A 288,358-nucleotide genomic window follows, 5' to 3' on the forward strand; every position below is an offset into this window, starting at 1 on the left:
TACTTTTATTCTCTCTTTCACAGAGACGATAGTTCACTGACCTCCAGCATGGCAGATGCCCCCCTCCCACCTTCTTGTCGTCCAGGCCCCTTCCACGAAAAGACAACCGGCTGACACACGGCGCTGCCTCTCATTCCTCCACCGACGTTCGGTAACACATCTGTCTTTTTTAATTCTACACCCTCACTGCCAAAACACCCTTTGTCATTGCAACGCCCACCCGCCTTACCCTCTCCCACCTTTAGAAGAACCCTACCTATATATACTGTACCGAGGAGAGCATATGTCGCCTTGAAGAAGACAAGACCACTTGTCGAATCGCTGGCTCTTGCTTTCATCTTGTTTCCGTTTTGCTCATCGTCTTAATTTTCATCTCCCCCATTCCCCATGTTTTCCCTACTTTGAAGGATTGCACAGAATATAGCAAACTGAAGTGATTCATTTAGCTCTGAACTCGTTTCTCGCTTTGAAAACCATGATCTTGTTTTTGTTTACTGCCTTTTTCTGAAATAATTGCTCTCACGCACCACGGGAGGATGGCCTAGAAGCCGTATGGCAAAGCGTTGTTCGTTACAGGGGCCAGTTGAAGAAGACTAATGCATAATTTGAAGTAAGAATGACAAAAAATAAGCATTTGATAAGCATTTGAAAGGATATTTATATGCTAATATTAAATTATACGATGTTAGATCAAACTCCTGTTTAGGTAAATAAAGAAAAGTTATGGCTTTATCTTCTCTGGAATGTGCGCAAGTTCCTTTCTGTATGCTATTTTAAAACATTTCATTCAGACCGCATGGTGCATCTTGTATATACGGCTACTCACTCAGTGGTCCGGAGGTGGTTTTAATTCGTTAGCATTCTTGTGGTACTACGCGCACTTTTGGCGGGATCTATATCTATCTAGCTATGTTTGTATCTAACCGTTTTCCCGCCTACCTGGGTCCCTGTGTAGTTCAGTGGTCGAATGGTTAGCGCACCGGGCTGCTGTGCTGAGGTAACAGGGTTCGAAACCAACAATCGGATCAACTTGGGTCACTGAGCATGTGCCAATGTGTACATACCTGTCTCTCTTCAACGAAGCTTTTTCACGCGACATGGGTCGCTGTAGATTCGGGACTGGGTAAGCACCACTCTTCGAGGAAACTCTTTGACGGCGACTTAGACCACTGGATATGTGCCATTTGTTCTGGGCCGGTATTAAATGAACCTTTTTGATGTCAATTTGGGCCACTGGGAGTGTGCCAGAAGGCGTGTGCCACTCTTCCACCAACGTCATTGACGTTGGTTGAATCACTGGGAATGTGTCGCCCCAGAGTGTCCAAAAAGATCCCCCAAAATTATTCGATGCTGTAGAGAATTGAGCCACGTCACAAATGTTCCTCGAGAACAGCAATCCGACGCATTCGCGCGCCACAAATGTACTGGGTATGCGCGCCGCTTTTCAATGAACGCTTTTCATGCCAACTCGATCTTTACCGAGATGTGTCATGAATGCACTGGCTATGTGCCGCACTTCAATGAACGTCTCGCCAACTTGGGTGACTGAGTATGTGCGGCTGAGTACGCAACAAGTGAGGGAACAATTACCAGCGTTCGCAAGGATTGGCGCGGCAGGCCTCTCGTCTCGGAGGCCACGCGCGGATGTCTCGGCAGCGCCACTAGATGGCGAAGCGTGTCCAGAAAAAAGCGCGAGAGTTATCGCATGGTTGTCGCCCGGTTATCGCATGGCGCGTTTCTCAGCGTTCGCAAGCCCTGGTGCGTCATGCATTTCGAAATTGACGTGGGGGCTTCGCGGCGGCGGCGCTAGATGGCGCCTAGCGTTCTTAGAGAAGAGCAAAAGTGGAGTCCCACTGCAGTACACGCCTGACACATAACTCGTTTAGGCGGCAGCAATATTGTGTACTGTGTGTCGCAATATTGTGTATTAATTCAATGCTAACGCATTACCGTCGACAGTCGGTGTTTTCGGTCAACCTCAGAAGGAGCACTTTAGCGTTACGAGAGTCGCTAAAATTTGTTTAATATATAAAATCTACGTATAAGGAATCCGACAGGCAAGTTTCAGGTTCCAAAGTGCTCTCGTTAATTTTCTGAAACGAATCAAAGAGAGAGAGTGAGAGCAAGGAGGGGAAAGGTGGGGAGGTCAACCAGACGAGCAGTCGGTTGGCTACCCTACGCTGGGGGCAGGTGAAAGGGGAATAGGAAGAGGAAAAGAGGGAGAGAGATACTCCTGTGGGTGCGAGGAAAGCATCGAGCACCTATGTGTACCTGCCCTCGATACGACCTACAACGCCTCTCTCTGAGAGCTACTTTAAACAGATTGGACTCAAGACCATTCTCCGAGTCAAAGGTACTCGGACCTTGGCCACACCCGTCACTGGCACGAAAAGCGATTCGTGCACTAGTACACTACTTGAAGTGCACCGGCTAAAGAGACCGTTTATAGTGTCCCTGTGCATCCTCCCACGAATCAAAACTCTCGCTATAGCGACATACATAATTTATGTGAGGAGTGTGCGGCCTACGAGCCAGATATGGGTGCAATGGCATGCTACAAGTTTTCCAAGTGCGTCAAAGTACATTTAGCGCCAATTCGGCGTAGCAGAGTCACCTAGGGGGTTCATTGCCCTCCTATCGTCAAGGTCGCACCGGCGCAGCAGTGTCGGAAGGTACCGAGGAGACTGAGCGTTCTGTCCAAGCCGCTCGACAAAGCAGCGCGCAACAAACTGCAGTACGACAGTCTTACCAACGAGCACAAGCGTCGAAGATTTATGATAACTCCTGTTAGGGAGTTTGGGCCTCACGTTTAGGCTTTCTTTTGTGTGTCATCAAGGTGAGGTTACCTTGTGGTCATTGTAATAAGTTTGCAGAAGTTGGGTAAATCAACCATATTTGCCGTTTCAGTTCAGTATTATCCCAGCAGTGTGAGCCGCGCGGCCATTTGAGATCTTTTAAATATAAAGTTTCTTTACGCTATTCTTGAAATCTACTGTTTTTGTAAGCGAATGTATAAGCCGTCGTTGATGAGTCGGCTTCTGTGTTAAAGGGTTTATGCTTTTCAGGCTCGATGAATCGTCTTCGTCTGAGGACTATTCACAACGTCTGCCACAACGTCTGCCACAACTGACGTCAAGCACGAAATTACAAAGTGACACCAACGAGATTTGAGCAGAAGTTCTTATCCCTGTCCATTTGCAGTGCTGAAATATCGAGCGCTTGGCTTCTGCGAACCTTGCGACGTAGTATAAAAAAAACAATAAGCTGCTAGGCTTCGGCACGAGAGAAGTGCGCGCGCGATCGTGACTTAAAGGTTAATAAAGAAACGAAATCATGGCCTAATGGTTAGAGCATCGGTCTGCTGTGCTGGAAGCTGGAGGTTTGTTTCCACCGTCGGTAACGCATTCTTCTTTATTGAGGAGGTCCGAAACGAGGTGAGACAGGAACCTACCTACATATACCTGCCGCAATGCGCCTGGAACCAAGCAAAGAATAATTTGCTCTAAAACTGTGGCGTTGACAGCGACTGCATGCTGTGCCGCATGCAGTGACTGCATGCGTCGAAGCTTTCAACGTTGTTTTCCACCAGCTGCCGCATCTTCTATTATGGGTGTGCGCCATGTTTAAGGTTCATTATCCTCATTGTCATCTACGCCTCATTTGTGCCGTCGACGCTGTATTTGCACTATTCGCCCGTCGCTATAGCGTTTGCGCTTTAGCGCAGCCGTTAGGGCGTCCGACCCCCCATCGCGGCAGAGACAAAAGTGCTCGAATCCCAATGGTGGCGGCTTCCAGCAAAATTTTTTTCTTTTGCGCCCAAGAGCGAAGGTGAAGCTGGAGACGACGAAGCTGTTTGACGATGACTGAATAACGTTGATGACGACGAGGTTGTCGTCAGTGTAATAGGGGGAACGGATGGACGGACAACCGGACGGACGGACGGACAAGGGAAACCCAGTTTCGAGCACTTACTGCTGCAGAGGTAATGTTTAATAGATGGGAAAGCCATGGCGCCTTACACAGAGTGATGTGCGAATTCTGCGAAGCAATTTATCAGATTTTATCAGAACTGTCTTAGGGACAGCGAACTCCGGCAGTGCGATATCCGGTACGTGTCTGTGGTGTTTGCTAACATGCGGTATATGCGGAAGAGAAGTTTTTTTTGGTGAATCTCGTCGATACAATGGTCCATGTGCGTTCTTTGGAATTTCTGTTACTTCAGATGATTGGGGTATGACACATAAAATGGCCTGTTATCACACATATTTACAGACGCACACGAGCGCTCAGTATAGCATTCACGCGTATTTAGAGTTAGATCCGAAGTGCTCGCTTTCAACGCGAAGGTGTTATCTGCCGGGCTGCAGCAAACATCTGTCCTATGCACGTCACGCGATCATCACGCCGATCCGCGATATGGCGATACTTTGCCGTTTTGTGCCTACCGAATGGTTAAGAAAGCACGTAGTAAAAGATAGAAAGGTTAGCTTTGTTAAAGGAATTGCGTTCTTGATGACATATATTTGCTGCAGTGAGGACCATTAGGTGTAATTTGTTTTTTAACTTAGGAATTTTGTAAAAAGCAAGGCCAGCAGCCTGTAAACCTACGAGGGTAGTATATGTAATAGTGTTTGGAAGTGCCATTTTTAGCCATTCTGTTGCTAGATTAAGTGACTTTCTTGCCGTTTTAGCGACAGGGTTTTCTATTTAGTAACCGGCGATCTTCTTCAACGTCATGACAGAGCATTTGGCGATGTTCTAGCTACGTCAAAGTTAGGAAAGTGACTTCCATAATTTATTTCTAGGACGCGCTTTGGTACTAAAAAACTACGAATAAGCCCTATATGGCCTGCAAGGCGCGTGTGATTCGCGCTTCGAATGAAAGAACGATTGTCTTCACACCAGTCATGTTTACATAATGCTTGTGCTTCACGCGCTTCACAATATGCTCACAAAATTAATGTTTAGTTTTTTTTATAGAATTGATTTGAGTAGGTTTTAACTCTGCATGTTGTGAAGTTTCATTAGGTACAGTCGCGGCCACTGCTAACGGGAACACTTGAGCCGTGGCATCATTCTACAGAGATCCACACCACCGGCGCCTCATGAAGTCTTGCGGCGCATGCGCAATCATAGCGATTGGCGAAAATCCCGACGAGTTGTCTGCTATCGTGAGTCGTATGCCAAGAAAGACTTCATGAGGCGCAGTTGGTGGCGCTCCGCGGAGGGCTGCCACGAGCTACCGTGTTCCCGCTAGAAGTGGCCACGCCTGTATGTTCGATTCGCGTACGTTTCCAACCGCAGCAGTATATGAATTTACTGCTGCGGTAAATTCATTATTGGGAAATCTATTATCGCTGTCATATTGCTTCGCCATTCGAGCAAAACTGTAATTAACAAAAAACTATATGCACAAATACGTACCTGTATTTGTGAATGTGCAACATAGGCGCGAAAGCCTATGAAATCAAGCAAATGTATTGTTTCGTCGGAAGGTGTTTCAAGTGTTAATTAAGCGATAAGTTGTCGCTGTCTCGAAAGGACTTGTTCTTGAGCGAGTGGGTGAATCTATCGAACATTATTTATTGACGCAAAAGAACGTGTACGCAAAAAAGACACACACACACAAAGCGCCTTCGTGTGTGTATATGCACACACGAGTGCACGATTGTATGGAAACATACAATCACTGCACTAGAAATGCACTGAAGGTCACGGTATTACAAAAAAAGTCAGTCATGTTACTACAGTCACGGTACTAACAAAACAAAAAGCGAAAGCGAAGAGCCTTTCCCGCATTCGGTGGTGCTTGGTAAGTAAATCTCTTTCCAAGCATCCGCGTAACAGCGTGTAGACGTACGCGCGCAACGACTGGCACGTCAAAAGCTCACAAGTGGTGTCGGCTGCGTAGCCTTGGGTCGTCCGGAGGATGCGTGCGTAAACTTGGTGACACAGGGTCCGCCCGATTGCGAGACGCACGTGGATCACCCGGCAGCGTTTGTCGCGCACCTAATGTGTAGCGGAATCGGAGCGAGGTCTTGGCGTCTGTGAGCGCGCGCGCGTGTGGTTCTTGTGAATGGAGGGAACAAATCGTGACGCACTGGGTGATGTTTCTTGCGAACGCCAATACGTATAGACGGGGTTTTGCAAGAAGCATGCGTCGCGATTACACGTTCTACATGCAGCCTAGCGAGGCACGTGCGACAGTGACCGCATTCGTATCTTGAACGCACGGGTCGGGGGGCGAGGTTTCGTCTAGTTTAGCCTGCACCCTGGAAGTGCAGGCGATGATTCATAGGCACAAGGTGTTCAAGAAAACAAGGAAGTGCCAAACGCCAATTTCCGAAGTTCCGTCGTCGTCGTCGTCGTTGTTGTTGTTCAGCGATTCTCGTAACTATTTATTGGGTGCACAAGTAGTTCAGCGCTATAATAATGGTAAATAAAAGCGGTCGTCAATGCCCATCTCGTGAACAGACTCTCAACTCGCTATTCTTTCCTCATTCCCTGAAGCGGTAAATGCATCATTTTCCTTCTTTATTTTCTGATGAATCTAACAGGAAGCCCCATTGCACGCTTTGATTCCGCCCAATCTCCCACTGCAGGCTATGTGTTTTGAACATTTCTTGCGTAGTTGTATGTTGGCTTGCATGGACACCTCGAGATTGCACCCACGATTGGCCAATGTGTCCAGGATTGACTGCATTTATCTGTATTGCGTATTGCAGGCCAGCGTTTAGTCTCGCTGCCCTTTCTGCTCTTTTCCATCTCATCACGAAGCCCATAAGAACGTCATGCTCATAACATAGCACATATGCTTGCGCTCGACATTATTGCCAAGGCGATAACTCTGTCACTTAGGTGAACAATCCAGCCAATACAAACTGTCATGCTGTTCCCGTATAGTTACGATTCTATTGGTCCTGCATCGTCCGCTCTCGATCATGGTGCTACGACCTAACGTTGAAGCCGACGATGGAATGGACGGGCTGTATCGTAGACTACGGATTCTGTGGTTGCGTAACACCTACACAAGCTTGACATTCCTGCTAGAGAATGGTCTCGGCGAAATACTCTGTCATCTTGCATCTTCAACAGCTCCACTTGAGACGGGGACAAGCAAATGAACACAGGACACGTACTGACTGCCGATTCATTTTATTACATGGAAACAGCAGCTTATACCAGGGATTTCACCTAACTGCATGGAACCAAACATCAAAAGTAGACGGGTACACTTTACACAAGTGAGGCCAACGGCGTGTTGTTCGTAGTCGTCTCGAGTAGCTCAGACTGTCTTTTGAACTGGGATTAATTAGTTTATTAGTCACGTTTCATTGTGGAAAATTCTAAGTATTTGTTTTAGGGCATAAGTCGCATTTCATAAGGTGTATATAGCGTGCCCGGAAACTAACAATGAAGTTGTTTTTTTTTATGTCGTTATCTTTTACATGAATATTTGTCGGCTCTGAATAAAGTCCGTGAAATATTAAAGAAAAGAATGCGTCGCTGTACACTTGCGTGTCTGGATTGCAGGGCTCTCAATCGTGCTCTTAAAGAACGAAGCCCGCACCATCGTTGGAAGCCGACGAGTGTACGGATTCCTGTTCAGCGCCGGCCTATCTCTTATCACTTAGGATCGTGGCTGATTTCGGTATGCACAAAGAAGGTGCCGACGTATGCTAGACGCTATTGCCGATTGGTATGGTAGGTATGGTATGGTATTCCTTATACGATGGCCCACACTCACTGGGGGGGATTGGGCAAGATTTGGATGAAATTAGGCAATCTTTATGAAATCATAAAATTGGTAAAGCTAACTGGAGGAAATGAACAAAAGTAAAATGTTTAAGAATGCAAAGCAATCTCTTTGTAGCAATTATAAATTCCTCCACGGTTGAGCAAATATCCCTGTGGCACTTTCCAAGAGAGGAGGCTCCTAGAGAAAGGATATTTATAATTGAAAAGCTTAAACCAAGCGGTGTAAATCTTGATTCTAGAATATTTTTTCTTAAAGAAGTAAAACGGCGGCAGAATATGAAAAAATGAGGTATTGTTTCATTTTCTCTACAGACTGGGCACAGAGGGGAAGGCACCAGACCAGCCCTGTGACGATAGAAGTTTAATTTTGGTATTCGACAACGTAATCGGGTAAAGATGACTTCAGTTTTTCTGGTGTGAAAGGAATTTTTGGGCCAAGGGAATAGGAGGTGTCGTTATTCTGAAAAATTAGCTACAGCTGGGTTCAAAAAGTCTTGAATAATTGTATATCTCCTGAATCTAGTAGTCGCTAGATAAGTAATTGGAGGAATTAATGGAAATACAGGGCCACTGAGGGCCGCTCTCGCGAGACTGTAAGCCATTTCGTTCATGACTAATCCTTTATGTCCAGGCACCCAAAGCAACCTAATTAAATTTATGTGGGCAGGCACTAGAGAATGAAATGTACGTAAAAGGTTAGTGACACCATTTGCTGTGAGCGAGGAACATAAGGATAAAGAATCTGTTATTATTACTACCGCCGATATTGACGAATTTAGTTTGCGTAAGGCTAGAACTACAGCTAGGAATTCAGCCAAATATACGGAAAAGAAGTCCGGAATCCTGATTGCAAAGGACCAGTCTAGAGCGGGAGAGAAAATGCCAATTACACATTTTTCTTCACACTGTGAGGCGTCTGTCGCTATGACCGTACTTATACATAAAGTCAATAAATGGTCCTGTAATAGGCCGTTTAATATATTATAAGAGAGAAGTTTTGCATTATTTTGGTAGATGTCATCATATATAACTTGTAGGTTCTCTCGCACATCACAAATAGTCGGTACCTCCCAGAGACGTACATTTAAGGGATTGATCCATGTTTGTACGAAGACCACCTGTGGTGTATGAAAACGATGCCAGTGTACTCCAAAGGATAGCGCAGACTGGGAAATGAATATGTATTGCAATCTTGTTATAGGGGATTCATACAATTTTAAGACTGTTTGCACCGTCAGTAAACGAAATCTACACAATATTGAGGGCAACCTGACTTCAAGGTGTAGTATGTTATTGGCAACACATTTCGATAATCCGCAACACAGTCGTAGGGCTTCCCGCTCAAGTAGAACAAGGGGTCGTAATCTATAAGCTGGAGCACCAGAAAATAAAACACATCCAAATTCTAAAATGGGCCGCACATACATTTTGTATATCATTAAAAGTGGATCTCTCCGCATTCCAGACCGACTACTGCACAACTTACGCACTACACCTAAATATTTCACCGACTCCACTTGAGGTATAGTCTTGAGGCGATAGGATATCGATATGTTAACGGTATTTCTAAGGGGGAAAACCAATATCGAACGTTAAGTGAAAGGCGAATTTTGTTTAACCAGGTTTCTATGGTGTTGAGGTAGTTCTGTAGTCGATAATATAGAATGAATATCACTGTCCGATGCGAAGAAAGCAATGGCATCCGCGTATACGTATGTTTGTACATCTTGATGAAGAGGAATGGAACACATCAGAATATTAAATAGTAGTGGTGAAGTGACAGCTCCTTGAGGAACACCTCGTGATTGATTATACCTACTCGAGGAAACGCCTTTTAGACAGCAGTAAAATGTTCTTCCATTTAAAAATTCCCCAATCCAGTTTGAAAAAATAGTTTGGAATCTCTATATTTCGCAATATATCTAATAAAATTAAGTGTTCTACACTGTCGTAGGCCTTGGAAATGTCTAATGTCACTAGAGCACTGATTTGCCTCTGTCGCCGTGCTAATTTTATTCTACTTTCTAAGTCCACGTGAGCATGCCAAATTGAACATGATGGTCGGAATCCAATTTGGCAGGGGCTAAGCAAGTTTTTGTTCTGTATAAATTTAATAATACGGGCATAGAGAATTCTTTCAATTAATTTAACCAAATTTGAAGTTAGCGCGATTGGCCTAATGTTATCTATTGTATATCCTTCCCCATGATTTTTAAGAATAGGGATCACTTTAGCAATTTTCCACGCAGACGGAATCCATGAGAACCAAATTGAGTAATTTACAATAGCTAAAAGGTCATCAGAAGCTTCATTAAATAAAATTCTGGTCATAGTAGATGTTACCCCATCCACGCCGGGAGCTGAATCTGGAAGTCGCTCCACGATTTCAGCCAATTCTAACATGGAGATTTCTGTAAAATCATCTCATGCCCTTCGTAAGCGAGAACAACTTGGCAAGACAGAAGAAAATCTAATTTCTAATCCCTTCGCGATTTCTTCTAGTCATTGTTTCATTTCATCGCTACTTAATATTATAGAGTCAATATTAATTTGACGCGGAAGAACTTTTCTACCGCGGAGAAAAGGGAACAATGCACGCTTATTTTTATTGTTAGACAAGAAATCAAAATGCTTACAGTCGAATTCATCTTTGGCTTTAGAAACTGTATGTTTAAAGACAGCTCGAAAAAATTTAGTCACTCCAATTTTTGGGACTCTGGTTGTGCAATAATTTTTTCCAAGCAGCTTTTCTCTTTCTGTAGTCTCGAGGGCATTCTTCATTCCACCAGGGACTGTAAGAATTTCTTTCATTCGATCTAATCTCAAATTGAGCCTTTTTTTGAGAACTTTCCAAAGCGGGACAGATAATCGGGGTTTTTTGTTATTTAGGAGCATCAGGCAGAGATGAAAGAGCATTTCGTAAGGATTCTTTAAAAATGTTGTAATTTATGAAAGTTCGAACCTGGTCACTCACAAATGTTACAGGACGTGCAACGTCAAATACTATTGGAAGGTGATCACTGCTTGTCGAACAATCAATAGTCGACCAAGAAGTTACGGAGAGACTCGGGCCACAGAATGTAAGATCCAGGGAAGAGGAAGATCGGCCTCTCACAAACGTAATAGATCCGGAGTTTACACACGTTCGTCGATTGTCCAACGACCAGTTCCACAATCGGGTGCCGCACAAATCTGTTCTTAAACCCCATGAGATATGGTGAGAGTTTAAATCACCCTGTGATTGCAATGTCACGTCCGCAAGAGTTAATAACGCTTGCTCTCTTTTCTTCTTCTTCTTCTTCTTCTTCTTCTTCCTTTCAGTGAATGTTAAATCACCTAAATTCTGTCTTAAGTCCTAAGTGCCAAAACCACGATATGATTATGAGGCACGCCATTGTGGTGGACTGCGAATTAATTTTGACCATCTTGGGTTCTTTAAAGTGCACCCAGTGTGCGGCGCACCGACGTTTTTTGGCATTTCACCCCCATCGCAATGCGGCCGCGGCGGCTGAGATTTGCTACCGCGACCTTGGCCGTAGCAGAGCAGCGCCAACGCCACTACGCCACCACGGCGGGTAACTGTTACGTTCCCTTAGCCTCGTGCTACACCTGCCGGTCTGGCACACGTACGTGCCGCCACAAGAGAATGGCGCGTGATACATCCCTGCGCAGCCCGAACTCCATCTAATGCTTAATGAAGCTCGCACCATTCCCGAGCTCCTGCTGCTTGCCGCTAGGTTTTTTTTTTTTTGATGGCTGCACATAACATACTGTGCGAATTTTTTTGTCGAAAATGCTACGTCTACACCGAACATCGAGGCTCACTTGTTTAAGCCTTGTGGCATGCTGTGAATATAAGGGGTATAACCACTTTTCTGCGCGACGGACCGGTCGTGCAACGTGCTTAAGTACATTGTTCTTGCATTTTAGCAACCGCATTATCTTCATTGATTCCTAGGCCAACGTGTCATCTGAAGCATCCTTCTGTGATAAACCGATTACTTTGATTAGTTTTGCATGTGCCCGAATGGGTATGGTCGTTTGTCATCGCATTCATTTTTCATCAGTTGTCCTCGCATATATATATATATATATATATATATATATATATATATATATATATATATATATATATATATATATATATATATATATATGCTTAGCTTGCCATCGGGCACATCTCCCCACTTTTTATTAAACAGCATTTCTCTCTCTCTCTCTCTCTCTCTCTCAAACACCATTGTCAGGTGCCCAACACGTGTGCCCACGTGATCTCCAAGTTTCCGGCAAACGTACACGTGTGTTTCTTTCCGGTCTCCTGTGCTATTGATGTACGCACTGTCCGTACAATACATACACTCGCATCTCGTTCACCGCGCGCTTGGAGGTCACAGCTAGCCACGCCGCGAAGCACGGGACAGCCACGAGCTCCATTTCCCGTCACTTCTCTTTCACCGCGCCGGCAAACACGCTGCGCCGAGAGACCGCTACACGAACCGGTCGGGCCCCACGTGGCGAACCTGGCTGGCACCCGTTGCCGTACAGTTTCATAATCCCAGCGTGGCACTCTTTGGTCGTTATCAATGGACCGTTTGAGTGTGTGCGAGTGAAAACCAGGAGTGCGACTACGCCGCTGCGCACCGACGCGTGACGGTGTTGTTTTGAAGGTACAGAAAGGTGGCGCATGTTCCTAGATTCCATTGTTCCCAGAGCCAGTGCTTCACACGCAGCTTTGATACCGTTGTACCCACTAATCGTGATATTACATATGAACTATTTGAGAGCTTTCCCACGAATGTATAAAACCGTCAGTGAGCAAAAAGTGTCGATGATTTGGTTCGAACGGGTTATCACTACGTGGAGAGTGGGCACTTAAGTACTACTAAGCCTAACAAAGAATGCCTCTCTTTATTATTTTTTTCGCTCGTGTGCAATGAACCGAAAACTCGGCTTTTCTTCTCCTACCGCAAGTTACATATGATAATTTACTGCGCAGTGTAATAGGCGAAGGCCGTTAACGTATGTGATGCACAGTGAAAAGTGTACAAGGAAGACGATTGCCACCTTTCTTTCCTTGCTTTGGTCTCTGAGTAAACTACTAAGCTACAATGACGTAGGAACGCACACAAATCAAATAGCTTATTCGAAGATTTTGCGGTTATGTCAAAGCGGTTTTGTCACTCATTTTTTTGAAGATGTCATTTTTCCAATTGGTACGGAAAGTTTTGAACGATAAGTGTGGCGACAGTATCCGTCAGCACGATAGGCGCGGCATCACCGACGCCGAAGGTGTCGACCTATAAGCAGGGCTGAGTCCAGATTCTGGAACCGGCGGCGCTCGATCGGTCTAAAGAAGAAGTATTAGTAGGAGCAGGAGTGTTGCTTGCTGCAGGTGGACCTATATAGCCTTGTATGTGTTGCCGGCAATTGCTCCGCCCGAGCGCCCTTTATAATGTGTGGTAGAGCCCGAAGCCCGGCATATTTCATCTGATAACAGCACCCGACAACACCAGCAAATTGACACAGACCGCAACATCTGCGCGTCATTCATTCCTCGTCGAGCCACACTGCTTAGTCTTGTTCCTGCCGCCGCCAGCTGCGGACGGGCGCGCCCCTGCGGACCGGCTGCATCTCCATGGCGACCTCTCTCTACCTGAAGGGCCGCACCACATCTCCTGCCTCCAGGATGTTCGACCACATCGAGACTCTGGATAATCTCTTACGTGCCTGCCCAGCACAGCATAAGGAAGGAGCCAGGTTGTTCATCATGTAGGCGTCCACCTGCCGGTGCACTTCCCGTGAGGTTTGCCTAATCCTACTGCCACGGACGGATGAGGCTACCTGCTGCTCCTTCCTACCATACTCCTTGTACACTATGCTTTCGCTACCGCCCCTCCCCCTACACACACTCTCCACAGCCGCTGCGCAGTGCTCCATAAAGAGCTGCAGAAATAAGTGTTTTTCCTTACTTAACCACTACCACCAGTACCACCAGATCACGGCTCCAGTCCTTTATTACGGAGGAGGAGCTTTAGAAGAAGTCGAAGCACTTCTCCCCAAGATATACAGTATCCTCGCAGGAACAAAATGTCACTTGCGTTTGAGTGTTGAGCCATATTGCGCTTCAGTCCATCTATTGAAACGTCGCATTCTGGGTCAAGCATATATAGGACACTTTAACAAATATTGGTCGATGTCACGAATAGCTTGATAATGCACACACGGCGATGATGTGCTGTGACCCGTCTTGCACCGCCATGCTGGAGTTCGCGCTGACCCTGCGAGGACGCAATAAAAGAGAGCGGCTGCAGTTCTTTGAAGTCCCTTAGTCACACAAGGTTGCTGCGGTGGACACCACAACGAATGAAAGTGACTGTCTATTTCTGCGTCCTGAGGAGCCTTCTTTTTTGACCTGTACTGCAACAATTTACGCACTGTCAGCCGCCTCGTGCCTGCTACGCCTATGTGTGAAGCGATGATTTTTGTGAAGTGTGAATCGTAATTTTTAACAGCATGCAACGTACGTTGGATACACGTGTCAAGGGTAAATCTACACTGTAAACAGTTGCAGAGCAGCCTTGCTTTCTGAAAAGATAACAACAGGCTGCGACTGGTAGGACTTTAGTTTCCGTAACGCTGATTTAATGGAGACACATTCCCATGCTGTAGAATACACGACGTAGTCATGTCTTAGAGCTTTAGAACGGGGATCACGTAAGCCACTGCACTAGCTTCGTTCTCTTTGTCAACAAAGCCGTCAGTGTATAACTGGAGATGTCTGTCGTACATTCTGTCAAGGTGTTCGATCACCAAATATCTTGCTTCCGCCACAAATGTAAGATGCATGGTGCGAACATGAGCAATGTTTAGTGCAAATTTCCCCGTCTCCTGCGATTTACGGTGGCTTCTGCCGTTTAACGTTTGTTGAGTATTACAAAGATGCGAGCTTCAATCTGCCTCTGAAGTCTCTGGAGAAGAGCTGCAAGAGCAGAGGTTTTAAGGGCAGAGTTGCAAACATTTTAAAGGGGTCCTGAACCACCCCTCGGGCTTGGTGAAATACCATAGCCCGCAGATAGTATAAGCTTCTGTGAACATCTCAGCCAAGTTTTGATGTCGTACGTGCTGCGTGGAGCTCGCAAGCGGAGCGCGAAGTCACCTTTCTCTCAAACGTTCTATTTTCAAAAGAAGCCTGCTCCTCAGTCTGTTCTGGACGCGCGGCTGCTATTGGTAGCGGCGGTCCGCTACGTAGCCTAGATAATGCGGCTTCCGCGGGGTGCCGCGACTCGCTGAGGACAACCGCGTTTGGCGTAAGATTAACGCGTCGTAGACACCAAAATTGGAAGTAGTTGCGTCTACATTAACAAGCAAAATTAAATTTAAACTGCGCACCATGGTGACATCTAGAAGGCGGAGCGTTGCGGGCAAGCCCCGCACCCCCGTAGCCATCGCAGTGCAAGACATTGAAGAAGGAACGGGAGCTCATCGGAGACCATGTTTGATTGCCAATAACTCTGCTTCTGCTGAACGAATTGAAGTACTTTTCCGGCAAAATATTTCTGAAATAGCTTATTTTAACTTCAAATGCATTTCTCTTCTCCAATAAAAAGTGGTTCAGGGCCCCTTTAAAGTTTCAACCTAGAACCGATATGTATACAATATCTTTCCCCTTAGCTTTTGAACGCTGGATATGTTCTTCGTTGCCACTGACGGACTTTTTGTCTGCACTTAACATGTGATGTTTTCCTCACTTGTGCAATAGCCCCAGCGGGGCTGCAGTATCTGTAAATAAATAAATATACAGCAAATGTACCCCCGGATACGATAATTCACAGTTGCGTAGAAGAGCTAGGACGTACGGATGTATATAGGGTGGGGGGTCTAAAAAGTTCCCTTGTGTTCTAACGCAAAGGAAATAAGCGCAATCTCGCAGAAATTTCAGGATTAGGGATAAGGTATAATTAAAAATATGTGTTTTGTAGGTTTGCGGGGCCTTTCTTCAGTTCTAACAGTTTCTCCCAAATCTTAATATTGCTTCCGAATATATGTACAGGGTGTCCCAATTATCATGCACCAACATTTAAAAATGTGCAGATGCCACGCAGCTAGACAAACCCAAGGTATTGTTATTTGCCGTGGCTTGGAGATACTCAAATTATATTTCATTACATCTAATTACATAATTAGTCTTAATTAATTAATCGAGTTCTCAAATATTATACTTAGATGAAAAGTGTCAATGAGAAAATTGCAGAGCTACATCAAAAACTTTTGATACAGCTTTCTGTTCCGCAATACGTTCTGCATAAAAGTTCTTTTTTTTTTTTGCGAGCGTGAAAGTAGCCCGCGAACACGCGCTAAGTGAAACGCGACTGGCCGCGCGAAGCACTTTGCGTCTATTGGTTGAGGGGATGAGGTTCAGTTCCATCATCGAACACTTGAATCCATTTTTATTTAAGAAGCCCGAAACGAGGCGAGACAGTAACCTGCCTACGTGCCGCAAAGTGCCTGGTATGAGCCAAAAAATACTTCGCATTAAAATATAGAAGATTCACCAGAGTACACCGGGCACTGCAGTGGCGGGAGATCGGCACTTTTTCACGAATTTAGGCGCTCTGAAACAGGCACGAGACAACGTGTACAGTATAGAAAAACATTTATGACACAAAAATGCATTAGCAACAATAGAATACAAATAACTACTACAAAGAATAACTTTATAAACACCCACTAAATCCCTATCCTAGCTACTCATACACAACAAACCAACTACCAAGCTATAGTGTCTCAGTTCACAATAGGGCTAAAGATGTCTATCCGTCGCGGCATAGCTGTAGCCGGTTCGTCGTGTCACAGGACGCGGCCGTTGTAACTCCGACGTGACGCAGACGTCGGAGTTACACGGCGCTGACGTGAGTTACACCGACGTGACGCTCCGTCGGTGTCGCATGAATGGGATGGTCCTCGCAGCGGCGGCAACGCATCCGTAACCCACGTGGCACAGGACATGGTCGTAGTCGGTGGTGAGCCTGGTCGCTGACGTGGCCAGGAGTTTGCCCCCGTGGCACTGGACGATGGCAGGTTACGGCTTCACGGGGCTGGACCGAGGCCGTGGAGCACAGCCACGTCACCGTAGCCGGGACTCAGGAGCTGGAGCTGTCGCCGGCCGACTCTCACAAGTCCCCTCTGCAGCCCAGGTCCCCAACGAATCCCGATCACGTGACCAGAGCACAGCTGGCGATGCGTCTGCACCAGTTCATGCCCACGCCAGTAGTGCCAGCTCATCTGTCTTCTACTTTTTCTTCTTTTTCTTCCCTCTTTCCTCGTTTCACCTGCTGTAGGCAAATGTGTGGGCGCAGGTCAGCCAGACGTACTGAGGAATTACCCAAGACAAAGAGAAACGAATTTATACACGGGCAGCAGACATGGGACTCGACACATAAGCTTAACACAGGTAGTACATTAAACAGGTTTGCCGGAAGAAGAAGAAGAAGCATCGAAGAACATGGAAAAAATCGACTCCCGCTTTCAACATCGGTTTTGACCCGTTAATCAGAGTGTATCCCTGGTTCGGTTACATCAATCGACGCTTAGCATCGAGAGGATCACGGCGACACCAGGATTTCTACGGTGGGTCAACTATTCGCATCTTAAGAGACTTTTTGAGCCGGCACCATCGCCGCCGCGCTAGGCCAGGTGCTGCCTGAGTGTGGCAATTGGAGGCGAGTCAGACATGCAAGTCATGATGGAAGGGGAGGAACTACCTCCCGACGAGTGCACCGAAGAGTACGGATGGCAGGCAGCAGTTTCTAGGCGAATTTCGACCAGATCCGCTGTTAGCGGCAATTCAACTGGAGCTAGGCCTCATATGGCTACGTCGCCTAGAACATACGAGAATGGCAGTCGAGTCAAGAACAGGGTCGCCAGGGCGTCCCGAATGCCATACTTGCCGAAAGATCACTTTAAAATCATACTCCGACCACGCGGCGGCCTCAATATAAGCAAGATTGGCTCCACCAAGATAGGTAAAACCATCGTTGAAGCAGCTGGTCTAAGCTCGGACCACATTGCATCAGACATCATATGCCCGAACGTCAACCAAAACATAATTGTGGCCAGTACGCCTCAACGAGAGAATGCTGAGAAATATGTGAGAATAAGGTCAATTAACCTGGATGGATGCAGCTTCGAGATCAATGCATATGAGGCTGCCCCTCACAACACGTGCAAGAGAGTGATAAGGAACGTTGACTTAGCAGATGGCCCGACGGAGCTGGAGAAGAACATAGTAAACTCAAGAAACCCTTTGGCTCTCGCCGTTAAAAGAATCAAGAATACCGGTACGGTGATCATCGCCTTTGATGGACACAAGGTTCCGAATTTCGTCAGATACGGCCCGGTCCTTGTAAGGTGCTCACTATACAGGAAACAAGTCGACGTATGCTACGCTTGCGGTCGGCTCGGTCACAGAGCTGACGTGTGCCCGTCTCCGCAAGAGAGAATATGCCGAGGCTGTGGTGCAGTGAATCCGTCTGACAAACATCAGTGCCAACCCAGGTGTGAACTGTGCGGTGGCCCACACCCAACGGCGGACAAAATGTGTAAGCAGCGCTATACAACTCCATACGTGGTCAGAAAACGGAGAAACGAAAGAGCACTAGCAACCAACATCAACAAGGACAATAACGACCCGCAGCCAAGATCAAGGTCCCGTGGCAGGTCCAGGTCCCGCAGTCGCTCGCGCTCCAGGGGAAGAAGCGTGTCCAGATCCCGACCCAGATCCAGATCCCATTCCAGGGCGCCATCCGGATCAAGAGATCGGAGTCAACAGGCTGCATCGAAACCCGGGGAAGGAAGCAACGGATCCACGTGGGCCGACAAAGTCAAGGGAACAGCCATAGCGGACAAGACGCCTCCTCACCGGGACACCAATAAGACAAGACTTATCTGGGCCGACGACGCGCGTACCGATCCGGTAAGTGCCATGCTTTGTGACCCACCCCCAGAGCAAAGTAAGGATCGAGAAATAGAAAGACTCAAGAAAGAGAATGCAGAACTAAAGGAAATGAATCAGAACATGATTAGAGAGATGACGGCAATAAGGAAACTCTTAAGCGAGGCTAAACAAGCAGAAAACAAAGATAGCACTAATACACGCAAGGAAGCCCCAGTCCCCGCGCCTGCTGGTGAGGGACCCATGTCAGCCAAGCGTAGGGCTGTTGAAAGTAAGCTCAAGAACACTGAAACACAGATGGAGGAAGTCAAACAAGCGCTGGCGTCTTTCAAAGACAACATGCAGATGCTTATGGACAGTGTCTCACAGTTAACAATGAATGTAGGCCAAATACAGACGGCACTGAATGACCCTAAGGAGGGATTGAAAGCTTTTGGCGAAAGAATCAAAACCCTGGAAATGATGACTATGTCAATGGACGTAAGGGAACAATGCGGGTCGTCATTCCTCAGAGCTACACTAACTCCCCAGATGGGGGAGATGAATATACAATATGGCTCATAATAAGAAGGAATTTCGAATATGGCAGTGGAATTGCGGGGGGTACAATAACAAACGTAACATCATCCAGCAATACCTTAGGTCACTTCAGTCTAAACCGGATATTATCGCACTTCAAGAGACAGGATATGGATATGTCACACTCACTGGATACAGAGCCATAGAGTGTCAAACCTTCGGTAGGGGCCTGTACGTGCTTGTAAATAAGCAGCTTACACACGTCCCACATGAATTAGGCATCGTAGACAAAAACCTAGAGTACCTCATGGTTGAGGTTGTAGTACCAACTTCACACAAACATCAAAGGAACAATAGCTTATTCGTACTCAACATCTACAGCAATCCGAAACACCAGAAACAACACTTCAAGAGATTATTCGAAAAGGCTACTAATCTAGCTGGAAGTAGACCTCTCATTATATTAGGAGACTTCAATGCAGCCCACGAGCTATGGGGCTACGTTACGACGAATGCCAAGGGCAGGAATCTGTGGAACCACGCGGATGAGCTAGACCTGGTCTTAATCACGGATAAGGCACATCCTACAAGGGTTGGCAATTCTGCCTGCAGAGACACCACACCTGACCTTACGTTCATTAAGAACACAGAGCATGTTTCATGGACTAACACAAACATGAATTTTGGCAGCGATCATTACGTAATAGAAGTCAAACTGGAAGTAGAGAAAGGCCGAACTCGAGAATTCGAGGTCGTAGATTGGGACCTTTTTCGTAAGTTAAGAGACCAAAGCGGAAAATAAACCACCAAACTCAATCTCAGAGACTGGTGTGAGGGCATCAGAAGGGACATTAAAACAGCGTCCAAAAGAATTGTTACAGACACTAATGTAGAGGCAATGGACTCGAAACTTGCCCACTTAATAGAAGCCAAGGAAGCCATAACCCGAAGGTGGCGGGCCCAAAGACTAAATCGTAGACTGAGAAAAAGAATCGCAGAACTTAATAAACAAATCGAACAATACTGTAACACCCTCTGCCAGCAACAGTGGGACGAGTTTTGTGAGTCAATCGATGGGCAAATAAGGAACGGCAAGGCGTGGAACTTGATCAAGCATCTGCTGGATGAAAAAGGCACTAAATCCAACCAGAGACACAGCCTTGCCCGAGCTATACACATAGCCCTTAAGGATCAGCCCATCGAAACAGTAACCAAACAACTAATTGACAAATACCTACCAGTTAGAAATGAGCAGGACCAGCCACTTCAATCAGAATACAGGGGAGCCGCTCAAACTGAACTCGACCAACCCTTCAGCACATCCGAAATCCGGAGGGTGTTAAATGAACTAAATCGAAAGTCAGCCCCCGGTCCTGATGGAGTAACAAACAGATCACTTAGCAATCTCGATGAGCCGTCAATTAAATCGCTGACAGACTTCATCAATGAAGCATGGATCTCAGGCGAAGTGCCAGAAGAATGGAAAACTTCACAAGTTATACTAATACCGAAACCGGGTAAACCTCCAAGCTTGGACAACTTAAGGCCAATATCACTTACATCATGCGTGGGGAAGGTCGCTGAACACGCAATCCTTAACAGGCTAAAGGACCACTTAGAGGATAATAATATATACACCCACAACATGCTGGGTTTTAGGTCCGCACTTTCCACGCAGGATGCCATGAAGCAAATTAAACACCACATACTCGACGGATATTCTAGAAATACTAAGGCCATACTGGGATTAGACTTGGAAAAAGCGTTCGACAGCATCAAGCATGAGTACATCCTCAAAACAATAGAAGACATTGGACTCGGGTTGAGGATGTTTAAATACATCAAATCCTTTCTTGAAGCACGCACGGCGATGATAAAGGTCGGAGATACAAACTCGGAAGTGGTTCAGCTCGGAGATCGAGGAACCCCCCAAGGATCGGTGATCTCTCCCGTCCTTTTCAACCTGTGCATGATTGGTCTGTCCAGAAAGCTGGGCAACATTAAGGGCATTGACCATACCATTTATGCTGATGATGTCACTGTATGGTGTGCTGGTGGCAGTGAAGGGCAGATACAGGACGCACTGACTGAAGCGATCAAGACGGTGGAAGAATACCTGAGACCCACTGGACTCAGGTGCTCCCCACATAAATCGGAGTTGCTACTTTATAGACGTGAAAAAGGGGGCAGGCCTAAGGACTGGAAACCTCTATCGGAAAGCAATATACACCTACATACAGAAAATGGTGCCAATATACCCAGAGTCAACGTGATCAGGGTACTAGGCTTTTTCATTGACGCAAACGGTGGAAACCATACGGAGGTCAAGAAAATCACCCTTAAAACGGATAACGCGTGCAGGATGATCAGACGCCTAGCAGGAAGACACAAGGGCATGAAAGAAGATAACCTCATCAGGTTAATCAACTCTTTCGTGCTCTGTCATATTTCATACGCCGCTGCCATGTACAACTGGACGCAGGTTCAACTCAAGAAGCTTGACTCAGCGATCAAGAAAGTTGTTAAAAGCGCATTGGGGCTCCCAATTCGAACCAGCACTGCAAAATTGCTCAAGTTAGGAATACACAACACGACCATGGAGATCGCGGAGGCTCAAGAAACATCACAAATAGCGAGACTATCTACAACCAGCACGGGAAGATCCATCCTGGACAAGATTATGATCAACCCGATTACGGATCCAGCACAGTACACTAAAGTTAATCAAGAATTCGCAGACAACATAATTGTCGCACCGCTACCCAGGAATATGCACCCAAAACATAACATCAACAGGAGAGTTGCGCGAGCCAGGGCGTTAATCAAGAAAATGGATAAAGGGGGCAGAGGAGCCTGCTTTGTTGATTCGGCTGCTTACAACGATCGAACTAAGTTCGCGGCGGCAGTAGTGGATCATCAGGGCAATTGCACCAACTGCGCCACGGTCTACACTAGCAAACCTGAAGTCGCTGAACAAGTTGCCATTGCATTGGCACTAACAGACGATAGATTTACAGAAATTTATAGCGACTCGAAAACAGCTATTAGAGCTTTCAATAGGGGAAAAATTGCCCCACAGCCTGCGAAAATAATTAACAAAAGGCAAACAAATGTTACGCGTTTCATTTATTGGTTCCCGGCGCACCTTGGTTCACTTGATGGTATTCCTGTCAATCCAAATGAATCGGCCAACAGCGTCGCCCGCGACCTTACAGACCGGGCTGCTTCTACATATGGTTTTGATTCTGCTGGATTGGAGAACTTACAGAGAGATACCCTCATTACATACAATGAAATTACAAAACATTACTACATGGGAAGGATGGAGTTTCCACCCCCTCACTATAGACTAAACAGAGCACAAGCAGTTACACTTAGGCAATTACAAACAGAGTCTTATTATTCACCTGCACAAATAAAGGAATGGTATGACATTGCAGACATGAATATTATATGCAAAGCATGCAAAAAGGAGATATGCACGCTTGAACATATGCTCTGGGAGTGTGGGTCGCTCGGCCCTGGCATTTCCCGGAATCGGTTTTTAGGAATGATAAGATCTCCAGATCATATCCCTCAAGTCCTGGCTGTCCAGTACGCCCGTGATAGGGCTAGGAGGCTTGACCTCCCGGTCCCAACATGGGACTTGCCAGGCGGGTGGAAACACCTTGTACAGGACATGATTAAAGTTTTTTCCTCCTCCTCCTCCTCCTCCTCCTCCTCCAAACAGGTTTGCCGCGCTATTGTCACTAGTCTCAGTTCAGGTTCTGCATCACTCACCGTACCAATTGTACCAGTTGATTCGAGCTGCAGCAGTGGGGCAGCGTTGACTGGGGCGTAGTTCAGCCGCAAGTCGCTATGACAGTGACGGGAGCCGGGGTGCAGCCCGGCCTCAGCGAGTGAGGAATGACGATAAACGCCGTAGGGTGGTTTATCTCGGCAACAACAGGAGCCAGGACGCAGCCCGGTCTCGACAGGTCAAGCCGGCGATGAACACCGCAGCACATCCCATCTCGGGAGCGTCAGGAGCTGGGGCGAAGCCCGACCACGGCAGGATCCGCCAGGTTACACCTGCAGCCTCCGAGTACAGCGCTGTAAGGCGGGGCGAAGCCCGCTAGGCACCGGTGACGTCGAGACGTGGTCCACCACTCGGTACGCAATGCCCGGCGAGAGTCCACCTTCCTGTCCCGCTCCGCTCAGCTTGTCAATCCCGTCGCTCGGGCCCATCTCAATGGACCCGCGCACAAGTCACACGCACACTCGCGCTTTTCGGCCCCGGACACCGACACAAGCATTGGTTTCGATGCCCGCGCACTTCAAATACAGTCCTCCTACTACACTTGCCTACTATTCAGATGACTTCATTTCTGTCTCTTTTTTTTTTCATTTTGTATTCGTACATTCCTCCTTTTTTGCCGACCGGCGTCGTCATCTTCTTCATGCCAGAAGAACGTGGCTCGCTTGTAAACTCATGGCTCACTGGCATGTTATATACCTGCCAACTTTCCCAATTTGCCCGGTGGACTCTCGGATTCCGACTAATCATCCAGATCATATGGGTACGGCCATATATGCCCTTAAATATTTCCCCAACTCCACGGCGAAAGAAATAAAAGTAATAACAAAGAGGCGTCACGCAGCCCAGCCGCATCCTAATTGCCGGTATGCGATAGGTAGTTAGCCGAAGTCAGATTTAAATCGAAGTCATTTGTGTGGAGAGAGTGTAGGCTCAGTTCGCTTCAGATCTAGACATGAGGAGCGCGGACGCGCACAGGTGTGCACGTGATGCAAAGGTTTGATATAGGTTGCCTAACGACCGGTTCCCTTGAGTTAACTTTGTCGTTCTACCTTTGAGTTATGTTTGAAGTAGTAAGTGGTTGTGAGTGGCGCCGGTCCTGTCTTTTGTGTTCTTCATCTTGAGTCCTGGTCTTCTGCGCCTTGCCTTTAACACTTCAAGCATGAACCTTCTAGCCCAAGCAAGAGTTTTACTTGAGTTATGTGGTGACGGATATTAAGAGTAGAAAGGGGTCACTGTCACAGGTGCGCGCCCCGAATTAACCTTAGACCTTAACCTTAGTCCGTGTTCCTTAATTTTACGTGTGCACGCGCCGTCTCCAGCTGCAGTACGACCACCGGGATGTCTAATAACTGTATGACAGCCATTCAGAACTGTTTATAACGTTGCTGTGGTCCAGAAAAAGAAAGAGGGAATTTTTTTTCTTTTACTCTCGCCTTCTTCCTCTTTCCCGCCCCTCGGTTTTCGACGTCCCCCAGGTTGGCAGCTGCACAGGTTTTTTTGTCATGATTTTTTTATTGCGATAGCAGTTAGATGGACACTTCAGGTAACAATTCTGCTGTCGCCGCCGCCGTGATGTTCCATATAATGCCCAAGGACGATAGCATCGCCGTTGGGCTTTATACGACTGAAATCCTGCGAAAGTGAGCCGACGATGGTGGCTCAATCTCGCGCGCGCAAGAGAGGAAAGCGGGGAGGAAGCGCGCCGGTGATGGGAGGGAAGCAAAAAAATAAGGAAGGGCGTTCTACTTCGGCGATGGGCACGCATGGCGCGGCCGCGCGGGCCCTATCTTGAAAGCGATCTGTCATGGGGATAGAGTGCGCTGAGTGCTGATAGCTTCGTGTCCGCTGTGTTCTCGCCGCTCAGTCCGCGTCGAAGCGAGGCATCTCGAATGTCAGTTCGCTCGCTGCTGCTGCCGCCCTTTCTCACTGCAACATTTGGACAGTGAGTGTGCGCGGTCGTCGAATGAGATGTGTTCATGTTTGCTTGTGCGCGCGTAACACCATGCTTGTCAATTCAGTTAGTAGGCGAATGTTTACAAGTCTATACGGCTGATAAAGCTACTACCCTTACTTCGTATAGCTGCCTACTGATTTGCTATCGCAATCGATGCTTCGCCTTTCGGGCGAAACTGCGACATTTACAGCGAAGCTGTATATGGCTACCTCAGCAAGCTTTCTGCGTCCGTGCGTGTACACCGTCGCGTCGACAAAAAGTTTTCGTCTCCAGAGCTAGTGTAAAAGATAGTCTAGTCTTGTAGGTTCATTAGCATAAGTGTGAAAGCCTATGATGAATGACCCATTGTTCATCCTAGTGTGCTCGTCGCAAAAGTGACTGATGACCCATTCTCGGCGTGGCGCTCGTTCGCCGCCGCTAGGGGACACGCCGCTATAGTAACCGTGTCCGTGTAAAGGCCGAAATGAACGTACACGTATATACGCCCAGCGTGTGTTCGTCTATAGAGTGACGTCAGTGTCGCCTATCGACCTTATCGGCAGTTGTTCTTGAGCGGTTCCCTGGGGCTGACGCGTATCGTGCGCACGGATGAGGAGCAAAGTGTCCTTCTAGGAGGTCGACGGGAGCGACAGTGAGAATGGGCGCGCCGGCGACGGAAACCACTAAGGCCGATCGTGCGTCCATCGATGAGCCTGGCCCATCGTGTTGTGCCGATCGACGAAGACCCGCAGCATGCCTGTCAAGTATGACGGCGTGAGCAGAACCGGGAATGTCAGCGCCGGCGGCGGGACGCCGCTAAGGCCCGTCGTAGCCCTACCCGGTCACGATCCGCAGCGTGCCCATGACGAGTGGGCACGCAAACTGAACTGGGAACTTGAACGCCGGCTGTGTCTTTGTCTTGATGCCTTAATTGTATATATGTAGTCATACATATATGTAATTTCGTCATTTTAGAAGAACACATAACTGCTTCGCTGGTCGTCCTTCTTCACAGAGTCGAAGCGACGATGCCTTTTTTTTATGGTGGAGCTGTTAAAACCTCGCTGGGTTTCTCTTGACGTCCGCAGCTTCACCGAGCTTGGGTAGAGAGCTGAGAGGGAGTGAAACCAGAGTATAAAAATAGCATCGCGCAGCATAGCGACGTGGTGAGGGTGGGTGGATCCTAGCCGGGGATAAGGAGCGGCGTGGCGGGGACACGGGTGGTGTGACGTCATTGCTCTCCATTAAAAACCCGTGTGCTCGCTTCGGCGGTACTCTTTCTCGCATCGGAAAAGAAATTATGCGTGATTCTGCTATCGCAAACACCAGAGACTAGCGGAGCTGAAAGAAGCCCAGCAAAAGTTAGACTAAGTGCGCGATTTGGCACTACTTTACTGGCCTTCCTCCAGCTCCACTGATCTGTGGTGTTTGCGATAGCAGAGCCACGCATAATTTTTTTTCAGTAAAGGTAAAGATATGAGTTAACCTTTAAGTCGATTCTATTATAACGCGCCCGACACTAGTGCATTTTAAAGCGACGACCGCCGAAGTATAGATGGGGAGAAAGCGAAGAAACTAATTCGCACGTGAAATATTCTGCAGGGCTCCTTTTGGGGACGCTCTGCTCGCTTCAGTAATAGGTTGCGTATAGGCTTCCTGTCGTTGCTCGTATACCACCAGTTAGGGGGGTGGGGAAGTGGCGCAGAACCAATGGTGAAGCGATTAGAAAATTGATAACAACTTTCGAAACATGGTCCTCCTACACGTGCCTCCATCACGTTTATTGCCTCCCTCTGCACCAAATGAATGAGCCAATAGCACTGCAGCTCGGACCGTGCCAGTTGAGTGCTTAATGTGCACCAGCCGTCTGCCCCGATTCACGTGCAGCAATAGCATGACTGCATGACAGGCTCTAACCCACCATTACTGGAGTCGACTAGCAAGAATTCATGCAGAGGGCCCAGCCAGCGTGCGCGTTCCCAGTGCCGCTCCAGCTCAACGAATATGCATAACCAGAGCGTTTCATAGACGGAGAATAATATGTTAGCATATGCGGGGGCTTGTTTTGATGTCTATTTCGAGGAAACGTGTTGCGGAAGGGGGTACCTAAGCGCGTGACTGCGTGCACCTGCGCAATCTTGTCACTTGCATGTTGCTGCTGACGTATATCTATATAGAAAGCTCTGTTGCTGTTGCCAAAGGCGGCCACTGACGCATATACCACGTTCGTTATGCGCAGTAGGTCCGTTCATAACGAACAACCTAACCACTTCGGCTTGTAGCGATCGTTCAGAAGTCACTATTTTGATGAATCTTAGAGGCATCCGCTTTACCTCTCTGTCTTCTAGAATCGACCCCTTCACTATTGCCCACAGAACTGGCGGAAAACTCGCGCGCCCAGGCCGTTCTTGTAGCGTCCTTCGAATTTGATACTAATAAAATGGCTGCTACAGCTTCAAGGGTATTAATTACGAGCAGCAACAACCGATGTCGTAAGTAATGAAGGCCTCTGAATCATTTACTTGCGTTCAACTGGCGGGAAACTGATACGTGCGGCACTTTCCCTGTATGCACATCACGCTTATATCTGACTGCGCTGGGAGCAATCGCACACGTCCGGCAATTCACGACGTCTAATTAACCCATTCCAATGTTCCTGTGATTTCTCAAGCTACGTTAAGAGTTCGTTGCCTTTATACACTCTTACGTATTATGCGTGGATGTCTTATACGTCCTGTGACACAATGCACGGCCTCATTTTGCGCTGCAGCAAACTTCTAGAACTCGCCCCCCCCCCACCCTTCGATATCTGCACAAGTCAAATCTCTGTTTATTATTATTTTTTTATACTGACGGGAAATTGTGGGCTATAATTGACCTATACAAAGAGGAGATCCATTTTTTACGCAACAGCAACTGTGGATCAGTGTCATTGCTATCGCTTGTCTGCGTACAGCGATACTTTGTAAAAGAAAATGCTAACTTGAGCCATTGAGCTAAGGATCATATATGCTTGGCATATTTTACTTATCATCTTTCTTTTGTGTTAAATGAAAGTCCGAACTATATAAAGCTTAGAAAGAATATTTGCAAGCATCACAGCTGTTTAAGTAATTAACTATAATATTGACTCCTGTACTTGTTTCTCCGGTGACCGCTTCACCGGCTAACAAACGTTAAATGTAATCGCTCGGCGCGGGACACGCCTGCATGTATGAGAAGTCTCTCGAATGTTATCAATAGTTATATCTTTTGTCTGTTTTCACCGAACTTCGCGTAATCAGACTGTATGCGCGACACGAATTGTGTGGTACTTTCTGCAGGGCGCGCGGGCACCAGCGATTACGATGGAGCGTTCCACGGGTCACAATTAAAAGCCGACGCTCTTGATCCGCAGATGAGGTTTTCGACGATCGCCGACTGTGCTCGACGATATCGTTGTACTTTGAGCGACACTTGCATCTCTTGGCACAAGTTGCCTAATAAAGAGTTAGCTTCGTGAATCACAGTTTTAGCGACTGTGTTCGTTAACGTCACTACGACGTGACAATATATGTTTCTACGCTCTTAAAAAAGTTTGCACCCTTTGGGGATTGTCTTGTCCCACAACGATAATCGTCATCTGCCTTGCTTGCGTTTCCTTTCTTTAACGCTGCGATCCCGGTACTTCCAGGTCACGAACGGCATGCCCGTTATCAGCGTGACATATATAGCCCTCTCGACAGCAAAGTAGCGAGCGCAGATTTTCAAGAAAGGAAACGCAAACAAGGCAGATGACGTTTATCGTGGTGAAACAAGATAAGCCGCAAATAAGGGGGGGGATGCAAACTTTCTTTAAGAGTGTACTAACCGTTTTCGCTTTCTCTACCCAGGGGGTAGACGCGTCATGACGTCGTGACAGAGTGACTCACTCTATTACTGTGATCGCTGCGATACCTAGCGTTATTGCTATGTTTCGTCAGCAAATCTTACTGTTATTAGCTCACAATAACATCAATGGCGCCAGGACCTGCATTTTGAGACAACTTTAGCATAAAATACTATATCTAAAGTTAAGCGTTCCTAGTATAAACCCCCAAAAAATGACAAAAGTATGCCACATTCTATTTTGATGAACTTCCTTGATGAACTTCGGGTATGTCGACCCGCACTCCCAGAGTATGTGCGCTAGCTTTTTCCTGTCCTTTTTTGCCCAGTGGAAGTCTTTTCCTTGCGCTGTTTAACCATCAAAAAAAAGATGAGTGAAAGCAAATTTACCAGAAAGCCGTAAGACAGCAATAAGTGCACAGCATGCTATAGCCTACATAAGCTCCGGTGGAACGAGCCTGACTAGATTAATGTTACGTGTCAGCCTGCCTGCAAATCAATATTTACTTTTCTTATTTGCGGCCATTTCGCCTGGGAAAAGAGTGCGGGGGAGTTAGCTTATACGCGAAAGGGGGTTGCAGAGTGCCTTAGCCCGGGTTCTTCGCTCTGTGGCTACTGCAATGAATGGACAAGTTCACGGATGGTGACAAGGACCGTATCTACCTATAGCATTTTTTTAAGCGGATACCTTTTTTCTCTTTTTGCCTCTTTCAACCGTTTTCGGTGTTGGCGGTCAGCGGCGGTCGGTGGTCGGACGTGTGATAAGTCACCGTAGCAAAGGACGTCTGCTCTCGCGCAATCGAGTTGCGGGGCGCCAATACAACGTCAACGGTTATAGCTCTGATGCGCACGTACTATATAGAGCGTGAGCTTTCACGTGTCTCGCTCGTTCGCTCGCTCGCTCGCTCGCTCGTTCGTTCGTTCGTTCGTTCGTTCGTTCGTTCGTTCGTTCGTTCGTCCGTCCGTCCGTCCGTCCGTCCGTCCGTCCGTCCGTTCGTTCGTTCGTTCGTTCGTTCGTTCGTCCGTCCGTCCGTCCGTCCGTCCGTCCGTCCGTCCGTCCGTTCGTTCGTTCGTTCGTTCGTTCGTTCGTTCGTTCGTTCGTTCGTGCGTTCGTGCGTTCGTTCGTTCGTTCGTTCGTTCGTTCGTTCGTTCGCTCGTTCGCTCGTTCGCTCGTTCGCTCGCTCGCTCGTTCGTTCGTTCGTTCGTTCGTTCGTTCGTTCGTTCGTTCGTTCGTTCGTTCGTTCGTTCGTTCGTTCGTTCTATTCGCTTACATTCACAATCATCGTCGATGGTTTCCGAACAATTTTCTTTATGTTCAATATTCGTTTCAGGTCTGTACACCCATAGAGTTACAAATAAACTACCATTCCATTTGTGTATGGAACTTCGAATATCAACTGCACTCACTCTTAAGCCGTATGGTATTGTGGCCCCGCTAGACTGCTTCTCAAAAATGTTATGCGGCGCGTTAATCTGCGTATAGCCAAATTTCTGGGTAAAAATAAAAACAAAAGAAATTACACTGAATAATGCGCGAATAAGAACCGAGAACGCTGAACCCTACCTATAGTTATTTTTTAACATTCACGCTTGCGAAGCGCAATCCTTTTAGATGCGAGAAGCGAGTGGTAGCACTCCTACAAAATCAAAAATGTATGTGAGTACTGCTTTAAACGCACATCGGTCAGAGAGAGATGAGTATTATGAGTGCCAGAAAAGAAAGAAAGAGCAGTGTATATCACCCCTACTTGTTCGTTCACGTGCACGTAAACCAACCCTTCTGTAAAGCCACTTTTACCTGACATGTGCTAACATTGAAATGCTATTTTAATTCTTCGTAAGTAAACGTCGACGTTATCACTTAAAGGTGACAACTTCAAGCGACTCTGACACCATACTTTAGCCCTGTTATTTGTTCCTTTTTCCTAAGCCGTTAAAAGCCTATGAAAACATTCATCAGTTATTTTCTCTTGTTTATCGTCCACCCAATAAAGAATTTAGGGCTCGACAATAAAGCATGGTATAGGCAGCCATTGCCCAAAGTTATCTGTCAGTCACGCCGTATGCCCCATTCCTAACGGTTAGCTGATGGAAAAAAAAAAAGGAAGGCTGTAGAAATCTATCTCACCCGACCAAAGCATCGTGCCAAGAACACATTTGCTTTTTACTGGTTAACGCATTTCCAATCATTTATCCATGTTCTAAAAGGTGTATAAGTTGAAAAATCTGCACATAGCGCGCATTTCATCACGTTTATTTTTATAACATGAATACAATGAAGCACAGCTATTGGACAGGCATCTGTACTTATACCTGTGCAAGCAACGGCAATAATAATTAGCCTCAATACTTTACCTTTTTTTATAGCCGACTCAAAAAACAATGTGCAATTTAAATTCGCACTCTGCACTTTCCTCCTGTGGTGAGAAATTGGGATAGCGTGCGAACGGCAGGTCACCTTCGTAAGCCGCAGGTTGCTGTGTACAGAAGGCGTTACTAGCTCCTGATTTTAGAGCGCAGCTCTTAAGCGCCCGTTCCTGCGGCGAGCGTCGGCGTCGTACCTCGTAACCGAGCGAACGAGCACAGTGAAGGATGAAAGCTAACGCGCAGCTAAGCGGTGAGATGAAAGGCCGTGGTAGCAAAAAGAGCGAGAGGAGAAAAGAGGAGGAGAAGGGTGCAGCGAAACCATGAAACGGAAAACGGAGGAGGGGGGGATATGGCGAAAGCGTGAGAAGAAAAGTGTAGTGCCGCGCAAGACGGGCTGCGCGGCGACGATGGCTACGAGATGGCGCCAGAGTAGCGCGCGTCGTCTGTATGGAAACAAAGCACTGCACGAGCGGAGGTCTGTTTGCGGCAGCTGCTGTGAATCGCGCCCACGCGTCACCCACGCGCTGACTCTTGCTACCTGCCGATTAGCGAGGCAGACGCGTCACTCTTCGCTCCGTTTGCAACGTGCTGCAAGAGACAGATTGTCCGCGCCGGCCAATATATCGCGAAATGAAAACGCGTATAGAGCTGTGCTCAAATTTCGCATTAGGGAGTATCGTAATCGTCGGTGAGTTTTCTTCTTCTGAACTTATTCATCGCCTGTCTCAGACTCTATCAATACAGTGAAAATACAACCATGCAGCGAAGAAACTGGGACCCGTTATTGCTCACGAACCTGGAGTTTATCTGCTGCCATTTTCAAGCATGCACCCAAGTAATATAATACAAACGAGCATTCCCTTCGTTTCGCCATCAAACGTTGCACCACGTTTAGCAAAAAGGAAGTTAAGCCCAAGCGCGACCTTTTTGTTTACGTCATGCGTCTCACTTCACAATGAGAGCTGCAACAACCGATCACGGCACACGACCTTGTGCTGCAGCTTGGCCAGCGAGATGTACGTCGACAGAAAAGCATGACTGCCGTGGGGCAGCGTGTTACATGGCAGCTGCTATCACAAGCCGAAATCAAAGAAAGTATACCTTGCTGTTACCATCTTCTTTTTTGCAAGTCTACGATACCGCGAAGTGTTTGCGGTGAACGCGCAACGTGTTCGGTCCTTCGGTGAAGCTGGGGCCGTATAACGCAAAACTTCCAATTTTTTATTACAATCTCATGACGTCAAATTTACGTAACCGCCGACGCCAGCATGGGGCACCGACCCGCAGCATTGTTTGAACAGGTCAAGGAAACTCTCTGCTCGTTTACAGGAGGTCACTTTTGTCTGCGGACAGGGTAAGCGAATATCATGAAAAAAAGCTATTTTTTTGTTTTTTTCTAAACCTGAAAGTACATGCTTTTCTGCATCTTTTTCAGTATCACACTTTATTTTGCACAATTCATATCAAGCCAAAAAAAAAAGCGTTCTGAAAACAAAGCGACCAGCGACCCGCCCATTTTTACGCACGCTGTGTTTTCGTAGCTTTGTTTCAGCGTTATTCAATGGTTATTCTGCAAAAAACCTACAGTTTTCCCCATTTTAGCCGAAAGAAAAAGCTGTCTGGCAACAGTGTTCAAGCTGTTAGCCATGAGAAGCCTGAGACGCTGTTTCCCGCCTTTCGCGCGTTTTCCATGTGTTCAGCTTCGGTAGCGTTGGTTCTGATGTATGTGCTGCGTCTTCCGCGACAGCAAATTATTCTTGCATGTGTTTGAGTTTTTTTGTTCTCGTGTGCCACGATGGGCAGACCGAAAATGTTTCAAAAGCGTCGGTTTCATGAAAATCAGTACATTTCAGATGCTCAACGAAATTGTTCTCCTGAAGGCCTTGGAACGCCAGCAGCTGACCCGATCAGCACCTTCAGGTCGAAGCTTTCTGCGTCGCCGCAAGAAGAAAGGCCAAGTGTGTGTGATACCGATTATGCTCTTGTGGACATGATCATACTTTTCAGAATTATAGCAAAAAGTTGTGCGTGCTAACTATGTGGCGGCGAGGTGAAGTTTCAAGAAAATGCTGCTGAACGCGTAGGTGTTGTCAGCGTCTACATGTTGAACTGTTTGGTGCGTGGTGCCTCACAAAAATTCTACACTTCTGAAAAGGCTGCTTATGGCGTCTATGAAGCCAACCTGAAAATGGTGTATGCATTGAGATGCATAGGTAAGGGAGCGGCTGCTGGAAGTGTGCTTTGTGCCATAATGAACCTCCCGAAGCCGCCAACGAAGTTCTCAAAGTACAATGAAGAGTTGCTATTTCATATTGAAGCCGCCGCTGAGGATTCCATGCAGCGTGCTGTGGAAGAGGCTGTGCAACTGAATGACAATGACAAAGACATCGCTGTTGCCTTCGATGGAAGTTGGCAAAAACGGAGACACACTTCCAACAATGGCATCGTTTCAGCGACGAGCGTTGACTCCGGAAAAGTGCTTGATGTTGCAGTCATAGCAAAACACTGTCGGGTGTGCAGCTCAAAGGATGGATGTAGTGACCCACAACACGAAAACGTTTTGCAGCGGAACTGCCAAGAAACCAGTGGTGGCATGGAAGTTTCGGGTGCACTGCAAATTTTCAACAGAAGTGAGGAACGCCGTGGAGTGAGATACATCAAATATCTGGGAGATGGTGACAGCAAAGCATTTCTAGCGGTGAAAGAAGCAAAGTCATATGGGGAGATCATTGAAGTTACTAAGCTTGAATGTATTGGACACATGCTGAAGAGAATGGGCACGAGATTGAGACGGCTAAAAAATGAGAAGAGGACCGAAAAGTTGTCTGATGGAAAGTGCCTTTCGGGCAGAGGACGACTGACGGACGCAGCCATAGACAAGTTTCAGACTTACTATGGGCTGGCCATAAGAAGAAACGTCGGGAACTTCGAAGAGATGCAGAAGGCCGTTTGGGCAACCTATTTTCACATGGCATCATCTGACAAGAACCCATACCACGGACTTTGTTCAAAGAGGCCGGGCACCTGGGGTGCCTACAAAAAAAGTGTGCAGGAAGGTAAACGATTTGTGCACAAAGACACTCTTCCGCCACCTATTCTAGACACACTGAAGACCATTTATCGGCAGCTTTCACAGCCGGAGGTTTTGGCGAAGTGTCTGCACGGACGAACCCAGAACCCAAATGAGTCTTTCTATAGCGTGGTGTGGGAACGTGCTCCAAAAATGTCGTTGTGGGCCTGAAGACATTGAAGATTGCCGTATTGGATGCAGTCCTAACATTAATTGATGGCACCACAGCAAGAACTAAGGTTCTTGAGGCATGCGGACTAAATCCTGGCGATAACACTGTCCGCTGGCTAAAGGAAGTCGACCGGCGTCGAGTTTACTTCGCTGACAGAGCTACGCATCAAGCAACAAAACAGTCTCGGGAAGCTAAACGACAGCAAAAGAAGCGCGAAGCTGACCAAGATGATGACTATGCAGCTGGCTCCTACTGAATAAATGGGTCAAAAATTGTTTGCAGTGTGAAAAGCGTGGGATTGAAGTTATTGTTTACTTTAAACTCGGCTTTCTCAAAACAAGAGTTTTCGTTATGTCGGTACCATTGTTTTCAATATGACAAAAGCTAGCATGCTGATTTTTTTGTGCATACTAAATTGTTACGTGGCAATATACTGAACCAAAATTAAGTCTGTACAATGAATAGTTCTTGTGAAATGAGAAGAAAATTGACAAAGATTGATCTAAAAGCATGTCTGGGAATAAAAAAATCCTTAATAATTCGCTTTTTTGTATAAGCTCTTTTTGATTCAGTAGATAGAAGACACAGTACTGAACAAAATGGCATCAACCTCTGGACGATATCTCTATTAGTTCCTGAAAAAAGTGCGCCACAATATGGCCAAAAATACATGGGGAGTATAGGGCTTACTTACCCTGTCCCCTTAAAGTGAATAGCATTGCCTTATTTGACAGGCTTTTCTTTTTATCTAATTCTCTGACCAGAGACTAGGAGCATGCAGAAGTGGACAAGGTTTCGGTGGTGCCGGGCTAGAGCAGTGAAAACAGATAACTTGATGTAAAGGGTGCACGGTGCCTACGTATGCGATTGGTCCGCTTCTTCTTGCTGAGCTTTCGGTCTCTTGTAGAAAATCGCGGTGGCGTGCAATGAAAGGTAAAAATGCAGCTAAAACGGATCCTCTGCGAAGAATTGGTAGAGCGATATCGTGTACGCGCTAGAAGACCTCGACAACGCTATACTGCCACGCAAACAAACTTTATTACAGGCAAATCCCACTGGCAGCTCCGAGGAGCCAGTGCCAGAACGCTAAGCGGGCAGCCATCTTATATTTATTTCGGAACGGGGCAGCCTCTAGCTATTCCTAAAAAAATTCAGTTTTGTTCGGTATATTAATGCAACTTCACTGCGTACAAGTCACTTTGACGCAGTGAGTTTTCGCAGTTTTCTGAAGTCGCGTGACAAACAGGTGAAGAGGGCGCAACCCTAGAACATTTGACCAATTGCGGCGGGCTGGTGGTGAAAAAAGCTGTAGAATCGGAGATAATTATCTTTTTTTTTGTTAGGGTGCATACGTCATACCAGATGAAGAGCTTTGGCGGCTTTCCTGACGCCGCGTGACAGACAATTAAGCGAAGTGGGGGTGGCCGGAGAGATTTGACCAATCGTGGAGGGCTGATTGCAGAAATGGAATAAAAAATTTGGAATAGCTTTAGTTTATAGCACCCATAATCTGAACTCAAGTCGGTCATGTTGCATACATCGAAAGACATCGCGTGAGTGGGATCTGTCGCGAAGCACCTCCGGCACCACAGCATCAGTGGCATTTATGTATGGGCGGGATAAGGAGGTGGTCCCTTTCATTCTGCAGAGTAAGTTACTTTGCAAAAATTGTGGCCGGGCACTGATGCGGCGCGCAAGTAACCGTAGGCCGCACCCTTTCCTCCACCTCCGTGGACCATGCGCTTTCGATGCCCAAGCATGGTAGTACAAAGTCTGCTCCAACAGTATTAGCTTAAACAAAAGTGCAGCCTGTCTGTGGCGTCGGGGTGCACTCCGCCTGCTGTGCGTATCTGTTCGAACCACAGACGAAACTGAAAGGTGTGGTCTCAACGCCAGAAACGTAACAACCTGTGACCAATAGTGTCCTGAGCACAGCATTCAACTGCGATACAGTTGGGTGCCCTAGGAGCAACACGTTTTCCCCGAGACTGTCAAAACACCGCGAACGTACAACCTCGAGACCGATGCCGGCGCTTCACGCTCACAGTTCACCCTCGTGCATCTCAGTGGGGAAGCACATTTCGACGAACATGCTCTGTACGGAATCGCTGAGCGCGCTGTCACCGCAATCGACCAGAGAAGAGGGCGGCGTCAAGTCTTCCACGGCTGAGCCGAACGCGATCTGCAGCAAGTCGCCGTCTGGCGCGACGGCACGAGACGTGTTGCCTGTGTGGTTTTGCGTTTCTGTGGCTTGCGTCGAGTGCGCCGGTTGTGGGTGCAGCTCGAAGTCACCGGCACTGAATCCTGCGGCGGTGGTGGCGCCGTCTGTGGCTAACACGGCGGTGCTGATGTCGCAGTTGCCGCTGACACTTCCGTTACCGAAGCCTTCCATGAGTGGCTCAACGACGCCTACTTGAGTTGGATCCGCAAAGGAGTCGCCGGAGAAGCCGCCTGAAACATATGAAGAAAAGTTGACTCGCCAAAAATTTCACAGTGGCTGGATGCGCAGTCTGATTGTTGTGTCTGCTTCATAACTTAGTAGGGAACCACTTTGGTCGACACGGATGTGCTCACACAGGCGCAAATATTCTTGGCGCATATGCACAAGCACACAAGCATATTGCTTTCATCGCGGTAAAAGCTGCTGATGCATCAAGACGGAATTTAAGTCAACGGGCCGACGTTATGTATAATGTCCCCTTCAATGGAGGGAACCAAACCTGAACCCGAAGACAAAGCTGTACCCGAACCGGAGTTTTGGCTGGAACTGAACTCCAACCCTAAACGATATTTTTGTAACGTGCCTGAACCCTAACCGACATTGAACCGAAAAACTCAGTGCCCTTCAACTCTGTGAAGAAGGATGACCAGTGAAGCGGTGTATGTGGCTCCTTAATGGCGAACTGTACATCCGCCGCGGGTCGGCCCGCCATTGCACTATCTTCGGGATCGGCTCACGTATGGGGAATGCTTAACGCCTGCTTCACTTCTGCCGCAGGTCGGCCCAGTATTTCACTATCTTCGGGATCGGCCCACGTAGGGGAGTGCTTAACGCCTGCGTCATCTCCACCGCGGGTCGGCCCGGCACTGCACTATCTACGGGATTTTTTTTCTACACGCGGACACACTAGTGGGGAAAATAGCCCTTAACAGCTTCGCTGTAAAAAAAAAATCAATGCCCTTCCACTCTGTGAAGAAGGATGACCAGGGAAGCTGTGCATGAGGGCCCGTTAATGGCGAAATGCACTTCCTCCATGGGTCGGCCCGGCATTCCCCATCTTCGGGATCGGCCGAAGTATGAGGAGTGTTTAACGCCTGCTTCACCTCCGCCGCGGGTCGGCCCGGTATTGCACTGTCTTCGGGATGGGCCCAAGTGTTTTTCCATTTATATATTTACCATTTCCATTTCCATTTATTTATTTATTATTATGGGGAGTGCTTAACGCCTGCTTCACTTCTGCCGCTGGTCGGCCCGGTATTGCACTATCTTTGGGATCGGCTCACGTATGGGGAGTGTTTAACGCGTACGTCACCTCCGCCTCGGGTCGGCCCGGCATTGCACTATCTTAGGGGTTTTCTTCTACACGCGGGCACGATAGTGGGTAAAGTAGCCCTTAACAGCTTAGCTGTAAAATAATAGCGGTTACCGGTTCAGCACGAAACGGTTCAAGCACATATGGCGACAACTGGTTCTCAATAGATTGAGCGATCTTCTAATAGTTACTACATCAGTCAGCGCACGTCACTAGCATATTGTTACGACTCACAGTTTGCGTTATGTGGGAGAAGGAGCTTAGAGGATGGGTATGTGCTGGTAATTACTGCAACCTCGGCAGACACGCCTGCATTTCTGAATTCGGTCATGCCAGTTGTGTTCCGTGGTTTCAGGGGCTCTGCCGGATCATTTCTGGCGACGCTCCCAATTATATGGACCCTCCAGCCGCACTACTGCCATTGCTGTCGGCATCGCCGTGATTTTGCGGATGAAGTACAAAGGCAGTAACATCGTCGCCCTCCGCCCGCCGTATGCCGTATGTGCGAGTGAAAGAGTGCGAGGTTGAGACGACGATGGTGGCTCACTCACTAATTCGCTATCGCAATCGATGCTGCGCCTTTCGGGCGAAACTGCGATTTTTTTTCTTACTTCAAGAGTGTCACTTATCATCCCTGTGCATGCGCTACACTGTATCAGACTTAATAGTGCCTTTAATTTTTAGATATTTCACGACAACGTTATTAAATATCTGCGATGGTATATTGCTAAATTTCATTGTGCGATTTGCTATAACTCGATTGTGACCATGGGAGTTTTGATTTTACAAATAACAAAATCCGCGGGCTTATATGCGCTTTGAAATACTATTTCCTGCAGTTTTACGCGTACTCAGTATGGATGACGAGGACGGAAAGGCGGGAAAGAAGGAGCGCAGGGACGGACGCGTTGAGGCGCCGCACCGCCTGCAGCGCTCTCTAGCGACGCCATTGCTTAATATGGCTGCCGTTATGTGCGTGCCTGCTGTAGCTGTATAAGATTAAATTGCATTCACACATATTCATGTAAAAATATCAACTGCTCCCTCGGACGCACCAGGAAGCCCATTCTGCACCCTCTCTTCATGAAAATTGCGCATGCGCCATGCGGACAAGTCGATAGCACCTTACGACGTGGACATGATGAAATGGACCTCCCCGAACCGGTTCAGTGTTGCAAACCAGTTCGTGAACCGTTTGAAAATGTTATTTCTCCCAACCGGAAGTGAACCGGAACGAAATCGGGCTGCGTCGAAACCGAACCCGAAGCAAATCTTTCTATAGAAGTTTAACCGTCATCTTTTTTTATGTCTCAAATGTACCCAGGACAGTGCGTTCGACCTCCCTCAAGAAAACATGCCGTCTTACACACGACTGTGATCTGAAGTTTCATCCACCCACCGCGGTTGCTTAGTCGCTATGGTGTTGGGCTACTAAGCACGAGGTCGCGGGATCGAATCACGGCCACGGCGGCCGCATTTCGAAGGGGGTGAAAACACCCGTGTACTTAGATTTAGGTGCACGTTGACATACCGCAGGCGGTTCAAATTTCCGGAGTCCTCATAATCGCGGCGTGCCTCATAATCAGATCGTGGTTTTGGCACGTAGAACCCCATAATTTTATTTTCCATCCACGTGCAGGGTTTTTTTAAAAGCGAAAGCTTTACTGGCCGCGAACTTCCGATTCTGCCGTGGCGGTGCTCTGAGGAGGCACATGACGTCCCAACGCGCGCATCACCGCGGATATTTCTCTCTCTCGCTCCCTAGTCACAACTGCGCATGCGCCACTAGTAGCATCGAGCCACAGGTGTTCCGCCTCTGCGCAGCGCCGCAAGTTGGTTCATTATTCTATGGCGCCGCGCCTCCGCCGCCGCCGCCGTTTGGTATGACGTCACACCACATTCCTCGTCGTTGCGCTCGCCTCCGCTCGCTTCGCCAGCTGCGTCGCATGCCTGATAACATGTGGGAGGTTTGAAAAGGAGAGTTCGCGTGCACCGCAACCACAGTTGAGGCGGCAGCATGGACAGCGACAATACTGAAAAGCAGGAGGAGGCCTGGAATCTACATCGGAACGAGATAACGAGGAAACGAATCGCGCAGGAAACAGACGAACAGCACGCCGAACGACTGGCTAAACGCCGCAACATAGCTAGACAACCAGATTAAACTGGACTTGCAATCAAGATTAATCAAGGCTAACCATGCTATGCCTTATCTTTCGCAACGTATATCCTGGCATAGCCGAGCTAAGCCACTGCCAATTTTCTTCTTTTTTTCTTTCTTTTCAGTTGTGCTTCTCACATCAGCTTCCCGTTAAACTCCCAACGATAAGAGGTCACAACGGCCAAAGATAAAAGCGCATGTTTCCTAAAATGTTTGCCAAACGACTCACTGTTGATTACAAGATTACAACAGTGGAATTATATATACACTTTTTAAAATAAGGGTCGTCATATTCACTAACTAAATACTAACACGTTAGTTGTCACAAAAAGCCCAACCTTCTAGGTAAGTACTATCGGCGTCAAATGAAAGTTGAACAGCGGAGCGCGTGGCCCAAGCATAAGTGAAAATATAGTGCGCGCCGTCCAGTCATCACCATTGACAAGCGCGCACATCCGATTTGGCCGCACTGCGCGATCCCCCTCTAGTGAGATAGTGAGATAATTTCGCTTCTGTCCTGGTTCTTACATTTGAAAGGGAGGAAATAAAAAATAAAAACGAAGCTAAAATATTGCAGTTTACGGCGAGTCTTGTCGCACAGATCGCCGAAGCCACAAGTGCTGTCAGCGCGAATAGCGGTGCGCGTGGTGCACTTTGCACCGTCATCGCCCGCACCGTGCACCGTCATCGCAAGGTAGATTTGCCCGCGCGGTGCGGACGATGACGGTGCAAAGTGCACCACGCGCACCGCTATTCGCGCTGACAGCACTTGTGGCTTCGGCGATCTGTGCGACAAGACTCGCCGTAAACTGCAATATTTTAGCTTCGTTTTTATTTTTTATTTCCTCCCTTTCAAATGTAAGAACCAGGACAGAAGCGAAATTATCTCACTAGAGGGGGATCGCGCAGTGCGGCCAAATCGGATGTGCGCGCTTGTCAATGGTGATGAATGGACGGCGCGCACTATATCTTCACTTATGCTTGGGCCACGCGCTCCGCTGTTCAACTTTCATTTGACGCCGATAGTACAGGTGGTAAAATTAGTCCCTACTTGCTGGAACTTGAAAAAAGCACTAGCTTAGTACTAACTAAATACCACCTCGGTAATGCAGTCACTAACGCAACTGAAATATAATTACCAGCAATACAATGGGGCCTATTTAAATTGTAGGTGCTACTTGCATTGTCATATGAAGTCGATGGTATTGTAAAGGTATAAGAAAGTAAATAAGAAATATATATGAAAAAAACAGAACCGCGTCCTTCGCTATATGTTAAGGCATCAATGAAGGTTAATGTGTACGAAGGACATTAGGGCGCACTGACTGCGGATACGAAGGTGCTAGATATCTCGAAACAAGTAACGATAAGCATGAACACACATACAGAACGACAAAGGTGCTACGCGACACTTACACGAACAGCAACTTCAAGAGTATTTATAACCCTAGTTTGTGCGAGCATATTTTGCGTCGGTGAGCACCTATGTAGTTGGTTATATAACCAAAGCTTTGTGCACAAATTTCTAAAGCATGCTGTCTGCATATATACGTGCTACGACGTCGCACATAACTGTTAGTCCAACATAACGAACAACGCTACAGTTCATCGCAGTTTTGCATAAGACTGTCACAATTACGACATATATGGCCACGGCCAGACGACGTAGTAGCGGCTTAGTATTTACTTAGTAAAAATTGCTAAGAAGCCTTTTTTGCTAGTAAAGGCAGCACTTACTAGCTTCACTAGCCACTGGCTAGTACAGAACTAGTAAGAATGTGGTAAAATATATTGTAATCTAGCAAAAGCATGCATTTACTAGCTATTTAGTAACATTAAGAGTACACACACACACACACATATATATATATATGTGTGTGTGTGTGTGTGTGTGTGTGTGTGTGTGTGTGTGTGTGTGTGTGTGTGTGTGTGTGTGTGTGTGTGTGTGTGTGTGTGTGTGTGTGTGTGTGTGTGTGTGTGTGTGTGTGTGTGTGTGTGTGTGTGTGTGTGTGTGTGTGTGTGTGTGTGTGTGTGTGTGTGTGTGTGTGTGTGTGTGTGTGTGTGTGTGTGTGTGCCATCTCTTTGTATGCCTTCGGGTTCATTTAGGAGGTGCTTTAAACATAAGTATACCAGTATGACGTTAAAGCAAGCGCAACTACGCGCCTTGGCTGCACGTGAATAGAACTGAGCAAATTTTATCCTCAAAAAGCGCACCAGTGAACTCGCATTTTGTAAAAATTACTTTCCGTTCTGTTAGCTGTTCGCCATTGACCGGCACCAGTGTCGTGGTGGTTCTCGATTGCAGCTTAAGCCTGGCGGTAGAGGCCTACAAGTGCACCGCCTGAGCATCTCTTGCAGTGACACCAGGATGTGTCACCACAGTTCCAGAAAACGTGATGGAGAAGAATCCTTACAAAGCTCTCTTGCGTTAAAGAAGTCCAGCCAACCCTGCAACACCTTTAGCACGTGCTAAGCCTGTTTAGTCGTCAGCCAATACTGTCGTAAACATCTAATTTTAATATTGTTCCTGTAACCGCAGCTGGGGAGCTGACACTGCAGTGCTGTTCAAAAGGCCATCTGCTCATTCCTTCAACTTCCTGCACTCCTCGCCACATATTGTGCATATTTCTCAGCAGATTTTACACACTATGATCACTGGACAGATGTCTATGAAGTTCACGATTGCGTAGCGCCTCCGGTAGAAGCAAGAGCGAAGAAATCACATCACCAATGGCTGTTGGCTTCATCTGTATAGTGAAGAACAACGGTAACGCATAGGCAATAGCATGGCCTTCTAGATCGAGAAGCGCTGAAGAAAGTTGCTCCATACGATCCGGAGGTCATGCCAACGCTAAAGTACGGCGCGATGACCGACGGAGCATTACAGCACAAGTTCGGGAGCATCTCAAAATACGAAAAGCAGGGAAAGTTCAGGAGGCCCTTGAAGCGCAGCATTTAATTGTCAGTAGCCCATTCACACAAGGCACATTCAAAGACACTCTCTGGGGAGGTGCCCTTCATTACAGACACATTTCGCGCAATTAGCAAAAGATGTTTCGGGACCTATCCACAACATGTTTCGTAATCGTAAATAAATTTGCGTGGCGCGTAGATCACGCCGAATACAATCGTGTCTGCAAAGTCAAGTGAAAACCTGCGCACCCTCTTAAATAAAGAAGTGCCCCTCTTTCCTCTAACAGAGACGTCACAGACGCAATGCAGTAATGCGCCCTCGAGGGGAATTTCCAGAAAATGCAGAGTGCGCAAAGCCGCCACCAAAAACGCGCCGCTCAGCATAAAAGGAAGAGAGAGAGAAGATGTGGCAGGAGTCGTGACGTAAAGCATCACGTGAGTCATCTGTTCTGATAAGGGAGAAGAGAGGAAAGTAATGTCGCTTGCGGATGCTCGTCGAGGCGATGGGAGAGAACGTGTGACGCTGGGTTCCTCCCACCATGTTTCTGTTTCCCCGTGACAATAGAAAAATCGTGGCTTTTCTTTCTAGTCTAGAATAAGTGAGACTTTAAGTACGGCATCAGAAATTTAATGCATGAAATGTGCCGTAAGGAGATGGGAAGGGGACAAAACATGTAAGCTACACACGTGTACCTGTGTGTGTGTGTGTGTGTGTGTGTCCCACCCACACGCAGTATACTACGCGCCCGCACTTTCATAGTGTACACACGCGTACAATAAAAGGTGAGTAATATGCGAGTTAGAAGCGGCACGAGGCAAGCATGTATACCCACTGAGGAGACCTTTGAGGACGTCTACGCTTATGCCGGCGAGCCCGTCCACGGCGACTGCCGACTCGACATTGCCCTCGCTGGCCAGGATGCTGGCTTCAGCTAGCAACGAAGACAGCCGCTTGGCGTCGTGGCGCTCCTGCTTGCGGAACTTGGCCCGCCGGTTCTGGAACCACACCTGCATGTATGCGCTGCCGTATACGTTACCGCTCACATAACTGAACCTGTGGTGCATTCTTCAGAACAGACGTGGGTACCACAGCAGCCAGATAGGAGTGCAGAATTGCTGTGCGTTGGAGTACAATAGGGCCTGAAGTGTAACAGCTGCGTCGTAGGGCAACAAGGATGGATGCTATGAGCGTCCCACTTGAAACAGAGCAGTGGGTTGCGCCTCTAAGCAATTTACTTATTTTGCCTAATGTTTTGCCAACTTTATTCATTTCTTTTTTACAGGCACAATATTCCGAGCATCAAACTTTCTGAACTCCTACTGGGAACTTTGTTGTTGTACGCTTCCGTTCTTTGTGGTCTGCCTGCTTTTCTGCCACCGAACCTCCAATCGCCTTCAGCTAATCCCTAACTAACTCTACTAACTAAATGACTACTGCTAACTCCAACTAACAACAGAAAGCAAAGCACGCCATCTGTATACGAAGTATAGTGGACAGTGTCTAAACATGCAGTTCATGTACGTTCTTTAAAAGGCACAAATGACAAGAACTTGCTTTCGTTCGCAATCAGTAGGAGATCCTTGCCTGTCTATACTGGACTAACGAGCGCTGAATGACTCACTGCACCCTGTACGGAGGAGCTTCCGAAACTGCGCGCGTGACAACTGTCCGGAGCTCTCCCCACCTGTACCCTCGCTTCGGTCAGCTGTATCTTGGCAGCCAGGTCCTCCCTGGCGAACACGTCAGGATAGCGGCTCTGTTGGAACGCTTTCTCGAGCTCCTCGAGCTGGAAGCTGCTGAACGTCGTGCGGTAGCGCCGCTGCTTGCGCCGCTCCCGCCGACCACCGCCATTGCCGTTCACGGACACACCGCTGCGTGGCGGAGAAACTCGCGTGTAAGGACACTGGAAGTCTTCCGATATCACATCCCAGCCCCGAGCACCCTAACTGCAGTGAATGAGTGGGCTCCCGTTAATATACGAACTCGAAGGGATTAAGAAAATCTGTTATTCTTAACAAAACTCGTCAAGGAAAAGGAGATCCCCACTTCTAGGTCTCCCGAAATATTAAAATTAGAAGACGCATGTTACAAAAGAGACATTCGTTGCCACATATCGCAAGATTTAAATCATTTGTCATTCGTGTTGTATTATTTGGGCCACTCGGTAATTCTACTTGCTGGCGCTTTGTACATCTGTGTGCAGTCTCGAAACTGACATTTCGCCTGATTTGCTCAAAAAATGTCTTGGGTGTCATTAGGTTGAAACGACTTGCCAGAGGATTAGTGGCATATTAGCTGCATTAGGCATGAGCTTTTCCTTGTGGCTCATCAGCAGTGTCCTCATCATTGTTATCAGCCTGTAAATGAACCCAAAAAAGCTCCCCACTTACGTGGTGTCAGTCCTTCATGTTTTGACATCATACTGGCATATCTAAGTACATAGAAATATCTGCCTCTGCCGGAGCAACCAGTCGCTCTGGGCCCTCTGCTGAGCGGAGCACCCTTTGGTGAAGGCCATGGAAAATCTGGACTGTTTCGTTCCTTTTCTTTTTTGTATACAGTTCACAGCAAACTAGCCAAGTATTTGCGCGTTGTTGGCTTATTCTGGCTTGCCATACGGTTTAATTACAGTGCCGCATCTGGGTCGGTACAAGCAGACTGCCACTCCAGCCTTGTGTGTTATGCCACCTTTTATCGTCCACAGAGCATGGTCCCATTATCTTGGGGGTCGCTTGTCGGTGTCCCTTTGAGATCCCTTTACGTACTGCTACGATAATGGCTTGAATATCATGCGTAGAATGAACCTAGCTTTGCGATGACAGCGATATAAAATTTAAATAAACATACGCTCTTACTCAAATTCTTACTCAAATTTTTACTCAAATGTTAGCGATCGACGTCTATTACGAGTGTTGAGCATTTCGCAACGCAACATACGGACGGACGGACTAACTCCGGGAGTTACCTAAAGTATAGTTAGTTTTGCGCAGCGGCCTGGTGGTGCTTATAGCTGGCAATACCGATAACAGCCAACGTCGGCTATTTTACGGTAGTCACAGAGAGATAGCGTTCGTATAAATAGCGCGACTTGAGCGGGGATGACATAATAATAAGATGAACCTGCGAGAGTGAGAACAAAAAAAAAATGCATGAATGGCACGAATACTTCTACCATGCGTATGGTTAGTTGCGCGGCACTTTGCTGTGTTTCGCGGGCTTTGGTTCAGGCTTTAAAAAAAACATTTATGTTGTACATATTGAACAACAGAAAGCTGGATCAGGAATTTTTCAGGATGGTCTATAATGTTCTCATACACACTTTTGCTTTGAACGTAACATTTATGGAAGTTTATTTGTTAACAATAACTAATTATGTAATTAGGCGAAATACAAATAATTATTCCGACTTTCTCCAAGCGACGGCAAGCAACATTATCTTAGTTTTATCCAGCTGCGTGGCACTTGCAAATTTTCAGAATTTGTCACAAGTTACGTGACACACACGCTAGATTCGAAGCATAAGAACGGGCTAATTTGTAATCCGCAATAAAAGCGACTACAGCGCAGAAATCGACAAGAGACTACTAACAGTGGCAGACACAAGCACTGAGTTGATGCATATACACAAATTTGTGAACACCTGAACGCCAATTGCAAGACGCGTGGGAAGCGAAGGAACAATGATGGAAATCAGGCAATGGTAAAACAAACAAAATACCTACAAAGGAACATCACACGCGGCACTCCACAGGTATGAGAGTTATAAGTGCAGGACAGACAGCGCTTGTTTCTGTCCCAGTTATTTGTTGCTTGCCTGTTTTCTGCGCTGCAGTCGGGTTCCTTAGCATATCGACGCCCGTTACCACGTACATGGCTCCATCTTGTTTAGCCAAGCAATGAAATACTAAGTTTACCACTTTACGCCGCTTCCATGCTGCGGCGCTGCAAGGCGGGGCCTGACAGTACGCCACCGACTCTGACAGTTACCCCAAGCACTTTGGGACAGGCCCGTAACCATGGAGAAGGTTAAGTGGTCCTAAAAACCCCCATAATTAACGCTTCAGTGATATGTTGCTCAGCAGAACTTACACATCTGTCAAGATGTTCGTTATGTGCTTATAGTATCATACGTCAGTATAATGCGCTTACTTCATGCACGAAAATAAGTTAACAGAAATCCTTCATACTAGCCGCGGTTGTCTTCAAAGAGCCCTCCCCGAAAATAATTACTTGGTACGGCCCTGCTTTGGGCTTTGCCACATTCACTTAGAAGATTCGACTTGTAAAAGTATTCTGTAGTAGCGGGGAACAACGCGGGCCACCGTCTTCCAATTCGCATGCGCCTTTCATATGGCTATCACTCTTTCGCAGCTATACAGTGGTGTGCATTGCTAAAGTATGTGTCAGACGTCTTTGACTCACCCGGTCGCTTGGCAGGTTTCTTCTACACTCACTTCGTACAGGCTTCTGTCGTGGTTTTCCGAACACAGTGGGTCACTAAAGTCCATCTCGGTCCCATCTTCAACAGGTGCTCCGGCAACGCAGTCCCTGGCGTCCAAGGGGTCTGCTGTTTCGTCGATTAAGAGCACAGGGTGACAATCGAACTTTCTTAACTGTCGCTAGCTGAGCCAATATTTAGACGCGTACTTGCACTAGTCAGAAAGACGCTTCAGAAATTTACAAGTTTGCATAACTTTCATACCACTTCAATTTGCATTCAGCCCTTACGCTGTCTGTAAAGAGCGCACACCTTTAAAACTACGAAGCACGTTCCGAATGTTGTTACCACACACTGTGACGCAGCTTATTTTCTTTGTAAAGCAATTCCCTTGAATTTCTTCCACGGTTTTTCAGCTGGTCAAATCCACAAAATGCTGAAATGTGTTGAATTTTTGGCCATACACAATTGCTTTAAAGTTAAATACACACCTGTGACTATGAGTTCGTGCCCTCAATGCAATACTTTCGTCTCACGTCCTTATTTTATTCTAACGTACATAATTTACACACAACAATCTGTGCTATTCTGCAATGCTTAAATTACAATTCCTCCCAATCCGCCCATGTATAGAGCGCAGTTTGCCAAATACCAGCACAAATCTAGAAAAGAAAAAAAAACTGATCTTTGTTACCTGAAAATGTGCTGGTCGCATCGGCGTCGAAATTGTCGTCAAACACGGTGTCCTGTATGCACAACGGGTTGAAATCGTCCATCAGATCACAGTACACGCCTTCCGTCGCTGGTTCTCCGACAAGGCTGTAGCCTACAGCAGCTGAGAGTTCGTCGTTCATTTTGTATTACAAGCCAGTATCTTGATGCGCTTGCTTCTGCTCCCTGGTGAAGGCGATTTTAGCTTTCACTCGCACATCCAGTGCTCCTTCCTGTCTGTGAAAAGCCTTTGAGATTGCGTGTTCGAGAATGACCCAGTCGGCGCCGAACGCGATCTCGTCGATGCGCAACACCGTCAGGCTGGTCGAAACTCGGAGCACCGTTACAAATTCAAGAATGCGCAGTATTCTTGTAAAGGCCCGCATAAGTCAGAAAAGCAGACTTATAACAGAGAATTTCGACGACGCCACTTATCAGACATGCTCTCTCACAGAGGTGGTCCATCAACAGTTGTTCTTTCTGTTACTGCAACTCATCTTAGATGAAAAGCTTGCTGCAGAAATCTCGATGGGGATTTCGTCTTTCAGTACAGCTCGACTTTACGTCACCTAACGTGACAAATATGTCGCGTTCGTCAAGCTTTGTTTGAGAATATCACAGCATATACCGCCGGTGCAGACTTAGTTTCATACCAACTTTGTAATGGCCGCCGTCGAAAATACAATGGCCGATTGGTCTCGTGTCCTTGCCTCAGCCCGCATAAGATGTCAGCCTGTCTGCCGAGAGCCGCAGTATGCTCTGAAGTCTCCGGTAGCGTGTAGCTGCCTACTTCCTTGGCACGTGCGTCGTGTCCTTCTCTTTGTAGGAAACCAAGGTGCGCATGCCCTTCTAGTCCGCCTAAGAGAGCTGCCTCCTGGAGACCTCTGTAAACCACACTGGCTCGATTGGCTCCTTTCGAGCTCTATATGGACGTCTGTTTTACAGCGAGCGCCACCAATGCAGCGCACGGTCGCGTTCGTCGAGGATGCCGGGATGAGAGAAACCTCAGGGGCTTCCCTAGGCTGTCGCACCGCGTAAGCCCGAGTGCAAAGGCAACAAAACGAAGGCAAAGAGATCGCTAGCGGAAGGGAGAAAAACAATAATAAAGAATGTTAGAAGCGGCAAAGGTTGGTTTCACGAGGATTACCCGAAGCTCGACGAGGGAATCCGTGTCTCTCGCGCGCGGTTAGACTTTCGCTCGCCGGAGGCACAAGAAATGTGAGCACATAACGCAAGAAGAATAGAAGGTATGCGCTGTGTGCCAAGGCACGCATGCGTTTTGTGCTGACTGGGCTGGCTCGCAAGGGTTTCGTCTGTTTGGGATCTGTGTCGCGAGAATGCATGCGCGCATATCATCCACGCGCACCTCTCGGCCTGTTTTGTGGCACACCTCTCCGGATTCATTTATAAGGAAGACTCAGATCCGTGTTGCAAGGACATGTTTGAGGCCGAGCCTCAACGACAAAGATTCGTCGCTGGATTAAATTTAGCGGCAGCACACCATTGACATCTACACGGACGCTGCAATCACAAACGACATAGCAAGCATCGCCTGGGTTAGCACATCTGCACCCCAACAGAATGGCTATCACACATGTCAGCTTCCCGGGGGTGCAACCTTGCACGCTGGACTCAGCTATATGGGGAGCGGTCAACACAATTTTTATTGACATGGGAGACATTGTAGATCAGAGTGTGCGAAATAATTATCGGATCCTTGCTGACTCGTACGAAGCGGCGAGTCTACCGGTGTCTACGACGGCGATTAACGGTGTCTACGACAGATGATGTTGTTGCCAACGACACCAGAAAAAGCTAAAGAGAGTACAGGACAATGAGACAAATGTTGAAATCCTATGGACACCGGGGCACACCGGCACGGACGGGGGAGACGCAGCCGCTCACGCAGTTGCCGCGCAAGCGGGTGGGCTTGATTACACGTACTCCCAGCACTCTACTTCCTTGCCAAACCCCCTGGACCAAAATCCATACCCAAAGATATTGGCCGAAGGCTCTCCTAGCAGAGCACTGAAGCATTACATTCGCTCTAATATAAATGTAGACAGTAAACGGAGACTACTAGAAGCTACACCAGTACATGTGTTTGACGACAAGGGCGGGCTTACTCGCATGGAGGAGGTTTTTTTTTAATAAGGTTATAGCCAACGCTGCATACACACCACACATACTTGAGAAATGGCACCAAACCAGACAAGCTACGGTTGCGAACACTTATACCCGATGCACACATTGCCAGGAGTCATGCAGAGCAGACTTGCAACACCTCATTTGGAGCTGTGCAGCTTTTTCACAAGAGAGATTCAACATTTACTACACGGAGACATTGAAACAATCGGAATTGGAATACGAACTAACCCTGAAACACTGAAAGCCATTGCGACATATGGCAGACAAAGTGGTTTGTTTCAGGTAGTGCAGAAGGGGCCGACCAGCCCATGCGAGAGCGGCGAAACAGAACATGCAGCTGAATCTGCATAAAGCGGAAGATCAAAGACTGAGATGAAAATGTGCTTCAACCAACGATCCGGGAACCCCACATTCCTTTTCCACCTAATCACCAACAGCGGCCTAGAGCCGTCCCCTTCCTTAAAATAAAGGCTTTATTCACTCATTTCTTATTGCATATATCGTTACGGGGAGTATTTACGCAGCAATAGCTGACAGGAAGCCGTGAAGCTACACAGCACACATGCAGTGGCTTCAGTGAGCTCGATCGTTCAGTCATGCCCACATCGTTGTCATCTTCATCGCTCCTTCAGAAGCAGCTGCATCATGCTGTTCTTAAGTAGCCGTGAGACTACCCCCGGCAGATAAAGCGCCGTTTCGGTATTACGATGGTTGAGACGGCGTGTCGCAGTAGTAAGGTTTCAGAAGCAAAGCATGCACGATTTCGCTTCGTGGTGTGGCACCCGATGATACGGGTGCTTGTGGAGATATCTCATGTATGAGAAAGACGGTACTTGGCGTAGTAGAACTCGATAGGGCTCGAAATAGTGCGGCAAGACCTCTCGCAAAGGCCAACGCGACGAGATGGGAGCCAGAGCAGAACGAGGAGGGCCCAGAGAAAAATGGGCTACCCTCTGTCGACGACCATAGAGGGACTTTTCTGCTTCCTGCGATAAAGAGAACTGAGCGAGGGCTACCGAACGTGGGCTACCGAGTGTACGATGGCCGCACATTTGATGGCTTCATTAGCGTAACAAGTGGTGGATGCTGGATCAGACGGAAGCAGGGTGTCGAAGGATAGAAGTGGGTCACGGCCAAACAGAAAAGGGCGAGATGAATAAAAGGCGAACGTGACAAACGCAGAGCAGTGTCCCAGTCGCTGTGAACGTCGGAAACGTACACAGATAGTATGTTGGTCAGTGTACAGCTGAGGCCTTCGTTAAGACCGCTAGATTGGGGGGGGGGGAGGGGGAGGGGAGGAGGCTAGTAAGTGGTAAGCTTGTGGTGACTAGCCCACGAGAGGAGAATGTCGTCAACCACGCGAGACAGAAAGCAGCGACCACGATCTGTGAGACGAGGAGCGCCTTGCTGGAGGATGATGCTGTAGAGCAGGAAATCGACAACGTAAGTCGCGCACTTGGTCGGGAACGCTCGCGTCACCGCATATTGTGTGGTATATTCCATAACGACCGCAACCCATTTTTTTCCCCATGGTCGATATTCAGAAGGGGCTTATCAAGTCCAGCCCCGCGCGATAAAACGGCTCGGTAGGGATTTCAGCAGGTTGAAGGCGGCCAGCAGGGGGCGTCGTAGGTTTCTTCCAGCGCTAGCAAAGGTCGCATGTTGCAACATAGCGGGGTAGGGAGCCATAAAGGTCACACCAGATGAAGGGAAGAAATCGGGGCTAAAAAGGCCTCCACTTGTTCCGAACCCCAAGAAAAGGTCAGGTCCGGAGTGGCCGTGCAATTTCCGGAAGTTGATTATTAACAAAGCGTCGGAAATTTGAGCAGTGCCCAAGAAAACTGCAGAAGATATCGACAGCACGACATTGTCAGGGTCGTGTTGGACACCGGTAGCACTGACACGACGGCCAAGTAGTTTGATCTGACGACGCCCGAAAGCACATTTATAAAAGAGTAAATTGTTAAAGAGAAAATCAGATATCCACCGGTTCGTAGGAATTGCTACAAAGGAAACCCATGCGGGTTCCTCGAAAGAAAAGCCTAAAAGTTGCAGAAAAATTCGTCCGGGACTCGAACCCGGGACCACCGCCTTTCCGGGGTAGCCGCTTTACCATCTGAGCTAACCAGGCAGCTAGCAGATGGTCGGTCGAAGTCGAATTTGTCAACAACTCAAAGCAAAGGCAAGCGTTTGACGTAATAGTTCCGCGGAAACCCGCAAGGTGGATAGAAGTAATTGTTAAAGGGAAAATCAGACATCCACCCGTTCGTAGCAATTGCTACAAAGGAAACCCATACGGGTTTAAACCAACAACTCTTATAAAAGAGTTGAGCTAGAGCCCAGCGCGGCGGAAAGCATCAAGAATTGCCGACAGACAAGGACTGTGGGACTCATGCTGACACATCTCTTGAACTCTCAAGCATCACAAATCAATAAAATATAGACAGGATTAACAAACATTATACGTGCTTCGTTCTGATGATTCTTGTGCGGACATAGCTTGATATGCGGTATAGCTTTTCCTGGACTACATAATCATAACAGCGCCTATATAACATGGACCAATACATGAGATTATAACTTTTACGCGGTTTTAGTCGACGGAAAGAAAGGTTACTGCGCCGCCTGTGACTAGGAGTTTCTTTCATGAACGCCTACTCATTCCTTATTGGAATGGCGGACAGTGCGAATTGTAGCACATGTGGGGTAGAAGAAATGATCAAACATCTCCTGTGTGCAGTGGCGTAGCTAGGTCGTCTGGCACACGGGGCCCTTAGCTCTTCTGTCACCCCCCCCCCCCCGGGTGTAGTCGAGGAAGGCGAGGATATCGACAATTTTCGGGTGTTTTCAGACGTATATGACACCCCCCCCCCCTACTGGCCCCGTGCACCCGGGGCCCACGGCCCCCCGGCCCCCCCTGTTGCTACGCCACTGCCTGTGTGACTGCCTAACATACGATGATGAGCGGATAACTCTTCGGGTAGCTTTAGGGCACTTAATGACAGGACTTTCACAGAAGGGAAGATCTTGGAATCGTGGCACAAAGCTCAAAGCGCTGCTGCGTTTCTTGAGATGCACCAGCCTATATGGCCGCTTGTGATTGCCTCAGCGATGAACGCTTGATTGTGTTATTGAGAGGGTGTTCGTGTACCAGTGCAAAGTGTGAACTTCTCTATTCCTTCTCATAATCCATTCCCATTTCCCTCTTTCCCAGTGCAGCCTACCGGGCTCAGCCTGATTAACTTCGCAGCCTTTCTCTTATGACTTCTCTTTCGCGGTTGGTTTTCTTTTACTGATGGCGGAGTTCATGACCACTATGGGGGTTCCACGAAGGGGCAATTGAAATTAGAAAGATAGGCTTAGTACTGACTAGAAAATAACGGAAACATTTGAGGAAGAATTAAAGCTATGAAAAAATGTCCGACGATTACGATGCTCCCTATAGCTCGAAATTTGAGCGCAGCTGTACATGTGTTTTCCTTTCGCGATATATTGAGGCAGTTATTTGACCGACAGGCATCTCTTCGTGATGACCGAGGATGGCGTCACGACTCAACACCAAACGTTCCGTGGAGTACCGCAAGGTGGAGTGTTCGGGGGGGAGCCCGACGCTATTCAACCTAGTGCTCGTTGGCCTAGTCAGATGCTTGCCCAACACAGTTCAAGTATCAATATATGCCGACGACACCTGCATTTGGGCGTCTGCTGTAACACGACTGCAGCTACAAGCACGGCTACAAAAGGCAGCTACGTTGACATCACTGTACTTGCGAAAACAGCACTTAGAGCTGTCTTCAGAGAATTGCTGCATTGTTCCATTCACTCGGAAGGCAATGAAGCGTTACAATGTAAACGTCAATGGGCAGGCAGTTACAAATGCACGGAAACACCGCTGTTTAGGAGTAATTATTGACCGCGATCGACCTATCATGGAGCCCGCATATATGTTTCATACCTAAAGAAGAGGTTAATTACAATAATACATCTCCTCAAATTTCTCGGCGGAAAGTCATGGGGCACATCGGTGCGGTCAATGCTGCAGCTTCATAAAGCCTTGTTTCTCGGTTACGCAAGATACAGCCTTCCTGTGCTTGGAAACACCTGCAAAACAAACCTGCGTGTACTCCAGGGACTACAAGCTCAAGCCCTAAGGACGTGCCTCGGTCTTCCGAGGTGTGCGTCTACAGCGGCAACAATTGTGATAGCCCGAGATCACCCAATATCAACATACTTGGCAACCGACGCTCTCAGGGCGCATATTCGGCACGTTGCCCGACTACCTTCTCACCATCTTGCCGCTCTACCCACAGAAAGGCCACACACAACTTTCAGTCGTATAATTGATGCCAATCGTACCTCATTGCCATCGAACTACATGCCTGCAGCAAGACCATCCTCACCTTTATGGTGCCTGCACAGACCTGAAATACGCCTCACCATCCCAGGAATCATGAAGAAATCCAACATGCCGTCGTTTGCCCTTAAGCAGGCCACATTAGAACTTTTACATGAGGTGCACAGTGGTCGCGTACACGTTTACATCGATGGCTCAGTCACATCTGAAAGTGCAGCTGCCGCTGTGGTGATACCAAGACGATACGTCAAAATACAGCTAAAAACGTCGCATGTAACATCAACGACAGCTGCTGAACTGATAGCCCTGCGTGCGGTTCATCATTTCATTCAGGAGGAACCACTCCACGCATGGTCAGTCTTTTGTGATTCCAAGGCAGCCCTACAGAGTGTACTCTCAGCACTGCGCCATGGATCACATGAGCAGCTCGTCGCAGAAATCAGAGAATTCCACCATCGAATAGTTGACGAAGGACACGATATAATATATCAGTGGTTGCCTAGTCACTGTGGCATACATGGCAATGATCGAGCAGACGCAGCTGCCCGATCTGCCCATGAAGGCGTCAACTGCTTTGCCATTCCTCTTTCTAGAGCCGACGCAGCGAAAAAACTTTCCACACTTGCGCGTGACCTGACATTAGTCCAATGGAATTCATCCGATTTCACAAGTGCACGCCTTCATACCCTGGACTCTAGCTTACAGCTCCGTATTCCGCCGGAGCTTCCACGACGTGACTGCACCCTTCTAGTCCGTCTATGGCTTGGAGTAGCATTTTCAAATGCCTACTCTTTCCTTATCGGAATGGCCAACAGCCCACTTTGTGACTTCTGCGGGTGCAATGAAACAATCGAGCATCTTCTTTGTCAGTGCCCTCGTTTTAACCCACAAAGAGCGATCCTCTCAGCCACCCTAGACAAACTAGACAAGCGCCCAATGTCAGAAAAGATCCTTGGAAACTGGCCTACCCGAACATCAGCGCGATCTGCTATGAAGGCGCTGCTGCGATACTTGAAAGACACGAGACTTTCTGATAAATTGTGAATGTACACTGTGTGACGTAGGACTATACGGTGACACTGCGTAAGACTAGGAGCGCCTTTGCGAGCTGCGTGACAGTGCCTACAGAAACAGTTCGTGTGTACGTGCGTGTGTGTGTTTAGGTTTCTCTTTTCTTTTTTTTATCCTTCTCACTCTCACCTATTGCATCCCCTTGCCCCTCCCCCAGTACAGGGTAGCCAACCGGAGATAATCTCGGGTTAACCTCCCTGTCTTTCCTTTGCCTTTCTCTCTCTCTCTCTCTTGAGGCAAAGAACTTGAGACCAAAATCACGGCACCGACTGGCAGTGCGCCGGTGTCGTCGGCGCCTTCGAAGAGGGAGAGGCAGTATGGGAACACTGGCATGATGAGTGCCGTCGGAGCCAGCAGTGGAAGAAGACGACGACAGTGGCACGAGCGCGTTCGCGTGCTTACGCCGAGGGGCGCCGACGCTCAACCCAGGAACGGGCGCCTAAGAGCTGCGCCCTAAAATAACATATTGTTCTATAAATTTAGCAGTAAAGCACTTTGTATGAAGTGCAAATATCTTAACAATTGAGCAAAGATTCATAATCAGTGTCCAGGAGGACTCCCAGAAAAAGAACGTCATAAATTTCATAAAATTCAGTCCGGGTTGTCGAAACAGTACTTGTTGACGTTGCCATTATTGAAATTGAGCTTGCTATTGGTGACATCGGTCACCTTTTCTGTGTATGACTTTATCTATTGTGCGTTGCCCTATTTTCTTAATGAAACAAATTTACCGTAAGAAAGAAAGCGCACCTTTAAAGTATGCTCAGTCCACCGAAATTCGAGCGTTGCATGCGCTCAGTTGGTTACTCTGAGTGGAACCATGCAATATATGTAAAATGCTTCAGTTTCCGGGTTTTATATCTTTCGAAATTCGGGGGGTAAAAATTAGGTGGTGTTTTTAAAGGAAGAATCCGAGGAGAAATAGGAAGTTTTGAGCAGCCCATATTAAGAGATATTTCTGGTAAATATGACAAACAATTAACACAAGCAATAGTCTCCCTTTGGTTGCAAACGTTCTTTTTAAACAAGCGAATTCACTCACAGGGCCATGTAATAGAAAAGAGAACTGCTCGCAGATCATGTGACTAACTCACAAACTCGTCTCTGCAAATGTTCGTTGTCAAGCTAACATAAGCAACAAATAGAGACGGGATTGGCGGTCTCTCCTTCTATACTTTGTTTTCTGCATTTTTTCCACAAATGAAAAAAAGTACAAGCATTAGTGCACGTGGACACGCTTCGCAGGAGGTGTGATGTTTTCCATTATACTACAAGGCCTTGTTGACGCACATTGTCATATGCACTGGTAGCCTTTATAAGAACAGGCGTTTATTTACTCAAGGCGAGCAAGTGCTGAACTTGTTATATATTTATACATGCTGGTTTTCGCTTGAGCGTTAAGTGAAAACGAAGCATATACAATTGCATGTGTTAATAATATTTATAAGATGATACATTTTGATCTCTTGGCCATAAAAGGTTGGCAGCGTTCCTTGGTTTTGTGATGCCTACATTTATGGTTAATCTTTACGCTTCGGGGAGACATATGTTCAATCCGATGTTCGCACATTTTGTTCAGGATGCAATTATTGGCAATTCCCGGGTTTTATCAGCAATCGAATGACCCTAAATATATGCCTCGAGGACGAGCGGAAGAAAAAGAAGAAAGAGGCAAGCAGCCTGAAATATCACCGGAGCGGTGGATCGTTCGGCTCGCTTTAGTTCGATTCGGCTCGCTCATCGTTTCAAAATTGCATAGGCCCTGCTGCGCATAATTATGTTGGGAAGCCTTCTTCAATCTTGGGACCCCCTTGGTTACCAGAATGAGCAGCCAAGCCCGCAGTGCCTGATGAGGGTTAAGCGGGACATCGCGGACTTCGACGCCAAGCCTCCTGCGGGATTGTTCATCGCGCCCGAGGAGGAAGACGTCACCAGGATACACGCCCTGGTCGTCGGTCCTGGTGGAACGCCATACGAGGGAGGCTTCTTCCAGTTCTTTATGAAGTTCCCAACTGACTATCCTCTCAGCCCACCCCGCGTTCGAATCATGACCACGGATGCTGGCCGAGTGCGCTTCAATCCGAACCTGTACTCGAGCGGCAAGGTCTGTCTCAGTATCCTTGGAACCTGGACCGGACCACCGTGGAGCCCGGCTCAAGGCATCGAGAGCGTGTTGATATCTGTGCAGTCTCTGATGACCGAGAAGCCTTACTACAACGAGCCCGGCCTTATGAAAGAACGGACACCTGGTGAAGCCGACCGCTACGGTGACTACATTCAGCACGAGACCATCAGGGTCGCGGTGTGCGACCAGGTCGAAGCCGCTCTCAAGGAGAGCCCCGACTGTCCGGCGGTCTTCAGGGAACAGATCATCAAATCCTTCTCCGAGTCCTACACCAGGTATGAGGAAATCGTCAAGGGAAAGCTCCATCTTACAGGCACGGAGATGAAGGACAGTTTCTCCGTCAATGCGAAGGGTCATTTCCAGTACGAGGCGCTACTGGCCAGGATGGACGGTTTAAAAGAGCAGATCAAGCAGAAAAGCGAAGCTACTGCTGCCGCAGCTGCTGCGGAAGCTGCTACGGAAGCTGCTGTTGCTGTTACTGCCGCTACTAGCACTAATATTCTTCAGTAGGAATTGAGAAAACCAGCGGGTGAATGGTAGGAAAACCAGAAGCCTGCTGAGCAAGCCTTGGGAAGAAGTTAACTGAAACATTGCATCTCAAGTTCTTCAGGTTCGTCACGACGTGCTACTCGAATCTGCCGAAGAAAATGACACCCAAAATTATTTTCGCCGGAGAAGAGCTATATGGGATTAAATGTCTGAGTGTCATTTTCAATCACCGTCGTGCTATACTCTTCATTAAGTAGCAGTGAAAGCTACTTCATTGTTGTTTTACTTCGCTCACTGTCATAGCGCTTGCGACTGTAAGCGAACTAAACAGCACTGCTTTTCAAACATTTTCATACAAATTTTTATTGGCATACTTAGGACGCGACTCATGCAGGAAACTTATGCTCAAGGTTTACGTGTGTTTTCGCGCTTAAGCTACCGTAAACAAAATTGTGTCACTCAACGCTAAACGGGACATTGGGGTCCAAAGCTAACATGCTATAGCGGCAAAAGACCGTGGAATTGAGGAGCTGTGATGACCCTCAGATATGGCTCGTAAATTAGGTGGTACGAGGAAGCAAGCCTTTACTGTATATATATATATATATATATATATATATATATATATCGTAGCCGCTCAGGGCTTATGATTACGTGTTGCTGAACCACTTGGCTCAGCGACAATGAATTTCCAGAATTGCACCAGTTTGGAGATATGCGCCCTCAAACTTACCGTAAATGTTGGCTGCTGTTCCACTTATTATTTTAACAAAACGCTCTTTTATGCATTGAAGCACAAAAGTAACTGGAACGGCCATGTATTTCGTCCCACCCCTTGGGAAATATCACAAGACTGCTGTCCTCTTGGAAGTTCATGTCAAGTGGATACGTCTTGCAAGCTCTCCTGCTACAATGCGTAAATTGCAATATATGCCGTAAAAGTAATGAAGTAGTTAATTATGGGATTTGTGTAATTAGTTAAATTACTGTTTCGATTTCTCCTGCTAGGAGTGTTCGCCTCTTAGAATAATCCAGCTCAAGTACAATAATTATGCTACCTGGCACGGGAGATTTTAAAAAATCCGTAACACTTAAAAATGATCAGCCCGTATTACAAGACGCTGCTGACACGATTGCATGGCCTCGGGGTCAAGAAGAATGAGACACGCAAAGATCCGCCGCGGTAGCCCATGACGTAGCTATTCCGTTAAGCTGCTGAACTTTAACTTGCCCCCCAACGCACGGGACACAAATTAAGGCGTTTCTGCTCCAATCGAAATGCGGCCGCCGCGGCCGAGATTTGATCCCGCGAGTTTATGCTTTCTCTATGCTTTCTGCTTAGCAGCGCAACACACCATAGCCGCTAAGCCACACTGGCGGGTATCAACGCAAGGAGTTAAAAAAAGATGCCTCGAGTGGAGATGAAGGCGGCCCCTCGACATCTGATAACATTATCATACAGCGGTGAACGGAAGGCGCTTTTAAAGCGAAAGCTTTGCTGGCCGCGAACTTGCAATTTCGCCGTGGCCGTGCTTCGAGGAGGCACATGACGTCACACCACGTTCCTCGTCGTTGCGTTCGCCTCCGATGGCTTCACCAGCTGCGTCGCATGCCTGTTGAAAAGGAGAGCTCGCGTGCACCGCAACCACAGTTGAGGCGGCAGTATGAACGGCGTCAATTCTGATAGGCAGGAGGAGGCCTGGAATCGACATTGGAACGAGATGAAGAGGAAACGAATCGCCCGGGAAACATACGAACAGCGCGCCGAACGACTGGCTAAACGCCGCAACATAGCTAGACAACCAGACTAACCTGGCCTTGCAATCAAGATTAACGAAGGCAAACCATGCTATGCCTTAGCTTTCGCTACGTATATCCTGGCGTAGCCGAGCTAAGCCACTGCCATTTTTTTCCTTCAGCCGCTCATGGTACTGCTTGACATCACTGGTTTTAAAATGAAACTCGATCGTCTCGGCGAATCGTTGTTTACAGCCATAATGTATCACTGTTCAGCCAAAGGCGATATTTTAGCCTGGAACAGCAAGCTTTTATTTTACTATTAGCCTAGAGTTCCATTAATTAACAGAGCAAAAAGCAATTGAACTGTGACCGGTCGCCAGCTTAATTGCATGGCACTCTTTTAGGAATGAAGTACTAGAGGCAAGCGCTTGGTTCACCTATGCTGGTAAAAATCTTTGAAGGCTGTCGCTATCGAAAATTGAATTTTAGACCTTTAAAACCATCCTTTTGCCAAAACTTCAGAGTCTTGAGTAAACAGATATTGGGTTATGGCGTGTTGGCTGCTTGGCCCATAAGCTTTCCCGTGAACCACAGGATGTCACATGGCAGCACCGTCGCACAAGAAAGCCATCGCTATCCATCACCGACTTTCAAAATACCTTAAGTTATGCTGGTTTCTGCTACATTCATTTTCTTCTCTTTTTAGGGGGGGGGGGGGGGGGGGGGGGAGGGGGCAGCCACATTCCCGTACAATTATGCAGGCTTTGCACGTGTAAATGGTAATTAATGTTGCCATGGCAACGGCTGGCAATTATTCACTAAAATAAATAGCCAAATGGATGTCATCAGCCACAATCAAGCCTACAATGGCCCTCTCAAATTTGAGGTGAACGCTCAACCACTTGGCACATGCCACGTGCACGGCATGCTTCACAAGTGCCATCTCGCATACAAAAGTACTTGCGGCTACAAGAGTCAATGGCTGGTTGCGTCTATGAACGCTACAATTTTTATAACTTGTACTTGAAACCAACGTATCTGAGGTATTTCACGTACAGTAAGCTGCGCATTGTGAAAGTGAAGCGATGACCAAAAAGTGACTGAACTCTAGCTTCCGGCCTACTTTTAGTTGATCTTTGGCATAAAAGTGGAAGCCAAGTTTGCATTTTAAGATATTGTGCTCAACTGGCTGCATTCAAGAAGTCAGTGTGACATGGACTTCGCTGAATTATCATGCGTATCCAAAAAGGAGCCTGGCGGTTGTACAGCCAACTTCCCATCAGGTGGATATCCTTCCAAGCATCTGGAACTCCCATGCAAGGCCGGGAGTACACTTGTACCTATTTTACTGGTACGTGCCCGGTGGCAGCACAACCACAGCAGCGGCGGATACTCTACTATGTCACCAAAGCTGTAGTGGAACAAGGGTGGCCCAGAGGCCTTCGCAAATCTCTAGCGGGGCCCATTTCAATATGAGAACTCATATAAACAATCGAGCACAAGGTCGTGGGACATCTCTACCCATTAGAAAAAATTGGCGGGTTTCCGGCCTTAGGTGGGATTCGAACCAAGTACTTCCCGCATAGGAGAGGTACGCCCTGCAATTTCACCACCACAGCAGTATTAAAAAAAAAAAATTCAATTTCCAACGAAGCCTCCGAATGTTGACAGGTTGAAACTGCCTACCTTTACCAACATATAGCCGTGCTTTATTGATAAGCAATTATCTATTACTAAGTAGACACCCTGAACATTTGTGCCATCATGGGCATCTGGCGTGGGAATTTCAAGTTGGCAGCACAACTCATCTTTCATTCTTTAAGTGCTTTCTGGTTTGCCAAACCTATGCCAGTATGCTCACGGTAATGCAGACCTATCAGGTACTCTAATAGCGAACCGTACCAATCTAGCTTAAGTTAATATTTGCCTTTACTGGCCAAACAAGAAGGCCAGGAATAACACTTGTACGGGATTTAGGGGCCATTGCCAAGTCAGAAAGTGTTGTAGTACAAGTGTTTCGATCACTGCCATTCTGTTACATTTATATGATTCAGTGAAAATTACATGTGTAAAAACAGACCATCATGTAGTAGTGCAACACATGCCGTGCAGACTGATTTATTTGCTGTTCAAAACATTCTTCTCACACATGTCACATCACATGCTACATACATGTGTCCATATACATCTGTCTCTCTCAACTCCTCCAGAAAAGAAAAAGTGCAGGCACCGTACAAGCTTCAGCAGTTCGCAAAAAGAACACTCTCAGAAATAGCACTGTTGCTCTGAGAAATGTTCAATACAGTAATCAAGACAAGGTGCAAACTAACCAATTTTGACTTTTATAAGCAACCATATTCTGCTTTGTGCCAGCGCATTAACTCAATTCAAATTCAAACATTCAGGCATAGCATTCACTGCGTACACGATTCACTGCAAGCTACTGGAACCCTCAATCATAGTTCACCATGAACTGCATCAACGTCCCATCAGCAAGTTTCACACTACGTAACCAAGCCTTCTCAAGACAAACCCTGTAAGTAAACTATACACATAGAGAAAAAAATCACAGTTTCATAACCAAATAGCTGAAGCACCATCATTTCCAATGGCACAATCAACCCATTAGTACTGGCCTGTTTTTTGCATTAAATAATGACAAAAATGGATCCATAAAAGGAAGGAGACTCTTATCTGGTAATCTCTGCAAAGAGTCGGCATGAGCTGAAAAATACACAACGAGAAGTAGTGCAGCACAAATGACCACATCCACAGCATTTACAACGTGGATTGGACTGGCCATGTCCTCCTAACAACAAAAGTACTCAACATGTTAGTTACACTTTTGCGAGTGACATCTGTCTGTGTGGAAGTAAAACTGAAGACTAGCTCATATGCTGCATAATTTGTTACAGCATGGTTGCAAATTCTCATGTCATGTGAAAAAAAAAGGGAGAATAAACTAAACAATCAAGGTCAGCATGGAGCTAATCTTACCCGACAATGAAAACATAGTGTACTACATAAGGCCACGCTCAAACTTCTCAGGTACGTGAACTACATATAGACGTACAGAGAAAAGAAAATGTTCTGCAATCCAGTGAATACCCCAGAATATTACACTAGAATCAACACCGGTCACCAATCTCTTACCTCTTTATCTCTCTCTCTCTCTCTCATACACACATGCAAGCAAACACACACGCATGCACATACACACTGCAAGTATTCAGTAATAATTCATATGATCTAAAGTTTATGGCAGAAGTAAACGAAAAAGAGAAAAAGCGACTGGTTTCTCGCTCGAGACCTCTTTACAAAATGTGCAAGATTTTATTTAAAAACTTTGCATTATCCAAGCTTTAACATCCACTTTGAATACCAGTTACTAAAATGCAATTGTGCATAACTCGCAGCAGGCCCTCGTGATAATTGCATAAATGGGACAGTAAACGAATATCAAAGAAAGTAAAACTTCAATGATGGGTGGGCGGCATACAACAACCCAAAAAGGAGCATGCTGTAATTTTAATAAGAGTACTTGCATAAACACAGTTTACTGTCCAAATAGTTTACATTTGGTTAAAGGGACACTAAACACTAATATTTTAAAGTCAAGACAAAATGATAGACTAGCACTGTGAAATGTCCATATGTCACTTTTACCAATAAAAAAAGCTTTGATAAGCGACAAAATGATAAGAATGTAAAAAATGATTGGCACTGCCAACGTAAAAATTCATGTGATGTTTGATGCCCTGTGATTAATAAATTGTGGCCACTTCATTTAAGCACTACAGAAAATGAAATTTGGCCAATTGGATTCTCAAGTAAAATAACTACATAACCAATGCTGGTGCTGTTATATGCGAGACAGTGGTTCTACAGGACCCTCTTACTCAGAACAGATAGAAGCTTGCACCAGAGCACAAACCATGAGACTAGCAGAGCAGTGCAAGATGCCCACATTAATGGTTTTGACTGTAGCAGGCAGATTGAATCACCAAGGAATTGTGTAGCCTCTATCGCAATTTCCTCTGCAACAAAGTAATCTCTCAATGTCAAATTAACCTTGAGAGATTTCTAAAAGGGTATTCACGTAGCCTGGATTAAGTCAATACTTCACATTGGCATTCCTTTAATGAGACACTCTGACAGTAAGATAAACATTCCAACATTTAAAATGCATTGACTTTCTCAGAGTCTAAAACAACACACATTTTTTTGTTTGGACATTAACATACCATCAAAATTTCCATGTTCTTTTGGTTTTTTTTTTTTGTACATGAATCATGAAGCCATCCAGCTTGGCTGATACAAAATGAGGTCATACATGGCTCATTGATCGGCGTATGCGTTTAGACTACTGCCAGAAAAGTAAAATGCTACAAAATGTGCCTAAGAAGCCTAATTGTCTCAATCGACATGAGAATGCGAGTGGTAAACCTGGCATGAATACAGAATCACTGAGGGTCTGGGTCAGCCATCACACACCCGTTCCATTACAGGCATTTCAAGAAAGCATATGCTTCCACTGACTGTATGTCATATGTATTCATAGCATAATTTGGTCACACGGGTTAGAGCAAAAGCAAACTATCAGATAGGGTTGCTATATTCCATGTTCAAAACCACCAGACAATTCCTGCAAATTTTAGAGTCAAGTTCAGTATTTCTTTCCACATTCCCCACTGAACAAAATACACAAAAAACAAATAATCTCAATATGCAGCTGCACAGCAAATTGTTATAATGATGATTCGATAACTTCAGGTACAACTTAGCATGACCATCCCAAACTAGTGCTTGAACACGGGCTCCAGAACCAGGCTTGGGGAAAGGGGGAAAAAAATGGGCGCGTGCACCCCTCATGTCTATCCCCATAGGTTACATCACAGTGTGGCACTGCCCCTGCCCTCTAGCACCGAGAGTGATTTCCTCTTCACTATAGTAAATTAAGCCTCGGTTTCACAATAACAACAACAAAAATATTGTATAGGTGAAACAAGCTCCAGCTCCAGCCCCCTTCCACCCCATTCAATATACACTTCAGGAGCCCCTGCTTTAATACTTGTACAGTACTTGAAAAGAGTCAAACATTAGGGTTAGAGTTCCAGACGAGATGAGCTGATGTTACAGGAATTCTGCACTTCATCATAAGCTTTAGGTAACCGGTATTCAAAAAGGTAAGAAATATATACACAAAAATGTTTTCCATGCGTACTAGCACTTCAATAAAACACACCTACAGTACGGCAAAATTAGCGTAGCATGTCAACTAAGTTGCAACATCCTGAGCGTCATTAAAGGTAGCATATTAATGTTACATCTACTGCATGAAAGCTGGAAAATTAATATACTAATCAGGGCATACATTTACGCTTGCTATAGGTGGATTTGTTTTGTTCTTCTGAATGTATCCAGTTATTTTTAAACCAGCTTTTTAGGATGTTTGCAGTCATTTGTTTCTAAACAATGATGATTTGGCATATATCCTCATCTCTCTGCATCTTTCCACTTATTACTTTCTTAGGAGACTCAGAATGACAGAACTGTTAATGCACCCTTTATTAAGTATGGTTGCAACACCCCAAAAACTCTCATCCTGATGATTTCTAATTTAACCAATAAATAATAGTACCTTTCGTCAATGTTTCTGATAAGCAGAGCTGGGACACTTATAAATGTTTTAGGCTACTGCCATTATATTAACATTTACTGTTGCTTGGATGAAGCATTCTGCCCTTTTTGGACAATACATGAGCATACCATGTTGCTCACTTAGGCCTTTTTGGAAATGGTTATCTGGTCATTGGCCTAGTTTCATTTGGCCACCCCGGTACTAACTTTTGTGGTCAGCAATCTTGTCTTCAGCATTTGCTGTGGTAGTAAACATGAAATGCATAATAGCGCATCGCAAAGGTCCATATCGTGGATCGACGCATACAGATAAAATACACATGAGAAGTGTGCCTTACGTAATGAAGATGTTAGGCACACTGGAGGGCCAATCACTAAAGTTTACTGCAATTGCAATCTAATCAGTTGCCACACAGATTGACGAGAACAAACAAGACTTCATCACAGCAGCATTATGCTACAGTACTGCTTTTCTATTTTGCTCCTGTATCTAAGAAACAATCAAATCACAAGCAGGAATTGGGTATGACCATGCAAAACACAAATTGGTATTTACTTTCACTCTTACAAATTTCATATATCTCAAGCAAGGCGAGGCACCAGCAAGGCTAAATTCTGCTAAGCAGGTATCACACCAATAATGTTGCCACAAAAATAATAATATGTATATATATAAATGGTTGCGAACTGAGGTCCACAACATTCATTACTGCACAACCTTACCAAAGCTTTACAAATGCAATGCAGCGAGATTTACATAAAATTTCCATAAAAGCTACATATACACCAAATTCACGGGTAGCAGATGGTGACAAAACTCACTGCAATGATTTTACAGCATACACAACTCTGTTGGGAGTAAGCAGTTAACCTGTTCCTCAATTTCATGCAGTACCTCATTTAAAGTGACCTAGTTTGGTACATGCGTGACAAGGCAATACATTAAACTTCTTGCCAAGGGGCCAAGCAGCAGCACATAGAAACTAGTGCACACATATCTTCCATTGCAAAAACAGCCACTTTGCAGTTGCATATGCACAGCTATCTTGCGGGGATACCCCACAAAGAAGTTATAGATTCCATGCTGAATAAATTTTTGCCACTTTCAAGATGAAACCACAAGGTATGCAAGGTCTGCCTTATGTGTACAGAATGATACGCACAACACTGCCATTTATGGAACCAGCAGTAATGCATACGAATGGCAGACATTTCCACCGACTTCTCCAGCACTATTTCTTCAGTAGCCAAACATTGAGACCCAACTAATCAAGTACACTTAGCTCCACGTGCTATTCGCAAATGCTCTAATAGAGTGCTTGCCTAGCAAAAGTTTTGCTAGGCAAAACTAGTGTGCTAGTTTTAGTAATTGATAATTGACAAGCTTGCATGTCCCACGAATGTGCAGTAAGAATGCACAATGCTTTAACGAGGGACTCCAGGCTTGTCTTGAGCAACTAAGTTCCATAATGAGTGCCTGTATATGAGCACACCTTTCTTGCATTCTGCCCCAACTGAGATGCAGCTGCTAGGGTGAGGAATGAAGCGTATGCCGCAAGCTGAGCAGAACGAAACCCTAGCCACACAGCCACTGCAGCAGGTACAATGAACTTTAACGCAGAATTCCTTAATTTATTACACAAAATGCCTGTGCAGAAATAATAGCACATGCAATACAGTAACTCACACAGAACTCTTGACAGGAAAATATTTTCCTTTCTTCCTGACTGACAATGTCAAATTGAAAATAGACTAACAAAAAGTTCAGGTGAGCCTGAAAACTATCACTACAAATGGTAACATTGCAGGCAGAGAAAGTTTAAGACCGAAAAAGCAGGGAATCTAAAAGGACAGAGGCTACATGCTTATTCGAAAACAAGAGGCCTGGCAAAACAAAAATTTGGCGCAAGAAACTGACAATTATATGACAGAACCTAATGTTGGAGCTCTCACATGTGCTAAGCAGGATGTACTTTTCGATACTCCTGTTTCAACTCACTGCTAGTACGCTAGTGAAATATTAAAATATGCTAAGCTCAAATCTCCCTTTGAAAGACCAAACCCCATGAATCACTTTTGAAGTTCAAATACCATATTTGCATGAAAATAATGCACACGCAATTATATATAATGCACGAAGGAACTTTTGACACTAAAAAAATGTTTAATGATATACAAATGTATACTAGTACGGTTGTAATGCCGAATAATAGGCAATGCAATCATATCTACGGGCTTGAAATAAGGTCTTTCAGAATACCACAATGGATGGCCTGTCACCTTGGAGCATACTTGTGCAGAGTCACCTGCACATATGCTGGAAATTGCACAGGCGCACATAACAGCAGCAAGTCACCCACCATGGTATATTAAAGTGCTGTAACGAGAGCATCATATGCACCGTGGACACAGAGGGACTAAATGTGCATGTGCCGAGGCAGTTGTGCTTGATGAAAGAGACACAGCATTGATCACTGAAGTGCATCAAGCTATTAGACTTGAGATGCTGGACAGCTTTACCAGCTCAATCCCCTGCATTTCATCATGCTCTCACTATCTGCAGACCTAGCCTTGCCAGCTAAAGCCTGATGCTCCTGTAGAATTTTGCTGTCTGAAGGCTGAGCTCACTACATTTCTTTAAGCATTAAACAGGGAAAAGGGGGGGAGGGGGGTATACTTGGAACCATGCCCGAAATATAAAAGGATATCTAAGGATGGGAATACTGGAAAAAAAGAAGGGCCACTATACTTGCAAATACGGTGATACACAGGTGCTGCCACACTCTCAAAACCTTCTTAACAAAAAGTGGCAAAACATTACTGTGCAAAACCCTCTGTCCTATGCGGTCTTGGCATTTTCGACATCTTCATGTAGCTAAGCACAAGTAATCTCTCTTGGCATCTTTCTCATCTTCACACCGTATGTCAATAGTCATTCAGTACTAGGCTGAGCTGTAAAAGACATTTTTGCAAGTAATGGTGTTCCTACATTGCTATTAACCAGCTGGTAGCATCACAAGCCAGAAATCTGGATATAAAAGGGACAATAAGGCTATGGTTACAGCTATCATTAAACGTCATTGTGCCCCAACTGCTAAGACAAAGTTCTACTAGAGTGTGCAAGTGACAGTAGTAAAAATTCACTACGCTAACAAGTTTTCTGGCAAATGCCTGCCAACATTATTGATTATCAGTGTGCCACTGCCTGAATGCAGGTTCATGCCTTGCGGAGGTGCATGCCATGCCTTCATGCCTCAAGTAAACTTAAAATGCATGTCAAAGCTACAGTTTAGACACTTGCGCAAAAGTGATGCAGTAGAGTTTCACACTGAGGTAAACACAAGTTCCCTCAACAGACTCGGTAATATAAGTGAATGATCAAGGACACTTTGATGATTTACAGTGTGACAGACAATAAAATCAGGGGCCATATTTTTGGGATATATCATTTTCAGATGTACCGTTTTCAGCACCCCCATTTCAGCAGGAACAGGAAAGAAGAAAAAAAAAAGAATAAGAAGGCACATGGCAAAAGAAATCTGCAGGTGGGCATGCGTCCTTCTAATGTTCATTTGACATCATTTTGATGTCTAATGCACTGGCAAGAAGTGAATCATGGAACAGTCTTGCACAAACTATAGTCAGTAAAATGTGTCTTTTAGTGTCCATGAATTCTCCTATGTTGATGCACAGTGTAATTACTGCAAAGTGCTCACAATTTCTTAGACATCATTTACATGCATGCTCCTACGCTTGTGAGCAATTTTAACTGAGGAAAAGACCTGCTGCCGTCAATCACAACTTTGTCTGAGAGTGAGTCGTCCTTTGGTGTGAAGCAAACATGAAGAGCTTCTCAGACGTGTTTACCATCAGCTTAGCTACAGAATTTTTTGCTTTCTTAAGGCAGGCAAGGCAAGACCAAAGCTTTGTAAAAGGGTAACTGTGCAAAAACATGGCCCCTGGTCACATCATGATCAATAAAATGAGAGAAACAGACATGCCCTTCCCATTCCACACAGCTTTCTTAAGCTTCCAAATTGCCAAGGTGGCACTAAGCTTTTCAGTGATAATCAGAGAGTTCCCCATCGTGGCTATGAGCAGAAATGTTGAGTTCAAACTGCACAGAATGCCAAGCCTGCCAGCAATGCTCATAAAGCTCTGGAAAATCTAACCACACTCCTGTAATACTGTTCGCCCATCACTGACAATGAAACACGTTGCCAGATTCTTTAATTTTCTATCTACCACATAAATGTCTATAAAGAAAAAGAAAGCCATGTGACGGTGTGTAACAAATCATGCCTATACGACCCTAGAATACTCATCTACCGTAAGAATGTATAGAAAAAGGCCACGCCATTTTTCAGCTGCAGCCACGAACACTGTCAAACAAAAAATAATACCTTTATTGCCTTAGGCTAGATTATGCACTAGGTTATGCTTCACCAAAAAATGGATGCAATTTTTCACACTGTAGTCAAACAATTCATGAAAATGGTCTTAAAAGATAATGACATGCAAAAAAAAAAGAAGCCTCCCCTGCAGTGTGGTAAGATAAGGCAGCACTTCAAAAGAGCGAGTGGGCTGCGAAACTCATGCTCATCTTTCAATTTGCAGTGCGCAGCACAAAATTACAGGCTACAAGGTTCATGTAACTAACACCTATCATAGCCTAATACAATGCTTCAGTGTGAGATCTGCGAGATTTTTAGACAAAAGAATGTTCAGTATCATCATGTAGCACTGTACAAAGCTGGACTACTGAGATCTCCAGAAGAAAGCACACCAAACATTATAATCTGGCACTGTGCAACACGAGAATCTCGATTCTACATTTTAGAAAAAATTATCTTAAATAAACTGCCCTCATGCCCATTTCAAACCACAAGTGTTGCATTACTTGTCACAACTATCACACTAAAAGTGTCACACCTATGCGACACTTGCCGTGCTGTGCCCTGTTATGACATGACCCCCCTTTTTTTCTCATATGGCAACATTTATCCCTTGCTGACGATGTCACTAGATCACTTGTCAACACAGTAACAACCAATCTAGTTTAGTTCCCTAAACCTGAGCTATGAGAGATGCAATTAGAGGGGAATGTGGTTCATTTTTCTGATAAGCTGGGTTTTTTGAATGCACACCCTAGATGTAAGCACATAAACACTTTTAGATTCTTCCCAAATCAAAATGCAGTCATTGCAATTAGGAGTCAAACCAATGACCTAGTGCACAACAACAGAATGGCTCAGTGGTGACCACTGAGTGGTGACCACTAAGCCAGCACTGACCACTGTGGCTCAAGAGCCACAGTGGTCAGTGCTGCAGAACACAGCATACACAAGAAGGATGTTGTAATCTTTTGAGTGATCAGCTTACATAAGCAGTTTTCAGCATAGTGCTAAGCATCTAGGCATTCTAAAATGTAGTAGTGGCACCTGGTGGCCTCTACAAGTTGCAGATCTAGTGCTTCTGCACATTACCTCCTTACAGAGTGTGTTTTACTTCCATTACAATGAAATAGAGTGACAAACCAGTTTTCCGAGGCAATAAAACACTTTGGCTAAAAGGAAAACAGTTTTGACACCCTCAAAATAAAGAAGTATATTATTTCTCATAATAAATAAGTGACTATCCCGATAACCAATACCAACAGCCCCAGTATAGAAGTGGCATCTTATGAAACACTTTACAGCTTGTGGAGCTGGCAAGAACTGCATTAGTTTCCCGGTAGGGCATCAGGAAGAAGACGCCAGACAGCAGCCAGGTGGTGCCCAGTGCTAGCAGGCCAACTGTGATAGTGCTAGCTGCATACATGTGATGTCAATGCTCCTTTATAAGAAAAGGTTTCCCTTAGTCCCAAACCTAGTATATTACTTTTTCATGAATCAGCTTCATCTCTGAACACTCCAGCTGATCTTTAACAGCACTGCTGCTTGTTTAAAAAAAGAAAAACTGAATTCTGGGATTTTAGAGGGCAGAACGATGATCTGATTACGAGGCAACCTGTAGTGAGAGACTTTGGATTAATTTTGACCACCTGGAGCTTTTTAACATGCACTTAATTCCAAGCAGACTGCCATTTCTGCATTTCGCCCCCATCGAAATACAGCTGCCGTAGCCAGCATCAAACCCACGACCTCGAGCTAAGCAGTGAGATTGGTTTTTGAAACATACTTAGTCCTGATAATTTCACAATAATTTCAGCAATTGCCAGTAAGTTAGTAATTAACTTTTTAGTTAGCACGCATATAGCATTTGCAGAATTGATGCCAGTGAGTGATCAAGGCTTGTCCTGTTGTTAGGCATCTTGAGACTAGCACCAGTTCTGAGATAACAATCTCCAAATTTAACTACGTTAGCAGTTAACTACGTTAGCATAGCATGGATTGCTTTACCAGACAGACTCATTAAGACATTGTGGGACAAAACTACATGGAAAACCATGTACATATGGCTATTGATTTTGAACAGTTACTGGCATTCGCGCTGTTCATGTGTTTCTCTACCTTCTTTCATTTTTTTCCCCCCTTGTACCTTTGTCACTTGTTTCTCTTCTCACATCCATACATCTATCCTCAAGCATTGATAGTAGCCATCATACGAATATAAGCCATTGCTACATTGTTCTTGCACTAATCACATGCCTTCCCCTTGTTTGTCCTACAGCATCAGCATGTGTCTGCAAAGCAACAGTTTACACAAGTATGCAATGCACTCGGATCAGACCCCAACAAATGCACGAGCAATTGGAATGCCAGAGATGCTGCTGAAACTGTCATGTGCTTTTGTTCCTCACCTCACACTGGCGAGTAGTACTAACAGGCTAGAGAAGCTTTCTTTCAAAAATGTGCCTGCCGCTCGTGTCCATGTCAAATGACCATATCTAAAGATAATTTTATGCGTCAGAGGTTCCTTCTGGTGCAAACAACTGGCGTACATCAGACTTGCAGGTTTGCAGTTTTTACACTATCCTTCGATTTGAGCCTTTCAGAAGACTCACTTCACCTAAGGTGGAGATTACGCCAGTGCAACAGAAGTGCAAATCTATCTCTGAAAGCTACAGTTTGCCAGCTTGCCCTTAAACACCTCTTTCCATCACCACAAGCCATGTGTATGAATGTAATGTATACATAAATATGTGTGTATGCACATGTATGCATAAATATATGTACATAGGACTCTCCCTTTAACTTAGGAACCATTTTACGAATAAGTTATATTGCAGATGAGTTGTTATGGAAGCGATGCTTGGTCTCGCCGGTGGGCACCATTGCAGATGGATAGAAGTTGTGCAGTGGCATGTGCACGGTGTCCATGAGCTGACAGTAGTTGGGCTCTGAAAAATAGCGATCATCAGGTTAATATGCTTGTTCAGTCTGTATTTATATAATGCATGTGCTCAAAGTAAGGATAATCTCCATGCGTGCTAGTGCTAAGGCTCGTCTAAAGCACATTAGTATGTTCTTAAATAAATGTGCACCAGGATGCACTATCATACACCATAGATTACGCACTTCAGTTGGCATACTTAAGAATGTTGTTTACACTGCTATGGGTAGGAAAACAACCATCAAATTTGCCTGCATATCACCAATTCTGGTAGACATAAACAACAGTCTTCTGCAGGCTTTACAATGCTCAACACATTGCCTTAGGAACTTCTGCAGAATGCAGTAAGGATGAATAACACAAAAGGGAACATCCCATTTGTATTCAAAACAGTACACTGCTGAGTGTTTCTGCACTAAAACTATGAAAGTACAAGAGCCATGTAGTTACATTTTTTATGTCACTTCGGCCAAAAAAGTATGAAGTTTGAAAGGTAGAACACTATCCCGAACTGCGATCTCTCAAGAGATAATGACATAGTAACCGGTGACTCTCTGAAACTTTGCATGGCAGTGGCACATCGTGTTACGCTCATGTCAACTCAGATAGTGTGAATATAGACAGCAATGATAAGATAGCAACACGTGAGTGGTCGTTGGTCCAAATTGTCCAAATAGGCATAGTGCATGCACAGAACTGTGCAAAAACGAGATTGCATCGACACGTGCACCACTTATCTCAGAGGCCACCACTGCTGTACTGCCTCACCTTGAAGGATGCTGGAGACATGCCCTGAAGGAATGGTTACCCTAGCATGGTTGAAAGTACATGACTTCACGGTTTATGAAATCTACATGTGGCGTTCGCTCATCTTGCTGGTGGTATCTTTGTTGCGATTGGACTGGAGCGAGGGGCGTGCTGTCGTGCGCCCCGTTCGGTCATACTTCCGTGCTTTGGGACTTTAAATGTGCCCTCCTTTTACCGCGACTGGGTTTGAAGTGTTCGTTGTAACAGTACAGCGCTTTTGAATATGTTCACTACATCTGGACGCAGTTTCCATAGGTGGGGTCGGAAAATCATAAGTGCAATGAAATGTGGTAATTATAACTGATAATTTGTTATATATGGGACAATTATAAGTGTCTTCGACAGTATATCACAAGTTCTACAAAGCTTAAAGCATACGAAGTTAGGAATTCAGCCTAGGCACAGTTTTGCGATGAGAATTGCTTGAAGTGTCTTGCTTTTCTAGGCACATTGGAAAAAATTTATTGCTAAGGTCTGAATGATGTCTAAATCAGGCCTGTAGAAGTCTGGCTGCTTGTACTGAGCTCCATATGAAAACTGACAGAACACTATGTTAATAGCCACGGCGATACTACCTCACTTTCTTAATACTGTATGGAAATGTTTCTGCTTCTGTCCCTATCTGCAAATGCTCCTCTCAATTCCATTTTTCTAAGCAATGACACTTTCAAAACTCTACCGGAAACAATACTTGACTCTTGCATATCAAACACACTTTCAAGAAATGTCACTGAACATTTCTTGCTGACAAATGTCACATCAGGAAACACCCGACTACACAATTGCAAAAATCAGCAGGCCTGCACAATTAGCTTCTACACAGATTTGCTTCTGCATTTCTATCCAAAATGAAAGACGTATGCTACCAGGCCTCAATCAGCAGATTACGCCTCTCACTCATTTGAGACCTGATAGTCACCGCTTTTACGGACAGCTGCGCATAAAAAGGAGGGGTTTCTTATGAGGAAGTTTTAACTCGGGGTCAACACCAATGCCACTTATTCAAATAGATGTAAAACACAGTGTTTTTGTGAGGCAACTACTGGACCAACTTGTTCGCTTATTCTGTCGTCCCTATGCCTCTCCCTTTCCACTTGCAGTGGTTGTCGGTAGTCGCATAGAGAAAAGGGGTGGCCTTTTCCGAGGACTGTTCTGTGGCATGATTGGCAGAGTGCGCGCGAGGGTGACCTCTCCAGGACATCACTGGGTACATATACATTTCCCGTCTCATTCAACAACACCTCTGTATGGGCATTGCTCAGGCTTGAGCTCAACTACAGTGCCTGGCACCTACAAAGAGTGTGTACCTTGTGTTGTTCCTTTTCCAAACAGTAAGCCAAAGAAAAGTGACTAGTACTTGCACATAGTCACATTATGCCAAGCCACACTTATCCGAAGCTGTGGGGATCAAGGTGCCTTCTCATGCCTCGTCCCCCAGCTCACGCATTGTGCTTTGCTCAATCTCCGGGATCCGCCCCACAAGTGGCAGCGTGCAGACGTGGCTAGTGCAACAAAGCTAGTTTCCCGCATAAACCGTGCTTCTCTCTCCTGGTGCAGCATCACCATGCGAGCATAAGTCACCGGGACGTGCCCGGATTGGCGACCCAAGTGACGGCCCTCGAGTGCCCTACCCCCGATCTCTCTTCCGCTGAGCACTTCGTCGCTGCAGCAGATGCTCACAGGCCTGTAAAAAGTTGATTACGTGGGACCTGGCTTCTGCGACTTCTCGTTCTCGCACTTGGTGATCCATTACCCAGTTAGCCCTAGCGCAGCGGGCGCACATACTTGAATGGTCTTGCAGTGAGCCTTTGCCCATAGGTGCCATGACCGTAGCAATGTGCTGCATCTCCACAAAGCCATCGGATTGCCCTAGCTCTCGCGAGTTGGCCCATCGGTCATCACAAGAGTGCGCAACATAGCCATGGGGATACTTCCCAGGCAGCGTGTTGCAGAAAGCTGTCTTCCCACAAAAATGCACTAGTGCCACCCTTTCCTCTATTCACTCTTGACAAAGGAGGCCCTTTGATTCCCGTGCCGGCCTGGGACTGGGCGTTTGTGCAGTGCTGGGCGTTGCCGAAGGCAAGTAAATTGTTTCCATAACATGGAGCAATACTGTGTTTTCTTGCATGCACAGTGATCAAGGCCCCCTTTTGTGGCCTGAACATGCGCACTACATTATGTGAGGCGACAGCTTAAGCGGCCCTGTGGCTCATTAAGTCCGAACCCGCAGTAGTCGGTTCCAGTGATTTACCAGACGACCACAAGGTTAAATTCTAGCGACTCTGGAAAGCAGAATTTTCATTTTAGACCTCAGATATTTAACAAAAATTGCAGAAACTTGGCAAACTTAAAAAGAATAGAAGCATAAAGTTTATAAATTCATCACTTCGCACCAAAAAAAAAAAAAAAAAAACTGCTGTCGTAGTTCAGTAAACTGCATCGGTTAGAGCATCTAAAGTGAACAAATTTGATGTATAATAAATTTAGAGCTTTCATGAAATTGTCACAATGTTTACGAGGATTTTGTAAAACTACTACTCATAAATCAGTTGTAATGAAGAAGAGCACAAGAACAAGGCCAGCCAGATCGTCTCTTCCATGCCTGCAGTGCAACCAGTGCGCCAGCCAGATCGCCAGTGCTTAGCACGAGTGTGAGCCGTTCGGGCAACCAGCTGTTCCTGCTCTGCATCACCTGCCTTCTCGGTTACGAACAAACGCTACCATCTGAACTGTTCAGTACACCCATTACACAGTGTGTAATACAATATTGTATGCTTTAAATGCATTACTGTAGAAAAGCAGGCCAGAGCAAGCTATAGCTCAGGCCGACCTCTCTGCCTTTCTGTAAATAAATCTCTCTCTCTCTCTTAGATGCATTATTAGGTGCACTTAACAGAGTTGCGATATAGATTTTTTAATTACTTAGTTGTAAACTTGATACTCGAGTTCCCTGAAATATTGCAATTTTTCAAGAATTTGTGGAAAAATATTGACAGCCTAAATTAAAGTTTGCTTGCTGCAGACATTAGATTTACCTTTTTCTTTTAAATGCAACGACTTCATGAAGTTCTGTGCAGTGGTTGCCGAGAAAAGCAATTTGTTTGTTGCCATGTATTCAGATGGGAGCTCCCAAGCTAAAGTTTCCTCTTAGAGGAGCTACTTCATTTGAAGAACAAGCATGGGAGAGTTAGGCCCTAGACAAAATCTCAACTTTCAGATTAGCACTCTGAAAAAAGAAAAAGCAAGTAAGCATAATATCGAGCTAGGTGACACTGACCAGTAATTTCGTACGCATGCTTTCCCTTGACCTCTGAGCATTCTGCTCTATGGGTAATAATGTAGTATGTGCAATGGCATTCCTCTGATGCCTTGCAGGGTTGCAAAACTACAAAATCTTGGCAGTTTCTCAATTACAAAAAAAAAAAAAAATGTATAAAGGGCCACAGAACGGAAAGCCTCAATTGCTACTCAGAACAGCATTAGCTTTCCCAAACATGTGTCCTCTCGCTTTGGTTGGCTCATTCTGAAAAACACAGTCCTGAACTACATTTCTTGCTTTGGTTCACTGATCATACCAATGCTCCCTTTCTGCCATGGCACATGCTATTCTGGTATAATCTGGCACGAGGTGCCTACCAGGTATTTTTTTGTGGATGGTTACCAGATGAAGAAATGCGCCACTGAAAGGGCCCAGAACACCTAACAGAGCAAAGTGAAGGGCATGGCTCACTCACCGTCATCTGGTGACAAGAAGTGGTGCCTCACCAAAAAGTCCAGCAAGATGGGGCAACTTGTAATCTTGAACTCCTCGGATAAAACGAGGTTTTTTACCTGGGCAGTGAAACAGCCACCACAACATGAGAAGTGCTACTCAAGTCAATAAACTCGCAGACTGCTCAATAGCTAACATTACACGACATCAGAGTGCACTTGGTACTAATCCGAGCAACATGATTACCTAAGCGATCCCAAATGTATACAATACGCTGATCACACGGCAAATTTCCCTACTAAACAACTAGCTCAAAAGATTTCAGCACTGGTAGCTACAGTATTAGTGGACTGAATGGCAGCTATAATGACAAGTATGTAAGATGTTTTTTCTTATGGTAATACTTCCTTATCGTGACAGAATGTCTTAGTCCTTAACACACAGGGGCAGAAGGCGAGGATAAAGCAATTACAAAAGGCTGCGAGGATTCTATGGCAAGGACAAGATTAGGGAGGCACACTTGCACAAAGTACCCTCTCTCTCAAATACTTACTGGCAATACCCACAATGTATAGTTGGCATCAGCATTCAACTTGAGGTAGAATTTAGCATGGACACAGTATGAAACATGCGAGGACTATCAGCATGACGGTACCAGTACAGCAGCCGCACATACACTTTGAGCATGGCGAGATTGTTGATTCGGTTTCTGTAGGGTTTTGTGCGCGTCTGTACAAAATAGAGATCTAGTAAATACCTCTGGAATTGCCATTAAGTAGAAGTTGTCCACTTCATTGTCCGAGCAGTGAGGCTCGAAGTCTGCAGGAAGCTCCAGGTCAAAGACAAAGATTGTTTCCGGAAATATGCCCCGATCATCCTCGTACACGAACCTAGCAAAAATATTCAATCATGTCGTCAAGAAAGTCCCTTAATATTCAATCAGATCGCCTGTACCCTGAAACTGTAAGAGGGAAGTGCAGTAAGTGCAGTTAAAGATATATGTGTTAAACATATTCAGTTACTGGAAAGTGTCTGCTCCAACGAAAATATTTTAGTTATATACAATATTTGTTATAAGCATATATTTGGTACATGCTGCTATCAGCATGAAGCATTTTGGACTTTGTTATATCTGATAATTCATTATATTCATGCTTGTTATAACGAGACTTAACAGTGTACTCTAATTCCACAAGAAGCCCTTGCAGCATTTCCTAAATACTTGTGCAACCGCGCATTAAAAAAAGAAAAGAAAACCACATAAAAGCCTCATGCAACATTATCACACATCAGCTTCAAATATGTGCATCACAAGCAAGTGTTTCTCAAAATACAGTTCGGCACTCTTTCTCGTATTCTTTCTGTCTTTCTCGTTCTTTCTCCCAGGTGCACATTCATTTGCTTTACACTGCATATCTAACCAGATAATTGCTGCAAGACCAAGTTAAACCGCTTGTGCATCTGCATTACAGTTAACAGACATCTCCAGCCTTTTAGTGCTCTTAATTTTTTTTATCGATAGGAACACTGTCTGCTTATGGCACTGTCAGTTTTCTTCCCCATGCACCTTTTCCACTAACCTCATTTACTATCCTGGCTTTGTGCATACCCAAAACAAAGATGAAAAGAGAGACTTCCTGCCAAGAGAAAAGCACATTGTTATATATATTTTTTTATCTTCGCAGATGTGTGCCAATCTGAGCAACTGCTACACCAAAGACGGCGAAGGTGTATAAACGAGTTCTCACGCCCTTTGGTTGTACCACTAGGGGTCTGTTTGCTGGTTCTTCTTAGTATGATTCACCACGAACAATGCCTGCACATTCTCACTGATGCCCTGGCAATATGGACACTTTGGGGCTCTTATGCAGGCTGTATTGCTGATGTCTGATTGAAATTTGATACTGATCATGCCGTCAGTTTCTACCACCACAGCCATACAAACTCCTAGCTAACCTTCAACGTGGAGTCAGGAAAATGCGATGCGAGAAACAAATAATAAGAACTAAATGTTAAAATTACAGCACAAAGAAGTTGTATATTCAAGTGAGCACGTACACATGGTAACTTTTATTTTGTAATCAATGATGATTATGTTTCAAAGCATAAATTTAGGATGCTGATACAGGTTGCATTGCTGGCTGACACCAAGCATGCCGGCGTGTGTCAGCTTTTGTTGCATAAAAGTGGCTGTAAAACACCCCTTAATAGCTTCGCTGTAAAATGGCAAGAAGATGCAAATCCCTCGGTTCTGATCTTTCTCTGTCCAGCTATGCCACACAGTAAGAGGAACTGACAAACATGGAAATCTTTTTCTTTTTTTTTAATGGGGATAGCTACTTATGACATCACAAACAGGTCGCTGATCTGAGGTATGTAGTTTATACTTAAAGAAAAAGAGACTCATACAGAACCATTTAGAGTTGAAAATGTGGTCTGAAATATCCCCATACTGTGCATTAAAAGTTGTGAAAGCTTTAAGTGTTTTTACATGTGCAACAAGAGCTTTAGTTGGGTATATTGTACTAGAAGAAAGTAAAAACAGCATAAAGTTGACGTTACGCTCTGCCAGGTGTTTGTAGTGTGACTTTCAGCACCTCGAACGCGAGCACTACTGCTAGGTGGTGTCACTGTGCTACATCCAGCCTCGCAGTGTATAAATAGTGAGGTGCTATGGTAGTATGTCAGACACCAGGATACACCACACCTAGCACTCGTGAATGAGGTCGAGGTGGCAGAAGCTGCTGCGGAAAGAAAATGTCACAGGGCATATATCACTTTGCTGAAACTCCTGCTCTTAATGCGACATTCGTCTGCAAGCTGTGAGACTACGCTTACAATGCTTAAACATAGGAATTATGAGGAGGAAGGCTCCGCAATATGTTGGAAGCTCAGAAATTTCGCATTCAGAAAGAGACACAGGAACAGTGAGGAGGTCAACTTGGTGTTGCAGAAGCATCGAAAATGCAGCGCCTAGAGATCAAGGTTCTGCAACTATGCAACCTTGTGGCTTGTGTAATTTATTTATAAGCAGAAACATGGGTTCCTCTCAACTACTGCCACTACATCTTGTTTGCTCCTGAAATTAATAAGTGTAGTAGATTTTTTTTCTCCAAAGAAGCAAGGTTTCTCCTCATTTTTGAAATTGTTATGTAGCGGACAACCTTAACTATAAACGTAGCTTAAATAGTCATGAATGGGTTTGTTACTTTTGCACAAAAGAGCACACTGCTCTAATTAAGGGCACATGCCCAAGTAATTATGTTTCCTATGCAAGGTTGAAAAGAAAAAGAAATGAAACACTGCAAATTACGTTTTCCTTCAAGTTTTTCTTTTTGATATCCTGTTATGCAACTGAAGCAAGAACATGGAAAGAACCACTCCTCACATTTTCTATGCAGCGATTATAGCCAGCGAACATAGGCGAGGTCACACAAAGAAAACTCACGACACATTCCCAGCTGGCCGGATTGCACTGAGCAGATGATCTGGCAACGACGCCTCCTCTTGGGCTTCTTTTCGGACACACTCAGTTAGGGTATAGCCGACACAAAAACCACCGGTCACCTGAAAGACACAACATTGCAAATGGGTTTCTATAGTCCTACATACACCTAGACTGGCACAATTATCAAATTTATTCAACTTCGTACGAAATTTGTCTGGTCTTAGGAATGTACTTGGTAGAATCAAACATATACTTAACCACAACAAAGGATAAAAAGAAAAGCATACGTAAATGTTTTCTTACTGTGGCACAGGTGCCCTTTTCCCAAACTATGGAATGCAAAGCAGCCCTCATTGTACTGTATACACAAATAAAAACGTAACAAGTTTCCATGTAAGAATAAATTTCATTTGGAGAGCCTCATACTGCTTATCAAGTGTGCAGTGGGTTGTACGCGTGATTATAAACCAGGCGGGATCATCAATCCTTCCAATTGTGCCACAACAAAGGGCATTAATCAGTTCACTATCTGGGGTATTTCTGTGTACTAGATCAAACTCGGGGAGTGTTAGCTAGCCCCACTCAGGGCCTACTATGTACTTATTGCCACATGAAAGAAGCGTGATCAAGTGCACAACCTGCTCCATACTTTGCCAGGACTGCTGTTGCAAGCCGGTTTTTAAAGATCGCATGGCGGTTGGCAGGCATCCCACCCAAGTGACCAGAGAAATTATTGAGGCGGCAGAAATTGATCATCTGGGGGTTAAATGCATCAGTGCAGTGCCAATACCGTTGTCACAAAAGGACCTCGATTGTCTGTGGCACAATCTACGGGCAAAAAAACTAGCATTTCTAAGGGCACGTTGGGCATATGTAGGTCCTTGGTGTGTGCTGCATGTGTCAAGTTTTCATATTCCACTTGTTCATTTAAAGATTCTTTCTTGTTTTCATCAACCGCATGCACGTCATTAATCGCCTGGGTACATAACTTAATTCCTTTCTTCCAATAAAATTCAGTTTAAAGTTCGCACTTGTGTTTGTCAGGTCTCCTGTCTTTGTTCTCTAGTTTGTGCGGAAAAGCTTGCCACCATGGAATCTACCAACTTGACTAAGCTGGTACTTTATTCAGTTGTATCTTGAATATACTGCAGTGGAAACAACAGATTTTGTTTGTGTGTGACAATTCTTTCTGGACTGGACCTTACAACTTCCGGATTAAGGGATGCACATAATATTGCATACGTTGCACTCTCTCTCTCTCTCTTTTATATTATTTTTTTACACCAACCTTTAATCTTATAGATTCAGAAGTACGCCCTTTTCTCTCTGTGTTTAATTAGTGTTGCATAGAATGTCATGTTACTTGAAAGTGAAAGTACCGCCAAGAATGTTTGAAAGTCAAAATGGCACTAGGAGATGTAAATGTGTATCTACTTCTCTATTGACTATTCATGGCTTTCAAACCATTCATCGATCAGGCTTGCTTCATTCTCCATCAAAAATTTTGATGCATTCAAGAGTTAATTACTGTTCAATTGCAAAGCTCACTGCACTGTTTAAAATATGACAAGCTTAACTTAGAACCACCTTTTTTTTCGTAGACATGGCCATTCATCTAATAAGTTCGCATTATTTAAGCCATAGGTACGTTCTTCCAGCAGTAACAGATACATGAGAAAATGCAATATGGCTATTCCTGCTAGGATACATACAGGGTATGAGCATATAGACCAAGTTACTGGCCTGTTAAAATAAAATGACATGTTAACTAGCTGCTGCAGTCTACAGATGTGTATGTAACCTATGAGATCAGTATAAATTTTAAGAGCCTTCAGAATTTGCACGTTAAGAATATAGATGACATTATCACCTCGACAACTCTTTCCTAAAAGCAGCCAATAAAATGTCATCGGCGATTTATGCACTACTATTGAAGGCACGCATGCATTAATTGTTACCATGTTGTCGATCTTGTTTGGAAAGGTTTCCTTCGTTGCCGATCTCCGCTGAAACCACACGCTCATAGAACCGTCGGGCCGCTTCACGTATCCATTTATGTGTACTCCATATCGCTTCAGACCGAATAGGCCTTCGAGAAAACGAAACAAGAGAGCACGTAGGTCCCGTTACGAAAAAAATTTCGCAATGGATATTACGGTTAAAATACACGCAAGAGGTTTGTTCACTCACATGTTGCAGATCTTTCCATCTTCATTCCAGGTTTGTCTCCGAACCTGGCACTGACTTCGTAGCACTAATGAGAAGAAGAGGAGTATTAAATATATAAATACATATATATATGTATATATATCCACATACACACAATCGGTCGTTGTGATGGCTGACATAATGCAGTGATATGCGCGCTTTTCGCTCGAGCTGAAATAGTGCAATGTGCCAGCTGAACGGACGCCGCGGCTATAATTAGAAACAGTCGAGCGGACGGCGAGCGCGATTCTACACGTAAACAAGCGAATACACATACCTCGTTCCTCCACCCGTTCAGTGTTTTGAAGATTTTCTTCTTTCGTAAATCTTGTAAAACTTCGGCAGCCTTCGTGCTGCGCTCCTCGTACGTCTTCCAGCTCGGATTCAAGAAAACCCGGTTCGTTTTGATGTCGTACTGAAACGCGTCCTTGTAAGGGGCAAGATGTATCCAATCATTCGGCCGAATGAAACCCATGTGCTGGTCGCCGACGAAAAACAGCTTGCACTTCTCATGATAGAAACCTGCGGCGAAGAAAATAGGCGTAGACAACTTCAGGCACATTCGATCGGCCCGTCCGATGCCACGCAGCACGCATTAAATCGTCACCGCGCTTTCCCTCCTGCACCACTGAAATCGCGCACCGATCATCGCAAGCGGTCGTTTTTCGTACGTTTCTTGCCACGCTCACAAACTCTCCACAATTCAGAAATGTGTGGGCACCGTTATTAATTTAATTACGTGCCCCAGATAGTCGTCAAAGAAGAAGAGAGAACATACATAGGTCGCATAAACATTACAGTGTATAATAGTACGACGGCAGTTAAAGCGTATCCTGCTGCATGATGATACGAAATTAATCAACGCAGGACTTACTGATTCGCGTGATGTCGAAATTCTCCAGTAGGCGTTGCAGTTTCGCCGACCAATTCATGTCGGCAGTAAATGTATGAATGTGCGATGCGCGGCTAAGTCCTGGAGCTGTGTGCTCCCAGGAGCTTATGCGCGCGATCGCAGCAGACTGCTTCCAAGCGGCTGCTGCCGACAGGCTAGGCCGAGCAATGCATGCAGTGTTTTCAGCCGTGCGCAGAACAGCCAGCCAAACAAGATTCATTGTTTCGTTGTTGTCGTAACTGGCCGGTCTACTGCACAATCAGGACGTCCACGAAAGGATTATTCGGTTAATATAGTTCCAGAATATGAGAATTTCAAACTATTTGATACGTTATCTAACTACGAAGCAATCTGCAAAACATGAAAGTGAACCAGCGCAGAATGCTCAAAGAAACAGCGCCTGCTTTGGTGACTGTCCTACGGGCAATACGACCTCACACACCTCGCGCTAGTCAGTGTAACAACGTTGCGCTGCATGATAGACTTATCAGCTGTTTTAATCTCTGACCGCGAAGCGAACGAAAAGAAAGAAAAGCACAAATCGCGAACTACAAAACTTACAGGAACAGCTGGCTCCATCTGTCATTCTGCAGAGCAAGCAGACGAAAGCCGGCGAAGCGGCGAAGCCTTGCAGTGAGTGGGTTCGGTAGGGTGCGCGTGGTTTGCCAAAATGTGAGTTATCCATTCATTCAGACTGCCAGCTGCGAAAGGAAGGAACAGTATTTGTTTACGACGCCTCTTTTTGTAACTTGACTCGCGCAATGGGTATCGACGTACATAAGTAACCGCACGTTCCAGTGCAATTAAGGGTAGAAAAGTATTACTGCAGAAGTTACGTAACAGAGCGAATGTGATTAAAACGCAGAGGCGGCTGATAATGTAGTTTTTCTGAAGCTGTCATCGCTTACATGGTTTGCACGTCCTTTACTGACGCAATCGGTAGTTCCATGCTCATCATACATAGTCGTACTTTTTCGCTTTAGTGCTGGTTTTTGAATATGTCTAAGCTTTAAAGGGTCAGGTCCACCGCGTCACGTTCCTGTATAAGCGTGTATGATCTTCTGTGGCAGAGAAAATATGTTGCGTGTGTCATTTCGCGCTTGCATGCTAAGAGGAACAAAAAGCGAACCGTATCCTGCTGAATGCACTGATTAACAAAGGGGAACTGTTCTGTAAATAAGTGAATGGTCTTGTGTGTATTTCATACAATTTTCTGTAAGCATGTAATTGTGTGCTAGGCCTCAAGATGCTGAGAAATGGTAAATCTGCTTGATTAAATATATCTAGGCTGTTTGCCACGCATGTGCGCATGAACGAAAATGAAAAAAGGACGATGAATTAAGAAAAATGGGCATCTGCAGAGGTTTCAAGTCAGCTTTTCTAGGAGCATGGGCAAGAATGAGCACAATCCTTTGGCCATGGCAAGAGTGTCAAAGAAGCGCATGTGTTTGTAGGTAACATGCTGACATTGCAGCTAATAGTTGCAGCCCACATGCATGTGGGGCAGCAAAGCTGTGACAGTAATTTTGACATTTGGCTTACTCCATACCACATTGTACATGCAGGCACGCCACCAGTATGATGCTGGACATAGAGCCTCTGGCGGTATTGTTAGCATAGCGGCAAGCATTTGCATGTGTCACCGTTTCCATAGTAGGACACCAGAAATATAATGAGTGGCGAAGTAATGGCCATTAGTATTGACATTTGACTGACTTCCTGGAGTACTGTGGCATATGTAGGGACAATACTAGAAAGCTGTTCATAAAGAAGGCTCCTTAGGTTTACAGTATTTGCTTATAAGTATGCGTAAACTCAAATCAACATGGTTGTAATACTTTTGTTCTGTACTGCTGGTGGTGAATAATTTAAGTGTGAGGCGGAATGTTTTGGGAATCTGTGTTGTAGATTCTGTTAAAGCGTTTTAAGGTCTGTATTGAGCAGTGCAGAGGAACTGGCCCAGCTAATCAGTTGTATGAACTAATCAAATTGTCATGTCCAGTGCAAGATCCTGAAAAATTGAGTAGCACCCAATTCAATGTTTTGCCCGTACAGACGAAAGGAAGCCAGTGTAAATTAGTTTCTCTACATACTCAAGAATTCCCTGTAATTAGTTGTGGATGATCCAGTTTATGTTGATGTCATTTTTAGCACTGCTGTGGTGCAGTTTTAAGTTTCTTTAATGTCTGAAGAGGCTGCTCACTCCAAAGAATTTGTCTTTATCATTTTGCACTGTTATATCATCATGCTTTTATCAGTGTTTAGCTTTGCATCCAGTTGTAAGTCATTCATATGCAGTGGCAGTAAAATTTTAACTCGTAAAATAGCACTCACAAAAGCATTCAACTCCAAATACTGTTTGCATGTATAGGCTTTTATGGCTGGCCTAAGTGGGAGTTGTGTTACTTTGCTCACTTTATGTTTGTTATTGAATGCTGTCTTTCTTTTTATCTCTTATCCACAGGTTAATCCAGGGAGTCAGTTATTGCTGTTATCAATCGCATGTTCTTTGATCACATTCGAAGGCAGATAGTACAGTGCTATCTTCTCTTTATTGAGATGTAAATGCAAGTGAAGCTCTTATAGCCCAATTCAAAAAGTTGGGTTAGTTTATGACTTGACATTTTTAATATTTCCAGTGCTTGGAAGAAAAAGAAAACGGGAATGAAGGAGCACTGGCCTTCATATTATTTTACACAGAGAAATTACAGACCATGTGGCAATGTAGGCAAAGTACTAAAGTGGAAAGTGTAGATTAATGCACAAAGCATATGACAACAATAATGTGGTTGTTAGCTGCTTCAACGCCCCATCTGTCACACACTCAAAGAATTCAGTTATCTGTGTCAGCAGCTACATGACATGGATGCATGATGATTTGTAATAGGCATTTTACTTGCATGCTCACCTTTTTCTGTTGCCACGTAATCTGTGATATTTACAAGTAAAATATTTTGTTGAAACCCACAGTTCTTCTTGTCCTGTTCCCTCCTTATTGTTTCTTTGAATAGCTGGAAGTACGTGGAAATGTCTTGTATGGTCTCTAAGGGAAAAGCAAAAGGATATTATTTCACATTCTAACAACATGTACATTCATGCTGGAATGAAATGCAAACATGAGTAAATGAACTAGAAGGCAAATTTCTCTTTCCTTATTCGCTGTGTATTTCACTGAGGGGATTAATTTATTGAGGCTTAGTCTTGGTGGCAGAGTGCGCCTAGCAACCAGCAACACCGCACTTCACACATCTCACTTTGAAGTAGCCAACTGTGAGAGGTCCTCTTTATTTTTCTTCCCGTTTGTGCTTCATTCCTGCATTATACTATGTACTAGTATGTATTTCCATTTAACAAGCTTTTGTGATGTTGAAAGTATGAGAGATAGATTCTGCGTATGTATGTAGTATTACCTTTATTAAGGCAAAAGTCTGAAACAGCTCTTAGGATGAAATTTTGATTGTACAGCGTTATTACACCAAAATTCAATGGCACCAAAATTAGGAGTTGAACCCACAACGTTTGGTGGGAATTGAACCCACAACTTTTGGTGGGAGTCGATGCCATGAGCTGTGGTGTTAAAAGGAAGCTTTAGCTCGGGTGCTCCTATCTAAATACATGTAAAAGGAGAATCCGTTTTTCTCAGCAACAGCTGCACCAGATTTGATGAGGTTTGTTGCATTTGAAACAAAAACTTTAAATCTAGTGACTGTTGGTTTCGAATTTTCGATTCAGGTCGTCAATATTTTATTAAAAATTGGCAAAACTCGCAAATCTTCAGAAAAGTATGAAGTTTACAACTCTGGTAACTCAGCAATGAAAAATGATATTACAATTATGTGAACTGCATCTAATAATACATCTAAAGCGGACAAAATTGATATGTTACACATGAATCTAAAAAAATTTAGTAATATGGAAATAGAGCTTTTGCAGAACCCTTGTACACAAAGTAACGAATTCACGTTAGATGTAAACATTAGATATAAACATTTGCAGAACCATGATATCTGTCCTTGATGCACAGCTATTAAATTGTAAACTTCGGGCTTTTATTTTTTCAAACTTTCGAATTTTGAAAATCCTTTTTTGCAGAATTCAGGCCCTATATCGAAATTCTGCTTCCAGTTGTCACTATAATTTACCCTTATCTCTGAAATGCAACAAATTTATTAAAATCGGTCCAAGGGTTATCTCAAAAAAGTGTTTCTGCATTTTACATGTTTTTCAATAGGCCGCATCAGAGTCGGGCCCAAGCTAAAGCTTCCTCTTAAGGCACAGTTAATTAAGATAGAGCTAATTAACACACTTGTACGCATGACCTTTGGTGGAAGTTGAACCCACTTGAATATAGAGGCAAACCGGCCACATCTCTAAGTTGGGTTGCAGTTGACATAGTGAAAGTCGAGAGTCGAACCCATTACCATTGGTGTTAATTAAGACACAGTTAATTAAGAAAGAGTTAACTAAAGCAATCAAACCCATGACCTTTGGTGGGAGTCAAATCCACAACCTTTGGTGTTAATTAAGGCAAAGTTAAGGCAGTACCAAAGGACTGTCAACCAAAGGACCAGGCAGGATTCCGTAAAGGCTACTCAACAATAGACCATATTCACGCTATCAGTCAGGTGATAGAGAAATGTGCGGACTATAACCAACCCTTATATATAGCTGTCATTGACTACGAGAAAATGTTTGATTGAGTCGAAACTTCAGCAGTCATGGAGGCATTACAGAATCAGGGTGTAGACAAGCCGCATGTAAAAATACTGAAAGATATCTATAACGGCTCCACAGCCACTGTAGTCCTCCAGATATAAAGCAACAAAATCCCAATAAAGAAAGGCGTCAGGCAGGGAGATACAATCTCCCTAATGCTATTTACAGCGTGTTTACAGGGGGTATTCAGAGACCTGGATTGGGAAGAATTGGGGTAAGAGTTAATGGAGAATACCTTAGTAACTTGCGATTCGCTGATGACATTGCCTTGCTTAGTAACTCAGGGGACCAATTACAATGCATGCTCACTGACCTGCATGCTCACTGAGAGGCAAAGCAGAAGGGTGGGTCTAAAAATTAATCTGCATAAAACTGAAGCAATGTTTAACAGTCTCGGAAGAGAACAGCAGTTTACGATAGGTATTGAGGCACTGGAAGTGGTAAGGGAATACATCTACTTAGGACAGGTAGTGACCGCAGATCCTGATCATGAGACTGAAATAATCAGAAGAATAAGAATGGGCTAGGGTGCGTTTGGCAGGCGTTCTCAGATCATGAACAGCAGGTTGCCATTATCCCTCAAGAGAAAAGTGTATAATAGCTGTGTCTTACCAGTACCAGTACGTACGGGGCAGAAACCATGAAGGCAGTAGAACCCAAGACCTTACCTGGAGGTATGGGCGAACTGGCAATATCTGCAAGTTGGATTCCAGTTGGCATCACGAAAGTTGGGAGCCGAACCCATTACTTTTGGTTTTAATTAATGCACTATTAATTCAGACAGAGTTAATTAAGACAGTCGAACCCACAACATTTGGTAGGAGTCGAACCCATAATGTTTGGTGTTAATAAGGGCGAAGTTGATTAAGGCACATCTAATTAAGGCACTCAATCCCACAACCTTTGGTGGGAGAAAACAAGTAATAGGAAGTAACAGATTAGAATGAAAATGTCAACCAATGTAATGAATGTCTCGTTTGCGTACAGGCTTTCCCCTTCATCCTGTTTAACGTATGCTAAAGTGACTGTCAACATTTACTTTGAGCATTTATGTTTGTTGAATGATATCACAGTTCAGTAACAAATAAACAAATATCACTTGCACAACGTAACTGATTGACAAACATAATTTCCTGCTTGTCCATTTCTTTATTTTTCAGTATGTCTGAAGCATCAGTGGAACCAGCTGCATCTGGCCAAAGTACTGCCGAGTCTACGTCTTATCCAAATTTTTTTACTTGGCAGCTGACTGACCCATTCAAGGTTGAACGATACCTGATTGGTCTCTCGCTTGCCAACTGCACGCCACAGCTGGAGCAGGAGTTCTATTCGTCGCTCGGCCCTGGACATGGTAATTATCAACACAGAGCTCTGCTGATAGACTGCATGTGTAAAGTTCAGCAGAGTGAAGTGGAACATAGTTGGGCGAGTTTGTAATAGTTGAGTATCAAAATTGTGGTGAACACAGAATGTGTGCACGAATAAAGAAGCCAGTTCTATAAACATGCTTTGTTTAGCTCGTTTCATTCTGTACAAAATCTTTTTCAGCAACTTGGTGCTTATAGCAGTCATATTTTATGTGGTGTATGTATATTTGTAAATTCACCTTTCACTAGATACTTTGTTGTGAATGAGGATGCCTTGAAGCATTTGTGTGCTTCTATTTTATGATGGTAACATTTTACTGTCTTACAATGTTAATGATCTGAATTTCAGTGTATATCATTCACATGTTATCAAAAGAAGAGACTAACTTTTTACCAGCTGTCACTTTAGGTACAAGCTTACAGTTAAATCTTGTGACAATGAGTGAGGTGTAATTGGATGAAATAAGTAACCCTTTAATGGCAGCACATATAAATACAAGCAAAAAAATTCTATATTAACATGAAAAACGCATCGAGAATAAGCATATTCAGTGAACAAAAAACTACAACAAACTGAGTGCCCTTTTACTCTGTGAAGAAGGATGACCAGTGAAGTGTATGTGGGCGCCTTAATGGTGAATTGCACCTCCGCCGTGGGTCAGCCTGGCATTGCACTATCTTTGGGATCAGTCCACATATGGGGAGTGCTTAACGCCTGCATCACCTCCGCCGCGGGTCCACCTGGCATTGCACTATCTTTGGGATTGGCCCACATAATGACGCCACCTGTGCATACTCGACGGCACGAACACAGCTGGTGTCTGACGTGGACGCCGGAGGAGAAGGCACGAGTTTTGTGTCAACACATGGACATGATCCTGGGGGAAGTAGCCCTTACAGCTGCGCTGTAAAATTTTTTGAAGGAAATTTTTCAGCAACTGGGGGTAACACCAGGCAGCAAACCGGAAGTGCGCTTCAACCCTAGCCACCTAAAACTTTGTTTGGAATTTGTACCTACAGCTCTTGTCATATGTTGTGAGGTCTCAAACATGCTCTTGGGACAAAGGAACAATGACATAGTAGTGCAAACAATCACAAGGGCATTTATTGCACCTTTCATACACCAATGCCAGCTAGCCAAATTACAACCTGTTGAACATGCTGATGGGCGTGCGACAGATCGAGGAAGTCCGACTCACCGTGACCAGATAGCGAGCTAATACGTTCGCTTCCATGCTGGACACTATGGTCACGCGAATGGTGGTGTGTTTAAACGATTGCATTAGTTCATTTTGGTGTCCTGCTCCTAAACCCTTCACAGAATGGTTCTACGAATTGCAAAATGTCTATGCAAAAGGCCAATCCCAAGCCAAAGAGAAACAGGCTACTTACTCCTTTTCTGTACCTGAGTAACCCCCCCGTTGGATGGCATTAGCAGTGCAACACTCGCGTCATCTCTCATACTAATAGGCAACCACACCACCTGCCACTGGTGCTTAACTGCACGGAGAAGCTGGATTACAGGAGACACGATAGCCATGCAAGGCAAACAATATCAGGGGACACATGAGAGTCCAGCGTCCCCACAATGTGAATATATAGTGTATATTTCATTTGCTTTACATCAAATGCATGACATCTCTGCAGCTGGATACCTTGCATCAGTCTGTCACCTCTGACCGTGCCTTCAAAAGAAAGCGAGCTGTGTGCCAAACTTCTTTTTCCTCGGCCAGTGTTCCTGCTTCAAACCAACTAATAATCTTGCCTGTCATTCAGTGTTAGCCGAAGGCATTTAGTCAGAAACTTCGTACTTACTAACAAAGCACAACAAACAAAAATTTTTTTCTAGTATGTTGCCGATAGGCTACACTCGTCAATAAAGGGTTAAGCATCTGCGCTTGTATTCATTGTACAAACTTATTCGTTGGCACATATTGAAAAATGTGTAGCTATTTCAGTCTAAACGAAGTCTCGCTAGTTCAGTATACAGGTTACTTACCTGGTTTTGTAAGCTTTTTCTATTAAAAAAAAAGGAAAATGTGTTAGGGTTGTTTTTATGCCTCTGGACTTGTACACTTGTGTTCATATGCTTTTATGTTCCTGCACTCTGCTTTTAACAATAAAAAATTCAACTCTTCTAAGCTATTGCATGCGATGGAAAAATCATGGAGTAAAGCAGTGATGCTTCTGGGTGCCTCTGTTTTACCATAGAAAACAGAAAAAGCTGTTTATTAACTTTGACCTGTATGTTCTTTCTCAGTTTTGTGTGTTATTGTGTGTTCTCAAAAGAGCCATTCTGGATTATCCTATTCGTGTGTTGTGATGTTCATTTTTAATCATGCTTTGTTTTTGTGGTTGCAACATGTTGTGTTAAGTAGACACATTTGGAATTGCATCTACAAATCCCACCAGTTTCTGGCAATTTACGCAATGTTTCCTCACTGTTGCCAGTTGAGCATCTGCAAAGCTATTACAATCTTGTATTCTGCAGATAATGTGGCTATTCCAGAGAGTGAGGACCTCAAAGTGTCTACAGTCATGTGCTGCTCGCTCTGTGGAGCCGAGTTTGAGTCACGGGAAGATCAGGTAAAAGAACCTTTTGTTGCTGGTGCATTTTGAGACAATAAGATCCTGTGTGAAGGGTCTACCTCAGTGCAGTGTAACGCAGTGCACAAGTAATTTGATCTGTAACAGTGCCATTGCTGCACACAAAAGTGGAATTTCCTTTAATTCCTACTAGCAGTGCTTCTGTATCGCTTGACAGTTTGTGATAGAACCTCATTGATACGATCCTGTTACATACGATTTCTCAGCGTCAACATTCGCAATCCAGAACAGAAAAAATTACCCAGTTGAGTTGAGCTTATTTTTTTGCCAGTGCATAAGTTCCCGGAAAACACAATCTTTAAGCATCTGGACTTGTATTCACCATTCCACTTGTGGGTTAAAGTGAATTTAGATAACATTTTACTGGCAGCAGACACTGTGGTGCAATAATTTCAACAGTTTATTCACGAGAAAGTTCACATAAGATAATTACGTGCATAATATTATAGAGGCACAAGCAACCAGGCTGAATGGTGGACTATGTGTCAACACTGCATCTGTCAACTTGCTTGATAAAGAGATGGTCCTCTTGGAAGGAGTGGTATGACATCATAGCTCATTGTGGAACTGCGATGGTATGATATGTTTTCCACCTGCTAGACCCTATTTGAACAAGAAAATGCACGAGGCAAGTGCGCAATTGGAAACATCAGCCGCTAGCCATGGCAGCTTCACTGCAATACTTACCACCCATCTCACATGAGAATGGCGGTGTGCACTCACTTTCTTATTCCAGTACCAGCTAACTTCCTACTGGCTTGTTGCACGCTGTATTCAGAGCTATTGGCGCCAACCCTATTGCGCAATAAGCATCTTCACTTATTAATACAAACTTATTTTTTGGTGAGTTGGTCAATATGTATTGAAGCCATTGTAGCACAAAGAAACATGGAAAAGAAAAGGGCAGTGCCTGTGGTGTCCTGTCCTCTTTTTTTGTCCATGTTTCCTTGCATTACAATGGCTTCAATATAAATTTTCACTTATCTTGTTTCACAACACATGGTGCCGTTGGAAGCATACTGCATGATTTTAATAGGTGATACCAAACCCGCCGCTATTTCCTGCTGCAGACTGCGAAGAAAAAAATGTGTGGATGCATGCGCACATACATTGGGTGCTTCCTGACATCTGGCTGATACGAGACCGATATTTTCATGTTTGGGAGAGCCCCAGGACATGACCACAAAGGGTTAACCCTTTAAGGACGAGGCAGAAATTCCTGAAGGAAATGTTTATTTTTTATCTAATCTAAATGTGCAAGATACACAGTGAATGAGGATATTCAATGAAAATAAAAATATTTTGCGAAAACATTTTCAAGAATAAATTTGTTGCCTGTGGGCAACATCAGGAAGTGAGCTTCACCCCAAGCCACCTATGACTTCGTGTGGAACTTGTACAGAGAGCTCTCATCGTAGGTGAAAAAGATGTGTGCATTGCATTTCCTCTACATTACCTGTCTGATGCCACTTCGGCCATGGATTTGGCATATTTCTTTCTCTTTTAGCTGTGCTTTCAAAAGCAAGCAAGTTGCATGCTATACTTTTTGTTTCTCCTTCTCTATCCTGCTCTAATCCAACAAATGACAATTGGTGCCTACCAATCAATATTGGTCGAAGACAGTTAGCTGAAAACTTTATACAGTGAAACCTCGTTGATGCGTTCCATGCTGCTGTGTTTTCCTGGCTACTCTGTCGTGTTTTCGCAGTCCCAACCTAAATCCCATTGACTCCCAAGGAGTATGTTTGCTTTTGATATGCAGCCATTGTGTAATGTTGCCGTATCTTGCATTATGTTTGAATGCGGCGGTTACGTAAATCTAGCAGTGCAGCCTGTCAGTACGTTGCAAGAAGCGATTTACATGTTGCAACAAGCAACCAACACATTGCAACAAGTGACGGCCACGTTGCCATAAGTGACCAAAGTTGCACCGGTGGGGGGGGGGGGGGGGGGGCAGATGGTGCATAAGCATATAGGGAGAAAACATGCCCAGAGCAGTTGGTAAAGCACCCGAAGAAGTGTGCATTGGTTAAAACCTACCAGGAACCACGTATAGTAGACCAAATCCACTGAGTGCAAGGCCCGATTTATTTTGGGTCTTGCATGTACTGCATAACCGCCCGTTTTTTTTTTTTTTTTAGTGAGCTTCGCCGCAATAGAGCCGTGTTATACAGTGAAGCATATCAAGAGTTCAAAGGGGCTACTGTTACGGAACATTGTATGTGTCTGAATGAAGGGAAAAACAGACATCCACCCGTTCGTAGCAATTGCTACAAAGGAAACCCAAACGGGTTCCTCGAAAGAAAAGCCTCACAGCTGAAGAAAAATTCGTCCTGGTCCGGGACTCGAACCTGGGACCACCACCTTTCAGGGGCAGCCGCTCTACCATCTGAGCTAACCAGGCGGCTAGCAGATGGCAGGGCCATCAGGCTTATCTTTCGAGGAACCCGTATGGGTTTCCTTTCTAGCAATTGCTGCGAATGGGTGGATGTCTGATTTTCGCTTTATTCATTACTTCTCTCCACCTTGTGGGTTTCCGCAGAACTACTACGTCAAACACTTCCCATTGCTTCGTGTTGTCGACAAATTCGACTTCGCCCTGCCATCTGCTAGCCGCCTGGTTAGCTCAGATGGTAGAGCGGCTGCCCCGGAAAGGCGGTGGTCCCGGGTTCGAGTCCCGGACCAGGACGAATTTTTCTTCAACTATGAGGATTTTCTTTCGAGGAACCCGTACGGGTTTCCTTTGTAGCAATTGCTACGAAAGGGTGGATGTCTGATTTTCCCTTTATTCATTACTTCTCTCCACCTTGCGGGTTTCCGCAGAACTACTATGTCAAACAATTGTATGTGTCTCTTAACCTTTTCAGGGTCGATTTTTGTTATTGCAGATTCCAATTCTTCTTAGGGACCTATTTCTAAAAAAAAATTACCATAATTTTTCTAGGGTGACCGTTAAGTGAGAAAAAAATATTTTGCGTCTGTGTATATGTGTTCTTCATTCATGAATAACAACAATAAAAAAAGGAAATACACTTACAAGAATTAAAAATTTGATGCACTGTTATACACATAGTTCAAGGCTTTGAAAATGCGCACGCGAGAATATTTCGGAAGTCTCAAATATTCCTGCTCTTACACTAATGTGTACGTCCGTAGCGTAATCGAACTGCATAGGTGCGCACACACAAGAAAACTGTGCGGTTGTGTGCCCGTCAAAAAAAGCAAAATGTGCGACAAACTTCCGCTAATCTTCATCTTATCGTCAACCAGAGGCAATTAGTTTTCGGGATTCCCCCCCCCCCCCCCCCCCCAGAAGAAGAAAAGTAACGGGAACACATGCACGGTGGCATCCTTCCTATCTGCACCCATGTGAGCACTAAACGAGCGAGAAACAGGCGGTCGCCATTTGAGCGATTAGTAATGAGATAGCCATCAGTTTTGCAAGCACAAGAAGCCGAAACTGGCCGCGAAGCAAAACCCAAACCGCCGCCCGCACGCATGCGCCAATGTGTTAGCGGTAGTATATAGACGCGCTGGAACAAATTAGCTCTAAAACAAACCATGCAACGAAAACTGAGAGAAGGAGGTACGCAAAAAAAATTGCCTGTATTCCCACATAGTGGCAGCACATGACAGAAAAGAAAAAGTTAGGAAATTGGCAAGCTCTTTAAACGTACAGACAGTGGCGTAAATATACGGCATCAATCATTTTGGACTATCTCGCGGCGCCTTATATTTACGTCATTGACCCTGAAAGGGTTAATTGCACACGCATGCAAACACCATCCTCTGTCACAGTACAAGCTCCGAGACATGTAATAACTGTACTGGCAGCCATTCAGGGCTGTTCTGAAGTTGCTGTGGTAATGTGCAGGCTTCCTCATAGTTACGTTTTCTTGGCTGTCAAATTTTTATTTTCCGTGGTCCCTTGAAAAGCTTGAAAGACAATAGGATTCTGCTGTGTACTGAAAACCAAAACTTGGCAAGCAGCAAGTTTTTTTCTGGTGTGTAGGCAACATTCACCCATGAAGGGTTAATATAAATCTTTTCTGCTATCTGCAGGTACAACACTACAAGGCGGACTGGCACAGATATAACTTGAAGCAGAAGATATGTGGGGCAAGAGTTCTCAGCGAGCAAGAGTTCATGAACATGATTGGTAATTTGTTCTTGTGCTTTTGAAAATCATGTTTAAAAATCAATTATTGGGTAGTTATGTAAGGTTATTCTTATGTTAGAGAGGGATGTATTCTCTAACCACTGATTTTAGACAGGTAGCACAAAAGCTCATAAATTTGACACTAATAATTGAAGTCTGTCAATAAAAAATTACAGAATACTTAGAAGACACTTTAGTTATATGTATTTCTAACGCCCCATCTTGGCTTATCTCCTTTGATTCAAGAATGTATCGCAGCTGTACAGTGGTGTAGCCAGAAATTTCGTTTGGGGGGGGCCTCCTCACAGAATTTGTAGAGCAGCTTGGCCTCCTCACAGAATTTGACGAGGGGCCAAATACATGAATAATAACTGCATTGCTATTGCCAAAGATCCTGCAGATGAATTCTTGGACGCTACACACTGTCAAGACAAGTAAGATAAGTATTTTTTCATAAAAGAATATATTTGTATGTCCCAAAAACAGTGCCAAGAATAACTGATATCGATGCTTCCATGTTTTTTGTATATTTAATAAGTAAATAAAATATCATACGAACTTTAGAACTATATCAGTTCATAACCAGCAAAGCAATGCATGCTGCTCATATGACAAACGTAAAGGCCATAAAATGAACAAGTTGAGGACAAATATTATAATGAAACTTTGTCATTGAAGAACCTTGTTTACACTTTCGTACATATGCAACGGCCAGGAAAAAATCTCAATGACTCTGTCCTTCGTTCCAATGTATCGCGCAGGAGCGGCTGTCACCGGTTGTGTATTGTAAGTAATTGCACTGAAATCATAGTCACAACAGAGATCACATATAAAAAGCAAGAGTTCTGCAAAATATACTTTAGAAATACAAAGATACAATGGAATGCACAAATGCGAAGATAAAGCTTGATAAAGGGTAAAAAAGTGTCACTGAAAACAAAGTTCACTGCATGTATCCACAAAACCTCGCAACAAGATATCTAAATATACGTACAAGTCTCCAATAAATCTACGTATCTAAGCAAAACTCACTGCATATAATGCGTCAAACAAGGCAAATAAACATGTTGTGCAATGCCTCCCTCCACTACCCACGATGCACCGCGCGCAATGTAAAGTGTCTCACTTCCTCCCGCTTTTCTCCGTTGTGCACACGAGACTGACCCACCATCATCGGCTCCCCCTCTCCCCTCTACACTTTCACTCGCACATACAGCATGCGGCGCCCAGTGACGATATTATTGCCCTTGGAATTCATATGCAACATGACGGCAATGGTGACCACATAAATGCTCCTTGAGTGTCTATGTAATCGCTATTGCAATAATATAATAAGAGTATCCCGCAACTGAAGAGTCTCATGGCCCATTAATTTCTGCAAAAGAAGTAACAAAATAGAACTTTCAGCATGCGACAATTTGCTGCAACGCAATAATGTCCTTTTTTTTTTTCTTTTGTGGGGTGGGGGCACCGAAATGAGAAACCGCATAGAAAAGCATGTTGGCCACAATCGAATGCCTACTTTGGGCAGATAATGTGGCTACCAAAGGAGTATCAAAGAAAAAGTGAGACGCTTCGTCCACTGAGAACGATATGCATGCTGCTTGTTATCCTACACTGGTGAGACAAAAGACTTTCCAGAGAGGTTGCGACAATATTGAAATAAAAGTGATGACCTTCAAATGAACGCGTTGCAATCCATTGAGTCCCCACAGTAATGGCAGCGAGCGACCATTGTTTCTTTTTCTCGTCTGCTGGTCAGAAAGCATCCAAAACTTTGTGAGGCCAAAATCCACTTGGCCTGAGAAAAATGAATGCGGACCGAAGTGCGCTGCGTGGTGGTCAGGTCAACACACAAAAAATGCATGACTTCTGGCTCGCTCTGGCAGCCTGCGGGTAGTGAGAACAAGAAAATTGCAGAGGCTCAATGTGGTCCTTGCAAATAAAACTCAGAGTAGAAAAAATAAATAAGAACGTAGTTACCTTTGTTGGCTTTAGTGTCTTGACATGGATGCTTTGGTGCAGGTGAAAAAAATGTTGGTATTCTTTTCTGTGACGTGACGGCACAAATGAACCATCACATTTCTTCATTTCATCGGACCTCACTGTGTGCTTTGTCAACTTGTCCGATAGTGTGTTAATTTGGCTTGTCTTGTTGTATGGTCCAATGTACAACTTTAGAAAAGTCAATGCACCTTTGGCGACAAATGTTTATGAGAACATTGAACCCATAAAGATCCGGAATTGAAAATCTAAAGCACGACTTTGGAAATGTCAATGCACCTTTCGCATCAAAAGTTTGTGATCTTTATACCCATAAAGCTTCAGAACTGAAATCCTTGTGCTCCGTACATTCTGCGTCCTCCGCGAGATGCCGCGACAAGCCCGCTCGCCATGAAAGCGTCCGTGAAACTTTGTACTTGGATGGGGCTCTTTGCGTTATACGACTCCAGGTGCATGGGTGTTGCCATGAAATCCAGCCTGAGTTCAAAATCTTCGCACCGAAATGTCTTTTCGAGCATGAAAAATACATTCTAGACAAAATCCAGAATGATTTCCCGTGCCGGTGGCGGCTGAAGTAAAAAAAATTGGGGGAGAGGGGGGCTGAAGCCCTATCCTCCCCCAGGGTCCCCCCCCCCCCCCCGCCCTGATATACCCCTGCAGCTGTAGACAGCACTGTTATAGCTCTAGTAAGTCCTGTGGAGTGGTGCCTTGTGCTGATTGTACATATTCACTCTTTAGTGACGTAGCTTTGGTCTATAAAAAAAAAAAAGAAAGAAGGAAAGAACTTTATTCTTACAATTTTCAGAGGAGGTCTCTAGTATTTCTGGTTCCGAATCGGGGACTGACACAACGTCAGCGAACGAAACACCAGAGTCTGCAAGCGGAGGAGAGTCCAGTCCTCGCCGGAGAGTAAAAAGTGGAGATGCTCCAGGTAGAAGTCCGACAAAAGCCAGCCGTTTGCCAAGACAAAGGACTAGCAGCGTTGCCTCAACTGATACTGAAGGGTGAGCCAGTCTTGCACATCTCGCAAGCAACTAAGTCTGCTGGTCCGTGTTATAAAAGAATGGTAATGCTCATTGTTTGGTGGTGACTAGAGATATAAAGTGAGAAAAAAAAGAACAGAAAGGTTGAGAGAAAATCTGTTTTCCCCCCATTATTTTCAGTACAGAGAAAGTGGAAAAAGACTACTAAAATTTCCGCCTATAGCTTTACTTGCCATCTCTGCTGTGCAGCATACAATTCTAGAAACAATGACGAGAAAACTGAAGCACAGTTTTCTAGTGTCTTTACTATATGCTTTCAGTTTTGTGTTGAAAACATAGCATATCTTTCAAAGGAAGTGAAATACAGGATGTCCTCAGGGTTTTGGTCCAGGACTGGCGTTTGAGTCTCCATGAAGCACATAGAACCGTCAACCTCGTGGCAAGGCCTTTGCACTAATCATCTGCTGACACCTATAGCTTCTGGGCTGATGCAGATACCTTCATCTGCCAGTTGTGAATGAAACTGCTTTTTTTTGGGGGGGGAAATGTTCATAACAAGTTTCATAAGAGGCTCACATAAATGTATTTGGAGACACATTTTATTTAGAGCCACATTTGTATGCGAAAGCAGCTGATTTTAATGTGAAAGCAGCTGCAGCCATTGAGTACGTCCAGCAAGACTGACACTGAGTGGCCTTTTCCTCAAGTATCAGATTATAAATCTAACGTAGAAGAGAACAAGATGTTAATTCCATTGTCATCATGTTTTCTGCGTAATTATCGCATATATTTATTTTTATTTATAAATATAATTACTTTTTATTGCTGGAATAATAAGTATAAGCTATTCTTACTGGGGTTTCAATTTCTCCTGAAAAATGCAGGGAAGAAAGGCCTTGTTTTTGTTTCCTCCTGCTCAATATTTTTAGAAATGTTGCATTCTTAGTGGTGGCGCAAATCAATTGATGCTTTTTGGTTTAGTTGTGCTAGGGCTGTTATATATTGGTACAGCTATATACTGTTATAGTATCTCTATGGTACCGCTATGTGCTGCTACATACTGGTAACTAGTACATACGTTTATAAATTACTGTTTGTACTCACCTTATTATGCTGGCTGTGGTCCGTTGTCAGTTTGTCGGCTTTGGCACTAAAGCATGTGCATTAAGTGCACAACTACTATTGTCATTTTCACACATTTCACATGAAAAAAAAAAGCATCAGCTTCTCTCTACCTTTTTTGCATTTGTAGCCTGTTCAAGGCAAAATTTGCTTGGAAGTGTCACTTCATGACCTTGTGCTCAAAATTGTCGTGGATATGCACATTGCTTCAACAGAGAGCAGCGATGAGAGCAGTAGGGACTGAACACACAAGATGCAATTGTTTCTGGACTGTACCAGTCCAGAAACAATTTATGCCAGTAATTGTTGGGGTGCTTATGTGAAGACTTGAGCATAGTTGTGTGCAGTGGCTTAGTCATGCTATATGTCTAAGTTCCTTCCTCTTTTTTATGAAAGTTGTAATGGGGATGTGAATCGCACGTGGTTGTTAGTTACAGATACGAAAATAGTAATACATTAATTTACTTCTCATGTCAGTAGGCTTACCATTTTGATGGTTGCACAAGTTCTGTTGGCATCCAGTAATCGCAATACTTCAACCTGCATGCAAAATTCTGCATCAGTTTCTTACTTGCATTTCTCTCTCTTTCCTTTTTTTTTTTCCTCACCAGAGAAGAAACGGATGCTGACAAGGCTGAGAGCAGTAGGGCTCGCATGAATGCCAAGGTCTATCTCAAGAATGGCGACGGTCAAGTCCTTGCCCTGTACAGGTGCATTGTACATGGAAAACTGGCAAGTGACCTCTACTTTAACTGTTACACTGAGGCTGGCTGCGCCACAGAAATTGCAAACTTTAGTTCTTTAGCCATTTGGGCCATGTATGGTAGCCTAGCCGACTGCACTTGATTACACGGTATTGAGCCATAGGAGAAGACTTGTGGTGCTTGTGAAATGCAACTGGACTTGGGGGTTGGCAAGACCAGCACGACTGGACCGAGTACTTGCTGACCTTCTTGCCTGATGACATTGTTACACAGTGCTACTTGGGGGTGTGACGTTGGCAAAATTTTTTGGAGCCCCTCTTGTGCCATAGCCCAGTTGTTGTCCCAAAAACTATTGATGTCTAACACATCGAATTCAGTGACAGACATCAAGCAGACTTGTGTGGTGCGTCTGTAATGTCTCTTCTACATTTCCATCTTTTTGGTGTTAGCAGCCTTCGTGATGAATTCTTGAATGTTTCTTGGGGAGTTTTGCATCAGCTCAGCGAAAATTTCTTCTAAACAGGTAGCCCAGCTTTTTCTCCTCTAGCATCGCGGCATCTATCTGACTAAAGAGATGTTTCAGCTATTTTACAAATATGGCCACACTCTTGTTCTGGTGTTGAAGTGTTGTTTGCAGTAGCATTTCGGCTCTATCTTTTTTGATGGCGCCAGTGAATGTGCGAATGAGGCTGCTGTTGATGGTGTTCCAGAACACAAGCGTGGACTCTTAGTTTTGAAATCTTGTGCCAGTGAACACTTCTTGGGGGAAGTATACATGATGCATCTTTGCTTAATTGTTTTACTGGTTGTGTGCTGCCACATGTTCAACCTGTTCAAGCTAGTCCTCCGGGTCATCACACGGTGCGCCATGAAAAGTTGTGAGCTCTCGTGATGGTTGCAGTGGGATGGCTGCTGGTATCGGAGGCTGGTTCATTGGCAGTGGCGTCGTGGGCTGTCCATCTGGTTTTCTCCAGCAACAGGCAGTACCGTGGTTTCAGTTCGTGGTTTTGGTGGCTTTTTCTCTGCATTCATTGCCACAATTCAGGCTCTGGTAGTGGCTTCCTGGAGCAGACTTAGACATGCCCAGAACTTCCACCAGATATGTCATGTACAGCATGTGCGCATGAAGTCAGCAGACCATGCATAGAAAATAAGGACCATTTATTTGGGGTGAACTTGTGCCCCCACTAAGAGAACAGACGGCTGCTTGGCTGAAAGCGTGCCTAGTTTGGAAAGCAGCTTTTAAAAGATGGCATGGAACATGTTACCGCCCTCTTATCGACAACTGACTCGAGGGTTTGGCAAGACCAGCACGACTGCACCGAGTACTTGCTGAACTTCTTGCCTGATGACATTGTTACACACTGCTACTCGGGGGTGTGATGTTGGCAAAATTTTTTGGAGCTCCTCTTGCACCATAGCCCAGTTGATAAGGTGTGCACATCATTCTTTGCTGTAGCTACCATGACTCATGGTTTATCGCAACACAACAAACCAAAATAAAACAGCACCAAAAATTATGTGGCAAACAGCATGAAGAAACGCACGTGGTACTGCCTCCCAATGAAAAAAGAAGCGTCACCTCGATGCATAGCAATAACAAAGCTGAATGGGAAGCCTTCCATAGCATAGTTTTACAAGGTGCATGAACAAGTCAAAGAGATGGAAGCAAGTTGTAAATTCTTTTGCTGTAGTCATCATTTGCTATGATTACTATTTGCTACTCAGGAGGAGCTTAGCAGAAGCAACAAACTGAATGAATTGATTGATTTGAAGGAAATAACTTTACAAATTTTCTGAGTTAACACCTGCAGTGTATTTGTGGTTACATTGTGTGTACAGTCAAGTGTAACAGTCTAAAGACTATTGACTGTTGACGGCATATGCAAAAAACAAAAAGAAAGCAATTTCTTCTAGCACAGCCGGGCAGCGTGAAATTGTGTAAAAGCATGGTGCTGGTCAAACAGGAGCACGTGGGCAGTACTCTTGATTTCAGCCTTTATGCCTAGGCTTCAAAGAAAAAAGAAATTTAGTGGCAACTCTGGTCCTTAAACTTTTGCACTCGACTGTACATGCAGGTACAGTAATATTTAATATGTCATAGCAGCAAGTACAGTAGCCTTCCTCGAAGGTTGGACTAGCTTCAGAAGCATCTGTTTTAGCTCCCTTTAGCTGGCATTTCTGTTGTGTTATAAACGTTTGATGAAATGAATAGATGTCCAAATTGTATTCTTATTCGGTTTAAACAAGAGGCAACAGCATTTATGTAAAGTGCAAGTTTTCACAAATAAGCTTGCAGTTGTTAGTGTGCCTTGTGCTCATCCTGCTGTCTCATTTTGTCCATTGGCACCATTTGCAAGCCACGACTTCTGACTGTTTTCAAACTTTGTAATGTTTAGAGAAAAGCACTTTGAGCACAGAAATGTGGTAGCGTTGAAACAGTGTGCTTGCACCTTCATGTTATTCTTTACAGGCAGCACCTGACAACTGTGCTCAGCTGATATCAGCGATTGGAGACGTACCACGCAAGATGCAGTGGGCCGTCCTCATGGTAGGCGGCGGACACTTTGCGGCAGCTGTGTTTAACGGGTACTGCACTCCCTTGCTGTGGCACTTTGAGCTAGGGCCTAGTCACAAGAGAGCTCACCAGCTGGCAGGGTGGTTTTTAAAGGGAGGGCATGCCATGAAAATGTGCAGCACGGAAAAATTTCAACCATCCGCTTTGCTAATGCCAGTTTACAGGGTGATGTGTGTGCAGAGGTTTCTTTGCAGCAGAGTTTCGAGAGCCCAATTTCAGTATTCAAATTGAAATGAGACTTTTGTTGTGCTGGTAGATCTCATAACTTAATTTCAGTCGTTTTGTCTATGAGAACTTCTAAAAGTGTTCAGAAGCTTAAGTTGAAAACGTTTGAGTGTTATGGAAACGTGAGATGAGGACACTTAGCATGACATTCACCATGCATAGTTAGTTATGGCCTCATTACTGTAACAGTTCGCAGGTCATGCATACTGAAAATGGCTCCTCTACTGGCTGAAGGTAATCACAACTGAAAGTGTCTGGGCCATACACGACAAGAGAACTATTCTGGTAATGATAGTAGTACATATAGCATGACAGCAAATGTAGAACAGCTTGTGCAGAGATGTTTCTTACTTTTCTGCTGGTTTTAACTAACAGCTTGCTGCTCTCTTGTCATTTTCTGTGCAGTTTGCTTGAAATATATAAGCTAAATCTAATTGCGCAACCCCCGGATATGCCATGGCTTTCTCTTGTGTTGTTAATTCATTGTTGTTACTAACCTATTTCTTAAACAGCTAATAGGGTCTTCCACTGCTTGCAAGGTTTATTTATTGGTTAATTTTTAATTTATTATAAAAAGGCATTGATTGACTAGCAGTAAATAGTGGGCTTCTTCGATTTTCGGAGTTCTGGCAGCCCGCCGGCAGCCAGACGGCAGCCAGCAAGTTCCGGTTCTGATAGGAAGTCACATGGGCTGGGTTGGGATCCCAAGACAACCCGAACCTGCCTGAAGTTTGCAAAATCGAACACCAGGACAGCTGGCCGAGTGTAAACACGCTACCAGCATGACAGCGCCCGGCGAGGCTGGTGCGCGCTTGGCGTAGTCGGCCTATTTATGCGTTGCTAGCTTGAAAATGCATAGTTGCACTCAGGGATACGATCACTTTCGTGCGATTTCGCGTGACTTGGCACAGGACACGCACTGGGCCAACCTCACCTTGCGCAGTGCAATAGATGGCCTCCCACGCGGCAGATGACAAGACGCAAAATCGCGTGTAAGTGATTGTGTACTCGAAGGCGATAGCTCGAGGATCCCTGCTCGCAGCGATCACGTTGCCCACCGTTGACATTGATAAGTTGGCGTTGCGTCATCACAAGACATGAAAAAGCAGGTTATCGGGTACGTCTCATACGCATAAAATTTCGTGCCGACCTGCTTGGGCTTCGATTTTGGAAAGTTTTTGTGGATTATTGTGCTTCTCATTTTGACCCTGAGGAGCTGTGGACGCAGTTGGAGCATGAAAATGCACGCCGCCTGTGACCAGCGAGACGTTTCACACAAAAAGCGTACAACGTTGGTCGCGATCATGAGAGCAATAAGCCAATGTACGCTTGTGCAATCAGTGCATTCTTAGATCAACGGCCTGCAGTCCAACACATATCGGTTTCGAGTTGCCACCTAAGCATACGACGGAGAGACGGAGCGAACACGGGCTAGCTGCAAAGCCTTCGCTAACTGCAGGAAAAGGATATATATATATATATACGCAAGATATGTGAAAAGGATTTCCACTAGAGAAAGACGAACCCAAAATGTACCGCAGTGTGTGAATGAGCATCTACAACTTGCGTGGAACACGATGCAGATAACATGCAAGCATGAAAGCGCGGCACAATGATCATCGCCATGAAGAAGCCTTCAAGGGACCTGCGCACAGACACACACAAAAGCTTCAAACGGTTCAATACTGCTCGTATCACACTGCTTAGCAATGCGGAATGGAGCATTAGCACCTAAAAAGATAACGTTAGAAGTAAGGAAATTCGAAGATGACCGTCGACAGTTGGCTGAGCGAGGTAATTGAACTCCTCAAGTGCCCGCGTTGCAATCCGTGAAGTCCCCGCAAAGATGGCGGCGAGCGCCCATCGCCTCTTTTAGTCATCTGCTAGGCAGAGAACTTCCAGAAAGCAGCCAGACCAAAATTGTCCTGGCAGGTTCTGGCAGCCTGCGGGTAGCCAGAACCATCCATCCCGAGCAAAACAAACGCCCGGCGGAAGTGCGTAGCGCGGTGGGCTGAGCAACCGGAGAAAAACGAAGACGCTCTGACTGGCTCTGGCAGGCCACGGGTAGCCAGAAGTAGAAAATTGAAGAAGCCCAGTATTTTGTGAGCCTTCACATGTAGAGGGTAGTGTTTTGAGTAGTAGATTTTCCAGGCACTGAAATAACTTGGTCAAAATATTTTTGTGGAATTAATTTTGCCTACAACATTTTCTGCTGGGTTAGAAGGGTTACAATTCTGCATCTCCTAATTTAGTTAAGCATCAGGTTCCACCAGGTGCAAGCGAAAGAGAAAAGCAAGCAAAACTCATGGAAACATTTTTTTCTTTACTGTATAAGTCTGTAATCATTCTGTGTATACTAGCGGCTGTCTGGCATGCCTGGCATGACATGTATTCCTGCATTGACTACTGGCTCTGTGCCAATTGGATTGTATTGCCAGCATGCTGAGGAATTAGTTAATTGCTGTAAACAGAATTTGATTTTATGATGTATATTTTTTCAAAAGACAGTAAACATGATTTCCATGGGACTCTGTACTGCATTACTTTGTGCCATTATCTTGTAGCAGGTTCTTGTTGCAGCAGTGTTGCATGCCACGATGGCTCACTAGTGATGGTTGTTGTTGCCAGTTTAGCTAATTCAGGACTGCAATTCAAACTGTGCCATAGCACTATCCAAAGGAAGAAAATACAAGCAAAATTGTGATGTCTGTATTTTTTCATTTGCTGATGATAGCACAAGCCTTAGGTCACATTCGCCTTGTAAAACCCATTGCAGAATGTCGATTTGCCCCATCCATAACCTCAATAATCCTTTGTAAAGCAGGCTGAAGTCACCTGTTGAGACACATTGGATTCCAGTACTAAAAGTATGTACTGCTCTTGTGTTCAGGTCAGAATCCCTGCTCCACAAGACATTCCACACTTACACCGTCCGTGCCAAGCAAGGTGGCTCTCAGTCAGCCAGGGATGGTAAACAGAAAGGCAGCCAACCCAAGTCCGCCGGTGCTAGTCTTCGCAGGCACAACGAGATGGCATTGGTGAAGGTGAGCTTTTGATATCCTTGATTTGTGACCATATCTTGCAATGGTTTGTTTGAAATCACATTCTTTCTGCATTGCTTTTTTTTTTTACTTGCATGACGCTATGCCTTTGTTGTCACTGGGATTGGCCTTCGTGCGGTGCATTATGAGTTAATAGGATTGGCAAAAAAGAATGTTTATAAAATCATCCTCTCAGCAATATTTGTGTAGTGTTCTTTGTAAACAATCTTGCTGATCTGTTACAAAAATAGAGAAGGGCCGCAATTTTGTAGCAATGCCTTTTCCCGATGCTAATGCCTTTCGGCGCTTTTCGCATTTGTGAGTGGCCAAGGGTCGACGCTCTGCATGGGCGGAGCGTCTCTTGACTACTCACAAATGCGAAAAGCGCGAAAGGCATTAACATCGGGAAAAGGCATGGCTGCAAAATCGCAGGCAAGGAAACAAACTGGCTGTTTCGAAGATTCAAATGTAATACTGTAAGCTTATCAGAAAAAGAAACATGAAAATGACAATCATGGTCTGAATAAGGATATCAAATTAAATTTGTACGAAACTAAAGAAAACATGGCTGAAAGAGGCATGAAAGTGGATCCAAACCTCTATGTATACTGCAAGTTTGCTTTTGCTACAGAAGACAAGCTCTGTATAGCGAGTGTCAGAAGATATTCGCAGATTGTTTTTGCGCATAAGTGCATTCAACTGTACTTCTTTCAAAATGACCATTGGATGAAGTGAACATGTTTCCAGTCTGTCTAAAGAAAAGCTTGTGCTATACAATGTAGTGCATTGAAAATGTCCAAACAATGAGTCTTAGAGGAAAATTTTGAAACAAACGTGCTGTCTTCTTCCAATTGCAAATGTTGCCACCTTGGCTTGTTGGCAGAAATGGCATACTCATGCCATCACAGCGCACTTTTCTGCCTAAAAAAGTGGCCTGCCACTACCTTCAACATCAAAATCTGCATCTTGTTCACGTTATGATGCAGTGCAGCCCGGCTGCACGCTTCCCTAAACTTCCAAACTTGAACATTGTGGTTCTGTTGGACTTGGCAACTTCAGGACATCCAAGATTTGCTGCAGTCCTGGTCTGAAGAACTCCAGAAATGCTCAGCTGTGTTCTACAGAGCCCCAGGTGGAAACCGGGCAGTGCTGTTTTCTGGCAAGAACCCACCTTTTCGCAAGTCAGACCCACGGATGCGGCCAATCCCGTTCCCAACCAATCGGGCTACATACAAGGAGGTGCTACGAGTCCATCGGATGTTGTGCACAGTCGAGTGCTTTGGTAAGCAGCAAGACTTGCTAGACTTCCAGTGGGCTTTGCACTGAGTCTTTAGGGGCATAGAATTGGGAACGAAATGTTCCTCTGTACGTAGCATGTGTAATGCAAGCCTGGTTAATAATTGTCTCTTAAAACTGACTGCCACAGGTGCACATTCAGTGCTTATAGTAATGTCTTATTAACATTATAGTGCAACAGACATGCTTGCCCGGTACACTCGGTTTCAGTGTCGACCGAATATATTTGGTTGAGGTGATCCTGCACACATGCACAGACAGCTCTAAGGCTTAGCTTACAAAAACATCTTCATGGCAAAAAAAACTTAGAAAGATTGCAATGAGATAATGCTCAATAAATAGCATTCCTGCATGTGGTAGCAACACATTTCGCTAATGCATTGGTTGTGCCTTTAGCTGATGCCGACCTACTCTTGACAGAGCTCGTTCCCCGAGCTCTTAGAATATTCTGTGCTTACTTATTTGTAAAGGTTGAAGACAGGGACAAATTATGATGGGGCCCAAAATTCTAAATTTTGATTTAACTGGACAATATAGTTCAGTAGGCTGACTTGCTTTTCAAGCATCTTTTCCAAAATTCAGGTACAGCAAGTGCTACAAACCTCTATTTTGTAAACTTACTTGCTGCATCATGTCCAATCTTTCAATACCATTGGCTACTGGCAAAAAGTGATTGAAGTATTTTGAAGGGGTAAATACCACTACATCCTAAGCTAAATTAGTATAAAAAGTAGTGTTCTTTTCATTGAGCGTCTTCCCCAAATTTTTTCCATGAACCTTTCCCATTTCTAGCTGGTGTCCACTGCCAGATCCATTAAGTTTTCTCCTGCCTCCAGTCAGGCAAACTGCGTTCACCTCTTCATCAGTGGAATCGCTACCGTATTTTCACAAATATAACATGGTTGTTCTTTTTTGGGGGGGGGGGGGATTTTTTTTTCCTTTTTTAAATTTTCGGTTTCATAATGCACCTCAAGTTATATTTGTGGCGGCATTATTTACAAGCAAATACGGTATAGTTCCACATGCTGTGCTCAAATTGTTGGCATAGGGAAACTTCCCATAACTTTACATTCTCAGAACTGGCATGAGAACTGAAAATGCCGGTGTGACAACCATGTATGATAACCCTTACACACAAGCACTTCAACGTCCTTATAACTAAGGGACACCTATTGAAATCATGTTCACACAAGGTGACACCCGACAATGGAGTGCTGCCCTTTCCGGTGAGGGTCCCTTGCGGAAAGGGAAACATCTGAACTACTTTGTGGGCCTATAGTCGTAGCCACATTCACAGGCCATCAGTAAGAAGAGTTGTCGAAGCATTTCGTAATTTTTTATTGCATCCAAAAATGTTTCTTACAGTTACGGCTTGCCCAGCTTGACTTGCAGTGAACGTTTATTGCTGCCATACTCTCAAATGCAGGCAAATGGCCTTGTTGCACATGCTGCCAGCATCGAATTGCTGTACTCGCCTCGGGCAGCTTCATTTGAATGTCTTTTATGGCTGTCCAGTTTCGTCGCATGCTTGGTAATCTCCACTTCTGCCTTTGCTAACTCTACTTGAAACGAGCGGAAAGTGAACAACATGATGGCAACCCCCCCGTCTTGCTTCATTGCCAACACTTCTATGTTTCATGATGCACCCACTCGGTATCACAGGGCTAGCACCACACAAAAATAGACTAGGGTAGAGCCTACTTCCACACAGGGACGTGCCACATGCCGCGGCAAAAATCACAGCCACTGGATAAAGGGGCGCCCAATTGTCGGAGATCAACTTATTCCATCAAGGTTTTTTATTCGTGAGACAGATCAGGCATTGTGTAGAGAAAAAAAAAATTATTACCACCAAAAAGTGCCAGGGACGCCATCACTCATAGACGCTGATGCATGCGGCATCGCCTTTCAGGCTAGCACAGCAACCGCAAAGGCAGTAGGGCACTCACACTCGCTTGTATTGCAGCCGTGTCATACGTCACCATACATCCATGTCATATGGCGAAGATTATGAATGCCGTGAATGCCGTTTTTATTTCGTGTCCAATTGTACCATGCAGGCCATTTTTGGCTTAATTTTCTTGAAAGGAACAAAGGTGTGTGCTAGAATCGGGTAAATGCCATAATAAGCTATATTGGGCTACGGTAATTGCTTGAAAATCTCCCTAGGTCTGGCCAAAGCATAGGCGTTTTTGGTGCGAGATTTTACACATGAATTCAACACATCACTGTCCTCTAAGCTCCACAGAGGTAGACCCTGGCTGGGACCTTCAGGCAGAATCAAATTAATAGCAGTCAATTAATGCAAGTATCCTCTTGGCTGGAAATATTATATGCAAGAGGGCAGGCAGATTAGCATCAAATGTTTAATTTGTGGCACAGTTTTCATATGCTTCTCAGGTATTTTCACCAGTGGACATAATGGATGCTCTTTAAATGGAACTTCAAGGAACCAGGCAAATTGGTGCCGTTTATCAGGAGTTTCATTTACTGAGAGCATTGCATGAATACAAAACTAACCAACCATGAAGATGTTGTTCCATTTAAGCAATTTCCATTTATCGAGATTCCGCTCTATATATTAGGCTTCCCTCGGGATAGTTTGAATGTCATACATGACCTTTGAGCAAAGCTCACTGAAATAGTACAATGTTTCATTGACAGTTAAATCCACTTATGACATTATTCAAGTGCCAAGAAAATCCCATTTTATAACCGATAATTGCTATAGCTGGGCTGCATGAAGAAAGCAAATGGGACAAACACTAAAACGTTTTAATTAGACAGAATGAAGTACTGGTGAATACACTTATAGCATTGATGGTTTTAACTATACTCGTGTAACAATGAGCAGCTGCTGCAATGTGAACTTTTGTGTGTGTTCCGTGGTAAAATAAACTGCCTATTACAGTGTTCCCATGCCACATTATTGGCTATAACAATTAAATCTGGCTGCTGGTTGTCTGCACCAAAAATAAAGGAAATTTGAAATCAAGGAAAAAGAAAGAAAGAGCGAGCTGCTTCGTCACACCTACTTTTGTCCAGCGCACCCCACACAGCATGCTTTTGTCATCTCTCTTATCTCCTTTCCACCCCTCCAAAGTCACCGAAAGGGTAGACCATGGGTGTATATGCGAGAAACGTGCAAGCACTAACCAACGCATCACATATTGGTGCCCTAGAAAGGACTTCACGGCGGGGGCACCATGCACCACAGAAAACAAGTACATAGTTTCGAACTTAAAAGAGTGGCAACAACAGGCAACTTATCATGAAGTAGTTCCTGAAACTTGTGTGCGATACTAGCACAAACAGGAGAGGTGTTCTACTCTGGCAGCTGCTGCGTATGGTACGGCCATGCGGCCCCTGTCTTGAAAGTGATCTGCGATGGAGACAGAGTCTACGCATCTAGGCGCACCATGCTGTGTTCTTGTCGCTTAGTTCACGTTGAAGCGAGAGGCACTTCCTCACTCCAGCATTTTGATGAGTCACGTTTGCTTCTGCATGCGTGACACCATGCTTGTTAGTTTAGTTAGTAAGTGAATGTTTAAAAGTTTATATGGCCGATAAAGCTATTATCTTTACTTTTCGTATAGCTGTCTAGCAATTGCTATTGCAATCATTGCTTCACCTTTGTGGTGAAACTGCGAGTTCCTTTATTTATCGCAACTATAGTGTATTGGAAGTAAATCTTTGCTTTTCCAAATGAGAGAAAGTTGTATTTTTGTATGAAAGAATGAGGTGCACGGTATGGTAAAGGACTTTTCTTTCTTTAGGTCACAGCAAACGGGTGCGCATTACAATCAAGGGCGTGTTTGAATTGAGTAAATATAGTGGTACTGCTCCCATGATGTAATGACTGCGTAACCAGCTGCATAAACATGTGAATGCATTGACAAAACCACAACTGCCGCATTTTTTTTTCATTTCATTTATTTACTTTCAGAGTTAATAACGTTACAGAGAGGAGTGGGCAATATGGTGTTATTAGATCCAGTGAGTGGAAATGGCAGTCTTAAGTTGCTGACGATGATGGAGGTAAAATTGGCAGGAAGGTGGTTCCTTTCTGTGCTTATGGTTAATGCAAAAGAATGGAAATACATATTAGTATGACAATTAGGCACACCAACTTTGAACCAATTTCCCTCATTGCATAGGATTTCATTAATATTTCATAAAAGCTTTGCTTAAGCAGTGATTCAAAAATGTATGTTGGGTCTTTTAAAATTTTTTTGAATATTTAGTTTACAAAGAATTCTTTAGGTGTGTTCCAGTTATACTTAGTAGTCTAATAAGCACGTAAAAATATAAGTACACGGAACTATCCAAGCTGAGTGAAGGCCATCCTTGCACGTGAAGTGCAGAAGGTTCTGTATAAGGTTCCATATAAATTTCAAGGACCATAACACTGTCGCCGCACGCCCTGCGCTGCATGTGCAAGTGAAGGCATGTGAGGGGAGCCAACGATCTCGCCTGCACGAAAGAGATGAAAGCGGGGAGGAAGCACGTCGTTGTTCGTTGTGCGCGAGGCACTCAACGTTGCGAGGCACCACAGGTAGGGGAGAGGGGAGTGCCATTCTTCTTCGGTTGCAACTGGGCATGTGACGGCATATATTGAGAGCGATCTCTGTACGGGACAGTGTCTATGTGCGTTGGCGGCTCATTGCTTTGCATTGAAGCGATAGACAGCACGAATGTCGCTTCATTCGCTGCTGCTGCCGCGTTTCCTCACTCCAGCATTTTGACAGCAAGTTTCCGTTGTCATGGAGTCAGATGTGTTCATATTTGCTTGTGCACAAGTGACACTATGCCTGTTAATTTAGTTAGTGTGCCTATGTTTACAAGTTGATAAGGCCAATAAAACTACCAGCCTTACTTTGTACAGCTGCCTACTAATTTGCTATCGCAATCAGTGCTTCACCTCTTGAGCGAAACTGCAACATTTTTAGTATTAAAATCCCCTGCTTCATCATGTGTTGTAAGAAGGTTCCCCACTTTCGTTGTGAAATTGTTTCATTGTACAGGCAGCGAAGAGCAGCTCAAGGGACGAATTCCGGTGTCACCGAAGATAAATGTTGGCATCAAGAAACCTGGAAAAGGTGTTGAGGTGGGATCAGATGCTAAAGCTGCAACGAGTGCTGCTTCTGCAGGAGATGATGTCAGCTCTAAGCTCGAGAACATTTCTCTTTCTGACGCTCCTCATGATTCGTTGCTGCCTGTTGTGCCATGTGACTCACCAAAACTGAAAAGCAAGCTTATTGGTAAGAACCTAGTTGCCCATTTGGCTTTTTCCTTTGCTTTGTTATATCCCTTTTCTCTCGTTTTATTCGTAAGCATAAAAAGAAAATTGTCTTTCACCTAATTCCATGCTTTGAAAAATAGCATTTTGTTCATCTGAATTGGGTGTCCTGTTCCTGACCACCTCACTGTGCATGTTCAGTTGCCATGCTTGACTGACCCCCTTATATTTTATCTTGTCTTTGTGTCTCACACTGCAGTGTCATGGCTTCGATCATTCACGAAGTTAAGTACAAGGGCACTGTGCAAATCTCTGCATTGTGAAGAAATGTTTCATGCTTTGTTACCCTTAGCCTTGCACCATCTCGCAGTTTGTCTTTATTATGTGATGATGCTTGGAGCAAAACACAAAATGTGTCACGTGTAAGGAAATGCTCACATATTTGTTGCATTTACCACTTTTTTGTTTCTGTCTTTGTCTGTGTTCAATTTTCTGTATGATACTAGCATTGCTTCTTTTGCTGTTGCAATAAACATAACCACATTTTGCTTAAGTGCCTCTCCTTAAACCTACATTTTTTTCTAACTACTGTATACTATTATAAATGTTTCCCTATAATCGTGCTATTCTAGTTCTTGCACAAGGCCAGCTTGATCGGGGGGTTATGTGCATGTTCTTATTTATTTCATTCATTCATGATACCGATCCCTGAGCCATACTTGTCATTAAAGTTCTCTCTCTCTCTCTCTCTCTCTCTCTCTCTCTCTCTCTCTCTCTCTCTCTCTCTCGCCGTTTCTTACGATAGTACTTTGCTTTCTTTTTGATGGCTTGCTTATTCTGCTCTTGCCTTGCCTTCTTCTGGCATGCTTTTCTTCTCATTTTTCTTTTTTTCTTGAGGGGTGGAGGTGTATTCACCCAGTCTGTGCCACGCTGTCATCCTGAATTCTGACCAAAAATGCCTAACTATTTTTAAAGGCACTAGTTGCCAATATGTTTTACTTCCTCAAAGAATAAATTTGCTTTTGCTTGTTCTGCGCCATGGATCATGGGGTGCCATCTACCAAAAGCAAGACGGAGCACTGAGATGAAACTAGGCTTGCCCATGATATTGCTCGAAAATTAAAGGTATCGTGGAAGTCTGGACTCTTCCTTGGCAGTTTTTACCAGAAATGTGTGGCCAAGTCCAGTTCCGTGCCTTGGACGAAGTCAAAGGCACAGAAGGGGTGAAAGTGCATTTGCATGTGTAGCATTGATTCATTGTGTGGTCTTGTGAGGTTGCAGACATGTGTTGGCTGTGTAAAAATTGATAAAATAAATTACTTGTTTTTTACTGCCTTTGGTTAGGTACCCTCCAGTTTACAGAAGATAAGACAGACGATGACTCAGGTTCCGACTCTGATGCCACTGTGAATTGGGAAGTTTCCGAAGAAATTGTGGACTTAAGTGATCTGAGAGAATTTGCTGGAACTAGAAAGCCACGCAAGAAGAAGCGCATAAAGAAAAAAGGCATCAAAGATGCAGAACATGCTGAGAAGCCAGGTGAGGAGCTCATGGCTTCAATTTAATTCTTTTATACTGACAGCAATCTAGAAGAGGTTGCAAAAAGTTGTGAATATTTTCCCAGGAGGCCATAGTACTGTATTTATTCGAGTATAAGGTGAGGTTTTTTTTCTAGAACCCTTAGCCTTTAAGTCACCTCCCACCACATTTGCAAGGCTGATAGATTCAGTTATTGTTTCAGTATGACAGCAGTTGCACCATATTTCCGGCAATCGAGATTTTAGACACCAGCGCATATTGTAGCAACTAATAAACCTTGGCATGTGAGGCAGTACCATATTTTTATGCAAATAACCCACACCGAGAATTTGAATAATTTTATAGCAAAGGCGCGCTGTGGGTTATTTGTAAATTACACCTTGACATATAAGTTCACGACAGTGAAAGTTTTGCCTTATGGTGTACCTTTGCGGCAGTATGTGCGGCACTGCCATGAAGTCACGATAAATTAATGGAAACGAAAGTGGATAAAAAACAACTTGCCGCAGGTGGGAAATGATCTCACAACCTTCGCATTTCACGTGCGATGCTTTACCAATTGAGCTACCGCGGCGCCGTTTCCCCATCCACTTTCTTGTGTATTTGTTTCCTAGTAGAACCCCGGGAGTGTTAGCCAGCGCCACCACTCACAGACCTTGGCGGCGGACGTGGAATGTCCTTTCCGCCGCAGGCGTCACAAGAATGTGATCTTTTTGGGTGAAGGCAACTGGTCAATAAACCCACACATGCTACCTGAAGGCATCAATGTTGCCGGATTCGAGACCCTCGTGTAATAAACGCATCGCGAGAAGAAAGGGGGTTAACCAAGGGGCCCGATTTTTATTAGTCATACCATAAGAAGCCAACAAACACTGACACCAAGGACAACATAGGGGAAATTACTTGTGCTTAATAAATGAAATAAAGAAACGATAAATTAATGGAAATGAAAGTGGATGAAAAAACAACTTGCCACAACTGTGGAACGATCCCACAACCTTCGCATTTCGCGAAGGTTGTGGGATCGTTCCACAGTTGTGGCAAGTTGTTTTGGAGCAGGCTAAGGTCACAGAGGAGAAGTAAATATTTGCAGAGCTGCAGAAACAAAAGAAAATAATTACAGAGCTCCACTCATTATCTTTATATATTCTGGCAGAGATGGGTTGATGGGCGCTCTTCTTTTCCCATGCAGAAAAGGTTGAAAGACGAACTTCGTTCTCGTGAGCCTTGGTAATATTGTGCTGGTAATGCCAAGTGTATTGTGCTTATATGATTTATGTTGGTATAAATGTCATTGACATTATAGTAGGCACAAAGGGTCTTTGTATCTTTTCTCTTTTGAAGACAAAAGCCATCAAAAAAGACAAAGAGTGTGAAATAACTAATGTTTTCAGCCTATTTCCAGTGGGGGGGTGCTATATTGTTGCATTGCAGATGTCGCCAGCACTGCAGTTGCTGAGTGCTTGCAATTTTTCACTGTATGTGCAGACCAGTACATGAAGTTTTGGATTAATCGGCCAGGACGACGGCATCACAGAGCACTTGTTATACAGTTTGTAGGCACATGTTTGCCTCCTTGGTGGTCACATGCTTCTGATGGCACATTCGACAGGTTCCTATAGTACTCCGAATTGGTCCGCAGTGAGGCAGCGCCTTCACGGTGACAGCTCAGGGTGACTGCTTTTCATGGCGACTGCTCAGACCAATTAATTTTTGTATCAGTGAAGATTAACTACACTATGTTCTAAAGGAGCTAAAGACTTAAAATAGAATTAAAGTTTTGAGAACTTTTGCTGAACCACAGCATCTTAATTAAAGAAGATAAGAAAAAAAAGAAAAGAGAAACTTTGAAATTTGTGACATCACACTGACGTGCTGACACTGAAGATCTTGCACTTAAAGAAAAATTGAAGCTTGGCTTTAATTTTCTTTTCTAGTAATCAATCTCTTGCTATGAAATGAATGAAAAATAGAGTTTTGATATAGTACTTCATCAGTCTAAACTGACTTAGTGTTTCTTTTTAGTGTTTATTTAAGGCTTCATAAGCTCTCTTGGGATAAATTACTTAAACTTAGCATCCTGTCTTTTTTTTTTTTTATGTCCAGTGCCGCGAGAGTTCAGGGCACTCAAGACAGCTCTGTTTAATGCCTGCAAGGCTGCCAACAAGGAAGCTCTGATTTCCATCCTGCAAGCAATTTCTGGAAGTGGCACGAAGGAGTGTGAAACTGCTGCTCAGGAAGGTGTGGAAGCTGGGATACTAGGGCAGGCATCATCTGCTACTGTAGAAGACTCCTTTGTGCCTTCAGCTGTGGGCCAGTACTGTCTGCTCAGCCCAGTTGGCTCTGACCCAGATGCAACCCCTGTCGTTGAGAAGGCCGTAGAATGGGAAGCTCCAGCCAGACTGGAACGCTGCAATTCGGTCGAGTCTCCATCGCTAACAACGTGTTGCGAGGTTGTGCGTAGCCATGGATTGGAGCACTGCCTACTCAATGGACCCGTCGATTTTTCAGACTCGACACTTCTTCACTACTGCGCCAAGCTTTCAGCTGTAAAGCTCATCCATTGCCTCTTGGAAGCAGGCGCTGATCCTGCTGTAAAGCAAGTCCTTTTCAGTTTTTCAGTTCTTGCTCATTTGTCGCTGTACGGCATAGCACAATTACACACTGCTTGAAGTTCTCAACTTGAATTATGCCCCTGATTTGGGTCTGGTGGAAACTTGAAGGGCAGCCAAAGGGAACTATCAAGTTTAGATTGATTGCAATCACTGTTCTGCTATCACAGATACGTAATACAGTTTCGTTGTGAGCAGAGGTGCATGACTGGCAATGCCAGCTTGAATTACTACAATGCTAGCTCGCAGTGACATTGTAGAGTTTTGACTGCTTCTTCTTGAAATTATACTTAGTTGTTGAGTGATAAAAAGCATTGCATTGCATTTGAAACAAATAAAAAGATTCAACCTGGAAACTGTCACGCAAGTGGTTATGGCAGCTATCATGGTCATAGAAAAGACACAAATACTAGTATATTTGAATATACATATGCAAATACAGTATTGTGACATCTGTATTTTACTGTATATTTGCATATACTAGTATTTTATTGACATCTAAATAACATATTTAGCATTGCAGTTCAGGCTTAGAAATTGAAATAAGAAATATTGCCTCGATCTTTTCCACAAACAAACAATACTCTACTGCTGATAAAAAGTGGCTAGAACAGTAAAATTTTAGTTTTAAACTATAGAAGCAAAAACCAATTTAGTGATTCTCTTATGTGTCACTAAGGCTTGCAAATTTGAGAAAACAGTGTAAGAACATGACAAAGTTTGTTGGTATTTCCAGCTTCTTGATAATACTGATTCCAATGATGGCACATCAAAAAGTTGCATACAAGTTTTGCACACACTTTTCAAACAAGCACTGCATCCTGATGACAAAGTTTCTGTTGTGTTATAAAACTGGTATTTCTTTAAAATCACTTGTTATTTACCTTAAATGTTAGGCCTAGTAAGTTGAGTTTTTAAAGATCGTTCAATAGCTATTCAGCTGGCTCGTCCATTTATGTCTCAGTTCTCACCTCTAGCAAGACATATCAGAATCATGATTACATGCATTGCTGTTGAGTTCTTGTGTGTATTCCTTGTTTTTTTAATGTTTGTTGTTGGTTTGCACCTTACAGAAATGCTAAAGGACTGACCCCCTATGCAGTTTGCTCGGACAAGCAGACTAGAAATGAATTCAGGCGCTTCAAAGGTTTGCACCCAGAGCGATACGACTACGTTGCTGCTCAGGTGGGGTTTCTAAATGTTGGTTGTCTTTGTTCTTTTATAACATTCAGGGAAACCACTGTGCTGGCTCAGTGGATATGGTGTTCTGCTGCCGAGCATGAGGTCATGAGTTCAGTTCCCAACCACATTCTGATGAGGAAAAAATACCCAAACACCTGTGTGTACAGATTTAGGTGCAGGTTGCGAAACCTTAGGTGGTTGAATTTAACCTGGAGCCATCTACTGCGGTGTCTCTCATACCTTGTGGTTAGCTTTGAGATGTTAAACGCTGTAATTTGAGTTTGAGTTAACATTGACAGACTCTTTCTGCATGGGGCGCCTGTGGAGTTCTTTTCTCTTTCTTACTTCTTATTGGCATTGCATCTCACACATACATGGTGGCCATTGTCAAAAGTAAAAATGAGGGCTCCTTATAGTATTGTGCATAAGCTAGTTGACAATCTGTACGATTGTCATCGAGTTTAATGCTTCTTGTGAGCATGGTATGCTGTGTAGTGTGTGTGTAACATCCTACCGATCTATTAATAGCACAGACCAGCTAAAACGCCCATATCCTGCAGTAATTGTTGAGATGAACATTGTGCATTTTTCAGTCTAGTATCTATTATAGTTCTCTAGCCAAGCTGGAAAAAAAAAAAGAAGGGAATGCCCTGCTATGAACCTGGTAGGATAGTATGAAACACTCAAATGTTGGTTGATTGAAATATCGTTAGTACTACAGTTAGAAAGGACACATTGCAAACATGGGGACAATGCCCATTGGCAACAAAGTGCTAAAACAGTACAAGCGACACCCTGAACCTCATGGACTGCCGGTTACTTCATAGTCATTCACTCTACTTCCCATGAGAGAGAAAGCACAATTTTCTTTGTGTTTTAATGCCCAAGGACAGTGCCTCAGTTATTTAAAAGTGATCTTTTATATTTTGCGCAGATACCAGATGCTCTAACTGAGGAAATGGAAAAGGAACGCTCTGAAAAGCAAAAGGAGAAGCGGAAGCTCCACAGAGAGAAGCTGAAGGTTCCGTCTCGCTTTGCCAAGTTGTTGGGGTTGTACATGATGTCAGGGGCTGTGCAACAAAATGTTTATCTTCTTCTTTTTCTTTCTTTCTTGACTAAAATTTCTCTTAGTTTATGGGGGTCCTAGAATCTTATAGGAGTGCTGACCACCGCAGGTTCGAACTTAGATAGCCGCAAAACAACATCAGCCGTCGCCTAGCGCGCTGTTGCGCACATGCTCAGACCGCAAAGGAGTTACCGAGCACTATGCACGCTGGAAAACACAGTATTGCCCTGAGCTGGTGGAAACAGTTTATTGTCTCCTGCTGCACCCTACACTGTACAAACACCTGGTCCCAGGGTTCACAGGAACCAAAGAGCTCTTGTGCCAAGGGCGAAAATACAGACAAGGGCACCTATAGCATGTCGCTGCGAGAGCAAACGCTCCCGCAACATGCTGCTGAGAATAGTCCCCACGGCTTGGTGCTTGCCTTCGCAGTAACCAATGAGCCAACTCGCGAGAGCTCAGGCAATCTCCTTCGACTTGGGCCTGCAATAAGTGCAACTTGGTGCAGTTCGACCACGTACGAGCACTAGGTACTGCTCTTTGACTTGGCGTATCGGAAAGGACCAGCACAAGGTATGCGTTTGCCGTATGGGCAAAGGCACCGTATGCGAGCTCCAAGTTCTAGACAAAAAGGGGCAAGTGGACGAAAGGAAAGTGTATGTATCCAGTGCTGGTCCCAGAGAGAAGACCTGCACTCCCATCAGGAGGAGCCGACAGTGGCTATCCCCGTGACGTGAGTGCCCCCACCGCAAACCATTGTAAGTGGAGTGCCACCGCCGACAACCGTCGTGAGTGGAAATGGGGAGAAGCGTAGGGATGGCAGAACAGGGGAATGTCCACGCAATGGTGCCGGGGCATACCTAAATCCCCACAAGGTTCGTACACAACATGCACCATGAATATATGTGCCGGAAAGGTGCGTAAAGTGGAGCTTTTGAATTGAGCACATGTAGTTTCTTTGGTTAGCATCGTCTTCACAAGCCAACTATTCTGCAAATTAATGTTAGGCATTTGCGAAAGCTGGGTCATTGTAGTGCTGGAGTCTATGACTTATAAAACTTTATAGATTTGGCCTAATTACTGGCATCACTACAAGCTGCCTGTGTCGCATTCCAATATCTCTAGAATGGCCTGGCTTCCTGGCTGATGGTTCCACATATTTATCTGGTGCCATGCTTGTTGATAATCATGTGTGAAAGAATTCACTTTTCACAGCACTATAGCTTTTATCATGGGCACTGCCTTCATCATGGCTCCCTACAACATGCACACACTAGGCAAAGATGCCAAGCGTAAAGCAGTGATAGCTAAGCATGTGTATAAAGGTAGTTCACAAGAAGCATATGCTCAGGTATTGGTGCATGTAATGTGATCATGGGCATTCCACAAAATGTCATAGTTTGTGTTTGTTTGTTTGTTTACAGGAAAGAAAAGCTGCTGAAGTTCAGAGACAACAGGAGGAGCTGGAGAAGAAAAGATTTCTGTCCTTAAGCGACAGAGAAAAGGTACGATAAAGGACTGACATAAGGATACAACTTGAGGCAAGGATTTGTGAGATGTACTCATGAACTGTGACATCTGCAAAATTAGCAAGCACATTAGCAAGTGCACTATGGTCTACCTTGATCGGGCCATGATTTGCTTCGTCACCTCCAGCAACAAGTTATTTTTTCATCCACTTTCATTTCTCTTGTCTTCATTATTTTCTATATTTCAATTTCAACCACAGCTAATTACCCCTATGCTTTCCTTGGCATCATTGCCTGTTTGCTTTATATGACACAAATATGTAGGCACATAGTTCATTAAACATACATATAAAAATGCATTGTTTTAACTGTTTCTAACAAATTTAAAACTTGTTTGTACTGTCAGACTTGGTTGCTATTAGTATGCAGGCTATCAATTTGCATGGCCGTCTGGTATACCACTTGGTCAGGGAAAGCAGCACATAATTGTAGATATTCTACTGTCACTACAAAATGTTTCTCTTGTAGTAATAGCTTGTTTTCATTATTAATTATTTATTTTCGTGTTTGTCTCTGCCAGTGATGATAACAAATGAGATTGATAACTGTCAAGATAGTCTGTGCATTAAATTGCCAAACCACCAACCATATTCCTCCGCTTTGGGTGATGAAGCTTTGGCTCAGAGCGAATAGCTAGGTTTAGCCTTCTAATTTTATGTAATAAATGTTGACACACTAGCAAACAACAAGATATTATTCACATAGATTGTGAACAAGGCTCCTGTCAGGGGAGACAAAACGCCTTTCATTTGTTTTCTTCTGTGGTCAGCATCTTTTTGACTTATAAAAATATTTACATGGTAATGTTGATAGAAGGGTGTCCAAGAAATAACTAGGAGTATTATGACAATTTCTGACACATCCGAATCTGAAGTTCCAAGTAAAAAGCATTAGACTGAATGAGATGTATGGAGACACATTGTACCACTCAGTTATGCGCAACACTCCCATGACATTAGAATTGCCATATGCTGAGTTTGTATTATACAGTGGTATCTGGAGGTTACATGTTTTCTGATGTGCCAAATGCACTGCCTTCAGCTCGAGGGTCTCGGCTGCACAATGAGCCCTTGCTGCATAAATCACATGGCAGCATCAGCCGGTGACATTGGCCAGTCGGTCAGTCAGAATCTTAATAAGACAAGCTGTATTGACTTGACATAGCTGTACGTCTGCAGAAACTCCACCCCTGTAGCTTTCCCTTCATTGCCCCTGACAGTTGTCTGCGAGTATAATCTCCCAGGCATCCTGTATGAAAGAGCTTTCATCAAGTGTAAAGTGTTTTAACTGCCTGCTTTGTGTTGGAAGAAGCAGAGGTGCATTTCTGCACTCAAGTTTCCTCCTAGCATGCATGTGCAAACCCCAACAAGTGATGTGATAGGCTTAAGGGCAGCTTGTAAGTTTTCGAAGTTGAGGGCAAATCTCAGAGAAGCTTTACTGCATCAAATTTATACATATACCAGCAGCTTTTTTTGTGACATGTATCACTGCTACATTTTTTTTGCTTGTTTTGTGGAAGTGTGTACTTATTGTGCATTACCTCTCTCTGTTATGTTTTTCAGAGGGCACTGGCTGCTGAGCGGAGGTTTGCAAAGCAAATTCTGGAAACTAATGGAGCCCCTGTTGTACTCATGTAAGCAAACTTTTTTAGAGTGCCGTATAATTACAGTACAGGAATTCCTGAATTCTCATCTGAGCTTTGATGCTTCACGTACTGCACACGTTCCTTGCAGTCAGGCTTGAAAGTATTTTTATTTTGAACAGAAAAATGCCAAAAAGCATCCACATATAAATAACTTGCAAAGCTGTTTTGTAGTAAATATGTAAGGCAGCAAATACAATAATTACAGTCAGTGCATAACTGTGTATATTGCTTATGGCAGTGGTTCTCAAGACCTTCACTGTCATATAGATGGCCTGATTTGCTCAAAAGTTATTCGAGGAGACTTCCACAGCAATTACGGGTATTTTGCGTTTTAAGCTACTCAGGTTACGATTGGGTGATTTATTTATCATGCATGGTCTGTGACGCGAAAGAGCTGGGTTCGTCTGCACATTTGTGAAAAAAATGTTCATGAATGAGCTGAGCTTGTTGCCGATTCCTTCAATATTTTTGGAATTCTCAATGTTTGTTTGACAACACCTATTATATTTTTGTACTGTTCTCAAGCTTCACTTTTGCAGATTTGTATGAATAAGTGCTTAAAATAATGTCTACCCTGTTCTTGATAAAGAATTCCGCAGTAAAAAATTTGGCCATTTTTGATCAAAGCGACACTAAAGGCAAATATTAAGTCAAGCTAAAGTGATAGACTAGTGCTCGAGATTCTCCAAGGCATCAATATTACCATGAACAGAACCTTAATAATGGAGGAATTGAGGTAAATGCAGGACATGATTAGAGACTCCCCCGCGACATTTAAGTGCTTGCCCGCTGTCGAAAGCACTCCTCAGTTAAATTCTGTCACCAGTACTCTACCACTCATCCCACAAAGCATCCTTGTATTGTATTATAAGACGAACTAAAATGCTACTTGTCCAGTTCTATTTCACTTTTAGAAAAAAGAACTATTTTGCTCGACTCCGCGCTGCCCACACTTTCATGTTTCAGTAGTTATAACTTAATACTGCCCTGGTTTTGCTGGCTTGCGAAACTCGTTATGTCGCGGGAGGCCCGAACAGTCTACGCCACTTGACCAAAAAGCAGCTGCAGCAGCAAATCCGCTGCTCTGTCCTGGCTCGGTACCGCTGTCTGTCGGGTGCTGTTTTACTCGCTGATGTCAGCAAAGGGTGGGGATGGCATATGCAATGTCACCACTCCCCCAGTTCAGTGGCGGGATATTTGAATTTCGAAAAAGGTATTCGGGCCCTTTAGATGCAATTTTCTTGTAAACTAAGTCTTCTCTTGGCATGAAACAAGCATTGTGAGGTTTCTGGAATGGTATTTTAACAGTCCATGTCGACTTAGTATTTGCCTTCAGTGTCCCTTTAAGGTTTAGGGTAATGGCATGACACGGAAGGGGTTAACATGAAAAGTGGCACTAGTTACTACATGCCAGTAGCAAGGATGCTGGTATAATGTTCCGATGAAGGCAGACGAGGTTCAAAATCTGGTATAAAATGAGCTGTATTTGCTCTTTTTGATGTGTTGATCTGAGTTCATGTGGAGAACACGGAGAATAAGTATGTCATCAGCAATACCTTGTGAGCAAATTTTGCTTGCTCTTTCATTAGATGATGCTTGTCAGTATCGTGTCTCTGGAGTGACCTACAAAAAGTCCTTTTAGTTCTCTCAATGTTCCCGTGAGTTCTACAGACCATGATTTGAAAAAGGCTTGCTTTGATTACATTAGTTGATAGTATTGGCACTGCATAAGAAAATTAATTCAGTGAATATTTTCCAGGAGCCCATGTTGACATAAATAATGTAGATGAAATAATGTGTATGTGTGGTGTAAAATGTGTCAGTACACATTGGAAACACAGTGTTCAAAGAATACCACTTCATTGCATACATGTTGATGATGATAAAAGAAATTGTTTTTAATGCTTTAAGTGTTTTATTATCTTGACTAAAATGACATATGTGCACTAGGAAAGCACGCCCAAGTATAATAAGTAATATACAGTAACACATTCCGAAGCTTACTTTCCTGCACATTTTCTTTTTAATTTGGAGTGCCAGGTATTGACTTTTTATACTGAATAAAATGTTAAAGCGAATGTAGGCACTTATAAGTGGGCATCAAAAAAACATACATGTATCCAGGCAGCTGCTTCACTCAGCAGTTTGTAGCATGTTAAATTACACCTTGATGTAATGGCGAACACTGCAGTATGAAGCTGTAAACACAAATTTGAAATATCCAAGTGCCTATGCTAGACCCTTAGTCGAATGACAGTGCCAGAGAATTGCAAATAGATGCTTACACAAACCAGTGTAATGTGCAGATGCCCACACGTACACAATCTTTTTGGGGTTGTTTTGTGGTACTGCAAGACAAAGCAACAGATGCTTTGAGCACTGATATATGCAGAATACATCCTTTTTTCTTTTTTGAGAGAGAGAGGCGTTTAGTGTCAAGGCGGAATGATGTAGCTCGCCCTGGCAACAGGAATGCGACTGGTGCATCGACACGACTACTCTGCCGGCATGACAACCGCCAGGGTCTGGCGCTACCAGCATGCCAAAGCCTCCCTGCCGCGGATCGCGTGGCAGCTCAGTTCAGATCATTCGTCGCGATGTGAAAAGCAGTTTGCAACATTCAAAATTTAGCACATTGTTGGCTAATGGACTTCAGCTGGGACTTTCGAAAAGTTTGTACGAGGCGTGATCTTATTACCGAGATTCTACTGTAGTCATTGTATACATGAAGTTGCTTATATATGCCATTTCTTTATATGCCAGTGTTATGAACAGCTACATTATTGGATTTATCTGTTTTACATCATCTCATCCTGTATTCTCTCTTTCCAGGCGTTGCTTTATGTGTGGCACTGACATAACTGGAAAAGTTCCGTTTGAATATAGCGCAAACAAATTTTGCACAATGAATTGTGTCAAGGAGCATCGAAAGAAGCCCCAGACCAACCGTGCCTGATGTACCTCAGTCATTGAGATGTGCCTCCTTTCTGCTAAGTCTTGCTTGACAGCTGATCAGTGGCTTCACTGTGTGCTTTTAGATGAAGGTCAAATGAGCAACTTGTGGATGTTTCTGCTTATGCAAGTGTCACTGACTGATTGAGGAAATTGTGCACTTGGAATAAATTATTGTTTTTAACTTTAAATGTCTATTTTGTGATATTTGATTGTATTAATTTGTAAAAGGACAGTATTCACACCAGGCACGTACCCAGGGAGGCCTCCCCCCCACCCACACCCCCGCCCATGCCACCACTCCTCACACACGTTCCTAAACCACCGACAAAATCAATCTGTTCGGCGGTGAAAGCGAAAGCTGTGTGTGACTAACCTTCTGTAGTTTTTTCAGCATCCGTCAGCAGAAAAAATCATCATGTGGGCCGATCCCGGTGATGGTGCAGAAAGGGTCCAAGCTCAATGTTACATACCTCTATGGCGGAGCGAGGAACCTTTAACATGCCTTTTGGGATCTTCAGAATGGGCCCACGTATGAGGAGTGCCTAACACCTGCTTCATCTCCGCCCCAAGTAGGCCCGGCATTGCACTACCTTCGGGCTGGACCCACGTATGGGGCGCGCTAAACGCCTGCTTCACCTCCGCTGTGGGTGTGCCCGGTATTGCACTATCTTCGGGATCGGCCCACGTATGGGGAGTGCTTAACGCCTGCTTCATCTCTGCCGCGGGTCGGCCCGGCATTGCACTACCGTCGAGATTGGCCCATGTATGGGGAGTGCTTGATGCCTGCTTCGCCTCTGCCACGGGTTGGCCTGGCATTGCACTACCGTCGGGATTGGCCCACGTGTGGGGAGTGCTTGACGCCTGCTTCACCTCCGGCGGGGGTCGGCCCAGTGTTGCACTATGTTCGGGCCAGCCTGCGGTTAAGGTGAAGCACTTGGCTTTTCATTTGAAAGCTTTGATTATCGTCAGCTTTCGCTGTCATTCCATCTTCACAGAGTGGAATGGTCAATTTTTTCACTCTTTTTGGTTGATGGTAGTTATCGGCATCTCCTGGGCTGTGAAGGCCAGTTTTCTCATCGATTCGGTGCCTGTGCGATTAGCTCGAGAGGAGTTCAGTTGTCATGATCTATTCAACGATTACACGCATCGCTGTTGCTTCATTAGTTCAATCTTCTTTGTTTAGACTGATCCAGGGACAAAGAAGGCGATTCGGTTCGTAGTGAGCTAGTCTGTATGCTCGTGGAACGAGTTGAGGCCGGAGAAGACACCATTTGCATTTAACTTTTCCTTTTGCTTCATTATTTCCTTGAGCGATGGCTCACCGCGACGCTGGCAGAGCTTCGGAACTATATACCCGCGATATGGGTTAGATAAGGAGGAAAACAAAGTAATGCGAAACAGTGTCCACCATCAGACCCTGAAATAACAGTTAAACATATAAGCAATATGACTGTCACCTGTTACGTCATCTGGCTTTTCCCTAATTGTACAGCACTTTTCGTGCAAAATTGGCAACTAGAGACAAGAATTGCAAGGAGTTGAGAAATTAAGCAATCTGCTAAGGGAGAGAGCCAAGGCGACAGCCAAACCGGAAATAAAAGTGAAAATGAACAAATATAACTGTTGTTTGTGAAAATATTTATCGACCAATATCTTTTTATTTAAAAAGGAAGTAGAGAAAATGCCACCAGAACTGAAGAATAATTCTGTGTGTTTTGAATGACGCTTCTACAGTTATCAGTCGAGCCGCCTGATGTAGCCACTTCTCTGCTGTGCTAATGTAGGTGTTTTTCTAACCTTTCGCAGCGGGCGCAGTATGTCTAGAACCGCAGCGCCCTGCGCTCTACGCAGTTGTACGGGAATGCTGACCATGCATCATTAAGCAACTTCCCAAATAACAACATGAGTCGGTTTTGTCGCTTGGTAGAGCAGTAAACGAGGGATCCAAAAGAACTGTGATTGTTCTGCAAATATGTATTTCTCTATAATTATTCCAGAGCTAATTAAAGAAGCGCTACTACAATTCTTTATTTTACACTTTCGCTTGCTGTTCTTGGCAGTGTTTTTCCTGTGCTACTTTAATGCAAGAGTCCATTTGATGTGGTTCCTTCTTTGCCAAGTAAAGGAGAAGTGTATCTCACAGGTGTACCTGTGAGATACACCTCATTTCAATTCTCTTTTGCGGGTTTACGCGTCTTTATGGTGAATGGTGGATATAATTCACATTTGTACTAGTAAAGGTACCTCCTCCCCCATCTCCCCCCACTTATTTGCATATAAAGGTTACCTTGGGTTTGCTCCCCCCCCCCCAAAAAAAATTCCTGGATGTGTGCCTGATTCACAACAAGGATTTATTTCAGGTAAGGTCTGCAGATGGTCAAACATTGAAACTTCCTCCCTTCATCCATTGCTGACATGGGAAGCCACAGAGGTTTTGGGGATACCATCGTTGCAAGACGAATTTGTCGGAAAGCATCCGAGTCTGACCTTGGCACGCAATTCAATGCACACTAGCAAAGCCATGTCCTGCTGCAAAGCGTTTCAAGGTCTTGCTGCTGGGCAAGTTGGTTCGTGTATGTGTGGAAAATATCAACACGAACTGAGCTGACCACAGAGACAACCATCCAGCTTTTCTATTGTGATCGCCATCGTACGGGCATTCCGAGTGCACCCATGCCAGTGCCGTCATGTTCAAGTTGTATGTAGTATGTGCTATATACAGCTTACTTCGAGCGGGAGAAGAGAATGAAAAATGCGTTCTATGGGCACTACACACAGCCTTACTCTCTCACATGCTATGCTGGAGCACTGGCATGTGAACTTGGGATTTTAAAAAAGCACTTTGCAGAATGGGCGATGCCTCATGAAACATTGGCCACATATCTGGTGGTATAACGTGGCTCTCAGGGAAAATGAGTACATCAGTGCGTCCCTTGTCACGTGGTGGGGCTGAGGACTACCTGCCGTGTCTACTCTGATGTGCCCATATATCGCAGCACCAACATGCCTCATACCATTAACCAGAAGAGCTAACTAGTAAAAGTCCCAGCAACTTCTCTCAGCAGATCTACCAGGAAGCTTTCACTTGACTTCGTATGTTTCCTGCTCAATTATTTTTTCTTGTGATTTTCTCAATTTACACTTTTACGTATTCTTTTACTCTAATGCTGTCTCAGATTGCTCGCTGACTGCAAAGTTCTCTGCCGTCATGCAGTCTACAGGCATAGAACAGTAGCCCGACTTTAACAGTCAGACGTTGCAAAATATTTGCATAGTTTTGATATCAGAAAATATTAAATATTTAATTTTCAAATATGAATATTTAATGCGAAATAGTACTCTATTTGTATTCGAAACTTCCGAGTGTTCGCCCAGCCCTATCTTTATGGGTGGAGACGAGGAGTTATAGGTATAGTTTCAATGCACTATAATAGTGAGAGTCGTCTTACTATCATCTTCACTGTTGACACCGATGACCATGTGCACTGCCCTTCAATTACTCACTGAAACTAAGTGTTGTAGTTGCACTATCACCTGTTCATTTACAAGGTACAATGCATTGACAAAGAAAATGGAGGTGGGGGAGCACCAGCATTTCCACAGCTGAAGGTGTGTTGCTTTGTAGGCAACTCTAAAAATATTGGGCAGATATTCATGGTCATGTTTCACAAGAATAAAATTTTCACTTTTTGGAGCCTTTGATGGGAGGTAAAAAACGTAGTACTAGGGTGTAATAACTTATTGAATCGTTGTTCTTGGTTTAATTCAGTCAAGAAATTCACGAAAATGTACAATGGATGAGGCAATGTGAAGCAACTGTTGTCAGTAGCATGTGACTTGCATCTCTGGCATCATGCTGCTTACTGCATCAGTCGCAAAATATAAGGTGCACTGTGTGAGAGACAGTTTATTTACAGAAAAGGCAGAGAGGGTGGCCTGAGCTGGTGGCTCTGGCCTGCTGCTCTGCGCTTGAGAAAAAGGAAGGCGAGTGAATTATGATTAGAAAGGAAGGGTTACATGCATGCGTATATGAGTAAATCACACAATTGCCCTATTAAAGCAGCTCATCGACTACTCCGCAGGAATGCCCGTTAGCTCTTTTGGTAATCGCATGCCTGCCTCGCAATTATATCAGCTAGATCACAGGCCGAGGACAGGGAAATGCGACAATTTTCTCATACATGACGGTATGTGTAATATCTGAGGATCAACACAAGAAACCTGCCACCACACTATAGGAACCACCGGGCCACTGCATGGTTCAATCACAGAACACGTCTTACGACTGTTCACTGTGTTGATTATCTCTCTCTCTCTCTCCATACTATGGGTGGCATACTAAACTTAAAGGGGCCCTGAACCACCCCTCGGGCTTGGTGAAATAACATAGACCGCGGGTAGCATACGCTGTTGTGAACATCTCAGCCAAGTTCTCTGCTGTCGTACGCGGTCCGTGGAGCTCGCAAGCGGGGCGCGAAGTCTCCTTTTTCTCAAACGCTCTCGTTTCAAAAACCTCATGCTCCTCGCTCTTTTCTGTGTGCTCTATCTCGTCATAAAGCACACTCCAATACGCGGCTGCTATTGGTCGCTGTGCTCGGCTACACCGCGGACGCCGCGAGGTGCCGCCACGAGTCCAGTGGCTAAGCGCATAGAATGGCTAAGCGCACTCCGGCTCTCTGAGGATAGCCGCGTTTGGCTTAGTTTAGCGCGGCATAGGCACCAAATCGGAAATTTGAACTGCGCGCCACGGAGACGTCTCCGCCGTAGCCTTCGCAGTGCAAGGCATTGGAAGGGGAGCACAGCTGAGGCCGTGTTTGATTGCCGATAACTCCGCTTCTGCTGAACGCATTGAAGTACTTTTTGCGGCAGAGTGGTTCTGAAATAGCCTATCTTGTCTTGTCTCATTTGAAACGTCTTTCTCCACTTCTATAAAAAGTGTTTCAGGGCCCCTTTAATTATATATTACATATGCTAATTATATATTTGCGGTAATTTTGGATTCATAAATTTATTTTTAATAGGAAGAGTAATGTTAGAATTAAGATGTAGGGTGTTGATCACCTCCTGAGTACATCGCTTTTTATTGCGTTAGGCATTTGGATCGAGTGTGTGCGCGTGTGTGTGTGTGTGTGCATTTGTGTGTATCACCGCCGTCATTTAATTTGCACTTCGCTCCTCAAAGAGGCAGGACGTGTGTCGGGTGGGATACTGAACTACAGTAGTTCACATGTACCTGGATAACACTTTGCAATGTGGTGAATTAACGCGGTTTAAATCATGGATACGGCATGTAATGCTAACGTATGTAATTTCTCTCGCATTTGCCGCTAGATCACCGCTGAATTTTTCGTATTTCAGTGCTATGAATTCTATAGTATCTGCGCACTAATAGTGCATGCAAACAAAAAAAAAAGAAAGAAAAACGTGACCGCGGTAACTTTTATAAGTTGTGAAAAGCTGCGGGTTTCCGAAAACTGTGAGCTTAACTGCACGCAATAATGATTGCCGTTAGGACTGCGCACTTTAAAAGAAACTGTGATATTCTTTTGGGTGAGCCGGCATCAACTTGGCCATAGAACGCGAGTGCGATTTCCCTGCAGCTGTCCCGAAACTGGAACTGTACTTCTAGTGGCTGCTAAGTTGTTTTGGCCAACACTTTGGCTTGCATGGTCACGTGAGCACGTTCATACCCCCCACCCCTCCCGCCCTTGCACCACGTGAATTTCGCGCGCCGGATAGCAGGTCTGCACGGTGCTACGGTGAACTAGAAAATTTCGAGTTCACTATAGCATTGTAAAAGTTCAACATTTCTGCCTTACGCATCTTCCACAATGGATGCGTTCATTGAGTTTCCAGAGAAGCCTTCGTTGAAGAAAACGTTGTCAAGTGATTTCGGAAAACTGAGCAGTAAACAGCACAAGGTGAATTAGTAGACGTATGATGTTTGCTTTATAAACTGCGCTCTGTGTCTCTAATTTGCAACGACGCTTAAAAGACCTCCGTGCGGGTGGCATTTTGTCGCGTGTAGTTCACTGCATTCTGTTTCTGATCCACGAAGATGGAAGTCTTACTCTCTGTTTTGATGTTTGTGATGATTTGCGGCCAAACCTGCTGCGACTTTTGATCGGTAGATGTTTCTGCGGCGTCTACTTGACAAGTGAAAAATGGCCGGTTGTTGTGTTTCTTGTCCCCACAGGTGATTCAAGATGTGAGCAAAGCGCACGTCGAATCATTTAACTACATGCTCAGGGAGGGTCTCTCGAGGGCCGTAGCGGTAAGGTAATTTTTCTAGTAGTTTATGTTGACTCTTGGCCGGACAGTAAGTGATTTTATGTCGTCTATTTATTTTGCAGGACATTCCACCATGCGAGTTTGCGTTGCCGAATGGAGACCGGGTGAAGCTGGAACTCAGAGTGCGACGTTATGTATTAGTTGTAATGTTGCGCTGTGCTTTTGTCGTGTGGGGTTGATTCATGTGTCTGAATATCTCAACTGGGACCTTGACAGCAAGTTTGCAATAACATCAAGTAAATAGTGGACAACTAATTTAGATTTTCTCCTCATTTCCTGCTCTAAGGGGCCCGTGCAAAATTTCCTAGGCAACATCACTGTACAGTGGAAATTCCTGCTTCATTCACATTGAAAGAACTAGGGCAAATTTTTGTTCATTGTCGACTGCCCATGCACTTGTGTAAAAACGTAGTATAATATTTTGCTAGTTTTGTTGTTTACCACTATGCAAATGTGTTTGTTTTACTTCAAGTTTTGTTAAAGGAGTACTGACACAAAAATTTTGTCCTGCTTTTCTTGCTGTCTTAGGTAGCTGTTGACAATTATCATATGAAGCCTCAGTTCCTTGAGAGATATACAAATAATTACATTACCTTTTAATTTCACCCATTCAGAATGTGCATCAAGCATGATGTGGCTTTGGACATGAAAAAGGAGACTATTCACATCACCATAAGTGAGTGTGGTGGTCATATACCAAACAACTGAAGAGTGTGCCAGTCAGCCGGTGCAATGAGAGAAGGCCACACAATGACCGTGCCGCCAAAAGCTGGCAAATTGGCCAGTCCAATTGTGCGCTCCTCTTGGGAATGCGGGGGAACCCACTCTCCACTCTTATTCATTGAAGGGCTGAATGGACTCTGCTTTCGGTAGCACAGTCATATTATGTGTGTGTATGCTTCAGTAGTGGCTTGTACCATGAGACCTCCACATTTGGCTTCAGTACTGAGCCGTGTTTTTCATGTATGAAGCCGTGCTGCACTTGGCATGTAATTTGAACTGGTCATATTGAAAAGTAAAGTAATTAATTATTTGTTTGTGCTTCGAGGAATTGAAGCTCGATCCTTAGCACAAATATCGGGTCAAAAGCTATCCAATGAATAATTAAAGTGGGACGAGCATTTTTTGCCATTAGTCCCTTAACCAGTGTAATTGCAAAACTATATGACAAGCTTGCAGGATATCTAGGGCTTCATGTTGAAAGTTATTAAACGAACTATTTATTTCAGTTTCAAACACTTATTTATACAACCTTACTACTGTGTCTTGCCTTTATTTGTTTGACTTTGTTGCGATGTCAGCTTTTAGGTGTGTCTAGGGCTTGCATTTCTGAGTAGCTTCGTAACTGTGTAGGACAACTGTTGTCACAGGATAGCTTGTTAGAGCTGAGAACATTTTAAATCATTGCAAGTGAATTTCATTCTGTTGGGTAGCATTTCATGGCTTCTGGAGGGTGAGGGTTGGGCCAAGTCATATATATATATATATATCTATTATTTTTTCACAGGATGAATACAATTGTGTGCGCACACACTTACAACTCCATAGCCAAAGGCTAGTAGTAGGGCCATTTGCAAAAATGCACTTGCCAATGATAAAAGTTAACAAATAAATGCAATATACTCGAGTAGCAACAGATGGACACTCACAAAAAATATATATGAAAGCTTGCACCATAACAGTGATGGAGAGCAGTTAATTAGTAAACAAAAGCTCATTTGCAATACTGACTTCATTGTAAAGAAAAAGAAAATACACGTGTTTGTCCTTTATATAGGGAGGAAAATAAACAGCAGTTGTTTTGAGTACATTTCAAAGACACTGTGGTCCCTCAGCCAATTATGAGTTTACTGAATTTAAGTTCTCCACAAAAATGTTGTCATAAACCTGCATTGCAAATTTCTAGTCGTTCACACAACACAGCTGTCAGCCTTGTGGTGGATATACAGTCTTGTAGCATATGTCATTCAGAAATGATGTTTAATAATGAGTGAACTTGGAATATTCTTTCTCCACTTCAATGAGCTCGAAGTTGTCGTTTAATTGTTCCATTTGTACTCCTATCAGGCCAATTGCACATCCACCTGTTTCTCTCACTTTCCACTTAGTTCTGAAGCAGTGCGGTAGCAGTCAAACTGGTTTGTCCAGAAGGGCCATTATGAGGCTGCTGTGGAAGTGAAGGGGCTGAGGTTATGACTTGGAGTGCAGCCGTTGATGCCTTGGCTAACCTTTTGTGCCTGTGTGTGTTCAGGTTTCCATCAGCTTAAAGCAGTAAAACAACAGCGACACACTTCTGGCATTGTGTTGCAGGAAGGCAGACTATATGTCTTGCAAGCATGGTTGCATCTATTTGTTGACATTGATGAATTGCCCTCATCACCTGGCTGCACCTGTCTTGTACCGATTAGATGCTCAAGCTAGGGTCAGATTCAAGGCATCAGTCTGGTCTGTAAAGATAAGGGGAGTTCTGTTATAAACGCAGTGCTTTCTACAAATGTGAAGTGCTTTTGATCTGTTTATTATGAAGTGCACAGGGTTTTAATGTCCAGTTTTCGTTATGTCTGGGTCAAGAAAAGGCAGTGTAGTCGCATCTGCCATTCAAACTGTCATTGAGCCTGTGGGCTGTTGTGTCATTTGAGACTTTTAGAAACTACTATCCAAAGCTTTTCAGTAGCCAATAATGCCAAAACTCAAGAATAACCTTTTGGATCCAAAGTTAGAAGTTTCACTGTAGTATTAGATTTGACAGCTATTTGACTTGGTGCAAAGCAACATGCAATGCAGTCTTGTGACTACATTGCCAAAACCTAACTATGGCATTACAGTGGGGTTGCGTGTCAGCCATGGTCAGTACTGATTAGTTCCGTGGTTTCTGCTTGATCTGCTATGCACTTACCTGTCATTGTTAATGTTGTGTGGTCTATGCAGGATCCTTACATCGGCAGCCCCATGATTAGCAAAAACACCATTGGAGTTGTGACACCACAGGTCTACCCGGCAGAGGTGGGTTATAGGCAAGCCTAGCTTCCTTTATAATGCTGAGCCGGGATATTGTAACAGTTCTATTCCAATAGTGTTCCTTATGCTCTTCACGAGTGGTCCTAGTGGGGCTCCGCCACGTTATCACCAGGATCAGCCAGCCGGGAATGTGGATGATAAAAAAAACGAACAGAAAACAAGTGAGAGGGATCCTTACAATACTATACCGGCCATGTACACTCGGTGTCACTCACGTGTAGAACGCGGGAATGGCAGCCTCCGGGGCACTCCCGAGGCAGCCAGCGGCATCAAATGGTAGCTGCTGGGCATGTTTGGGCACAGCAACTACTGTCAGATGTCATTGGCTGGCTTTGAGCACTTTGGAGGCCGCTGTTCCCTCGCTCTACACAAGGGTGACACCGACTGTACTTGATGTGCATAGCTGCTGGTAATGAGTACATACATGATACAAATGAATAGTTTTTGCACAGCAAAGGTTTGGCCTGGAAAGGGAGATGGGGGAGATGTGGTTATATAGTATAAAAAAATGTGCTACACATGCTGAGATACAGTAAGAAGTCCAGTAGCGTAACCCCACTTGATAGTGCTGAGTGTGATTTTTAGTCGCAGCATACACGCACTGTCTGGAAGGAAATATTGTTTGCAGCTTCCAATTTTCGTAAACGTTCATGGCATTGACAGTAGACTAGGAAGAGGCATGTTTCTTTACTGTAAAGGTTTTTTTACGCTGTACTTACAGAGACTGACCAATATACGCTGTATTACTGTTCCTTCCTGGCATGCATTTTATGACGCATGTTGTTCTTGCATACAGTGTAGAAATCGGGGCACCACCTACAGAGGCAAATTGGATGTCACAATTGTGTGGAGCATGAATGGTACTCATCAAGACACCGTCAAAAAGACAGTGGGGGAAGTTCCCATAATGGTCAAGGTAGGTGAAATTTATTATATTAGTTAGAATTCATTTCCTTGTCGTATTCCCACCTACCTTCTGTTATGTGGCAGAGAAGCCCCTAACGTCCTAATTATTTTTGTCTGGCTCTAAATCTCCTACACTTAAAGGGACACTAAAGGCAAATGTTAAGTCAACATCAATTGTTAAAATACCATTCCAGAAACCTCGCAGCACTTCTCTTGTGCCAAGAAAATGTGTACCTTGAAAGGAAATTGTGTCTGAAGGGTTTGCTTACTTCTAGCGCAGTTCAAATTGCCCACCCCCAGTGGGGAGTGATGACATTGCTTATGCCATCACTGCCCTTTACTGTCGTAGGTGAGTAAAATGGCGCCTGACAGACAGCGCTACAGTTTTTGCGCAATACGGAAATGCACAGTCTTAGAAAAACTGTGCCAAAATAGAGCATAAGATTTGCCGCTATAGCTTCTCGTATTCAAGTAGCATGGACCATTTGGGTATCCCGCAACATCACATGGACTTGTAGTTTAGGCAAGCTTTGCGAGCCAGCAAAACCAGCGACAATGAACTACTGAAACGCGAAAGCATGAGTGGCACAGAGTCAAGAGAAAAGTAAACCTTCCGACTGCCTGCATCATTGTCAAGGGTAACGTCAATGAGTTCTTTTTCTAAAGATCAAATAGAACTTGGCAAGTAGCATTTCATACCATCTTTTAATGCAATGCAATTATATTTTTATAAAGAGTGGTTGAGTTCTAATGACAGAGTTATAACACAGTTGACTTCCGTTCTTTTTCTAAAGATCAAATAGAACTTGGCAAGTAGCATTTCATACCATCTTTTAATGCAATGCAATTATATTTTTATAAAGAGTGGTTGAGTTCTAATGACAGAGTTATAACACAGTTGACTTCCATTAATTTGACACTGACAGGACTGACGAAATTGATCGAATTATCCAGTGGGTTGAATTAAGCAAGATACAGAATAAATGGCAAAACATCTGCTGATTTGTTTGGCAGCGTTTGCCTGATTCTAACACGCACCTGAATCAAATGTGTGCCCGCTTTCCATGTGTCCAAAGCAGAAAACTAGCATGCAGATAACATTAAAACTCCTAAATAAAGTATAAATCTAATGTGCACTCAATCTTTTAGCGAGAAAAATGTACACTGGTCTAATATGTGCTGCACAGGTGGCCAGTTTTCTGAAGTCAGCTTTGTCGCATTAAAGCTATGTTATGCAACAAAGCATACAAATGCCGCAAACATGGTTTCCGGCTAAATTTTCTTGGAAAAGAAAAAGGTGCATTAGAGTCAGGTAAACACCGTAATTAGACATTGTGAGCTACCGCTATTACTTGAAAATCTTCCTAGGGCAGGTCGACAATAGGCTTTTTTTTAATGGTTGATGACGTGTTCAATGCATTCACTGTCTCATAAGCTATGTTGAGACAAACACTGCTAGTAAAGAGGTTGCTATTGGGGTCATCATAGAGATCAGGCGCATGCATGCTGACTGGTCAACGTTGAATTATCTGGTGAGGCCAATTTTGGGATAGAAATGTGAAAGGTTGTGCCCATAGAAATGCATGGGCACAGGCCGGGAACAATGGTCGGGATCAAATCAACCGGAGTCGAACTAACAAAAGACTACTGTGGTGAAGAATGCTTACACCATTGGCATTGGGCTAGTACTTTAATGTCCCAGGTGAGTCTTAAATCGTCTCCTGCATTTAATTTATCGATTAGTAAAGGTTTGTTCTTTGATAATATTGACACCTTAGATATTCTTGAGCATTAATCTTTCACATTAGCATGACTCGATATTTGCCTTTAGTGTCTATTTAACAAAACTTTCGTACTTTGTGCCAACAGAAAGTGCAGTTTTCTGGTGGGATATTCAATTCCTGCAGAGCAATTATTTGTATGAGGACCTGCTGGGCTGTCAAAACTGCATCTTTTCTTTGAGTGCAAATGTGATGTGTAGGCTTCTGTCATGTGCTTGCTTCCTTTTGCTGTCTTATGCTGCCTTGATGCAAGCACATAGAAAAGAGTCTACCCCTTTTTGCGTAATTTTATTGCAGCAGTGTAGTTGTCTCGCCTTTTTCGCAAACAGTCAATCAGTAATATACAGATTAGCTGCCATTTCAATTCTTTTTTTTCTGCTGCTGGCAGCCTGTTTTCTACATTCATTATTACTTGCTTCCTGCATTTTTTCAGGCTTTTTAAGGTAGTGTGTTTACCATCGGGGAAAACCTGGAATACTGGAATTTTTAAGGAATTTGTTAGTTATAGAAAATTCAGGAATGAAAGGGGGACTTTTCACCTTGGTAGCACTGAATTGGGGAAATTGGAAGATACAGGGGTAATGGCAGAAGATAATGGCAGAGAGGGTAATGGCAACTTTCAGCTGAACCTTCGTGATACACAAATAAGGGCGTCTTTTGCCAATTCTCTAAGCGTGAGCCTACTAGGTGGTTGGAATATTATGAAATGCACAATCAAGTCTGATCTGATAGTGCATTCTAACCGGCTTACAGGTTATTGGTAGGACTAGTTGAAAATTATGAGCTGGCAATAACTTGTCAGGCTATAAACCACCATTTTTTCCTTGTGCCTAAACCATCAGTGTCGTAGTATGCCAGGGAATTCTATAAAAGCAGTGAGGGAAACCTGTGAAAATCGAGGAATTTGTAAATTACAACATTGTAGACAATGAGCAAAATGAGAACAAGGTGAAAGCAGGAGCCAACATTTCGACAAGCGGACTTGTCTTTTTCAAGGCGACAAATGCTTTCCTCGGCACAGTATATATAGTTAGGGTTCTTCTAAAGGCTCTCGAGAGTGTGGTAGGCGGGTGGGGGAGGCAATGACTGAAGGTGTGTTAACAGTGAGGGTGTAGAAGTGAAAATGAAAATAAAGGGGTGCTATGCACGTTAAAGGGGTGCCGGCACGTCAACGGCCGAGTCATTGCCTTGTGCATAGCACCCCTGTATTACCTGCTTCACTGACTTCCAGCAAAGCATAGCAAATATGCTTGAATATGCTTGCTATATCTCGAATTTGCTATGCTTAAATTTCAAGCTATGGGCAACAGCACTTTTCATTTGGTTGCTTAGTGTTTTCTTTTTCCTCCCTTTCTTTCTCTCTTTTTTTTTTCTTTTATTGATATATTTATTCCATTTCAGTAACTTTTTCACGAGCACCATTTTCTGTTGCTCCTTTTATTACCATATTTACTCAAATCTAACATGCACCTTTTTTCCGATAAAATGGGTTAAAAAATTGTGTGCTTGTTAGAATCGAGTACGACCCTAAATCTGCGTTACCATATCGTCATAGGCATTTCAATATGGCCGCCTCATACGCGCTTTCAGCCTAGCTGCCGTAGCTTCCTCTATGCGCTGTAGTATGTGTGCTTAAGCAGTGCATCCTTTGGCTTAGGTTAATGCACCGTCTGTCTTCGCGGTCTTCCCGTTTTCTGCGTTTGCTCTATAAGCATGGAAGTGCCGACTGCAAAGACATGCCGAGTTCATCACTGTCTCAAATAAAAGGAAAGTGATCACATGTGTGGAGGCGGAGGGAAATCGGGCCTCATCACGGGCGTTCGGAGTTCCCAAAACTTGTGTATGGGACTGGCGCAAACAGGAGAAGCGTTCTACACCGGTGGCTGCTAGGCACGGCACAGCCTCGTGGTCCCTGTCTTGAAAGTGATCTGCAATGGACACAAGAGTCTACACATCTAGGTGCACCGCGCTGTGTTCTCGTCACTTAGTTCGTGAAGCGAGAGGTTGCACAAAAGTTAATTCCTTCGCTTCTGCTACTTCCTCACTCCAGCATTTTGTAAAGAGTTTCCGCAGTCATTGAGTGAGACATGTTCATGTTTGCTTGTGCGCGCGTGACACCATGCTTGTTAATTTAGTTAGTGAGCGAATGTTTAAAAGTTTATAAGGCCAATAAAACTAGTACAGTGAAACCTCGTTAAACCATAGTTGACCGGAGCTCGGAAAAAGTATGTACTAAATGGTAGCACTGCTTAACCGAAATAGCATGAGATCGCCCACTTACCTGTCCAAAATGGAACTCAGAGAGAGTGCAATGAAAGGGGAATAAAACATGCAGTATTTATTCACTTTGCGCGACAAAAGTGTTATTTTCGTTTGATGCTGTGGTGGCCTAACAGCGACGGCCGCGGCCTCAAATTTACTGAAGCTGCGAGCCAGCTTTTCAGCCGGCCTCCTCTCTCGGCAAACACTCGCATGGCAGATTCCTCGTTGGCGTTGCATATTCTCCATGCACGAGCGCGGTAGCGTTGCAGATTTTGGAGTGCTGTTCTCGTCATGATGATTGCATTCATGAGGCTGACGTAACTCGCTTCTGCCTCTGTCAGGCCTGAATTGCCCATGCTGTCGCTTTCCGTGTCGTCCTTATCAATGTTGCTAGGCGACACTTCGGCAACAGCAGTGGCAATGATGGTGAAAAGTCAACCTTGTAGCGGACATCTCTTCGCGGTTGCAGCAGCGCTGCCTAGGAGCTGTTTCGCATTCCAGGTGCTACATACCGTAGTGAACAGTAGATCCCTGTCGCGTGCCAGTGCCTACTTCTTCGTGTCACGTTAAATAGCACAAATGATCTCTAATTTTTCTTCTATGCTGAGCACCTGGCGTCTTTTTTATCTGAGCTTCGGCAATAACGCTAATCCTTGCTTGCACGACGCCACAACGCTCTCTGGCACTGTGCTGAAATGATGTTGATGGGACTTCACACGCAAACAAACAGGGTGCTTGGATGTCGTTGTTCTGATCTCGGAGGCTTGTTGTTCTGCCGGGCGACCCAATGGAGACCACGCACCACTGTTTTTGCGCGACGAAAAGTGGAAACACTACGTGTTAACCGATATGTATGCAATAAGCTGGTACGGTTTATGTGGATACAAAACACATTATGTTCGATGGTCGCTGAGTCGAGGATTGGACTTTACTACTTTTAAAACAAAACTACTGTTTAAGGGGGTACAGTTTAATGAGGTTTTACTGTATCCTTACTTTTTCTATAGCTGCCTACTAATTTGCTATCGTAATCGATGCTTTTTTCAGGCAAAACTGCGAATTTTTTTATTTATTGCAACTTTAGTGTATTGGGAGTAAATCTTTGTTTTTTCAAAATGAGAGAAAGTTGTATTTCTGTACGAAATAATGAGGCGCACGATACTGTAAAGGACTTTCCTTCTTTTTGAGGTCATGGCAAACGAGTGCGCGTTACAATCGAGGGCTGTTTTCCTTCCTTTTTTTTGGGGGGGGGGTCATGGGAAATGGGTGCGCATTACAATCGAGGGTGCATTACAGTCGAGTAGATATGGTATCTCTTTCAGAGAGACGATAGCTCTCTGACCTCTAGCGAAGCAGGTAATAAAGGGGTGCTATGCACATGACTGTTGATGCACCAGCTGACATAGGGCCTTGTCACCGGCCATATGCATAGTACCACTTTCTTTTCATTTTCAATTCTACACCCTTGGTGCAAACACACCTTCGGTCGTTGCCTCACCCACCCGCCTTACCCCCCCTGCCCTTTAGAAGAACCCTACCTATGTATACTGTGCTGAGGAAAGCGTATGTCGCCTTGAAAAAGACAAGCCCACTTGTCTAAATGTTGACTCCTGCTTTTACCTTGTTCTCATATTGCTCATCATCTTGAATTTCCATCTCCCGTCTTTTCCCTGAACATTGTAGGCAAACTGGGCGTTTTACTGAATGAGTAGGAGGCATAAACGTGAGCAGCTTGACAGGTGCTGTCACTTTGTGAGGCAGAGCTGAACCACACTAGAATAGAACTAACATTGCATCAACCAAATATACTCTACTTTGCTGTTGATGTAAGTTTTTGGCAGTGGCGAATCGTGACACAATTATGCCTCTGCGAAAACTTATGCCAGCAGCGAAAAAAAATGCACTTGGTTACTGCAATATTAGCTCTGTGTTTTTCTGGTGGAGCTCTGCACCACCAGGTGGCTGCACTGCTCCGGCTGCTTACGTTTACGGCTATGCCCCTCCGGTAAAATGTCCAGTCTGCCTGCGTTAACTGGAATACCGGACAAGCTAAAACTCTCTAATGCATAATGGTTAACAATTGCCTGGTCAAAATTCGCTATTCACTGAAGCAAAAAGCACAGCACGTTGCGGACAAACAAAGAATAAGCTCGACACACTTAGCATGTTTTTTTTTGTTGTCCTGGTCCGCAAATGCAATATATATTCTACTAAAGTGAGTAGTAAACAAGGCCAAATAGTAACATTTATTTGTTCATCTACCTTAAAGTAATTGCAGTGTATGTTCTTCATGTATAATGGAACCTGTTGTATTTGTCCGTGTGAATTTAATTTTTTTTGCTTGTGCAGTCTCAGGCTTGCAACATTGCCAAGATGTCACCTGCAGAACTCGTTAGGAGGGGAGAGGAGTCGGGGGTAAGTATTTTTTTGGTTTTCTGGCAGCGCACTTTTGTGCTTCATGATTCAGTCCAAAAGTGATGAAGACATTTTTATGCACCTACATTGATGTTGTTTTACTGCTAAACATTACTTGTAAGAAGCATGCTACATAGATGAATGTGTTACATAGATAGCTAAAAGTGAGAAAGCTTGTGAGAGAGCTTGTACTTGTGACGTAAAAATGACCAGAGCTGCCGACTCCAATGCAGGAAAAGGTAGGGGAGAAATGCTTGCCAGTGCAGGTTGAAGTGATGGGCAAATTTCTGCTGTGAGGAGCATAGCACGCCTCTTCACACTGTCGCAAATCATTTCATTTTCTTCTGTCTCTACTGTTACTAAACCCTCTTGACAGAGCCTCGTGGTAGAGTACACCCTGCTGAACAATGCTTTGTAGCTTCCAGTGTATATGACAAATTTCGAACAGGCTGTGGGAAGAGGCCCTTTTATGGCAGGTGACTTTTAAATTTCGAATGAAGCCTTGGAAAAGAAGCACATGAAACCTGTAGAATGACTGCAGCGTGGGCAAGTTGGAACATATTCATTATAAACTATGCACAGAATAATGAGGACACAGTTATTTCTTCAGTCATAAGAGCACTGTATCCTTGTCATTCTTTGCTTGTGTTGTTCGTTGTTTTGTGCATTGTTTATAGCGAAGGTAGGAAAACAGGCTGCATAGTTCCTTTACAGTGATTTTGAGTAAATGTGGAAGTACGAACATAATCACACATTTTTGGTATGAATGATTTTAGACACATTGAGTGTAGAATTGTGTAACCAAAGAAAATTGGTATGACCAGTTGTCAAATTGTGGGTGAACTTTATTGGATGCATAATTTAGATACATGCTGACTTTATGTTGTTGACTTTGTTTGCATATGTAGAATTTAGATATTTATACTGCTTTCCTAGGCAAATATGTTGAGGCATACTTAACTGCAGCTCAAATGTCTCATGGATTGATGAAAGTTCATAGTATAAACAATTGTGCACACAATTGAATTTAAGGTATCATTTCTGTCTAGTTTCAGCTCCTATACATAACAGAAGCAAGTTTTAAAGCTTTGTATTTTCTCATTGCAAAGGTACCATTGCAAATTTGATGTTCTAGAATGTTAAAAGAGTAAAAGTATTTAGCTGTGTTTTCTACTTGGAGACTTTACCAGAAACCTAGTGTGATTGAATATGGGCAGTTATGCTCTTTTGTATATGTACAGTGCTCGTGGAATGAAACCCGACAGGGAAGTTAAGCAACTAGAACACTTTATATTGGCAATTGACTCTAGAGAACCATGTCATGTCACTATGAATCTGGTCACTAAAAGTGGTGTGGACTATGATCTAAATGTACAGGCCAAAATTATGGCTACGTCGCACGAACTGTGCACTGTGGAAACAAAAGTATGTGCATTAGTTAGCCCAGCACTTCATTCCATGAGCACTGTGCACATTGGTAAAGCCAGTAACAAGTCCCCACACAAGGTTTTTTTCCCTGAAACAAACGAAAAAATAACATTAATGAAGACATTAGACACTGCCTTGTTGCGGAGATGAACTGTTCTTGATATAGATTTTGTTTTTCAGGAATTTGGAGGTTATTTTGTCGTCAATGGCAATGAGAAGATTATCAGAATGCTTATCATGACCAGGAGGAATTATGTGAGCATTACTTATGGGTTATATTACCATTCTTAGCATGCACAAGGAGTTGCCTTGGAATGTGGTGTATCCTCCTGTGACCGCATGTCTAGATGCATGGACATAAGGTTTTGTTCTTTCAATGTTGAACCAGGAAAGAAAAAGAAAATCGCTTCCAACTTGAATCGTATTGGCACCATATAACAGCAATTTATTCGCCCTCTTATTGCTGCCAATTCTTTAAGTAAACAGATGCTACTTTGTGTGGGACCATTGTACCATCACCGACAAAAAATGCCTTTGAAGGACACTTCTAATGCCATCAAATTGAGCGACTATCCTGGATCAACACAATGAATTGCAAAGTGGTTACCTTGTGTTTAGGTAAATACAAGGGTTCTTTACCTGTATACACTTGAGAGCTGGTTGCCTTCCACATACACTTGAGCCTTGTTATAACGAAATGGGATATAACGAAGTGAATTCAACTTCCCATAGAATCCTCTTAGAGATCCACGTATTTAAAACCTTGTTGTAACGAATTAAAATTGTTCTGCCAATGGATACAGCGAACCAGATTCGTCTCTGAAGCAAAAAATACTGACTGTTGCGCATCGAGCATATCGCTTTCCACTAGGTTTGGTAGTTGTTTGGCGTGACAGTTCAAAATTCCGGTTTCGAATACTCCGTGCACATGGTGGCGGTGCACATGCAGCACTTCTCTCTTATCACACACTCATGCTGTGATGTGTAGCTAGACACGCAGGCACGCCACATATCAATGATTATGCTTGCGCACGGCATTCTAAAAACCAGTGCCTCAACTTTTCTCTCTCTCACTGCAGCACGTGGCACTGGCTGGTGCAGCTAGACGTGACTTCCAATATTGCGCCAGTGCAATCTCTTAGGCCACTAGCCAGCCAAGCCAAGGTGGCATGCTCACATAGTGAGGTCACGGGGCCACGAGAGAGTGCCGGATGAGATAGTTTCAGTTTTACAGGCTGAACACGTCCATTTATACGGCTGACAGTTTTTCTGCCACTGTGCTAAGCTCGCAATCTTGCGCAATCTGCTAAACTCGCAATCTCGCGAAAGTAAAACTATCTCCGAAAGTCATTGAGGTCACCCAAGACTACTGCTCCAGCTGCATAGTTGGCACACTGTGTTGTGTGCCATGTGCTGCTTGAACACGACAGACTTGCATCATGGCATGCTCTCTCTTCTCTTGGAGTACGTCACTGTTTTGCCGATTCACAGTACGAGCGAGCCAGGTGGAATGCAGAAAGCCGAAGCAAAAGACCATCACATTGGAACAGAAGGAGGCTATCGTAAAGTCTGTCGCATCGTGTGCTAAAAAGTTGCGTGTTGCACATGTCGGAGAGTATTTTGCTGCTTTATTAAAGTTTCAACTGTTGTGAAGTCGGAGGTCTGAGTGGCCATGAAGGTTCCATGGATGATGCCGTGCCAGGTGGCGGGAGAAAGAAAGGTCCCAAGCAACGTTTAAGAGATGAGAAAAAGGTTTATATACAAATTTACATGATTGAGTTTTACAAAAACGGCTCCAGGGCTCTTGGAGCACACTACATGCTAAAGTCTTTGCATGTCTAAGCACACCCACAACAGTCCAGCTCCGCTTTTTATCCAGTTCATTCCCCCATTTCACTTGTCAAAAGAATTCACTGTTCTCAGCCAATCACAATTGTCGACCCGTTGGCAAAATCCCGTCCATTTTGTCGCATCGTTCTGCTGGACTCTGTCTCCAACATTGCATGATCAGCCCCACATAAGAGGCAACGATGTGGCAAACTGTGAACCTGATGTCAACGCTTTTCCCACGGGGAGTCCTCGACAATGGCCCCTTTCATCAATTAATGGCCTCTCCATGACGGTCAACTTGTCAGGGTCAGGAGACTGGCCTTTGCTGTAGTCTGAGGGCTGCGGTTGTTGTCGTCTCGAAGTGAGCTGCCAGTGTTTGCATGTTGCCCTCGGCGCCAGGTCCACTTACAGTCCGGGCAGGTACTCATCTTGCCCTTCAGCCCTGGGTGGCTGAAAAGCTGAAGGTATGGAACATAACTGCTTGTTCGATAGTCTCACTTGACACTGTTGTAGTCACCAGCTCCCTGGCCTTGAGAAAACGAAGTCTGAATAGCACTCCACAGCTGCACGTCTACTGGGGAAGCTTCCTTTGTTCCAAGGGATCGCCAGGCACAACACATACGTGGCCATGTAGCGGTTCGGCGGCCCATGTAGCTGTAGTCTTCTTTGCCATTGGGCATATACTTCAGTAAAGGGCCATAGTCAATACAATTAAGTAAAGGATTTAACGAAGTAATTTCGGCTTCCCCTTCAAATTCTTTGTAATGAGGTTCAAGTGTATATAGAGATGATGCTGTGTGCATGTACCAGTGTCATATGATGAAACAATGATTTTTTCAGTTTTGTATGAGATTACGCAGCAATAAAACTATAAAAGCTGCTTTGCCCCTAGGCTGTTATTGGGTCCCAGAAGGACATGTACATATGTGCCTTATGCACGTTGTTTGAAGACAACTCCAACTTTGAAGCTCTTGTGTTTTTGCTCTTGACTGCAGGCAAGGTCTTGACAGTGCCCACACTGTCAAGACCTTGCCTGCAGTCAAGTCAAGTCTGGATTTTAAAAGTTAACTTATTTGATATAGCATTGATGTCATTGGCCACCTACAGACTGTTCTGAAAACAGTTGTTGTCTTCTCTGGTTTTGCATCTTGGTGCCTTCTGCGATTCTAGTGTAATTTCAGGTGGTTGTGGGCAGTTTGTAGCAGAGTTATCAGTCACAATGTCTTGCTCGATCATCAAAATTTCTTCCAATATGTTTGATTGTTGGCGCATTTTGATGATAGCAGAGATATTTATCTATTATGCATAAGCGGCAGCCTCCTTTGCTTTCTTTTTAGCCCATAGCAATGGTGCGGCCTTCTTGGAAGAATAGAGGAAAAATGTTCTCAGAATATGGCGTCTCACTACGCTCTGTGAAACCAGACCAGACTGGCACAGTAAGTAAACACTTACGCTCACATACCTGCTATGTTGCCTGAATATCATGTAAAGTTTATGAATTTATGCTTATTCTACAATTTTCTGAATCTTGTGTTACCTTTACAAAAAGCAAATTCTGTTTTCAGAAAAAGTAAAGGTGTTGAAAGGTGGCATGGTGTAAGATTGCAAGAAAATGCATGCAAAAGAAAAATTGTGAGAGGGCCTGCATTGCCCTCTTGTGGCAGTGCGAGACACCATGTGATTCAAGCATAGCCTCCTATATACTTTTTAATATCTGTGAAATGGCCCTGGAACAGCTGTCCAACTTCCTTTCTTCTTCTCCTCTCTCACTGCCCTGGTACTCTGTGAGGTGCACTAAAGGTAAATCATTGTTTATGAAAGGCATATGTATCACACAAAAGGTGTGTGTGCTTATTGAAAAAAAAAAAAAGGAACAATCTGGGGTATTCCCTCTATCCTTTAGTATCATTTCATGGGATTATTTTAGCAAATTTTAAAGTTCACAGATTTGCAGGTACTTGCTTGCCTGCAGTTCTGCAGGTTACTTCTTATTTTATTATTTGCAAGTTCCATACTTCAAACATTTGACCTAATTATCTTTTGAAGTTTTGAATTGATTCATGGGTACCAAATTATGTGGAATGGAAGGAAGAGATGTCTATTGTAACATTGTGACAAATTGTTCATTGACAGGATCTGTTTTCTTGTGCAGGGCGAGGAGTTGTAGGTCAATAATAAAAATTTCAAAAATTATAGTTGTCACTTATATCATTATCATCAGTCTATCTTTATGTACACTGCCAGGACAAAGGCCTCCCCCATTGATCTCCAATTACCCCTGTCTTATGCTAGCTGATTCTAACTAGTGCCTGTAAATTTCCTAATTTCATCACCACACATAATTTTCTGCCATCCTCAGCTGCACTTTCCTTCCCTTGGGACCGTTTCTGTAACTCTAATGGTCCACCGGCTATCTGCCCAACGCATTACATGGGCTGCCCAACTCCATTTTTTTTTCTCTTAATGTCAACTAGAATATGGCTATCTCCATTTGCTCTCTGATCCACAGTGCTCTATTCTCGTCTCTTAATGTTATGTTTAACATTTTTAATTTCATCTCTCTTTGCACAGTCCTTAACTTGTTCTTGAGTTTCTTTGTTAACCTCCAGGTTTCTGCCCCATATGTTAGCACCAGTAGACCCTAGTGATAGTACACTTTTCTTTTGAATGACAGGGATAAGCTCCCAGTCAGGGTTTGGTAGTGCCTGCCGTATGCAGTCCAGCCAATTTTTATTCTTCTGTAAATTTTCTTATCATCAGGGTCCCCTGTGAGTAATTTATCTAGTTAAACATGCTCCTGCACAGACTCTAGAGGCTGGCTGGCAATGATGAATTCTTGTTCCCTTGCCATGCTATTGAACATTACATTTGTCTTCTGCATATTAATCTTCGACCCTACAGTGACACTTTTTCCGTGAAAGTCCTTAATCATTTGTTGCAATTCTTTCATAGTGTTGCTGAGCAGGACAATGTCATCTGCAAACTGAATGTGGTTGAGATAGCTACAATTGATCCTAATTTCTAAGTCTTCCCCGTCTAATAGCTTGAATGCTTTTTCTAAGCATGCAATGCATAGCATTGGAGAGGTTGCATCACCTTGCCTGACCCCTTTCTTGATAGGTAACTTTCCAGTTTTCTTCTGGTCACTTGTATGGTACCTGCTTATTGGAGAGGCAGCCTTCACTTTGTACTGCCAACTTGTAATCTGGGCAAGACCATTTGGGGAAATTTCAAGGACTTGTTGTGCACTATCGTGGAGCCCTAGGTAGAGTACGACGACAGTTATTACTTTGGTGTAACCACAGGGCAACACAGGTGATTCAGTGGGAATTGTACCTATTATGTAGACATGTACGAATGTCACATTGTTCCGATATATGTTCCGGTATACATCGGTATATATATTCAGGTACATACTGCCACACACGCACGCACGCACGCACGCACACACACACACACACACACCGGTATATGCGTAAGTTCGTTTTACTTGTTTCTAGCATAGAGCTGTGATATGCTGCCAGATTGAATTTTTAAGTGATCGCCTTTGAAACAGGCACAAGAAAGGTGATTCGATTCATGCACTTGTGTCAAATTAGTGGATATATGCCTGTTTGGCCATGTTACCCCGCTATAAATATGTTTAGTTACAGTGCACCCCATAAATTCTTTCTGAGAGATTGTAGGCTGTAGTGAGTGACAGGTCAAGAATCTAGCAGCAAGTGCTCTTCAAAGGAGATATTTATACAGATGCCAGCGAATCATGTCGTCCTGGCCTCCTTCATTATCCCTTGTATTCATATCTATCCCGACCTGAAGGACATGAAGGTGGTTCCGTGTTGGGGAACTTATCCTCTTGCTTTGGGAGTTCTTTGCTCGTCAGAACCCCAGCTCATTAAGGTATAGCCAGGGTATTTGTCTTTTCATGGTGTATCTTCTTGGTGCCGGTGTGCACTCGCACACATGGGGGAAGGGGTTGTTGTTGAGGGGTTACCTTGGATTGGGGTTCGGGGAAGTCCCTCTCCTAATCCCATTTGAAACAGCAGTTTTGACGTAATAGTTCTGCATAAAACCACAAGGTGGAGAGAAGTAATTAATAGAGGGAAAAGCAGACATGCACCCATTCGTAGCGATTGCTACAAAGGAAACCCAAACGGGTTCCTCGAAAGAAAAGCCTCACAGCTGAAGAAAAATTCGTCCTGGTCCGGGTCTCGAACCCGGGACCACCGCCTTTCCGGGGCAGCCACTCTACCATCTGAACTTACCTGTTTATCCGTAAGTCAGGGTTCACACTACAGATGTTACAGTATGTGTTATATTTATGTAGTGTCTCATGCAGTATATATATATATATATATATATATATATATATTATAATACAATATTTCACATAGTGTGTTTTGCTGCAATAAAATATTTTTTTTATTTGTTTATAAAGGTGCTTTGCATGTTCAAAGGGAGCCAGTGGGCAGTGATGCATACAAATTTACAGCATTCATGTTGTCCGTGCAGAACATGGTGCTTCACTACCTGACCAATGGCACAGTGCAAGTGATGTTCTCATACATGAAAGAACTCTTCTTCATGCCTGTCATGATGCTCCTCAAGGCATTGTGCGATGTCAGTGATTACCACATCTACAGTGAGCTAATAGCAGGCAAAGAAGATGACTCGTTCTTCAAAGGGTGAGAAAGTTTGCTTCTGTTTCTAACACTTCTGGATTTCTGTACGTGTTTCTATTTATCAGTATGCTTGCTGTGTGACCCTGTTTCTTGGATTTATTTGTTAGTGAGGTGAAGGTACCACATTTGATAAAAATATATAAATTGTGTTGTAGCTGTGATTATATTTGTTCAGTGTTTGGCAGTAGTTGCTCTGGAACTGTTCTGAATTTAAGTACAGTGATTTGTCTGTCAGGTGTGCAGGAAATGCTTTGTTTCAGCTAGTCTTGGCTTGTGGCTTGATTAAACGATGTTAATCATAAACACAGGTTCTCGGGTCATTGCTTTTATAACACAAGCCAAAGCAAGAGAAAAATAAAGCTTATAATCACAGAATAAATTAGCACAGATCTATACAGTCGAACTTCTCGATAATGAAGTTGCGCCCGACATCAAAATACCTTCGTTGTAGCCAGTATTTATTGTAAGCCCATAATTAAAATAATACAATATATATTGGTGAGAAATTTGTATGTTTACTTTGTTATATCTGATAGCTTGTTATACTGTGGTTTGACTGTATTGCTTAATTGAAATGGAAGAAGGCTTGGAAAAAGGTCTTACGCTAATAGCTGGCTCCTTTTGCTTGTTATCATTTACAACCTTTTTCTGAAGGGTTCCCTGGAGGACGATGGAAGTGGAAAGATTAAAGAAAATATGTACTTGTCTTTCTGCCTCTCATTTTCTGCGCATTCCTTCAGTAAAGCATCTTTACTAACTTGCATGTGTATTTTGCACTGCTGTAGGTTGGGCAATGTATTGAGGCACTCACTTTGCACTTTCTCCTTCTTTTATAGTTGCATCATTAACATGTTGAGGCAAGTGCAAAATGAAGGCCTGCTGAACCGGGACCAGGTGCGAGCATACATTGGGGAAAAGTTTCGCATCTGCATGAGGCTGCCCGAGTGGTACAGCGACGAGGAATTGGCCCTCTTTCTCCTTAGGTGAGCCACTGGCAGGGAGTTGAAGGGGGCTTTCAGTGCTGCCTGCCATTGAACCAAGAGCCCAATATGCATGATGTGTACCAGGACAAGTTTGTAGGCTAGAACTGACAGTAATGTGCATTGTCGTTTTTTCTTTTTAACAGAACTGTTGCTTTGAATCTTTCTTTTTGGAGAAAGAAAATATTGAGCTTACGTAAGCCAAGAGCCTAAAGACACTGCAGCTGAATATGATAGCCATCGTTTTGTATAAGTGTTTGTAGGCATAGTCTGCCAGTATTTTGATGGTATTTGAATAAGCTATGGCTTGCTTGGCTTATATATGACTAGATCTGCAAATGAAAGCTGAGAGGCATGAACTGGGTGAACATTTTGAATTGACTTCTGCTGATTAGGGTTTGCATTGCTCTCCTGTTTTGTTTCAACTCTATGTGCCTAGTATTAGTTTACAGACTGCAAACTTTTTCATTCCCAGAGGGCCCTTTGACGTTTAGGCACATATTAGATCCTTGGCACTCATCAAAGCAACATCAAGCCCTGAATTTCTTGTTTTATTACCTTAAATTAATTGGTTACCTCTCAAACAAGCAGTGAAGTCTGATGACTCGTGTCTTCAGAAAAGTTGGTCTCAAAAGTGAAATGAAGATACCAAGTTGTATTTTATTACTTTGCTACTCTCTTCCGACTTTTTTCTAGGGCCTTTTTCTCACCTCTCACTCTCCCTTGCAAAGTAGCACATAGGCAAATACTTATACGCCGGCAAACCTCTCTGCTTTTAAGAAAAGAGCTCTTTTTCGGACAGGCCTAGACAACAGCCCCAATTAGAACAAGTTTGTTGATTTTCTACAGCAACATAGTAGTCACTCTTGTGCAACTTTGTAGCCTCTTCAATGTGTTTGTTCGCACAAACACTGTATGCTCATCAAGTTTCATTATTATATGTCCATCAGTTCTGAAATTTTATGCCCCTAGACCTCCAAAGTACAATTAAGTCTTTTGGTAATTAGCCCCAATGAGCACAATTACCCACAAACTTTGCCGATGCAGCACCATAGGCGTGCTCAGTATCCACTCCAAATTTCATTGCTAGTGCAATAAGATTTGTAAATAATGAATCCCCCTATAAAGTTCTCAATAAGTTTGTGCTAGCATTCAGAGCAGACATTCTCCACCACTTGCAGTTGCAATAACAGCTTTATGGTAAAATTACACTGTTCGAATGTCTTCAGATATGTCTTGAATTTTGTGAGTTGGTCCCAGTGTGTAATATCCACATTTCTCATTTCTTTAGGCACTGCATTTGTGTGCACACCGAATCATATGTAGACAAGTTCAACATAATACTGTGAGTATCCAGCTTCAACGGCTTGACGTTTAATAAATTTATTAAAGATTTCTATAACAGTTAAAACTATTTTAGAAATCTACGAGAGCTTACAGAAAGTTTAATTTAAAAAAGCATATAAATAACATTCGTAAAACTCTTAAATCATGTCGTTTTTAAAATTTTCATGCTGAAATACTTTGCTTAAGGAATTTGTTTCATTATTAATTCCCTAATTGCCACAAGTTGACTTATTACATACGGTAGTAAATATTGTGTAACGTTTCAGTAGCACCACAACTCTAGGTAAATGACTGCCATTCTTAATGGCTGCTGATGTTCATGTATCTACTAATCTTTCAAACAATCTTGCTGTTAGTACTTTTACTTATGCAGATTGCACAAAGTGTAGCTGCGCGGACAGGCCACTATATTTGTTGCTTTCACAACGGTGCATTTGAAGCAGCAGCACATAAGCTTTTTTCTTGTTTGCCACGTTAAACCATAGCACCATGTAATCACTGTCCGATGTGAAGGAAACAAAGTGATGTTGAATGAAATGAACTTATTTTAGCAAATGGTTCTGTGTAGGCCAGAGCCATTAATGTGCAAATAGTTCAACCATTGGTAACCAACAATGTGTCTCTGGGATCTCAACATATCGCTGTGCTGCCCCATATTGGGTGTTCTACATACCGTATTTATTCGAATCTAGGCCGATAGTTTATTCAAATAATCATATTCCAAACTCTAGGGTCGGCTTAGATTCGAGGACTTTAAAAAACGGGCCAGTTTTTCATTGAAACTGCTAAATATGGTACATAGCTAGCGCCATCTAGAAAAGTCAGTATCTCAGCCACTACTAGCCGTGCCAGTAGCCAACCGTACACAAGCAAGGTCGCCATTTTGACCTGTGTCATGTTGGCCGTATCGGTGTGTGGCGTGGTGTTATCGCGACGGCACCAAGCAGGAGATGCCACTACAGTGCCGCTTTCAAGCGAACAGTTGTGATAGCCGCAGAGGCATTGTCGAACCTTCAAGCCAGGCGGGACTTCGGTGCCAACGAGAAAAATGTCCATCGTTGTAGGGGATAACGACAGCAGTTTTTTGCGTGCACCGCAACGAGGATGGCATTTAGCAGACCAAAGAAAGGCCATCACCACAAAGTGGAGGAGACAGTTTTGGCCGACTTTGTTCGGACAGAGAGAGCAGCTGTGCTTCCAGTGACAACAGAAGTGCTCCAAGCGAAAGCTAGGGAACTTTCGAGGGAGCGAGGCCTAATGCCAAAGGATTTCAAAGCCAGCCGGGGCTGGCTTCTGAAATTCATGAAGCGCTTCGGCTTCAGCCTCCGACGTCGCACTTCAGTCACCCAGAAGCTCCCATGCGATTTCGAAGAAAAGCTGATAGCTTTTCAGCGCTACGTGCTGCGAAAGAGAGAAGCGGCAGGCTACAACCTTGGGCAAATCGGCAACGCCGACCAGACGGCTGTGTATTTTGATGTGCCAGTGGTGTACACCGTTAATGAAAAGGGCGTCGAGGAGGTGAAGGTGCACTCTGTGGGCTACGAGAAGCAGCACACAACTGTGATGCTGTGCTGCACAGCTGATGGACATAAACTCCCTCCTTATATGATATTTAAAAGGAAGACACTGCCTGCTCGAGAAACTTTCCCAAGAAATTTCATTGTGCGGGCAAATGAGAATGGGTGGATGATGGGTGCGATGGTGGAAGAGTGGGTTAAAATTGTGTGGAGACGGCGTCCAGGAGCCCTTTTGACAAAGAACTCGCTTCTTGTTGTCGACTCTTACCATGGGCACTTGACAGACAACGTGAAGGCTGCGCTCACCCAAGCGAACATGGACCTCGCTGTCATACCGGGCGGCATGACGGGCCAGTTGCAGCCACTTGATGTCTGCATCAACAAACCTTTCAAGGATCGTCTGCAGAAATATTACACGGACTGGTTGACTGACGAAGACCACATGCTAACGGCAACGAGCTGCATCAAACGTGCATTGCTATCGCAGCTGGCGGGCTGGGTAGCTGCAGCATGGGACGACATCCCAGGCACTTTGATCGTGCGCGCCTTTAAGAAGTGCAGCATATCTAATGCGCTTGACGGTACCGAAGATAGTGCACTGTTTGAAGGTGACAGTGACAAGGAACACAGCAACGAGTCTAGCAATGACGACGACATTGAATGAGCTCTGCACGTTCAGATTCAATAAATGCTGTTTGCATTTTGTGAACGCTGTCCTCGCTTTTTTTGTTCGGCCTACATTCGAGGTAATATATTTTCTTTTTGTTGGCTTCGGGCTTTAGGGGGTCGGCTTAGAATCGGGGTTGGCCTAGATTCGGGGTTGGCCTAGATTCGAGTAAAAAAGGTAACTTGACTGACACTAAAATGTGTGTGCTTCTTAAGATGCGGAACACTCTCAGTATACGATTCACATTTGTATAAAGAAACTTCTAATATCTTTTGTGTTGTGCTTAATTTGATAATTACTAGTAATTACATCAGACCACTTGCACAAGTAACAATATTGAAGCATTTTATAGCATACATTCTGTTATGAAAAGTACTGTATTTACCTGCATAATGATCACACTCGCAGAATGATCGCACCCCTGAATTTTGTCATCAAAATTCCATATTTCTTTCTTTCCCGTGTAATGATTGCACCCCGAACTTGTCGCAGCGATATGTTGTGTGCGAAGTCTAGCTAATGATGATCGCGCTTACAATCTGTTGAATGCTGTTGAATGCTACGCGAACAACTCTCGAAGACATACCAAGCGGTCTGCACGCACCAAACATCCTTAAGCAGATGCCCCATTTCGTTTCTTTCATCACTTTCCGCACTTCCACACAAAAAAAAAAAGGTATGACCAAACTTACCTTGGCTTCTTCATAATGGTTTCGGCCAACACCAACAACAAAAAAGGCGCCTTTCGATTCTTCTCGTCTGCACTCGTGGACCCACAACAAATCGTGAGCGGCAACAATAGTGGCCACGTGTACACTGATACGTTAGAAGTGCACCCTATTCATACGCCGACGCTTGTAACGCAGCTAAGATATTCACCCACCCTTAGCGGAAACGTGCCATATCAGGATAGTAGTGAAGACAAATGCTGCAGTTTCCACAGCTTGTTTGCCACGTGTTTCTATGTCACTGGCAGCTAAGCGTGCCCATCTCCGTTTTTGTCCCCTAAATGTGGACATGGCTACGGTATTGCTGCAAACTTGCTGATATTCACGATATTATTCATTACTGATACAGAAGAAACTGTTTCAATGCACGTAATGTACTCACGAGAAGAAAAAAAGTTTTCTTTGGTGCGTTCGGCTTGCCCCGCCGGCTGCCATTTTTGTTTTGGTGTCCTGCATTGTTACAGCGACAGCTGCCTGTTTGTTGGCCTGTTGTCATCCTGCAGCAAATGCGGGATAAAAAAAAATTTTTTTTTTGCGGGAAATGTAACCTGCATAATGATCGCACCCCTGAATTTGCGCAAATTTTTTTGACAGAAAAGTGCGATCATTATGCGAGTAAATACGGTATTGATGGTGTGCAGAAACAACCGATTTAGCTGTTTCTGTGACAATGGCTTTTAAACAATCCCTTTTTCTAGACTGTGATGAAAGACCACGAAATAGAAATAACATTTAGCAGTTTTGCCTGAAGGGCAAAGCATTGGCAGGAATAGCTAGATTTAGTGTTGCATTCAAACTCCTCAGACATTGTTCTAATTATATGTGGTTGTGACATGTTGGTGCGATGCAGTATGCAAGGAAACTACTGTTTGGCAGAAGGAACAGCGCCCTGGCAGCTACCAGGTGTCTCACAAGACTGATGTGATTAGGAGTGCTGCCAGTGGCATTGCAGGAGCTATATCTTAATGGTGCATTAAAAGAGACTGACGGGAAAGCATCAGCGTTAGTACCAAGTGAAATTTTAGATAATGTTAGCTCTGCATTTACGGTCCTTTCTGCTCGGACCAGTGCATACACCCAGCAATGCTAGGTTGCTCATAGTATGCCTGTGCACAATGGTCATGGCAGCAGCGGAAGGTAGAAAACTGCCATGGATCCACCACAGAGCTGATTGAGCGGAGCCTTGATGGTGTGCCTTTGTCATCTTTGCTACCAAACGCACTCTGTGTCTCTGTAGACGTTCTAACCTTCTGTGCACAAGCGGCGCTTGCGTCATTGATAGTGGGACAGCACGTCGCTGCCACCATGCCTCGAGCCTACGTATAATTGGTATGCCTTTGATTTCTCTTCCTGTCAAGGCTCATGATACGAAAGCTATTTGCTGTTGCCAAAGGAGAGTGCGCAGTTGAGTCTACTGACAACCCAATGAACCATGAAGTTTTGCTTGCTGGACACTTATACCTTATGGTACTCAAGGTATGGATATCAAATTTGTGACTGCTAATTTTGAATATGTCAATTTATATCCAAATGAATGGTGGCATGTTGTTAAAGTTCTGATTGCCCAACTTTCATACTTTATTGTTGAATTCACAGGAAAAGCTTTCTGGATTTCTGTATTCAATAAGGCAAAATATAGAAAAGAAAGCAAAAGCAACAGGGTCCACATTTAAGCTCAGCATGGGTGAGTACTTTGGTTTGCTCTACTGTCCTTCGAAATGCTTCGATAGCTGTGATTTTAAAGTATTCTTCTTGTGAAAGACAATATAACTATGTACTTAGTAAGTACACTAATAGAAGTAAGTGGTATTTGAGCGAGGTCTTTAATGCTTCATGTACTACCTGCCATAATTTTTCTGTCTGTGACCACTGTTTTATTGCTTCGAAGGAGTATTACAGAAAAACAGATATGTGTAAATACACTACATATGTTTGCTTTTACTTAGCTTGTTAGATGTTCTGAGTATTGGCATGAACTTTGTTTTCATCCGTGACTGACTGTGCTTTTATGATGCCATTCTGACTGACCCCACCTTTGAAAGATTCATCCCGCTTGCTAGTAGTTTACCAAAATTGAATTATTGATGCTCACACGCACAGTACTGTATGCAGTGCAGTGCTGTATATGAGAAAGGATCAGCTTGTGACCGCTATAGAGTGGCAGTTTGTTAAAGGGGCCCTGAACCACCCCTCAGGCTTGGTGGAATAACATAGTCCGCGGGTAGCATACACTGTTGTGAACATCTCAGCCAAGTTCTGCTGTCGTACGCGGTCTGTGTAGCTTGCAAGCAGAGCGCAAAGTCACCTTTTTCTCAAACGCTCTCGTTTCAAAAACCCAATGCTCCTCGCTCTTTCCTGTGTGCTTTATTTCGTCATAGAGCACACTCCAATACGCGGCGGCTGTTGGTCGCTGTGCTCGGCTACACCGCGGGTGCCATGAGGTGCCGCCACGAGTCCAGTGGCTAAGCGCACTGCGGCTCTCTAAGGACAGCCGCATTTGGCTTACGTTTAGCGCGGCATAGGCACCAAATCGGACATTTGAACTGCGCGCCACGGTGAGGTCTTTGCCGTAGCCTTCGCAGTGCAAGGCATTGAAGGAGGAAGGGGAGCCAGCTGAGGCCGTGTTTGATTGCCGATAACTCCGCTTCTGCTGAACGCATTGAAGTACTTGATGCGGCAAAGTGGTTCTGAAATAGCCTATCTTCACTTGAAATGTCTTTCTCCACTTCGATAAAAAGTGGTTCAGGGACCCTTTAAATAATATGCATGGCAGATGCATTGCTTTTTCACAGGTATCTTTCAGAAATGACATATTGGGCTTTAGCTCAAGATGTGCATTGCTTTTACTGAATGAATGGGCTTCACGTAGCTGCCTTCACTTAGCTTGGCTGTTGCTTCACCTTGCCCATGGCAATAATGGAGGCTATTGCCATACACTTTCGAAATGCATAAGTGCTATTGCATCTTTTAAGACTCACCTTCTGTTATGTATAAATACAAGATTACTTACAATTAAACTTCGATATAACGAAGTAGGTAAAATTGGCAATTTGCTTTGAGTCGGCAACGAATGATGCAGTTTCATGCCACGTCGACGATGTGTTCACATAAGAAGTACAAATTCAGTAAAGCCAGCCACGCTTTTGTGAGCACCTCACCTCTGTGGCTGATAGTGTCACCTGCACTTGGATGACACTATCATAAAAAGCGCCGACAGCGCGGAGTGAATGCTTCGTCTGCTTCTCACTTCATCAAGTCACCTAATCATGCAACCTTCGATACTAAATGTGCACGAAGACAGCTTATGTGATGTCATGCCGTCTCGGCATGCCCACTCTTTGCACATGCGGCAGATTACCTCTAAAGTAGGGTCCGCGGCTGGGTATGCACTCTGCCGCGTTTACACCCATTAGCAGCCACGAGCGAGATGTATGCCAGAAATCGCGACACTTGCCAACTTATCCCCCCCCCCTGCCTTGCCTCACTCCTTGTGCATGCTTGATCGTGTTACTGCTAGCTCGCTTCCCTCCCCCACTTTTTCCTTTTGCCCGTGCGGGGAGGCGGCACTCGTGCATGAAGCCACCATCATTCTTTCTCACCCTCGCACAATTTCACTTGCACATAAAGCACAAAGTGCGCGGCGCGCGATAGGATTTTATCGCACTTGATAGGATTTATCGCACTTGGACTTTATACGGAATGTGATGCGGCTTCACTTCGGAGGTCGCTCTTGTCCTGCCTTGGGCGATTTGAGAGGTGCATTTGCAAGCAGCTGCTTGTAATTCAATCATCTGACCATCTGCATCAGCGGAAGTTTCTATTTATTGTCTCGGCATGCATACCTTTGGTGTGGAAGTGAAATTTCGTTATATTGAAATTGCACACAAACACACTTCATTATATTGAGGTTCAAATTACATGGTGTTCTATGGAGAAGAGGTTATGAAAAGTTAAATACTTTGTTATATAAAAAATTGTCTTATATTGAAGTTTGTTATATCTAGGTTTAACTGTAGTATATGGAACCAGTTCATGTGTTCCTCACTTCTTGCATGAGTAACCATACTGAAGGAACAACTACTGCAGTAAAATGTGATTAGAAACATTACTTGTAAGTGAATACTGAATAGATTTTGCATATGGAAAAGTTTGGAAAGGTTTCAGATAGTATTTTCATTTTGCTGCCTACAAGCTGGAGCATTCTTTTTAATATTGATTTACCAAATGCATTCACACTGTAATTATACCGACATCATGCAGCCAACTTTAGCCGAGCGCTGGCAACTTCATGGGACATAACGTCGGCCATGAACTACTTCCTGGCTACCGGTAATGTGGTGACCAAGTCAGGCCTGGGCCTAATGCAGTTCACAGGCACTACGGTCATCGCAGAGAAGCTCAACTACTGGCGATACCTGTCGCACTTCCGCTGTGTCCACCGAGGCGCCTTCTTTGCTGAGATGCGCACCACCACTGTGCGAAAGCTGTTGCCCGAGGCTTGGGGTGAGATGCAGCTTTGCTCTTGCTAGCTTACTTATCAGATACGGTTAGTTTACTTAACGCATTTGTTGTGTCTGCTTTTACTTTATCTATGATGGCTGCTGCTGCTGCGCTGTAGCATGCATTGAACCAGTCATATCAAGTGTGCCTTGTGTTGCCATAGCAAACTTTAGTTGACCATCACCAATGTTACTAGGGGTGTGCGAATACTCGAATAACTTCGAATTGAATCGAATTGTAAACATTCATAAGATTCAATTTGCGAATCTAATATCTACTATTAAATTTTTCGAATATTTGGTATATTCAGGTGCATAGCATGCTGTGCTGTATATTGCATGCACTGCGGAGCCCCTTGTGCTTGGTTCTGCACAAACGAGTACCTCATTTTATTGTTTTTGGCGCAAAAGGAGCACCAAGCCCACTGTGGTTCGGTTGCCCCGCCCCAGATGATTGGACACAGTTACAGATTTTGGCTCTGCAAGCGCTTCTGCCTTATGTGCTCCCCCATGTGGGCCCGATGCAGGAATCTGCCATACTGTGCCCGAACATCGCAGTCCACAAAACAGTGCCATGTCGAATGGGGCCACTGTCGTTTTCAAGGTTCGTACAGGTCAACAAGACAGATCGAGACGATAATATGACTTGGAGAGAAGGAACAGCAACAAAATTAATTGGAAAGTGTGAAAACAGGTGCGAAGACCGGGCCAATTAGTCGCTGGAAGACGTGCAGATCATGTTGGATAGGCAGCAACGAAATTAACACGCTTCAAAAGCAATCACTCTAATCTGTACTTGGTAACTTGGCATTGACACACGTACACGGTCTTGTTCTCCGTGGCAAGACCGACACAATCGTCTAGCATCGAGATCCTTTCTTCCTTCTCTTTTTCTGCTGCCATCATCATGCGCCGTCAGTTCGTTGTCCTTTCTAACGTGACATGTACTTCGCTACAACACGTCACCTATTTCGTTACACTCACCACCCCCTCTCCTCTTGAATCTGAACTACAGGTTGAAAAGAAGTCAATGCAGAAAGCATGTAGAGCATAGTTTCAATTGCTTAGCATGAGCAGGAAAAGCACGGTTGTGGCTTTTGGAGTCACGAATAGCTGCGAAGGGAAAAGTGCAAGGGTGTAGAGCCTTCGCTACTGAAAGACGGCAGAAAATTGGGGCAGAAACATATGGCAACACTGCAGCACATGCTGGATGCATCAAACCAGCATGAGGTCTTCTGCTTGGAATGACGGGCAGTTGCATTGAGGGGAAGGCTAGCAGTGTTTCACCTGGTGAGATGCTATGGCCAGCCAAGCTCTGAGGTGAGCCTTGTGAAGGAGCTTAGTGGTACTGGTGCCAGTAGGACGTTGGTGCAGCATTGTGTTGAAGGCAAAAATGTTCTTTCGAAAGTCTTGGGGTCCTCCCACAGACGATCTTGAACAGTGATACCTGTGTAGCTTCTTGAGTGACGATGTCCTTCACAGTACAGTTTGTGGGTGCTGTATGCTGTGGCTGTATGCTGTAGACACCCATTAGCATCAACATGAAGGTACATTGGTAATATAGCTACAGTCAACGTACCATGTTTTTTTTTTGTTTTTTTGCCAAGGGACCGCAAAAAACATTATAAAAATCTGGGAGTCTAAAAAAAAAACGAAAGTATGCCTTTTACTGCCCTCTAGGGCTGAAATCGCCACAGGCACATTCGAAACAGCTCTGAAGGCCTGCCGGTGCACTTATTATGGCACATTCACACTTGCAAGTCGCAGGGTTCATGCGACCGTCAGTCACCTGCAACGAAGCAGCGGCTCGACAACACCGACGTTCACACTTGCAAGGGCCACCTCAGCGACGCGCGGGTCGCCTTCTCGTTCAAAACGAGAACTCTCGGGAAGGACGCCATTGGCGCGTTTGCGGGCGTTTCGTCTGCTGTGACCCTGTCTCCCTGCATTCGAGCTCAGTGCGCTGTAGTACCTCGCTGTTCGCTATGTACCACGACGACCTGAGTGAAGAGAAGGATGTCGCGGCAGTTTTGATGTGCACCGCTGCCATACAGGCACGTCAAGCACATAGGCAGAGAAGATGGTGGAGGTGGAAGGTCTGCCCGTGCCTCTGTTCACGGGAAGTGGCAACCGGATGCACAAAGTCTCACACGCTACTTTTGGGGCATCGCTGATTGGTTTAATGGTTTGTGACTCGCAGTTGCAAGGCTGGAAAATCGAGCAGCGTGCTACTAGCCTGCGACTGTTGCTTTGCGACCAGAACGGTTGCACAACCTCTGCGACTCGTAAGTGTGAATGGGCCCTTAGACCTGTTGGTGCTCTCACTGTGACAGGAAACAGCAGGTGCATGCGAGTATAATTAAAGAATACATACTTTGTCCCATATCCGGGGGCCTTTAGCATTCTTTGTATGCTTCACTGCAATACATTACGTATGCTTGACTGCATAACACTGCTGTATTACAGCAGAGCTGGCTTTTGTAAGACGGCATTGTTCATTGCTTGATCCTTGCTATACTTTTTGCGCTTCTCCCGCAGGGGCGTCTGTGTAAGCAGGCGTTTGGTGTGTTGCGACATCACGTACCCGAGCCCATGAGGGTTGGACACTCCCGCATGTAGTCATGCATGGCTTAGCCGTATCTGGGGAAAGGGGGATCCTAGGGATTGCACCGATGCTGGGTGTTTGGGCCGTTAAGGCCCCCGGCGGAGGCAACACACCTCTTTGGCCTCTGCTTCACATATTTGGCACTCCAGACTGACTCACCTGGAGGAAATCGGCAGTCACCTCTTCCTATCCTCTCCAACCTTTGCCTTTCTCTCTCTCTTTCAATCTTTCCTGTCTTCTCTTCACTTCTTACCACTTCCAAATTTCCAGACGGCAAGGGTTAACCGTGTGTAATATATGTTAGGTTATAGCGGTGATGCATGGCTGGTGTCTGCAGGTATTAGTAATCTCAACCTAGTAGCATCCCCTTGTTGGGCTCCTTGGTGGGTGGCTACCATTTCTCTGGGTTTACATGGCAAACGCTTTTCCCCTCCTCCAAGATCACCTTAAAAAATGAGGGCGCAATGAAGCAACATTCCATTTCCTTTTGAAACCAAGCCAAGACAACTTCCCAAAGTACCATGTCCTTCGTATTGAAGGCAACACAACAGTAAGAAAACTATCTCCTTTCTTCATATCAAAATGCCTATCAAACACAATTGGCCTAGGCTACAAAGCATCAAAGATGGCAAGCGGTGACCTCCTCCTCAAACTAACAAAGAAAGACCAAGTCGTAAAGATCACTGAACTCACAAGTATAGGTGAAATTAATGTCACAATCTCTCCACATCACTCACTCAACACAAGCAGGAGAGTAATATCGGAAGAGGATTTCTTGAACCTCAGTGACAAAGAGCTCCTCGAGGGATTTCAGGAGCAAAATGTAATTAAGGTACAAAGAATAACACTTCGATGAAACAACCAACAGATCTCCACAAAACATGTAATACTCACATTTGGTTCTAGCACTGTGCCCAGTTAACTCGACGCAGGATACTTGAAAATCAATGTCCTACCATACATACCGAACCCGAGGCGGTGCTTCAAGTGCCAGAGGTTCGGGCATGCATCACAACCATGCAGAGGAAAACAAACATGCATGAAGTGTAGTACCAATGGCCATCCATCTGACAACTACAATGCTCCTGCAGAATGTGTCAATTGCAAGGGCGATCATCCAGCTTACTTGCGGAGCTGCCCTTGGTGGAACAAAGAAAAAGAAATCATTGCAATCACTGTGAAGGAAAAGGTTTCATTCTATGCAGTGAGGAAAAGGCTAGGGCACTTACCTCAAGTAAGCTATGCCAGTGTGACGCGGCAGGGGGCAGCGCCACACCGGCTTCAGGAGTCTACAGGGTTCACGTCTGGTATTCCTGTAGAAGCTCTATCCACTCCATTGGTAGCTGCAGCCAGTGCTGCTCCATCATCATCGAATACGACCGGCAGACTGCAGTGGCGCAGGACCCAAAGTTGAGCCGAACTCCATGGCCCAAAACGCACGCCTCGACGCCTGGCTCTCGATCATCTAGTGCCTCGGAGAAGGCGATGGAGGTCGACTTGAAAACCCTGGCGTCATTGACCCCAAAAGATCTGTGCTCCCTGGAGCACACCAAGAAAGACAAACTTCTTGTAACTGCGTCTAAAAAGGGATAGGTAACCTGAACAGTTGCCGCCCTTAATGAGAGTAATCAACTCTTTTAACACCTGTCCCCTATAACTAGTAAGCTCACACACATCAGTAAATTTTTTCAATTCCATTAAAACTGCTTTCATCATTCAGTGGAATTGCAGAGGCCTAATCAGGCCCAATCAACAATCTAGGTGGCATCAAAGGCATTATAAATAAGCTATCGCCAGTAGCATTCTACCTTCAAAAAATGAACTTAGGCCACAAAAATACACATTTTTTTATAGGTTTTACTGTCGTATGAAAGGGCCACGAGCACTCCAGCCGTGTTTCACTACTCGAGATCTGGAAAATTTAATTGACCAGTTGCCAGAGCCTTTTGCTTTAGTTGGAAATCTTAATGCCCATTGCACACTGTGGGGCAGCAATAAAAATGGCCAAAGAGGACAACTTATCGAAGATTTTAATTTAGCAAACAACATCTGTCTTTTGAACTCAGGTGCACCAACATATTTTTCACCGAGTTTACGTAATTGTAGCTGCCTTGATTTAGCATTTCGCTCACCCGATGCTTTTACCAATATTAAATGGGAAGTACTGAGACTTCGTGTCGCAGTGATCACTTACCTGCTATAATCATCCTCACATCAACACTACCCATTATATCTCATAAACCGTGCCATTGGCAATAACAAATGGCAAATTGTTTTTACGGAAAGTGCCAGGCTGGAGGAGCTCATTTTGCCAAACCAAAGCATTGATGAAATTAATGAAAAATTTACCAAGTGCATAATTTCTGCAGCTGGAAAGGCTATTCTTCAATCTTCTGGCATTGTTCGAAAAAAAAAAAAAAAGCTGGATCCTTGGTGGACACATAAATGTACTGAAGCAAAAAAACAGCAAAATAAGGCCTGGGGAATCTTGGGTAGACACCCAACACATAGCAAATTTCAGAATTTAAAACAAGCCAAAGTGAAAGCTCTATATATATTCCGAAGCAAGCCGCAAAATTGTCATGGCAGAAATACGTATCTACAATTAATAGCACCACCACATCCAAAAGTATGTGTGAACAGGTCAGGAAGTTTAGGGGGGACTACTTATCATGCACAATATCATTACGTACACCTTCAGCCACTCAGACAATGCTACAAAAACAAGCAAATATACTTGGGGAGCATTTCTGTAATCTCTCTAGCTCGGTGAACCACTCAAACACATTCTTAATATACAGACTGTCAGCAGAAAAGCAGAAATTACCAGCTACTTGTATGTCAAAGGAAGAATACTACGCTCCATTCATTCTACAGGAACTTAACAGGGTACTCTGCATTGGCAAGAAAACTACAGTAGGTCGTGACCGGATCCATTATTCCATGCTTGCATACCTGTCCCAAGCATCTGGAGATATTCTCCTTGAATTTTTCAGTAAAGTTTGTTAATCTAGAATCATGCTAAAAGATTGAAAAAATGCAATAGTTCTGCCTTTTTTTAAAAGGAGGTAAATCCCCCACATCCCCAAGCAGCTTTTGACCCATTGCCCTGACAAGCTGTTTGACTAAATCATATGAAAGTGTTGTAAATGTGAGATTTACATTCACTCTTGACATACAGAACTTAATTGATTTTCATCAGTGCGGGTATAAAGAAGACAGTTTAACGATTGACCACCTCATCTGGCTTGAACATGAAATCCGTGAAGCATTCTTACACGAATAGCACTGCCTGACAGTGTTCTTTGATCTAGAAAAAGCGTATGGTACCACTTGGACATTCAGAATCTTACGTGACCTCGCTGCTTTAGGAATCCGTTGCAGAATGCTAACCAGTCTCGCTGATTTTAGGTCCAACAGAACATTCTAAATCCGTCTAGGCACTGTACTCTCATGCATATTTATCCAGGAAAACAGCATGCCACAAGGTTGCACACTTAGCACAACGCTGTTTACAGTAAAAATGAACTCTATTAACAAAGTCATTCCCCCCTCTGTTATGCACTCCATATACGTTGATGATCTGCAAATAGCATTTTGTGCTTCAAATTTACCAAGATGTGAAAGGCAGCTCTAGATCACAATAAATGAGGAAATACAATGGGCTGAGAAAAATGGCTTCCACTTCTCTACTCAAAAGACTGTTACAGTGCTATTCTCGCAAAAACGAAGATTGTACTTAGACCCGCTTTTAAAATTCAATGATGTGGCTTTGCCGGAAGAACAAGAATATAAATTCTTGAGAGTAATCTTTGACAAAAATTAAACTTCCTGGCACATATAAAGACAACAAAAATTAAGGCAAATAAAGCGTTAAATATTCTGAAAGTGTTGTCCCATAAGCACTGGGGTTCGGACCGAACATGCCTTTTATGTATTTACCGGTCTCTTGTATGTAGCCTTCTTGGCTATGGCTGCGGTGTATGGCTCAGCCAGACAGTCTTACATTCGACGACTTGATCCAGTACATAACCTTGGACTGCAACTGGCAAGTGGTGCGTACAGAACATCACCTGCTCCAAGTTTATATGTTGAGGGTAATGAACTTTCCTTGCAGCATCGCAGGGTTACTCGTGCAGAGTGCACTCAGAATTCAGTCATCAGCGCAACACTAATGCTGCAACATCACACGATAGAACTCACGCTTACACTATACAAATAAACCGAACATGATTAGGCTGCTTGCCCTGCGACATGAGGAATATTGTTGGAATTATCATGAAATCCTCCAGGTTGCTAAAAGTCTACAACAGTTCCCTCGTGGTACAATTTCACGCAGTTATGTGACTGGACATTAACACATCTAAAGAAGAAAGACGACCCGCACAAATACATTATACAAAATTACATGGTATCTTGCACTGATGGCTCTAAAGCAAAAGAACACAGGGGTGTTGGGGCTGTAACGGAAAATTGGGAAACAAGTATTTGATTACCAAAACATGCCTATGTTTTCACAGCAAAAGTTTATGCTATATGGGTTGTAGTTAAATAGATTATCACTGACAAGCACAAAAATACATTCATATACACTGCTTCCTTAAGTACACTAAAGGCTCTACATCTGAAGTCTGAGTGTGAACCCCTGACAGGGGACACATAAAACATGGTGGTGCTTAACAATTACGGGAGATCAATTCGTTTCTGCTGGGTCCCAAGCCATGTTGGGATACCGAGTAAGGAACCAGCTGACAGATGTGCATCGATGGCAGCGTACAAAGGCATAACAAGCACAACACTTCCATATAGAGATAGCATCCGCGCAATTAGAAAGGCCTTAACGTCAGAATGGCAATACGAATGGGACCGTTACGCAGATAACATCCTACTAAACCCATACTTGGTGAGTGGAAGTCATGTAGCCACCACGAGCGGTTCTTTGAAGTAGTTTTATGCCAACTAAGCATTGGGCACACACACCTCACACACAATTCTTTACTTACGAATGAAGATGCACCAACTTGCAAGACATGCCAAGAACCACCAGCAGTTATGCATGTATTACTAATATGCACACAAATTGAAGTACACAGACGAAACCTTTTGCACAATTTATATAAACTACAGATACCTTTACACCCTGCTTTAATTTTAGGAGATGATCCGACAGTGCCATTACCTGACGTGCATAAATTTCTAGATGACACTGGCTTTTTACATAAAATATAGATCAACACAGCCTTCTTCTTCTTAAATTGGACTTTAATACGCCTCGTGTTTAGCACAGCATAGCCTTAGTGGCTTTTGTGCCACTAAACCACAATTAACTAATTTTTCGCTCTTGGAGGCCATCCGCAAGAATGGCAAAGGTGGAGGTGGCACTATTGCCGACAGTGGCAAGTTCTTTCAATGAAAAGCACAGCACTGAACAGCAGGAAGCTTGGTAACAAACCTCAAAGCAGCTAGGCCTAGTGTTACCATGGTGGCTACAGCTTCTGATCGGCATGCAAGAGTACTGCTTTGATCTTGCAAGATAATCAGAATGGCAACAATCGTGGCTTTGCTTACTGCCATTTAAAACCTGTGCTTGCGGCAAAATGCCTTGAATACGAGGTTGCAAAGAAATCAGCATTCAAAATTTGAGACGTCCTCATACATTGGCTCTATGGGGTACATGGCAGGGCTGGGAAGGTGTCTGTATTATCACGCATTTGTCCGATAAAACGGTCGTTGACTATATAAGCTCAGCTTAGCAGAAGGGCAGATAATCAATTTTAACTAAACAAATGTACCTGACCTGTTTTGCTTGTGTGAGAAACCAGTTTTGAAGAGTGCCAGATCTGCTATACTTCTGCAAAAAATTAAGATGTTTGTCATAAACAGCTTTTCATGCGGTTAGTTGCTTATGGTTATATTATAGTGGATTGTTCACCAAAACTGAGAATGCTTGTCATCAGAAGAGGTTTTCATCTTTTGTGTTTATGCATTATGGAGTATATGAAGCGAAGATGGGAAAGCTCTGCATCATAGCATTATTTGTTAGGATGTCTATTAGACCATCATCAAACGGTTAAACCTTTGTGGTCTTGAGCATCTACTCATTGCAGTCGTTCTAGAACGCTCAGGAGCTATTTCACTTGTTTTGGGCGTCGTGCAGAAAGAGCTCTTGTGTGAACAAATGTGTAATAAGTGAATTTATTTCAGAATATTTTCATCGTTCACAGGGCTCTCCTACAGCGAGCATCACATTGTGGGTAATCGCCACAGGAACTGTTTTCCCTAAGAAAGTGACAATGAGAACTTTAGTGGAGACGAGGGTTCTCATTGGCACTTTCTTTTTCAATGTTCTCAACCAAGGATGTTTGTTGGGCATCGAAGGCTGAATATATTTCTCCTCACTACTAAAATCCTCTTCATATTCACTAAGTTCACCTGTGGTCTTGTCGCACATAGGGAGAGTGTCTCCATTCTTGGTACTCTGCGCTGTGAAAAGTGCATACAAATTGCTTCAAGTGTGCTGCTAAACAATGCTTGTATTTGTAAGCTCACACTGCAAAGTCCAGTATAGGTGAAGAAATTCTTGAAGAAGTGCTTCAACAAAACCAAAGGAAAAGCAGTGCTTGTGCCTTTCAGGTTCTTCCTGACATCTTACTGGAGGCAATATTTTTCATGTGTTGGGAGGAGCTTGGCATATGACTACAAAAGGTTACCTTATCTAATGCGCACTTTTGCTCTTGAACCAGGCTTCCTCTGCCCTGTGCACACACCTGATGGCGCCCCTTGTGGTCTGCTCAACCATTTGACGGCCCTGGCTGAGGTAGTGCATTCTTTATTCTTGTCATTGGCTGTGAGATTTTTGTGGTTGCGACTTGCAAAAACTAGACCCCTCAGTTGCTTGCTTCTTCTCGTTCATTACATATAGAGGATCTTGTCTCTGGCAGCTTTGGTGCCTTCAAGTAGCACATATGAGGGTTTATTGGCCAGTTGCCCTCTCCCAAGTTCACGTACCATGTGACGCCTTTCAGCAGAAAGAATGCTTGATGTCCGCCACCAACACCGTGAATTTTGGCGCTGACTATAGCTCCTGGGACTAACTGTAGTACACATACATAAATAATAAAATAAAGTGGCTGGAAAAACAGCGCCGCGGTAGCTCAATTGGTAAGACCATTGCACACGTAATCTGAAGATGTGGGCTCGCATCCCGCCTACGGCCATTTTTTTTTATAAACTTTCATTTTTATTTATTTATAATTTCTATATTTCAAATAAATAAACGAGTAATTCCCCCGAAGCTTTCCTTATTGTCATTGTCTATTTTGGCTTTATGTGGTAGGAAACATCTAGTCATGAGATGGTAGAAATGCCAATGAAACTTTTTTTTGTGAGAAATATAGATGTTGCCATCAGCTTTATGTTGTGCTGACATGTTTTTCTATTGGTGTGCTTGTTCACAGGTGGTAAACCAGCAGTTCCCAACAAGCCACCTGCCCTCTCTCTTGGTCGGCTTAGGCATGGCACCACTAGATGGCATAAGGCCAAATGTTGCAGAGTCATATGTTATTGTGCTTGATGGTCGTGTCTTGGGCTATGTTGAGGACAGCAGTGTGGAAAATCTGGTAACCAGCCTTCGCACGATGAAAGCCTGCGGACTGGAAAAGGCAAGTGCCATAGTTTTGGCCATTGTAGCACTGCAACTTTCTGAAGGGCTTGTTACTGCTGTAGTTTTGAATTTATATAATCTGTCCTTTGTGCCCTTGCATGAAACTCCTTCTGTGCTGTTATGCCTCCTGGTGATGCTACCGCTGCTCCATGTGCGCTGAACTGTGCCGAGAGGCAAACCCTGCTACACCCTGTTACATTTCAGCAAGATATGAGAAATCTGCACCCACCTTGTGCTGAAAGGGTTCTTTGGGCTTTCGGAAATGTAACTATATTCCTCAAGCACTGTTCCTCCGCACTATTGAAAGTGGCATAGCATTAAAAATAAGAACAAGGCGAGAGAAGGGGACAAGCGCAGTACACACACAGCACTGCATGGATCATAGCTTTCTTGGACCAGCAGCTGCGTTAGCTTCATGGTGGACAAAGTCAAGCTTCTCCTATTGAGCCTGGATCAATTAGTGAGCGATAACGCTGGCACCAAGCCAGACACCGTGCTCCTCTCCTGTATGATCTACGGAAGACGCAGTCCGAAGTTTCAGGCACCTTATGGTGTTACTCAATTTTTTGAACATGACACACATGATATCGCAGACATGGCAGCCGTGAACAATTTTTGCGCTACACTTTGTTGCCTTTCTCCCACTGTTGTTGGCAAGGTGATTTTACGGCCTTAAGAATTCCGTATGGCTGCTGCTAAAATTTTGGTCGACTCTGCACCAAACAGCAATTTTCGGCGCTGGATACTGATGAAGTGCCGCTGGTTAGGCCTGGCCACATCCTGTGGCGGTGACAAAAATTTCCTGCCAGCTGACATGTGGCGTACAGAAGGTTGTCATAGCAAGTGGCGTCCAATATGTTTGGATCAGTAAACTGCCTTGGTGATTAGGTGTGAGATCATGGGCTAGACTGGTGGCTGGAAGCCAAGATTGTAGTCATGAGCGACATGCTGGCAACTACTGCAAACGCTTTCGTGAAGTTTGTTTTTGTGCTTACTGGATGGAATGATGAAAGCTCACGTGAAGGCAGGAAGCTCCAAATTGAATGTGCACATCGCAGCCTAATCTGATAGCATTGCCCAGCCAAAGGTCATCCACGAATATTTGTACTTCGCAATGGCACACAGCGCACATTGAGCTACATGACGAGGGAAAGTGAACCAACCTCATGGTGTCAACCATTGTGGTATTTCAAGTAGGTGGTATGTCAGTGAAGCTGGCGTTGGCGTTGTAAAAAGCAAATTAATTATCCTGCTAAAGTTAATGTTTTTGGACTGCCCTCGCAATTATTTCTTGCAAGAAATTAGAAAAATCGGCAGCTGATTTCATCATCAAGTTGGACACTTACTATGCTAATTTCACATTTATAGGTGAAAGTCCCGACACAATGACCAACCCACCATGTGATGTAGTTCAGTTTATTTCCTTAAAGGACTCCATTAATGGGGGTGTTACATAGGCTACGTAGGTTACATAGTGTTACGTAGGTCATTATTTAGCACGCCAGCCTAGAAGTTTGGCAGAGCTGGCAGCAGCTGCATTACTGCCCTCTCTGCTGACATTTCTCTGCAATGAGCTATGTCATTTGAGGGTGGGAGTGGAAGAGAGGGGTAGAGGCCCATGTGCAGAATCCCGCCTGTTTATGAATGTGAAGTTATTCTACTGAGGGCCAGATTTGATGATGGATATCTGGGAATAGAAGTGCTCTTGAAGAATCAAACAAAATGAGGTTGTCCTTGAATTGACCACTTGAGTTATGAATATATACATGTACTATACCAAATCGTGAAAGAAAAAAAGATTATTTGTCAGCTCTGATTGCAAAAGCTGTGTCTGCCAAAGTACATTAACTACACTACCTATGCAAGCAGCTATTTGCACAGATAGCACTAGATTTATAAAAATTTCTGGTACTTCAACTTTAGAGGACTTGTATAATCTGGAAATAATGATGTTACAACAACGATGCAAACATATGAACAATATTGCCAATTCCATTTAAGGAGCTAAAAAAAAGGAAAGTGTGCTATTACATCAGCCTATGCTCTATTATCAACATGACTTTTCTTTTCACTAGGGGCTCCGTCTTAAAAGATACATTTATAGCAGCAAAATCATACTGAAGGTTCTCAAAATACCTCCGAAGTCTGCGCGTAGCACGTCCATGTGCTTCTGTGCTTTCCTAAGCCACTAAAATGCTTTTATGGAAATCTTGGGACACCTCCGCTTCATTGCAGTCCATAGTAAGGAATGCAATGAAGAGAAGGTCATATTTTTGTTGATTTGATTGAGCTTATGAACCAGCGACCACTTACTGCTTTCACGCGGCTTGCCCACTGTAAAAGCTCCATATAATGTAGTTAGCATTTGCCTTCATAAACCTGCTCCAAAAGTCCATTTTACTGTTACAAAATGTATTTTTGGCTGCTCCAAAAGGTGCTCCGAAGTGGCGTGAGCTAGTGGTATCAACAGACAGGAAAGGGAGAAAAATTGCATGTATAATTTGTGCAAATGTGCAAACAATTTTTGTGCTCAACACTGTAATGTTGGTTACAGCTTCCTTGCTAAAGAATATGACTGATTATAACATCATTGATTACACACACGCGCGCACGCACGCATATATGCTGCAAGGTGATGGCTATGACTAGCCATGATATTGGTTTTCAGATTTACTAGTTGAACTACATTTATTCGGAACTACATACTGTATTCAATCTTCTGACCTATGGTATCATTAACTTAGTATACTCTGAAACCATGAAAGCTAGGTTTTACCATGTCAAGGTGTTGAACAACTGTGCATAAGATGCTCAAGTTAAAATACAAAAGATAGCAAAACAAACACTGTTGGCCTGTTTTGCCATGTTGAATTCTACAGCCGATATCACTCCCTGCCAGTATGGCTTAAGCTAGCTTCTTTGGTTTTCTGTCTCCTGCCTGCCTACTTTTCACATGAAATGCGAATTTATGGATCCTTTTCTCTGCACTGTGGCAGCAGTGTTTCTGTGATTGTAGATAACTTCTGGTAGTAAGTTTTTGCCACCTAAACTTGCCACAACAACAACAAAAAATACTGTATATACACTGGTAATGAGCTCACTTTTTTTTCTTGAAACACTGAAACAAAGTTGGATGGTGTGGTTATTATGCAGCATAAATTTAATGGGAACTTTCTGTAGCAACAAAATTTGAAATCTAAGACGGTAATGTTTTGAAAAATGCATTAGGTAACTCACCTTTGCAGTAAAAATGCAATCACTTTTTGCCTGCGAAGGTAGGTTATGTGACAAGAAAATGTTACAGCTTTTTTTATTGCACTTCACGCTCCGTCAGAATCACCAGGTCCGTCATCCGGGTTGCTCGCCGCTTCATTCACATCATGGTTCCACAACTGCTTGTCCTTGCAGTCGCTTCCATCTATATATGCTGTTATCGCAACCATCACATTGAAGCACTGCTTTTCGATACCTGTTATTTTGACAAGCACGCTGTGTGTACCGCTTTCCTAGACTGTTCTGTTCATCGGCATGCTGAAGTTTGTTGGTGTCTGCTCAAAGTAGGGCCATTTTGTAAGTAGATAAACTTCTTGTCCCGCAGCAGGTGTATCACAAATCTTGTGAAAAGTGAGAATCTTCTTTTAGCAAGAGGGCAGTTGTTGGCTAAACAATGTACGTCTCCTCAAACACAGCTGTTTGCTGCATGGATATTGTTTGCTTGCTTTGAAATCTGTGGAGGCGACACCGTGCTTTCTCGTCATGGCTCACACATGCGTTTTGATTATTTTGTGCAAAATGGCACAGCCTTTGTTTTGCAGGTTTCTGACATGTTCGAGGACATCCTCCATATGAAGAGACTTTCTTATCTTCAGCCCTCAGATGGTGCTACTCATCTGATTCATAGCGAGCAGCTTGTAGCGTTTGCAGACTTCGTCAAAACTGAAATGCATTCTGACAGCATGATTCTCATGTTCTAGTGCATGGCCTTTTTAACACCAGCCGTATAACTCGAATTATGGCCCATTACATACAGTTAAACACAAGACAGGCAGAAAATTAAGCAACAGACATGTGTATTTGACACTGTGCCCATTATGTTGACCATGCCGACTGAGAGCTGGTTACCCCTTCTTCACTTGGACTCCCTTTTGCATAGCGCCCAGCTGCGCGTCGTGCGCTCTCCTATTGCATCAGTGTAATATTGCTGTTGCAGAGAGCATGTGCGTTTCTTGCTCTCTCGAGTCTGCAAGGTGCGTTTGCACAAGTACTGGTGGCAAGCATGCAGTAAAAACAGGCTGACTGTTGTTGCGGTTGGTCTTTCCGCCAGGTCCTGAGTGACTATTACAACACTCAGTCTGCTCTTAATTCATGGTTGATGCCATTGTTCTTTTGTCATGGCTTTACTTCTTTGTCGTCAAACCCTCAGCCCCTGTTTGAGCTGCGCCAACACAGCAACGGGCATCGAGATTAAGTGCGCTTGCCCTAAACACATGTGTGAAAGTAAAAGATTCGAGTCCCCCATGAAAACTACAGCCCGGCTGTTCGATCATGGGAAGCACAGGACCGAAGGATGGGGTGTAATTATTATGCAAGCGCATTCATTACGCAAGTATATACGGTATTTGGTCCTATAGTAAACTTTAGGTATGTGTTCTTGATGTGTTGATTTATGAGAAATGTGCCTTTTGCGTTAAGCTTTTGTACCATGTAGTTTTATTGTACATTTTGGAGCAAAATCAATTTATCAGTTGAAATTTTAACTGCACAGCAAATTTGGTGCCAGTTACAAGGTTTGTACACCTTAAAATCCTGTAATGTCCTTGAATCTGAAATGTCCTTGAATCTGGAGATTCTAGGACCCTTAAAACTCCTTGAAAGTAAATGTGCTCCTTGAATTTCTTGAAAACTGTGTTTGGGGCGTCTCTTTTGAGCATTCAAAGTACCAGATTCTGCATAAGGGCTATGCCATAGACACTGTCTGTTGAGAAACAACCCCAGATTATTGTCTTTTGAAAGTGTGTCTAAAGAATTGCAATCTGGCATGTCCATAGACACCAACGACAAGCTTGTATAAATCACTCTTTTGTGTTATTTCTTTTTTTTTTTTGCTAGTTGGTTCACACTGCAGCCATCCTGGCTCCATTTTCTTGCCTTAGACTCTAAAATGCCTGGTGGAAAGTAAGTTCAAGCCATTTGGAATTAACATGACCAGTGTCTGGCTGAAGTTGGACTCTGCTACCCATATGCCAGGAGGTGATTGGTGTCATTACAGTGGGAAAGTCTACTTGGGAAAGCGACCTGAAGAGCTTGAAGAGTTTGTTCAACTCAGCAGCTGCTTAGCTGCAAGCAGTTGCAGCTAAGAAGGAGAGTTCACTATTTTACAGTGTATAGATGTGTACAAATTAATTTTGTTCCTCCTCCTTGAATTTTGGCCTTTGGCATCCTTGAATTATCCTTGAACTTTTGGTCAAATGTTCTGTATGAACCCTGCAGTAGAAGGCCCTACACATTTGCAGGCTATTGCAGCTTGCTGTACTGCTAAATTTGGCGGGCTGTTCCAGGGGGAAAGTCTGAAATCTCTGCATAAACATCAAAAGGGTCTGTAGAGCCCCTGAAACAACAAGCTTTTCACTGCTGCTTTCAGGTGCCCCCAACATTAGAGATTGGCTTTGTGCCCAAAACAAGCCAGGCATCCCAGTATCCAGGTGTATTTCTCTTCACAAGCGTTGCACGCATGATGCGCCCTGTTCTCAACATGGGAACAAATACTGTCGAGTGGATTGGGACATTTGAGCAAGTGCACCTCAGCATCTGCGTAGTGCCCGAGGAAGCCCATGAAGGGGTAAGTGTGCTTTGCAACAAGGATCTTTCAGTCGGGCTACTATGCCTTCTGGTGTAAAAAAGATGCAGTTGAATTCGATATCTTGAACATGGATATAACAAGCTAAATCTAACATTTGGCTGGCCCCCCTTTGTTTCATTGAGTGTTCTACTGCTATAATGAAACTCGGAATACAAGATTTAAGGCAGTTCAATCACAGCAATGCGAAGATGTGTGCACTTGCAGATCAAACTATGCACTCTGGTAGCAAAAATGATCAACGCTTAGTGAGAGGTAGCTGAGATTTCACATGGTATATAGCTTTCCATCCTGATAACGTATGGTCATGTGACGGGGTTCACCATTACCTGGAGTTACAACCACAGGTTTCTAATTGCTAGCCAGCAACTGAAAAGCTACCAGTAGCACTGTTGCGCCTATTGATAGCTTCATTGATATTTTTTTTTGTAGAAGGATCGACATTTGGGCGAGTTGGTACTGGTTGAACATCTTGAAGGGGCAGCGCGAAAAAACGACGACAGAAGGCAGGAACACACAGGACAGCGCTGTCCTGTGTGTTCCTGCCTTCTGTCGTCGTTTTTTCGCGCTGCCCCTTCAAGATATTTTTTTTTAACTGTTGTAGTAGTACTATCAATGGTCAACTTATAGTCGTTGCCTATTTACAGGAGATCCTTATCTGGCCTGTCAGAGCTGTCACACTTGCATTTCTTTTACCCGCCATGGTTGCTTAGTGGCTATGGTGTTGGGCTTAGCTAAGCACAAGGTCGCGGGATGGAATCCCAGCCATGGCAGCCGCATTTCGATGGGGGCGAAATGCAAAAACACCCGTGTTCCTAGATTTAGGTGCACGTTAAAGAACCCCAGTTGGTCTAAATTTCCAGAGTCCCCCACTACGGCGTGCCTCATAATCAGAAAGTGGTTTTGGCACGTAAAACCCCATAATTTCATTTAATTTTAACGAGGCGACCAGTCCGTCAGTCGATCCATCATGTAATGCAAGATCAATTTCATGATAGGGCCCATGCATCTCGCCTCAATGTGAACTAAGCGCCGGGAACACAGTGTACACAAAGCTATGAGCAGACTGCGCACTCTGTCCCCATTGCAGATCGCTTTGCAGGTAGGGTTCGTGCGGCTGCGCCTTATGCAGCCACCTAAGCGGCGAGAACACAGTGCACAGCTGCCGCTGGAGTACAGTTGATCATGGTTGATTATGGTTCGACACGGATCGATAAGACCTCATAATCAGAAAGTGGTTTTGGCATGTAAAACCCCATAATTTAATTTTTTTTTGCATTTATTTTGCAGTGCAGGCTTATAACAATTATAGGATATAGTGAAGGTATGTTTGTGTTCAGTGTGACTTTACTATAATGAGGTTCAGCTGTAACTTTATAGTTTCACAATTCTAGTGAGAGCGGTGGTCTGTTAGCAACACCATGATCTGTCTGAAATTATGACTGAATTTTAACTATTAATTGCATTTGGCAATTTTTGGCAGATTGGGGAAGGTTTGTGGCAGATGATCTGTAACGTTGGAAAAACGTGTGCTACCCTCGCGAGCTTTGAACATTCCCTGACATGCATTTTTGGTGAAAGCATCTCTAGATGCCATATCGTGTAACTCTATAAACATAAGCAGATCATTGTAAACACAAAAGTCGTCCTTCCATTTGTTTACCTTGTCCCCATATTATGTTGCATGCCATTAAGCAGTGTGAGGTCATAAAAGCATCCTTCTTCATTAATCCTATTATGTCTATTAATTTCTTTGAAGTATTTTTTGTAATGTGAAGACTACAGTGCCTGTAGTGTTGATTCTGTTTTACATTACTACATTTCTTCAGATCACCACTCATCAGGAGTTGAGGCAGACTAGCATGTTAAGTCTGCTAGCAAACATGATTCCTTACTCAGATTTCAACCAGAGTCCTCGTAACATGTACCAGTGTCAGGTAAGCATTTTTGTTGAAGCTACTGCTTTTTGCTTGAAGCTTTTTTTCGTCATTGGGTAGGACCGCACAACTCTTCACCACATTTCCGCATGAAGTACTTCAGTGCTTTTTACAGTGGAGCCCCGCTAAACATACTTGCTTTACTTAGTGTCGAAAATAATTCTTGTATGACTTCTTTTGTTGTGCTTATTACTTCGTCCTATGGTAACAACAGTGTGTGCTGACTATAAATAGCAGTTATTTAGTGACATTGTTCCATGTATTGAAAATTAGCTTTTCTGTCATTATGAGACCATTTTGCTGCCACCTTATCTAAAGGCATGTGATAATGTTCCTGGGCAAGCTAGTGTTTCTTGTTTTGGCTGTTTATTTTTATTGCTTGATGTTTACTTTAAGTGCGAAGCAATGCCGTAAGAAGCAACTGGATAATTGTTCACTCACATAGATGGGCAAGCAAACAATGGGCACACCATGCCAAGCACTTCGTTACCGCTCGGACAACAAGCTGTATCGCATCCAGACACCACAGACCCCTGTTGTTCGGCCTACTGCCTATGACCACTACAACATGGACGAATTTCCTACAGGCACCAATGCTATTGTGGCAGTCATCTCATACACGGTGAGGGCCTCATGTATTGTTTTATTCGATTGAATAGAAATTCACCTTGCCATAGTGACGGTACAGTTGCCAGCAGGTTATTCACACTTGGCGGGGATTGCCTGGAACTCTGAAAAATGTGGAGTTTTAAAATATATGTTCACCAGAAATGTCTTTATTCCACAGGTGACCAGAAAAGCTTGTCAACGTATTGCTGCATGCATGTGCGTTTCCATGTTAACAGGTCATTCTGCGCTTCAGCCATTGTCCTGCTTTCATTGTGTATAGACAAAGGTATGAATAAAGGGAAAATCAGACATCCACCCGTTCGTAGCAATTGCTACAAAGGAAACCCATACGGGTTCCTCGAAAGAAAAGCCTCATGGTTGAAGAAAAATTCGTCCTGGTCCGAGACTCGAACCCGGGACCACCGCCTTTCCGGGGCAGCCGCTCTACCATCTGAGCTAACCAGGCGGCTAGCAGATGGCAGGGCCATGAGGCTTATCTTTCGAGGAACCCGTATGGGTTTCCTTTGTAGCAATTGCTACGAACGGATGGATGTCTGATTTTCGCTTTATTCATTACTTCTCTCCACCTTGCGGGTTTCCGCAGAACTACTACGTCAAACACTTCCCATTGCTTCGTGTTGTCGACAAATTCGACTTTGCCCTGCCATCTGCTAGCCGCCTGGTTAGCTCAGATCGTAGAGCGGCTGCCTCGGAAAGGCGGTGGTCCCGGGTTCGAGTCCCGGACCAGGACGAATTTTTCTTCAACCATAAGGCTTTTCTTTCGAAGAACCCATATGGGTTTCTTTTGTAGCAATTGCTACGAACGGGTGGATGTCTGATTTTCCCTTTTTTCATTACTTCTCTCCACCTTGCGGGTTTCCGCAGAACTACTACATCAAACACTTCCCATTGCTTCGTGTTGTCGACAAATTCGACTTCGCCCTGCCATCTGCTAGCCGCCTGGTTAGCTCAGATGGTAGAGCGGCTGCCCCAGAAAGGCGGTGGTCCCGGGTTCGAGTCCCAGACCAGGATGAATTTTTCTTCAACCATGAGGCTTTTCTTTCGAGGAACCCGTATGGGTTTCCTTTGTAGCAATTGCTACGAATGGTTGGATGTCTGATTTTCCCTTTATTCATTACTTCTCTCCACCTTGTGGGTTTCCGCAGAACTACTACGTCAGACAAAGGTATGATCAATGCACGCGCCAAGTCTGTATCCCCTGGCAACTTGAACTGAGGTTGACTTCGCTCAATTAGTTGATTGTCTGCAATTCCATTGCAGCTGTCATTAATGGCTACTTGCCTAACTTCATTGCCACCGCTGCCATCTACACAGACACTGAGGGTGGTATTGGTGCCATTTGAAGTTTCCTGATAAGTCTGAGCAACGAAAATTTGTTAACAGCAGGCAATGAATTTGACTGGAACTTCTTCAAAACATAAAGATACAAATGCTAAATGCGTGGGAGGCACCGGGCAAACATGCAGATGCAAGCTTGACAACTTTGGTAGCTTGACATAGTGTGTTCAGCAGTTTAGGTGCAATAAGGAACCACTGGACTGACTAGGCTAGAACAGTACTGTTATTTGACTACATTCATTTTCAGGAAGGTTCTGATAACATGTTTAACCTCTTAGGTATATTAGTATATTGACCAGAAGTGACGTTATTTTGATTTTTTATGACATTTTCAAACTCCACTCTATCAAAAACCCTCATAAATATTTTCAATCAAATTGCATCATGTTTGAGCATAAAAGTGTCATTTGAACTCTTCTATATGCAACATATATGTATTTGTCATTGCCATAGAGGGTGCATGTAGAAATGAGGAATAACACTTTATTTTGCCCCAATTCAAAATCAACTGCCATATTTGCACAATTCTAATGTGCGCCTTTTTTGAATAAAAAGTGTGTTCATATTTTTATGTACATTACATTCGGAACTAATTCTAGTCAAAATCAAAAACAGAACCGATTCTTACTAAAAAAAAAAAAAAAGAAGCTAAATGCAAGGTAGCTAGCCACACTGCCATTGAATGGACATTGTTTTTATGCCTTGGTTAGCAGCCACGGTTAGCGGCCAATGACATGATTTGCTGTGTGCCTGTCATAGTGCTTCTGCTCAACTGCCTTTGTCGAGGTAAACCAGTGGCAGGTTAAAAAAAATGATGTTTTCATTACAAGGGATCCTTCAAGCATAAGGTGATCCTTCTGGCAGAACAGGGTAACCAAGCAGCGTCACGTGTGTTACATGTTCCCGAGACACATGTCTGTGACAGTGGAAAGGAGGTGTTGTTAGATTCTGATAATGTCTAGCCGCTAAGATTCAGCTGTGTGCATGTCTGTGTGCCTTTGTATGTTCCATGATATCGTTTCAACACAGTACGCGTCGGCTCAGGTTTCATTAGATGTGCATGGTAGAACCATCACCAAGTTATTATTTTTTAAAATATTTGGGCGGTAATATAACTGTGTGTTATAATCAGGGGCAAAGCAGAATCGTGTAAACACAATATTCTGTGGGGCAAACTTGTTCACCGAAGAAAGCTTTTTGTGCATCCATGCACTTCTAAATCATGTCACGAATTCTGTGGAACCTCGTAAAGCATGGAATGTTGCAGAGAGCTTTGCCACAGAGCTTGCACCAGATCCTAGTTTCCTCCAAATGCCACTGTCCTGTTGCTGCGTCTTTCTTCGTGCATTTTATCTTTCCAGTGCATCGCTTTCACTGTTAGAGTTGAGCAACAGCTTTCTTTTGCATGTGTGACTCACATGCAAGCTATCAGTGGCAGACACCATCGTTCCAAGCCTCCCAAAAGACACAAAAAGCGTATGCTTCCAAATACATTGTCTTTGAACGCTGACAAAGTGCTGCCATCTATGAGTGGAAACAAATACCACAATAAACGCCCCCTCCAGCACTGACGAAATGGCTGCCATCTATGTTTCAGAACATGAAGAGTGAATCGATGCAGTCATTGAGGCACTGCTGTCATCTCCTTGGTAAAACAAAAAAATAAGTGCAAAATAACCGCAAATTTCAAATGCTGCCACTGCAGCCATATATGTAGTAGAAGAAAACCCATGTGGACATGCTGAGTTTGTCCAAGTTGCTTTGGAAACAGGATTATTGCCATTGACCAGGATTGCGTTGACGAACTGAGCTCTTCCAAAACACCTAAGAGGTTAAACAAAAACATCACTTGCTCAGGATGCCTTGGTGGTCAGATTAGTATGTTATGCTGGCAGAGTCTGGAATGTTCAATGATGCACTGTAGTGCACTGTAAAGCATTAGGAATTTTGACTGTGAATGAAGCAACTATGAAATTTGGTGCCCGTGTATTTTGTCGGTAACTGTGCCTCCTTGTGTAAGGCAATATGTCTATACCTGTGCCAAGAAGTAACATGGACCAGCTGGCCTCATTTATTGCCTTCTTGCAACTTTCAACAACTGTCAACAACTTGCAACATTTCTGGATATGCTGAATGTTTCTCACTCAGCTCAAATGCCAGTAGTAGCTATATTGTGCAAACACTTTGGGTGCACTGCTGGTAATCTTCTGTGCAAACCGAACTTCCCTGCTTTGGGCTTGCATTCTGAGTGAATGGTATTGAGGCAAACCGTGCTTGCTTTTCCTGCTGTACTTGCCTGTTACCTTATTGGCTTCTTCCTCAGCACAGAGCTGTGTGAATGCCAAGTGCATCTTTGCTAGAGAGTAGGTTCTCCACAGTCATGCTACAGATCCTTGATCCAATGACTTTACTTGCTTGGTGAACCACATCTTGAAAGTTCTGGCCAGCAGCCATGTGCCTATGATCATTGTTTGTGTAGTTCAGCAAACAGTAGAATTGAAACTAGCCAAGTTCATATGTATTTGTACAATAAAATGGTAAACAAGAAATAATATGGATGAAGGAATGAAAATGGGCAGAGCGTACACAGTCAACACCTATGGTAAGAGAAAATTGTATGATTGATGAGCCTGCAGATAGAACTCTAAGTTGTGTAATGGCGTTTTGAGAGCTGTAGTCTCCAAGCCGCAACTTTTATGGTAACATTGTACTTTTTGTGTCAGCAAACCGGTTTCTGTTGACCTACCTCTGACTGTGGAGCCTTCTCTACTCATGTCTGTGAGTCAGCAAGCTCTACATTGGTGTCCCCTGCACTTCATGTAGTGTGATAAGCTGTGTGCCTCGACTAACGATTGTCAGATACGTGAGACGTAGAACCCACTCCCTGCAGCATAGTTTCTTGTATTTCGTAAAGTGCGCTATCAGCATAAATTCAAACATAAGCAATTCCAAAACTACTGCAATGTGTTCTGTTTCCAGGTTCACCTGCATTTATAACATCGACTTAATTGAGACTTCAAAACATACACTTGGGTCTAGTACTCTGTGTTTAGAAGCTGGCTACACAGCGATTATGCACTGCACTTACGTGTAAATATATGTAACAGGCATTCAGATAATCTATTTCCTGTATGAATTTCAATTTGTGCTGATAGTATGTGTCCCCCTTTTATTTGTCCTGATCCTTGTTGGTCGTCTGATCATTTGTGAGTAAGGTTTTTGGAACCAAATCGGAGGTCACAGAGGTTTCTGCTGCTTTGCAAGTCTAGTTCCAGGTTTCAGTGACAGATCCATTCTATCCTGCTCTCCACAGGGCTATGACATGGAAGATGCCATGGTGCTAAACAAATCATCAGTGGAGCGGGGCTTCAAGCATGGTTCCATCTACAAAAGCGAGGTAGTAAATTTGCGTGTACTAGCCGGTGATGCAGGCAGACAGGTGTCGCTTGTCTTTGGGCGCAAGATGACTGACCGGCACCTTGAAGACCGCATTGACCTTGACGGTTTACCTTACATAGGCACTAGAGTGGAACACAACCAGCCAGTTTGCAGGTGAGCACATGCACCACTGACCATAGGTTGTAGTCGGAATCTTAGTTGTAACTGCTGCCTGTCTAGAAATGGTCTAGTTGAGCAGAACAGATAGAAGTGCATTCTATAAGTGTCACAAAATTTATTGGGATTATCACTTCAGTATTGTGTTGCCATGCCCTGATGCCCTTTAGACTGAAATTCTTACTAAATAAAGAAAAATTGATGCTAGTGATCTGTACTTTTGAACAGCTCACTCACTGATTACAAACCAAGCATCTTGCTTCTGTGTTACCAATGTTTGAGGTTGGCCCTTCGAATTTTTCAAATGACCAAACTTGTCGTATTCATCTTGCGAAATGTATGCAAAGCAATGCCATGGCGATTATGTGTTCGCACAACTTTACAATGAAGGCTGTGATGTGTGTGGAATGACCTGCTTTTGTGATTTGCTTTTGGTGCTGGTAGGAACAGTTGCTTTTTTTTCCTATCACCCAAAGGAGTAGTGTCATTCAAAAGTGAATTGTGTAAAAATGTATGAAACCTGAAAAAAAAAATGAACATGATAGAATATCGTACTTACTTGCATAATGAACTCACTCCCATAATAAATACTCTCACAACATTGCTCTACAAAATTAGGATTTTTTTCCCCCTGTTAATAATCGCACCCCCAACTTCAATATGGTGCAGTCTCACAAACAAATGGCCTTGCTGTAGTTTCATGGTTCCCTTGCTCTGGCTGATGATATAATAGCGCATGCCATTGAGAGCCATCTCTCGGCAGAAAAAGCAGTGCTGTCCTCCACGGTGCCAGTATGATAGTCAATTAGAACAACATTAAGGCAGCTGTGTAAGTAGTAGTGAGTAAACCGGTTGGTCATACGTTAGCCTTATTTTTAAAGTGAAGATTTTTTACCCATATTGTGGCAGTGGTAGTTGTCAGCATTGTCGGTGGACAGCAATATGTATTTCAGGCAGTCATCCCTCTGAAGTATCCAAGACACCTCAAGGATTACTTACCCACTCCACGATGCCACCTGTGCACAAATTGGTACATTTGTCTACCCTTTCCATAGTTGTGCCTTTCAGCACTTTTGAAGAAATTCGTTTAGGGCTGCAGGGCAAAATACTGGTGTGCAAAAGGCATTATGATATGCAAAGTGTGTGTGTTACTAATATTTTGTAGTTACTTTAGGTGCATGGTTAAAAGAATCTGTAGTATCTTTTCTTATGCTGTGGCAGCAGAATGTACTTTCACTTTATTGAGGGTACATGGAGCTCGAGGTGGCTAAGAGTGGTGGGACATTCATTTAGAACACTCATTGTTTCATTTCAGCTTCATCAACATTGTGACCGGCGAGACAAAAGTGCATAAGTACAAGAACATGGAAGCTGGCTACATTCATGATGTAAAGCTTTTGGGGAATGACACTGGCACAGACCTTCTGCAGGCCATCTGCATCACCTACTGGATACAGGTAAAATATGCTGCTTTGAGAGAGGTTTGGCATATTAGCTGAGTTGTGCGTGTTCTTTTTTTTTAATCTACTTCATTTTATCTACTGTGTAGGATAGCGGAATGCATGACCATTGGCATTATTTGTGGGCACCAAATGGAGTTTGTTTTTTATTTATTTCATTTTATGTTATTGTGTAGCATGGAGGAATGCATGACCATTGGCATTGTTTGTGGGCACTAAAATGGTGGATGGCATACTTGCATTAAGCCAGCCCAGTTAAGAACTGTTGGGGTGTGGAAACAAAGGCAGTGTGGCTGTTTAGATCCTTGACCTAGATATGAGAAGGTGTCCAGAAAGTGGAGCTGTTTAGGTTATGGTGGCTGAACATTGTATGTCAAAAAGGCAGGCCTGTTGCATAAAATGCTTATGTTCTGGCTTGCTTTCGCCTCCAAGAATCAATAATTCCATTGCTGAATCTTAGGGGTGTGAGTAGGCTACTTATGTCAGGGCTCTTGCCTTTGAGTTTTAGGCTGTTTACCTATCGAAAGGAAGTAAGTTAAAGTTAGTTCTGCATATTGTGTTGATGCTATGACAGCTTATCTTTAACTGGCCATCATAGCAGAGGAATATGCCAGATTCATTCATAGATGTTGTTATGCATTAGTGCTAATGAACTTTTGGCCATCCAGTCTGTGCTCTTCGCTGCTAATGGAATGTTAACAAACAAAATGGTGCTTTTAATCGGCCCACAGGTTCTGCTGCTACGAAGTGCCATGACCTGTGACCTGTGTGCATGTGAGCTTCTGTCAGAATATAGTATATACTACCGCTATATGCATTCTTAATATACATTCAGCAAAGCTAACTTTGAGCCATCTAACAGTTGGTCCCTGCCAGTTAAAAATTGTGGTGTTTTTACGTGCCAAATCCACTTTCTGATTATGAGGCACGCCGTAGTGGAGGACTCCGGAAATTTCGACCACCTGGGGTTCTTTAACGTGCACCTAAATCTAAGTACACGGGTGTTTTCGCATTCCGCCCCCATTGAAATGCGGCCGCCGTGGCCGGGATTCGATCCCGCGACCTCATGCTCAGCAGCCCAACACCATAGCCACTGAGCAACCACGGCGGGTGTCCCTGCCAGTTGCAGCAATTCAGATTTATAGGTGCGTGGGTCCTGGAGACAAGGCAACCTTGGATTTATTTCGACAACAAGGTCAGCTAATTCATTAGGAATCAGAGTAACATACAGCTTGAAAATATAAAACGCCTCACCACTCTGCCAGGGCACCTACCAATCAACTGCCGAGCCTTTCCCCAGCAAACCGCCGCAGCTGCTTCCTGTGCTTCACCTTTGTTCTACAGCCACTGATCTCCCCTCTTCACTCAGCATTCACTCTTGTTGTAATGTAATTGTTAGTAAAGTGCCATCTGTTAGTATTCCAGGAAACCAATACTTACTACAACAACAGGTGTTGCTACATGCCAGGTATCCCTACACAGTGTAGCCCAGTGGTTATGGCATTCTGCTTACCAGTTCAATGGCCTGGCTGTACTTATTGTTTGGTTAGCTCTGTTTCACTTCATGATCTTCTTGAGTAATGCACTGTTGATTAACTCTTGAGTATGCTGTCTTTGCTTCTGCTGTACTTTGTGCAGAGGAACCCAATGATTGGTGACAAATTTGCCAGTCGTCATGGTCAGAAAGGTGTGTGCAGCCAGATGTGGCCTGTGGAAAACCTGCCATTCACTGAAAGTGGCATGACCCCTGATATCATCTTCAACCCCCATGGCTTTCCCTCTCGAATGACCATTGGTGAGTAGCATCTTTAGAACTGAATGTCCTGCTCCAAAACCTCATAGTGCAGTATAGCAGAACCTTGTTGTGACTGTATACAATAAAACTCTGCTGGTATACTAAAGTGTCAGTCCGGAATGAATTTTTGTCATGGTTTGTGCACCTTCTCAAAAGCTAATACTCTTGATTTCGGAAAGGTAAATGTAAGAGCTCCTAACACCTCTCAAAAACAAATGCATGTGTTAGATTCTTTGAGTACTGGTGCTTAGGCATTCCAGGGCGTGAAAGCCAGAGCGCTTGGGACATAAAGCCTTGCACAGGATACCGCATGTAATGTCCTATTGATATCTGTGCACAGTGGCTACACCTGCAAACTTGGCAGGGTTTCGCACTGTGCTTATACACTGTTTATCCTTTTTTTATGGCTCATTTCAATAGATATGAACTGATAGTTTGCACTTCACCATTCAAGTCCCATTCCATTGCATCCATTGTCTAGTTTTTTTTTCCCTACAGTTTAAGTACGTTTTCAATGAGAGCTCCCTAGGCATCGCCATAATGTCTTCTGGACTGTTCTGCACACGATTCCCCCCGTCCCTTCCATCTGATGTTCCCACCCCCTCAAAAGCACTGCAGAAGCCGCAGTGCATGTCTTTATACTCACTCACATGCAACAGTCCTGAGAAGTAATGCACCCCCTACCCTCCATTGGATAGGTCTTACTAGTGAGGGGGAATATGGAGAAATATAGCTCGTTGTCTCTCATCTAGTTGTGCCTGCTTTATAATCTTTTTTTTCCATATTTTTTTAGGCATGATGATCGAAAGTATGGCTGGGAAGTCCTCCATGCTTCACGGTGTTGTGCATGACGCAACACCTTTCAAATTCTCTGAAGATCAGCCAGCGTCAGAGTACTTTGGAGAACTTCTTCAAAAAGGTGCGATGCTTTCATATAAGACTGAAATAGTAATTATTTGCATAAACTTGAACACTTGCTGTGCCATGTTTCCAACTGAACTTGCATAAGTTTTTTAGCATCAGAATTATGCCTCATGTATGTTCAGAAACTTGTTGCATTTAATGCCCTGTCACTGATTTGAATAACACACAAGGTGTGTTTGCACTTCACCTTGTTTTTATTTCTTTTTTAACTTAGACAGTGCTGTTCATGCAGCAATAGAATTCACATATACAATATTTTTTAACTTTATTATTAATATTATTAGTATTGGTGGTGGTGTTGTCATTTTCGTTATGGTGTTGGTAGAGAGCGTAATGTAAATTTCTAAAGCTTGTGCAACATTGTCTATGTACTGATGTTTTGGTGCACATGTAAAGAACTCAAGTAGTCAAAATATCCAGAGCCATCACCTATGAAGTCTTTCTTGGCTTACAGTAGCTTTAGGATGTTAAACCTAGTCAGTTATTATTACAGTATATTTAGGTCTATAATACTTGAGCCTTAGTTGCTGTATATATTTTAGATAGATTACCCTGTTTGCCTTTTCACTTCACTTCATTTTAGGCAACCATAACAACCCTTTGCTATAAGTTGTAGTGTTTGTAGCAAAAGGCATAAAAGATACGATTGTCGGTCTTTCTGGGAAGTTGAAGAAGTATTTTAAGTTCTGGTTGGGTTGTTCGACAGTCCTCTATTATGCTACACACGCCATAGGGGATTACCTTCATAATTTTATACAACTGGGCACTGATGACAGTGCCATCAATTCCGAAAAGTGTGGACACTCCATTCTGCTATTCAAAACTAATAAGTCTGATGCATAACCACTGCCTCATACCTGCTAACACACTTGAGCACACTCATACCTCGATACTGCAATGCAGATATAACAGATAGAACACAGATATAAAAGATGTTCTTCACCAAAATCAGTGTTTAGCAGATATATGCTTATAAGGAGTACCAGGTAGTACGTATAATGAAAGTAGCTCTGTATTTATGTATGCTATTCTAAACTTCTGTGAATTTATAAAGTACAGTAGACTTTCATTAACTTTAACTTTCAATCTCGAACTACTGGCTAAGATGGAAGATTTTCACAACACAGAGGTAGCCACCATCAGCATCATGTGTTTGTAACAGGCCTATCTCGTATGTATTTCCTGGTGAGATCTGGATATATTGAAAGATTGGCTGACCAAAATAAAGGCTGCTGCTTATGGGTGTTCCTTGCATTGGGTAAGCTTCAGCACCTAGCACATTGAAAACGTGTACAACAAAAAAATTGAAGGGGTGGGGAGGTACAAATAAATAAAGACATTTTCCACCACTGCCAATAATCTGTATTCTTTTTCTTGCCGAAACTGCGATCAAAGCTGAATGAAACTACAGGACATCGGTATGGAAATCGGGGGAGCAGAAAGAGAAATACAGTAGGAGGGAGCTTATCTGAATGACACGGATATTGAAGAGGTGCCATTTGCCAAAAACGCTGATTTTTGATGCTCCTTTTGGGGAGGGTAGTGAAGGCAGCACTCTTATAGTTTTATCAACATTTACAGTGAACCACATTTTGTCTGCTAATACTGCTGCCCCATTAAAATCAATGATCATCATGTATGTGCACCACAAGCATTAGTGTGGTTGGCCATGAGCTGTCTGAACACTCTGGAATCATGCACAGCCTAAGTTTTATGCCCAAGACCAATGTTGGAAAGTCATTAAAATGTATCAATATATGCTATGTCTCATCATACATCATGCTTTTATGTGCACATGGCTTCTAAATTATTGTACATTTATTTTTATAAATCAGCACTGTGAAGTTCTGCTCATCTTGAGGAACTCTGGCTGCTTTAAAATTTTGCCTTCTTTTATGACTTCATTTAAATAAAAGCTTACTGTACTTGTTTCATGAGTGGTCTGAACATGTATACAGTATGTGTGGACATATTTTCACGAAAGCTGTGCATTTTTTATGTCCTTTACAGCTGGCTACAACTACTATGGGACGGAGCGCATGTACTCGGGTGTGGACGGCCGTGAATTGGAAGCAGACATCTTTTTCGGAGTTGTCTACTACCAGAGGCTGAGGCACATGGTGGCTGACAAGTACCAGGTGCTTTTTTTTTTTTTTTTGTGGCCATCTACTGTTTCTTTTTGTATTCTGAAGTCCCTTTAGTCTTTTAAAGGATACATGTTTATCCAAACATGGAACAAATAGGTCTATGCACATGAAAAGTTCATTCCAGCAAGTATTCTGATGAACTTATGTGGTGGTGGGCTCCATCCCAGCCAGACTTGGAAGAGGCACAAGTGAGAAGTTAAAGGATGTACAGACAGTATGTGAACACCACATTCTTCTTGGGCACCTCATGTCTTCACTGACTTGACATATTTCTCTGCTATTACACATTGTCTGTTTGTCTGTACAGTTGCCTGACTAGGTCTTGTGACCTGTTATATTAGCCTTGTGCATGATGGCTGTGCTCTGGTGACGTAAACCGGGGACTATAACTTCATGTGTTTGCTCATGCTCTGACTGCGTGCTCGTGCAGCACGGCTCTCTCCAATTACTATCTGTATTTATTTTTCTGGTGTTAGTGTTATGAATGGTAGCATTAAGAGGAGCATTAGGAGGTAACCCAATGGCTACGGCATTGCACTGCTAAGCTCGCTGTCACTGATTCGACCCCAGCCGCATTGGCCGCATTTCAATGGAGGAGAAATACAAAAACGCTCGTGCATACTTAGATTTAGGTGCACATTGAAGAACCTCAGGTGGTCAGAATTAATCTGACGCTCTCCACTAAGGTGTGCCTAATAGTCATGTTGACATGTGTGTTTGTCTTTCTCAGGTGACCGCTGCTAACAAATGTTAAATGTTATTGCTGAGGGCAAGATGCACCTGCACAATTTGGGACTTAGGCGGATGTTATCGTTCATTGTATCTACTTGTATGTCCTTGCAGAACCTCGTATTATCACATTGCGTGCACAACATGAATTGTCTAGTAGTTTTTGGAAACCACGCAGGCACCGGCGATTACACTAGATCCTTTGGCGAGTGATGTGTAAAAGCCAACACACTTGACCCGCTGGTCATATTTTCGACGATCACCGTGTTCGACGCTTTTGCTGTGCTTTGATTGTAACTTGCTTTCGTGGGCACAGGTTAGCCCAATAAAAAGTTATTCACAGTATTGCTGCTGTGTTCTCCCTGTCACCGCTATGGGCCATCTGGTGTAGGTGCTAGTGCATTCATATACTGAATGCCCCCACAACGCCGCGATCCAAGCCTGACACTCGGGGACAACACCGTCACCAAGGACCAGGTAGTTAGCCGTAGGCTGCAAGGACTGCTACCGGAGTACGGGCCTCTTCCCGAGAAGACCACAGGAATCAAAGGCCAAGTCAACAACTTCAATGGCTGCCCCAGCATTCCCCATCCTGCTGCCCCCAACCTTCTGTAGATCATCGGCTGAAGACCCAGAAACCTGGCTGGAGACCTACGAAAGAATTGCTACTTTCAACAACTGGAATTCCAACAACAAGCTGTGACATGTATACTTCGCCTTAGAAGACGCCACCAGAACGTGGTTCGAGAACCGGAAGTCGACCCTGACAACATAGGACCTGTTTCTCAACGGCTTCCTGCAGACTTTAACGAGTACAACGAAAGGGCTGAAACTCTGCTAGGAGCCCGAGTGCAACTACCCGATGAGAATGTCGCAATTTTCACAAAGCAGATGGCTCACCTGTTAGACACGCCGACCCCGCCATGCCAGACAAGAAAAAATTTCACTTCCTGTTGAGGGGTTTCAAGCAAGAGCTCTTCGCTGGATGGATACGCAACCCACCCAGGACTGTTGCTGAATTTGTTTCCCAGGCGGCAATCGTTGAGACTATGTTCGATATGCGGACAAGGCAATATAACCACCGAACACTGACAGAAAGCTACACCGATGTTCAAGCACTTGGCAGTTACTACCTGCGAGAGATCATCAGAGTGATAGTTTGCGAGGAAACTGCAGCTGCCCTTTCCAAGGTCTCAGCTTCAAGTGGCCTCAATCGCCGATATTGTCAAAGAGGTTCAGCAATCACTTGGAGTTCTTGAAGTGCAACTACAATCACTGCAGCCCAAGGAGCAAGCGATGGCATGCGCCGCTGTGGCACGCTGCCAGGGTCTCCTGCTGCGCTCGCACCATGGCCACACAACGCTGCAAGTCCGTCGTCCACCAGCACGCCAGCCTGTCGCCCATTGCAGCTTCCCCAGGAAGACAAACGTCTGGCATGCTCCCAACCACCGTCCCCTCTGCTACAACTGCGGAGAAGCAGGCCACGTCTATCGCCGGTGCCCATAGCGTGAAATGAGGCTACATGGGTTCGTCGGGATTGCTCCGCACCCACAGCAAGGTGAACTCCCTCGTGAAATCACCAACTACCTTGCCGCCACTCAGTGGAGCCCTCGACGATTGTACTGTCCGCCATCATCAGGCTGCTACCTGTCACCATAGCGCCGACCATACACTAGCTCAGCCCGGGGTCGGTCCACAAGCCCATATTTGGAAAACTAAAAGCAGCAACTGATGGAGGTGCGGTTGCTGTACGTCAAAATGTTGAAGATGCTCCGCCACTGACAACGACACTTCCGAGCTCGACAACATAGCAATGACACGCCGCCATTGCGATGAAGAGTGGAAGCAGAAAATACTGTATTTACTTGCATAATGATCGCACTGGTTTGTCAAAAAAATTGACGCAAATTCAGGGGTGTGATCATTACGCAGGTTAAATTTCCAGTGAAAAGAAATGTTGTTTTTTTTTTTCATCCTGCATTTGCTGCGGGATGACAGGTCAACAAACAGGCCGCTCGACGTGCTTTTCGACGACCACGCAATCACTGCCTTAGTGTACACAGGAGCTAACTACTCTGTCATGAGTGGACCCCATTGCCACCCAGTTGATAAAAGTTAACACTGTATGGGAAGGCCCTCAGATTTGTACCGCTGCAAGACACCTAATAATGACGACTAAAATCTGCATGGCTGGAATTACCCTTACTGACTGGACCTACCTTGCCACCTTCATTATGCTCCAACAGTGTTCATGAGATGTCATTCTCGGCATGGACTTCCTGAACCTACACGGCACAATCATCGACCTGAAGTCGCAATCAGTAATGCTCTGCAAAGATCAAGCAATACCACCAGAGAGCTCTCGTAGTCACCATGCCTTGAGTGTGCTCGAAGATCAAGTCAGCATCCCGCCTCACTCCAGCATTGTCATTTCCGTCAGCACCAAAACACCTGCAGACGTAGAAGGCATCATCGAGGGCAGCTGTCTACTGCTCGACCGTAAAAGTTGCGTCGCAAGAGAGATTGCTCAACTGGTGATGGCGGAAATGTGCCTGGAGTGTCCATATACAGTTAAACCTCAAATTACGAAGTTGATAAAATCGGCAATTTGCTTCATTATATCTAAATTTTGTTATATTGAAATTCGACCTTTTATGCAAATAAGTACAGCCGCAGATCTATTTTTCTTACGCAGAATAAATTTTCCGAATTATCGGGCAATTGCAAAAAGCAAACTTGAATCAGAAAACAATTCATTTTGATAAATTTGGGAGTCGGCGATGAGTAATACGGTTCCATGCCCTTTACGTCGACGATATCTTCATATCGGCAGTACGAATTTAGCGAAGCTCGCCATGCTTTCATGTGCACTCTGCCCCCGTGGCTGATAGTGTCACCCATATAGGGACGACGCTATCAAGAAAAGCGCTGTCATCAGTGAGCGAATGCTTCGTCTGCCTCTTGCTCCAAGGGTCAACAAAGCTCGAGATTACTGCACTTCAAATATTAAACGCGTGGGAAAACAGCTTACAAGGTGCCACGCTCTCCCGACACGTCTATTCTTTAAACACGTGGCAGATTACCTCTAAAGCAGGGTGCACAGCTGCGTATGCGTTCAGCCGCGCTTACAGCCGTGTGTAGCCATGGGCGAGACGTGCGCCAACTTACCCCCACTCTGCCCCTCAGCGCATGCTTGATCGCGTTACCGTGAGCTCACTCCCCTCCCTATCTTTGCCTTTGCTTGCATGGGAAGGCGGCACTTGTGGCGCCACCATCTTTCTTGTCTCACTCTCGCACACTTTCACTCTCACCTAAACCACACAGTGTGCAGGGCATGATAGGATCTTATCGTACTCAGACTGTATAAAGAAAATGATGCGGCTCCACTTCGGCGGTCGCTCTTGCCGTGAGGCGCGCGATTTTAGAGGTGCGTTTTCAAGTAGCCGCTCTGCGAATCTGCATCTGCGGACGTTTCCATTTATTTTCTCAGCATTACTTGGCGGCGGCAGTGAAATTTTGTTATATTGAAATCGCATTCAAACACACTTCGTTATATTGAGGTTCTAGGTACATGGTGTTCTATGGCCAAGAGGTGATGAAAAGTTAAATGCTTTGTTATATCGAGAATTTTGTTATACTGAAGTTCTTTATATCGAGATTTAACTGTAATTACTATCACAATAATAAAACAAACCCATTTATGGTTGTAATCGGGCACAGCATCTACCTTGTCATATTTGGCTGCCCTTTTTCCCTGGCATCTGCCACCCTGTTTTTATAGGGGACCACAAGATACTTTCGATAAAAGTTAGTGCTTGTCCTTTCCTGTCCATCCTTATTTTACAGCGTTCGTATACGTGTGGCCATGTAGTATCGGCAAGGTGGAACGTCAGACCTTGCCAAGTCTGCCAGTAAGTTCTTGTTTTCCATCTGTGACGTCTCCAGCTATTGCATTCTGCCGCTAGGTATAAGATTGCAGATGCGATTCAAGCAGGGGCCACATTTCATTCAGTGCGGTCCTCACTAGAGCTCATGTAGTATACTTAGATTTAGGTGCATGTTAAGCACCTGAGAGATAGTGAGATAGTTGATGCATACTCCCAACCACAAAAGTTTTCGAAGCATGGAATCCGAGAACAAGCAGAATTTTTTTTGCAGCCAGGGCACCTGCCTTCATTTCGAAAGGTGCCATGAATACTTCCACATAGGACCACCATAGAGTTTCTCACTATAACACCTAGAGGGAAATCTGGCGCCACCGTCTGTGGGAGTTTCTTAAGGGGCACCGTGCTGTCATGGGAATGACGGTATATGTGTCTGCGAGGCTTGTGTTGGCTGGTGTTGTAAGAGGCTTCGTCGGAAACATGGATATGGCTACTTAAATAATGCGTACTTAAAGTAAAATCTTCACAGAATGTTTCCATTCATGCATATTACATCTTTACTCACCTACAGTGCATGACCAAGCGAAGAAGAGCAAGAAGAGACGACAAACTGTTTCAAAGCGAGTGCGAATCTTGTCGTCTGTCCTCCAACTTTAGCGGCCCGCTGATACTTTTTTGTATCATATAATTGTACATGCAATATCAAGTTCTCATGGTCAAACATAGCTAAAACAGCTTTTTACATGCTGTTTTAGTAGAAAATTAATCATTATGACAGATGGAACCGTGCTTGCCTGGCTCTCTGAGAACGATGCCAATCCGAAGTCACAATATACCGGCATTCCCATGCATACCACAGCGCAGCAACGCCAGATTTCCCTCTAGGTAATATAGTGAGAAACTCTATGAGGACCACCACAGTGTTCACCGAAACTTTAGGCTCCGTAGAGAGGTTGCAAAGACATGTAACCTTTTCCAACATTTCATGCACTGAAGACTTTTGCAGGCAGCTACATGTGCTTCTGGAGCCTTCCACAATGGTGCCCCTTACAGTATCTTCAACAAGCACCATCACTATCATTTGACGGTCACCATTCTTGAGAGCGAACTATGTTGTGGCAGGTCTTTCTGAGGACTAAAGCCTTGCAAGATAACTGGGTTCCCTTGCATCAAACCACTGGCTGACGTTTGTGCAGGTGCGAACTACTGGTCCTGTGGACACGTTGACCCACCAACCAGTCAAAGGACGCAAGAGGGCCGGAGGCATCCGTTTTGGGGAGATGGAGCGAGACTCTCTGCTGGCTCATGGTGCATCATTCTTGCTGCAAGACAGGCTGTTCAACTGCTCTGACAAGTCTCTGGTATGGCAAAGTCGAAGATGCTGTGCCTTGTTATATTTGCTACCATTGTGCATAATACAAGAAATTAGGCGCATTTGTTGATATTGGGTGCCTTGGTTGGAAAGTGCCGCAGCTTGTTCAGAAAATTGAATTAATCAGTCTTAGAGACTGGCAGTTACCAGGTTTAGATTTGATCAACAGGTGTGGCTTAGTGATTATGGCGTTCTGCTGCTGAGCACGGATTTGCAGGTCCGATTACTCGCTGCATCAGCTGCACTGTAATGGGGGTGGAATGCAATAAGGCTTGTGTAGTTGACTAAGAGTGCCCAAGGATGTTAAACACCTCATTAAAAAAAAAAATTGCTGTATTGAGACTTGATTGTACAATGTTTTGAGAGCATATATATTTAGCTATATGTGACAAATTATAGCAATGACTGGACATACTGTTAAAAGATTGTGCTTCAATAATCATGCAGTAGTATTCACATGTATCTTGTAACGCATTGCACATGTTTTATCCCTTGCTGCTAATCATTAAAATTCTGTTTCATTTGCTGCAGGCATACGTGTGCACCAAGTGCCAGAGCATGCTGTCGCCTGTCATTGACAAAGTGGAGAGTGATGTGGTTCGCAAGTGGACATGCCCAACTTGTCGGACTGGGGATTTCATTGAAATAATCAGCATACCGTATGTGTTCAGATACCTGGTTGCAGAACTGGCTGCCATGAACATTGGTGTCAAGCTCCAAGTCAAGTGATGGTGATGATGTCTTAGCTGTGAGTCAAGACATAACATTCATGAGTTGTACATAAAATGTGTGCATGAGTTGTACATATGAGGTGCAAGTGGAAGATACAAGATGTCTAAATAAAGTATGTAATGTTAATTACTGAGCGCCTCTTATAGTATATATTTTCATTGTCTGTCATTCTTCTAACGTATGTATTAAATAGCACGAATGACTACATGGCTGTGTAGGTGAATACGAAATGTGAATGTAAATAAACCTTGATATATTGAAGCCAAAATTTGTTTAATTGTAAATTTCGTCTAGTCAACGTTTCTATGTTATAGCACTAAAAATAACTTGACATGTTCCTGGAAAAGTCCTCAGTATGTATATGTGAACAGAATCCTGCAAAGAACACGACCAAAATAATTACAGAACAAACTAAGAGAGGGAGCATTGCATCATGCAGCCAACCTTCATGTGCAAAATCTCTGTGAGCCACCTCTCTTAAGAAGTCGTAACATGCAACCCTACACTCGATGGACTTGGCCAAGTGTACCTGGTTCCCGGTTGGTTTTGACCGATGGGCACTTGTCGGGTGCTTTGCCTATGGCTCCACGCACATTTTCTCCCAGTATACTTGTGCAACTACAGTCATTAATTGCAATGTAAATATTTGTTGTCTTCATTGCAATACGTGAGTAGCGTGCTGAGCATGGCTGTGTGTAGCGAGCGTGTGTTGAGCATGGTGATGAAAGACACTAAAACTTACTGCATGATGATTTTTGGTGCCGACTTCTTTTGCCTTCCCTTTTATTTATGTGACAGTCCCACCTATTTCTATGCAAATGTAGTGCTAGTCTCTTGCTTAGTGCAGCAGCAATATATGGACGCTCCAGGCAAAGTTTCGCTGTCACCGCAATGTTCCTTATGAAATCCAAGTGCAATGCGATTGTGTGCCTTATGCTGTTGACACAAGGGAAAGCGTGCGAGGGTGAGCCAATAAGGATAATGGCTTGACACACACCCGAAGTTAGGCACGTGATCTAGGGGAGGAAAGCGAACGTCTCTAGTCTGTGGCTGCACATACGCAGCCTGCGCACCTTGGATGTAATCTGGGGCGAGTGCAAAGCACAAGGGCTAGTCAGTATGGCTGGTAGCTTCATGCGCGCTGTTTTCCTGCGCACCTACTGTTCGACAGTGTGTAACACAAGTTTCAGAGGCGCAATGAAGTGAGGCAGCACGAAGCTTTCGTGGCCCCCTGCAGGCACACTTCATCACCTCAGCATTGTGACAGCGAGTGCTTGCCGTCATAGAGTGGGATCTGCTCATGTTTGCCTCTTCAGCACGTGCCACCATGCTTGTTAATTTAATTAGTAAGTGAATGTTTACTGCAATATATACGGCTGATAAAACTACGAACCTTACTTGTGGTTGTCTAATATCTAATACTTGGCTATTGCTATCAATGCTTTTCCTTTTCAGCGTAACTGCAGCATTTTCTTTATAGTGATTTTTTCTGTATTTCTTTTCGTTAATTCGGATGTCATGCTGCCAAAAAAATGCCCTGATTAAACAAATGTGGAATTATCGAGGGTATCAGCAGAGCATTAAACAAACGCCTGTTACACACCGTAACGTGTGGTGACTACGCAGTTCTAGAGACGCGCACTGAGTCAACGAAATCGCTGTTTGAAATGAAACCGCCGTCGCCATCTACGCTAACGTGGAGGGCGACTACGCAGTTCTGAAGGCACGCCACAGGGCACGCGGCCACAGAACTATAAAGGCTGTAGTAGGTATTCACGTGACGTCATTCGCAAGGGGCGCTAGTGGCTGGCGCGGCAGTCGCCGTATCTTGTATTGGCGGCGAGGAGTTACGGAGTCGCCATCTATCGGAAGCGCCTCGCTGGCGTAGTATGAGGGATCACGCGGCGCGCTCCTCACAAGTTTTGCTGTCAGCGATCACTGAAAACACCACGCGCGAGCTCTCCCGGGCATTTCTGTAACTACTTTCGAAACGAGAGAAGTTTTTTACTGTCTAAATAATAATCTTGGGCAAACTGAAAGCGCACAATCGTTTTCAGACGCTATCTCTTTACCGAATATGTACAGTGAACGCCGCTGCGCGCGGTCGCCGCGATGGAGTCTCCCGAACCGGCTTCTTGCGTGAAAGGTAGGTATACGCTGAGAGCAAACTATGTGAATTATGTTCTTATAGTGTTTGTATAACTAAATGGAGCGTAGTAGAACGAAGCCTCAATGCACGATCGCGCAGATTCGCAGCGACCGACTGCGCGTCTGCATGCTTGTCCGCGCACTGTTTCGCTTTCGGCGCGTGCGCATTTTCGCTCAGTGCCATGAGCTTCAGGCCGCAGAATATGAGCATTTGACAGTATACAAGCAACCATTGTTGCGTGGGCGCTATCAGAGCTGTTCAAAAATAATTTTATTGTAGTGACTTCGACGCCTACGGGAACTGTGATGTGCCGTCGCGACGATTCAATCTTTTTTTTTTTCTTCTAAATTATTGCACGTTTCAATATTATTGCTCGAGTTGCATCGCACTGTATGTTTATGGGTGTTCTCAGCGTGTGATTTCCCGCTGCTTCTTTTTTTGTAATCCAGTGAATTCATTCATAACACAAAGATGACCATATGCCGTGCTTTTTTAAATGTGCTTCTTACCGCTGCCTTTCCACTCCACTGAACTTGCCAGTATCTATAGCATCGACAAGTTGATAGACCAAACCGTCATGTCATTAGTCGGGCAGCGGACTCGAACGAGCGTCTCAGCGCGCGTTTTCAGAACATCGCAGACCGGGCGCCGTAGCAGAAATCTTCCTCGCGTCTGTGCTTGCTGCATAACCGAGTTGTAGCCGATGACTGTTTGCTGGTTTTATGTTTCGCGAGCCAAGCTTCACGCAGCTTCTTCTCCTGCGGTTACGTGTGAATAAGGCTGACACCGGCCTCCGTTACGTGCGTCCGGCCCTGCGCCACCGAGCAGCAGCCTACCATGTTGCGCACCTTCAAAGGCAGCCACTACCTATTGTAGTGCTTTAAAGCGTTGTAAAGCAGACACTCGAAGCGGGAAAATTTCGCCACTAAATGAGGACCGCAGCGTACGAGGGAATTTAAACTCGTTTTCAGCTCGCTTCGGCGCTCCCGAAGCAGCCGACGCGGCCGCTATGTCCACGTGATCCCTCCTAGCACATCACGCCGACGGTGGCGCCAGCTTCTCCAGTGATGGAGCTCGAGGCCAATAGAAAAACTGCTGCGCGCGCGCTTGGCTGCGACGGGGCGCAACATGTCACTGTTGGCGCAGCCAATCGCGCGCCTCTCTCTCTCTCTCTCTCTCTCTCCGCGCGTGCGCATGGCGTTGCGCCGGTGGATTTTCCGGTGTACAGGTGACAGACGGACGGACGGACGAATCTACTCGCGGACAATTTTCTGTGGCTATGAAGAGAATGCTACCGAGGCAAAGCGCAGACAAGTGAGAGCGCTTCTGAAAAGAGTCCAGAGTTTTCATCCACGTTAGTTTAAAGGGCCCCTGAAACGGCTCGAACAAATTTTGTAGACGCGTAGGGTACAGCTTAAGTAGAACATTCGCACCACAATTTAAGTGAAGCCTTACGTATTAATGGAGCTACAAGCGATTAGAAGCTACCCTCCTCCCTAGCCATGCTTTTCCTCCTCAACTCGTTCGCCGAGCGAGTGGGGCTAAGCTCCGCCTTCACTGGTTCAGCGTCACGATGCGACGTCACATCGTCCACTTCCGGTTGTTTTGGAGCCCGCCCCCGCCCGCTCGAGACCGCTCCGCTAGCCGCTTGGCCGTCGACCCCAAGCGAGAGCTATCGAAGCAGCGTGCGTTGCGAGCATTCTGTCGTAGCGCCGAACGTGTCTTGTATTCCGGTAACCACAGGCAAGCTGGTCATTTCGGCAAATGACTGTAGGCATAAACTCAAGCTGATGAAGGAACTTTAGCGTAGACGTACGTGAGCGGCCTGATCGGTCAGCACGGTCCATACACTTGTTGTTGCAGCGTTTAACCAGCCAAACAAAGCGCTAATATTGCTCTAACCAAGTGTAAAACATTTTAAACATTTATAAAAACAACGTGTTCATGATTACACTCCTGCGAAAAATACACACCAGCGCAAAGAAGAATACACTTCGTTGCTGCTACTGTGTATGGTTGAGCTCTGTGCCACCAGGTGGCTGCACCGTGCAGACCATTCGCATTTGCCCTTCTGCTCATCTCATGGCTCATCCCGTTACGGCAAAGTCAAGCGGCCAGACTCTGTCCCCTTGCGCTTGCGTTTTCCCTAATACCGGACTCGGGAAACGCTATTGCGTTAGTAATCTTCCGGTGTAAAGTGACGGCCACAAACGCGCAAATCCTGGCGCCGATCGGATAGCGGCAGTCCGATGCGCAGCAGCCAGTTCGCTCGTACGCTGCCTTGCAGAGGGACACGATGTCGCAGCTTGACACATTGCCAGTCGCTACGTTTGCAGTCCACAAGGCAACAAAGTCGAATCATAGTGCTCGCGAAAAGACTGAGACCGGCTCTGACCGCGGAGCTCTCTTCAAAATGGAGTACGTTGTAACACAAGCAGACGACGCATGCTGTGTGCCGGAAGTGCTTAAGTGTACTGAAAAATTATTCTTGTGCATTCTCTTTATGTTACTTTCTTTTCATAAGAACAAATTAACTAACATTCGAACCATTACGAAGATCATTTGTTTACCATAAACTTGGAAAAATTATCGATCACGCGCCCTTGTCAGCCAATCGGATGGCTCGCCCCACTGACGTCGTATGGGTGATTTCGGTCATATGGGTAGGGGCGGCTTAAAATTCTGCCGAGCAGTGCGCTGCGATCGGCAGCGATGTGCATATTTAAAACCTAATAATAAATTACACGCTTTACGCGGAGCACTTAGATGTGTCGATTAATGATCAGAAGGACCTACTCTAACGACTCAATACGTTTGCAGAAAATCGTCAAAAGCGTTTCAGGGTCCCTTTAAGATGGGGAAGAGAAAAGATAAACACCTTATTAGCAGAAGTTAAATACAACATAACACACAATTTAATGTAAAAGCTTACTTATTTTGCGGCTTTTCCCTTCCACGTTTAGGCAAACGCGGAACCGTCGCACATGGAAGCTGTGCCGATTCAGTATCTGTTCCAAGCAACCAAAAGCACTGTCAAACGCTGACGGTCTTTTGGCGCTATAACGTGCAGAAGCTCCACAGCCGTAGCTTTCCCTTCATTGCTGCAAAAAGTTGTCCGCGAGTATAGCCATATACAGACTTCGTTGTAAAAAAAAAAAAAAAAAACCCATAGAAATCAGCACTGAAAAAAAAAAAAACAGGAACAAGATGTAGCAACATGATAATAAAGTGGTTATTACGGAAACACTGACCGCGAGGAAGCTCTTTAGAGTCTGCCTCTGGTAAAAGCGTAAATTTCACTGACAAGACGGTGGCGCGGTGCGCTGGCGAAGAAAGTGGGAAATTATACTGCCTCGATGCCATGGCCTCTCAGATTGCGAGCGCACAATCTCGGAGGCCTTGCCGATACCAAAGTGCGCCGCCTGATCTTGGAGTTCATGGACGATAATGCTAGCGTGACAAGAGCGTTGACTGTGGCGGCTTGCCACGGTGGGCTTTCCGCAGGGTTTTGTCGTAGGTTTATTCGATTCAGCCAAGTTTCTCTGCACCTTCTGCACCTAGCCTTTCGATGCCTCGGTGCAGAAGGCCTAAGCCTAGGTGCTGGTGTCGCCACGGTGCAGTGCACCATAGCGTACCTCGACGCCCTCCCCTGCCGGGGAGGAGAACAGCAAGGCTCTCTAGTGCACCCTTGAACCTTGCAGTGAGTGGGCGCAGCCCGGCACATCATAAGTGGCACCACCTGCACATTTTCGTTTGTGTTGCCTTGCACCTTTTTTGAATCGAACAATAAGATCTCTGTCACGCCGATAGCCGGTAGTGTATGACTGCAGGAGTACTTAATTGCCAATAAATACGTTAAAGGGGCTCTTAACACACACACAAAAAAGAAAGTTTGCGTTCTCTTGACACTGCTGCCACAAACGCGCGAGTCATTCGTCATCGGCGTGCAGCAGCGAACGCGCTCCATGGCATAAATGATCGCTTGCTCTCTCCTGCGGCTTTCGAAGCCCCTTCTATCTTGCGGGTGTCAGTTGCGTCGTAGCTTCAGCGCGCAGTTCACAGAGGCCAGCGGCTTGTCTAATGGGCGATTGTCCGTGACATACTCGCTCATGCACGCACGTACGCCTCGCCTGTTAGCTCGCCCTGCGCGTGATGTCGCCGCTCTCCGAAAGGATTGAATTACTGGAAGGGATTCATGGAAGGTTTGCTTCCATCGTTCCAGTGGTCATGCTGCAGGGTTACAGTGTAGCGGGGGACATCCCCTATGGAGCTGCGAGGTGCGCCTTGTCTATTCGACCCCCACCCTCCTTTTCTTATTTAAAATTTTTATTTCTTGCTTTTAGGTTTCTTTACGACAAGCTTATTACTCGCTGGCGGCTTCTCTTCGGTAATCATTAAGCGTGTCTTGTCCTTCCAAAGCAACAGAACAGTAACAGCTGGAAAGAAGGACTTCATGGGTTTGTCATGTGCTGTAGGCCGGCGCTGCGAGAACAAACTTTAGGGGGTTGGGTGGAGGTCAGGATATCCGGGCATCCCCCCTGGATCCGCGCATGCTCCCTAATCAGATCTGTCTGATACGTACATAAAAAGTTCTCCATATCTGCGCAATGCATTCGTGAACTGTAAGTTGTCAAGAAAAACATCCTTACTCCTTATCAATTAAGGTGCATTGCCTTTGCTGCTTTCCAATAGCTAATGCATTTTCGATAACGCTATTTCTAGAATCCCGGTGATGGTGGCAATGCAAAAAGTTTAGCTGAGGTACCGAGCAGCGCACATCATGCTTCAAATGAGCGCATGAAAAAAAGAAAGAGGGTCCCAGCGCTGGACCGCGCCGCCGCTGTTCGCATTGTCGGTATTTCAACGCCCGGATCTACGCTGCATCCTCAAGGGCAATGCAATGTGACACTTACGAAGCAACATTACGATAATTCGTTTGGGACCGTGAGAATTTGCGTTTACAAGCCCACACGCTTACACGTCTAGGCATACTAGCATTAATAAAGAAGCAATTACATGGCTCATGAGGCGGAAAATCCGGTATTGGCGGCTGACCGCACGATGACACACGAAGGCTACGAACCCACGACCTTTCCTGGAAGTCGGACCCACGACCTTTGGTATTAATTAATGCGAAGTTAAATAAGACAGTTAATTAAGTAGAGTTAGGCCCTCGAAACCGTGACCTTCGGTTGGAGTCGAACCCGCGACCTTTGGTGTTAAGTCTATACATGGTTAATTAAAGTAGACTTAGGCATTCGAGCCCACCACCTTCGATGGCAGTCAAACCCACAACCTTTGGTGTTAATTAAGGCAAAGTTAATTATGACACCGTTTATTAATATAGATGTAAGGCACTCGAACCCACGACCTACGAGGTTAATTAAGGCAAGGTTAATTAAGACATAGCTATTTAGATACACTTAAGGCACTCGAACTCACGATCTTTGGTGTTAATTAAGGCGAAGTTAATTAAGATGCGGTTAATATATACTTAAAAGGCACTGGAACCCACGACCTTCGGTTGGAATCGAACCCACGACCTTTGGTATTAATTAAGGCATAGTCAATTAGACAGTTATTAAGATATACTTAAGGCCGGCACTCGAACCCATGACCTTTGGTGTTAATTAAGGCAATGTTAATTAAGACAGAATTAAAATAGACAGGCATTCGAGCCCACCACCTTCGGTGGGAGTGGAACCCACAACCTTTGGTGTTAATTAAGGCGAAGATAATTAGGACACAGTTTAGTAAGATAGACGTAAGCCTCTCGAACCCACGGCCTTCGGTGGGAGTCGGGCATACGCCCTTTGGTGTTAATTAAGGCACAGGTAATTAGGATACACTTAAGGCACTCGAACCCACCACCTTTGGTGTTAAGGCGAAGTTAATTAGGACACAGTTTATTAAGATAGACGTAAGGCACTCGAACCCACGACATTTGGGGTTAATTAAGGCGAAGTTAATTAAAATATATTTGAGACACTCGAACCCATGACCTTTGGTGTTCATTAAGGCACAATTAAGATATTAATTGATAGAATTAGGGCACAGTTAAGATAGACGTAAGGCACTCGAACTCACGACATTAGGGGTTAATTAAGGCGAAGACAGTTAAGATATACTTAAGGCACTCGAACCCACGACCTTCGCGGTAAATTAAGGCGAAGTTAATTAAGATACACTTAAGGTATACTAAGGCACTTGAACCCACGACCTTTGGTTGGAGTCGGACCCACGACCTTTGATGTTAATTAAGGAACAGTTAAGATATGCTCAAGGCACTCGAACCCACGAACTTCGGTGCGAGTCGTACTCAGGACACTTGGTGTTAATTAAGACAACGTCAATTAAGACACAGTCAATTAAGATATACTTGAAGCATTCGAACCCACGACCTTGCGTTGTGGCATAATGTCTAAGCATCGCGCGGGGGTCGCAATGCTTTCGCATTCATCCACGTACAGATAACTAAGTGCCCCTTGACTTAATTTTTACTAAGTGCGCGCGAATATTCATAATTTTTGAATACCAGTAGAGTAGTCTCGATTCGAGAATTCAAGATTCGAAATTGTCGAATATTTCTTTGAACAGACAATCGAGTTCTTGAACACACACACGGAAGAGGTGACTTATGCGCAATATTTACCAACAATTTGAGTTAGCATGTCTCGTCTTAGCGTATGAAATCGCTGTTTTGATTTCGCCAAATAAGCTTATTATTTGAATAATCTCATCATCCTTGTTTTCCTTCAAAACAATGCGCGCGCGCTGTAGCATTGAATCTCGTGCTTTCAATGAGCACTATACACTGCATTTAGGACGACCTGTTCTCAACATTTATTATTATTTTCAATGTCATTGTGCACCAGATGTGATTGTACTGCATCACCACATGGTACGTATCGAATAAATAAACAAGCCTTTTGTTCCGAACAGGCTCCGCAAAATTTTTCATCTCACTTTTTTGAGAAATTGGAAACACTCGATTATTTTATTCAATGTTGTACGGTTGTTTTTCTGAAATACTCTTATTCGTGATTCGATTAGAAAATTTTAGTATTCGTACACCCCTATTAATTTCTATTCTTCTGCCCGTACTCAGTACGGGTGATAATAAAAGGAAACACGGCAAAGAGGGAGGATGCTTGGAGGCACAGCTCTGCGTGCTACATTCTCTTGCGACGACACTGCCTAGGATGGCCGTCGACCCTCTTGTGCCAGGAGGACCATTTCATTTTGTTCTTAACAAGGCCTGCGCGTGTGCCATGCACTTTGCCATCCTTTATCCTGCCATATTGCAGGATGAAGTTTACTGTGCTTTTCGCGAACCATTATAAATGTTTGTTTATCCGAACCGGAAGTGAACCGTAACGTAATTGGACTGCGCTGAACCAGAAGCCGAGCCGAACCATTTTATTTATTTTATTTATTTATAGTATTTTATTGCGATAGCAATTATATGGACACTCTAGACGCATTTCTCCCGTCGCTGTCACCGTGAGGTTCCGGTAGTCAACGGGCCATAAAATCGCTGCGTGCCGGCTAGTGAAAGCGTGCGAGGCTGAGCCCGCGATCGCGGCTGTCTCGCGCTCGCAAGCGAGGCAAGCGGGTAGGAAGCGCGGCTAAAACCACTTAAACTTCATAAAGTGGCGACCAGCAGCGACATTATCTTTTTCCGTCTTCTCTCCTCTTCCTTTCTCCTCTCTTTCAAGCTCCCTCTCGACCGTGGCGCCCGCCTACACCGCTCGAGCGTAGCAGACGACCTTTCGCAGAGTGAATGCACGCATAGCAAAGCGGTGCGCGCTTTAAGCGTTCGCGTTGGCTTTCTAGTCCGAGTAACTTCGTGTGCAGCATAGAATTTCTATACGGAGGGTTATACAAATTCCGTGACGGCAGGTTTTAACGTGACAAGGTTAAGGAGCTCGTGTCGCAGAAAAGCTGATGTCGGCGGTGTTGGCCGTGAGCGAAAAATCCCGGAAGGCAATTCATAAAAACAACTAGCAAGATGGGCTGGGTGGGAATCGAACCAGGGTCTCCAGAGTGTGAGACGGAGACGCCACCACTCAGCCATGAGTTAGATGGTTCAAAGCGGGACAGAAACGCCTCTGGTGAATGCGGTGTTGCCTTACAAACGTGCCGTAAAAAGTTATACTGCGGTGTATATCGGTAATTATGAGCATGTAAATTACAGAAGTCGCAGTTAAACGCGTAACGAAGTACGTTTCCGCTACATTTCTTCTGCGCTTGGCACGCACGCAGGGCCATCTTGCGGCAAACACAGAAGACCCCACCCTCGCAATGTACGGTGTTGCCCCGACAGGTGGCGCGCCACTCACCCGCTTCTCCCCTTCGTCTCGTTTGAGCGCATTGGGGCCGTGCAGGGACTGGTGCGAGGATGCCCCAATACACTTGCGTTTAATAAGTTTTCTCGCTCTCTCCCCTTCTAACTTCCAGCGTGTGTCACTCGAACCCTCGTGTTTAGGCGACGCGGCTCCATTCCGCTCACAGCGCGATTCCTAGGTGCAGCGTCCGATGCGGGACGCCTCTGACGTGATCGCTGCGCCGTAGCTCGTCTGGTGGGAAAGCGTCCCCTGCGATGCTTGCCGTGCTGCTGGCGAGGAGTCATGCGTCTGCGCGGTGCTCCTGGAACAAATATAAAGAAGTGCTGTGGACTTAGAAGTGTTGTTTACGAAAACTATGTCTTTGTGTGACTCAAGAGCATGGCGAGCGAATGAATGGGCGGTGCGAACGGGGTGCGATAACGCTATCGCGTTTCACTCTTGAAGGCGAAGCTTAAGCGTCCTCCAGTATTTCTTTCTCTGTTTTGATAACTACATTTTTTTAAAACTATCTGAACGAGCGCTAACGCTGTGCCATGACGACTCCGAATATATTGCGTGCCCTACAATTAGGTACGCAACATGTGTCAAGCGCGTTTCGCAAGGTCTTGTTGCGAATGGTTGTAAATTACACGTTTGCGATCGAATGCCAACATCCTGACCTGCAGCAAGCCCTCAATTGCCTAAATAATCTGCGCCGCCCTTACCATGTCAATTCGCGGCGCGTATCAGCTATGACTTACAAAGGCTGACAGAGGGCACGAACGATCGCTGCTCTGAAGGTCCGAAAGAGTATCGCAAGCTACAGTGGCGCCACCGTGCGTGCTTGCCAGTCTTCCAAGTAAGCGCAAAGGCTCAGAGGTGGGCGCTCGTGCTATTATGTTTTTCGTGCCTCAACGTCGACAGAAATACCGCAGCCGATCATCAAGTCGGGACTCTGCGTACTGAAAAAAATGAAAACAGTCTCAGTATCCGTTCGCGAAGCGGGAACGCGATAACAGCGCTTCACTCAGTCTCAAATAAGAACATAGTAAATTCTTTAAGGTTATTGACCTATCACGAATAACATTTCATTGTGCGTTAGCTCGTCCATTCACTATAGTGACGTACTAGTCAAGAACCGAGTTGCACTAATAAGGTGCATGCATTGAGGACGGTTGCACTCGCTCCGAAGTAACATTTGCGAGATACGACTTTATATAGTGAAGTGAAGACCGCCCAAAGAATTCCCGCGCTATGAGGCGGTGGAAATTGCGGTAAGTGAAATGATGTTTTATAGAGGTCAAAATGATATGAAACAGCATTTGAGTTGCAAGTCCATAGTTTATTTTCATCATGGATGCATTACAGGTTTGCTTTTGCAGTCACAGCAAGTGCGTCTCAAAGACATAGTGGCCGTAGGAACTAATAGTGGAACGAACGAGCAAGCGGACGACTAAATGAGCGTGCGAACTAAACGAACGAGCACGAACGACGACTAAGCCAGCCAGGGAACGAGCGGGCGACCGCATGTTTTCTTTGCGAGTGCTCCACCGCCGCCCCTTAACCTTCGCAGACTTTAGAGCTCACGCGGATTAGCACGTACGTCTCAATGACCTGATGCTGTCGCTCGGCGACGAACCTCGGTTTCGGGAAAACAAACACGCTTTTCATCGGTGCCTTTGTATCGTTCTGTTATACTTCACTAACATTCATTAATCAGGAACGGTAGTGAATAGTGTCCACCAACACTTATTGTACATTTGTCTGCGCGTGCCAGGGATGTATAAGATCCGCTGTCCGCTATCGCGGACAGCCAATTTTTTATGCGAACACCCCCTGGCACGCTTCGGCCTCCGCGGACCCTACCCACCGGCCGCCCTGCTTCCAGCTTTAATCCCCCCGCTACCCCTTTGATGCCCTGGAGATCCTGCGCCGCCTGCTTTATTATAACCTTAGGTGCTCTTCTGAGGTTACATAGTGCCTGAGGTTTGTCGGTTACATGTGCCCTCCTGGAGCAGAGCTTGTAAAAAAATGCAATCTATCGCCGCGACGAAAAAAGCGACCCGCGACTTATACAACACCAGTCAGAACTTTGCCCCTTCTGACACAGCGATCACCAAATGGGGCGTCCGTGCCCGCTGTCTCACCGCGCGGGCGGCCAGCGGCGGAGCGCAAACAAACTCGACCGCACTCCGCAATGCCGGCATGTCTAGGGGACAAAAGAAACCTAAGAAACCTCCTCCGTAGTGCCTAGGCAGTCACATATTCAAGGAGCAAAGGCCCCCAGATTTTCTCTCTCGCACCCGCTGTTACTCGCGCCTGCGCAGAAACGTCGAGCGCCGTGATAGACGCCACGCCCCGCTGTACCTATTAGCAATTGTAAAAATGCGCCCGGGTCGCTGTCTTGAAAGCCATCTGCGACGGGGACAAAGTCAGGCCACGCGCTCTGTTTCCGCAGCTGAGTTCGCGTTGATGCAAGACGCAGCACGAAGGTCAATTCGTTCGATGCTGCTGCCGCGCTTCTTCGCTCCAGCGTTTTGACATTGAGTTCCCGCGGTGATCGGTTGGAGTGTGTTCATGTTTGCGCGTGCGCGCGTGACACCATTGTTGTTAATTTAGTTAGTGTGCCCATGTTTACAGGTTTATATGGCCGATAAAACTACTATCCTTACCTTGTAGCGACCGTCCGTCACTAGTTGTCCCCACGTCGCAGAAATCCAGTTTACTTCTCCTTGTCTCGCAGTGGGGGTCATTGCCCCCTGCTCTTGGAATTGAAGTGGCTGCGCGACTGGGGCGCCGCCACTGCCACTTGGCAAACCTGCTTTTACTTTTGAATAAAGCCAGTCGAGTCTCCGTTCTAACTCTGTCAGAACGCGTATTCCTTGTCTCCGCTAAACCGAGCTCCCAACACTTCGTAATTAGTGGCCAACACCAGCTGGTCACTAATTTGCTATCGTAATCGATTCTTCGCCTTTCGGGCGAAAGTGCGACTTTTTTTTCGGTTCGGCAACCGGGTTTTAAAAATAGGTGTTGCAGGCCCCTTTGAATACAAGGCGCATTTCGATCGGCCTTTATTTTTCATGTTTTTTATCGTTGTTGGAGGTTTGCCCCAGCCCCCCGAGTTGGTTACAATCACACACATTTCATAGTGAGCGTTGCAGAACAATACAAGAAGAACAATGCGAGTTCACTCCGGCATGCACTGTGCCTTCCGGTTACCGTTGTCCCGTCCACCACCCCAAACTTTCTCTCTCACTCTTCTCTTGTGGTTCTCCTGGACAGCAGGAGTTACCTAACTCCTGGACAGCAGGAGTTAGGTTATATGGGCGTTCACAGTATCGTCAGCGCTCATGTTTGGTGTGAATACATAATTAGTATAGGCTCTCACCGCAGCTTAGGCTTGGAGTCCAGACCGGCGTGCCGGCGTCTGGTGTATGCCAAACGTGTTGTGTCGAGAAATTTGCTCCAGTGATAGGCAGTGAAGCGCGAGTCATGCGTGTACACGCTAAGCGCGATTAGAGGTTTAGTGTGTGCATAAATTTAAACGCGAACAATTAGAAAATGACTAGAATGCGCGGTTGAGCTTGTAGGTTCGGCTGTACAGAAAATTAATTGGGCCTCTAAGGCGCACGTCTGGAACTACACCGTGCTTATCCACTTAGGTCACGTTGTATTTATGTGTAGATGCTGCTTACTTTTGAGTACTCAGACTAATGTCGACAAGATAAGAATCTTGACCACTGCGCTGAAAGTAAATTTAAGTGGCCCTATATGCAAACCAAAAGCACTATCACAAGACACCTTTAGAACGGACAGCCGTAGAAGCGAACAGTTAATGAAACCAAGCGCAGGCAAAGTTAGCTGTTTGTAATCGAAGCGTAGACAAGATACGGTAAAGGGAAATGAAAGTGCACGCAAAAACAACTTGCCGCCAGTAGAAGTCGCACCCACACCCGCGCTATATTTGTTCGGGCACAAACTCGGAATGCTGTTTTAGGGAACACTTCATCGAAACTTACCGTTTGATGGGTTCAAGGCAGCTGATCTAATTTCAAGCCAACCAGATTTGCTTTGAACAATAACTTTCTTTTGCCATTGTAATAACTATGGCAAACATACCACGACCTTTGCAGCGATTGATTTATGGAACAGGGCCCATTTAATATTAGGTAATCATCATCCTTATCACGGGTTAAGCAAAAGCTTTGTATTATATTGTAACGTAGATTGTAGACGAATCTTACAAAATAGACGCTTCTATTTAATGGCGGGCCAGAAGAAGAGCGTGCAGCTTACGCACTTCGTCGTCTTTCATGGCGCCGGCCGTTGCGCGCGCCGTCCTGCGGTGCGGGAGCCCCACATGATTGTGTCAATTGCCCCCCACGCGAAAAGCGACCGTCTCAGTCGCATGAAAAAGTTCTTTCAGCGACGACAAGAAATGGAGCTCCTCAGGTACATCTCGGCGCTCACGTACGCGTATAGTATGGTTTCATGCGCACTACATGAACAACTTCAGCACGAGGACGACGACGGGGCGAACCGGGGTCAGAACTGCAGGGGACGACTTCGTAGGTGACGTCACTGAGGCGGCGTGTAACCTTGTAGGGACCAAAATACCGGCGAAGCAACTTTTCCGAGAGTCCAGGGCAACGGATGGGCGTCCATACTCACACGAAGGCGCCAGTATTGCAATGGACGTCGCGTATCGACGCTGATTGTACCGAATGGTGTCGGCATGCTGTTGGCTCCGGATACGATGCCGAGCAAGCTGGCGGGCTTCTTCAGCTCTTTGTACGAACTCTTCTACGTGTTCGCTGGTCGGGCTATTATCAGCCAGAGGTAGCATGGCGTCAAGTGTGGACGTGACGTGGCGCCCGTATACAAGCTCGAACGGCGTATATTGTGTAGTCTCCTGTACAGCAGTGTTATACGCGAAGGTCACATAGGGTAAAATCTCGTCCCACGTCTTGTGCTCTACGACGATATACATGGAGAGCATATCAGCCAGCGTTCTGTTCAGACGTTCCGTTAATCCATTGGTTTGAGGGCGATACGCAGTGCTCTTGCGGTGAGAGCAATGCGTCAACTGGAGAACGTCCTGCATAAGTTCGGCTGTAAATGCTGTACCGCGGTCGGTGATGACAACAGACGGTGCACCATGTCGTAGGACGATGTGGCGTACAACGAACTTGGCCATTTCATACGAGTTTGCTTGCGGAATAGCTTCGGTTTCAGCGTGCCGGGTTAAGTAGTCGGTAGCGACGATTATCTATTTGTTGCGCGAAGAGGTAAAATTGCCCAAGTAGATCCATTCCTATTTGTTGGAACGGTACTTGTGGAGGGACCACAGGGTAGAGAAAGCCAGCCGGTTTAACTGGTGGCTTCTTGCGGCGCTGACAATCGCGGCAGGTCTTCACGTACCGTTTCACAGAAGAATAAAGCCGGGGCCAGTAATACTTCTGTCGTATCCTTGCTAATGTTTTAGCGAATCCTTGGTGTCCCGCGCATGGCTCATCATGGCAGGCTTGCAACATGTCTTGGCGCAGCGCCGACGGCACGACAAGGAGGTATACGTATTGGGATCGCTTCCGCAGTTTTTCCTCTGAAGGACGTTAATTGTTGTGCAAGTAGTACGACGATAAGCCGCGCACGAGCGAGCGGGGTAAAACACCAACTCCTTGAAGGTGCTCGATCAGCGGCAGCAACTCAGGGTCAGCGCACTGGTGCTCAGCCATCTTTATGGCGTCAATAACGCCGAGATATAATAATAATAATATTTGGGGTTTTAAGTGCCAAAACCACTTTCTGATTATGAGGCACGTCGTAGTGGAGGACTCCGGAAATTTTGACCACCTGGGGTTCTTTAACGTGCACCTAAATCTAAGCACACGGGTGTTTTCGCATTTCGCCCCCATCGAAATGCGGCCGCCGTGGCCGGGATTCGATCCCGCGACCTCGTGCTCAGCAGCCCAACACCATAGCCACTGAGCAACCACGGCGTGTGCCGACATATGGCAAGTCATGGTTAGGGTCGGACGGCGTAGTAGGGAGTGGTGCACGTGACAAACAGTCAGTGTCGCTGTGCTTCCTCCCAGATCGGTAGACAACTGTTATGTCGTACTCCTGTAAGCGCAGGCTCCAACGGACTAGTCTGCCTGAAGGATCCTTGAGGTTGGCAAGCCAGCACAGGGCGTGGTGATCGCTGACAGCCTTAAAGGGTCCACCGCAAAAGTAGGGTCGGAATTTACCAATTGCCCACACAACCGCTAAACATCATTTTTCAGTGGTTGAGTAGTTCTCAGCGTTGGTGAGACTGCGGCTTGCATAAGAGAGAGAGAGAGAATAAACATTTTTATTAGGTGAATGCAGCTTTAGAGAGGCGTCCTCATTCCAGAATGCCTTGAGCTCGGGCCGCGTCCTGGGCCCTAGCAATCAGCCGTTGCTGATCCTCGAGGTCGGAGCTGGCCAAGGCTCTCTCCCAAAGCTCGTTAGTGGGGTAAGGGTTCGGAGGGTTTAATGGTGCCGCTCTGCGACCCCCTACTATGTGCCTGAGGGATCCGGGCTCTCCGCAGAAGCGGCATTGCGGAGAGAATTGTGTAGGGTCTATGAGGTGATTTATGGTTGGGTGGGGGATTGTATTAACGTGTAGAGCTCGGAGGAATCGCTCCTGCTCTCTAGGTAGTGACTTGTGTGGGGGTGCATATGTTTTGCGGGTTAGCTTGTAGTGTTGTGTGATGTCTTGGTACGAGACTAGAGGTTGCATGCGCTCGGGTTCAGATTCCTCGGCTTGCATAAGCAATGGGGCGTTCCGCACCAGCTTGCCACTGCACAAGAACTGCACCGAGACCCATATTGCTGACGTCAGTATGGGTGTCAGTGTCGGCGTCTTCGTCGAAATGAGCAAGTATCGGGGCCGCTTGCAAACGCTGGCGCAATTCATTGAACGATTGCTGCTGCTCGTCCGTCCAAATAAAAGGCACATCGTCGCGTGTAAGCCGTGTCAGAGGCTCAGCAATTTTCGAGAATCCCTCGACAAAGCGCCTATAATATGCGCACAAACCAAGGAAGCGTTGGACAGCCTTCTTGTCTGTGGGTGGCGAAAACTCGGCGACGGCAGCTAACTTGTCGGGGTCTGGTGGGACGCCTTTAGGACCAACGACATAGCCAAGAAATTTGAGCTCTTGGAACCCGAAGTAGCATTTTTCAGGCTTGATGGTGAGGCCGGCAGTACGGATCGCAGTGAGGTCACTCTCGACTCGTGCGAGATGTTCGTCAAACGTGCTCGAGAACAAGATGACGTCGTCCAAGTATACGAGGCCGGTTTGCCATTTGAGTTCAGCAAGCACGGTATCCATCATCCGCTGAAAGGTGGCAGGTGCGGAACAGAGACCGAAGGGGAGAACTTCGAACTCAAAAAGCCCGCCAGGCGTCACAAACGCTGTTCTTTCACGATCCTGTTCATCAACTTCGATTTGCCAATACCCTGATTTAAGGTCCAACGAAGAAAAAAACTTCGCATGTTGTAGACGATCGAATGCGTCGTCGATGCGGGGCAATGCATAAACATCGCGCTTGGTGACAAACTTTCTGTAATCTACACAGAACCGTAGTGTGTTATCTTTCTTTCTGACTAACACTACAGGAGAGGCCCACGGGCTTGTGGACGGCTGGATCACGTCGTCTTGGAGCATCTCTTTCACCTGATGCGTGATCACTTACCTTTCCACTGGAGACACTCTGTAAGGATGCTGACGAACAGGACGTGCAGACTCGTCCGTAATAATGCGGTGCTTTGCGATGGACGTGGGCCGTACTTTGGACGACATTGAAAAACAGTCCGCAAATTCATTCACGAGGCTCAGCAGACGGTCTTTCTGATGGTCTGGCAGAGCAGCGTTAACGTGAATCCGTTCCTTTAGGCTGGGTAACTAAGATTGCTGAGATGATGCGATTTCCAATGTGGCAATGTCAGTAACATCAATGATTTCGCGAAGAAATGCGATTGTCGTTCCTCGCGGTACATGCCGATACTCGTTGCTAAAGTTGGTTAGCATAACGACTGAACATTCGTTTCGCACCTGAAGAAGCCATCTGGCTACGCAAATGTGGCACTCAAGAAGCAGGGTGATGTTGGCCGCAGCAGTTCCTTCGGCGTCGTCTTCCATGTCGCATCGGACAAGGGTGAGCACGCTGCTCTTGGTTGGCAACGTGACCTGATCATCAGCTACGCGAAGCGCGATGTCACTGTTGTTGTCATTACTGTTCACTATGGCTTGCGTAGTGGCGAAGCTAACTCTGAACTCTTTCAGGACGATGATGGCACCGTTCGCCTGAAGGAAATCCATGCCGAGTATAAGGCCCTTTGAACATTCAGGAAGAATGATGAAGTCGCCGATGTACGTGAAGCCCCGAATGTTGACTCGTGCCGTGCACCTGCCCATTGGAGTTATGAGGTGCCCTCCTGCAGTAAGAATCTGAGTTCCGGTCCATTGCGTCGAAACTTTGTTCAATGTGCGCGCGAGATTCTGGCTCATAACAGACGTGTGCGCACCCATATGGATTAGCGCCGTGACTTCGTGGTCATCTATGGTAACTGGTACGTCGCAAGATACTGACACCGAACTGCACTGCTTTCTCTGCGTCTCAATTACGTCATTTCGCGGTCGTCGTTGTGGAGGATCTTCAGCGTTAGCAACGTCAGCGACCTCACCTCCGCAGGTCGTTGGACTCAGTTCTCCCGGGAGGCAGGGCTGGGTAAGCGACGCCTTGTTGCGCTCGGCGTGAAGGTGGAGCTGGAAGACTTGTATCGGGCAGGTGACGGTGACCGGGGATCACGGAATCGTGGGCCAAACAAGTTCCTAGCGTCCGCGAGGTAGGCATCAATCTCGAGGGGGCGTTCACCATTGCGCGGGCACGGCGCATTCAGTGAAAATCCACGGAGCCCAGCTCGGCGATAAGGACACGCCCTGTAGAGGTGATCGGCTTCACTGCGATGAAAACACAAGGGTCTCCGGCCTGCAGTGCGCCATACGTCGCTCTTGCGGGGTGGTTGTGTTTCAGCCATGAATGGCGTGCGGCGAGTCCTGAAGTCGGCAGTTGCTTGTTCAACGGCGCGCACACCATGAAAGTCCGGGACATCGCGCGCATCGTGAAAAGTCGGAGACAACGAACTTCGCGCAGCTTCCGCATACGACATGCGAAGCTGTGGCTGCCATACCTCGGGCTGTGGTGCCTCGCTTCGCTCCGGGACTTGTACTGCCTGCCTGATTTCTTCCCGGACGACCTCGGCCAGAGCGAGTCGAGGTACCGATACCGGAGCCACCTGAAGCTTTTGGAGCTCTTCTCGGACAACAAGCCTAATGAGCTCCCGCAAGGTGTCGGTATTGTCCGAGGGTATAGCTAGAGGGTCACGTGATAGGGTCGACACGTCGCGGTTGTACTGCCTTGTTCGTTGCTGCAGTGCCTTTTCCATTGATATGGCTTCCGCGAGAAACTCTGCGACGGCCTCTGGTGGGTTGCGTATTAGGCCACCGAATAACTCTTGCTTGACACCACGCATAATGTTCCTGACCTTCTTCCGGCATGGATGCTCGAAAAGTCGGCACATATCTTCGACAAACATTCCGACGCTTTCGTTCGGCCGCTGTACTCTCGCCTGAATTGCAGATTCAGCTCGCTCCTTGCGATCGAGGCTGGCGTATGTGCTGATTAGCTGGAGTTGGAATTCGTCCCATGTCGATAAGGCCGCCTCACGGTTCTCAAACCATGTCCGCGCATAGTCCTCGAGGGCAAAGTAGGCGTTGCGTAGCTTGCGCTCTGGAGTCCAGCCGTTGAATTCTGCGACACGCTCAAAGTGATCGAGCCAGTCCTCAACATCCTCGAAGGTGTCCCCATGGAAGGATGTGGGGATTCGCGGCTGGTTAAGGACGACCTCGGTCGGTGCCGTTGAGGAAGAAGATGGAACTGATGTACTCATCTTTAAGACTCGATTGGTTAGAGGCTCGTGCTCAGGTGGTAGTCCTTGAAGTCGACGGCTTGTCCGTACGTGAACAGGAGTCAGCTTGACCGGACTTTGTACTGGGCTTGTAGACGGCGTTCGAACTGGGAGTGGTAGCATGTACCCCGCACCTCCTCCAGAAAAATGTAACGTAGATTGAAGACAAGTCTTACAAAAATAGACGCTTCTCTTTAATGGCGGGGCAGAAGAAGAGCGTGCAGCTTACGCACTTCGTCGTCTTTCATGGCGCCGGCAGTTGCGCGCGCCGTGCCGCGGTGCGGGAGCCCCACATCATTGTGTCAATATGTACTAGCATTTTAATAGTTTTGTAATCTAAGTGATGTTGTTGCTTTTGTTGTGCTCATTATTGCCATTGTACCCTTGATTATATGATCACTTGTAAAATATTTTTACTGGTATATTATGTAGTCACTTTATCGTAACTTTATCACATATGCCAGGCTGTATTTAGCGCCATATTCTCGAACCAAGTTTTTGTGTTCTGTAACAGGAGCTCCGTTTAAGCCTTGTGCTATATGGGACCGAGCTTCTTCTGTATGCTCACATAGCCATAAAGTTGTACACATTGTATGAATATATGCGGAACCTCACGGCGATGACAACGGCAAAAAAAAAGAAAGACGATTGATTGTATCACTACTATAAACGCACCTGACGCGCGCACAGAAAACGCCAACGCGTTCGAGCGAAAATGGACGGAAGAGGAAAAAGATTCCATCCACAGATTTGTCACCCGTGCCCTGCGCACGCGGTCGTCAAACCCTGCCGGTGACGCGGTCGCAGCACTGCTGTGTCCAATTTCACTTCGTCTGACACGCACGACGCAGGGATGTGTGTGTACACGTGGATATGAATCACAGTCTCACGTCGGAAGCGTGGCGCCATAAAGAAAAACGTACAGTATACAGTCGCGCTGGCAATATTTTTGTGTAGAAGCACTGGGTGTTCATGTGCACCTGCTGGAAACAGCGAAAAATAGTACCCGTAAAAAACAAAAATATAATCCGGTTTTGTGATTGGGGGGTGGTGCAATTATCACGCAATTTAGACTTTAGCCTCTGTTAAAGCTGCCACCAGTTTGTACGGGGACGGGGTTTCGGAGGCCTACAACCCCGTCTACTTGGAGCTTCAACCAGGTTTACCATCGGAGAAGGTTCGGCAGGGAATACGAAGTGATGTAAAAACAATAACGTAAGTTTGATACATCATTACGGCTGAGCGGTGCGCTCTAATACAAAAAGTACAGAAACGTTCGGCGTGCGTGCTCCTGCACGCAAGGGCAGAGAAAATGTGTCTCCTCGTAGCATCTCGCTGGTTTTCTTATACCCTCCGCCATCCGGGCAACGTCATTCTCTCCTGCTCCCTGGGAGAGGGACTTGTCAACGCACATCGGGTCAACCCACACAGAGGAACACTGAGAGAAACCATTCCCTGGCGTAGATGGGGTGAACTTAGGTCACGTCGGGTCAACCCACACAGATTAAAACGGAGAGAAACCACTCCCTGGCACAGAGGGGGTGAAAGTAGGACAAAGGAGAGTAGTACTTACTCTGGTGCATAATCCCGTTGCACACACCTGACAGACAAGTCTTTTCATGTTGGCGAACGCGACGATTAGGCACGTCATGTCTCAGGCGTTTGGCATCCGTTGCATTCATTTCCGCACGAACTGCATGAACTATAACACTTCGAGCTCCTCCCATAGAGACACTGTCTTAGGAACCAAATAAATGAAATGAAATCGAGCATATGGCCTCATGGTATCATTTGCTCCCCCACCACCGCTTCGTCACTTTTAACGGTGCTCACAGCGCACACATTATGTAGAAGGAAAAAGAAAAGAAGACACGCAGAGTGTGTATGCACTGTGAACACCATCAAAATGCACCGTTACCAAATTTCCCAAGCTGTAGCTCTTGCCCGTTTCGTCACCTTTTCTATTGCAATTCACATTCAGTCTACAATGATATGTTGCTCCCGAACTCATCCCTTGCAGGTACTGGTTCTTCATTTAGCTGGCCTTACTTGCACGGTCACAAGCTTTGGATACGAATTTAGACCTTGCAGGTCCGCAGGATGAGCGAGTCGCGGAAAATTGACGACATCATGCAAGGAATTTCAGTATTGAATTGACCAAAATACCCGGTATTGCACTATCCTAACCACATTCATACCGGTGAGTTTGTTTTCTCGAAATATAAAGGTCATAACAGCGGCTGTAAGATTGAAGAAGACCTGGACAGTACGCGTCTTCAGTCTCGTGGTCTTAATGGGTAGGTGCATAAGTTAAAGCAGTTTTATTCCGTTATCTTTTCTTTCTTATAACTGGGCACGCTGCGAACGGGATTTTCTATATCAAAATGCCATCAAAGCGATAATCCCAAACCCTCACCTGCCCTTAATGACCGATCGTAATGAGCACCGATCGCGCTATCTCTCAATTCTGCGAACAGTGTTTCAGCGCCTACACTTGTACAAGGATCGTCCCCGAACCCTATCCTCAATCCCACACAAGCCGTATCATCACGCGTTCCAACGTATACCTCACTTTCCATCTATTACAACAGTGCGGGGTGAGCGTTCTACCACTTTTGCTACTTTAGGTCCTCTATGTCCGTCACATCCAGGGGACGGCGTGCCAATTACTGTAGGCACTGATCTTCCATACTATAAGGGGTGCCACGTTCCTTTACCAACGAAGACGATTCTGACGGGTGCCGCTGCATAGCCGCTGCTGCCGTCCAGGTTCAATGCGCAGCCGAGCTAGCCTACCTCGAGATCGTTCGATCGATGTATCGGCATCTCCTGCTTTGTGGGCTTAGGTCAACTGTCGGGTGGGATTTTCTTTGTTGAACTTGTTATTTTACGTTACATTTTTCCCCTTCCGCTTGAATATTCTTATGTGTTTCTGAGTTAGTCGGCCTTCCTTGATGTCTGTATCATCACCTGTTCTTCAGGACTTTCTTGTGGTCAGCCTCAGTAGCTCCCCGGGAGCTGCCGCTTGAGTTTTACCGACGGGGTTATTATCAGTATGAAGAACCCAAAGACGATTCAGGTGGAATTGCAGAAGGCGACGGCTCGCTTCTGACAGATCACTGAGGTTCGCCAGTTTGGCAGAGGAGGTATATCATGTTGCTTGCCAGACCAGAACATGTGTCAAGGAACTACTCAATTGTTCCACATTTGCTTCCCATCCGGTGAGCTGTTTCGTACCGCCACATCTCGCATGCTCTGGAGGCATTGTACGAGGGATGAACGTCACTTTAACCCCTGAAGAGATTTTAGACATGTTCTCGGTGGCTGGAGTCATCTCCGTTTACCGGTGTGGTCGAGTGATTGACAAGACGAAGATCCCAACAGAGTCATTCATAGTTACATGTGCTGGGACGATGCGGCAAGCAGAAATCAAGGTCTGGCCCCTAATTTACAAGGTAGAAGCTCTGGATCCATGCATTGTACAATGTAACAAATGTTGGCGATTTGGCCACAGTGTCGGGAGCTGCAGATCTGCACCCCGCTGCCGTGCTTGTGGAGACAGCCACAATTTTGGTGATTGTTCGTCAAAGGAAGAGAAATGTTGTCTCTGTGGTGGTGGTTACCCCGCCAACTACTCGAATTGTCCTGCAAGATCACAGGAAATTCAATTTAAAGATGTAATTGAAAGGAGATGTTGCTCACGCCGTATTGCTGCTCTTGAGGTCCAGGGGAGATCTAAGGGATATGCAAGGAGTGGTTGCAGACTCAGCCCTTTCTGATTCTATTGCGACAGCGGTCGAAGACGCGCTGTCAAAAGTTATGGAACAATTAACATCACGCCTGTCGGAGACTAGCTCAAGTGTTGACATCACAAATGATTCAGCTGTTCAGTCCTTTAGCGAGTTCTAATGCTAGCTCGTAGATTCCTACTCATCCCCTTACATCCAACGCTGAGCAGCTGATCGATCCTTTGCCAGTTATTGAAGAAAACGCTGAAAATACAAGGCCATCAACTTCACCTCAGCAGTCCGACAACGGATGCTTCTCCGGATCAGTGTCGGAAAACAAACAGAATGCAGAAATGTATCTCCCGACGCTTAAATGCACAAGATCACCTAATGATAATCCATCGATCACTGTCCCGCACTGAAAAACCAAATGCTTGTTAAAGATAGTCTTTATAAGATAAATGCTAATCTTAATTCTTCCAGCTCTGTCTCTCCATCTAAGCCCATAAAGTACGGTAAAGAAAGTCTTTGGAAGACAGATCTTTTAAAAAGACAGTATTTTAGAGCAAGCGGTTTCTAAAGTAGGCATTATTCGTCATATGTTACATAAAGATATTAAAGTGGAACTGCCGTTGCATTATTTCTCCAGTTACAGATTTAACATATCTTTGTTCATAATTTTCTCCCGACATTATTTTGCAGGCGACTCGGCTCTCAAATGGCCAAGATTTTCACACAGGATATTTACGTTTATTTCGATTGGATCGTCCATCGAGAGACGGAGTGCTTGCTTTCTTGATAACAACTAAATTATGCCACAAAGCAAGAAAATATCCTACCAGTATATCTACAGAGTGCAAGATATATACTAGCAATAGATCTAACTATTCCTGGTTGTTCTCCATTTTCCTTAGTTAATACATATTTTCCCACAGGTATTCAGTATATTCGTCACCTTGATGCCGTTGTGAAATATTATACGAGAGGAATTGTTATAGCCGAAGACTTTTAATTACTCATGCAGAAAGCGACTCATGTAGAAAGACTCATGTAGAAAGCGATTATCGGACTGGGCAATTAATCAAAATTGTTGTTGCTTATACACGAAAGTAGTTACGTTTATTCAAGGTCTTTCTAAATCATCATTGGATCTAACATTTGTCAGTTCGGGGATTTTCGTCACATCTTGGTCTACTGTCGACTCTGCCTCAAACAGTGATCATCTACCTATTAGTTTTGACATTGTTTGACCTCTTATTTCTTTAGTGTCTCCGGCGCGCACTTTTGTCAATTACCAAAAATTTCAGAGTGTCTTGAAAACGGCCCTCGGCTCCTATAGACAGCGGTGCCGGATGACATCAAAGCCATGAGGCATTGCTCGGTATTAAAATGTTCCTTTAAAGAGTTTCAGTTTAATGCTAACAAAGAGAAAAGTACTACCTCTCTTTGGGAAAATTCAATGTGCACACGGGATTATAGACAATGAAAAGCCGCTTAGAAAAAAAGCTACTTTACAATCAATGTCCGAGTAAGTGGAGTAATTATAAGTTCGAAGCTGCTACATTCAAGAGAACAGTATCGAATGCCAAAGACGAGTATGATAAAAAACATTGTGACTTCCTCTGCAAGCCCAGCAACAAAAATGCTCCGTTCAGATTCCTTCGATATAGAAAGTTCATACCGACATCAGCGAATATTGCGTCCATAATTCTTTCGCCACGCGAGATAGCTGCTTCTTTAGAATTCGTAGGAAAAGGCTTAGCGCAGCGCTTAACATCACATTTGGCGAATGGGCCATTAAGGCCTCCCATCGCAGATGACTTTGTGGAAGTCACAGTGTCAGAGCTTTGCAATATCGTTATAGATCTCTGCCTATCTCAGTCCCAGTTCCCGACGGCATTTCCAATGCCGTGCTAAAAATTTTGTTTCCAATGTCTGCTGAAGACCTTCTCAACAAGGTGAATCATTATCTAAGAAATGCTTGGATTCTTCCAGAATAGAGAACAGCCAAAATAATTTCTCTACTTAAAAACAAGGAGCTGGCTACAATCTTGACAATATTCCGAAAGTTCTGGTTGTTATCCTCACAGATTCTCTATTTGTATGCAGCGCGCTTAACGCGTCTACAAATTCGACAGCTTTGAACACGTTTTGTACGCTAGCTCCGTCACACTTAAGTTTAGTTCATGTAGTATGGGTACCCGGCCACCAAGACATTCAGCTTAATGAAATAGCCGATTCTTTAGCAGGAGCTTCTGTAAAAGTTCCGGTGATATCTGCAGTGTGCTGCCGCCAACTGTGCATATAGGCAGTTTTCTTTGACGGAAAACAAAAAAGTCTATAATTTTAGCAATATCTACAGACTATGCATCTAAGTTATTCTTGGAACCGAGAATGGTGTCCTAACCGGCAATTTTTGCTTAGTTCTCTTTGTCCCAAAAAGAACTAAGCGTTCACATAGAAGCAATCCATGGGTTTCTCGTGAGTTAATACATTTAAAACGTCAGCTACGTCGTGCGCGGCAACGAAAACCAAAAAAATCCTGAGAGAATATCGGCCCTTAGCACTTAAGTTCGTCAGAAATTAAGAGCGTCTAAAAGTCTTTTTTTTTTTGCTACAACACTGACTAATTACCTCAAAACATCACCTCAAAAATTTTGGCGATACGTTGCCCGATCAAAGCCTTCAATCAATGGAATAGTAGTAAATGATACCGTGTGCAACAATCTGCAAATTATTGCCCAAGAATTCAACACTTTTTTCGGTTCTGTATTCAGCCGAAGAGATGAGAGTGCTGCAATAGATTTAGAATGCGAGGACCATACTAAGGATAGCATTTTTATCTCTAAAAAAGGTATAGTCGACATGTTGCTAAAATTTGACTTAAAAAAGTTTCCTGGTACTGACAAAATACCGAATGAGTATTTAAAGCGGTACTGTGAATGGATTGCATGCTTCTTGGTTAAAATCTTTTCTCTGTCATTAATAAATGGTGCATTACCAAGACAATGGTTATTAGCGAAGATTGTGCCTGTTTATAAGGCTGGAGACAGGCTAGACATTAGGAACTACCGTCCGATTTCCATAACCTGTACGGCTTGCAAAATCTTACAACATATAATTAGTAAACAGTTAGTAGAATATATTGAAAACAATAACATTTTTTACAACAAACAACATGGTTTTCGAAGGCGTCTGTCAACTGTCACGCAATTATTTGAAACAATACACAGTTTTGCAGAAGCCCTTAATTGTCGCGAACAAGTTGATGTCATCGCTCTGGATTTATCAAACGCATTTGATAGGGTTAGCCATAGCAAGCTAATTGAAAATCTTTATGGATATAATGCAAATTCAAAAATTATTAAGTGGATTCAGGCCTACTTACACAACAGACAACAGTTTGTTGAAATAGATGGCGAGTGCTCCTCTTTCCTTCCTGTATCATCAGGTGTACCTCAGGGCTCGGTCTTGGGTCCAATTTTGTTCCTACTGTATATTGATGATATAGCAACTGATGTACATCCTATGATTGAAGTGCGGTTGTTTGCCGATGACTGCCTCTTGTTTTGTCGCGTTAAAAGTGTTTCTGATCAAGAACGACTAAATGATGCTTTATGTCGAATTTATAACTGGTGTGAAAAATGGCATATGCAAATCAATTTTGATAAACCTGTTTGCATGACAGTTACGAATAAGAAAACTCCGTTGATGTTTTCGTACGCTGTAAATAATAATGTCATTAAGCGTTCCACAAAGCTGAAGTATCTTGGCGTAACTATCACTAGTAACCTCAACTGGAATGAACACGTCGAAAACATATGTGGATCAGCCCAGCGCAAGCTTGGTTTGTTACGGCGTAAATTGAGAGATGCTGCACCAGATATTAAACTTAAGGCATACACTACCATTGTTAGACCAAATTTAGAGTATGCTTGCATAATTTGGGACCCTCATCAACAATACATAACAGATAAATTAGAGCGCATTCAGCGAATGGCGGTTAGGTTTATTTTTTCTGATTACGACGAAACGCACTCAGTAACCTCCATGCTCGCCAGGGCTGGTCTCACTACGTTGGCTGTGCGCAGGAAAATCGCGCGCCTTAAGTTTTTATATCAACTCTATCACAATAAGCTGAACCTGAATTCCAGTTTGTATTTGAAGCCTCCTGGAAGGGTTTCACCACGAACTAACCACAATCACGCTATAATGCCTTATGTGCCAAGAGTTGATGTCTTTAAGCACTCTTTTATTGTCAAGGCAATTGTTGAGTGGAATAACTTGAATTCTTGTGTGTTTCCGAGCAATAACAGGGTTGACTGTTTTGAAGAAAACTTGACTGCGTTCTTTGCGTGAACTTTGTGCTCTGTATTCCCACCCTGTAACAGCCCGGCAGGGCTCACAGTATTGGAAATAAATAAATTCGATTATTATTTACCAGGCTGCCCGTTGCCGTATTCTACCACCTAATTTTAACTTGCACAAATGTGATCTGGCAGTATCCGCTTTATGCTACCTCTTGCAATGAGCCGGAATCCATCGATTACATTTTATTATCGTATCGGCGGTTTTCTACTCGTGAAATAGTTGGTACGCCACTGTTCGCGTACCCCTATATATATAACGACTAAGGGCTCACACATGGGCCACTCACGGAGGTCGCGCGACCAAGCTGGTCGTAAAGCAAGCGGTCGCAAATGGTTGCTTTAGTCAAAAATCGACTATCTTGGGTAAGTCGCTCGGCTGATCGACCTTTTGTCGCGCGATGCCGTTGTTAACCTAATGAACCAATCACTGGCGTAGGAAGGAGCAGGACGTCAGTATGCGCTGACGCTTATATTACGTTGCGATGACGGTGTAATCATGGCGAGCGGCATACATCGCGAGAACATTCCGGTGTGCCGACGGGCAGGTCGCGCTTGTGTGAACACCTGCGGCCGCGAATCGCTCCTTGGACGGCGGTCGAGGTCGGTCGCGCAAGCTCTCTTCTTAATAGCCGGTTTGAATGAGCCCTAAGGCGAAGTAGGGTGTTAGAAGAGGGAAAAATCGGGTTTATAGGTGTATTGAGAGATAAATACAACGTATACGTAAACACATTTAACGCTCCTATAACACTTGTGTTACAGTGATACATACCCAAGCTATTAGATTCGGAATGCTTAGGGGTGACGATCAACGGCGAATATCTCGGCAACCTTCGCTTTGCACATTGTCCTGTTCAGCAACATTGGGGACTAATTATAACAAATGAATGAGGACCTTAACCGAGAAAGTAAGAGTGGGGTTGAAGATTAATACACAGAAGGCAAAGAATATGTTCAACAGCAATAACTCAGGATCAATAATTCGGGATCGCCGGTCAGCCCCTGGAGTCTGTACAGGAGTACGTTTATCTAGGTCAATTACTCACAGGGGGTACTGATCATGAGAAAAAATTTACAAAAGGTTTAAAATGGGTTGGACTGCATACGGCAGGCATTACCAAATCCTGACTGGGAGCTTACCACTGTCGTTGAAAAGTGTACAATCATTGCATTCTACCGGTGCTAACATATGGGGCAGAAACTTAGAGGTTAACAAAGAAGCTCAAGAACAAGTTAAGGATCACGCAAAGAGCGATGGAACGAAAAAGATGTTTGGCGTAACGTTAAGAGACAGGAAGAGAGCCGTTTGGATCAGAGAGAAAACGAGGATAGCCGATATTTTAGTAGACATTAAAGAAAAATATGGAGCTGGGCAGGCCATGTAATGCGTAGGTTAGATAACCGGTAGACCATTAGAGCTTCAGAATGGGTGTCAATGCCGGGAAGGGAAGCGCAGTGCAGGACGGCAGCATTCTAGGTGGGTGGATGAAATTAGGAAATTTGCAGGCGCAAAGTGGAATCGGCTGGCGAAGGAGAGGGGTAATTGGAGATCGCAGGGAAAGGCCTTTGACCTGCAGTGGGCATAAAAATAGGCTGCTGCTGCTGGTGCTGCTGATGATGATGATGGTCATCATCCAATGGTCCAAGGGTGCATCGCCCAAATATATAAATATACAAGAATAAAAAAAAATCCGCTGAACATCATGCACTGTTCCATTATGAGGTTAGTGGGCTCTATATAGATACCCATGAGCCGACATTATAAATAGTACATGTCTTATGTCGTTAGTTATTGTTTTATTACGAAGAATAGAGATTGGCTCACTGGCAAAATTTTTCCGGTCGAAATTCCATGCTGTATAAGCCGGAAATCCGGTGGTACATATGTACACAGTTGCCCAAGAAAGGTGTAGGCCAATTATAGAAAATTTAGGAATATCAATGAAGCCCTTGAATATCGTGCTCGTTTCCGTTAAGATATTTATGGGAATCGAAAATCACGAGCTCTCTCTCTCTCTCTCCATATATATATATATATATATATATATATATATATATATATATATATATATATATATATATAAGCGGTTAGGACGCGAAGCAATATAGTGTATAAGTAAACTTCGCTTTGTTATTAATCGAGGTCGTTTCACTTTGGGGCCCTGCGAGGCGCTCGTGATTCGCTTCTTTGGATTTTCGCAACGTAGCAACGTAGCAAAGTGGCAATGAGAAAGCTGCCGAGGAACATGAAAAACGACCGATACAGTTTTCTCTTGCTCAGTACGTGCACACACACACACACACACACACACACACACACACACACACACACACACACACACACACACACACACACACACACACACACACACACACACACACACACACACACACACACACACACACACACACACACACACACAAACACACACACACACACAAACACACACACACACACACACACACACACACACACACACACACACACAAACGCGCGCGCGCGCACGCACACATACGCGCATACACAGACACACACGCACACACACACACGCACGCACACAACACGCACGCGCATACACAGACACACACACGCACGCACACACACCACACACATACACAACACACGCACACACACCACACACATACACAACACACGCACACACACCACACACATACACAACACACGCACACACACACATATGCACACAGAGAGACACATGCACACAACACACACGCGCATACAGACATACAAACACACACGCACACGACACAGACGCGCGCGCACAACAGACACACACACGCACACACACAACACACACGCGCAACGTGCGCGCACACACACGCGTATACACGCACACGTGCCTACACAACACACACACACACAACACATGCGCACACACACGCGCACACACACGCGCACACATACGTGCACACACACATACGTGCACACACACACACACACGGACGCACACACACAGACACACACACACTCACACGCACACACATGGAATTTAGTCAGTTATATTCAGACATAAGAAAGTATTAATTCATTATCGTTCTTGAAAGCAAAAAAGAACAAACCTTTTTGGACCAATGTGCCCTATTTGAGTTCACTAGTTCATCACTTTTCACGTCTTATAACTGTTTTGTTTCACACGTGAATCCGGCTTGCCTAACAGATCCGCAGCACCACAAGAATGTGCCGGCCCCACTGATATAGAAAGCGCTACGTAATGCGCAGTCACAATCTGAGACACACTCCAACGTCTCTTAGAAAACACAGCAGCGCCTTTATTTATTTATAAACTTTGTCAGCACTTCAGTACATGCTGGGAGAAAGGAGAGCTACCGGCTGCCTGGTAGCACTCGGAGGTCATCATGATCCCCAAACCAAATCAACACCTCTGCATCTAGAACTTGCGCCCAACTTCTCTTACCTCGTGCGTAGGGAAACTTTGCGAGCATATGATACACAACTGCATGGCTAACCTCATACCTCGAAGAGAACAGATATTTTTCCAAACACTATGTTCGGTTTCAGGCAGAACCTGTCAACGTAATATGTCTTCCTTCTACTCAAAGAAGACCTCATTGGTCACCTGGGCACCAGAAGCAAATCATCGATTTTAGCCATCGACGTAAAGGGACCTTTTGACATCGTCAGTCACGAAGTTATCTGGGCTGCGGGTCTCGGACATACGACTATGTCAGGAATTTCCTCACGGAGCGCATGGCCACAGTTGGAATATACAACCTGCGCAGCGACAGCTTCCGACTACCGAGCAAAGGCACCCCGCAGGGTTCGGTCATATCGCCGTTGCTCTTCAACGTCGCCAGGATCAAACTACCCAGCCTCGTCGATGCCATACTAGGCCCTATAACACGCTTTTTATGCCGATGATATCGCGTTATGGACAAGGGCCTCAAACACCGGAACGCAAGAAACACACCTACAGGAAGCAGTAGACACCATCAAGAGCTACTTGCAAAAATGCAGCCTCCGCTGTGCTCCCGAGAAGTCGGCACCTCTGGTCCTCAAGTCAAGAACGAGAGGCAGACCACCCGGCTACGATGAATCCGGTCCCAACGTCACCCTCACTGGAACGCGCATCCCAAGATTTCCCTACGAGTTCTAGGGCTACACATCCACTAAGATGGGCCCAGGGTGGCCACCCTCCCGCGACTACAGCGAACACTATCCCAGCTCACGCATCTCATCAGGAAAGTTGCAAGCCATAGAAGCAAACTTAAAGAACAAGACACGCTACGCGTGATGCAAGCACTCCTCACCAGTCAAATAACATACGGCACGACCAACCTCGCGTTGAATAATGCAGAGGTAGAAAAACTTAACATTCAAATACGCAAAGCCATCAAAATTGCCTTGGCCTACCGCCCATTGTTTCGACTACGAGTATTCTCAAGATGGGCGTACATAACACCTGGCAAGAACTAGCTGAAGCTCATAAAGCCAGCCAGTCAGAGCGACTGACGCTCACGCCCACCGGAAGATCAGTGTTGCAACGGCTTAGCTACAATGAAACCTTTATAGCCACCAAGGGCCAAAAAGAAAGAATTCCTCCAAACATCCGTGAATCTCTGTGCATAGCACCAATTTCACGCAACATGCACCTCACGTACCACAAGGAAAGACAAGTCCGAGTGGATGCCCTACGGCGAAGACACAGACAAGATCCGTACGCCAGATACTCCGAGGCAGCCAAATACCCGCAATGAAACGGTTACGCCCTGGGCGTGGTAGATTCTCAGGGCAGAGAGCTAGCGTCTGCCACAGTCCGGCGCACAAAACCCTGAGACTGCAGAAGAGGCGGCAACTAGCAACTACCACGTGCATAGACGCAGTTGTATTGAAGCACCGCAGCGCTCCGATCCCTTACACCTGCGTGACATGGGTTCCTGGGCACGAGGGGGCTGAAGGGGAACGAATCTGCCGGGCCAACCCTTCCTACTCTCGAGGAGGAGGAGGAGGAATAAACTTTATTTGTGCACAGCAGATTTGAGACCTAGGCCTCTACCTAAATGACGGCCTCGAGCCCTTGGGCCCTGGCGGCATCTTCGGCCTGCTGGATTGCCTTGAGTTGGTCTTCCGGTGCACAGCTGAGCAACGCGGTCTCCCACTGCTCTCTGGTCTTAATTATTTTATTCTGTATGGGTGTACGAGGACAAGCCCAAACAATATGTTGTAGGTCCGCCCTTTCTTCACAGAATCTACATCTATCCGTGTAAAGGTCCGGGTAGTAGCGGTGGTAGGCCACCGGGTTCGGACATGTATCTGTTTGTAAGAGGCGCCATGCCGTCGCTTGCCGTCTATTTAACGAGGAGTGTGCCGGGGGGAAATGGGCCCTTCCCAATTTATAGTGTTTGGTGATCTCGTTAAAGCTGGTCATCCGGTCTCTCTCCGTTCCCAGTATTTGTTGCGTGTCACCTGCTCGGCCTGTCAGTTCTCGAGCCAGGTTGTGCGCTATTTCGTTCCCGGGAAGGGAGGAGTGTGCGGGTGCCCAAATAATGTGGATGTCGCGATCTCCACGAAAGTTGTTTAAAATTCTCAGTGCTTCCGGCGAGATTCTTCCCTTTGCATAGTTCTTGACGGCTGTCTTGCAGTCGCTTACTACGATGTTAGCTTCCGTGGAGGCTATTGCCAGTGCTAAGGCAGCTTCCTCCGCCACCTCTGCCTTCCATGTTTTTACCGTCCCACTAACTCTGCAGTCACCCTCTAGACTCGTAGCAACTATGGACATACTATGTCCATTTGCGTACTCCGCCGCGTCCACATAGACCACGTCCCTGGCACTACGGAATCTTTTGTGGAGAGCTCTCGCTCGTGCGTTTCTTCGATCTTGGTGAAACTCCGGGTGCATGTTTCTGGGGAGGGGGGGTATTGATAGATGTTCCCTTATTTTCCTTGGAATGTCTCTCCGCACTCCGTGCTGTGCTTCGTAGGTTATTCCGATGTCATCTAAGATGTGTCTCCTACTCTCGAGATGCCAGGTCTTCGTCAGCGGGGGCAGAGACCGTACCCATCACCTACTCAGCAATACTTCAACACCACAGACTGGAACGCAAGGTGTACCCCCCACCTCACCCAAAGCTCAACAAAGAAAGTACCACAAAGATGAACTAAAAGCAGTATGCCCCTGAAATCGGCTGGTAGATAATAAAGTGCCTTTCATGCTGCCAACATAACGCTACAGCGACGATAGGCGGAGGGGTGCGCTGGTGATAGGGAGAGTTAAAGCTAAAGGACAAGCATTTCTTTGCGAGCTTACACCGACAGGCTGACACAATAAACACCGACACGGTAGCGCATTTCAGTCGAACAAAACCCTTCTAATGTTTCAGGTAGACAATCGTCTCTCGCCTAAAGGGTTTTGAATAAGTGGACGCCGTGAAAGAGAAAGAGACAGAAAGGAACGATTTTTTCTCAACTTCTAATCTCGGGCCATTTAGCGTCAAGTTTGTCGCAACGAGGCCACTTCTGCATCCACGTCCTCGTGGTCCGGACTCGTGTCATCATGAGCTTTCACCCAAGGGCTCGGCCTGCGACGACTTCGATTCGAGAGTTCTTGAGATAGTGCTGTTCCGGAGAAAATGCTGCAACGCGCCAGCTATCTGTTATCGGCTTGAATGCACGCCAGACCGGCGCATACGCAGCGGCTGCAGCGGCGAGTGCCGCTTCGCGCGCAACAGCTGTTCTGCACGGCGGAAGGGCTCTCGCTCTGTCTCTCTCTCCCTTGCTCGATTGCGTCACGTTCTCCTCACCATGCATTTTTTTTTCCCGCTGTCTCTCCCGTGCGTCTATTCGAGTTTCGTCTCCGCTGTTAGCAACAGCGGTACGTCTTTTTTAATAGCTGCGTTCCCGGCGGCGACTAGTAGATAGTGCGTGGCCCGGTTGTGCAAATGAAAAGGGACGACTGCAGGGTGCACTGTTGCACTGTGCGCGTGATCCAGCTTGCCTTCTGAGGACTGTGCGTGTAAGCACGCGCGCTTGTGCAGACCTCTGGAGAAGCTTCATCGGCGGTCAATGGAGAGAACGGTGTGAAGCCTGCCAGCGACGGCGCTGAACAACGCCTATAGCAGACGACATCGAGAGAGGAGGTGGTGGTCGCATTGGAAGTGCAGAATACGAAAGACGAGATAGCAGGGACTCGGGTTATTCTCTTGCCCTTTGTTTCGCGTGCCGCCACGTTAATATATATATTTTTCTTTCTCTCCGTGCAACGACCGCTCCCTACTTTGTACTTCGCTCGTTGACGGAAGGAGAAGGACCCCGCAGCGGCGAGCGACGGCTTCCTTTACAAGCGCTGCGGAGATAACGCCGCGCTGGCGCTAGCTTGGCACCGAACGCCGGTCCCTTATTCGTCAGCGTGCCTCAGCGCTGAAGGCTCTCGGCAACTCCTGTACAGGTAAGTGGTGGTCCGTGCAGTGCAGAAATCTACACTGAACCCTTTCGTTTTAGTCTCCAGCGGTTGTAGCTTTGTGACGCGGTTGAACGCCCCGTTTGCGTAGAATAATACTCCTTGTTTAAAGGCAACAGTGCAGTTTCGGTTGTCAAGGCAACACTAGTCGGCTCAGCTGGTATACCCTTTGTAGAGAGCGCACGAGCTGAGGGGGGGGGGGGGCAACCTAGAAAATGCCACACGTGCTGAAAGCTGTACTTCGTGAAGGTTGGCTTTTGTAAACACTGTTGGCCGCCGTGCACATTTCACATCTAATTTAATATCATGCGCTCCGGCAGCACATCTGTCGGCCACGCAGAGCGGGCATACCTTTTCGGAAGTTTAACTTCACGATTGGTTAACGTATGGTTTTGCACTTAGATGGGTTTAGTTGCATTAACCACAAGTCGCACCACTTACAGAGCATTCATGTCATTTTGCCGGATGTTGGTACCAGCAGTGTCAGAAATTTCACGAAGAATAACGCAATCGTCGGCAGAGAGATGAATGTTCCAAGAAATATCATTGGGTAAGTGGTTAATGTATGTCAGAAAGTGGAGAGGGCCTAAAACTTATCCTTGAGGAACGCCAGATGCAGCAGGGCTAAACGGAGAGAAGTGCACGGTTATTGGATGCAACGAACTGTGATCGATTAAGAAGAAAGTGCTCTAGTCAAGCAAACAGATTAGGATCAAGATTCAGCTTACTAAGCTTAAAAATGAGTAGCTTGTGACATACCTTGTCGAAAGCCTTTGCAACGTCGAAGAAAACACAGTCTGCGCATGCGCCTTTAACGAGAATAAGATGAAGATCGTGAGTGAACGATAGCAGTTGTGTTTCACAGGACAAACTTTTGGGGCGAAAACCATGCTGTGTGCGTGTGAAGAGTGAGTTATCGTCTAAGTGCTTAACCAAATGTGTAAATGCGAACGAAAAAAAGATATATTCGGGTACTGTTCGGGCAAGAATGCTGGCGAGAGAAATGGGGCTGTCAATCATTATATATATATATATATATATATATATATATATATATATATATATATATATATATATATATATATATAAATATATCGCCTACCTTGCAAGCTCGCGTATTTTATTCGCAGCACCACCTAACAGTCTGTCGGTGTAAGCTTGCAAATGACTGCTTGTCCTTTAGCTGTAACCTTCTGCGGTGCGGCCGCACGTGATCAGTTTTTCATCACGACAATATGGTGGTATAGGTTTCTCCGTGCAGAGTTCAGACCGTCTTTTTAACAACACGTATCGCGAGCCAGATGCTATCATGTTCACGGCATGAATACGTACCCACATTACACAAGAGTGCAGCTCTGTCGATGCAAGTGATTGAAGTTTTGGTACCTTCCTTGTGGCCGATTTAGGCGCACGTTAAGGAACCTCATGTGGTCGAAATTAATCTGGAGCCCTCTACCCCGACATCTCTCGTAGCCAGGGTTGTTGTTGGACGTTAACATCAATCAATCAATCAATCACACACACACACACACACACACACACATATATATATATATATATATATATATATATATATATATATATATATATATATATATATATATATATATATATATATATATATATATATATATATATATATATGATTCCTGAACGTCTAGCATGCTACTCCAGATGGATAGCATGATAAATGAAGTGATGTGCACAGTTTTCCACAAACATACAAACACGCACAAAACCTACAGCACTTAACACTCAACTAAAGTGTCTCTAAGTAAGCACAAAAGTGCCTCCGTTGCGCCGCGAAATACAAAGGCCATGTTTGTTTACGGGCCAAGAACGTGTCGTGGTTCAAAGTCTGACCTAAGGTCGTCGGCGCACAATGAGAGGCCGATCAAAGTGTGCTCGCCGAATCGGGAGAAAATAAAATTTTCGTTTCATTGAACTGATGCAGCGCTGGGTGCTGTTGACGTTGGCGATGACGATAAACTGGTCGAAGGAAAGAAAGGGGTAAGCCGAAAAATCATGGTCTGCGATCACGGCTGCCGACACAAGTCCTCCCGTATTAGGCCGGAATAAAGTATCACAGACGCAAGGATAAGGGGTTGGATAGAAGAGCGTACTGACGATGCTGTTGACGTGCGCTAGGAGTAGTGGTATTATGCTTCGACGTACTAATTCATGTGTCCTTTACCGAACGAGTGTGCGATGCTTCGGTATTTAAAGGCACTTTGTGCGCGATGGCATACACGAAAGGCTGCGCCAACATTTGCAAACACGCATGTACGAGATGAAGCAGCAAACGTTGCTGATACCTTGACGTCGTATAAACGAAGTGCTAGCTTTGCAACTCGCTGTTTGGGATGCATTACATGCAGCATTAAAGCGTTTGAGCGACCACGTGCCTTTTTTATTTATCGCGAGAAAAACATCTAACCGTGAAGCAGAGCTTACGAGCTAGATTAAGGTATATGTAATATTCTTGTAGTATTTCTTTTCTGCTTCTGCGTGGGCTGGCGACTTGTTGAAATCTCGTAATTGTCGATCGCGGCATTCTCCCTCTCTTTCTCTTTTTCAAATGAATGATAAAGGAATGTTCACATGGTATAGGATGTTTATCACGTATAATTCATACGGAGACACTGTAATCGTGTTTCACGAGGCTTTAATAATTTATTCTTAAACGTTGGTGACATGTCTAGAGCCAGTGTGGTGACAAACATAAAGAAAGGCTCCCTATGTCGAGCAATCATTAGCGCCGCCGTCTTAAAATATATCGACTCAATGTACTGCATTGGACGTTGGCCAAACTAAATCTACCGCGAAAAAAAAATTTAAATTATGGGGTTTTACGTGCCAAAACCACTTTCTGATTATGAGGCACGCCGTAGTGGAGGACTCCGGAAATTTCGACCACCTGGGGTTCTTTAACGTGCACCTAAATCTAAGCACACGGGTGTTTTCGCATTTCGCCCCCATCGAAATGTGGCCGCCGTGGCAGGGATTCGATCCCGCGACCTCGTGCTCAGCAGCCCAACACCATAGCCACTGAGCAACCACGGCGGGTAAATCTACCGCGAAGGCCCGCGTATTTTTAATTCTTGCTGAAGTCTGCCTTCCTGTCAATATACATTGGCAGTGGTTAGGGCGGCGTCGACAATGTCACCGACGAGCTCTCAGTGTGCATGACTAAAAGCGGGCTTGGAGTCGTCGCTTTGCAAACACAAAGCACATGATCATGCGCGTGTTCTCTACAACGACTTGTCATACAGGAAGACTCCTTGTCACAGAAGGTTGCGCAATGCCCCTCGCGCTTTCTAGAGTCTGATAAAAATCCACTTCATTAAATATCAAATGTCCTGCGCGAAAGGCATCCTTAGTAGTTAACTATGAATTAACACTCTAAAATAGTTACTTTTCGAATATATAGCTGAAAACTTTTTAATATCCTTTTAAGCGGAGTATGGACTAACACAGACATGTGTGCGTGTCTTTTTGTGCTTTCTATATATATTTTCGAATCTTTCTGAGGCTGCGAGGGGTACTTTTCGCTTTGCCTTTGTTTCGAGATGAACCTGCACATAAAGACTTGAAATAAACAGCAACAAAATGTAAGCTAGGAAGCAGGGTGGAGCGGTTGTGTGGACATTTAAATTGGTAGTTTGGGACGCATGGAAATTTGGGCTCGTATAAGTGAAATAAAGTGAAGCAGCTATAGGACTTGTTACCATATTATTTGATCCATACAGACTCCTCAGCCCCCCCCCCCCCCCCCCCCTAATCGGAAATCCGCCCCACCAAAAAAATACTTTACATGGCTCTGCATCTAACAGTGTTGCCAAGCAATTTTTAGAAAAGACCCTACGCGGTCCTACGCTCACTTTGACCCTTTAACCTGACTCTACGTTTGACTCTACCCCCTGATTGCTCGTCCAAATGCTTAACTGCATCATATAAAATAAGGAGAACGTTAACGATAAATGAAAGGCTGTTGGAATAAACGAGCGGAACCATAAGGTACCTAAAGCTAACCAATGCTTTTTTTTTTTTTTACTTTCTGCGACCTACGTCACATGAACATTTGCCCTGCAGTCCTTTACGACTAAAATTCATGCCTTTTTAAAAGTGCTACATGCTTTGCTTGTGCCACCGAAGAGAATTGAGGATCTCAATATTGCAATATCATTGAGGTAATACTTTAGGAATTGTAATGGCAAAAATACGAACAAATATTTCTGAATATGGTAACAAATAACACGGTTCTGTAAATGATCGATTATCTACTTATTTAAAAGAAATGAGCTGCTTCGAAAAAACAAAACAAACAACAACAAAAACAACAAACAATAAGAAACACACACACATACAAATAGAGAAAGCACCGGAACAGCAATACCTGTTCACGCTTTGCTAACATTCAAGCAAATGTCTATTTCGTACAGAGTGGAGCATATGACCGACAGCGAGTTCGTGTGCGTGAGCGTTCGAGCATTTCTGACAGACGTCTTCTCACGAAGCACCAAGTGCTTGCACTGTGGTCACGCCTTGACGAACAGGGGTTGAATTCACGAAGCGAGCCATCGCTTTTTTAAACAGATAATTCATTTTTTCAGTCGCGATGTCAAGGAACGAATAAACCGCTAACCATGATTTGGTGGGAAACAGGAATTAGATGAATATTTATCTGTTGTAAACAGCAATCGTTAGCGTTAAATGTAAAAGAAGGAGCAGGAAACCTTCGCCGTCAACTGAATATTGTCAGTATACTATCTCTGCAGACCCCGGGCGGGACAGCTGATTGGCGGTAAGCAAGCGTCGTTTTTTGACCCACCAACCCTCCCTCCTCGTCCCCCGCTAACTTTGATTTTATCTTAACAGGTAGAGTGTACTGTAAGTTAGCCTGGCGTGGTGCAACCTGTCGTCATGACGCAGACACGTGGTGCGTTACACGCATAAAACCGACGCCAACGCGAGCGCGTACAGACTGTTTTCCTTTATCGCAGCTAATTTTACTCATATTTTCCCGGTGGTTTGCGCGTTCACTCTGCAATGCGACCATGTTTACGTCCTTCTGCAAGGAAGCATTTGCCCTTCCCAGAATTCCACTTGGGGCCGGAAGACACGCCGCAGAGGGGTTTTCCCGTGGTTTCCAACTACCTTGCCATCATGCACGGCCACTTTCGCTCTCCTGTCGCACGGAAGGCGCACCGACCCAAAGCTGATCTGTGGACTTCTGAATGTTTGCATTCTGACTTGACAGACTTGACTAGAATATACTAGATTAGCCTAGACTATATTTCACTAGCATGATGGACCAATCGAATCGATCGATTGATATTGGCGTGCCAAATTAAGAGCCGGGCTCTTAGAGCCGCTGTGGGGAAAGACTCCAGAATGTGTATATATGTTTACTATTTGGGATACCTTGGACGTGCGCATAATTTTAGTACATGAGGTGCTTTAACGAACGTGGCTCGGCGTCGCTTTGACAGAGTCCCTCGCTTTTCGCTTGAAAAGGGAAGATAGCGACAATACCTTGATTTGGGCGAGTTGGTTCACCTTGACTGTTTTCATAAAAAAGCGCTAAATACGAAGACGAAGGAACACATACGCGCCGGTCCTGTCGTATCGTGTCGTCCTGCCGTGTGACCACTGCGACAGCGAGGTAACTAACTATCGAACACGTTCTTTGCTGTTGTGCCCGACACAGCGCATGCAGGCAGTCACTCGCGACCGTGCTGGCGCGTCTTGACGACCGGCCGCTTTCGGAACAGGCAGTCCTGAAACGCCGTCCTTTACAGACGTCACACCACGAGTCGGTCAAGGCACTCTTATTTTTTTTTTTTTTTTTTTGCGTTCGAGTGGCCTATTACAGAGTCTATAGTCCTCACGCGCGTTCCCAACCTCCTCTCTTTTTTTTTCTCGCGCCTTTGCTTTTTCTCTTCGCTATTCTTTCGGCATTTGATTTCCCCTTACCCTTCCCCCAGTGCAGGGGAAGGGTAAGATTCTTTTCGGGTCAACCTCCCTGCCTTTCCCACTTCGTTTATCTCTCTCTCTCTCTCTCTAGTGCCGTATTAAGCGCTCATTTTGCTCCCATAAGAACACGGCCGCCGTGGCTGGTTATCGAACACGCTACCTCACTCAGCAGGACGTCAAACGCACTAGCTGAGCCATCGTGACGGGTGAGAACATTTTTTTCCTTCCTCCATGGATGAGAAGGAAGGAATAAAGCGGTCTATATGGTAGCCGCAGCATGGGCGGCGAAGCACGCGAAAACGGCCCAACACGCCCCCTCGCCTTCTCCTCTCCCCTCCCTCCCCACTACGGTGTGCCTCATAATCAGATCGTGGTTTTGGCACGTAATTAGATCCCAGATAATAATAATTATTATCGCGGGGCTCCGTCCGTCCATTGCTTTCTTTCTTTCCTTGCACCGGCCATATTGACATCATTGTTTAGCAAATAATTTATACGCTTCATTGTAAACCTATTTACACACTTAAAAGTTCTTAAGGGCGGAAATCGGCCTATAACTCATACTCTTACACCCGTAAAAGGTGTAAGGGTGTTAGTTATAAACATAAAACAGTCTGCAGTGTGGCATTCACAACAATTTATAATAGCACCGATCCGGGACGCGTGTCGATCTTGCTTATAACGCGCCGTCTATGTATAGGGCTTTTCTAGCAGGCAGCCGCGTGCAATGATGTGATGTATACTTGGCTACAAACGGCATCAATTACTTAACAATAGGCAGCGTCTTTTGCTCGGGAGTGTTCAGAATTCGCGTGGGACATTACGCATATTCCACATATAGCATACTCTGTTTTCATATTCATCTGTCTCGTCTGCTCTAATTTTTTTTATTGATATTATATAAGGAGATGTTGACGCACAATTCAAGGCGCCGGCTACTCCTTAGCTCTCCAATGGGTCTAGCCTACAACATACACGGTTCAAGATTACATATCAAATAACCTTTTCATACATGCACCAGAAATTGTCAATCAGCGTTTTCGCAGTAACGCTGGGACGTAAGAAACGCATGGTACATACAATATACAAGTTGAATGCCTCCACAGTTCTGTAGAAGAAAGTATCAAAAATACAAATGATACTGTCGCCTAATAATGCAGTCTCTAGTCAGCGGGTGGTACATATATAGTGTAAATGAATTATCACATATAGTCACAACAGAACAGTCAACATAACATAATCCACAAACACATACATATATACAGCAACATTGAAATGAAAGGAACATTAAAAGCGTTAATAACCGCCAACTATGCCGCCGTCTTTGAGAAAAGTTTTTGATGCTCTTAAAGCTCTCTTCTGCAAGGCCGTTGTTGGCCAAGGACCCAAAAGTTTCTTTAAACTGAAAGTTCTGCGGTCTAATGTAATTAGAGTTGATTTAAGTCGGCGTCTTGGCGTGTGATCGGGATGGGGGCGATCTAGAAGGGGGTGATGTATATCTTCTTTGCAAGTCCGCAATCACATTCGGGGGTTTACGCACGGCCAATTCTATATAAGAAATGTTTTGTGTAGGCAGTGCCTAGGGGGGGGGGGGTCATAATCAATGTATAAAGGTTTACCATACTTCGGTCTAATGACAACAAAAATTTGAGTTTAATAAACGGATCAGTATGATACGAATTCCAGCTCTTAGAATTCTGGTCAAACTACGTATTTCTACACATTTTGAAGGACGTTGTCCTTGGGATGCAGTGTAATTTATTCTTTGATATTGGGAGCGGAACCACATCATCTTTGAGGTGTGCTTGTCGTGCAGTTTCATCGGATGTTGTGTTGCCAGGAATGTTACAATGCCCTGGTATCCACTATAATGCTATTTCATGCTTCGCTTGGTTTGCCTTTGTGAGGTCTTTAAGTGTTTCGTATACCGTACTATCACTGATTGTTTTTCCTTTTGCGATGCTGAGTGATGTTAGAGCAGCCTGTGAATCGCTGAAAATTACCCACTGTTGCGCATCTCTTACTGACGTTATAAATTTCATCGCACACAGGATCGCGAATAGTTCAGCCGTTGTGAACGAAGTCGCACGAGATAACTTGAAGGATTCTTGGACAATGTGGGCCGCGCATGGGCTTTCCGGCGGTCCCGAGCGCAGATGATAGCGCGGTTGGTCCCGGCAGATAGCGTAGCGATGCATTTCGGCCTCGAATTACTGCATAGACTCCCTTTAGGGAGTAGGGAGCCTATGGAGCCTATACAGTAGCTCTAATTCGGTCGACGCTCGCAAGTTCTGGGCACTTGTGCACCCGATTGTACAGCTGGTACAGGCTGATAAGGAGAGGAGAAATAGGAGTGTGCGTTACGCAGGCATTGTCTTTCGCGGCCTGCTCGCTTAAAAAGAAGTGCTTATTCGCGACAAGCACGTTGCGAGGCGCATCCTATTGTCAGGTGGTCGTACAGTTGGTTTTCCTCGTACCTGTCATCCCAGTTCTGCTTTGTGCCATCTTCACACCGTTCGCTCATGTCGGCGCCTTAAAACGCCCGCTTTCACAGTACACAATGGCCGTGAGACAGTGGATTTGTGGACTTGAAGCTCCAGCTTTAAAATACATGAAGTTTTTTGTTTTGAACAAACAAACAAACAAACAAACAAACAAACAAACAAACCAAAAGACGAACGAACAAATCCACGAATGAACAGGCAAATAAATAAATTCATGGAGAGATTTGCTGTGCCGAAATCACTATTCTTATCCAGTAAATAGATAATATCGCTGGCTATAGAACGTGACGACTATAATATCAGACTTTCGGCTTTTCCTTCATAACAAACCTAATTTTCTAGCTTTACACGAGGAGCGAATGTCTTTCAAACAAGGCTTTGTATAGGGCTTCTGGGGGTGCGCGGTCGCTGAGGCCTGCTTTGGCGGATATGTTTGCTCGACTCGACGCTGGCAGCTGCGCGCTCTCCTCTAACAGAGAGCGTGGCTCCGTAAATAGCGAACCAGAAGCGACGTTATTTGTGCGGAACGCCGCTACCATTTCTTCACGGGGACTGTTTGCGACGAGAAAGGAATAAACAAAACACGTTTGATTTGCGACAGCAAAATGCTTACGTGCGTTTACATTTCTCAGCCTTTGCCATACATAAGTCAGAGACGAAGATGGCGAAAGTGGTGGCAAGTGTAATGAGGTTTTGAGACTGCAACGTACTAGCAGCATGGATGCTGTGGCCCAAGCGCTGTGCACAATGCGATTTTTTGCGACTGAAAGTTTCCAATAGTGCGTGGCTGTAAGCTTTCAGAATCTATTCTTCTCTACACTTGCCTCCAGGCCTTCCTTGGATTGCACCTCGTTGTTCAGGGAAAGTGTTCGTTGCAAAATATCGCATCTTGAATTGCGTGAGCATACGTGGAGCGAGGGGGGGTGGAGGGGGGGCGCTACTTGCTGCTTCCCTTCTGCAGGCTAAAGTAAGACGGGACACCGTGCATGCAACACGCATCAGTCAACAAGGGGCTGCGACTTACAATACGCAGCTGCAACGGCTAGCCGGCAGCTCTCCGGTGTGCGTACACGCGTAATCCGTACGCGGCAACCGAGAGAAAAGAATGGCAAACCGCCGCAATGAGTCGGTTACTGTATGTGGCGCCGAGCTGCTGAGGGCGAGGTCCCGGGTTCGATCCCGACCACAGGGGGCCGCGTTGCGATGGCGCAGGAATGCAGAAAAAAAAAATGTTCGTGTGTCTGGCACTGTGCGCGTGTTAAAGAACCCGAAATGATGAAAAGTTAATCCGGAGTCCGTCGCTATACGGGCGCACCTGACGATGAGATCGTGGTTCTAGCACGTAAAACCCCAGAATTTAATTAAGAAAATAATGGCGAACGCCCGTGGATCGGCACATCCACACGCATCTGTGGGGACGCTTGAGGTCCGAACGCGCCTTCAAGTTTTCGCCGTCGTAGATTTATGGCAGCGATAAGAGCTTTTCAAGCACTGCCGGTTTCTATAGCATGGACAGTGTTTTCCAGTCGAAATTCGTCAATGTGGATTGTGGGACGGAAAATCAGGATTTCGATGGGTGGGCGTCAGTACGGCAGTCGGTGTACGGGCGGTGTGTAACCAGTGCCCATCTCGCGTCGAGGAAACTGGAAGAAACACGCACCGCCCGGCTTGAGCGACGGAGCTGCAACGACAGCACCTGAGCGCTCGCGAACGCGGAACACTCCTATGGTGGCGGCACGTGATGGCACGTGATGACGAGAGCTCCGCGACGTGCATACAGGTCATGAGGCGCCTTTGAAGCATAATAAGCTTCCTCCTCTTTCCCGCATTCAATAGGCTCTCTCGCCAGCTAGCTTCCTTTTCTCGGTCACGTCGCAAGGTTTGTGGAGTCGTTCGTCGTGCGGTGTGAAAATAAATCAGTAAACCCTGCACTGCGCTAGTATCGATATGTGCTCACAGAATTACTAGTTCGTGCAGAAGAATAAGTTTGTCTTATCCGCACAAAGCGGTGCTTCGACCGAGACTTCGGGAGGCGGTAAGTTACTGGACGGAGACTTAGAGGCGGAAGCCGCGGCGGTGACCTTGGTGCGTTATTATAGACGGGCGTATAGTAGAGACAATGCCTCGGTCCGTCTGCCAGCCGTGAGGCGGGCCAAGGGCAGAGTACCCGGAAGACATTCACTGTAGGGCGAACCGGAGGGGGCGCGTTTGCGTTTGCCAAGAAGGTCGAAGCGCTAGGAGAAAACTTGTGGGAGGGGGCGTTGTTGGCAACCGCTGAACATTACCGGCGTCATTAAAAGATTCCACGGCTTCTACTCCAGACCCAGTAGAAGACAAGTTGGCCAAGTTGGACCAAATAAAGACGAAGTTGCGCTGCAGGGCTCTTGGCCTCGTCTGGACTTCGTGGAGACCTGCCAGGGCTATACCGCTCCGCTTTCGACAGCAGAGTATACCAGACAGCGCAACGCCTCCCGTCACCGACGAACGCTATAGTGTTTATAGATAAACCTCGCTATGGGTCGATTCGACGTGCCGAATTGAATCGCCGTTAAAAACACACACACACACACACACACACACACACACACACACACACACACACACACACACACACACACACACACACACACACACACACACACACACACACACACACACACACACACACACACACACACACACACACACACACACGCGCGCACGCGCACGCACGCACACGCACACGCACACGCACACACACACACACACACACACACACACACACACACACACACGTGCTTACAGATGCGTTAGAGGGACTCAGAATATGGGATTTATGTTAGCGAGGGGTGGTTGTGCAGTTTCTTCTTTCGTACATGGCGCCAGTCGTCGCCACGAAGAGCCCATGTGCGCACCGGAGAGGCTCAGTGGTTGTGGCGTGGCGCTGTTGAGCACGACGTCGCAGGTTCGAGTTTCGAATGCAGTGGCAGCATTCCTACACGGGGGTGGTATGCAAAAAAAAAAAAAGTTCGTGTACCACGCTTTCGGTGCACGTGCTCGCAGCCCACGGTCCAGCTTCAGGAACTTATACCCCACAATTAGACTTCTGTTTAAAAGAGCCAGCGCGTCTCTTCTCACGTTGGTTTTCTTTCGCAGATAGGCGCCACTAATTCCTGGAAGCGGTGTCAGCTGCTTGTGATTCTAAAGCGCCTGTGCACTGCTGATAGGCCACATACGGAGCATGCAACAGGTGGCGCGGGACAGGTTCCGCTCTCACAGAACACGCAAGGCTTTAGTACGCACGTGTGCAGCATGCTGACGTTGACAGAGGCAAGCGTCGAAGCAGGAATTGAGCTTGCCGCAACGCTCGTTGAGAATTCAACCAAACGAAGCAAGCAGCCAAAGCATCGCTACGAGGATCGCTGATGCCTGCGTTGGAACGGTCTGTTTTGTGGAAGGCGCTTTCGCTGTCGTAAAAGGCGGTTGGGTTTGAAAAAAAAGAAAAACAGGGATGGTGCTTTACGTGCCAAGACCACGATATGATTTTGAGGCATGCCGTAGTTGTGGTCTCCAGATTCACTTTAACCACCTGGCGCTCTCTAACGTGCACCTATATCTAAGTACGCGGGTATTTTTGTATTTCGGCCGCAACGAAATTTAACAACGCACTATAGCTGAGTACGCAGGGGGTCGATTTTGACCGCCATGATAAATGAATGAATGAATGAAGGAATCAATCAATCTTTTGGCAAGCAAAGTCCTACATTCAAGTATATAGGGGTCAGTCTCCTCGTGCGACCACTGTTTTGGGTGATTGCGATTGCACTTACGAAGCCACGAGGAAGAACGCGCAACAAGGAAATTTTAGAGCGCAGTTCTTCCTGCGGCAAGCGTAGGCGTCGTCATAACCGAGAGAACGAACATCGCGAAGGATGAAAGACGCGACGGCGAAAGCGGAGGAGGAGGGTATGGCGAAAGCGTAAGAAAAGAGTAGTGCGACGACGATGGCTACGAGATGGCGCCAGAGTAGCGCGCGTTATCTGGGAGGCCTGTCTGTGGCGGCTGCTCTGAACCGTGCCCACTCGCCATCCACGCGCTACCTCTCGCGATCTCCGATTAGCGAAGCAATCGCGCCACACTTCGCTCCGTTTGTAACGTATACCGCACGAGACAGATTGTCCACGCCAGCCAAAATATATCGCGAAATCATTTCACGTATAGAGCTGCGCTTAAATTTTGCATTAGTGAGTATCGTAATCGTCGGTGAATTTTTTTCCAGCGCATTACTCGAATTTTGGGAAATTATTGCTATCGATTACGATGACGATGATCATGCTGATGATAATGGTGGTTGTTGCGGTGGAAGGGGTGGTGCTCAACTGAGCACGTCTTTTGCTCTCGCATACTTTTTCTGTGCTTTTAGCCACTCTCAGAGCCTTCTCAGTGTCATCGCGCAGTGAGTTGAACGTGCTTAACTGTCCTTGGCGTGCTCTTTCTGTCCCTGTTATCTGTTACTCTTGCGATGACAATTTTCACTGCGGAGCGGTGTATGCTCATGCTTTCGTTTATGGGGCTTGACATTTACTACGCTGTCTGTGCATATAGTACATTTTTGTTTCGGATTGGGGTTGCATTCACGAAACCATACGCGTTCCGCATTGGTATTTCCGACACACCTACGTGTGGCTCCAGCGGCATCGAAGAAAATAGTGAAGACCTTTTGCGTTTTTGCTCTGGTTCTCACGTCTAGCGCCGCGCTCTCCGAACATCATTAAACTAACCAGACTTAAAAGGAAGCTTTAGCTCGTGTGTTCCTGTCTAAACCCATGTAGAAAGAGAATTCGTGTTTCTTGGCAACCACTTGCACCAAATTTGGCGAGGTTTGTTGCATTTAAAAGAAAAACTTATAATCTAGTGGCTGTTGGTCTTGAATATTTTAGTTAGGCCGTCAATATTTTATTAACACGTGGCATAAATCGAATCTTTTCAGAAAATGAGACTTTCAAGTTTAGAACTCTGTAACTCAGCAATGAAAAATGATATCGCAGTTGAGTTAATTGCATCTAATAGTACATCTCAGACGGACAAAATTGATATGTTACACATGAATCTAAAAAAAAAAGTAAGTACTATGGAAATACACCTTTTGCGGAACCATTGTACACAACGTAACAAATTCACTTAAGATATAAAATTACATATCAGATTTGTCATCTTTCAATGACCTAGTCGATGGCGTTTACAGAACCGTGACATCTGTTCTTGATGCACAGCTATTAATTTGTAAACATCGTGCTTCTATTCTTTTCAAGCCTTTGAATTTTTGAAAATTCTTTTAACAGCATTCAGGACCTAAATCGAAATCTCGCTTCCAGCAGTCACTAGAATTTAACTTTCTTTCTAAAATGCGAAAAAAAAAATTAAAATCGGTCTAGGGGTTATCTCAGAAAAATGTTTTTGCGTTTTACATGTACTTGAATAGGGCGCGTCGGAGTTGGGCCCGAGCTAAAGCTGCCTCTTAAGACCGTTTTCTAAAGCCAAGATTCTTTGACCAGGGCTTTTCGCATCGCTGGCGCGGAAAGCAATGAAGGCCTTGTTACAGTATTTGAAGTCGACAAGTCCGTGCGACCGTGTGTACACTTGGTGTGCTCCTTCGAGTGTGGGCGCGACTGGTGCTCTCCCTCTTTTCCCTTCTTTCTTTCTTTCCAGCCCGTTACTCGTCCCTATGCGAGGTAGCAAACCGACGTGCGTCTGGTTAACCTGTCTGCCTTTATGTCTCTTCTCTTTCGAACAAAACTTTTATTTGTGAGGAAGCGCCTAACGATGCCTCCGTCGTTCGTCCTGAGTCCTGATCTGTAGCCATACTCTTAATATCGGCGTCACACGACCACTTTCGATCGCTATCGAGCTCGATCCGGATAGAAATTCTCAACCGCAATTGGCTCCCTCGCGCATCCTGCGCAGAAGAACCAATCGCGATCGAGAAATTTGACCCGCATCGGGCTTGATCACGATCAGAAGTGTGCCGTGCGGCACCCGTATTACTGATAATGTAGCCGTATATTCACGTGCCGAACGTCAGCGTTGCTACAGCGATTACGTCATTGTGGAGTTGAGCACGACGCTCTGGGTTCGATTCCTCTGTAATCGCATTATTAATTAGAATTATTGCAGAAAGGGCCATCTGCTGATCTTTAGAGGCGAGTTAAAGGAACCTAGCTAAAAAAGATTAAACCAACACTAACTATAGTATTGTTTCTCTCACACCCGAGATTTAACTTGCGGATTCCCTTAGGTGATGTCATCTCTCTTTCCAGTATTTTTTTTTTATTTCATGTAGTGGGAGAATGCCAACATCCACAGTTACAGTGCGTGTGGATTACGCCAACTCAAGTTAATTTAATCCGTACTTTAAAGAGCGGCCGTGTCTCTCTGAGTAAGATTTCCACGACGTGTACAGACAGCAAACAAGCGGCCCTTGCTGGGAAAGCTGTGGAACTTCCTTGTGCGCTGCTTTGCTTTCCGTTTGCAGTTCTGGGCGGACCTTGCCGCGAAAATGCCTACCGCTTTTGTTCGTGCCAGAAATGCACTATATACGTGTAAGGTTTCACGCCAGGCGGTAGCAAAATCGATAAGCTTGAATAGGCGTCATTTTGTTCCCTACATTTGTTGCATACGTTGTGTTTTTTTATCCAACGCAATTCATTCAGATTTTGTGGTGACGCTTGACAGACACCGTCAAGCCACGGAGAGAACTTACCAACATCCTTGTATTACGTCTAAGCACTATAACGCGCCACTCCTAAACTGCATGGCTGCAACATGGAGCCTAATCAAAGAATTTGAACGAGAGGGCTTAGAACAGCCCAACAAGCGATTTAAATAAAGAATTGTAGGGCTAGCATTAAAGGACAGGAAAATAGATTTGTAAATTAGTTTAGAGAACGCTGGTAGCTGATATTCTGTTTAAGGATAAGAGGAAACATCGGAGTTGGGCAGGGTATCTAATGCGTACAAAAGTTCACGGGTATGCACGTAGTCTATTCAACTATTAGGATGTACGCTAAGGTTAAAGGGCCCAGTGAAAGTAAAATCGCAAGAAGATGACAGGACGACAAGAAACATGGAACGGCGCTTAGTTCCAAGTGAGTTGAATGCGGAATAAACAATTATACTTTACGTGTTGCTGGAAAGCAGCGATCGCTATAGAAGGAAGCTAAAACCGTCACGTGTGGAAACAACACTTTCACCAAACACGTGGGACGAGCAAATTAAGTCAAAAACAGGAGCTCAAATAACAGACTGAAGAAATCACCGCGAACGCCTACCGCACGAGGCAACACCTTCCAAGAAAGTCAGTACCTTTTCAGATTATTACACAGAAGACTTAGTGACACATGCGCACTCCTCCCCTTTCATTTCTGCCGCTTCGACTGTAGCCCGAGGGCTAACTTGCTCGTTGCGCTTACAGATTACCACGGTGTGTTCCAACCAGTTCCAACACTGGGGTACAGCCGCATGCGTTACAATGCATGGCCAGAAAACCGTCTTTTTCTTCCGTACTCGTTGGCATGTTCCCGAAGGCACATCCAGGCACCTGCTAGTTTCGCCAACGTAACAGGCACTAGAAGACAAAGGGATCCTGGAAACCACCTCGCTCTCACAAACCACGTAGTGGTTCCGGTGCTTGACTTCGCACATCTCCTTCTGCTTTTTGACGGGACTGCTCCTTTTTGTAAGTACAGTCAACTTGTGCGGAGCGAAAAACACCATTCGAACACCTGCGTTCTTTCCGATCTTTTTTTTTTTTTTTTTTTAGTTAGTGAGACACTTGGTGTCTGAACGGCATTACTGCGACTTGCTCCACGTTTTCTCGGTCACCGTTGCTTGATGTGCTGTCTCTGACTTTCCTTTCTCTGCGAATTTTCTCCGCAACAGAGACTAGCAACGTCCCAGGGTAGCTCGAAGCCTTAAAGTGGTCTACCCGAGCATCGAAGCTTGCATCTATGGCATAGTGACACAACCTGTCGGAGGCATTGAAGAAACACGCGCGAATGATTGCTACGTTAGCCAGTTTACGATGACAGGATGTGTATGGTAGCAGTGGTTTTTGCGTGAGAGGATCGTACTGCCAGCATACATTTTCAGCTTTGAACTGCAATCTTGCAGAGAAAACAGGAACCGAAACTGCACCTGCCTCATCGGCTGTCATGCTTCATATGAAAACAGGATTAGGTTGACAAGAACTTCAGATGGTGAAGCCAAAAATCCAAGAAAATCCAATATATCAGTCATTTGCGCCGTCGTGCCATCAGCGGTTGCTCCGCAGCGTTCGCATTGCCTAGTTTCCGCGTTCATCTGTGCATCGTAATGGCGACAGTCAAAAACCGAGAGCGCATGAACAAACACCTTGTGTGCGAAAGAAGCTGCGATGCTCCAAGCACAGTACAATAACGACTTTTCTTTCACGGCAGTTGAATTAAAACACTAGACGTCTTTTAAATAAAACAATTTTTCGTAATTCCTGCATTCTTCGCACGAACGAAACTTCCCGTAAATGGAACTCTGTTTTCTGTCCCTTCGAGTCCAGTTTAAGCGAAGTCTACTGCACTTCGTAAATGGCAATTACGCTTCAAGTACACCCGACTTATGTCAATATACCGCTTCGCATTTTGTTTAATTTTAGTGGAGTGCTCAAGCTCAAGGTACTCCGTTTAAAATGCGGGCATATGGTGCAAGCAACTGGTATGCTGCGAACGCCAGTACTGCACTGCCATTCGCTGCGGCGTGAATCGTTTCAAGAACAGCTGCGTTATCGAAAATATTCAGGTGGCACGTCAGCAGGCTCGGGGACGTAACGGAATTGTATGCCCGCCGCTTCCGACCATGCGGTACGTTCAGTTTGATGTATCTAACTTTCGCTGTCACTGGTTCTACCAGCTGTTTGAAGCACCAGATCTGTTCCAACGCTTTGGAGTCCTGTGGAACCTGTACTCAGTGACGTTATATATTTTACCGAGATAAGCTTATACACGTCGGTCTACAGCTCGGCCCAGCACACAAGAGCCGAACTTGTGCGCTGGGAGCGAGAGGTGGCTGAAAGGTTAACCAGAGTACGCTGTGCTTGGGCTGCCGCATCATCGAGGAACGCGGGATACAAAGAGGCGATCATAAAATAAATAAATAAATAAATAAATAAATAAATAAAATAAAATGCTGACAAACATCCCAGTAAGCGCGCAGCAACCGCTACAACCATTCATGCAACCCCACAAGCTCTGGAAAACCCCACTGAAGCATGTACATTGATCCGTTCTGGTTCATTTGCAAATGCCATTCAGAACAACAATTTTCCTTTGTACACGGTTGCTCACGTGAATCTGTAGTGCCGTAGAGAGTCATTCTTAATTTTGCTCGCTGACGCGAGTGCAATCGCACCCGACATGTCAAATGTTCTCGCGAAGATGTCACCTCGAAGTCAGTTTTTCGCGTGCAGTATGGCTAGTGATAAAATAAACAACGGAATGCGCCATAAAAAGACGAGGTAGGGCGCAGTTCTTTTTTTTTTCCGACAAAAAGTACTCTTAGTTAATGAGGGTGACGTTTCGTCGTATTCGGTAAGGCGGACGAAGGTTATGAGAAGTGAGAGGTGAGTATCGGGAATGCCGTTAACACCGATCGCATATTGAGCGCTCCTGGACTCGTGTCATAGAATCTCCGCACTGTTGTTCTCGCAGCAGCACCGGCAGCGAGCGGCGTTACTAACTCGGCATCAGTATACAGGTGAGCGCTTGACGTGTGTTCAAACAGCGAAAGAAAGAAAGAAAGAAAGAAAGAAGGAAAGAAAGGAAGTACGAAAAAGAGAGACAGATAAGTTTAATTATAAAAAAATCCCGGAAGGTCGGGCCTGAGGCACTACATTTCTCTAGCCAGCTACTTTGCGCTGGAGAAAGGTGAAGAGGGAAAGAAAGAGAAACAAGATGGGTGGTAATGAATCCTGCCATCACGGAAAGAGATATTTCAGTGTTCTATCGGCCTTCTAAACCACTTCCTCCGACGACGACACAGAAGATGTTGCGGAACTTTACACACGCAAGTGGACATATCCGTCTTATTCAGAAAAAAAAAAAAAAATGTCGCAGAAATGATCCAAGATGATTGTCCAGATAAGCGAATAGCGTTTTATGCGGAGCGCACAACAAATCAAATGAACACAATATAAGTACTTCCGAATCATACTTCTGATGTCGATAACAATGTTTGATGACGGCAGCTGCAAACTATTGCCGACAAGTTTTGGTAGACGGCATGACAACGCGACGTGAACATCGACGGCAGCATGACAACGCAGTGACGTCGGCGTGTTGACGATGACCTACGCGGTCCTCCCCGCTCGTTCACTCCATGAATTCCAGATGCTCAACCGACCAGTCACTTTAACATCATGCATCATTTAGCATTTGTTATTTAATTGCGTAATTACGTAGAGAACACAGCCGGTGAATGGCACATTGGTTTAGGGGTACGGAGTACTCGACCGCTCTGTCGGAGGGAGAGGGCACTTCTCTCGAGTGTTGCGCGTGAGTAGAAAGCGCATGCGCTGCCGCTTCCGCTTTGTTTTTTGAGCGGGAGGAACGCTGGCTCTCGAGCAGCACATGGGGCATTACGGCGAAGCACCAGGAGCACTCGTTGGAAACGCCGGCTCATTGTGCGCTTGTTGTCGTGTGTCGATCTACTCTGCGATACAGCAGCAGCCATTGTCAGAAGAGTCTGCGATGGTCCGCAAAGAAATGTTTCAACCTTTGCCCGCTCTCTGAAGGGAAAAAGAGGTTGAAATGAGTGTGTGACGAAGTTCCCTGCTTTTGCTTAGTTGTTGTTTATGAAGCGAAATTCTATAACAGTGGACTAACGTCGTCAGTCAACGGTCGCGACCAGGCGCTACTCGAATTGGAGGCGCCACCTGGCGTATATTATGCCGCTGACGCAAATGGGCAGGTGCAGCGCATCCTCTAAACGCCTGTCTTTAGCAACCAGGCTTCGTGCATCCGGCACAGAAATTGGATCTCGTGCGTGGCTAGACAGCAAGCGATTTGATTTGATTCTCCACGTTTGATTTAGTCCTACATATTTTGGTGGGATGTCGGCGCGTTAAAAGGAAGCCAACGGGCGAAGAAATTAGGACCACGCAAGAGGATTCAAGTGTCTCAGGTAACAGAAACACTAATTCTGTGTTTACACTTACAGCGAAGATAATGTGATACTAGAGAGTTTTAGAATAGAGCCCCAAACGTTTTGGGGCCCCAAAGAAATAGCGTCGAAGCAACTGCGCATGCGCGAGAAGCTAACTGCGTTTGGGTTTTGCGTTGGGAACGCTATTTCACCGTTTTAGCGGGAGCCCAAATAGCGGCCCCAAAAGTTTTGCGTCAGCAAACATGGCGGCACCCATCGAAGCGACGGCTCTAACCTAGCACCAAACTGGGTTCGATTCGGGGTGACGCGTGAAGTTCGCAAGCTAGGAGAAGTGAATGCGGTTATCGCTTTCTCTCAACTAGCGTGTGTTATGAAGATTGATTCATTAGACGCCACTGATTCCGAATTCAATTGAGGATTTTATGGCTCGTAGGCCTAACACTGCTAAGCTTGGCAGGTGAAGGTACGTAAAGTTGGTTTGCTCAAAACTAAGCGCAACTAATTGTATGTTGCTTATAGAATAATCTTTAAAGTGTAATTAAACGAGAATACACGCAAGTCAAAATTATTATTCTTATCATAAAATGGTATATGTTATTTAATTATTTCTAATAGCTTTTCTTTGACGCCGTAGTGGCGCTGTCAGCGCGAGACGCTATCTGCAAACGCAAAGCCCTATTCTAAAGCTCTTCACTCCTGCGTGCCCCAACGCTAACACCCGCAAAGCTCTTTGGGGCCCCAAACTATCGGGGCCCCTATTCTAAAAACTCTCTACTAACTGAAAGAAAGTCATGCAGATACTTGGAACCGAAAGTCACCTGACGATATAGCAAAGCAGTATCCTTCTTCGTGAGCTTGCTTGAAATCTTCCTTTCGTTTCCCTTTATTTTGTTAGCTATATCACATTTCTACACGTGGTTGCCTTTTTCGACGAATCTTTTCCACTCGTTCCGATAAGTTGGTCAGTCGCACCTTCCTCGTGTTATGAGTCATTATCGCTGCTGTTATTTTGGAATTCAATAAAGAACACAATTTGTCAGTCTGGTATTATGTGGATGTATCCCGATACACAGCTGTGCAGTACTTCTGTTTGTACGAAATTTATAATTTGTCGATCGCTTGTTAGTCCGTTTGGACCAAAAAAGCATCGATCTATTAAAGCGCCTTCGTAACGCATGCTTCTCGGAAGTATTTCGGCTTGCAAGCGCAGATCACGTTAGCTGTACGACGTCACTGCGTTGCTTTGACGCAGTGGACAATCTTTCGAAACAGCTGGTCTTGCAAACACGGGTTAATATTATTTTACGGTGACTTGCTCCTTTGGCTTATGAGCAACTTATTCGTTCACCTAATAATATTACATGGCTTGCAACACCAAAGTCGTTGCCGTTGTCACTACTCACATTTAAGCCGGCACAAGTTGCCAGTGCACGCTAATACAAGATATTGCACTAACTCTTTAAACGAGTGCTGACGTGTCGCTGTCATGAACTCCTTTGATGACCTAAGCCACTCGCACCATCGTCGCGCAGCGGCAGTGCGCTTTTTTTTTTTTCGAAATCAGTGCAGCTTATCACTTGCGGCACACGGAGCGAAGCTGGCAACGAGCGCGCAAAGAAATACATAAATGCAGCCATAGACCTTGACTTCACATCTTGAGAGGTCCTGGGAGTCCTTGGACGACGCGTCGTAGATGAAAGAGTAGCTTCGTATCAAGCGGCGGTTGAATGGAAATGCTGTATGCAAAGGATCGTCGCGCAGAAACGTGATTTTTTTTTCTTTCGTAAATTGACATCTGAAGTCATCTTAATTTATCCGACTTGTGTCGCCGAGCTCCGTTAGCTGGTCTCAGCGAGCTCTCACCTTCCATATGCAGTTTGGTGGGTGCTCCATGAGCAATGTGACCGAGCTGGACTCCAGTACTCGCGCAAATATTTAATGCTGTCTTTAGGTGCTTGGTTATGCTAAACAAAAGGGTATTTCTGGGCCAGCTGAAGCACGACAGCGTCCTGTAGTGAGACAACTGCCTGGCAGCGAGCATCTTTTCTTCTTTAGCGCATAAATATAGATGTCCGTAAATATTTCACACAAGCCATTCATTCCCGACGGGATGAACAGATTTGCAGAAGCGAGCTTCTCAGCACAAGGACTCTTATGGAATAGAAGCTAGCTTTGGCAAGTGCGCTTCAGTGTCCAGTGCTCCCGCACGGACGCAAACGTTTCGCAAGTATGTCGTATGTGTCATCGCTGTAACACGAGTAAGCCGCTGTGCTTGCAAGTGGCGTAGTTTCCGCGGACTGGTGGCGCTCCTGCAGGGATTATTCACTGCTAGACACCGATCGCCGCAAAGTTCAAAAGCCAATATATCGCTGGGACACCGCAGCGTCATTCACGCGCAGGCGGCTTGTGTAAGTTTGATAAGCACGTTACCATTCAGCACCTATTAGTATACTCACTACAGCGCTGCGTGTTACACGCACACTGTTGATGAGACACCGACTGGTGGGGCTCAGTAAATATGACGTTCTGATGGTGATGGTGTAATCGAAACCGGGCTTTTACCGGAGTCTGTGTAATTCGCGTTCGCGTGGTTCGAGTCACGTGGAGGGGGGGGGGGGTCATAACAGCGGCGATGTGAGGAACAAGTGAACGGTTTCTTGCGCGTAGTTGTAAACAAAATAAAATAAATTATGGCATTTAACGTCTCAATTTGATTTGATTTATGCATATTACAAATGTTTGCAGCTTTCGTCACCGGGTTATCCACATGTGATTCTCTAACGAATATACAGAAATGATAAGAAATGAGCAAATAACAAACTGCGGAGAGACCATGTGGAAACGGCGAAAATTTGGAGATGATGTGATGTATATCGTGTCACATCTGATAACATACCTGGTGCACGCGTATGTCTGCTAAGGTGCTAATAAATGCTGTTAACATATGTAAAAAATTGACAGCTACGAGTATTGTAGCTTTTCCAATATTTCTTTACATAGCATATTAATCAATCATCATTCTCAATCAATTCATTCTCCAGACGAGAAGGAGGAAGTCGGGTAAAAGCTGCTAGCAACAGCTTGCACAAAGCCCGGCCCCCCTGCGTACAATTCGACAGCATTGAAACAAGTATGTGATAAAGCAAAAAAAAAGTCAAGCATGGCAACAGCAAGCGCTGCGCTCACACATAAATAAAAGTACATAAAACACAAGGTGATCTTGACAAAAAAGAAAACGCAGCAATGAAATGCAGCCCGAGAGCAAACGCAAAGCATGTGAATACAAATCTGCGGTTACAAAAGTGCTAAAATACCTGAAAAAGAAAAGAAAAAGAACGAGAAAGAACGATTGCGCCACCTTACACAAACACTACAAAATGTTAAATAACGCCGGGGTTACTAAAAACAAAAATTCTTGACTAGAAACTGCATGAAAAGGGAGCACGCGGATATCGCTTCGAGATTGAGATCGGTGCCATCGAGGCCGTTTAAGAAGAGTTGCGATGCGGAACGACGTCGACTGGCGTCCGTACTCGGTCAGACAGTCGACACTGTACTCATTTAGAGCTAATTTAACCAAAGTCAAATTTTATTTCAGTTTTGTTTCAGTTGACCTTTAAGCGAAAACGTGTAGCCTCAACTATCGCACACTTACGAAGTCCTCCTCTCTAATTCATTTCAGTTATCATGATGATGTAACCTCGTCACTGATCACGAAGAGAGCGACGTGGTGTGTGCAGCAGTAGCAAAATACTGGCTGTGATGTCACAAGAAACATCTTCCGGCTATTCTACACGCAGGGCAATCGTGTTATGGGCCATGGACGGCGCTGTAGGAGCATGCTCTGGGTCAGCGGAGTCCTGGGCGGCAGGTGGTCTTTCTGTTTGCTGACGACGGCTCTTCTAGCGCACACCGAGCATGCGACCGCCAGGAGGCCCCAAAACCACTCGGATCTCGCTGTCGGCGACGAACTACAGTCATTCCAGTACAAAGGTACGCGCATACTGAAACCATTAAGAGAGGGAAGGAGAATGCTTACCAACAGGAAAGAGCAGAGAAGTCGACCTGAAATGCATTCCTGTAGCCAGAACTGGCTGCCGGGATGCAACGTAACTTTGCGTTGTTCTGGGAACGTGGAATAGGGGCATGATGGGTGGCGATGGGGGCAGAAGGAAGAAGCAGGCGACTATAGTCTGCTCCAAGCCCATGCTCACTAAAGAATCGATTAAGCTCTGTAGTGCCTGAAAACTATCATCCAAACGTGGTGGAGAGTCAGGCGAAAGAAGACCTATCGAACGCGGCCGCTCACATCTGAGACACCTTTTGATTTCGACCGTACTATTTTATTCCATCTAAAAAAAGGCTACGAAATTTCTTGAGCAATATGGTGTGTAGTTCTTCAAACTGAAATGGGCGAAGTGAGAAGGGAACGCAAAATGTGCTAAAGGAAATACCTTTGTCTCAGGCGACATGAAGGTCCATGTTACTTCTGTACGTAGTAGATAATTGGGCCTTTATGTCCCTGGATGTCAGTGGCATTCTTTATTGAGAAGCTGATCGAGTCATAGCCATCTGTCTTGTATTACGACCTTGTTGCGTATACGATAATAACTTTAAGTTAATGAAAGCAGGATAGCTGTTGTGTTATGTAGACAAATAGAGAAGCTAACGCCAATAGTTTACAACCTAAATGAAAGGAAATGATAATTAGAGAGCAAAAATGAATATTGCGAATGTGAGATACATTGAGGACGGCCACCGCACAGTCACTGAGAGGCTGTGCAAGACACCAAGCTTTGGCGAATTGAAGCTGGTCATTCGTATACTTTGACCTTCTGTCTGCTTACACCAGCGCACAATTCATGACCTTTATGTAGCATAATGAGTAAAAGGTGAACGAGTTAGTACGGTTGGGTAGCTTAGCACGCTTTGATGTTTTTTTTCTTTTTCCTCTTTTATCGCAGTTGTGTCGCGCTGCAGCCCAACTGTGCTTTAAATAGCAGTCTGTTGTTGAATTTGCTGCGCACATCTGGCGGATCACACATGCTGAGCACAGCTGTCTTTAGTGTACAGGTATCAATAAGGGCGCAAATGTGACGTTGGATTGTCTTTTTGCACGCGCAAACCTGTATCATGACGGTGATTTGAGCCTTCTAGCAGCACACACGCGTTATACTATGACGTTCATAATGGTTATTTAGCAATTTATTAACCTTTTATCACGATAGCAATTATGGACATCACAGGCGAATTTCCACCGTCGCCGCGATGTTCCGCTTAAAGTCAAAGTGCGATAACGTCGCGGCAGCGCGCAGTGTGCTGTAGGTGCGAGCGAAAGCTTGGGGAGGGGGGGATCGAGTACGACTGTGGCTTGATGCGCCGTTGTCTTCTCGTGCTCTCAAGGGAGGAAGGCGAGGAGAATGCGCGCCGTCTTCTCACGCGCGCAAGCAGGCGTGGGAGAAGATGTGCGCGTGCTAGGCCAGCAGGCAGGTTAGTGCGCTTCTGTGCTTCTACTCCAGCTGCGGCGGCTGAGCGCGGACGCACGCGTCCTATCTGCGCTGGGTTCGAAGGCTAGCCGACCTGAGACAGCTGATGGCTTCGTGAGCGCTGTGTTTCCGCGCGCCTAGTTCGTGTTGAAGCGAGAGGCAGCACGCTCGCCGCTGCTACCGCTCTTCATCAGGCCAGCGTTGTGATAGCGAGTGCCCACAGTCATCGAGTGAGGTGTGTTCTTGTTTGCCTGCGTACACGTGACAACGTGCTTCCTAAGTTAGTAAGGGAAGGCTTACAGAAGTTTAGGAATCTGATAAAACGACTTACCTTATTTGGGATAACGGTTTAATAATTTGCTCTCGCAATCAATGTCTCACCTGTCGGACGGTAGTATTACTTTCTTTGCCTCTGAACATGCCGCAGGAGATGTAAGAACACAGGACAAGAAGAGTGCGTGGAATAAGATTTTATAGACACAGCTTTGTTTTTAGATGCGATGGAAATGTTATGTTGTTGAAGTATTTTGAAAGATGAGACGATGACGATGATGATACTTATTTCCATCCCCTTTGGAACGGGGCGGGACAAATAGTACCTAGAGCATGATTTAATCAGGTTATACTGCATCTGTCGTTATCAAGTCTTTTGTATATCTGATCTCGAATGTAACATTCGTATTTAAAACCTATGTCACTATACTGTACCATTATAGCTGCGCTTGCAATGACTCCGGTTCTATCAATATTTTCCACCAATACTACAAACGTCTTTTACTCATCCCGACTGCTCACAATTGAATCCTTTCATCTTCTTTAAATTGCAACACTTATGGAAAGTGAATGGAAAAAGTGGCATCACAAATGCCACCCGTGGAAAAGTTTACAAGTACACTCTTTAAAAAGTTTGCATGTTTTCGAAACTGGTACAGCGCCACATAGAAACACGCCGAACTGGCCAGATGAAAGAACAGAGCGCTCTGTACTTTCATCTGGCCGGCTCGGCTTGTTTATTCCTTTCTATGTGGCGCTATACCAGTTTCGAATGCAATACCAAATCGCCCAATCTTCAATCCCAGTTTACACCCTTTGGGGCTTATCTTGTCCCACAACAATTATCGTCATCTGCCTTGCTTGCGTTCCCTTCCTTGAAAACTCGGCGCTCGCTACTTTCCTGTCGAGAGTGCTGTGTCAAGCTGATTATGCGCAAGACGTTCGTGACTAGGAAGTACCGAGCTCGCAGCGTTAAAGAAAGCAAATTCGGGCAAGACAGATGGCGTTTATTGTTGTGGGACAAAATACAACCCAAAGGGTGCAAACTTTTTTAAAGAGTGTAGATGCTCAGCTCTTCGCGATGCAAGAAGCGGAAGTTTAAGTGAACGTTGCCTGCCTAGGATTGCTCGTCAACTACTGAAATATCAAACGCACTTGCAATTTGACCTGACCCTTTACGTCGTGCTTACCCGACACCTTACCCTCTCAAGGCAAGCCACCGGATTCCTTGTCGAATGCGGCGGTTACGGTTCCTTACGAGGATGCGGACAGGCTCCTCCGGCCGCATCCATCGCAGCAGGAGGAGGAAGGAGCCGGAAATGCCTCGTCATCGTTCCCGTGGCAGCACCAGCAGCAGCTCGCCGCCGCTCTGTTGACGCTGCCGTGCGTACCGCCATCCATCGACGAGTTCCCGAGGGACCCGTTCACTCAGGAACAGCGGCTCCAAGGGTGGCTGGCCGTGCACTTCCTGGTGCTCGCCTACCTTTGCTGCATGCTGGCCATCGTGTGCGACGAGTACTTTGTGCCCTGCCTGGAGCGGCTGTCCGATGGTGGGTGTCCACCATCCTTAAACGGGAAACTGAGTTATTTCGTACGAGCCTCGCATTCGCGATATTTTCGAGTGATCGCTGCTGAATAGCGGCGAGCTGTCCGAGAAGTCGCGACACTCCGTCGGTGCTCAAAGTTTGAATGAAGGTGCTTAAATTGTATGCTATCGAATGCGCTATCAGTAGTACGACCTAATTAGTACGGCAACTTTGCGTATAATCAATCGGGACAGAAATAACAAGGCCTGCATTCTGATCGAGCGGCCGCGGTAGATGTGATTCAGACGCTTATGCCCAAGGCCTGATAGAATTAGAGAGCTTGGGAGCTATTGTCACCGGAATTTTCACAGCAATTGATTGTCATACACACTATGCTAGTTTCGCTCTGTAGCCCATGACCGTACAAAAAAAAAAGATATTCTATTATTATAGAAACATTTTGCCGCCGTTACACGCCAGATAAATGTATTTGTAGAACATTTGACGCGTTTGTGAGACTACCTTGCTCATTGCGCAAGCTGGTATTACAACCACCGCGCATTATATTGGTCAGGCATAGCCACACTACTCTAAAACCTTTCACGTTTCGGATTTCTAGACAGGATAGAATCAATTTTGATGAATTAATGACAGGTGATTGTGCTCACTTTTCTTAATCCCCCTTCCCTTTTTAAAGCGAAGCTCCCTTCAGATACTCTACCGTCGCTTGCTGTACTTATGTTACTGGAATTTGTGTTGTTATGATTTCACTTATATTATGATTTATTCTTCTTTCTTTAAAAATCCCGTTGTGAGAAGGAGTAGCCGGCGCCTGTTAAAGGCGACAACATCTCCTAAATACTATATAATAATAAAAAAACAGTCCTTTGGTTTCCTTGGTAGTTGTCTGGAGCATCTCGAGCACAGCGCACACAACGCATAAGCGAGCAAGAGTGCATTAATTACGCCAAGCGACACTGCTACATGGAGGTCTGGTGCTTCATGAGCACCGCGCGCGCAGCGCACACTCTGCATAGATCGCGCAAAACGTTAAGTAAAATATAATCGACTGTAGCACCAGCACGTCAATCACGCCAAGAAAAGCCCTCACATAGAGGTGTTTACGGGCAAATTTGTGGCATAAATCCGTGTGGTGGTGAGACGAGATCACCCGAGATGCTTGGGCAGATTTCCGAAGAAGCGGAAAGTCGGAAGAGAACATCAGCGCTATGCCACAAACAACGTCAGGCATCAGGAAGGAAGGAAAGGGAAAAGCAGAAGGCAGGGAGGTTAACCAGAATAACGTCCGGTTGGCTACCCTACACCGGGGAAACGGGAAAGGGGAAAACAAAGATGACAGGGAAAGCGAGAGGAGAGAAGGAAAGAAGGAAATTAGCAATGAGTTCGCTGACGCGTGTGGTCTAATAGTAATTGCACTAATAGCCACAGACGTTCACACAAGCCCGTCGTCCTCAAGAAGCACAAAAGTGCCTTCACCGCTTTATGGGCCGACGAGCGATGGGGGCGGTGTTCCAGCAGTACCTGCACGGAAAGCAGCCGATTTTCCAGTTTTTTGAAAGCGTTAGCAAGTTATTGTCTTTCTGGGGCATATCGTGGGCAGTGGCACAGCAGATGGCCGATATTTTCTTCGGTGCCGCAGACCTCGCATGCTGCACTGTCGGTCACTCCAATTAATGTATAGTATGCCTTTGGGAAGGCAACTCCTAACCAAAGGCGACAGAGAAGCGTAGCCCGAATGGGGGTCCGAGTTGCAGTGAGGGGTTTAATCGACGCAGTCGTGTAAGCCTTGAGTTTGGCGAGTTCCAATCGGTCAGTGAGAGACTGCGTGCCAGGTGTCGAAGCTGCCTTGCTGCGTCTGTCCTCAGCGTCGCAAAACAACGTCCGCGAAAACGCGCCGAAAGCTTCCCTTTCTCACGGTTCCTACACAGTCATAGAACCTGCGCAAATATGTTATTTGGCAGCATTTGGATCGTCGACGTTAGCTGGTAAATGTTAATGTATGTAGTACTGATCGCCTTAATATTATTAATACGCATCTGTATGACACGTTAAAAGCTCCCGAGCATGCAGGGAGGTTAGTCACAATAAGTGTAATTCAAAATTTACAACACTTTGAAGCAAACCGGACGCTCGTCTGGCTGACCTCCCTGCCTTACCCCCCCCCCCCCACTCTCTCTCTCTCTAGAAGCTAAGTGTTCTCGATGTAGTTCGCTCACACGGTGACAAGCTATTGAATAAAGTGCTCAATGATGCCACCAGGCAATCCTTTATGGCCTAGTAAGGGGCTGTGTTTGGCTGCAGTAAAATCACATGCAGTCTCAGCAAGTAATGTTATAAAGAAGCTGTCGTTCAGCAAGCTGTGACCGGTGCTCTGTGCCGCCATAGCGAAAGCTCTGAGCGCTGCACGAACCTGAAATGCAGTTAAAAAGGGTACACGACAGCAAATAGCAAAGGCGACTTCATCCTGAAACTTTATGCAAAACATAGGCAGGACTGCAATGAAACAATACGAGTGTCACTTGAAAAGCTTCCGCCGACTTTAAATTGAGCTTGGCAGCGGAGTGATACAAAGAGAGCAACGATCCTGCTCAGGCTACAGCTGAGACGTGGTGGTATGGGAACTTACTAATCTTTTCGCTGTGTCGTTACTCTTTTCTTATCTTACAGCGCTGAAGATATCATCCGATGTCGCCGGTGCTACGGTAATGGCTGTGGGCACTTCGTCGCCTGAGTTGTACTCTGCCATTATTGGTGAGAATGCATGCACATATTCCTATAAAATGAAGGCGTAGTGTTGAGAAAGAAAGTAAACAATGTTTTTCAGGCATTTTTCTTTTTTACATAAAAGCGCCCATTTCCTGTTTTTCCCGCGAACTTCTTGTCAAAATATGGAACGCAACTTGCATCGCTGCTTTTGCTCGGGTTTCAGTCGTTGTTTTCGAGACTGATATACCGAAGTTACTTCGAGGTGTACTGAGTGATACGAAAATCAAGCGCCTATATTTTCTGCGCTCACTTACTCAGTTTCTGAAATGAAATAATGCTGAAGTTCCTGCTTTTCTTGCTGGCGTTTATTGGAATTAAAAGCCTTTGTTAAGTAACTAAAGAATCAGTGGAATCAGTGGACATCGCGGATATTCTTAGCAATAAAAACGGCAGCCAGGAGTTATTAGGCTATTCACCATCTTCTTTTTCTTTTAAGATATTCATCGCGGTACCATGTTCTTGTCGATCAGGGCGACCAGATAAGATCGAACCAGTGCCCCGATTGCTTTTTATTATTATCTAGGTTCACGGAGGTGTTTGTGCCTGTAGACGGTGCTTGTTCCTAGCGATGCAGAGTTTCAAACAAATAATAGAACGCGAATATAGTGACAACAGTGCTAAAGTTCTAATACACAACGTAAATACTCAAAAATAAATCCTCCTTAGCACTTCAGAAAACTTGAATGTTCATGTCCTCTCAAAGAAACCCAAGTAAATGGCTTTTTTTAGGCTTGTAGCGCAGCTCAGAACTAGAAAAAAGGAAGGTGGAAGAGGTAATGAAAAGGAACGGAGTGAGCGCTCACTCTATTGCCACGCTTTTGACCAAGTAAATGGCCCAAGCAATAGCAAAATAGCCTGAAACAAGCGGAATATTTAGTACAAGGAGCATATTTGAAAATCCGGCTCGTTAAAAAAAAAAGAAACAAAAATTCTGTGCGCCTATATACACATGTTTTGGATGATGACCAAATTGAATAAAACTTGTAGATTAAAAACGACCATAAGTTCGTCACGATCTCATTACAACGTTACATTATTATAAGCAAAAACGGCGGCCTTCGCGCAAATCTTTTCGTTTGTGACGAGAACTGCGAACTCAGATGAATGTTCAAGTTCAGGTAATATGAAAATTTTCCCGCGCGATAAGGACCATGAATACGAGAGTGTGCGTCGAAGTGCCAGGCTTTGGGAAAAGCTCGGGTCACCAGCAATCATTCAAAAAATCCGCGACACGCGACGAAAGAAGAGAGACAAAAAGTTTGATAAGAAAGATAGGCCGGCCTGAGGCACTTTCCTCCAGCCAGCTACTGAGCATTGGGTGAACAGAAAGCGGGGCATGTCGGGTGACGACGACGTCAGAAGGATGAGGCAAAACACACAGCGGACAAGTGTATCATAGCCTACAAGTGGTTCAAACGTGACCTAAAATTTTACAACCGATTCCGTGAAAACAAAAATTTCAAACTCGTCCACATAAAGCGCAACTGGTCAGTTTGTTCTCAATTCAGACAACGCACGCAGCCCACATGTCGTCAAGAGAGGCGTGATTATACGGTCGCGGTCACTAGCCAAGTGGGTACGTATAGCGCCTCTAGTTGGACGTGGCGACGAAAGAACGCCGTGTACTCTAAGCGTCATGGTCGAAGGAAGTGCGAGGGTGGGCGTAAGGAGGCTGTCAATCCGGAACGAAACTTGACAGATCGAAACAGTCCAGAAAAAAAAAAAAACGTGAAAGGCTACGCGGACTCATTAATTTTCGCCGGTTCTTCTGACGCACTAGGAGCAATAACTCCTCTGACATATTTTGTTTTTTCTTTCGCGATCATAAAAGGGTTACATGTTTGCACGGTACGCGTGTCCGAAAGCAACCGACAACTTGGGCAACAGCGTCGCCCCTTTATTTTCGGGGGCCGCGAACGTATACGGCAAAATTAATGACGCAGGTTCCTTTGTCACGGAGGGAGACATCGGCGTCGGCACCATTGTAGGCTCGGCCGTGTTCAACATCCTCGGAGTCACCAGCGTGACCGGCATCTATTTGCTTTACACGGTGAGTCTGCCCCGTCTGCATTTGGCGAATGCCAACATCCGCGGGCGCTGCGCTCTTTGTGTGAGGAGCGAGCCTGCACTCGGATAACTACGTCTCGCCTCGGCGCGGTATGAAACAGATGGGGTTCGTGCTTCTTCGCTTCTCGAAAAAAAAAAAAAAAAAACTCGCAATCGTGCGGCGCAGCAGCGGTCTCTTCTTAATGGCGACACAGGCCATCAAACTCGACTGCGTACGTACGCGGGGACCGTGCTCGAAACACATCATTTTTCTCGCTAACCGCTCTCGGTATGAGGAGCGTTCATGTCTGGCGACAGCGTTCCCGTAAACAAATTGCTCCCTGTTCATCATTGTTCACAGCGAAGAAGCCATGGAACGGACGCTAAGGGGGGTCACCTTGACTTAGCGCTTGTTCGCAGTTCATATATATGGACGACCTTCGAAGCGGCCGTGACCTCGCGAAGCGGACGACAGTAGCCTACAAGCCTTATCCGTACAACACAAATGGGCGTTCAAACTTGTGTTTCATGTGCGTACGTGTATCTGCGCGAGCCGTCTCGCACAAGGGCATTCGTCCGAGAAAACTGAGGTGACATTTTCTTCTTCAGTATTTTTTTTAGGGAGGGAACTTATACGGCAGTCCACGTCAGCCTGTTTAAGTACACCGCACAGCGAAGGTATCTTTCAGTGATCTCCACTTATCTCTGTCCCGATTCGCGTTGTACAGCGCAGACGGAGAACGGCCGCAAAAAGGACAAGTGTGTCGTCTTGTCCTTTTTCTTTGTCGTCGTCCCGTCTGTGCTTTATTCAAGCAGAAGATCATGAACCAACAAGCCCACATTTCCACTGCCTCTTTGCTGCGTTTCGCTTTCCTTGGCGCACATAATGTTATACTACAAAAGGTTGTTTCTCCCACACAAATTCATGGCCCATGCGCGTGTGTATATATATAGTAATAACTTTCACTGATATAGTGACAGAACATATATGAAGGCTGGCCCATAAATGCCTACCTGGGCTATGCTTCAGTCAGTACTCATATCACTACCATTAGGACAACTGTTGCTAATAATAATCATAATGTTAACATGCTTGCAGACAGCGCAGCTTGAGTGGTACCCAATCGTGCGGGACTGCCTGCTGTATGTGGCCAGCGTCAGCGTGCTTGCAGCCTGCATCTCTGACAGCACCGTCCAGTGGTATGTCATGACACAGCGCTTAATAGTTAAGTTCTGAAGCCCTTCTGACATTTTGTTTAACGGCACGCGGCATGGTAGCTGCATCAACAGAAAACGTCGAATACCATGTAGCCGGGAGCTTGGAATCTTGCCACAAACGCGTGTTACGTATACCTTGAAGCGGCCGGCAGCTCTCGCTGCCAGAGTCGCTATGCAAGACCCTTGTGCACCCTTTTCTGCGTTTGATAGGATTTCGTAACGTGTCGTGCACATATTTGCATCCAGGCGCGAGAAATTGCGCCGCCGAAGATGGTGAACACGGCTGGCAGATTTCGTGGAACGAAAGAGCAATGCATGTTCCCGGGCGCAGTGTTGATTGAGAAGAAAGATAAAAATGCGTCTTATGATCGCATATGTGGCCGCAACTGTAGCCCGCGCTGCATCTTGTCCTAGCCCGATCAGTCGCTTCATTTAGAAGAGAAGGAATGCGAGTGCAGGCTAATGGGGACAACTGTGTGTGCGAGAGTCGTTGCACGACCTCTTTGATATGGTGTTGAGGATGACAAAAATAATAATAAAAGCAGTAATACGCCGTTAATATTATCCATGTAGTTATCTTCCTGTTTTGCTTTCAAAGGCGCAGCGCTGTACCTCTATTCGGCTTTTTTCGTATGTCAGCCTACGTTGCTGCGATTAAGAGCTTGAAAGTGGGTTCGTCTGTCCTTTCCGATGCGCCGTCGTTGTCGTGATGCCACTCACTCATCCTTACTTTCACCTTCGTCACACAAAGAAGAAAACTAAACCTTTGCCCACCACCAGGCATACTACTTGAAACCATGCGACATGGCGCAGTTGAAAAAGCTGGCGCAGTAACCACCGTCGCTGGGCTTACTTTGTTGCATTGACGCCTGTGCAAAGGGCTACGCCTGCACACGCCGTAGTGCGGTCAGTGGATATATGGTGCTCTACGGCTGGGCATGGAGATATGCGTTCGATTCCAGGCCCGCTACGGCAGCCGCATTCAATTGTGGGAATAATGCACAAGCGCTCGAGTACTAGTATTAACGCGATAGCGTTAAGGGCCCCCTGTCGCAGAAAATCCAGCGTCGGCGTCCCACGTCTAGCGTCGACCATCTTGTGAGCGAAAGATCATTCCGAACCACGCATCCCGAACCACGCAAGCCCCCCGTTTAGTGCAGAGGCGTTGCTGAAATAATTGAATTTCTCGAAGTAAAACGTGTGAGAAAAATTGCAATGTACGACTTACACACAACTTACAGACATGATACAGACATGATAGCGTTGGATTGTAATTTGAATAAGCGAGAAAACATAATTATCTTACGCGGAAACTCAAACACAAACCCCGTTTCCAGCGTTTCTGCCATTCATACAGCGGTACGCCGGTTCCTTGCGACACCATCCAGATGGCGCTCGCCTCCACGCATTCTCGGCCCACACAAGAGGTCGCGTTCTTACGTTTCTACCGGAAAGCTCGCCTTCGTGCATAGAGTGCGCTGCCAGCGTTTCCCGGTAAACATAAATGTTACATAGGATGGAGTTGCCGGGAAGCTTGAGAAGCAGTGATCTTTGAATGCTATCGCGTTCCACTCTTAAATGCGAAGCTTAAGTGTCCTCCAAATTTTTTAGGCGCACGGTGAAGAACCCCAGGGAGTGGTAAATTTATTCTGGAGGCGTCTCATTGCGCAGCTGCTGCTTGCTGTTTTCAATCAATCAATCAATCAATCAATCAATCAATCAATCAATCAATCAATCAATCAATCAATCAATCAATCAATCAATCAATCAATCAATCAATCAATCAATGTGGCTGCTCATTGGTAATTGGTATAAGACATAGGCTAAAATTGCGTCATTTATACTTTGTGCATGAAATACACGAGTGCTTCTGTGTCTATACCCATGGTGCAGGTATGAGGCTGCATCTCTGCTGCTGCTCTTCGGCGTGTACATTCTGGTGATGCATTACAACCCACAGATCAAAAGTCTGGCCATCGCTCAGGTGAGGATCATCCTGTCATTGCGTGGCCTTATCGATCTTGCAACTTAGCATAATGATGGCAGTTTTAACGCTCGAACTTTGTGCGCGATGCAGCATGTCAGATTGTGAAGCGCCGCCGTAACATTCCTTCGTTGTGTGCGTAACATACAGCGCAGGAACGACGGTGACATCGTATTGGAGCTTAACGCAATGAATTCTGTCCCCTTTCTTGGCACTTGAGTGCACGTTAGAGCGTCCTTGTGTACGATATGTGCGCTTCGGGTGCTGTGCGACGTGTTATGGGACCTTGCTGGTGCCGAAAGCAGCGCAAGGCAACCCTAACTTAAGTGCCTTTACGATAGGGCGTACTAATGTGTGCGCGACTTCCAAGTGTCTAGGTTAGCTCTCGTTCCAAAATTTTGTCGTATTACCTGACCCGGTATATAGATTAGCGGCTGCGGTATTCTCACGCTGCATGGGAGGTACCGGGTTCGATTACTGACCGTTGTATGTGAGCATGCTGCGGTGAGAGTTGCGTAAACGTTGCATAAGCACTCTTGTATTGAGGTTTTGCTGCGTGATAAGCTGCTTCACGGTATCGGATAAATCCGGCACCACTCCGCGCGAAAGATGTTTTTGCACACGTATGAGGGAAAGTAACTGATTGTTTAACCAGTGGCGCTTCAGTAGAGTTTGCAAATACATGTAGTCTCCCGACTGGCATGATACAGTAGGTCCGACAATCACAGTAAGGTTCCGATTAAATAGGTCATCATGATTGTGAATACTGAATTCTGATGCTGTTTGGAAACTCACAAAGGATAAATTGTGTTGAAACAGGCTGTGTGAACCTGGTTATATACCTGTTACGGAGCGAATGCAATTTCTTTCTAAGTTGTACGACATGTCGCGGTCTGTTATGTTAACATACCAAAGCTCGTATAAGATGACTTCTAAGCGACCAAACGACCTCATACATGTTCTCAATGGAGGTTTTATCATTTGGCCTATGAGTTAAACCGTGAAATACTAAAGTGGTCTCTTCTATCTTAATTAGGCAAAACCTTAAGAGAAGGAAGAAACAAAAAAAAATCAATTAAATTTTTTTTTTGCGGCATACGTGCTGCCTCGCTTGTTATGGTTTATGAATTCGTTCGCGCGGCACTTTCTTGCCGGTCACGCAGTTGCTTGCTAGCCTTATAATACCTTCATTTGTAATGAGCAATTACAAACCTTCAGAATTGAGCACGATGCGGACCAGGAAAATACCATCTGCGCAGGCACACCTGGCGCACAGTAAGGGCACGTTGTATTTCCGGGTACGCACATTGACGGTGTGCCATAACATCAAATCCAAACTTTGACGGCAGCGTGTCTGGCCGGAAAATACGTATTGAAGAAGTGGTAGAAGCTGCCATAACTTACTTATGCTATGCGCAATTACAGTATGCAGGAAAGATCAGTGGCCCGTGCGATGGCTTACGGCTGCACTTTATTTCATGGCGCTGGCGCCTGCGTAATTTATTCTTTTTTCACCTGGTATTGGCTCTGAATTATATTCGTGACAAATGGCCCAGAAATAATTCATTCTACTTCCCTTATTTGCACAAACAGCATACTGAGACCGCAGGAAATTGTCAACGGCTCCTTGCGTGACTTCCGATTGTGTAGGAAAATGATCGCACACCTTCTTTGCGAGTGCACTCGTTTTGAACTAGCAAAGAGGAGCGCTCTCCACGTTATAAACGAGCTGGGCAAACGCCCATGCTCGGAAACGGAAATTGTGCGACATAACCTTGCACGCGGATACCGTCGGGGACGGCTATTATAGACGCTGCTGTGTAAATATACCGGTTTTCTATCGCGACAAATTGTGACCGGGTGACATAGAGCACTGTGTAACGGTGTGTGGGCGACGCTGACACTGTATGCGACAGTGCGGTGACTTGACAAACTGCTGTGACAGTGCCTACTCTTATAGTCCTATATTGTTAATTCCTCCCTTCTTTCTTCCTATGAAGCTCAAGTGCGAAATCGTGGAACTTGTCCATCACTTAAGAGAAAAAGGCCACGGTATCTCTTTCCAGTGGATAGCAGGTCATTGCGGTATCATAGGAAATGATGACGCCGATAAGGCAGCTCGGACATCAAACCAAGAAGACCGCTGCGTCCCCATTCCTTTCTCAAGGACCGACCCCGCGAGAAAACTTGGCATTCTGGCACGCACGATCTCCTTAGCACAGTGGAATACCGTGCATAGAAGGCGCACAAGACTGCACAGACTAAACCCGTCACTTCAACTCAGACCTCCAGCCGGTCTACACCGACGTGAAGCGTCTCTTCTGTGTCAGTTATGGCTTGGAGTTGCCTTCATGAATGCTGTTACGACTTTGCACCGCTGCACCACTATTACGACTTTGAGGTGGTCCCGTAGCGCTCGTCACCCGTTTCGTGACAGAGCGTTGGTAGCGAAGACTCCGAGTCAGGCGTCGGTGAGAATAACAAAAGGGACTTTATACACTATATACAGGTCATTATACAGGACATGAAGGGATCGGCACTGGGGCCGAGAGCTCACAGCAAACGCGACTGTTCTCGCACGGCGACGTCCGGCGAAAACGCGTGACACATCTCACTCCAGTCGAGAGCGGCACTCTGCTCCCGGTGGGTCGGCGGATCCGGTTTTCCAGGCGGCGCGCCGCGGCTTATAAGCCCCCAGAAACCATTGTCACTCAAACGGCCCAATACAAAGTGAGCACTCGACGGTCGTCGAAGAGGTCCAACCAGCGACCACGCTGGCCACCCCGTTCAAAGTTGGCGGGCGCGGTGACCTCCAGGGAAGGGGAGGTACGGCGCCGGGCTGTCTGGCACTTGGCGACACGTTTGAACATGTTGCCCGCCGATGCTTCTCCGGAGGACACCACTGCCTGACGGCTCAGCATCTTGACTTGTCAAGGGAGAATTAGGCCGCTGTGCCTTTCGGCGCAGCCCCGGGTTTGTCAAAAGGGCGCTCGCAGGAAAATTCTCCATCTTGCAGATTCGGAATCCGGGCTTGTGGTAATGGCACAACAGCATCCCCGCCCTCAGATAAGGCGCCGGGAAGACGAGCTGCCTCCACGTGGCTCGGATGCCAGGCGCGCACGTTCGTCAGGCTCGTCCAAGTTTACGTCCAGTGTCGGGACGCCAGGTCATTTCACGTGCCCAGGTCCCACTCGCCAGGACAGGAGCTCGGCTCACCGCGTTGTCGCCAAGGCACCTCAACCAGCTCCGCTCGGGTCGTTCCTAAGCCCTTGCTTCTTGCCACTGGTCCCGGTTGGTCGTTCTGCAGCTTGCAAAACCGACCGGCAAAAGGCAACACCCAACACGAACAAGTGCCCTCTGTCTCCCGTCAAACACCAGACAAGGCTATAATCCAAATCAACCTAACTGAATTGCTATCCCCCTTTTTGCTCCCGCTGCAACAAGAGGCAGGTGTACGATCTAGTATACAAGGCTCAAACAACCCTTTTTCAAATGAACAACACACCAAAAGATCAGGAACAATTAATAATCAGCAATAACAATGACAAATAGAATGGTCCCCTTGAAATCACTTGGACCGAAAACATACTACTGAGGAAGCCAATGAGGTCATTCATTTTTCCCGGCGATATTTTCGCGGAATCCGAAGCTGCTTATATTTGCGACCCTGCTTATCCGTGTAGCGGCGGTACAATAAGCCAGATTCCTTGCCAAATGAAACCCACTTTTTTTCCACTCCCCGTTTGACGCTCTTCCTCAGATCGGCTAGTGAACAGTCTTCCTGTTGCTCGCGAATCAGAGTTTCTCTTTCAACTGCAGCTAGCTCCTGCCAGCTGGCGGAAACCGGAGCGAGTGTGGAGCCCGCGTCGCCTAATTGCGGCGTCGCGTCTATATCGCGGCTAGCACTGCACGCGTCACTCCCACTCACCTCCAGGACCCGCTCGCCTAGGCCAGCCTCCGAGCTCTGCCTCTCCCGTGACTGCTCGCCACTCAAGTTACCTTGATCAGTCCGTGTGCCGCACCGCCTTTCGCTCACCGACGCAAAGTCAAGTTCCCTCGACAGCGGGAGCGCTTTGGATCGCGTGAGCGCCATGTACGCCACGTCGGCAAAGAATGATTTGCCCTGATCCTTCAGCAGCTGCTCCGAGTTATTTGAGAAGAGGTAGGAAAAGTGCTCCGGGAGGGCGGCTGACACAGCGGCTTCGGTGTTAAGTTTCCCAAACTCTCCTTCAATGATAACCGTTGCGATCGGTAAACAGACACTCTCCTCCTCGGCCACTTGCCGTATCCTAGCACACTCTCCCGTAAAATCACTCGAGGAGACGAAAGACGGGTGAACAACGTCCATAGTTGCTGCAGAGTCCCGAAGTGCACGGCACTTCTTACCGTTTATCTTAATTTCCTGCACATAGGGCTCCAATAGACGTATGTTTTTGTGAGTTTCCTGTATTGTTGCAAAAGCAATTCTCTCTGGGCAGCTTGCAGCGATGTGCCCTTGCTTTTTGCAATTGTAGCAGGTTAACGGTTTCCGTTTTTCAAAAGAACGCATCGTATCGTTTCGCTGTTTCGGACCATCGTCATCATTCTGAGATGCATTCTGTCCTTCCCTTACAGTTTCTTTGGGAAGGGACTCGTCTTCCCGAAACTCGCGACGCGTGATTTGCTTCCGTTCATCGGGCTTCCCGGAAAGCCCATCTCTCCTATCTGCTTTTTCTACGCGCACTGCCTTGCTGTGCAAGCTGCGGCGGGTGTAATACTCTTCCGCTAACTCTGCTGCCTTGTTTAGGTTAACCTCCTTTAGCCTATCTTGCAGCCAGAGCCGGACATCCTCATCAATGCAACGGTAGAACTGCTCCAACGCGATGCATTCGACAATTTTGTCGCGGTCGTCGTAAACCTCTTCGCCCTTCAGCCATTCCACCAAGTCGGCTTTTAGACGAAACGCGAAGTCAACATTCGACTCCTTGCCCTTTTTTGCATACCGGAACCTCTGCCGGAAAGCTTCGGGCGACAATTTGTACTTCCGCAGTAGCGCTTCCTTCACATCACTGTAGCTCTCAAACGCCTCTTTCGATAAGCAAGTTATTACGTCTGATGCCTCCCCAGGAAGCAAGGCTAACAGATTCTGTGCCCAGAGGGATCGCTCAATGCTATTCCGTTCGCACACGTGCTCAAATTTCACGAGGTATTTGGCCATATCCTCTCCGACGACAAAGGGTGGAAGTTGATCGCGTATTCTCGGAACATTAGAAGTGAGACCAGGCGCGGGCGAGTTATTTCGGATCTCCAACTCTTTCATTTTAAGCTCGTGCTCGCGACGTTCTCTCTCTCTCCTTTCCTCCTTTTCCTCCTCGCGACGTTCCTTTTCTCTCCTCTCCTCCCTTTCCTCCTCGCGACGTTCCTTTTCTTTCCTTTCCTGCTCGCAACGTTCCTTCTCCTCCCTTTCCCGACGTTCATTGATACCCGCCAAGGCTTCTGCGGCTTCCTCAGCCGTTACGTCCCCAGTCCTCATGACCTCAAGGATCGCATTCTTTCTTTTGGTTGAGCCCAACTCAATGCCCAACTCCTCACAAATTTCGAGAAGTTCCTTCACCTTGTACTTCTCCATCGTACACACTGTCCTCCTGCTGTTTACCCTTTTTGAATATACCTGCCGTACGCTACTATATTGCTACTAGTAAGACATATGCAAGTATTTCACACACTGCCCTGTTTACCCCCTCAGCATCCCCTGGTTTTCAAAACACTCTTACTAGGCTTGAAACACACAAGGTTATCACAATGCAACACCAAATCCTTCCCTAAGCTACTATAACCTGTGTCAGAGAAAGTCTGGTGTTTGAGGTAAACTTCAGGCACTCACCGCGCCGAGGTAGCTGATGCCGGTCAATCCCACCGCTGCCACCACTGTTACGACTTTGCACCGCTGCACCACTATTACGACTTTGAGGTGGTCCCGTAGCGCTCGTCACCCGTTTCGTGACAGAGCGTTGGTAGCGAAGACTCCGAGTCAGGCGTCGGTGAGAATAACAAAAGGGACTTTATACACTATATACAGGTCATTATACAGGACATGAAGGGATCGGCACTGGGGCCGAGAGCTCACAGCAAACGCGACTGTTCTCGCACGGCGACGTCCGGCGAAAACGCGTGACACATCTCACTCCAGTCGAGAGCGGCACTCTGCTCCCGGTGGGTCGGCGGATCCGGTTTTCCAGGCGGCGCGCCGCGGCTTATAAGCCCCCAGGAACCATTGTCACTCAAACGGCCCAATACAAAGTGAGCACTCGACGGTCGTCGAAGAGGTCCAACCAGCGACCACGCTGGCCACCCCGTTCAAAGTTGGCGGGCGCGGTGACCTCCAGGGAAGGGGAGGTACGGCGCCGGGCTGTCTGGCACTTGGCGACACGTTTGAACATGTTGCCCGCCGATGCTTCTCCGGAGGACACCACTGCCTGACGGCTCAGCATCTTGACTTGTCAAGGGAGAATTAGGGCGCTGTGCCTTTCGGCGCAGCCTCGGGTTTGTCAAAAGGGCGCTCGCAGGAAAATTCTCCATCTTGCAGATTCGGAATCCGGGCTTGTGGTAATGGCACAACAATGCCCACTCAGCACTAATTCAGCACTAAGTCCTGCATGTGATGTTTGCGGATGCGAGGAGAACATTGAAGACTTATTGTGCCATTGTCCTCAATTTCAAGCACAAAGACAATCTTTGTCCAACACATTGAGGAAATTAGATGATCGTCCTCTGAGTGAACAGACCTTACTAGAGCACCGTCCCGACCGATCATCGGCTCAGAAGGCAGTGAAGGCACTTTTATGTTTTCTCAGAACTTCTGGTTTGCGCGAGCGGCTTTAACTCAAGTGCTGTCCGTACACGTATCTACACCTTCTCTCTCCCTTCTCTCGCTTCTCCTTCTCCCTTGCCCCAGCGTAGGGTAGCCAACCAGTCTATTGACTGGTTAACATCCCTGCCTTCCTATATTACTCTCTCTCTCTCCTCCCTTCTTTCTTTCTTTCTTTCTTTCTTTCTTTTCTCTGATATTTCGCACTATATTTCCCCCTTTCCTAGCACAGGGTAGCAAACCGGAAATATCATCTGGCTAACCTACTTGTCTTGTGTTTACATTTATCTCTCTCTCTCTCTCCTGGCAGAAGAAAGGCTTTTTTATATGTGATGCGGTTCGCTGTGTGATCGTACACTGTCTCCATTGCTCATGACCGCAGGTGGACGAGTTTGTGGCGTACATCAAGTCCGAGAAGCCAGCGGGGCCCCGACCTGGAAAAAGTAAAGCCGCAGCGGCACCGGCCGCAGCCACCAGCGCCCCTGCAGTGAGCGAGGTGGCGGCACCCCTTCTGTCGTCCGCCAACCACGTTTCGCCCTCTCCGCTCGAGCCCGCTGCTGCTGTCTCGGTGGTCAAAGCGAGAAGGGGTAGCCAGGCGAGAGTCGGGGTAGCCACCGAGAAAGGCTACAGCGACGACGTCAGCGGCGGGGCGCATCCGTTGATGGGGCCGGACCGTCGCGCGCAAGACGTCGCGGTTGACATCAACGGCGGTGAGAGGGCAACTCGCGCCCGTTCTTCCGCGTAGATCTTTCGGCAGACTTGCGTAGCCATATATTATTTTCGCGCGGAATCGGCCAACAGCAATACACGCGTAGCACTTTTTTGTTTATAATTTGTTTGGTTATAATTTTTATTTATAAGAGCGCAAGAAAGGCGATATGCACTGTCGACATTCACATAGTGCTCACATTTTCAAAGTTATGCCTACGGAAGAAAGTAGGAAGAACACCAAAAGACATACGCAGTTCCGTAAGCATTCTTAGTTGTAAGCATACATACGCAGGGGATGATGCGCATCAATAACTAAAATTAATTTGTGGGGTTTAACGTCTCGAAACTAATATCGGGTTAGTAGTTACGCCTTGGCCGGGGGGATGGGATGTCATAATTTTGATCACCTATGGCTTTTTTGGATTCCGCCCCCGCCGGAAAGTGGCCGCTGCTGGGATCGAACCGACGACTTTGTGCTCAGTTGCGCAACGCATAGCCACTGAGCTTCCACGGCGTGATGACGTGTTACGTAGTTGCCTGGCCAATTTCGTTCTCCTATAATTTAGCGCACTACTGCATTAGATCTGCGGTTGACAGGATGTTCCACATCCACCGACGTGGCCGCGACCGGCGCTGACAAACACTAATCTTGTGCGCAAACGCAAATACTCCAGAAAGTGGACGGAAGGAACACGCACGCACGCACGCACGCACATACGCACGCACGCGCGCACGCACGCACGCACGCACGCACGCACGCACACGCACGCACGCACGCACGCACGCACGCACACACACACACACACACACACACACACACACACACACACACACACACACACACACACACACACACACACACACACACACACACACACACACACACACACACACACACACACACACACACACACACACACTGTATCCGCATTATGTATCCTCATTATTTAGTAACAAAGTTACTCTGGCAAAGGCTGGTGCACCAGCCGAAACGTAAGTAAAGTATACTGTGCAAATCCAACGTACGTCGTACTCCCTTTTAGTTCATTTTACTGCCCGGGCCACCATGATTTCCTCAGCCACAACCATATATATGTATGGCTGTAACTACAAAAATATATGCCCTCGCATTGCTTATTCTGTTCGCTCATCGCCAAGGGGTCCTTAATGTGTTCGCGTACTTGGTGAAAATTTATGGGGAAATTCAGCGTTCTATTCTTGCAATTGCGGTGATTTATGTCTTATTGTTAGCTGATTGGGAAACTGGGTTACTTGAATGAAATTAAGATAGCCACTTTCGGTTTCACCGTTTACAGTGATATAAACGTACGATAAAAAAGGAAAGCGTCTGCGGCTGGGGCTGCGTATGTTGATAACGCGAAAGAAAATAAAGGACAACAAAGAAGGCAGATGGTTCAGATCAAGTGATTCTACGTCTGAACAGGTGGGCAAAACGGGGACAAGAAGCCTAGGCGAAGAGTGCACGATAGCCGACACGTTACCTTCATGCAGTTTTCTTCTTTCTTTTCCTCCCAGAGTAGGCCGTGGTCAGCTACAGGATAGTGTGGAGACGACTCAGGGAACCTGATTTCGTTGAATCCGTTCATTGAATGGCGCGACATGGCCGTTTCGTGAGGTCTTGAAATCTTGCAACTGTACTCTTCCACTTTTTTTTTTGCCTGCCACAGAGGCCGAGGTGAGTTTTGCGAGGCCCTCAGCCCCATCGGAAGCCGGATCGTCCACCGACAAGTCCGGTCGCCGCGGATGTCCGTCCCGTACCTGGTGGTTGGTCACGCTGCCGGCGTCGTTGCTGCTTCGGGTCACAGTGCCGGACTGTCGGCGCTGGCCGCGCCTATTCCCGCTCACTTTTGTCATGGCCGTCGTCTGGATAGGACTACTGTCCTACCTCTGCGCCTGGATGGTCACCGTCATCGGTACGCCGAAATCCGCTCGAGAGTAGTGTGACCACACGTCCCAGCTCGGGCAGGTCACGTGGTACGCCCGTCGTCGGCCTTCGTCTTGCTGTACATGCTGTCTCATTGGCGCCGGATTTTGTCTCGCTTTCGTCAGTACAGTCAGTACGCAAGCGGCACTAAATATATTCGTCGTATCGGATACTGGTTTAAGCGTACATGCTGATATCGAGGAAAATAAGCATTCGCCCTACTTAAATTTGGTTCGATGTGTGTCTAATAATTCGTCGTATCCATGTTTTCTTTCAACTACACAAGTTCTACTGAATGAAAATAAAGTTAAAGGTTAATAAGGGAAAGAACGAAAGCCGGTTTTATCATTTACAGTGAACTCTCACTTGAGTGAACTTCAAGGGACCGAAGGAAATAGTTCACTTAACTGAACGTTCACTAAACTGAATATTCACTAGACCAACATAAGACGTGGCATACAGAGTCAAAAGTTTGAAGTGCAATGGAATTTGTACATATCAACAAGTACAAGGTTCATAATAGTTATAATGCTGCCCTTCTCACTTAGGAAAAAAATCTGTAATCATCTTCTGCACTTGCACTTTTAAAGCACAGGAAGTAACAAAACTGTCTAAAGAGTCAATGTTTTTGTACACTTCTTCTGGCACAGCTTGCTGTTGAGACACCAAGTCTCTCAACTTTCCAATGTACCCTACAACATCAGCTAGAGTTATAGGGCTTGAAACTGGCTCGGCAGTTGCCTCTTCTTCGTCGCAATCATCTCGAAAGTGGGCACGCGAATTGCCGTTGTTAGTTAAAACTGCAAGGCTGAACGGAGCCGATGAAAAACACACCACGTGGGTCGTTTGTGCGGAACCGACGAGACTTGAAAGAAAGAGACGACGACCACGCCACGACTAGCCGGTCGAAAAAAAAACACACACACCACGTGGTTTGTGGTGTGACAGATCGCTGCTCTGCTCTGGTGGTGTTGTAAGCGCCAGCAATGTTACTTTGTTCATGGCCTCCGAGATTACATCTTGCTCGTTTTGTGTGGGCTATCTCGGAGGCCATACCTCGTTGCCGTTCGTTTTCCGCGCCGCCGCTTTGTCCCAGGGGTGCTGTAGCGCCAGCGACGTTACATTGCCGCTGGAGCGCCGGTTTGATAAGGGCGGGCATCGGTTGCGCCTGCAGTGCAGGGCACAAAACTTCGTTGAACTGACGGTAAAAATAAGCCTTGGTCCTCTGAGCGTGTTCGTTAAACTGAAATATTGACTATTCCGAGATTCGTTTAAGTGAAAAATTTTGGATAGAATCTATAAGAAAACTGCCGGGGATCTTTAAAAAGTTCGTTATTCTGAAATATTCGATAAACCGACGTTCGTACAACTGAGAGTTTACTGTATTAAGTTTGTACCTTGTTTTCACTAATAATTTCAACTTATTAACGAATGTATTGTTGTGCGTGAATATAAAATACCGATATGAAGTTTGTTCTTTGTTTCTTTGTTGACGCAGGTTATACCCTGAACATACCAGATTCGGTTTCCGGCATAACAATTCTTGCGGCTGGAATCAGCGTACCTGAAATCATCACCACAGTCCTCATAGTGAAGATGGGTGAGCCAGACTTCATTTGTCTGTGTTATGGATTTTATTGAATGGTGCCCTTACTCACGAGAAAAGTTCATCTCTTTTCTTTGTAATCAAATGCACTGAGGAGATCTGAGCAAAACGTATACTAGTGACGGTTAATTGGCACTATATTTTTAATTTAGGCTATAATATAAAATGTTTACACAGAAAAATAATAGAAGAAATAATTTGCACACAGAAAGAAGGACAACAAAAGCATGTCGCCATTCTGTAAATCATACATTAAGCTCCTAAAACAAGAAAAATGGTATATCCTAGAAATTGCAACCGTGTCGTGAATAAAAACTTTGTAGAATTCACCTAAACTATGTTCGGTTATTTCTTGTAAAATAAAATTATCAAGGCTTCTTTATTTAGCTGGGCAGGTCATGTAATGCGTAGGTTAGATAACCGGGGGACCATTACGGTTACAGGATGGGTGCCAAGAGAAGGAAAAGGCAGTCGAGGACGGCAAACGACTAGGTGGGGTGATGAATAAGAAATTCGCAGGCGCAAGTTGGAATCGGTTGGCGCAGCGCAGGGGTAATTGGAGATTGGAGGGAGGGGTATTCGTCCTGAAGTGGACTTAAAGTAGGTTTTGATGATGATGATTTTCTCAACTTTAACAGCCTATTAATATGAATAGTCAAAAAGACGATACACAGGGACGGCCGCTAGCTGTAACTTGAACCTCAAGGAACGATAAATATCGGCCCACTCATTTCAGTACTAATGACAGTGCGGACCAATAGTTTCAAGTTTATCCTAATTTTTCTGCACATAAAGGAGTTCGCCTTATGACTTGATAATTTTATTGACAGAGTACTCTGTTGATACAGCACATCATAAACATAGACTCGACACAGTTCTGCAAGTCTATGTAGCGCATACATCGTAGTACTGTGTGCGTGTTGTGAATAAGCATGATATAATGATTCGCAGGTTTTGGCAATATGGCATTCAGCAACCTGATCGGGAGCAACATCTTCGACATCCTGTTCTGCTTGGGCGTTCCCTGGTTGGTGAAAACCCTGTCCAACTCCGGAGGCCGGCTGCGCATCAACAGCGGCGCGCTCACTTACACGACGCTCACGCTGCTGGGCACCACCGTGCTCATGCTAGTCACATTGTGTGCCGCCAGGTGGCGCCTCAACTGGCGCGTGGGCCTCGTCTGCCTGGGACTGTACGTCGCCTTCCTAACGCTGGCGTGCTGCTACGAGCTCAACTACTTCGGACCTTTCAACCCGCCCACGTGCCGATAATAACGCGGAGAACTCAGTGCGGACGCCCGCATCGCGTGCACTGGGCCGGTTTGAACTTCTCACAGCAAGGAACCAGACTCGTTGGTGCATCGTGTGCCGCTTCATTCGTCCATGCGTTTCTTTCACAGCGCCTACCTCAGGTGGACCACGGTTACGCGTACAACTTGTCACTGTAGGGGCGACGATAATTATGGATAGCTCCTCTTGAGCCGTGTTCAGTCCTCATAGAGAGCTAATGGTGCTACGTGACTTCAGTTGCCTCAGGACGCGCTCCTCAAAGACCTGCGACGAGCGTCGTGTCAGTTTGGTGTGTGACACCGATCACATTCACGATGACGTCCAAATGTGCGTGCACAATTACGCGCTGTAGAGGTACTAACTATACTCACTGGAAGCTGCGTGTTTGTGACCAACGGACAGTTTACATGCGTTTGTGCGCGCGTGCCGTTCACAAACGCACGGGGAACGTGCGCTTTAAATTTACTTTGTTATATGCCATAATCCGCTGTATCCAAAGCGTGACGTGAACGAACTGGGAGTAGGGCGTTGCTACGGCGGTGCATTCACAGCTCGTGCCAGCTTCTCCGTCGTGATACCGGGTCACTCAGTGCACACGCCGCAGTGCCCCTGTTTTTTTCTTTTAATTTATCTGGGGTTGTAACACGTGCCAAAAACATGATCAGATTAGGAGGCCCGCCGTAGTGGGGGGCTCCGGATTAATTTTGACCACCGAAGGTTCTTTAACGTGCATCCAAAGCAAAGTGCACGAGCATTTTTGCATTATGACCCCACCGAAATGCGGCCTCCACGACCGGGAAGGAATCCCTGACCTTTGCGGCTGTCTGCCTTGAACGCGAACCAGTGCGGAGGCTTATGCTTATTTTTTGCGGTATCGGCGACCGTATGTATGGTATGATGAAAACTCATGGCCTAATTCGCAAACATCATCGTTCGTGACAAACTTTTTTCTTTGGCTGGCCACCTTCGCTGAAGTTATCTTCACAATCACGACTTCGCGAATACCCCTTTTTGCGAACTCCGCTGGTGTACGAATTGCTTTGTGCATACGGTCATGGATAATGAACCATTATGGGGTAATGTATGTGGATCGTCGTCTTTCATGGTGATGTTTAGCACGAACGGAAGTATTTGTTTTCCGACTCTTGTTTCGAACTATACATTTTTCTTTCTTTCCTATACAAATTGATATATGCAGTTGTGCTGAAGAGCACTCTCCTGGAAATTCACTTGTCGGCAAAGTAGTTATTTCCAAGCTACAGCGTTAGCAGTTCCTATGCTTTGTACCTACACACAAGTTCTGATTTACAAACACGGATTTACTCACGGTTTGCACTTGATGACCAAATCGGTGGGTATGCATTTGGCTTAAGTTAGTAATTTTGTCGCATCATTACTGTCGTCACGATGCAAACTATATATCTGAGTTCTTGTTGCAAATGACGTTGTAGTGGTTAAAAAGCAGATTTAACATTTGGAGTATGAGATATCGATAATTTTCGGCGGGAGTTTTCGTTCTCATGGCATGTACAGCCATTGGAGAACTGAATGGTACTTAAGAATCAAAACGTGGTAAAGGTACTGCTACTATTGTTGGCCGAAGGTCGATTCTAAACTACCAACCAAAGCACCGTACTGCCTGTTGGGGCAGTTTGGTAGATTTGGGTTATATACGGATTCGTCCGTATTGCAGTAAGGATGAACCGCATATGAAAAATAGAATTACTTAGATTGCATTCGAGTTCGTGATCGAAGAGGCCCTCTTGGCTCTCGTCTCCTTCTCACTGCCATGCTAAATGCTTTGTTAGCAATATTTGTTACATCGATTTGAGTAGGTGATATTCATCTGTAAATTCTTAATTGTCTCATCTTAAACGTAGGTTTTATGCTTACCGTAATCTGACTACAATTCGTAAAGGAGTTCCTTCTTTTTTTCTTTTCTATTTGCTTTCGATACACGTTCAATGACAACCTGACCGTAAGACGCGTTGTGCTAACTTGTGAATATCAAACTGAAGTCCACCGTAGCACTTTCAAACGTATAGAACGTGTTTTAAGGGTGAAGCAATAGTAATGACGACGATAACAACAGTAGCAGCATAAGTATACGAATAGAAGTCTTTTAACCAGAGTGATATTTTGTTATTTCTCACTTGTTTATTGAATTCCAGAGTACAACAACGATATTATGTTCTTCGGTAGTGTTTGCGCATAAAACCTGTGAGAGTGCAACCAATAAAACATGGGCCACTGTGACGGAACGATTCTATAACGATGCTATTCTTTTTCGCACTTCGTCAGTGGTTCGACATGCGCTCCGCCCGTGTTATCACCAGGACCGATCGTAGGTGGTGGATGATAAGAAAGTAATAGAATCAAGCAAATGGGGATTCGTTACATCATACCGGCCATGATTAACGCGGATGGTACGATGCGAGGAATGACAGCTGGAACGGTGCACTAGAAATTGTGCTTCACAAACTGAGCGTATGTGAAACAACAACAACAACAACAACAACAACAACAACAACAACAACAACAACAACAACAACAACAACAACAACAACAACAACAACAACAACAACAACAACAACAACAACGACAACAACAACAAATTTAAACAAAGTCAACTCCACGTGACATCTACGTAATGCGGTCAGGCAGACAATGGTGCTCATGAATCGTATAAGTGTTCTGCAGCGACCGGTCAATGCTTATGCGACGAATTGCGAGCTGATGCAGAGTGTAGCGCATGGCGTTGTTTGTTGGAGTGATACACAGTTACCCACGCTGCCGTCAAAGAGGATCGTTGAAGAGTGGTGTATATGCAGTGGCTCCAGGGGCGCATGCCCAGTGCCCAAGACCGGCACACTGTGTTCGCATCGGCTTACATTTTAGACTACACTATTTTTGGCATGGGCTCACATTTTTTTACTGCATTATTTTCGGGATCGGCTCATGAAAACGTCAAAATAGTCACTAGATAGTCGATAAGGAACACTGGGTTGAAGTCGCCAAGAATGCTCCGCATTAAAACAATTGCCCAAGTTACTTTCTGCATTCAAAATTTCTCATAATATTGCTCCATGAAGAGAGACAGTGGCTGATGGATACGTCGTCACCTTAGCCTTGAGCCTATCTTCATCTGCGTCCAACGGCATCTGTAGCAACTTTTACTGCCAATAATTCCGTATGCTGTTTGGTTGGTTGGCTATGGTATTAACTACTGCATACGGAAATATTTGGGCATCCTTTTCTTAAAGGGAAGCTGAAACGGTTTTCAATTTCCATGACTTTCTGGGGTTGGGAAGAACAGACCTGTTAATTTACGGTTCCGAAATTTTTTTCTTCGTTTTGTTAATATAAGGAGCGGAAATTGCTTTCTAAATCCCCCCCACGGACAGGCCCCCGTCGCTTCCCGGAGTGTCGGGTGAGGAGGCAGCCGGAGGAGAGAACCGGCGTGAGTGACGTCATTCCCGGGGATCGTGCCGGCTGACCGGTGTGCTGGCATGTGCTGGCGTGTTTCTTTCCATCCTGCGCTTTACTAAACGACGCTACGAGAGACCTGCCGCCGCTGACGGTTGCTTGTTTTTGCGATGTTCGTGAACTGTGTTTCCTTTCTGCGTTGCGTGAGTGCTTACAGCCAAGGGCGCCCAACGTGCCCTCGTTCTGTGCAGCATTGAGCTGTGCGAACACAGGCGGGCGAGACGATGTGGTGTTTCACATGTTCCCGAAGGACAGGAAGCTTGCAGCGTAGTGGGTCCGTGCGGTGAGGAGAGAGAATTTCGTGCCAACGAAATCAACTGTGCTGTGCTCGGACCAGTTCCGCGACAGTGATTATCATCGGAGCTTGACAACGATGCGGGGAATCGGTATTCCAATTCCGGTGTTCCGGTGCCCACATTGATGCACTCGAGAAATGCGAACATTTGCAGCCATGAACGTCTGGTAGCACAGTTTTAGCGTAGCCGGATAGCCTTACGACCAATGCGGAAACGCGTTGTTGCTTGCTTTGCTAGGCTTGCGTAGCGACATTTGACGTACGGTTGCAGTTACCGTAAAGTTACCGTGTTTACCACACAGCGGTGCTAAAACTGCCTAATATCTGTATGTCAACACTAGCATGCAGCACGCATACCGACTCTTGATCAAGCCACAATCGCAAAGTCGTCGAACCATAGTCTGAATATTGCACATATAATCCCCCTGGTCATCTCGATCTGGATGTGTATGATAAGCAACTTCCATGACTGTGCCTCGCAGCACTCTATGTGCGCGCTTTCAAACGCGGTACTTATGTTCGCAATCGTGTATCAACACGCAAAAAACCACCGAACTTTAGACAAGCAGCGGCAAGGTGCTTGACATCGCGGAATTGCACCCGTGTTTACAATCTAATAAGAAGTTAGTGCTTTGGCATTCTTCCAGCAGCAAGTTCCCAGTGACACTTTAGCGCGTTTTTTCTCCTGTCATTGCAACGTGCAGCTACATGAAAAAACATACGTACCAGCTAATATTTCCAATGCGCGAGAAAGTGCACACATCGTTCTCGCTGTTGGCCGCCATCGTTTTCTGTATCGGCTATCGGTTCGAGCATGTAAGGCGAAAATACAAGCTGTCCGAGACAGCGACAACGTTCCATAATGCTTACAACTCATCTGTAAAGCCAGATCACAACCGCGTGCTACGCTCTGAAACGGCGGCGCCGACCGGCGATCACCGTGAATGACGTCACAGCGGTCCCGACCAATCACGGGCAACAGCGGCGTTCGCGCGATGCTCTCAGGCGCTGGTGCGCGTTTTCTTGCAAAAAACAGCCGCTTGCGTTTGTTTCTGCCCTTTTTAAACTAGTTATTCGCGTTCTATGGACTAGAAACTGTGCAATGCCGCAGGGAACTCACCTTTTCGAAAAGTGTTTCAGCTTCACTTTAATTGAAATTAAAAATATGCTTGTACATTTTGGTAGCTTAAAACTTGTCTTCAGTACCACCAACAGCATCAACTGATGATTGCCTCCCAATCCGACAATGTAGTCGTTGCTTGTAGGATTCTAGGGAGGTATATTTTGGAGTTCTTGCTCTTTATAATTCTTACCGGCGATCTAGTACGTCGTTTCACCTGCACAGGGCGGCTGTATAACGGTGACAGTTTTCCGAAATCATGGCAAAGGTGTATAGAATCACAAAAAAAGGCATGAATTTTATTTAGCATTAGTGCAAAATGGCATTCATTATATGATACAAAGACAGGGTCAACACGCAAAGTTTATTCGCAAGCGCATCAAATTTCTCTTGCAGTACGTTTAGGGAACGTATACATTCGTAAAGGTGCGAACCAGCGCTAGGAAACCGAACACGAGACGATGTCGAGATGAAGTCCGAGACCGTATAGCGCAGAACTAACAAGTGGACTCGGCGACGTGTTGCGTCGCCTTAACTTCGTGTTCTCTGGCGCTGGTGTTCGCATAACGAAAAAAAAAAAGCCCAACGTGATGTGCTAGCATTGCTAAAGCTTTAGTACACAAGTAGCTCGGTGAGAAGTTCCGAAATAATAAAAAATAATTTTAGACGACGTTGGCGCTCCTAGATGGCACCGGCCCCTTCTCGTCATTTGGTGAACAACATGAAATCCCGATAGGCACCGAAGAACACTGACCACAGTCGAAGAACACGAACACACGCAAAGTTGTGTTCACGAGTCTAGGAAGCCCTAGGTCTGTAAACTGTAACTCGGGGAAACAAAGGTTTACAGCGTTACGTTTAAAGAGACCCGAGTGACCCTTTGTCGCCCCCTGGAATTTTCGTAAGGCTACACAGAAAGTAAAAAAAAAATGATTCTGCAATTGAATCAAGGAGAAGCTTATGCTTTCAGGGTGATATCACGTCCATTTAGGAACGGCAGGATTGAAACCTGACGTCATGTCGGTTCAAAAAAGAAACTCGAACTCCTGTACAGCATTTAGGTTTACAAATGTGGCGACAAACTCGGCGACTTGCTTACTTATCCCATCATTTTATTTCTACTGAGACAGACCTGAACGGGAGTTTTGAGAAATAAGAATACTGCGATTGACCTTCTGAAAGAGAGTTCATTTTTATATTTCATGGGATTATTGGGTGCAACAAACTGCTTTTCTTTTTGGCCTTGTGTCCAAAGCACAGTTTCATGGACTTTTGCCCGATTTCACTTGTTTCTACCTTGGCATTAGTAAATTTTCTTGGAACGTACTCTGTTGTCTTGCCTGTAATATTGCATTGTTTCTTCAACAGTGTAAAATATTGACTATTGTACCTTTGGCCCACCCTGCCACAGTTCCTTTAATGGCACTGCAAGTGCTGCAAATAAATAAATAAAAAAGGCGAAGTAAGCCATGTGGGCCCCGCTCGTCGAAAGAATCTGTCGGTTTGCTCCCCTTCGCGTGCTCTGATCGCAAGCACCTTTGTCCGGTCACTGAGCAGCGTGAACAGCGCTCGTATTACTTACCCACACACGCCATCGCGAAGTGCATTTTTCAGATGTGTTCACCCCCCCCGTGCAAGCACCTGTCAGCTTGCTCAGCAAAACGCGTGATTTCAGCCATGACCTTCATCTTGAATGACGCTATTCTGTGCATGACGCAGTAGAACGCCTGCGCGCGGATGATATACGGAACGAAATACGACGAACCACGGCCGGAGGTGCCGCGGCGCCGCTTTAACTCGTTTGTCAGACTCGCGTTTCACGGACAAAGAGCACCATGCGCTAAGAACCGCGCACCGCGGCAGGCTCGACAAATTTGACAACCGTCACATTACGTAAATGCTTGGACCCTGGTCCCAGCCGACTTTTGGCCGTGGCCGAGTTGTTATGAAAACACTCAGATAGAAGAGTAAAATGATCTCACGGGCTCGAGTTTTTTACTTACAAACATATGAAAACAGCCAATTTAGCTACAGAGGGCCTACAGGAATTTAATTTTATCTCTTTTATAAAAGCGTCGAGACTATATTAAAATGTGTAGTCATTGTCAGGCGCCAATATTCGTGCTTTTGCGGATGTATTCTTTACAGATTGCCGTGCAGACAGTACATTGCTTCCCCTCATCCTGTACCTCCAGGGAGCCGACGTTGTTGTCCCAATACCGATGTCGCGAGGACTAACTTTTTACTGCCTCCGCAACAGCGTTCTTTACGAAAAGAACTTCGAAAACAGCCAGGAAACGTTCCTTCTCTTCGTCCCAATTTCACTGCGCGAAGAAGTGTTGCAAGTGTGTCATGACGACCCGTGTGTCGGACACCTGG

The 288,358-nt window shown here is 45.2% G+C and overlaps 5 protein-coding genes and 1 pseudogene across 9 annotated transcripts; 4 read left to right on the forward strand and 2 right to left on the reverse strand.

Moving 5' to 3' along the window:
* Nucleotides 1–36,285: 36,285 nt before the first annotated feature.
* Nucleotides 36,286–48,336, reverse strand: LOC142570371 (uncharacterized). Its single transcript, XM_075678761.1, has 5 exons — nucleotides 48,177–48,336; nucleotides 47,467–47,608; nucleotides 44,729–44,915; nucleotides 43,877–44,051; nucleotides 36,286–36,887 (listed from the first exon to the last, which is right to left on the reverse strand). Exons 1-5 carry the CDS (start codon nucleotides 48,334–48,336, stop codon nucleotides 36,478–36,480), a joined length of 1,074 nt encoding a protein of 357 aa, XP_075534876.1. The 3' UTR covers nucleotides 36,286–36,477.
* Nucleotides 48,337–57,436: 9,100 nt separating this feature from the next.
* Nucleotides 57,437–58,609, forward strand: LOC142570905 (ubiquitin-conjugating enzyme E2 Z pseudogene; annotated as a pseudogene).
* A 3,598-nt stretch (nucleotides 58,610–62,207) lies between these two features.
* LOC142572348 (uncharacterized) lies at nucleotides 62,208–84,598 on the reverse strand. Its single transcript, XM_075681399.1, has 8 exons — nucleotides 84,145–84,598; nucleotides 83,548–83,792; nucleotides 83,253–83,316; nucleotides 83,021–83,151; nucleotides 81,063–81,181; nucleotides 78,372–78,504; nucleotides 77,637–77,733; nucleotides 62,208–73,102 (listed from the first exon to the last, which is right to left on the reverse strand). The coding sequence occupies exons 1-8, from the start codon at nucleotides 84,380–84,382 to the stop codon at nucleotides 72,981–72,983; spliced, it is 1,149 nt and encodes a 382-aa protein (XP_075537514.1). The 5' UTR covers nucleotides 84,383–84,598; the 3' UTR covers nucleotides 62,208–72,980.
* Nucleotides 84,334–126,919, forward strand: LOC142572347 (tRNA endonuclease ANKZF1-like). 4 transcript variants are annotated; one of them, XM_075681397.1, is made up of 17 exons: nucleotides 84,334–84,448; nucleotides 90,039–90,229; nucleotides 92,737–92,831; nucleotides 96,915–97,011; nucleotides 99,821–100,019; nucleotides 101,732–101,856; nucleotides 104,302–104,413; nucleotides 107,518–107,671; nucleotides 108,728–108,950; nucleotides 113,989–114,225; nucleotides 115,548–115,742; nucleotides 117,849–118,341; nucleotides 119,428–119,539; nucleotides 120,471–120,557; nucleotides 122,027–122,107; nucleotides 123,694–123,764; nucleotides 126,609–126,919. In XM_075681397.1, the coding sequence occupies exons 2-17, from the start codon at nucleotides 90,040–90,042 to the stop codon at nucleotides 126,730–126,732; spliced, it is 2,595 nt and encodes an 864-aa protein (XP_075537512.1). In that variant the 5' UTR covers nucleotides 84,334–84,448; nucleotide 90,039; the 3' UTR covers nucleotides 126,733–126,919. The 4 variants fall into 4 exon arrangements, with proteins under 4 accessions (XP_075537512.1, XP_075537509.1, XP_075537510.1 ...); XM_075681394.1 differs by lacking the exon at nucleotides 84,334–84,448 and adding an exon at nucleotides 84,623–84,795; XM_075681395.1 differs by lacking the exon at nucleotides 84,334–84,448 and adding an exon at nucleotides 84,738–84,834.
* Nucleotides 126,920–132,416: 5,497 nt separating this feature from the next.
* On the forward strand, nucleotides 132,417–197,839 carry Polr1B (RNA polymerase I subunit Rpl135). Its single transcript, XM_075681400.1, has 26 exons — nucleotides 132,417–132,652; nucleotides 132,928–133,005; nucleotides 133,085–133,144; nucleotides 135,951–136,025; nucleotides 136,837–136,956; nucleotides 143,339–143,404; nucleotides 145,013–145,087; nucleotides 148,000–148,098; nucleotides 151,175–151,347; nucleotides 152,181–152,327; nucleotides 153,616–153,669; nucleotides 157,942–158,059; nucleotides 158,180–158,267; nucleotides 160,844–161,086; nucleotides 170,431–170,504; nucleotides 171,145–171,348; nucleotides 176,992–177,189; nucleotides 179,037–179,144; nucleotides 179,590–179,766; nucleotides 184,426–184,664; nucleotides 185,983–186,124; nucleotides 187,766–187,922; nucleotides 188,716–188,841; nucleotides 190,857–190,984; nucleotides 196,803–196,967; nucleotides 197,510–197,839. Exons 1-26 carry the CDS (start codon nucleotides 132,563–132,565, stop codon nucleotides 197,705–197,707), a joined length of 3,402 nt encoding a protein of 1,133 aa, XP_075537515.1. The 5' UTR covers nucleotides 132,417–132,562; the 3' UTR covers nucleotides 197,708–197,839.
* Nucleotides 197,840–233,072: 35,233 nt separating this feature from the next.
* Nucleotides 233,073–283,339, forward strand: LOC142572350 (sodium/potassium/calcium exchanger 5-like). Of its 2 annotated transcripts, none has more exons than XM_075681401.1 (11): nucleotides 233,073–233,699; nucleotides 257,161–257,353; nucleotides 260,331–260,669; nucleotides 263,334–263,417; nucleotides 265,376–265,482; nucleotides 266,578–266,678; nucleotides 268,590–268,680; nucleotides 275,910–276,237; nucleotides 277,927–278,172; nucleotides 279,682–279,783; nucleotides 280,741–283,339. In XM_075681401.1, exons 2-11 carry the CDS (start codon nucleotides 257,173–257,175, stop codon nucleotides 281,058–281,060), a joined length of 1,899 nt encoding a protein of 632 aa, XP_075537516.1. In that variant the 5' UTR covers nucleotides 233,073–233,699; nucleotides 257,161–257,172; the 3' UTR covers nucleotides 281,061–283,339. The 2 variants fall into 2 exon arrangements, with proteins under 2 accessions (XP_075537516.1, XP_075537517.1); XM_075681402.1 differs by lacking the exon at nucleotides 233,073–233,699 and adding an exon at nucleotides 234,123–234,261.
* Nucleotides 283,340–288,358: the final 5,019 nt, after the last annotated feature.

This window comes from Dermacentor variabilis, chromosome 2, assembly GCF_050947875.1.
Source record: "Dermacentor variabilis isolate Ectoservices chromosome 2, ASM5094787v1, whole genome shotgun sequence".
Lineage (NCBI taxonomy): Eukaryota > Metazoa > Arthropoda > Arachnida > Ixodida > Ixodidae > Dermacentor > Dermacentor variabilis.

What these genes read in the sequence shown, in the direction of transcription:
- LOC142570371 (XM_075678761.1), bottom strand. Translation starts at nt 48,336, where the DNA reads ATGAACGACGAACTCTCAGCTGCTGTAGGCTACAGCCTTGTCGGAGAA. An exon ending in GAAACCTGCCAAGCGACCGG is followed by an intron (nt 44,916 to 47,466) that starts GTGAGTCAAAGA and finishes TCCGCCACGCAG; the next exon opens with CGGTGTGTCCGTGAACGGCA. An exon ending in TGACCGAAGCGAGGGTACAG is followed by an intron (nt 44,052 to 44,728) that starts GTGGGGAGAGCT and finishes GCATACATGCAG; the next exon opens with GTGTGGTTCCAGAACCGGCG.
- LOC142572348 (XM_075681399.1), bottom strand. Translation starts at nt 84,382, where the DNA reads ATGAATCTTGTTTGGCTGGCTGTTCTGCGCACGGCTGAAAACACTGCA. An exon ending in TTTCGACATCACGCGAATCA is followed by an intron (nt 83,793 to 84,144) that starts GTAAGTCCTGCG and finishes TCTTCGCCGCAG; the next exon opens with GTTTCTATCATGAGAAGTGC. An exon ending in ACTTAATGGCAATTCCAGAG is followed by an intron (nt 77,734 to 78,371) that starts GTATTTACTAGA and finishes TTCACTGCCCAG; the next exon opens with GTAAAAAACCTCGTTTTATC.
- LOC142572347 (XM_075681394.1), top strand. Translation starts at nt 84,638, where the DNA reads ATGATAGACTTATCAGCTGTTTTAATCTCTGACCGCGAAGCGAACGAA. An exon ending in GTCGCTCGGCCCTGGACATG is followed by an intron (nt 90,230 to 92,736) that starts GTAATTATCAAC and finishes TGTATTCTGCAG; the next exon opens with ATAATGTGGCTATTCCAGAG. An exon ending in GTGCACAGTCGAGTGCTTTG is followed by an intron (nt 108,951 to 113,988) that starts GTAAGCAGCAAG and finishes TTCATTGTACAG; the next exon opens with GCAGCGAAGAGCAGCTCAAG.
- Polr1B (XM_075681400.1), top strand. Translation starts at nt 132,563, where the DNA reads ATGGATGCGTTCATTGAGTTTCCAGAGAAGCCTTCGTTGAAGAAAACG. An exon ending in AACCAGACCAGACTGGCACA is followed by an intron (nt 148,099 to 151,174) that starts GTAAGTAAACAC and finishes TTGTCCGTGCAG; the next exon opens with AACATGGTGCTTCACTACCT. An exon ending in TCCCTCTCGAATGACCATTG is followed by an intron (nt 187,923 to 188,715) that starts GTGAGTAGCATC and finishes ATATTTTTTTAG; the next exon opens with GCATGATGATCGAAAGTATG.
- LOC142572350 (XM_075681401.1), top strand. Translation starts at nt 257,173, where the DNA reads ATGGGCCATGGACGGCGCTGTAGGAGCATGCTCTGGGTCAGCGGAGTC. An exon ending in ACAGTCATTCCAGTACAAAG is followed by an intron (nt 257,354 to 260,330) that starts GTACGCGCATAC and finishes TACCCTCTCAAG; the next exon opens with GCAAGCCACCGGATTCCTTG. An exon ending in AAAGTCTGGCCATCGCTCAG is followed by an intron (nt 268,681 to 275,909) that starts GTGAGGATCATC and finishes TCATGACCGCAG; the next exon opens with GTGGACGAGTTTGTGGCGTA.